This window comes from Mobula birostris, chromosome 11, assembly GCF_030028105.1.
Source record: "Mobula birostris isolate sMobBir1 chromosome 11, sMobBir1.hap1, whole genome shotgun sequence".
Classification (NCBI taxonomy): Eukaryota; Metazoa; Chordata; class Chondrichthyes; order Myliobatiformes; family Myliobatidae; genus Mobula; species Mobula birostris.
Window position 1 is genome coordinate 79,928,150 of NC_092380.1, and position 288,358 is coordinate 80,216,507.

General features: G+C 40.8%; 2 protein-coding genes across 4 annotated transcripts; one reads left to right on the top strand and one right to left on the bottom strand.

Annotated features, from left to right (window-relative positions):
• The first annotated feature begins 13,065 nt into the window (after positions 1-13,065).
• LOC140205226 (serine/threonine-protein phosphatase 6 regulatory subunit 3-like) lies at positions 13,066-162,910 on the top strand. 2 transcript variants are annotated; one of them, XM_072272640.1, is made up of 24 exons: positions 13,066-13,276; positions 50,239-50,471; positions 64,455-64,641; positions 81,143-81,280; positions 81,857-81,922; positions 82,623-82,735; positions 83,570-83,683; positions 88,395-88,524; positions 89,268-89,420; positions 89,982-90,140; positions 91,967-92,031; positions 101,779-101,894; positions 116,315-116,400; positions 117,188-117,274; positions 121,355-121,452; positions 132,778-132,832; positions 134,493-134,620; positions 134,823-134,950; positions 140,982-141,132; positions 142,154-142,251; positions 142,884-143,082; positions 152,030-152,146; positions 153,147-153,236; positions 160,752-162,910. In XM_072272640.1, the coding sequence occupies exons 2-24, from the start codon at positions 50,245-50,247 to the stop codon at positions 160,801-160,803; spliced, it is 2,757 nt and encodes a 918-aa protein (XP_072128741.1). In that variant the 5' UTR covers positions 13,066-13,276; positions 50,239-50,244; the 3' UTR covers positions 160,804-162,910. The 2 variants fall into 2 exon arrangements, with proteins under 2 accessions (XP_072128741.1, XP_072128742.1); XM_072272641.1 differs by having other exon boundaries at positions 121,406-121,452.
• A 5,949-nt stretch (positions 162,911-168,859) lies between these two features.
• Positions 168,860-196,532, bottom strand: tollip (toll interacting protein). Of its 2 annotated transcripts, XM_072272642.1 has the most exons (7): positions 196,331-196,532; positions 194,333-194,482; positions 182,087-182,269; positions 179,827-179,979; positions 177,170-177,260; positions 171,353-171,373; positions 168,860-169,598 (listed from the first exon to the last, which is right to left on the bottom strand). In XM_072272642.1, the coding sequence occupies exons 1-7, from the start codon at positions 196,364-196,366 to the stop codon at positions 169,384-169,386; spliced, it is 849 nt and encodes a 282-aa protein (XP_072128743.1). In that variant the 5' UTR covers positions 196,367-196,532; the 3' UTR covers positions 168,860-169,383. The 2 variants fall into 2 exon arrangements, with proteins under 2 accessions (XP_072128743.1, XP_072128745.1); XM_072272644.1 differs by lacking the exon at positions 171,353-171,373 and having other exon boundaries at positions 196,331-196,530.
• Between the last annotated feature and the right edge of the window lie 91,826 nt (positions 196,533-288,358).

Sequence of the window (288,358 nt, forward strand, 5' to 3'; positions counted from 1 at the left end):
ACCTAGAAACTTTACCATTGTCTCCTGTTATTTTCAATTGTGGGTGTTATGTCCCTTTTAGAAAAGGAAATAATTTGAGTCTTTGCAATAGAAAATTTAAACCTCCAGCAATATCCCTGTTCCTCTACTTCATTTACAGCTATCTGCATTTCCTAATGATACAATTTATATTCCTGCCTCTCTTCCACACTGCAGTATTAACAGCATATAACGATTTGGAATGTCAGAGACAACATGTAAGAAAATACCATCAATCATAATACTAAAAAGGAGTTGACCACACACACTCCTCTGTAGAGTCCCATTCTCTATCTCATACTCCTTAGAGAATGTTGTTCCCACACTAACTTGTATCTTCCTATAACATAAAAAATCTTCAGTCCAATTTTACCATCTATTCTCGTCTTCTCAAGTTTAAGCAACAACCCTTGTGTCCATAAAATACAAGGCTTTCTCTACATCAAGGAAAACTGCTACCACTGATTATTAATTTGGGCCTTACTTAGCACTGAGTCCATGATCATTCTCCCTTTACGAAGTCCAGACTGGCATAGCTAATTTTCCAGTACTTTGAAAGCCTTGCGATAACCATTCATTCCATTATCTTACATACTTGTGAAGTTAGCGAAATAGGTCTGGAACTAGGAGGATCCGATTGATTTTCAGGAAAAAGGAGGGTGCCCTTCAACCTATATTGTATTAAAAAATTCCAAAACATAATTTTTGAATCTGATAATCACATTATCCATATATAACAAGTATCATCTTTCTCAGGTGATGTCTGACCAGCACTATTAATAGACTCTTTAAGTTCAGACAATGTAAATTCAACATCCAAACAGGAACTGGAACATTCTTTTCTCAGCAATATGAGGATCGCTTGCAAAAGACTTTCTGAATAAGACCTGTCTTAAATTGACTGAACTATAAACATATGTTTTTGCTAATAATTCAGCTTTTTCAGTCAGTAACTTATTCCCACCATGCATCACTGGATGTCAAGCCACTACAATCCTCCATTCTCCGCTTATTTTTCTTCACAAAATACCTGCCGTTTGCCTTCCTCCATACATCTCCAATCATCCAACACTAGCTCCCGTTTCCAGCTCTGTCACTTCCTGTCATCTCTACCCCACCTGAGAGCAACTCCCTCGCTCCAACCCCATCATTGCTCCAAACAAACTCCGCCAGTCCTGGTCGTGTAAACGGCCTTGGCACCAGCTCCCTGTCACACCCAGGGTTGCCAGATTGAAATTTTAATTTAAAGCTAAACAATACTAGAAAAAAACCACACAAATTTCATTTCTTTAAAATTTTATTTTTATTTGGATAAGGTATTCACAAGTAATACACAAACTTTTTTTTAACATATATAACCTTTCTCATTTTTATGTGAGTAAATCTATATTAATTTGTACATTCACAAGTGCACATTGAGATAATATAGAAAATAATTAAGCACTCAAGTAGATGTTTATGTGCCATTGTAATTCCACTCTATTAAACTAAATAATGATAATAGTTGTTATAAAAATATTAATAATAGTGGTTGAATACTAATTTCCATGTATCTCATCTGGTCCATTTCTTTCTGGTCCAAAATTTCCCCAGATCTTTTCTTCACTTGTGTTAATTCCACATTTTCCAAAAAAAAGAACAGCAAACATTCCAGCCAAGGGTGCTTATGTTAATATAATTACTACATTGGTGAGACAAACAGTATAAACCATTAGCAGAGTTATCTAAAGTCTGCTCGCCCTGGGGTTATAAATTCAATCCATTTATTCCAAATTTGATAAAATTTTTCCTTTTGAATTCTCAGAGAGTAGGTCATCTTTTCCATTTTAAATAGCTCCAAAATGATTTCGTGCCAATCTTCTAATGTAGGTGATGTTGGATTTAACCACTTCCTGGTGATTGATTTCTTACTTGCCGCTAAAAAGGCCTGCAGCAGCTTTATATCTTTCTTCTGTTCTAAAAAAAATACATGCCCCCAAGTAGAGAGTCTCAAAGTTCAGAGGTATCTGAGTCTTAAATACCTTAACTAAGGTTCTGTGAATACCTTCCCAATATAAACTTAATTTAGGGCAATCCCAAAAAACATGGAAACATTCTCCAACACTGTTTGTCTTTATATTTTTCCTGGTATGGGGTCTTGAAGTATCTTATAATATTTTTCCAACAATGTTCTCTCCAAATCAAAGAGTTAGTCGAAGACCACTGAAAGCTGCAGATTTTCCCCCAAGCCTCCTCTGAAAGTACCAACCCCGCTTCTTTCTCCCACTTCTCTTTAATATACAATGTGTTTCATTTTTGGCATGAGAGAGGCCATTATATAATCGAGAAATTGACTTACTTGGTATTGAACTGTAAGCTGAATTCAGAATCTTGAAAAACTCTGATTCTACTGTTGATAAGTCTGTATATCTACAACTCTGGTTAACATGATGTCGTACTTGAAGGTACCTAAAAAAGTCATTGTGTTCTAGGCCATGTTTGTCCTGCAAGGATTGAAAACTTTGTAATACACTTTTATGTGTGAATGAGAGGTAAGTTGAAAGACCTTTCTTTATCCATAGTTCAAATCTTTTATCTCCTCTGTTGGGAAGAAATTCAGTATCATAAGCACACCATCTGAAAAGTTTTAACATGTTATTGATTCCACATGAATTAGCCACTTTCTGCCATACTTTTAATGTGAGATTTATCCAGCTGTTTTTAATCTTTTCCAATTGGGCCATCAATCCTTTGTCAGCTATTGAGGCCTGTAGAGGAAAACTGTCAATCAATCCAAATTTTATTTCCTTCCATCGAGCCTTATATTCCCTATTGCACCAATATAACAGAGAGGTTATCTGTGAACCACAAAAATAATTTCTCAAATAAGGAAGGAAGAGTTAGTAAGAGATTTGAAAGTGGGCCTCCCCCTCCCACTTCCAAATCTCTTACTAACTCTTCCTACAGTTAGTCCTGATGAAGGGCCTCGGCCTGAAACGTCGACTGTACCTCTTCCTAGAGATGCTGCCTGGCCTGCTGCGTTCACCAGCAACTTTGATGTGTGTTGCTATAAATGATTTTTCTGGTTCACTCAAATAGACTAAAACATCATCTGCGAATAGCACCACCTTCTGTTCAACCCCTGCCACCTTGATACCTTTTACAATTTCGCTTTGTTTTATTAGTTGGGCAAGAGGTTCAATGGAAGTGCAAAAAGGAGAGGAGAAATTGGGCATCCCTGTCTAGTTCTTCTCTTTAAAATAAAAGAGTCAGAGAGGTCCCCATTTATCTTAATTCAAGCTGTAGGGCTGTCATATAAAGTCTGGATTACTTTAATAAGCTTTTCTTGAAAGCCAAATCTTCCTAACACTCTGTATAGGAATACCCAACTAACTGAATCAAAAGCTTTCTCAGCCTCTAATCCCACTACCACTTTCTCTGTCCTATTCTTAATAACCTGTTCTAGTATGTGTAAAGTTCTCCTTATGTTGTCCTGAGTTTGTCTTTGCTGAATGAATCCAGTCTGGTCTGAGTGGATGAGGCCAGGTATAAGCTCTTCCAGTCTACGAGCCAATATAGATGTAAATAATTTGTAGCCCAAATGAAGAAAACTGATTGGTCGGTAATTACCACATTCTAGTTTATCTTCACCCTCTTTAGGAATAACTGAGATAATCGCATTTCTCCAGGAAGGTGGAATTTCTCCTCTCTGTAAGATCCAATTAAAGGTGTTAAGTAATAATGGAACTAACCATGACTTCAGCGATTTGTACCACTCTGAGGTAAACCCATCAGAGCCTGGAGACTTTCCGGCCTTTAATCTAGAGATGGCCGCGTTCAGTTCTTTGGCAGTTACTGGTTCTAATAGGCATTCATTTTGTAAATCTATGACCTTGGGTAGATCTAAAGGATTCAGTAAAGTGTCTATATTGGAGGCCTGGGGTTGAGAGTACATGTTTCCCCTGCCATCCGAAAGTAGAGCGTTCCTATGAAATGGTTCGTAAGCCGGAATGTCGTAAAGTGAATAAGCAATTACCATTTATTAATATGGGAAAAATTTTTGAGCGTTTCCAGACCCAAAAAATAACCTACAAAATCAGGCCAAATAACACATAAAACCTAAAATAACAGTAACATATAGTAAAAGCAGGAATGATATGATAAATACACAGCCTATATAAAGTAGAAATATTTTTCTGCAATCACTGAAGCACTGTCTAGCCCAGTGAAAATCTCGTGCAAGCGCTGTCGGTGCAGGCGCTCTCGGCAGAAACACTCTCTCCAATAACCTTTAAACTATGAGGCTGCCAAATCGTACCAAATAACAAATCATACTAAATAACACAAAAATACCTGAGACAATGTGGATGGTGTGTTAGGCTGAGTCGTTGGAAGTTGGGGTGGTGGGAGGTAGAGGAGACTGGGGTGTCATCTCATCGTTGTCTGTTTCCATTAGAGCAGCCAGGTCATCTTCTTCCATGTCTGCCTGCCTTGATGTTGAAGGTCGAGGTTCGTCGTCTGCTGTGGCTGATGTGGAAGGCTTGAAAAAAGACAATATGCTTGACTGCTTAGCCTCGTGCATTTTTCTATCATACAGTTCTTTGTAAGCACTCAGACCATCCTGCAAATATGCCCTAAACCTACGTACCCTTTCAAAATTAAAGTCATACTTTTCTGCAATCATTGCAGTGCTGTCAATCACAGTGAAAATCTCACGCAATTGCTTCAAGTTCATTTCCTGGACGACTTCACTTTCGGTCCGTTCGCTACTGCGTTTGGTTTCAATTGTTATCCTTTCCTCTTGCTATTGCTCTTCACCTGTCAGTTCTTGGTCATGGGATGCCAAAACCTCTTCAACATCATCTTCGTCAACTTCCACACACCCAGCCTCCTAAGCCAAGCTCACTATTGCTGTATTTATTGTTGATGGGTCAAAGCCTTTAAAATTGTTCACTGCTTGGGGACATAGTTTCCTCCAAACGCCATTTCTCATCGAGACTGTTAGCCTAACGAGAGCATCTCCAATGTTGGCGATTGCCAATTTTATATTGTAGTCTTTCCAAATCTATCGCAAAGACGCTTTGAAGTTGCCCTCTTTGTCAATGGCATTTACAATAAAACGCATCACATTTTGTGTATAGTAAGCCTTAATTGTGGCTATTAGGCCTTGGTCACACGGCTGCAGCAACGATGTCGTATTCGGTGGTGAGAACACAACACAAATGTTACCGCCATACTCGGTAATGGCAGGTGGATGAGCAGCACAATTATTGACAATCACAAGACACCTATTATTGAGGTTATTTTCTCTACAGTATTTTTCAGCAAAAGGACTAATGTATCCGCTCATGTACTCAGAAAAAAGCACTTGGGTATTCCAACTGCTTGGATGTGAATGGAACACAACGGGAAGTGTTTTCTTATCAACGCCTTTAAGTGCCCTTGGATTTCCTGAATGGTACACTGGTAGAGGCTAAGGACAGCATCACTAGTGGCGTTAATAATAGGCATTAGGGTAAACCTGTCCTTTGATGCCTTGGGTCCCTTAGCTTGCTTTTCTTCTTTCGAAATAAATGTCTTACTTGGCAATTTTTTCCAATAAATTGCAGTTTCGTCACAGTTAAACACTTGCTTATACGAATAACCACCTTCTGTAATTATTTTCTTCAGTTCTGCTGGGAACCTTTCGGCAGTTTCAGTATCAGCCGAAGCACTCTCTCCAGTAAACGTTAAACTATGAAGCTGCCCTCGCCTCAGAAACCGATCAAACCACCCATGACTACCTTTAAATTCCACTTTCACAACACTGTCATCACCAGCGGCCAGTGCTTTCTGTTTCAGCTTGTTAAAAAGACTGACTGATTTCTCCTTAAGTATAAGATAGCTTAATAGAACACCACGCTTTGTACACCCATCAATCCACTCAAGCAATAGGCTTTCCATTTTATCCATTATTGGATGCCAACTAAGAGAGACCACTTTGCTATGAGCAGAACCAACAGTAACATCGACAGCTTTCAAGATTCTATCTCTCTGCATATAAATAGTGCGAATGATGGATGCAGGCAAGTTCAACGCGCGGACAATGTCCTTACTTCGTTCACCACGATTGAAACGCTTAATTATGTCTAGTTTTACACTAAGCGTAACACCCTTATGAGCTCTTTTAGGCTTTTCCGATACCTTCGAACTCATCTTGCTAACGTATGCACAAAATAAATCGAGATAAAGCAAGTGTTTAAGCAACGGCGGCTAGAATGCGTTCCAGGAGAGGAGCTTGGCTGTCCGGGGCACTGCGCTGCTTTTTTTCATGCACTGCCTTTTTTCATAACAGTGAAAACACCTTCTGTTAGCGAAAACAGGTAACTAATGTAGGCCTTTCGTCACAGCGACGTGTCGTAAAGCGAACGTTCGAAAAGCGGGGGACACCTGTACAGCTCTCGATAATATGTTTCAAAACTCTTTTGAATTTTCCCTATTGTATTCTCCACAAGCTTTGTTTCTGGATTCTTTATTTTATGAATTGTATTGTCTGCTTATTGTTTATGTAACTTATATGCTAATAATCTAGCTAATTTTCCTCCTACTTCATAATTCTTTTGTCTCAGGTAAAGAAAGTTTCTTTGAGTTTCCAATGTGTATATATCATCAATTTCACTTTGCACTTTCTTAATTTCCTGTTTTAAATTAGAACTAATTTTGTTGCTATCTACAACTTGAAGTTGTTTTAATTTTCCTTGAAGGTCTGCTAATTTTTGTGCATTGAATTTTTTCATGTGAGTAGTAATGGAAATAATTTTTCCTCTCAGTACAGCTTTCAATGTACGTATCCCATAAGATCACTGGTGATGTTTCTCCCGTGTCATTATGGTGTAAGTATTCTTTGATTTCTCCCCTTAATTTCTCCATTACTTTTGGGTTATTGAGTATATGTGAATTTAACCTCCATAGTGTTTTCCTCATTTTCCTTTCCAGAATTAGAGACATAGAGACTGGACTATGGTCCGACAGATCAATTGTTGCAATATTACACTCTTTTATCCTGAATCTATCTATGTTAAATATAAAAAATAGTCTATCCTTGAATAAGCTGAATGAGGGAAAGAATAATGCTAGTCTTACACATCCCTCCACACATCTATAATTCTCAGCTCCTCCATCAATGAATTCAGTTTCCTAGTCAGAGGTTTATTCTGAATAACTGTTCTTGAAGAATCTAATGCAGGGCTTAACCTAATATTAAAATCTCCTCCGCAGATTACTACCCCTTGAGAGCTGACCATTAGGTCAAAAATGTGTCTATAGAATGACCATTCACAGCCTGGTGGAGCATAAACATTCAACAATGTTATTTCAGTGCCTTCTATTCTTCCCGTAATTTTTACAAATCATCCATCCTTGTCTTTAGTCTCTGAAATATGTTCATAATTAAGAGCATTTGATACCAAAGCAGCTACTCCTCTTTTGTGGCCCAATTTATATGACGAATAAAACACATGCTTAAAGCCCATTCTTTTTAATTTTGCATGTTCGGATTGGCTATTTGTGCCCTCTCTTTTTTCAATTTAGACATAATCTTATTTCTCTTAATTGGATTCAAAACCCCATTTACATTATCGGAAATTATTGCATTATAGGAAAAATTTGCATTTTTCTCTAATAGAAAAAAACTTTCCTTTTCTAAACCAACAGTAAGCAATCCCTTCTCAACAGTAAACCAGAACATAAGACCAAACCCTAGGCATTTTTGAACATAGAACATTTGAAAATTTTTCCCGACTTCCAACAGTGAGGCCTGAGCACCGACCCGCCTCAGTTCAGAGGGATAACCCCTATCTCTAGTCTGTGTTAGAGGGCCCTCCGCAGTGTGAAGTCATAGAGGATTCTCTCCTTTTCATGTCTCGACCATATTGCTATCATTCAAGTTATTCTAGCTAGATTATTTTCAATTATCAGCTTTCATTTTACCTTTTAAGTCCGATTTATTCTTTTCAGACATTTCTCAATTATTCTGCACTCTCTGTACGTTTGCGTCTGAATACTTGCAGCTTTTCCTTATAGCTTGACACTCTGGTTCGAGTGGAGCGTCCTCGCTGCACTGGCTGCCATGTCCACCGCTGAATCTTCTCCAGTAATGACTCCGGTTGGGTGTTAAATTTTATGGGTAGTCTCTGAACCGCCTGATCCAACATTGCCTCTTCCACTGTAGCGTAGGTTTTTGTCCCTTCGTCGTAAAAGTCTCTTAGCCGAGCTGGATATAGGGTCTGAAATCTGATGTTGGTTTCCTTCAGGACTCTCCGTGTTTCTGCATATTCCTTCCATCTGGCAGGGTCCCCGGTGCCTAATCGTGGTCTAAACTGATTTTACAGTTGTTCCACATAAAGCCTTTCTTTTGCCATGCCAGTTTAAGCACTTCTTCCTTCATCCTGTAACTGAGAGATCTGACTGAAATCGAAAACACAAGGAATTCTGCAGATGCTGGAAATTCAAGCAACACACATCAAAGTTGCTGGTGAATGCAGCAGGCCAGGCAGCATCTCTAGGAACAGGTACAGTCAACGTTTTGGACCGAGACCCTTTTCGGCCCGAAACATCGACTGTACCTCTTCCTAGAGATGCTGTCTGGCCTGCTGCATTCACCAGCAACTTTGATGCGTGTTGCCTGACTAAAATCGATCTGGGCTGGGCATCTGCCGGAGGTTGCGCTGCCAATGCGCGGTGGGCCCTTTCTATCTGTAGGTCTTTTGCATCTGGTATTTCAAGGTTCTCTCTAAGCAGCTTCTCCACGAAGGGAATCACCAGTCCTGGTTTACCTTCAGCTCCTTCGGGAATTCCATAGATCCTCACATTTTCCCTTCTTGGTCTAGCAGCTTCCACTGGAGCTGCTGTCGTAGCTTCAGCATTTCTTCTATTACTTCCTCTGCGTTTTGCAACCTCTCCTCAGTCCCTACAATCCTCTTTTCAGCTTCATCTAACCACAGATCAGTTTTTCCTATTTCTCCTTTAATATCTTCCAGCTGTTTGTTGATAACTTGTCAGAAATCACGAATCTCTAAGAATCAAAGTCAGATTCACCAATTTTTCCACATTATCTCCGTCCTGGCTAGCCATGGGGGAGCTAGGCCCTTCGTCTTGCTGCGTCTTGTTATATTTATCAGCCTTCTGAGCGGACTTTTTATTCTTGTACTTAGACTCCATCCTTGCCCCTTTTATTGATATAGTTATACAATACTAACTATTTGTCTCATTTTGACTTTGGGGCAGTTTACGTTCTTCTTTGTCGAGAGACCTTTCCCTACGCTGCCATTCTCTTGGTGACCCGGAAGTCCTTCCCGCACACAAATTTCAATATATTTTTCATACTCACATCACATGAAAAGCTCCAGATCCAGGTCATTACTATCTTCTTCACTGGAATGAGTGGAACATATGGCATAACCTTGTCCGATGTGAAGTTTTTTAGCATTTCTGGAGATGCAGTGAAGCCTTTGCAACATTTGCTTGAAAACAATAGTTCTGCCCTGATTCTCACAATAGCATCAAGAAGATTCAGCTGCATTGTTTCTTGCCTTCGTTTTAACAGAGGATACAAGAGAAAATATCCTCTCAACTACAGAATTGCTGACGGGGGTATTAGGCAAGTAAGGGCAATGGTGGCGACCTCTTTAAATGCCTGATGGTGAAGTACACCAAGCCAAAACTGTTCAGTGTCCGTAGGGAGTCCATCTTCCTTAAATGGAGCTTCTTCTTTCCAATCGACAAAAGGCATTTTTCTGTGTTGTTCTTCAATAGTGCTGACGTTGTTTCCTGCAAGGTGTATAAAGGGTAACTTGGAAAACATGGGCCTTTAAGCTTGATTTAAAATTATCACAGGGCTCAATTTTGATCGCCGACAGAAGTCTACATGTAACTTGACTGAGAGCTTCTTCTAGCATGGACATACATCTTTCTTTGACATTTTTTATTCCTAGATGGGCCTCAGCACTGTTGTTCTGCTGTAGGAACCTATTACATGCTGTTAAGAAACACACATAAAAGTTGCTGGTGAACGCAGCAGGCCAGGCAGCATCTCTAGGAAGAGGTGCAGTCGACGTTTCAGGCCGAGACCCTTCGTCAGGACTAACTGAAGGAAGAGTGAGTAAGGGATTTGAAAGTTGGAGGGGGAGGGGGAGATCCAAAATGATAGGAGAAGACAGGAGGGGGAGGGATGGAGCCAAGAGCTGGACAGGTGATTGGCAAAAGGGATACGAGAGGATCATGGGACAGGAGGTCCGGGAAGAAAGACGGGGGGCGGGGGGACCCAGAGGATGGGCAAGAGGTATATTCAGAGGGACAGAGGGAGAAAAAGGAGAGTGAGAGAAAGAATGTGTGTATAAAAACAAGTAACAGATGGGGTACAAGGGGGAGGTGGGGCCTAGCGGAAGTTAGAGAAGTCGATATTCATGCCATCAGGTTGGAGGCTACCCAGACGGAATATAAGGTGTTGTTCCTCCAACCTGAGTGTGGCTTCATCTTTACAGTAGAGGAGACCGTGGATAGACATGTCAGAATGGGAATGGGATGTGGAATTAAAATGTGTGGCTACTGGGAGATCCTGCTTTCTCTGGCGGACAGAGTGTAGATGTTCAGCAAAGCGGTCTCCCAGTCTGCGTCGGGTCTCGCCAATATATAAAAGACCACATCCGGAGCACCGGACACAGTATATCACCCCAGTCAACTCACAGGTGAAGTGTTGCCTCACCTGGAAGGACTGTTTGGGGTCCTGAATGGTGGTAAGGGAGGAAGTGTAAGGGCATGTGTAGCACTTGTTCCGCTTATACGGATAAGTGCCAGGAGGGAGATCAGTGCTGTTAAGAATTTGATACCAAAATCTACTTCATGAATATGTTTTTTCTGTCTTTTGGCATCATACAGTCTGTTCTGAAGAGTCTTCTGGTATAAGAATATTTGTTGGTACAATTCATGAGGATCAGCTTTGGTTTGCTGAAAAAGGCTGTTCAGTCTTTCAAATTCCTGCAAACTCAAAGAACAAGTAGTTTTTGCAGTCTGACATTTCCTTTAAGAGTCTTGCTTTGAATTTTGTATCAAACTTTGATAGGGCTAGCTCAGCAGAAGTGAAATAAGCCTTTAGCTCTTCCCAGTTCATCAAAATATTAAACATAACCTTTCCACGCACAAGCCAAGTAGATAAAGGGTTTTCAAAGGGGAGGGGTGCAGTTCGGGTTAGCTCAAATTCTGTAGCTGTGTTCATCACTCTAAACAATTCTTTGTATGGTTCTCGTCTTAATTCACTATGGCAAAACCAATTGGGTACTTCTGACGGCAAAAATCCAATATTTGATGGTAGCTTGGATACTGCATATTGAATGCAGTGCCAGCCAATGACAGATACATTTGAGTTGCACACAGAAAGGGGAGACATCTTTTAGTCTAGACCACACAGAGTTGTTGCACCCAACCATGTTTGATGCACCATCTGATGCAAAACCAATGCAATCTGCAAAACTCTGGCCACATCTTTTGATTTCCTCATCAATCAAATTGAATGTTTTCTCCTGTAGCCTCTTGCTCCGGAATTAAACCTAGAAATCCAGTTACAATTTCCTTTGTCCTATCACTTAAAAACCAAACTAAAATACACAAGTGTTTTGTGCTGAAATGTCAGTAGATTCATCTATAATGATGATATATTTCTTGTTCTGAAAGTCATTAATGAGATCAGTTTTCAGTGCAGGCGAAATGATGTTTTTGATTAAGCATGCACATTTAGTTTTATGTAACTTTATTTGCTCAAGTGTACTCCCATGCCCAGGTGCTATAATGATTTCACTCAGGTGGTCAACTGTATGTATCACACAATTGCTTACAGCAACTTGCAGCTCTACTGCCTTAACTTTATCATTACCTTGCCTAGTAGTCTTTGTTACATTAAGTTGCGACTGGCCTTTTGATGGAGTTCTCCTCTTGTGTTTCTCCGATTTTTCATGATTTGAAAGGTTGCTAATTTTGGTACAATATTGCAGTGGCATAATTTACAATGAGCTGCCTCCGATACATCAGCAGCCTTTTGGACCCATACAAATGTTTCTTCCCATTTGCTATTGTACTTACGATAAGAAGCTTTCCGTTTCTTTCACGACATGGCCATGGGTGTTGATAATAAATGATTTATAAAAACAGCCGAAGGTGTCACAGTTTCACCACAAAACGTTATTACGTATAGAAAGTACACTTTACGGTCAATGTGTATGATTATAAATCACATCCAAACACTTCAGAGGTCCGAGACAAACTGGACCCAGACGTGACCGTGTTGCTGCCTTCTTGCCCAGACACTTGGCGGCAGAAATATTGCCAAATGTAACTGACCAAAAAACATTTTTCTTAAAGGAACACACATAAAAGTTGCTGGTGAACACAGCAGGCCAGGCAGCATCTATTGGAAGAGGTACAGTCGACGTTTCGGGCTGATACCCTTCGTGACGTCGACTGTACCTCTTGCAATAGATGCTGCCTGGCCTGCTGCGTTCACCAGCAACTTTTATGTGTGTTGCTTGAATTTCCAGCATCTGCAGATTTCCTCGTGTTTGCGTTTCTTAAAGGAAAACGTTTTAGAAAAAGGATGGTAAATGATTTTCGTGCAGATAATTTTTAGCATGTAAAAAAGCCAGGAAAAAGCCGAATAAATTTTCTGACGCCGACCAAACTAGGAAAAAGTCAGATTTCTGGGATTTGGCGCCGAAAGAGCCAATCCGGTCACTCTGGTCACACACCACGGACTCCCACTTGCGCTCCGCCGCCATTGTCACCTATCAAACGGCCGCTTTAAGGGGCGGGATCCTCAGCTCGGCCAGCAATTGGATCATCGCCTTCCGTTTGTGACGTCGTCGATTGAGGACGTCAGAGAGCAGGTTCTCCCCGCTCATTGGCCCATTCCTCGGGAGGGCCGCGGTGTTGATGGAAGAGCCGTTGGAGTTCCTTGTTCGAAAGGGCGGGACGATGGCGAAGCTGGGTTGATTGACAACTTCGGTTTGTCTTGGCGCAGAGGGTGCTGGGATTGTCAAAACAAGCCGCATCCATCCGTTCCGAGGTTAGACTTACCCAGGCAAAGGCGCCATCTTGGAAACTTGGGGTTGTTGCTGTTCTTTCCCGCCGATCTCGCCACAGAAATGCATCTATATTGTTAATAGTTCAGTTCCCTGTCCTTATTTTAATTTTATTTTCAGTAGTTCCCTTCTCGCTTTAATTACTACGAATAATAAATTTATGAAACCGCTGGGTACGTATGAATGTAGTTTTTCCTACTGTATTTTTGTATTGCAGATCAGGGAGGAGGGGAGTTTGTGTTGCGGCCAGGCCCTGTTGCTGTTTGTGTTTTGGCTCCAAGAATTAGAGAAACGCGGGTTATTGCTGTCCCACCAATTCCATTCTCACTCTCCCACATCCCCTTTCCTTCTATTTGGCAAGCCTAAAGCACAGGAGCTCTCTTACAAATTGAGTTCTTAAAATATTTTTTTGTCTTTCTGTTTTGTTTATAGGTAAGTGACAGATGTGACAGATTAATTCATTTTTGAGTTCTGTTTGCTTGCGGCGGGGCGGTTCAGATTTGCTGTCAAAACATAGTTAGCGCTTGTGACAGTAGTTTGACACCATTCAAAATTTATGTCTAAACAATTGTACTTTATTTCTAATGCAACATATTTAGTTAATTTTTATATTTCGACCAAAAATCTTGTGGTTTTCTGGATTAATCAGTTAGGAATTTAGAAAATAGTCATGTTAGTAAAATACCACGCAGTAACTTTTGAGCGTTGGTGTACAAAACATTAAATGTGAATTAACGAATATTTGCTTTGATATACAGCTATTTTAAAGCATTTCAACTGGAATTTTGAATGTTTTCTTGCCTGATGTGATTTTATGAAGTATAATAAATCTTTGTTTTGTAACGTTCAAACATTATGTAGAATGCGCTACCTTTACAACCTTTGATGGACATTGTTATGCAGTCATTGGCATTTAAACTGTGCTTTCTTATTGGTAGCTTATTCGAGTCTCATAGTAATGTACAATAAGATACGATGACTGAATGAGTAATATCTAGTGAAATATATATGAGATTAGATGTAATAGTGATTTGTTACAAAAATAAGCTTTGCAGAGTAATTTGTGACTCTTAAATATTTAGTTATTGGAGTTGAATTTTGTTGTGAAAAATGAAGAAACAAATTCTGGAGTAACAACTTTTCGAATCTGTTTTCGCATCTTAAACTTATAGTAGGTACAGGACAAGAAAGACAGGTCATATCCTAAAAGTAATCACAGTTGTCTGTAAAGATTCACGCTTAATATTGTGGTTTATGAGACTTGCATTTGTTCGTGTTAAAGCTGAATGGCCTGGAACCAAGGATGACTGGCTGTTTTTCTAATAGTTTACTGATGAGTTTGATTCCCTTTCCCATTTTGAGAAGTGATGTGTTAGATTTGTATTTGGCTATCTAAAGTCAAGTTATTTACCTTCTGTAGTTTCATTTTATTGTAAAATAACATCAGAATTACTTGATGTATGTTGTATATTCTTGGAGCTTGAATGGACTGAGTAATATGATTGGAATTGTGTATTTGTCAATGCTCACAAGTTCTCATCATTAACAGAAGATTTTTTTGTTAGTATTTTTTAGATGTGTTATAAAGTAAAGCTTTTGATCTTGCATCAGCCAGACTTTTATCACAATAAAATGAGAAGATTTGAAAAATACATTCTAGAAAATTAAATGGAAAAAGGATATAATGTTTGAGTTTCCTTGGCTCTAATTTCATTGAGGTGTTACTCTTTTTTTTGCTGTGTACATTTAATTACCTATGTACATTGTTATTCCAGGAGCTATTTTTAACTGTTTATGATAAATCTTGGGTATGTGTTGTTATCGTTTTGACTGGTATGATATTCTGTTTTTCCCTTATCATTTAGCTTGAAAAGATGTAGAAAAGCTTCACTGATAAGTTACCAGGATCGGAAAGCTTGTTTAATAAGGAGAGGCTGAATAGACTGGAACTGTTTTCCCTGGTGTGCAGGATGCTGAGGGGTGGTTTGTAAAGGAATATCAAATCATGAGGGGTATAGATAAGGTGGATTGTCAAGTATCTTTCCAGTGATAGAGGAGGACATATATTTAAGGTGAGAAAAGACTTAATTTTAAGGTGAAAAGGAACAACTTAAAAAGGATCTGAGAGAGGAAACTTCTTCACATGGACTGTGGTGGGTATGTATGAGTTGCTAGAGAAAGCTGTAGAGGCAGATACAATTACAAAGTTCAGAAGACAATTAGACATGGATAGAAAGATGTGGAGCAATATGGGCCTATTACAGGTAAATGGGACTAGCTCAGATATATATCTCAGTTGCCATGGACTAGTTGGGCTGTAAGGCTCTTTTTCTTACTATATAACTTTGAATTCCAAACATGGTATATATTTTATATCAGTACCAAGTTTAAACAATGAATGATGTGAAAGCAGCCACTTTCTGGCCTGTCTTTGTACAACAATGGTTTAACCAATTTCCCCCGGGATCAATAAAGTATGACTATTATATACAAGGTGAAATGTGGAGATTTTTCCAAACTCTTATGTTCTTGATTTATGCATTTTCCTTAAATATCTCTTTGAATTAAAATAAACTTAGACATTTGATGTTTTGAATAGAACTTTGTATCTTATGTTTTATAACTATTCGTGTCTGCTTTTGCATGAATTTACCCCAGGTAAACATACTCATTGTTTTAGTTTTAAACTTGAGCTCCAAGGTTAGTACTTTCCTATATTTCCAAATATTTTTATGTTTTGGTTTTGGATTTCAAATCAAATAAAAAGTTATCCAAGTCTATAATTATAGTAAGTGGAAACAGATCTCGAAGTGCTGCATGCTAATTAGTCTGATAATAGAATCAAAAAATTGACAACACAGAATCTGGCTGCTGGCCAAACATGTCCTTGCATGGCAGAAAAGTGCAGTTTAGGCTATTCTCACATCCATCCTTTTGATCCATTACCTTTCAGGTTATAGGGAGCTTCATGTATTATTTACTTATTTATGAGATGTTGCTGTTATTGGCAAGGCTGCTATATATTGCCCACCCCTAGTTGCTTTAGTCCTGCTTGGTGGCGCAATAATATCAGCGCCGGACTCCGGAGCAAAGGTTCCCTAGTTCGAATCCAAGTTGGATTGAGCGTCGAGCTAGCAACTCAGCCTCGTAAAAACAAGAATAGCTTGCTACGGAAACACCGTCATGACGGTGCCCGGATAACTCCACTGCCGAATTAAGGGCTATTCTTCTTCTTCCTACTTGCTTTATAGATAAAGTCATACAGCACAGGAAAAGAAACTACTTTTGGCCCATTTAGTCTGTGCCGAACCATTAATTTGCCTCGGCCTATTGATCTTCACCTGGACTATAGCCCCTCATACCCCTCCCATCCATGTACCTATCCAAATTTCTTTTAAATGTTGAGGTCGCCCCTTCCACTACTTCCGCTGGAAGTTTGTTCCATATTCACCATCCTCTCAGAGAAGTAGTTCCCCCTGATATTCCCCTTAAGCACTTCACCTTTCAACCTTAACCCATGACCTCTAGTTGTAACCTCACCCAACCTCTGTGGAAAAAGCATGCTTGCATTTACTTATCTATATCACTCGAAATTTTGATAAACCTCTATCTAAACTCCACTCAATTTTCTATGTTCAAGGGAATTAAGTACCAATATACTCAACCTTTCCCTATAACTCAGGTCTGCAAGTCCTGGCAATGTCCTTGCAAGTTTTCTCTGCACTCTTTTATTCTTTCATCTTTCCTGTAGGTAGGTGACCAAAACAGGACATAATACTCCAAATTGGGCCTCACCAACATCTTGTACAATTTCAACATAGCATTCCAACTCCTGTACTCAGTCCGTTGATGTGTGAAGGCCAATGTGCCAGAACCTTTCTTTACAGCCCTATCTACCTGTGATGCCATTTCAAGAAATTATGGACCTATATTTTCAGATCCCTTGTTCTGCTGCTCTCCTTTGTGCCTTACCGCTCATCGTGTAAGACCTTCTATGGTTGATCCTCCCAAGGTGCAACACCTCACACTTGTCTGCATTAAATTCCATCTACCAATTTTTAGCCCATTTTTCCAGCTGGTCCAGATCCATCTGCAAACTTTGATAGTCTTCCTCTCTGGCCTTAACCCTCCCCAATCTTGGTGTCATCTGCAATCTGATCTAGTTTACCACATCATCATTCCGTTTATTGATATAAATGACAGACAATGGACCCAGCACCAATCCATGCGCATACCACTAGTCACGTTTCTCCTGAGAATTCAGTTTACTGTCTCATCTTGAATGCCAAGTGACCGAACATTCTTGACCAACCTCCATGCGGGACCTTGTCAAAGGCCTTGCTAAAGTCCACGTAGACAGCATCCACTGCCTTGCCTTGCCTTCAACTTTCCTGGTAACTTCCTCGAAAAACTATAAGATTGGTTAGACACAGCTTAATGTGCACAAAGCTATGTTGATTATCCCTAATCAGTTCCTGTCTATCCAAATAGTTATATATCTGGTCCCTTAGAATGCTTTCCAATAGCTTTCTCACTACTGATGTTAGATGCACTGGCTTATAATTTCCTGGTCTGTGCTTAGAGCCTTCCTTAAACAATGGAACAACATTAGTCAACCCTCTGGCACCTCACCCGTGGCAAAGGTTGTTTTAAGTATCTTTGATAGGGTCCCTGAAGTTTTTGCTCTAGCCTCCTACAGGGTCCAAAGGAACACATTGTCGGGCTGTGGGGATTTATCTACCGTACCTTGCATCAAGACAGCATAAACCTCCCCTGTGGTCTGTATAGGGTCCATGACCTCACTGCTGCATTGCCTCACATCTACAGACTTGAGTCCATCTCCGGAGAAAATACAGATGCAAACAAATCCATTTAAGATCTTGCTCATCTCTTTCAGTTCCATGCAAGCTGACCACCTTGTTCTTCCAGAGGACCAATTTTGTCCCTTGTTATCCTTTTGCTCATAATAATTTATAGAAGTTCTTGGGATCCTCCTTTACCTTGTCTGCTAGAGAAACCTCATGTCTTCTTTAAAACCCCCCCCCGATTTCCTTCTTAGAAATTCTTCTGCATTTCTTATCCTCCTCAAGTACCTCACCTGTTCCTATCTGACTGTACCTGCTATGTGCCTGCTTCTTTTTCTTAACAAGGCCCTCAATACCTCTCAAAAACCAAGGTTTCCTAAACTTGTTATCCTTGCCTTTTAGCCTGCCAGGAACATACAAGCTCTGTACTCCCAAAATTTTACTTTTGAAGACCTCCACCTTACCAAGTATACTTTTACCAGAAAACAACCTGTTCCAGTCTGTACTTGCCAGATCCTTTCTGAATTCAAATCAGAATTGGCTTTTCTCTAACCTAGAATCTCAACCCGAGGACCAATTCTATCCTTTTCCATAATTACCTTGAAATTAATGGCGTTATAATCACTAGATGAAAGTGTTCTACATAAACTTCTGTCACCTGCCCTGTCTCATTCCCTAATAGGAGATCTAGTATCACTTATACTTTATCGTTGCCAAACTATTGGTACTAGAACGTACAATCATCACAGCGATATTTGATTCTGCGCTTCACACTCCTTGGATTACAAATATTAAATATTAAAAATTTTAAAAATAGTTAAAATTAGTAAATATTAAAAAATTTAAATTATAAATCATAAATAGAAAATAGAAAAATGGGGAAGTAAGGTAGTGCAAAAAAACCGAGAGGCACGTCCAGATATTTGCAGGGTACGGCCCAGATCCGGGTCAGGATCCGTTCAGCAGTCTTATCACAATTGGAAAGAAGCTGTTCCCAAATCTGGCCGTATGAGTCTTCAAGCTCCTGAACCTTCTCCCGGAGGGAAGAGGGACGAAAAGTGTGTTGGCTGGGTGGGTCGTGTCCTTGATTATCCTGGCAGCACTGCTCCGACAGCGTGTGATGTAAAGTGAGTCCAAGGACGGAAGATTGGTTTGTGTGGTGTGATGTGCTGCGCCGTGTTCACGATCTTCTGCAGCTTCCTTCGGTCTTGGACAGGACAACTTCCATACCAGGTTGTGATGCACCCTAGAAGAATGCTTTCTACGGTGCATCTATAAAAATTAGTGAGAGTTTTAGGGGACAGGCCAAATTTCTTTAGTTTTCTCAGGAAGTAAAGGTGCTGGTGGGCCTTTCTCTCTAGTTGGGACTTCTTTGTACTGATAAAGGAAACTTTCCTGGACACAATTGACAAACACTTTCCCATCCGGCCCTTCTACAGTATGTGAGTCCCTGTTAGTATGTGGAAAGTTAAAATCACTTGCTATCACAACGTTATGTTTCTTGCAGCAGTCTACGATCTCTCTACAAATTTGCTCTAAGTTCCACAGACTGTTGGGTGGTCTATAATATAATCCCATTAATGTGGTCATCCCTTTCTTATTCCTCCGTTCCACTTATGTAGCCTTAGTAGATGGCTCTCCAGTCTATCCTGACTGAGCACTGCTGTAACATCCTACCTGACTAGTAATGCCACCCCTTTGCCTTTAGTCCTTCCCATTCTGTCATGTCTAAAACAACGGAACCCTGAAGTGTTGAGCTGCCTGTCCTGCCCCTCCTGCGATCAAGTAATGGCTACATTATAAATAATGGCTACAATGTCCTAATGCCCTAAGCTCATCTGCCTTTCCAGCAACACTCCCTGCAGCAAAATATATGCAGCCCAGAACACTAATACCACCATGCTTGACTTTCTGATTCCTAAATTTGTATGTAGGCTTAACAACATCTTTTTCCACAACCACTCCACTATCTATCTAGCATTCTGGTTCTCATCCCCCTGCAACTCTAGTTTAAACATCCCCATGCAGCGTTAGCAAACCCTCCCTCTAGGATATTAATCCCCCTCCAGTTCAGATGCAAACTGTCCCTTCTGTACAGGGCCCACCTCCCTGGAGGAGACCCCAATAATCCAAAAATCTGAAGCTCTCCCTCCTGCACCAAGCCCATAACTGCGTGTTAAACTGTGATCTTCCTGTTTCTGGCCTTACTAGCATGTGGCATGGGTAGCAATCTGAGATCACAGTCCTGGAGGTTCTGTTCTTTAACTTAGCACTTAACTCCCTGAACTCACTTTGCAGGACCTTGTCACCCCTCCTACTCATGTCATTGGTATCAACATGGACCACGACCTCTGTCTGCTCATCCTCCCGCTTAAGAATGGGGTGGACTCAATCTTAGATGTCCCTGATCCTGGCACTCGGGAGGCAAAAGAGACATCCACAGCCCCATACCTAAGAAAGGATATGTTAGCATTGGCGAAGCTCTAGAGGATATTTACAAGAATAGTCCCGGGATTGAAAGGGTTGACATATGAGGAGGAGTGTTCGATGTCTCTGGGGCTGTATTTGATTGGAATTTAGAACAATGAGCGGTGGGGGGAGGGAAATCTCATTGAAACCTACCAAATATTGAAGGGCTTAGATAGAGTGTATGTGGAGAGGATGTTTCTAATAGTAGGAAAGTCTAGGCGCAGAGGGAACAGCCTCAGAAGAGAATCCCTTTGGCATAGATATAGGAGGATTTTCTTTAACTAGGGTTGAGAGGTAAAATAAACTAACCATGATCAATGGTAGAGCAGATTCTGCTCCTATACCTTAAGGTCTTCTGACTGGATCAACTACAATTATAACCCATATTTTATGGAACAGCCTTTTCAATAAAGCTCACATTTGACCTATCATTTGCAGTGCTTTAGACTCAACTGCAGCAGGACACTGTAAATTTCTGAGGTAAAGAAAATAAAGCAAACATCCCTACATACATCTCTGTTGATGCACAAAATTGACTTTAAGGCCTATCTCCGGGGCACAAAACTCAGCAGAAACCTGAAAATTGGTAATATTAAACAAGGTCATGTGTCACTTTATATTACTTATGAGACTGTGTAAAACCAAGACAGGATGAATAAAGCCCCAGTTCTCTTAGCAGGGTCAATAACCAGGGGATCTAGATTTAGCTGTAGATGTTTGTAGTTAATTGTTTCTAGATCTAAAGAGTATTGGAAGCTCAAAAAATCATTCCCTAAAAGGGTAGTGGAGGCAGAAACGTTCTACACATTGAGCAGCCATCTAGTTGTGATATAACGGTGCTATGGTTATGTTACTGGATCAACAATATTTGTTAATGTGGACTATTTAGCAGGATACACAATCCAAATCCTATATGGCAGTGGAAGAATATAAATTTAAATAATTAAAGATGTTTTTTCATAAAAAACTACTATAGGCAAATAATACTATGAAATAACCAGATTCTTTTACAAAACCCCCTGGTTCATTTGTGTCCTTCAAATCCTAACCATTCACATCTACATTATGCTGCAGAACCACCAATGCAGTTGACTCTTATCTATCTTCTGAAATAAACCAGCGTGACTCCATGGCCATTCCCCGATCTTGTTTTGGATACTGTTGGTGGGGGTGGGGGTGGGGGGGAATGACCTAGCAGAGGAAAGCCAATGTAGTCAGCTGTCTGGCACTGAGTTTGGCTCTGTAGCTCAGAAAGGAAGGGTGGGGGAGGGGGAAGAAGAGGTGAGTTGTAGTGAGAAGGGATTCGTTGGTTAGGAGAACAGAAAGAAGGCTCTGAGGGCAAGAACAAGATTCACATTACTCCAAAATGTGGTCTGACCAATGCCTTGTAAAGCCTTATCATTACATCTTTGTTTTTACATTCTAGTTCTCTGGGAGTGAGTGCTAACATTTTGTATGTCTTCCTTCTACTGACTCAACCTGCATGCTATCTTTTAGGGCATCCTGTAGTAGGATTGCTAAGTCCCTTTGCACCTCCAATTTCCATTGAGATTGCAGATTTGACAGTTATTTTATTAAGTTTGTAGGGATGGTTTTGGGGACAGAGGGGAGTTTGCTTAGGACCTGGGGCCAAGAATGCAGGGAGTTTGCTTAAGGCTTGGGGACAGGAATGCAGGGAAGTTAGAGGTCAGGCCTCCACTCAGTGTTCAAAGTCCTGTAAAGGACATCTAGAGTCCAGGCTTCCGCTCTGTGCTTGAAATTGAAATCTGATGTTTGAAGCCTGGAGGCCTGTCCTGCAGTTGGAGGACTGTCTGGGTGTAGGTGGATGGATAAGGGGGGAGGAAAGGAGCTTGTTTTGCTGTTGTTTTGTTCCTTGTGTTCTGTTCTGCTGTGTCTTATGTGATTCTGATGAATATTGTGGGTATGCTATGCTGGCACTGGATTGTGTCATCACCCACCTTCATTGTGTGCAGGATGAGTGAGGATTGTAATTGGCTTCTAATATCTCCCTGAATGAAGAACATGGAGTAATTGTGGCTTTGCAAATATTGTTATAACCTCTGACCTCTGACATACACATTTTTCAAACTTCGTTATCTTCCAGATGCACTATTTCAATAGGTTCACACTTATTGGCAGTGCCTTTGGGGAAAAGAACCCTGTGGAAGTGGTATCAAATCTGGCCAATTGCATCATTAAGCCTGCTCTGTCATTCAAAATGATTAAAGGTGATTTTCTCCAAGCTGCCTAGGTGCCAATTCCCCATGGCACTTCGTTCTCTGATCTTTGAAAAATTTACCTACATCCTCTAAGTAGTGCCACAATCTAGAATCCACAACCCTGAGGTACAGAATTTGAGAAGAAGTTTCAGTGCATCTTAGTTTCATGTGGTCACCCCTAATCTTGCAACTATTCCCACCAATTATGAAAACATCATGACATCTGCCCCCACACTAGTAGTAGCATACCTACATTTGCCTTGTCGTGCACCCTCAGGATCTTGCATGTTTCAATAATGTCACACTTCATTCTTCTAAACTGCAAAGATCTAATTTCTTTTAGCCACCAGTAATCGGATGGTCCTGTCATCCCCAAATTAGCTTGGAAAGTCTCTTTCAGACTGATTGTAATTGAATTGACTTTATTACTTGCATCCTTCACGTACATGAAGAGTAAAGGCTGATTTATACATGTGCGTACGGGCTGCACCGTAGCCTACGCAAGTGGCCTACGCCGTTGTGAGCATTTATACTTGTGCTTTGGTGTGTCTGCTTCGCTCTGCAATTCACCGCAAAAACGCTAGTTGGCAGTGGGGTTTCTATGTCACTGGTTGAGTTTCTTCCTGTACTTCAAACAATGGCGATTGAAACTGAGCGCATCATGTTGGAGTTGGAGCTAACTAATGTTGAACAAGAGTTTCTTCTCTCTCAATTCTGAAATGGCGGAGAAGCAGCAGGAACCGGACATGCGATGCTACCAAGTGGACCAATCACAGTTGTTGCAGTCTGCGTCGCTGCGACGTGTAGTTACGTTTTGGGAGAGGTATGCGTTAGGCTACGGTGAAGAGTACAGCGTAGGGTACGTGGCTACGCCGTACCTACGGCATACATTTGATGCAGAAGTATAAATTGGGCTTTAAAATCTTTACGTTAAGTCTCCATCTAAATGTGCAATGTGCAATTTATTGTAATTTGTAATACAAGGTGTCCCCTGCTTTCCGAATGTTCGATTTACGAAACCTCACTGTTAAGAAAGACCTACATTAGTTACCTGTTTTTGCTAACAGAAGGTGTTTTCACTGTTACAAAAAAAGGCAGCGTGCGCTCCGAGAAGCCGCTCCTCCCCCGGATTCGAAACGGCATCCTAGCTGGTATTTCTTAAACACGTTCCTGTGAGCAGCCGTTTGCAAGATGAGTTTTAAGGTATCGGAAAAGCCTAAAAGAGCTCGTAACAAATTTCACGATATTAAACCTGATTCTGAGGATACAGAGAAGTTCCAACTTGATTTGGACGGGATGAGGATGTATACAGAATCATGTATACTGAATGAAGTACAGGCACTGCCATAAGATACAGTCTAATGTGTGGCTTCCACTTTAGTGATAGCAGGCATTCAGATTGTTATCTGAATATATTGTCGAAGGTGGAGATGCAGTGAGATCCTTGTGAAGGTAAACATGCTATGCAGCTGCTGATTTTAAAAAAACAAGTATGCTAGCCTTTGTATTGAGATGCCTTACTTATGGGATCATGGATGTGCAACTTTTGTACATTGCATTGGTGAGATTGCACCTTAAGTATTGCATGTAGTTTTAGTGGTCTAATCTGATAATTCAGTGAGGGTTCATCATACTGATTCTTGTGATGATGAGACTGATGTATGAAGAGGGATCTTTATTTAAGTGTGAGGGCTTAGCACTTTACTTTGCATCTTGCCATGATCACTGGTAATGTCAACTCTACATTCCAGTTTAGCCATCCCTTTATCAAGAATCTTTCTATTTCTGCTTTACTTTGCTTCCACCACCCTTGAGAAAATTAATTCAGAAAGCTCTTGGCCTTCTGAGAGAAAAAATGCTTCCATCTGTCTTAAATAGGCAATGTATTTTTGAATGGTGAACCCAGATCTATATTATACAGCACAATGGATTGACTTCTCCATAACCACTTTGTCAAGATCTCATAGGATCTTGTATGTTTCAATTATGCTTTCACTTTTCTAAACTCCAGTGAATGTAAGTCTAGCTTGCTTAAACCTATCTGCCAAGGCCAGCCACTCATTCTAGGTATTAGCCTAGTAAACCTCAGTCTAAAGTACACTCAAATTCTTCATTAAATAAGGTTAATGTACACTGTGATGGGTGAGGTTTTACCAGTGCCCAAAATAACTGAATATAATTTCCTTACTTTTGTATTTGGTTACTCTTGCAAAAAACAATAATATTTTAACTTTCCTAATTAATTGGTTACTGAGCACTTTTGAAGTACTTGCATAAAATGCATTAGTGTGTTTGTGTAAATATTGGAATGGTTTTTGCCATCATCACTTCAAAAGTTAGCCATTTTCCTCTGAACAATACTTGAATCAGGAAGTGAATCAGTAGCAAAATTAATTTTCCGTATTTCTATTCTACATTTACTTTTGACTCTCAAAATAAATAATGTATCTTCCAATTTTGAAACCCTTCCGCATTCCATTCTAAAATTAAATTCCTGACTTGATGCCAGATTCCTCTTTCAGAAGATATTTTGGCCATGAGCGTCTGTGAGTAATTGTTCTTCACCTCAAGATGCTTTCTCTATTGCCAAAGAAATCTTTGCCCATTGCTTTGTGTTCATGGTGAAAATATGATTTGAATTGTTTATAAGGAAAACAATTTATTAGGTTGAAGTGTGATGGAGGGCAGTTTTGTTTGACCAGTATATTTTTTTAAAAAGCCTTTATATGTGACTGGCAGTCCTCTTTGATAATGCACACTTCCCTTGGTATGCATTTATGCTTAGATTCTATATTGTTTTACAGCAGATTAGTGGATTTTCACAAAGTGGTATCCACTTTTTTTTAGGAGTATTACATCCATAACTACATTGGGGATTCAGATTTTGATGAACAATGTAGATTTATTTATATTTTTGGTGATGGACTTAAATTCATTCTTTCTAATTACTACGGCGTGGATAAATCAAATTTGTCTAGATTCTCAACATATTTATTGGTTCTCTTTTTAACTGTAACACTCGCTTCACCTAGCAGTTTAATATAGGGGGTGATTATCCCCTGCCCGGCCAAACTTAAGAAATCTCGTTTGGGTGGATGCTGCGTGATGTGTCCCCGTTACAAATCAGTACCTCGAGATAACAATCAATACACAATATGCGATTAAATGATTAAGCTTTATAACTCCTACTTTGACTATATGGTTAGTAGAGAAACGAAATTTAAAAAAAAAAAGCCCAAATCTTATTAAACAGTCTGTGCACAAAGTTGAGCTCGCTCATAGGCTGATCAGACCCCATCGACCTCCTCCGATCGTCGCTGCCCTTTGGACCCTCGCTCCAATTCCACCCTGTCCGGCGGTCTACCAAATCTCTCCATTTGTGTCTTCTCTCTACATCCCTCCCCCTCCCCTCCCCTGCTCCAGCAAAAGCCCACAAAATAAACTGCTTCCAGATTCACAAGACAGGGCAACAAAATCCTGATTGGCTAACATGCCTCCCCAGTCCTGTTATCTCCAGCCACAACCCAAATGTTGCCGCTACAGAGAAATTGTTACGTCAGCAATGAACGTTACCAAAAAACCCCATTAAATTAGCAGTAAAACCTTACAGCACGTTACATACAGTGGCATGCAAAAGTTTGGGCACCCTTTAGTCAAAATTTCTGTTACTGTGAATAGCTAAGCGAGTAAAAGATTATCTGATTTCCAAAAGGCATAAAGTTAAAGATAACACATTTCTTTAATATTTTAAGCAAGGTTACTTTTTTATTTTCATCTTTTACAGTTTCAAAATAACAAAAAAGGAAAAGGGCCTGAAGTAAAAGTTTGGGCACCTTGCATGGTCAGTACTTAGTAATACCCCCTTTGGCAAGTATCACAGCTTGTTTAGGGGATTTTCGCCCATTCTTCCTTGCAAAAGGCTTCAAGTTCTGTGTGATTCTTGGGCCGTCTTGCCTGCACTGCTCTTTTGAGGTCTATCCACAGATTCTCGATGATGTTCAGGTCGGGGGACTGTGAGGACCATGGTAAACCCTTCAGCTTGCGCCTCTTGAGGTAGTCCGTTGTGGATTTTGAGGTGTGTTTAGGATCATTATCCTGTTGTAGAATCCATCTTGTTTTCATCTTCAGCTTTTTTACAGACGGTGTGATGTTTGCTTCCAGAATTTGCTCGTATTTAATTGGATTCATTCTTTCCTCTACTAGTGAAATGTCCCCCGTGCCACTGGCTGCAACACCAGCCCAAAGCATGATCGATCTACCCCTGTGCTTAACAGTTGGAGAGGTGTTCTTTTCATGAAATACTGCACTGTTTTTTCTCCAAACATACCTTTGCTCATTGCAGCCAACAAGTTCTATTTTAACTTCATCAGTCCACAGGACTTGTTTCCAAAATGCATTGGGCTTGTTTAGATGTTCCTTTGCAAACTTTTGACGCTGAATTTTGTGTTCAGGATGCAGGAAAGGTTTTCTTCTGATGACTCTTCCATGAAGGTCATATTTGTGCAGGTGTCTCTGCGCAGTAGAACAGTGCACCACCACTCCAGAGTCTGCTAAATCTTCCTGAAGGTCTTTTGCAGAAAAGCGGAGGTTTTGATTTGCCTTTCTAGCAATCCCTCGAGCATTTCTCTCAGAAAGTTTTCTTGGTCTTCCAGATCTCAACTTGACCTCCACCGTTCCTGTTAACTGCCATTTCTTAATTACATTACGAACTGAGGAAACGGCTACCTGAAAACGCTTTGCTATCTTCTTATAGCCTTCTCCTGTGTTGTGGGCATCATTTATTTTAATTTTCAGAGTGCTAGGCAACTGCTTAGTGGAGCCCATGGCTGCTGATTGTTGGGACAAGGTTTGAGGATATTTATAAAGCTTTGAAATTTGCATCACCTGGCCTTTCCTAATGATGACTGTGAACAAGCCACAGCCTAATGAGCTAATTAAGGTCTGAGACCTTGGTAGAAGTTATCTGAGAGCTCAAATCACTTGGGGTGCCCAAACTTTTGCATAGGGCTCCTTTCCTTTTTTTCCACTCTAAAATTGTACAAAACAAAAATAATACACTAATCTTGCTTAAAATGTTGAAAAGAACATTTTGGAGATCAGTTCATCTTCTACTCACTTAACTATTCACAGTAACAGAAATTCTGACCGGGGTGCCCAAACTTTTGCATGCCACTGTAACATTTCATTAATAATGCAAAGCTAGCATTTTCTTAAGAGTTTCAATCTATAAATAGAATATGCTTGTGTTATGGAGGAATTATGTTCCTAGAAAACCATCGCTATCATAATTCAAAGTTCAGAGTAAATTTATTATTAAAGCACATATTTGTCACTGTCTGCTACCCTGCGATTCATTTTCTTGCAGGCATTTGTTTTCTGTGACACAAATCCTTTCCTCCCTTTGAATTCCATGTTATATGTGTTATTTCATTCAGTAATGTCCCCAAAGGTGCATAGTCTATAGTTAAGGGAATTCTGATTGTGTTGTAGGCAGAAGAGAAACGGTTGTTTTAATTTGCTAGAAATGAATTATTTATTGTTATGTACAAATATTAATTGAAAAGATTGCTTCATCAAGTCCGCTGTGAGTTGGCAGTCGGCAATCATTGTCCTTGGTAAGCTATTCTATATTCAACTTCTGTGAATATTCCATAAGAGTGATTATTTGTTACACATTTAAAATATTTTCATAGTGATTTGGTGAATTTCTTAAGAGGGAATTTCCATTAACCAAACTATGATTACACGGGATATGCTGTAAATAATTCTCCATGAGTAAAGTAATCCTGAAGGTCTTTGCAGTTTGGACTTTCTCTAAATGGGAATAGAATCCAACTATGAAAAAAAAATTGGTTATACAAAGTTTGGTTATCAATCTGTTTCCCCTCAACCATCAATCAGGCTCTTGAAACAAAGGAGATAACTTCACTTGCCCGATCAATGAAATATTCTCACAATCTATGGAATCACTTTCAAGGACTCTTCATCTCATGTTCTCAATATTTATTACTTATTTGTTTATTGTTATTATTATTATTTCTTTCCTTTTATATTTGCACAGTTTGTTGTCTTTTGCACACTGGTTGAATGCCTAAGTTGGTGCAGTTTTTCATTGTTTCTATTATGGTTATTATTCTATTGTGGATTTATTGAGTATGCACAAAAAATCAATGTCAGGATTGTATATGGTGACATATATGTACTTTTATAATACATTTACTTTGAATATAATTTATTCCTTTATGAGAGCTGTATACATCTGATGCATTCCCCTTGAGTATAGAATATTGACGAATGATGTCATTAAAGATTCTGAAAAAAATATTGGTATCTCGAGTGGGGATTTCAAATTGGGGGTGTGAGATGCAATACTAGGCTGTTTAAAACTAAAATCACATATGTCTTCACTATTCCAGTGTGTCTTTAATTTTTAATTTTGTACCTAATGTCTTCATGATGATATGACTCTGCTTCAGGCAGAATTACATTCAGCCTCAGAGAGCAATACAACATGGATACAGGCCCTTCAGCCCAGTGAGTCTATGGTGGCCACAGTGGCCAATGGAATAGTTCCAATTTCCTGCATTCAGCCCATATCCCACTGAGCCCTGCTCCTTAGTGTACCTATTCAAGTACTTATGTCCTGTCTGTCTCAACATTTTCCTCTGGCAGCTCATTCCATATGTTCACCATCTCTGTGTGAAGTTGTTTTTCCCTTGGGTAACTTTTTTAAATGTTTCCCCTCCCCCCATAAATCTGTGCCTCCCAGATTTGTACTGCCCTACTCAATGGAAGAGATTGTTACCATCCACATTATCTATGCCTCATGATTTTAAACATTGTAACTCACTTCAATACAGGTGCGTATTCCTTTATCCGAAATTCTGAAATCCAAAAAGCTCCGAAAACCAAAGTTTTTTTTGCCAACAGCTGACGTCACTCAGGTGTGATGTGGCAGCACTAGCAGAGGCCGCCAGACGTCATTTGTGGCTCAGCGCTCGTACTGGTTAGACGTGTTCGCTGATATTTTGTATGCGATGTTGACTTTGTGTTTAATTTCACTGTGAAAATGTCAAAAAGAGCTGCAGATACCCCTATGGGTAACAATGAGAAAGAGAGAAGGAAGCATCTATCTTTATCAATAACACAGAAAGTGGAGTTATTGCGGAAGCTTGATCGTGGTTTGTCTGTGCGGCATCTTACTGAAGAAAATAGTGTCGGAACTATCACCGTATATGATTTAGATAAACAGAAAGATAAGTTACTGAAGTTTTATAGTGACAGTGACGTTCTACATTTATTCCAATAAGTCATTTACCATGTGTTTGATTCAGTTCATTTGAAGCTGTGTATTTTTATGTTTTATTGAATGTTTTTGTTGGAAATAAAATTTCTTCTTGTCATTATTCCCTAAACAATGCAGTATAACAATTATTTACATAGCATTTACATTGTATTAGGTATTATAAGTAATCTAGAGATGATTTAAAGCATATGGGAGGATGTGCGTACGTTTGGTGCACGCTTGATCTTAAAGTCCACCACACTGAGACAGGTTAAATAAGGGACTTGAGCATACGTGTTTTTTAGTATCGGCGGGGGGGGGGGGAGAGAGGGGTCTGAAATCTGAAAAATTCTGAATTCCGAAATGCAACTGGCCCCAAGGATTTCGGATAAGGGATTGTCGACCTGTACATTGCTCCAAGTAATAAAGACCTAGTCTGTTCAACCTCTCCCTATAACTCAGGCCCTCTAATTTTGACAAAGTCCTCATAAACTTTTCTGCACTCTTTCCAGTTTAATCACATCTTGCCTATACCTGGGTGACCATAGCTATACATAGTACTTCAAGTGCAGTGTCATCAACGACTTGTACAACTGCAATATAGTATGCTAGCTCCTATGCTCAGTGCACTGACTAATGAAGGCCAGCATACTAAACACTTTTCTCACCACCCTGTCTGCTTGTGTAGACTTGTCTTGCAACAATTTACATGCTTACACTCCGAAGTCCTTTTATTGCATTCCTTAGTGCCCTGCCATTCATAGTATAAGTGCTCTGCTAGTTTGATTTTCCATAGTGCATCATCTCACACTTAGCTGTATTGAAATCCATTTGCCACTTCTCTGCCCACTTCCCTAGCATATCAGGATTCCCCATAATTTACGATAACCTTCTTTACTAACCAGCCGGCTGGTGATGTAGTAGCATCAGCGCTGGACTTCGGAGCGAAGGTTCCCAAGTTCAAATCCAGCCGGCTCCCATGGATGCTTTCCATCCGTGCTGGGTTGAGCGTTGAGCTAAGAAAGCCTGCTAAAAAAACGCCATTACAACGGCGTCCCGATGACTCCACTCGGAATTAAGGGCTTTCTTCTTACTTTACTTACCACAACACCTAATTTTATGTCATCCTCAAACACATCCCTGTGCATTCATCTCCAAATTATTTATATAAATAATGAATACAGGTGTCCCCCACTTTTCGAACGTTTGCTTTACGAAACCTCGCTGTTACGAAAGACCTACATTAGTTACCTGTTTTCGCTAACAGGTGTTTTCACTGTTATGAAAAAGGGCAGTGCGTGATAAAAGGCAGTCAAGCTCCTCCCCCGGAATTGCATTCTAGCCGGCATTGCTTAAACACGTGCCTGTGAGCAAGATGAGTTCTAAGGTATCGGAAAAGCCTAAAAGAGCTCACAAGGGTGTTACCCTTAGCATAAAACTAGACATAATTAAGCGTTTCGATCGTGGTGATCGAAGTAAGGACAAAGTGAGTTTGGCTTTTGGAAGTTGACGAAGATGATGTTGAAGAGGTTTTGGCATCCCATAACCAAGAACTGATAAATGAAGAGCTGATGCAATTGGAAGAGGAAAGGGTAACAATCAAAACTGAATGCAGTAGCGAACGGACCGAAAGTGAAGACGCCCAAGAACTGAACATGAAGCAACTGCATGAGATTTTCGCTGCAATAATTGCTGAAAAGTACGACTTTAATTTTGAAAGGATATGTAGGTTTAGGGCATATTTGCAAGATGGTTTGAGTGCTTACAAAGAACTGTATGATAGAAAAATGCGTGAGGCTAAGCAGTCAAGCATACTGTCATTTTTCAAGCCTTCCACATCAGCCACAGCAGACGACGAACCTCGACAACGAGGCATGCAGACATAGAAGAAGATGACCTGCCTGCCCTGATGGAAACAGATGACGATGTGATGACACCCCAGTGTCCCACCACCCCAACCTCCGAGCCGTGGACTGATACATTGCCGCGGAGAATGCAGCAGTAGCCGGGACGCACCCAACACATCTTTAAGAAAAAAGCCAACATAAACAAGCTAATTAATTAGGTGCCGCCCGACATTTGCGTGCCGCGCAGCACCAAATTAATTACCTTGTTTATTTCGGCTTTTTTCTTAAAGATGTGCTGGGTGCGTCCCGGCTACCGCTGCATTCTCCGTGGATCGGTATCGGTTCGCTGCCCGGAGGTTGGGGACCACTGCACCACCCCAACCTCTGATGACTCAGCCTAACACAGCCTAACTCAGCCTAATCAGTGTGCTCGGCACTGTCTTCTCGATTCCGGTAAGTGATACTACACTGTGCATACATTATTTCTACTTTATATAGGCTGTGTATTTATATGTATTATTTGGTATGATTTGGCAGCTTCTTAGCTTAAAGGTTACTGGAGAGAGTGTTTCTGCTGAGAGCACTTGCGCTGTGTTTCTGCCGAGAGTGCTTGCGTGAGATTTTTGCCTAGGAGAACAGTGCGGCAATGATTGTAGAAAAGTACTTCTACTTTATATAGGCTGTGTATTTATCATATCATTCCTGCTTTTACTATATGTTACTGTTATTTTAGGTTTTATGTGTTATTTCGCACGATTTGGTAGGTTATTTTTTGGGTCTGCGAACGCTCACGAATTTTTACCATATAAATAGATGGTAATTGCTTCTTCACTTTACGACATTCCGGCTTACAAACTGTTTCATAGGAATGCTCTACCTTTGGATGACGGGGGAATCCTATACAAGAATTCCAACACCATCTCCTGCAGCACAGCACTAGGCACCACATTCTGAGAAACTGCCTTCAACCACCACCCTCTGTTTCATACCTCTAAGCCAGTTTTGAATCCACCTGACCAGCTCTCTCTAGATTCCATGGGACCCTTCCTTCTAGATCCTATCATGCGAGGCTTTGTTGAAGTCCAAATAGACAACTTCCATTGCCTTGCCCTCATCTGTCTTTTTGTTACTCCTTCAATATTCTCGAAAAGGTCCATCAAACACAACTTCCCACACACAAAGCTGTGCTGGCTTCTCCTAATCAGACTTTGTCAATCTAAATGCTGGTAGATCCTGTCCTTTAAAACTTCCTCTAGTAACTTCACCACTACTGATGTTAGGCTTATGACCTGTGGTTTGCTTGTCCTTGCTACCCTTTCTAAAACAACAGAGCAACATTAGCCACCTTCCATTCTTTGGGAACTTTACCAATGGCTAACAATGAAGAAAATATCTCTGCAAGGGCTTCCACAGTTTCCTTTCTACTCTCCACAAAATCCAAGAATGCACTTGGTCAACCCTTGGGGATTTATCAACCTTGATGTATTGTAAGTCTGTAAATATCTCCTCCGGGGTAATTTGAATGTCCTCCAAAATGTCTCCATTTATTTCCCCGTGTAGTTTTTTAAAAAAAATGTTCACTTAATATTATGTGTGTGTTCCTTCACTGTAGGCCACTCAATGAATAAAAAGTGCATTTAACTTGCACATATTATAGCTATGTTTCCAGTGTCCTGAATGTACAATTATATGTTCTTTAAAAGAGATAATTAGATTACTGTTTTAATTAAAAATCTATTCATTGAATCACACTGCTACAAATACAGCCATCAAATACTGTGACCTTCGTTAGTACAGAATTATATTGTATTAAAATGGGCATTCAGGCCCAACCATCTTTTTATTTTTCTCAGTGTTGTGTTAAACATGGTATCTACTTATTCAGTCTACTTCATTAATGCTATTCCCTCCAATTTAGATAAACTACTGAATTTGCACTTCGTCTCAGTTGCAGTCACAGTCTCTAGCTGTGTATTCCATAAGACCATAAGACAAAGGAGCAGAAGTAGGCCATTCGGCCCATCGAGTCTGCTCCACCATTTTATCATGAGCTGATCCATTTTATCCTATTTAGTCCCACTGCCTCGCCTTCTCACCATAACCTTTGATGCCCTGGCTACTCAGATACCTATCAATCTCTACCTTAAAGACACCCAATGACTTGGCCTCCACTGCTGCCCGTGGCAACAAATTCCGTAGATTCACCACCCTCTGACTAAAAAAATTTTTTCGCATTTCTGTTCTGAAAGGGCGCCCTTCAATCCTGAAGTCATGCCCTCTCGTACTAGACTCCCCCATCATGGGAAACAACTTTGCCACATCCACTCTGTCCATGCCTTTTAACATTCGAAATGTTTCTATGAGGTCTCCCCTCATTCTTCTAAACTCCAAGGAATACAGTCCAAGAGCGGACAAACGTTCCTCATATGTTAACCCTCTCATTCCCGGAATCATTCTGGTGAATCTTCTCTGTACCCTCTCCAACGTCAGCACATCCTTTCTTAAATAAGGAGGCCAAAACTGCCCACAGTACTCCAAGTGAGGTCTTACCAGTGCCTTATAGAGCCTCAACATCACATCCCTGCTCCTATACTCTATTCCTCTAGAAATGAATGCCAACATTGCATTCGCCTTCTTCACTACCGACTCAACCTGGAGGTTAACTTTAAGGGAATCTTGTACGAGGACTCCCAAGTCCCATTGCATCTCAGAACTTTGAATTCTTTCCTCATTTAAATAATAGTCTGCCCATTTATTTTTTCTGCCAAAGTGCATAACCATACACTTGCCAACATTGTACTTCATTTGCCACTTCTCTGCCCATTCTTCCAATCTATCCAAGTCTCTCTGCAGACTCTCCGTTTCCTCAGCACTACCGGCCCCTCCACCTATCTTCGTATCATCAGCAAACTTAGCCACAAAGCCATCTATTCCATAATCCAAATCGTTGATGTACAATGTAAAAAGAAGCGGCCCCAACACTGATCCCTGTGGAACACCACTGGTAACCGGCAGCCAACCAGAATAGGATCCCTTTATTCCCACTCTCTGTTTCCTGCCAATCAGCCAACGCTCTATCCACGTATGTAACTTTCCTGTAATTCCATGGGCTCTTATCTTGTTAAGCAGCCTCATGTGTGGCACCTTGTCAAAGGCCTTCTGAAAATCCAAATATGCAACATCCACTGCATCTCCCTTGTCTAGCCTACTGGTAATTTCCTCAAAAATTTGTAATAGGTTTGTCAGGCAGGATTTTCCTTTAAGGAATCCATGCTGAGTTCTGCCTATCTTGTCATATGCCTCCAGGTACTCTGTAACCTCATCCTTGACAATCAACTCCGTAGCCTTAGGTGCTGATGTTGTAGATTATATCTGATTTTAGACTGAGGCTTGGGTCAAATAAATGGAATTTGACAGACTGATTTGGTTTTGTTTTGCAAGTGATGAGGGAGAGGAAACAAACAGTGCTTGTATTATCTGCAGAAATTATTTCTAAGGTACAAAATTTGAGGCATCTGTACAAGGTACTACTACATTGGCCTGTATAAAACTTTACAATTATAGTGAAGTTGATTGAAAGGATAAGTGTTCTTCTGTTTTAGAGTAGGGCTAATGGCTGTTAAACTTAAAGACAGCAAATTCAGGAAATCTGAAATAAAAAAAAATATGAAATTATAGAAATACCCACCAAGTCAGGCTGCTTCTATGGCAAGAGAAATATTTTTCATTTCAGGCCAGTTATGTTTAAATAGCTCTCATTTGGATAAAGGCATGAATATTGTTGTTTTTGAGCTTGGTAAAACTTTGAAAATATAGAGCAGCAGTAGGTGGAATAAGAAATAATGGCCAAGGAACATCTTGATTGCATGCCTGCTTTGTTGTATAAAATTGCTTTCTTTCTCTTTTATCAATGCTCATTTTGAATGTGGGATAAAAGTAAAGGCAATGATTATTTTATAAACTAGTGTCTGGTAAAGAGAATATACGGAACTTATTAACAAAATACTTTCTAGGTTTCTATTTGCTGTGCTGAAATAGTTTTTTAAACTAATATTGCATAAAATTTTTCTGCATTCCAAATCTAAACATGCAGTAGAGTTATGCAGCATGGAAACAGGCCCTTTGGTTACCATAGATTAGATAGGCCAACATGTCCATCTGAGCTGGTCCCATTTGTCTGTGTTAATATAATATCCTTCTCAACTGTTATGATCCATGTACATACGTCTCTTTTCAATTTAATGATTGCACTTGCAGCTTGTTCCATATTCCACCACCCTGGATAAACCTACCCTGGGGTCCGCTCTTGCCTTATGCCCTTTAGATTTTAGAATCCCATACCCTGAGAAAAAGTCTGTGACCATTCACCTTATCTCTGTTCCTCATGATTTTATAAACCTCTCTCAGGTCACTCTCTCAGCCTTTTTCGCTCCAAGAAAAACAGTCCTAGCATATCTAGTATCTGCTTATAACTCAAGCCTTCCAGTCCCAGCAACATCGTCAATACAGTTTCTGCACACTTTCTAGCTTAATCAGATCCTTCTTGCAGGTAGGCAACTAGAACAGCACATATTACTCTGAGTGTGCTGATACCAGTTTTGTTCATCTGTAACATGACATCTCAACCGTTGTACTCAATGCCTTGATCTATGAATCTTGAATAAATTTTGCTTCATAGTTGAGATTTTTGTGCCACAAATGAGAGAAGATCTTCAGATGTTGGAAATCTGAGCAACATGCAAAATGCTGGGGAAACTCAGCAGGCCAGGCAGCATCTATGGAAAAAAACTACAGTCAACGTTTCAGGCCAATGAGGTATTGAGGATATAAAAAAAATCATTTTGAACCTATGTAACCTCTGGCTAAAAGAATAATTGGGACTGAATAGGAATTTTTGAACTGAAGTAAACTCCTGTCTTTAGCAGTTAGCTAGTGTAAGGGGTTTCTTCTTTTATGTTACTGCATAGCCTAATTAAAATAGCTTCTTTGTTATGTTATAATTGATATGGCTTCTTTGTTATGTTAACTGCTGAGAAAGTCCTCCCGCTAGCAGTTTGTTTGGATCATGTTACTGATAAGAGGGTGAACAAACCAATTGGGATAGATGTTATTCTTTCTGTGTGTCTGTAAGTTAGTGTGATGCGTGGGTTTTTGAGAGAAGGCAGGGGAGAGAGACAGAGGATGGACCAGGTGCTGTGAGTCCGGTAACGGGGTTGGACCCCGAGCAGGAGTCCGAGGTCCAGGGTGTTCGGCGAGGAGAGGAGATGGACGTGTGGAGGGGCTGGTCAACCACCGTTGTTGGTCCCAGGCGGCAGGTTGAGGTGGTCCGAGGGGATCGCAGAGTGAAAAAGGAGGGTCCCGAGCTCCAACTATTTGTGCACGAAGAGATTGAACTTTGATAAGTGTGGCTCCTTTTATTTTCCTTTTATATTTTATTCTCTATTAATTAATATTTATAAACTGTAAATCATTTAATCGTATCTGGTGTATTGTCTGTTATTTGGGTGGGGTGGGGTACATCACACAGCATCCACACAAACTGTTACCCAGTTTGGCGGGGCCAAGGGCTGTTTCCCTAGACGACAGCGAGCTGAGTGACTCTGAGGCTGGCCAGGGGGGCTACACTAAAAAAACCCGGCTTATACTAGTTCTCCTTTGATATGCAGAGAGAGACATTGAGAGTTGATAACATTATACATTTTACCCTCATTTGAGTAAGGAGAGGAGGACTCACCGATAAGGACAGGAATGAACGTCCATCTGTAATAAGTCAGGGCCTTGTAAAGGGAATAACTGATAAGAACTGGACAGGACATCCATCTGTAATTAAAACCTTGATTTAACAAACTCTTTTATCTGTAACTAAGTTTTGCACCAATAGACTTGGTGGGAGTACCAGTTCTAATAACATCTGTAACAGTAATGTATGGGATTTACAATGTATAAATATATGGCTGTAACCTGACTAAGGGGTCCACTTGTCAGATGGTGGCAGTACTTGCGTGCCTTCCCTTTGACAACTGGGTTTCAAACTCCTGCAGGAAGATGCGCAATAAACTGTTGTAACTATAAGAAGCTGGTCTCCTGAGTTTTATTCAGATTCTACTTTAACACCAAAACCCTTCAGCTTTTTTTCTTCAGTCCTGCTGAAGAGTAGATTTCAAAGCTGGGGAGAGGGGAGAGAGAACCACCAGGTGATGGGCAAAACCTGGAGGGAGAGGGATGAAGTAAAGAGCTGGAAAGTTGATTTGTGAGATGAGGTGAGAGAGGGAAAGGGGGTGGGAAATGGAGAAGCGGGTGAGGGGGATGGGGGGCATTATCGGAAGTTTGAGACCAGGTTGGAGGCTACCTAAATGGAATACAAGGTGTTGTTTCTCCAACCCAAGTGTGGCCTCATCTCTCCCCCCCACCATTTCTCATCCTCTTTACCCTGTCTCACCTTATCTCACCAATCAATTTCCCAGCTCTTTACTTCATCTCTCCCCCTCCAGGTTTCACCTATCACCTGGTGGTTCTCTTTCCTCTTCCCCTTCCTACTTTTAAATCTACTGTTCAGCTTTTTTTTCCTCCAGTCCTGCCCAAAGATTTTGGCCCGAAACGTTGACTGTACTTTTTCCATAGATGCTGCCTAGCCTGCTGAGTTCCTCTGGCATTTTGTATGTGTTAGAACATAGAAAACCTACAGCACAATACAGGTCCTTCTATTAAGAATTTTTATCTACTTTTGGTTTGGGTGATTTGTTCTGGACTTGTTTCAATGAGACTATCTGATTTGTCTGGCTGTGAGGTGAGGGTACTGGGAAACATGACTTCCTCCTTCACCTATACAATAGAGGCAGTAGAGTTAATATCATGCTCAGAGCAAGATTTTATATATATATATATATATAACCTTGGGACAATAAGGTTAAATTGTGTAGTTGCCTTTTACTACTTTATTGTTCATTGTCTTTCAGGGTAATTGAATGATATCCATGGTAACCATTATTGGTGAATGACTGGTATTTTTTTTAGTTAGTGCATCACAATATAGAGATTTGGTGTTGTGTATCGCATGTCTGCGTGTGCATGTGTTTGTGTTTGATTGAAAGTTGTTGATGAGATTGGAGACCAAAATCAATATTAGAAGATACATAGATATTGTAAATGGTGATCTCTGGCGCAGCTGGAAGTAGATTCAGCTCTCTTGAATTATGAAAACAATTTTGCATTCATAATTTGGTGGTAACTGGTTCCATAGGTCCACTGTTCTCTGGGGGAAAAGAATTGTTTGATAGCCAATCTAACTGTATCTTGCATAACTTGCATGTTGAATACAGATTCTTTTTATTCATCTGAAGTAATAGTCCCTCATATTTATAACTACTCACTATTAGAGAACCACATTATGCCAGAATACTCAATCACTCTTGGTTGTGAGTAGCTGAGTAGCCACACTAATTGTTAGAGTTGAGGCTATGTGGATTCAATAATTTAAATGTCTTGGATCTACAACTGCCCCTTGAGCAGAATAGACCACTGGGGAGCACATTTTAAGGCCTTGCTCTCAGCTTTGTGGACATTTAAAAACAGTTGAAATTGATTTTCGTCAACTAGCAAGCTTTCAGTGGCTGAAACTTTCATTTTAAAATTTGAATTACATCAGGAATTTCTGTTTAAATTTGTATTCAGGTATGTTTTTTTTCTTGGCACATTTACCAAATAATGAGTCTGCAATAAGGATCAGCTATCTTTTTACTGGTAACCCAGACATGTATTCTTGGAAACAGATCTGCTTCTTTTTCACATACTAGTTGGTTCTGGTTATTCCAATGGAAATATCCATATTCTTTAAATATTTGACTGGCATGTACCAGCTTTTAATTTTATTATTTGTCAATATGTTTAGTTCTTAATTTTCTTTTAGGGCTAACTTTTGAACAAGTATTTCAACAATCTTGACAATATCTCTGTTTAATTTGCGTTGAAATTAGTTCATCTGTATTTTAACACCTGGAATTTCTGGTTGCTTGCTAATTCTTGATGTAGTACAAACTTCAAGAGTTTGTATCACATATTTGCAAAGATTTCAGGTAAAACTTGTGTATACAGTTACAGTTACAGATCCCGCTACTGGGTTGTAGGGGCACTGTACAGATGAGCGCTGCACCAATTGCCCCCATCTCTCACGGTTGTGGGTGAATGCCTGGGTTGCAGCAAAGCTCTCTCTAGTCCACTCTGCAATGTTGCCTGCCCATTTCTTCCTCTGTTTGCCCCTTTTTCTTTCTTCCTGCACCGTTCCCTAAAGAATGGTCTTTGAAAGTCCACTTGATCTTAGTATGTGGCCGTACCAATGCAATTTACTCTTCTTTACCGTGGGGCAGTAGATCTTTGTAGTACCTCGTGCTAGGTGATGGTTCTTTGTACTTTGTTGTTTGAGTTCTGGTTTGTATAGGAGATGCCAAAGAGCCTTCTGAAGCAACTTATTTCTACTGCCTGGATCTTCTTTGGCAGTTCTGCTTTCAAAAAGTCCATGATTCACAAATATACAGTGGTGCTGGAAAGTTTGTGAACCCTTTAGATTTCTTTCTGCATAAGTACGACTTAAAATGTAATCAGATCTTCTCCTAAGTCCTAAAACTAGATAAAGAGAACCCAATTAAATAACTAACACAAAAACGTTATACTTGTTCATTTATTTATTGAGAAAAATTATCCAATATTACATGTATTTTTTGGAAAAAAGTATGTGAACCTGTAGGATTATCAGTTCATTTAAATTGGAAATTAGAGTGTGGTGTTTCAATCAATGGGATGACAGTCAGGTGTGAGATGTGGGAGGCCCTGCCCTATGATAGACCATAAACATGGTCTTCACTATCAAAGTCTGATCTTCACCAGGTGTTTCGAAGTGTGCTATACCTCGATCAAAGGAGATTTCTGAGGACCTCAGAAAAAAAGTTGTTGATTCTCACTGGGCTGGGAAAGGATACAAAACCATTTCTAAAGAGTGTGGGCTCCATTAATCCAGTCAGGTAGATAGTGTACAAATGGAGGAAATTCAACACAGTTGTTCTCTCCCCAAGAGTGTTTGACCAAAAATAACTCCAAGAGCAAGGCATGTAATATTTCAAGAGGTCACAAAGAGCCCCAGGTAACATATAAGCAGCTCCAAGCCTCTCTTGCATTTGCTAATGTCAGTGTTCATGACTCTATCATCAGGCAAATGCTGAACAACAATGTGTGCATGGCCAGATTGCAAGAGAAAGCCACTACTCTCCAAGAAGAACATTGCTGCCCATCTAAGATTTGCTAAAGACCACGTGGATAAAGCCAGAAGGCTAATGGAAAAATGTTTTGGTAATGGATGAGTCCAAAAATAGAACTTTTTGGTTTAAATGAGAAGAGTTATGTTTGGCGAAAAGCAAACACTGCATTCCAGCCTAAGAATGTCATCCTGTTTGTGAAACGTGGTGGCAGTGTCATGGTTTGGGCCTGCCTTACATTGTAAATGGAACTATGAATTCTGAACTATATCAGCAAATTCTACAGGAAAGTGTCAGGGTATCCGTCTGTGATTTGAACTCGAGAAAGTGATGTGTCATGCAGCAAGACGACAACCCTAAATATAGAAGTCAGGCTACCAAGAATGGTTAAAGCAGAAGACATTTCACATTTTGGAATGGCTGAGTCAAAGTCCTGACCTTAATCTTATAGAAATGTTATGGAAGGACCTGAAGCAAGCACTGTATGCAGCAAAGCCCACCAACATCCCAGAGTTGACGCGATTTTTTAAGGAAGAATGGCCTAAAATTCCTCCAAGCCAATGTGCAAGACTGATAACAGTTACCAGAAAAATTTGGTTGAAGTTATTGCTGTACAAGGAGTCAAACCAGTTATTGAAAACCAAGGTTCACATACTTTTTCCAATAAATACATATAATATTGGTTTTAGTTTAGCCGGTGTTGCTGTTGTTTGGGCCGCCTTGCAAGGACTTCAGGCTTTGAACATTTTTGGTTGATATGATGGCATCAAGATACTTGAACCATTTGGCAGTCTGTAATTCTTGTCCACTGACTATGATTTTTGTCGTGAATGGCTCCTCAGTGTTTCTCATCAGCTTGGTTTTCTCTGTACTGATCTTCATGCCATATCTGCTAGATGTATCATCCAGATGATTCATAAGGCAGGCCAGTTCATCAACACTTCCTGCCAGCCCATCAGTATAATCGGCGAACCTGAGGTTGGTTATGCTCTGTTCTCCGATGCTGACTGTGCCGATAAGGAGGCAGCCTTGTTGGACTCCAACTGATGTTCGGGGCACAGTTGGAGAGTAGTTCTACACAACTACTGCACTACTAGCTTTGGTGTAGAGCTGCTTGATGGTTTGGATCAGCTTCTGGCCCATGTTGTATCTCTTCATTGTGGCCCAGGACTTGTGTATGTGGCAATGAACATAAAACCTTTCTTGCAGAAACATATAATACAAAGAAATATTCTCAATATTATACTTTGGGATGCCCTTCTTATACCTTTCATTTGCATCTTTGTATACTGGAGATTATCTTGTATTTTTATTTAAATTGAATAGGCTTGTTGAGTAAACTGAGGGAGTTATCTTTTAGAGGTTACTTGAGCAGTTATTGGAAGCTTCTACTGTGTGCACTTGATTAGAAATTTCTCACATTTCTTAATGTAAAAGGCTGATGAGTGCCGATGAAGAGTTTCAGGCCAAAACGTCAACTGTTTACTCCTTTCCATAGATGCTGCCTGGCCTGCTGAGTACCTTCTAGCATTTTGTGTATGCTCCTTGGATTTCCATCATCTGCAGATTTTCTTGTGTTAAAGGGGGCTATTGGCTTATCAGATCTATGCCAACTCTGAGAGTTATTCCGTCAATCGCCTTCTCTACTTGTTTTCTTTAACCTTATCTCTTCTCATGCCCATTTACACCTATCTGCCCTAGAGCATGTCTGCTGTCCCAACAGTTGACCATCGCTGTATAACCATCAAAGATGCGAACTGAGCCTCCCCCCCCCCCCCCCACCCCACCAATCCTCGTTCTGGTAAATCAGGCCAGAGTAGGCTATGCTCAGGCTCCCTGCACGCAAACAGCTGAAACAGGAGGATCTGGTACCAAAACTTATACAATGTTGTTCTGAGAAACAGATAAGCTTCTATGCGACTACTTTGAGTTGGTAGACAGGTCCATGTTTACAGACTCAGCTGCCTAGATGCTAACCTAGATGAGTATTTACTACCATCTGTCACATACCCCGTGATGGGTTAAAGCACCAGCAGAAATGAAAAACACCTCGGATTCCAGTATTGCTATTAACTAATGGTATTTATTAGTAACTATGCAATACAGTAAAATAAATGCAGATAAATCAAACAGATTAGCAATGATTTTATATATATATATATATATATATTATCAGTAAGTGTGGAAATATATGAAAACCAAGCTTCTTCAAGTCTAGGGCTAAATAGATACAGTCTTACGATGATGAATAAAGTTCAGTTCAGTTCATGGTATTGAGTTGAGTAGTGATGGAGAGAGAGAGGGAGAGATTTGAGTCTTCAGGTAAGCTGACGCCGTCGATCTTCCCGTTGTCCTCCGAAATCCTTTAGAAGTCCCCAACTGCGACCACAACAAAAGGGTTCTTCTGTGGTGGAGCTATCAATCCAGGCGAGGGTTGGACACACAAATAACTCCCCACCGGTCATACCTTCTCCACACTGCAAGAGCCACTGATCGATCCACCTGATCTTTCCTCCAAAACTCACTTTTTCTGTGGGCACAGCAAAGCTCATTCAGTGTCCAAAATCATGTGTCTCAGGTCTATCTTCTGACCTTCTGTTTATCTCCCCATATTGAAAACCAACTGTCATTCAAACAGCTCGTCCCTTCTCTGTCTGTAAGAATGTACAAGCAGGCGATGTCCTTGGGAAAGTATAAACAAACTGTGAGCAGTCTTTGTCTCTCTCTCCCTTAAAAACAATATGTTGCTGTTAAATAATTCTCTCTCCATCTCTCTCTCTCGCTCTCTTCAAAAGCACAGTTCATAGGGGTCATTGAGCACAGTTCATAGGGGTAATTCAGGACCCCATCACACATCACAGATGTTATCAGTAAGTGTGTTGAGGACTGTGTACCAAAGAGGACAATCCGGGTGTTCCCAAACCAGAAACATGGGTGAACTGGGAAATCCATTCCTGAATGGAAATCTAGGTCTTCAGCATTCAAATTAGGTAATCTGTCCTTTAAAAGAAATCGAGATATGACCCCCATAAAGCAATCAGAGATGCTGGGAAACAGAGTCAGTCCAGAATCTAGTACCTGACCAGCTATCATTTGTTGCAGTGTTTAGTTGAAAAATGGTTTGCAAAATGAAGTTGAGCAGCATCACAAAGAATAGCATATCCCTTCCTGATGAGCTTAATGCATTCTGTAAACGTTTTTAACAAAGGTAATGGACACCCTCCCCAAAAGCCTCACAGGCACCTGAACACACAGTCACTGTTGTGGATTTAAGATCAGTCTTCAGGAGAGTGAACCCTTGGAAATCATCTGGCCCAGATGGTATCCCTGGCCATGTCCTTAGATCTGTGCAGATCAGCTGGCAAGATATTTGAAATTTAACCCCTCATTGCTTCAGTTTGTGGTCCCCACCTGCTTTATGAGGTCTGCTATCATCTTGTATCTAGGGAAAAACAAAATATGTGTCTTAACAACTACTGACAAGTAGTTCTGACATTTATTATTCGTCATGAAGTGCTTCAAGTGGCTGCCATGACATACATTAGCTCCAGCACTTCAGACATCCTTGATCTACTGCAATCCTCCTGTAGCTGAAACAGTAGGATCTGGTCTGTCAAAACTACTCTACTTTTTCAGGAAGCTAAAAAGATAATTGATATGTCCCTGTCAGCCCTTACCAATCATCATTGATACATCATATGAAGCATCCTTTCTGGATGCATAATGGCTTGGGTATGGCAACTGCTCTGTCTTTGACTGCAAGAAATTTCAGAGGGTTGAGGAGACAGCTCAGCATATCACAGAAACCAGCCTTCCTGGTATGGACTCTGTCTATACTTCACGATGCCTCAGCAAAGCAGCCAGCATGATTAAAGACCTACCCATTCCAGACCTTCTTTCTTCTCTCCTCTTCTTTTGGGCAGAAGATAGAAAAACCTGAAATCATGTACCGTTGGGCTCAAGTATAGCTTCCGTCTGGCTGTTAAAAGACTACTAAATGGTTCCCTAGTATAAGGTGGACCCTTGACCTTACCATCTACCTTGTTATGATCTTGCACCTTACCTACACTGTACTTAATCTGTAACTGTTATACTTCACTCTGCATTGTATTGCTTTACCCCGTTCTACCTCAATGCACTGTGTAATGATTTGATATGTACGAACGATAAACAAGAAAAGCTTTTTTACTGTATCTCGGTACATGTGACAAAAGCCAACCAATTCCAATACTTACATTGTGAATAAGTTATAATGGCCAATAAACCTACCACCCAGCATGACTTTGTTATGTGTGTGTATGGGGGCATGGGCAGTTAGGAAGGTAAAACCCTGTTTTACTGTGTATGTGAACTCAACATAGTATTTATTTATTTATCGAGATACATTGCGGCATAGGCCCTTCTGGCCCATCAAGCTGTAATCCTAACCTAATCATTGAACAACTTACACTGACCAGTTACCAACCAGTATGACTGGACAATGGGAGGAAACCCACACAGTCATGGGGAGCATGTATAAACTCCTTACAGGCAGTGGGGCATACATCATTAAGCAGCAGGATGTGGAGAATTGGGAGAGGAAGCAGAATGGGTAGTACGTTAGCTGCAAAGTAGCCAAGGAATCGCAAGAATCTATTTGTTGCCATTAACGTATTGAACTATACTCTGAAGTTGGAAGTACAATTTCAAAATTTGCATAGTGTTCAAATTGGAGGTATCATTGCTTCACAGGAAGACTGATGCAATACAGGAAGATATCAATAACATTTTAGAATGGGGTTGCATTTTTCGAAAAGGACTTTGAAGTAGATTTGTTCAGGAAATAAACTTGGTATAAGAGAGGATTTTGGAAGAATTGTTCATTGAATCATCAAAAGTGGTGGTAATAGACTTGCACTGGTATTTTTTTTTCCCAAGACAGATCTGAAAAGCAGCAAAACCATATCAAATTTTGTATTGAATTTGAATTAGTCTACGCTGGGGTACTGGTTGTGTTCTCCATGTTATAGAAGAGTTGCGGCAAAAACGTTGGAATGATATCACATCTTGTATGTATCAGGAAAGATTAAATAGTTTGTGACTCTTTTCTCCAGAAATATTACAGAGGTCTTTAAAATAAAGTATAGGTTTGATAAATAGATGTGAAGATGTTTCCACCTACATTTGCAACCAAAATTGGTGGTCATAAGTGTAAATTTGTCACCAGGATATACACTGATATTTCAGTTGGCCTCCAGCATGCTTTTAATGAAGAAGGGTTCTAAAAGAATCAGTGGTAAAGGGGCCATTATAACATTATGTACAGAGAAATGTGTTACTGATGGTATTGCTATGCTACAAATGTGGTGCACTCTACTACCCTTACCTGAGTTAAGAACCTACTGCAAATCCCTTCTCTGCATACAAAGAGTCGGGTGAAAGCAGCTTGTATAATATCTAACAGCTGGTGATGTGAGAGACCATGCAGTGTACTAACACGTGGAACAGGTGTCCCAGATCTAATGCTGAGGCCCACTCCTTAGCTGCACTATCTGTGCCAGCTCGCCCAACACCAGCTCTCACAGGTAACCACTCCACATTAAGCCATGGAAATTTGAAGTTCAAAGTAAATTTATTATTAAAGTACATATGTCACCATATACATCCCAAAGATTCATTTTCTTGTGGGCATATTCAATAAATCCAATAACCATAATAGAATTAATGAGAGACCACACTGATAAGGCAGACAACCTGTCTGCAAAAGACAACAAATTGTACAAATACTAAATGGAAAAAAACAACAAATAAATAAGCCATAAATAATGAGAACATGAAATGTAGAGACCTTGAAAGTGAGTCCATAAGTTGTAGGAACAGTTCAGTGATGGGGTGAGTGAAGTTATCTCCTCTGGTTCAGGAGCCTGATGGTTGAGGGGTAATAACTGCTCCCGAACCTGGTGGTGAGAGTCATGAGGCATCTGTATCTTCTTCATGATGAGAGTAGTGAGAAGAGCATGACCCGGAAAGTGGGGGTCCCTGATGATGGCTGCTGCTTTGCTGTGACATCATTCTGTGTAGATGTGCTTATTGTTGGGGTGTGCCTTACCCATGATGGACAAGGCCATATCCACTAGTTTTTGTAGGATTTTCTGGTTAAGGGAATTGGTTTTTCTAAACAATGCTGTGATGCAGCCAGTCAATATATTCTCCACCACACATCTGTAGAAATTTGTCAAAGTTGTCAAGTCAAGTCACTTTTTATTGTCCTTTTGACCACAACTGCTGGTACAGTACACAGTAAAAATGAGACAACGTTTTTCATGACCATGGTGCTACATGAAACAATACAAAAACTACACAGAGCTATGTAAAACAACACAAAACTATACTATACTAGACTACATAAAGAGCACAAAACAGTGCAGGCATTACAATAAATAATAAACAAGACAGTAGGCACAGTAGAGGGCAGTAGGTTGGTGTCAGTCCAGGCTCTGGGTATTGAGGAGTCTGATGGCTTGGGGGAAGAAACTGTTAACATAGTCTGGTCATAAGAGCCCGAATGCTTCAGTGCCTTTCTCCAGATGGCAGGAGGGAGAAGGGTTTGTATGAGGGTGCGTGGGGTCCTTCATAATGCCGTTTGCTTCACGGATGCAGCGTGTGGTGTAAATGTCTGTAATGGTGGGAAGAGAGACCCTGATGATCCTCTTGGCTGACCTCACTATCCGCTGCAGGGTCTTGCGATCTGAGATGGTGCAATTTCCGAACCAGGCCGTGATGCAGCTGCTCAGGATGCTCTTTGTAGAATGTGGTGAGGATGGGGGGGGTGAGAGATGGAATTTTCTCAGCTTTTGCAGAAGGTAGAGACGCTGCTGGGCTTTCTTTGCTATGGAGCTGGTGTTGAGGGACCAGGTGAGATTCTCTGCCAGGTGAACACCAAGAAATTTGGTGCTCTTAACGATCTCTATGGAGAAGTTGTCGATGTTCAGTGGAGAGTGGTCGCTCCGTGTCCTCCTGAAGTCAACAACCATCTCTTTTGTTTTGCTCACATTCAGAGACAGGTTGTTGGCTCTGCACCAGTCCGTTAGATGTCATGTCGAGTCTTAACAAACTTATAAGGAAGTAGAGGGGCTGCGATGCTTTCTTTGTATTTGCAGTTGCGTGCTAGGCCAAGGATAGGTCATCTGAAATAGTAACACTAAGGAATTTAAATGTAACTGCTTAAGAGTGCCAGCGATGGGCATGATTTTATGCCAGGTTCCTGACAGAGCAATATGAAACAATGAGGTAGTGAGGGTTTCATATCAAGTGTCTGGCATAGCAATACATATCCTGATTGGATTTTTTAAAGTGGAAGTCAAAACATTTGAGTCTTTTCTGTCGTCAGAAAGATAATAGTTGCTCAGACTTCCATGTTCACATTTGTGATGTATCCCTTATAAGCTTTGATTCCTTTACTATTTTGAAGTCTGTATTTTAGTTTTTAATATATTCAATGATTTGGCTTTCATAAGTATTTTTGGGTAGGGATTTCTAAAACCTTGTAATCCTTTGAGTGAAGAGATTTTTCCTTCTCCTCCAGCCGTTAACCTTTCCCACCCACCTGGCTTGACTTGTCACCTTCTAACTCGTCCTTCTTCCCCTCCCCCTCCCCCTCCTTTTAATTCTGGCACCTTCCCCTTTCCAGTCCTGAAGAAGGGTCTCAGTCTGAAAGGTCAACTATTTATTCATTTGCATATACACTGCCTGACTTGCTGAGTTCCTCCAGCATTTTGTCTGTGTTACTCCTGATTTTCGGTATCTGCAGAGTCTCTTCTGTTTAGAAATGTTTCCATGTCTTTTTTTTAGATGCGTGCTTCCTTATTCTGAGACCATATCCTCTGGTACTAGATTCTTTCATAAGGGAGACCATCTTGGCATTTATTCTATGAAGTTTTAATAGGATTGCTTTTATAAATTTCAATGAGTACAGCTAAGATCCATTTAAGCTTTCTTTGTAAGACATTCCGTCCTTTTGTGGGTTCTTCCTAATGAAACTTTTCTGACTTTCCTTCAATGATATATCTTGAGTAAGGGAAACCAAAACTGTGAACTATGTTCTGAGTGTGGTTTCTCTAGTGTTTTGTACATTTTTATTATGACTGATCTAATTTATATTCCAACATCCTTGAAATAAAAACTGGAATTCATTATCCTTCCCAATTACCTGCTGATTGATTTGGAGGGAAGAATTATAAAATAGCTTATTATTGCAATAGCGAAAGACTCTTTGTTCTGCTGAGCATTGCTGCCATGCTACTTTGACACCAGAATGTATGGCAGCACGTGGGGTGTCACCAGCATCTCCCTAGGTTGTGTTGGTTGTTAATGCAAACGACACACTTCAGTGTGTTTTCCAATGTATGCAATAAATAAAACTGAATCTAAATGATAGATGATGGTCCAACCATTTTCTTATGTCAGCAGGCTTTTTTGAATTGAAATGTATTTCTTTGAACAACCATGGTCATGAGTCAACTAAGTAATGTTTGGAGAATTAAATATCAACACTTCGTTCAATTGCTTTTCTTATTCTGTAACATCTTTAAGATTTATCCCATTGAATGAGAAAATACTGATTGGTTGTTAAGTTGCTGGATTCCTGCTTTTTTGCAGTTGAGATTTAACTGGTTAATTTTCCACTGAGGGTACATGGCAGAATTCTGGAGTTGTGACTGTGGTTAGAGGCACAGCTGATCTTCGGCTCAAGTTATCAATATATTTGGATGTTGTCATTACCCATAGCCTTTGCAGTATGCAGTGCAGTCAATTGTTTCTTGGGTCACATGGAATAGACTGAATTGGCTGAAGGCTAAATCATTTCATCTGTTGCTATTGTTTTGCATTCTGCTTTTTTCCCCAAACAAATTTAATATTCAAATATGGTGCTTATCCTGTCTTGAAGAAGGGTCTCGACCTAAAACATCGACTGTTTATTCATTTCCATGGATGCTGCCTGGCTGCTGAGTTCCTCCAACATTTTGTGTGTTGCTCTGGATTTCTAGCATCTGCAGAATCTCATGTGTTTAGTTAGTGCTTGTCCTCTTTCTTTAGTTAAGATGACAAATATTTAGCATTAGCTAGAGATTGAAGTTTTTCCTGATTAGTATTGCTTTTCATTGTACAATATTTACCTGTTATCAGGGGAAACATGTCTTGTTTTTCGATGAAATCAGATTAGTTTGTTTTTAAACTGTTCAATAGATGCACTGACTAATATACTTTTACTGTTTTTTTTAATTAGTGCATCATGTTTTGGAAGTTTGATCTTCACACATCATCCCATATAGACACGCTCCTCGATAAGGAAGATGTGACTCTTACTGAATTAATGGATGAGGAAGATATTTTGCAGGAATGTAAAGCTCAGAACCGTAAACTGTTGGATTTTCTGGTCAGGTCGCAGAGTATGCATGATCTTGTTACGTACATCACCCAGGAGCCACCAGATGACATGGATGAAAAAGTGAAATACAAGTAAGAAAATCTTATTATAGGAAATGTTTACATTTAAAGATGTTCCTACCTGAATGAAGTTTATTAGACTAGATTGGTTTTTGTAAAGTGTGCTTCCAAATTGATATTAATGTAGAGACTGGACCTTTCTGCTGTTGAGGATAAGAAATGCCAAGTTTACTTAACTTTTCATTACCCAATTATATACCAAAAAGTTATTATATTAGTGAAATAAATTGGTCATGATTTTCATATTCTTAAAGGAAAATTTGCTAGATCCTAGCATCTGTACTTTAAGTTTTACATTTATGCTTTTGCATAAATAGGTAATCTAGTTAATTAGTCCAATAAGAATTCAAATTTGTCTGAGCTGGTGAAACATCAACATTGCGGAAATTTTATTTTTTTGTATTTATCTTCTTCCATTCTAGTCTCACTATCTTTTTTCAAGCCCTTTATATCATTTGTCTGATAGCAAAAGCAATCATTTTCATGTGTGAACCAAGGCAATGATTTTCACTGGTTGGTTGATATAGTTAAGTTTAACCTTGCTGAACACTAGCAGCTTTTTTTTCATGGGTATTGAATGAGTCCAAGGTAAAATTTCCCTTGGGACATGTTATTGAGGTCAATTGCAGTGGTCAATTCAACTAATGTAGCATAAAGGAGAAATAAAACATAGATAGCCCTTGTTTTCTTTGTTAGCTGGATGCCATTAGGAAAATAGAAATACTTATAAAGTTATTACTATAAAAAATCAGTCTATTCTTAAATTTATTTGATCCTAGTATCTCTCTTACTTAGTTCGTGGGAGATGTTCGTCTCTTGCAAGGTTACAAGTTTTAATGCCCATTCCTAATTGCCATTGATAAAAGGGTACAGAGCAGCCTTATGGATCTGTAGTCATTGTGGTGAAGGTTCTGCCACAATGTGATTTCATTCAAAGTTCAAAATAAATATATTATCAAAGTACTTATACTGTATTTCACCCCGAGATTCATTTTCTTATGGGCATACTCAATAAATGAAATAAACATCATAGAATCGGTGAAAGACTACACCAATAGGGTAGACAACCACTATGCAAAAGACAGCAAACTGTGCAAATACAAAAGGAAAGTGTCACGTGACCGGCAACAATGAATATCAAATTGAGACAGGTTATATTAAACAAACATAAACAGTTATTAAACTCTGCTCAACAGTAGTGGAAAATATATTTAAACGACTAAGTTAACGGAAGTTAACTGCTATACGGCAACTCAGGAACAGTTCATAAAAGGATAATTGCGAAAACAGTTCTTAAAGTGGTAGAGTCCAAGTGATTTACACAGTCAATAAAGAGAGACTTCTCTGGAGAAGGATTTCTTCAGAGAAGCGACGTTTCTGCTGGTTCTGTCCAAAGGATTCACGACGAAGGAAATAAACAGTTTAAAAGGAGCTGACCTTTTTCCTGGCGAGCGAACCCTGCATGAATTTCCTTGCTCTTTTGGCAGGAGTTATCTCAGATGCAGGTCACTACTTCTTGACCGAAGACTCAATAGAAACCATAGAAAAACTACAGCACAGAAACAGGCCTTTTGGCCCTTCTTGGCTGTGCCGAACCATTTTCTGCCTAGTCCCACTGACGTGCACACGGACCATATCCCTCCATACACCTCCCATCCATGTATCTGTCCAATTGATTCTTAAATGTTAAAAAGGAACCCGCATTTACCACCTCCTTTGGCAGCTCATTCCACACTCCCACCACTCTCTGTGTGAAGAAGCCCAATAAGGTCGATCCTCTCCAAAACTGCCAAACGATATCAGCTTTACTCGACTCGGTGAATTCGTGTGCTTTGGTAAGGTCTTCACTCTCCAATTCTACTTACAATAGAAAGTAGAACTCCACTTTAAAATGAAACTGCGTCATAAGACAAATATGCAGCAGTACGAAGTAACTAACACAAAACTAAACTGAAACCTAACTGCGTCACGCCAGGGGTCTCCTTTATATCCCTGTTGAGAACAGGTCATCATGTGACCCCTCTGGCGGGAAAATTACATCATGTGACCTCTGCAAAACCATTACATCATCCTCATAAGACAGTCACAAGGTATGTAACAAAAGAAAGAAAACAAAAGGAAAGAAAGAAAATAAAAGGAAGAATAATAATTAATAAATAATCAATAAATAGGAGTCTTATCGGTTGTGCATCCTACTTCTTGTAGAATTTTTTCTGTTCAAGCAAATTGGTGTATCCATAACAGGCTATGATGTAGCCAGTCAATATACTCTCCACCACACATCTATAGATGTTAGTCAAAGTTTTGTGGTCCAATGTCATGTAGAATCTTCACAAACTTCTAAGAAAGTAGAGGCACTGCCATGCTTTCTTCATAATTGTATTTGTGTGCTGGGCCAGGACAGGTCCTCTAAAGGATTTAAGTTGCTGACCCTCTCCACTTTTGATCTCCTGTGAGGACTGACTCATGGATCTCTGGTTTCCTCCTTCTGAAGTCAATAATTGGCTCATTGGTCTTGCTGATATTGGGTCAGAGTTTGTTGTTGCAGCACACTCAGCCAGTTTTTCAATCTCTCTCCTATGTGCTGATTTGATTTGGCCCACGACTGTGTGTCATCAGCAAACTTAAATATGGCATTAGAGCTAGAGCAAAGAGTTAAGTACACAGTCTTGTGGTGCACCTGTACTGATGGAGATTGTGGAGGAGATGTTGTTGCCAATCTGAACTGACTCTGGTCTGCAAGTGAGAAAATCAAAGATCCAATTGCACAAGGAGATTTTGAGGCCAATGTCTTGAAGCTTATTGATTAGTTTTGAGGGGATGATAGCTTTGAATGCTGAGCTGTAGTCGATAAAGAGCATCCTGATGTATGCATCTTTGCTGTCCAGATGTTCCAGGGTTGAGTGAGATGGTATCTGCTGTGGGCCTTTTGTACCAGTAGGCAAATTGGAGTGGATCCAAGTCACTTCTCAGGAAACAGTTGATATGTTTCATCTCCAATCTCTCCAAACATTTCGTCACTGCGGATGTAAGTGCTATTGATGATAGTTATTGAGGAGGAACTTATTTCCAAGTCAGGATAATGTGTAACTTGGAGACTGTGTATCTGCAGACCTTGGACAAGAGTCATAAAGTGATACAGACCCTTTAGTTAAATCTGACCTTATTCAGCACGTTGTTCACCTAGCTAGTTCCAATGTTTCATATTCAGCCCTTATCCCTGTAAGCTCCTCTTGTCCACGTACCTATCCAAATTCTTCTTAAATGACACTATTGTACCTGCTTCAACTCAATCCAAATACACATCACCCTCTGCATTAATTATTTCCTCTTTCACCCTAAATTTATGCCCCCTAGTATTGGACTCTCTTACCCTAGTGGAAAAAGACTGTTACCGTCTACCTTATCTCTTTCTCTCATAATTTTAAACATTTCTATAAAACTACCCCTTATTCTCCTATGTTCTAAGTGATAAAGCACTAGCTTGACCAGCCTGTCGTATAATTCAGGCTCACTAGTCCTAGTTACAACCTGATAAAACTTTTCTGCACATTCCAACATAACCACATCTTTCCTATAACAGGTACTCCAACTGTACACGGTACTCCAAGTGCAGCCTCACGAGTAACTTGCACTAAATGTAATGTTACAGCTTCTTTTCAGTGTTCAGATTGATGAAGACTTGTGTGCTAATTCATTTTTCATCACCTTACCTTTCTGTGGTGCTGCTTTCAGTGAACCGTGCACTTTTACTCCTTAGCATCTTTGTTCTGTTACACTGTCTAGTGCCCTACCATGCCCCACAACATGAATGAAAGCTTGTATTTCTATTTGTATTGTACCTGTAAGGTATTCAAGCCCCTAAACTACTTCCCAGGAGCAATGTTACTCAAAAAAGGTTGACACCAAACTAAATTCATTAAAGTTTTGATAAAACTGCACATCTGGTATTTTTAAGTAGACTATCTGAATTTCTGAACGCTTGAGCGGAGTGAAAAACAGAACTCAGTGAACCGTATACTAAAAAACATGTCTCATTGCAGAAAGTTCTTATCTTGGTTCTTCATGGCATAACCAGAGGCTGTGACTCCTAGTTCTGTACTCTGCAGTAATCTGAAAATTTCTCTCTGTTTGTAGCCTATTTCTGATGGAGTCCTGTGTCTATGGGATCCCCTCTTATTCTTCAGTACTCCTGTGAATATACGGCCTGTCTGATCTCTGATAACCCAGGCATCTGTTCAGTGAACTGTCCTTGCACCCCTTCATGGCAAGAAGATCCTTCTTTGAGTAAAGAGTGCATGCACAACTCCAGATGTGGTTTCCTCAAGAGACACTGCAGCTGTAGCAAGATATCCTTCCTTGTTGTCAAATCTCTTGCAATAAAGGCTAACGTGTTATTTGTCTTCCTAACTGCTGTACCTGAATGCTTCCTTTAAGCAACTTCCTTTTTCTTTGTATCACCATTCAGTTAAATTAAGCTGATATAGTCATACAGGTGGTACTGCTGTATATATTGTAGAACAGATATATTGAAAATTTCCATCGAGTTCCTCCAGCAGTTTGTGCTTTTAAATGTGTTGTATTTAAGTTTGCTGATGACACCACTGTTGTTGGCCGAATCAGAGATGGTAATAAATCAGGATATAGGAGGGAAAATGAAAATGTGGTTGTGTAGTGCCACAACAGTCTCTCACTCAATATCAGCAAAAGCAAAGAGCTGATTATCAACTGCAGGAGGAAGAACATGAGCCAGTCCTCAACAGAGGATTTGTCCTGAGACCAGCATGTAAGTGCAATCACCCAAAAGGCATAACAGCACCTCTGCTTTCTTAGAAGTTCGCTTAGATTTAGCAGGTCACCAAAAACTGACCTGTTGATGCACAGGTCATTGTTGATTCTATTGATGCACTTGGAGAATATCCTAAATGTTTGCATTATGACCTGGTATAGAAACACCAATGTCCAGGAATGGAAAAGGTTACAGATGTGGTGGACGCAGTCTCGTCCATTACAGGTAAATGCCTCCTCATCATTTAATAGATGTAATAGAGTTTTGACTAGTGACCAATCTGGACATCAGAAGTTTGAGAGGAGGTGATTTCACTCAGGTTCACAGTCCGAGTAGAGAAAGGCAGTAATGGCATAATTGAGCTCTAACCATCGACCAATCAGTGTCTGGGATTGATTAGCAAGAGCAAGTTAAAGGAATGCGACGGCAAGCGCAATGGCCATCGTCGCAGCAGCCCTCGTCTGAGCGGACGGAATCAGAGTGGTGATGTTGAGGCTTTAGCTCTTTGAGATTTCAACGAAGAGAAGTTTCAGTCAAAGAAGACAAAAAAGTTCTAGGTTAAGTTAATTTTTCCTTCCCTTCTTTATTTCTGCTCAGCAAGGACAGTAGAGATGCCAGGCAGGATAGTAGAATGCTTCTCTTGTGGGATGTGGGAAGGCAGGGTGGGAATGCTCCAGAGGTGCAGATAGAAGCCCAACTTCTAACAATCTGTGCTAAGGAGTTAGAGCTCAAACTAGACGAACACCGGATCATTTGGGAGGTTGAAGGGGTGATAGATAGGACATATAGAGAGGTAGTTACACCCAAGGTGCAGGACACAGGAAACTAGGTGACAGGTGCTAGATTCAGGTTTCTCTCAGATTTCTCCTACTCTATAGCTAGAGTAGTGAGAATGGGTTCCAGGTCAGCTCATCATCCAAGATGTGGGAGATCTGGGAGACCTCCAGTCTTGCACGTCTGAGAACTACAACTAGGTACAGGTCCTCACAAACTGTAAGGAAACTGGAACTGCAGCTGAGTGATCTTCAGCTCATATAGGAGGATGAGAACCACAGTGAGGAAGCCAGACCCATGTTGCAGGAGGCAGATAGCTGGTTGGCTCTCAAGAGGGAAAGGAAATAGACAATTGTGCAAAGTATCCCTTGGGCCACTCCCCTCAATGTCACGTATACTATGGGAACCTATCAGGGGAAGCCACTGCAGCAGATCACTGGCACTGAGTATGGCCTTCTGGCCCAAAAGAGAAGGGGGGAGAAGAGAGTGGTGTAATAGGTGAGGAGTTCACTTTTTATGGGTAACAGATGGGAGCTTCTGTGGACGTTAAAGAGACTCTTGAATGATCCCCTGTGCCAGGGTCGGGGGCACCTCAGATTGGGTCCACGGCATTATAAGGGTGGAGGGAGGTGTTCAGCTAGAAGCTGTGGTACATATTGGTACCAGTGACATACACTCAGTGGCCACTTTTCTAGGTATACCTGTATACCTGCTGGTTAATGCAAATATGGTCAAGAGCTTCAGTTGTTGTTCAGATCAAACATAAGGGTGGGGAAGAAATGTGATCTAAGTGACTTTGACTATGGAATGATTGTTGGTGCCAGACGGGGTGGTTTGAGTACCTCAGAAGCTACTGATCTAGGATTTTCACGCAAAACGGTCTCTAGAGTTTACAGAGAATGATACAAAAAACATCTGGTGAACAGCAGTTCTATGGGTGAAAATACCTTGTTAATGAGCGAGGTCAGAGGAGAATGGTCATTCTGGTTCTAGGTGACAGGAAGGCAACAGTAACTCAAATAACTATGCATTACAACAGTGGTGTGCAGAAGAGCCTCTCTGAATGCATAACATGTTGAATCTTGAAGTGGATGGAGTACAGCAGAGGACCACAAACATACACTCAGAGGCCACTTTATTAGGTACAGGAGTTACTTGATATAGTGGCACTGAGTATAGGTAGGAAAAGGGATGAGGTCCTGAAGAGAAAATTCAGGCAGCTAGGTAGGAAGCTGAAAAACAGGACCTCAAGGCTGGTAATCTTTGAGTTGTTGCTTATGCCACATGCCAGTGAAGAATTGGATGATATGGCAGATGATTGTGGCTGAAGAATTGGTGTAGGGAGCAGGGTTAATTTTTCTGGGTCATTGCTATCTCTTTTGGAAAGATATGTCGTGTACAAAAGGGGAAGGTTACACCTTAACTTGAGGGTGGCTGATATCCTTGCGGGCAGGTTCACTAGAGCTGTTAGCAGGGGGTGGGAAGCAGAGTGATAGGTCAAGAGGATGGGGCGGTTGGTATACAGTTAGATGCAGCATGTAGAGAGTCTGAAGAAGGATAGGCAGTTGATAAGATAAAATTGCACTCAGTTGGAATGGTTGAAATGTATACATTTTAATGGGAGAGCTATCGAGCAAGGGTGATGAACTCGGAGCATGGGTGAATTCGTGGAATTATGACGTTGTGACCATTACAGAGATTTGGCTATCACAAAGGCAGGAATAGCTGCTGGTTGATCAGGGGTTTGGATGCTACAAAAAGGGCAGGAAGGGAGATAAAAGTGGTGTGGGGGAGTGGTATTGTTAATCAGGGGTAATATTCACAACTGCAAAAGGGAGTACTTCTTGGAGGCATCGTGTGCTGAGTCAGTGTGAGTGGAAGTAATAAACAGGAAGGGAGCAATCACTTTATTGGGAGTATTCTATTGACCCATTCCTACCCCCCACAACAGTAACAGAGACACTGAGGTGCAGATTGGAAGGCAGATTTTGAAAGATACAAAATGACTTTAACTTCACTCAACCTATTCTCATAAGGCATGCTCCCAAAAAGAAAAAAGGTTGAGTGAACTCGACCTTTTCTCCTTGGAGCGACGGAGGATGAGAGGTGACCTGATAGAGGTGTATGAGATGATGAGAGGCATTGATCGTGTGGATAGTCAGAGGCTTTTTCCCAGGGCTGAAATGGTTGCCACAAGAGGACACAGATTTCAGGTGCTGAGAGTAGGTACAGAGGAGATGTCAGGGGTAAGTTTTTTTTACTCAGAGAGTGGTGAGTGTGTGGAATGGGCTGCCAGCAACGGTGGTGGAGGTGGATATGATAGGGTCTTCTAAGAGACTTTTGGATAGGTACATGGAGCTTAGAAAAATAGAGGGCTATGGGTAAGCCTAGTAATTTCGAAGGTAGGGACATGTTTGGCACAAGTTCATGGGCCAAAGCGCCTTTATTGTGCTGTAGGTTTTCTATGTTTCCTCAATATTGATTGGTACCTCCTCAGTCCAAAAAGGTTTAGATAGGGTGGTATTTGTTAGGTGTGTCAGTAAGGATTCCAAACACAATATGTGGACGAGCCAACTAGAGCATCTGGTACGAGGCAATAAATGTGTTTGGGTGACAGATCTCTCAGTGTTTGAGCATTTCAAAGATTCCTTGACCTTTGCCAGAGCTTTGGACATGAACAGGAGCAGATGGTGTGGGAAAGTATTTAATTGGGGGAGGGCGAATCATGATGCTATTCGGTAAGAACTTTGGCGCATAAATAGGTAAAGGATGTACTTAGAAAAATGCACAATGGAAATGTGGAGGTTGCTTAGGGAGTACTTGCTTGGAGTTCTGGATAGGTTTGTCCCATTGTGGTACAGAAAGGATGGTAGTGTGAAGGAACCACAGTTGACAAGAGAAGTAGAACATCTAATCAAGAGGAGGAAAGAAGTGTACTTAAAGTTTAGGAAGTAACGATCAGACAGGGCTCCAGAGAGTTGCAAGGTAGCCAAGAAAGAGCTGAAGAATGGACTTACAAGAAATAGAAGGGCACATAAGAAGGTTTTGACGAGTAGGATTAAGGAAAACACCAAGATGTTTGTAAAGTACCTGAAGACAGGAGAATGACTGATCACAGGTAGGAGGGGAAATGTACTTGGAGTCGGAGGAGGTAAGGGAGGGTCTTGGTGAATACTTTGTTTCAGTGTTCACCAGTGAGAGGGACTTTGACAAATGTGAGGACAGCACAGAATAGGGCAATATGCTGAAACATGCTGAGCTAGGAAAGAGGAGGTGATGGAGATTATGAAAAACACTACGACAGATAAGTCCCCAGGGCTGGATGGGCTATATCCCAGCTTACTAGGGCAAGCAAGGGAAGAGATTGCGGCACTTTTGGCAAAGAGCTTTGTATCTTCACTGACCACAGGAGTAGTACCAGAAGACTGGAAGGTGGCAGATCTGATCTCACCTAAGCCTAATGAGCCAAAGTCACTCTAATGATTGACACACTCCAAAACAGTGACCACGCTGCAGCACTTGAATTATTCTTATCGGCCCTTTCTAATGAATTCCAGCTTGCCGATTGGTAGCTCCTCAGTTGCTGAGAACTTTGCCTTTAAAATCTCGATTGCCGTCCTGATTAAAAAGTAGCTATTTTACGCACCGCTGATGTAAATTGTCCAACTCCGCTCCAATGAGTATTGGAGAAGTTCAAGAGTGTCAGGGGGCAGAAGTGACTGTAGTTGCTATTAGTTAGAAGGGGTGCTCGGGAAGCTGAAAACTCCAAAGCAGATAAGTCATCTGGAGCAGATGGACTGCACCCTGAATGGTAGTAGCTGAGATTGTGAAAACATTAGTGATGATCTTTCAAGAATCACTTGATTATGGAATGGTTCCAGTGGACTAGAAAATCACAAAAGTCATTCCACTCTTTAAGAAGAGAGGGAGACAAAAGGCAGGAAGTCATAGGGCGGTTAGCCTGACTTCTATGCTTGGGAAGATGTTGGAGTCCATTACTAAGGATAAGATTTTGGGGCACTTGGAGCCACACAATAAAATAGGATAAAGTCCTAAGGGAAAATCTTGCCTGAGAAATCTTTTCAAATTCTTTGAAGGAATAGCAGACAAAATAGATAAAGAGGAGCCAGTGGATGTTGCTCACTTAGATTTTTCATTATATTTTATACTTTATTGTCGCCAAACAATTGGTACTAGAATGTACAATCATCATAGCGATATTTGGTTCTGCGCTTCACACTCCCTGGATTACAAATATTAAATATTAAAGATATTAAAAATAGTTAAAATTAGTAAATATTAAAAATTTAAATTATAAATCATAAATAGAAAATAGAAAAAATGGGAAGTAAGGTAGTGCAAAAAAACCAAGAGGCAGCTCTGGATATTTGGAGGGTACAGCCCAGATCTGGGTCAGGATCCATTGAGCAGTCTTATCACAGTTGGAAAGAAGCTGTTCCCAAATCTGGTCAGAGAGATGGCATCTGCCGTTAACCTGTTGCTCCAGTAGGCGAATTGTAAAGCATCGAGGTTGACCGGTAGGCCGTGGTTGATGTGTGCCAAAACCAATCTCTCAAAGCATTTCATAGCAATTGATGTCAGAGCCACAGGCCGATAGTCATTCAGGCATGCCACCTTGCTCTTCTTCGGCACTGGGATTATCTTTGCCTTCTTGAAACACGAGGGGATCTTAGACTGAAGCAAGGAGTAGTTGAAGATGTCCGCAAACACTCCAGCTAGCTCGCTTGCACAGGCCCGGAGAACCCGTCCTGGGACACCATCTGGGCCCGTCGCCTTCCTTGGATTTATCTTCAGGAAGGCCCTTCTAACGTCCTCCTCGGTGACGATGAATCTCGATGCCACGAGGTCCGGTTCATCCAGAGGGAGCGGGACGTTCCTCTTCTAGTTCGAATCTTGTGTAGAATACGTTAAGTTCGTCAGGAAGAGAAGCACCACAGTTATTGATATTCCCAGCCTTTTCTTTGCGCCCAGTGATCTCAGTTAGACTCTGCCATAGTCTACTGGCATCCCTTTGGTTAGCCTGGGCTTCCAGCTTGGCTTGATATTGCCTCTTAGCGCCCTTAATGGCTTTCCAGAGTTCACGCCTGGATTCCGTGTAGCGACTGGTATCCCCTGACCTAAAAGCCACAGCTCTAGCCTTTAAAAGGGACTTGACCTCATAATTCATCCAAGGTTTCCGGTTAGGGAATACCCAGATCGTCTTGCGAGACACATAGTCCTCCGTGCATTTCCAAATAAAGTCCGTGACAGCTGAGGCATACTCATCGAGGTTAGCTGCTGAGTCCTTGAATACTAACCAGTCCACCAATTCAAAGCAGTCACGGAGGACCTCATCCGTTTTCTCCGTCCAACGCAACACTACTTTTGACACCATGACTTCCTGCTTCAGTCTCTGTTTGTAAGCCAGGAGGAGGAGTACAGCCTAATGGTCCGATTTTCGGAAGTGAGGTCGTGGGACGGAACGGTAGGCATCCTTAACTGCTGTGTAGCAGTGGTCAAGTATATTCGGGCCTCTAGTGGGGCAGGAGACATGTTGGTATAACTTTGGCAGCACCTTTCTGAGGTTGACCTGGTTAAACTCGCTGACTGTACTGAGCAAAGCCTCTGGATACCTGGTCTCAAGTTCACTGATGTTGGCGTACATTAGGCCTTTGACAAGATGCCACACATGAAGCTGTTAACCAAGTTAAGATCCTATGGTATTACAGGAAAGATACTAGCCTAGACAAAAGATTGGCTGACTGGCAGAAGGCAAAGAGTGGGAATAAAAAATTATTCAACCATCATGCTCTTGATCCAGAGGGTAACTGCACTCACCTCAACACTGAACTGATTCCACAACCTATAGACTCAACTTTAAGGACACTTCAGCTCGTGTTCTCGATATTTATTTATTGCTTGCTTACTTATTATTATTATTCTTTTTGTATTTGCACAGTTTGTTGTCTTTTGCATATTAGTTTGTGGTTTTCTTTATTGTATTGCACTTCTTTCTGTGTACTATGAATGCCCACAAGAAAATGAATCTGAGGGTAATATATAGGGACATGTATGTAATAAATTTACTTTGGACTTTTCTGGTTGGTTGCAGTGACTGGTGGTGGATGACTAGTGGTGTTTTGCAGCTGTTGGTGTGGGGTCCGCTACCTTTTATGTTATATGTTAATGATCTGGCTGACAGAATCGATGGCTTTTTGGTGAAGTTTGCAGACAATACAAAGGTAGGTGGAGGGCAGGTAGTGTTGAGGAAGCAGGGTGTCTGCAGAAGGATCTGGACACATTAGGAGAATGGGCAAAGAAGTGGCAGATGAGGTACAGTGTAAGAGATGCATTTTTGTAGAAAGAATGAAGGCATAGACTATTTTCTAAATGAGGAGGAAGTTCTGAAATCGAAGGTGCAAAGGAACTTGGTAATCTTAGTGCAAGATTCCCTCAAGGTTAACTTATAATTGATAGTAAGGAAGGCAAATGCAATGTTATCATTCAGTTCGAGAGGATCAGAATATAAAAACAAGGATATAATGCTTTGTAAGGCATTGATCAGACCACATTTGGAGTGCTGTAAGCAATTTTGAGCCCAATATCTAAGAAAGGATGTTTTGGTGTTGGGGAGAATCCAGAGGAAGTTTGCGAGAGCAACACTTTCATTCCCAGGACCAATGTTTGAAGAATGTACTCACTGTAGTTCAGAAGAATGAGGGGAGGTCTCATTGAAATCTACTGAAGATTGAAAAGCCTAGATAGAAGTGGTCTGGAGAGGACTCCATTAGGAGGGGATGGTCAAGGACCAGAGGACACTTGCCTCAGAAGAGAACATCCCTTTAGAACAGAGAAGAGAAGGAATTTCTTTCGCTCGAGGGTGGGGAATCTGTGGAATTAATTGCTGCATATGGCTGTGGGGGCCAAGTCATTGGGTATATTTAAACAGAGGTTGAAAGGTTCCTGATTAGTATGGGTGTCGGAAGGTTACAGAGAAAGGGCAGGAGAATGGAATTGAGAAGGAAAATAAATCAGCTATGATAGAATGGTGGAATAGACTACATGGGCCAAATAGCCTATTTCTCCTATATCTTATGGATATTACGAGGAATGGACTAGCTTCTATTGGGATGAGGACTTGAACAAATCCTTCTCAGTCTCAGTTTTAGACTCTGTAATGTAACAGATTCATTTCAAATAGTGTCTTGTAAAGTATTCAGCCTTCAACGCTTTGTTCACATAAATAAGTATTGCCACAGGGATTTTCATCAGTTTTTTTGTGAATCACATGTTTTTTTTTTCTCCCTCCCAGTAGAGCCCAAAAAAGCAGGGAAAATTGCAAAGCATGAAAAACTAGAAGTTCAAAAACTGAAATGTCAGCAGTTCAAAAGTATTTATCCCCCTTTGCTCAGTACTTCGTTGAACCACCTCTCGCGGCTGCTACAGCCAGTAGTCATTTTGGATAAGTCTCTATTAGCTTTGCACAATGTGATGGAACAAGTTTTACCCATTCCTTGTTGCAAAATTGTACAAGCTGTGCCAGATTAGTTGGAGAGTGGAGGTGGACAGAAATCTGGAGCTCTTGTTAGAGATATTCCATTGGGTTAAGGTCAAGACTCTGACTGGGCCAATTGAGGACATCATTTTTCTTCATTTGAAGCCATTCCATGGTTGCTCCCCAGTTTAAGTTTCTGGCAGAGCCAAGCAGGTTTTTTATCCAGGATCTCATTGTATTCAGCAGCATTCATCTTTTGATCAGTCCAGACCAGATTTCCAGTTCCTGCTGATGAAAAGCATCCCCATAGCATGATGCTACCTCCACCATATTTTACAGTAGGGATGTTGTTATCTGGCTGATGCACAGTATTGGATTTATGCCACATGTATTGTTTTTTTTTAAAGAAAAAAGCCTATCCTTGCCCATAAAGGCTTTGCAAAGCTTCACTTAAAAGGTACCGTAAAGATGTGGAAGAAGGTCTTGTAGTCAGATGAGACTCAATGGTATGTGTGGCATGAATCTAATACTGTGTTCAGGACTGAATAGTGTGCGTCTACTTTGTATAGCTGCAGGAGAACTTTTACTTTTTAGTTTTCTAGTTCATCAGAAATAAACTAAGAATTTGTGAGTGTTTTTAAATATCCTTTGTAAGAAATCATGACATTTTAGTAATTTATTCTGTAGGCACCAAAAACCTGGACTTCCACTAGATCTAGTATTTCATCACGTAATGGGGAATTTGACTTGTCCTTTATAGAGTTTAAAATGCATTTCTTTACACATGTCCATATTGAAAAAATATTTTGAAAATGTTTTGAAATAACCAGAATTTGCTGCTACTGTTATAAAATCAACAGCAGGTTGTTGCAAATTACAGACTGGGAGATCCTTTATCAAACTTGACATAAAATGCTCTAAATATTTATTTTTCTAGATATCCCAACATATCGTGTGAACTGCTTACTTCAGATGTAGCACAGTTAAATGATCGACTAGCAGAAGATGAACCTTTGCTTACAAGACTTTACAACTTTTTGGAGAATGACCCACCACTTAATCCTTTGCTTGCAAGTTTCTTCAGTAAGGTGTTAAGCATTCTTATCAGTAGGAAACCAGACCAGGTAGGGGATATGAGCTAAATTTTAGTATTTGTTTAATTTTTAACATATTAATTATTTATGAGCTTTATTACTATAAAAGCTAGAATGAAAATCATAGTACATTTTCTTGATTTGAATCACCAAGCCTTCAGACATTCGTCTCTAGTTTCTTGTGCAGGTTAGTTTCAAATTTCTTTTGGGATCTCTCCAGTGAAATGTGTTTTATTATAGATATTTTTAAATGCTTGTGTTGCCCTTCTTAATTGATCTGAGCTGAGGGCTTGCTGAGTAAGCACAAACATTCGGGATTCCCATATGGAAGCGTAAGCTAGATCTGTAATGATTTCCAAGATGTTCTGTGCTGCTTTACTCAGCATATGGCTCAGTAGTAGACATCAGCTGGTTATTCCCCAGAACCTGTGCATGTAAATCTGCTACAGATCCTCTGTCAGGTTAGATGTGGTGTGGATCCTGACAACATAAGATTAAATTCTCATTTAGAGCATATGACAGAGGAGTAGAATTGGGTCATTTAGCCTAATTCTCAGCCCCACTCCCCGGCCTTCTCCCCATAACCTTTGATGCCGTGATCAATCAATAACCTATCAAACTCTGCCTTAAATACACCCAATGACCTGGAGTCCGCAGCTTCCAATGGTAATAAATTCCACAAATACACCACCTTCTGGCTAAAGAAATTCCTCTGCATCTCTGTTTTAAATGGACGCCCCTCTATCTTAAGGCTGTGCCCTCTTGTCCTGGACTCCCCACCATGGGAAACATCTTTTCCACATTTACTCTGTCTAGGCTTTTCAATATTCAAAATGGTTTCAGTGAGATCTCTCCTTATCCTTCTAAATTCCAACAAGTACAGACCCAGAGCTATCAAACTTTCCTCGTATGATAATCCTTTCATTCCCAGAATCATCCTTGTGAACTTCTTCTGAACCCTGTCCAATGACAGCACACCTTAGATGAGGAACCCAGAACTGTTTCCAATACTCAAGGTGAGGCCTCACCAGTGCCTTATGCTCTTGTATTCTAGACCTCGAGATGTTTAACTTTACACTTTCAATATATTTTTTATTATTTCTAATAATTTGTACTGTTTATGAATGTCTAAGACCTATGACAGATATTCAGAAGCATTGTAAAAACATCATAGCTTTAAGCAAAGCTGGAATATGGCTTTGATGTCTATTGTGGAATTTCTTAGCTACTTCATGTGGAGGCCTTTTTCAGGCTTTTCTACTAGACGATATTATATCACACTAGCCCCTTGTGCTGCATAAGGCTTGATCACGTGTGATAGAGATGCTGTCAACCAACAATTTCACTGTTAATGGATACATACAAGATAAATGCAGAACAGTGATAATCTTAGTCTTGTGCAGGTTGTAAGTCACAGTCAGGAAGTTGCAGTGCATTTCGTCATTCTGAATTAGGCCTTGCCGTTATAGCCAACTTGTGCAACTTTGCCGAAGATTAAATGGGTCGTCCATTGCCATAAACAGTTGATTATTGAACAATGGAATGATATACTATCTAATTTCTTCAATGAGTTCAGAAACGATGTAAATCAGATTTGTCATTACAGGAACTCTCTACGTAGTACCAGAAGTAAAATGCATAAAGAAATGTTTTTAAAAATTAGCAGTTAGGATTTTTTTTGTAGTGTTTAACATCTGGTTATTTTAATGCCATAAATTGTTTTTAACCAATGTTGCACCATATAGTTAGTTGAGCAGTAAGGAGGATACTTTGTACTGTATATTATTTACATCTATGCATTCCTCAAATTTCCCCTGAATTTGCATAGCTCTGTCTCATAACTCTAAGCCCAAATAAATGATGAGATGATAATTTTTCACAATTGGCTTACACGTTCTTAGGATTTAATGTACTCTTGCAGTCAGTTTTGCATTAAAAGTTGTTCTTCTAAGGTTGATTTAGACGTAGATGCAAACCTTAATGCTTGTCCAAATGTTTATAATAGAAATAACTGATGACTAGTGCAGTGTGTTTCTTGTCATTAAAAAGAAAATTTAACTCTCCATTATATTTATACATACGCTAGCTTCATTATATATTTTGATTGTTTAACTTCATCTGATTTTTCTTAGTTAGAATAAAAAAATCTGCCAATGTAAATGGAAATCTAAATTTGTTCTTATAGATAAGTAAATTGTAAATGGTTAGGCCAGGATTAGGACCCATAATGGATAAAAATGGGAACTTGTGCATGGATGCCGAAGGAATTTTTGAGGTACTGCAGTACAGTGCAAAAAGAATGAGGCACACATACAGTGGCATGCAAAAGTTTGGGCACCCGGTCAAAATTTCTGTTACTATGAATAGCTAGGTGAGTAAAAGATGACCTGATTTCCAAAAGGCATAAAGTTAAAAATGACACATTTCTTTAACATCTTAAGCAAGATTACTTTTTTTATTTCCATCTTTTACAGTTTCAAAATAACAAAAAAGGAAAAGGGCCTGAAGCAAAAGTTTGGGCACCCTGCATGGTCAGTACTTTGTAACACCCCCTTTGGCAAGTATCACAGCTTGTAAATGCTTTTTGTAGCCAGCTAAGAGTCTTTCAATTCTTGTTTGGGGGATTTTCACCCATTCTTCTTTGCAAAAGGCTTCTAGTTCTGTGAGACTCTTGAGTTGTCTTGCATGCATTGCTCTTTTGAGGTCTATCCACAAATTTTTGATGATGTTTAGGTCAGGAGACTACGAGGGCCATGGCAAAACCTTCAGCTTGTGCCTCTTGAGGTAGTCCATTGTGGATTTTGAGGTGTGTTTAGGATCATTACCCTGTTGTAGAAGCCATCCTCTTTTCATCTTCAGCTTTTTTACAGACGGTGTGATGTTTGCTTCCAGAATTTGCTGGTATTTAATTGAATTCATTCTTCCCTCTACCAGTGAAATGTTCCCTGTGCCACTGACTGCAACACAAGCCCAAAGCATGATCAATCCACCCCTGTGCTTAACAGCTGGAGAGGTGTTCTTTTCATGAAATTCTGCACCATTTTTCCTCCAAACATACCTTTGCTCATTGCGGCCAAAAGGTTCTACTTAACTTCATTGGTCCACGGGACTTATTTCCAAAATTCATCAGGCTTGTTTAGATCAACCAACACACATAAAAGTTGCTGGTGAATGCAGCAGGCCAGGCAGCATCTCTAGGAAGAGGTACAGTCGACGTTTTGGGCTGAGACCTTTCGTCAGGACTAACTGAAAGAAGAGCTAGTAAGAGATTTGAGAGGGGGAGGGGGAGGGGGAGATCTGAAATCATAGGAGAAGACCGGAGGGGGAGGGATGGAGCCAAGAGCTGGACAGTTGGTTGGCAAAAGGGAAATGAGAGGATCATGGGACAGGAGGCCTAGGGAGAAAGAAAAGGGAGGGGGGAAGCCCAGAGAATGGGCAAGGGGTATAGTGAGAGGGACAGAGGGAGAAAAAGGAGAGAGAGAAAAAGAATGTGTATATATAAAAAATAAATAATGGATGGGGTACGAGGGGGAGGTGGGGCATTAGCGGAAGTTTGAGAAGCCAATGTTCATGCCATCAGGTTGGAGGCTACCCAGACGGAATATAAGGTGTTGTTCCTCCAACCTGAGTGTGGCTTCATCTTTACAGTAGAGGAGGCCGTAGATAGACATATCAGAATGGGAATGGGACGTGAAATTAAAATGTGTGGCCACTGGGAGATCCTAATTTCTCTGGCGGACAGAGCGTAGGTGTTCAGCGAAACGATCTTCCAGTGTGCGTCGGGTCTCGCCAATATACAGAAGGCCAATTTGTGACAATCCATGTTCCAAACCTATTCTGGTATCTGCCCCCCACTTTTCCTTCGCAACATCGACGACTGCATTGGCGCTGCTTCCTGCATGCATGCTGAGCTCGTTGACTTCATTAACTTTGCCTCCAACTTTCACCCTGCCCTCAGGTTTACCTGGTCCATTTCCGACACCTCCCTCCCCTTTCTAGATCTTTCTGTCTCTATCTCTGGAGACAGCTTATCTACCGATGTCTACTATAAGCCTACTGACTCTCACAGCTATCTGGACTATTCCTCTTCTCACCCTGTCTCTTGCAAAAATGCCATCCCCTGCTCGCAATTCCTCCATCTCTGCCGCATCTGCTCTCAGGATGAGGCTTTTCATTCCAGGATGAAGGAGATGTCCTCCTTTTTTAAAGAAAGGGGCTTCCCTTCTTCCACCATCAACTCTGCTCTTAAACGCGTTTCCCCCATTTCACGCACATCTGCTCTCACTCCATCCTCCCGCCACCCCACTAGGAATAAGATTCCCCTTGTCCTCACCTACCACTCCACCAGCCTGTGGGTCCAACATATAATTCTCCGTAACTTCTGCCACCTCCAACGGGATCCCACCACTAAGCACATCTTTCCCTCCCCGCCCCCCCCCCCCCCGCTTTCTGCAGGGACTGCTCCCTACGCAACTCCTTTGTCCATTCGTCCCCCCCATCCTTTGATATCTCTCCTGGCACTTACCCTTGTGAGCGGAACAAGTGCTACACATGCCCTTACACTTCCTCCCTCACTACCATTCAGGGCCCCAGACAGTCCTTCCAGGTGAGGTGACACTTCACCTGTGAGTCGACTGGAGTGATATACTGCATCTGGTGCTCCCGATGTGGCCTTCTATATATTGGCAAGACCTGATGCAGACTGGGAGATCGTTTCGCTGGACACCTACGCTCTGTCCGCCAGAGAAAGCAGGATCTCCCAGTGGCCACACATTTTAATTCCACGTCCCATTCCCATTCCGATATGTCTATCTATGGCCTCCTCTACTGTAAAGATGAAGCCACACTCAGGTTGGAGGAACAACACCTTATATTCCGTCTGTGTAGCCTCCAACCTGATGGCATGAACATTGACTTCTCAAACTTCTGCTAATGCCCCACCTCCCCCTTGTACCCGATCCATTATTTATTTATTTATATACACACATTCTTTTTCTCTCTCTCTCCTTTTTCTCCCTATGTCCCTCTCACTATACTCCTTGCCCATCCTCTGGGCTTCCCCCCCTCCCCCTTTTCCTTCTCCCTAGGCCTCCTGTCCCATGATCCTCTCATATCCCTTTTGCCAATCAACTGTCCAGCTCTTGGCTCCATCTCTCCCCCTCCTGTCTTCTCCTATCATTTTGGATCTCCCCCTCCCCCTCGCACTTTCAAATCTCTTACTAGCTCTTCTTTCAGTTAGTCCTGACGAAGGGTCTCGGCCCGAAACCTTGACTGTACCTCTTCCTAGAGATGCTGCCTGGCCTGCTGTGTTCACCAGCAACTTTTATGTGTGTTGCTTGAAGTTCCAGCTTCTGCAGATTTCCTCGTGCTTGAGGCTTGTTTAGATGTTCCTTTGCAGACTTCTGCTGCTGAGGTTTGGCCGCAATGAGCAAAGGTATGTTTGGAGGAAAACTGAAGGTGAAAAAAGGATGGCTTCTAAAACAGGATAATGATCCTAAACACACCTCAAAATCCACAATGGACTACCTCAAGAGGCGGAAGCTGAAGGTTTTGCCATGGCCCTCACAGTCCCCAAACTTAAACATCATCGAAAATCTCTGGATAGACCTCAAAAGAGCAGTGCATGCAAGATGGCCCAAGAATCTCACAGAACTAGAGGCCTTTTGCAGAGAAGAATGGGCGAAAATCCCCCAAACAAGAATTGGAAGACTCATAGCTGGCTACAAAAAGCATTTACAGGCTGTGATACTTGCCAAAGGGGGTGTTACTAAGTACTGACCATGCAGGGTCCCAAACTTTTGCTTCAGGCCCTTTTTCTTTTTTGTTATTTTGAAACTGTAAAAGATGGAAATAAAAAAAGTAATCTTAAAATATTAAAGAAATGTGTCATCTTTAACTTCATGCCTTTTGGAAATCAGGTCATCTTCTACTGGCTTAGCTATTCACAGTAACAGAAATTTTGACCGGGGTGCCCAAACTTTCACGTGCCACTGTATATATTGCTAGGGTGCTTAAGACTTTTGCACTGTAATGTAAATTTATGTATTGCATTGTACTGCCACAAAAAAAAAATTAATTACATGCGAGTGATGATAACCTGATTCTTATATAGATGTCTATTGTGGACTATGAGTGAGAAGGGGGCAGGGAGAAGGAAATCATGGTTGGGAAAGGGGGATGGAAGAGGGGAAGGAACAGGAAGCACCAGAGAGACATTCTGCAATGATCAGTAAACTAATTGTTTGGAATCAAATGAACTAGCCCAGTGTCTCAGGGCTGGGTGTGTTTGCACCTGCGCCATCCCCCCCCATTCCTTCTCTGCCACCTGTCCTACATCCCTCTTACAGCGCCCCACCCTCACCATTCCCAGCATCCTTTGCTCCCACCAGATTTACAGACTCTTTTTGCTCCACATTGACTAATGTAGTACTGTGCAAAAGTCTTAGCACTCTAGCTGTAAATACGAGCCTTAGAGTTTTGCACAGTCCTATGGTTCATTAGAAAAAGGCTGCATTCAAAGAAATAGTGAAAGAAGGTACCGGGTACAGTAAACGTTTATACATCGGTGTCTTAGGGAAAGCTGACTGAGTTGTGTTCCTGCATTTTGAGGGAATTATTTAGACATTCATCATGATTTCCCAATGCTATTGAGTACAATGAGGTGGTCGCAGAGAACTGGCAAGTAGCAAAGATTGCTCCTTGGTTTAAAAAGGATAAGTATAAGCCTAAGTAATTGTAGGAAAGTTTTCAGAAACATTAATTCAGGGTAAGATTAGAGTCACTAAGAGAAAAATGGATTACTTAAGGCAAGTAAATAGCATTTAATTAGTTTAATATAACTTTTTAAAGAGGCAGTGGCTAGAGTTGCAGTTCTATGCATGATATGTAACATAGAACACTACAGCACAGTACAAACATTTCAGCCTATGATGTGCCAACATTTTAACTTACTAAGATTGATCTAACTGTTATCTCCTACATATTACATTGTTTTTCTATCATCCATGTGCCTATCTAAGAGTTTCTTAAATGCCCCTAATGTATCTGCCTCTACCACCACCCCTGGCAGGGCGTTATGCACTCACCATTCTCTGTGTAAAGAACTTACCTCAGACACAGTGTACTTGAACTTCCATAAGGCCTTTGATAAGGTGCCATATAACAGGACTTTGAACTGAAGTATGCGGCTTAATAGAGGCATTGATAGCAAAGAAATGAAATCAGCTAAATAATAAGCAGCAGAGGGTTGTGATTTGTTGTCTTTAAGGACTGGAGGAAGGTGAATTAATTGGTAATTTGGTTTATTATTGTCACAGGTGCTGAGGTACAGTGAAAAACTTGTCTTGCATACTACCTATGCAGATCATTTTCATTACAACAGTGCGTTGAGGTACTACAATGTAAAATAATAGTGCCAACTAAAGTGTTACAGTACAGAGCAAGTGCAGTATAGATAGACATTAAGATGCAAGGTCACCAATGAGGTAGATTGTTAAGTCGAGAGTCCATCTTATTGTACCAGAAAACTGTTCAATAGTTTATAAGAGTGGGATAGAAACTGCCCTTGTCTCTGGTTGTGTGTGTTTTTGTATCTTCTACCTGATTGGAGTGAGAAGGAGAGGGAATGTTCAGGGTGGGTAAGATCTTTGATTATGTTGCTGCTTTACCAAGGCAGTGAAAAGTGTGGATGGAGTCCATGATGGGTAGGCTTGTTTCTGTAATATGCTGAGCTATGTCTAGAAGAAGGTTTGTTATCAATGACATGCAGTATGTCATGAACTGTAGTTGGTGTGCGGCAGTGCAAAACATAAAATATACTATAAGTTACAGTAAGAAATATATTTTTGAAAAGTAGTGCAAAAAGAGAGCAAAATGGTGACGTACCGTTCGTGAGTTCATGGACTGTTTAGAACTGTCCATGATGGCAAAGGAGGAGAAGCTGTTCCTAAAACAATGAGTGTTTTTAAGCTCCTGTACCTTCTCCCTAATGGTAATAATGAGAAGAGAGCATGTCCTGTGTGCTGGGGGTCCATAATGATATCCATCTACAACATTATGTGGTTTGATGGGCAGAGTAGATGTGATACATCCAACTGTACCAAACTACACCCAGGGAGAATGCTTTCTATGCTGCAAAGGTACAATATTAATAAGGATGAGCGGAGGCATGCCGAATTCCTTTTGCCACCTGAGGAAGTGGTTGCTGGTGAGCTTTCTTGGCTGTGGGATCAGCAAGGTTGGATTAGGACAGGCTATTTATTAGTGATGCTCACTCTTCGAGGCTTGGAGCTCTCAACCTTCCCAACCTCAGCACCATTTATATGTGCATCCCCTGCCTCCCTTCCCAAACCCCCAGGTTATGGTTGTTCAGGTGATGGAAATAGCCACTCTCCTCTCCTATCAGATTCCTTCGTCTCCAGTCCTTTGCCTTTTCCACTTAGCAGCTCCCAGCTTCTTCATCCCCCACCCCCCTCCACCCACTGGCTTCACCTACCACCTTCTGGCCAGTGGGTAGAGCCAGAAAGTTGTTGTAGTGAACAAAGTAGAAACCTTCCATTGATGCTATGAGCCAAACAGCTGCCTCTTGTGTTGTAACCATTTTATGACTTACATTCAACACAATTAAGTGCCCTTGAACAAGTTTATGTTAGTTTATCCATTTATCAAAACTGGCTAGGCAAAAGAACATTACTGGCCTTTGTGCACTGTCAAAAGCTGACTGCTGTTTTGGTATCAGCCTGAGGAGGAAGGTTAACTCCAGCAGTTTCTTGAAAGTAGTAGCTTTTTCTACAAATTTTGTTTCCTCCACCCTTGTACCTTGCAGCGTAAACAACATTGTTACTCAGAGAATATCAATTAACTGACTGCTGTGAACATCCTTCACCAGAGTTTACATCCCTGACCCTGAACTCACAACAGTCCCAAACCCATGACTCTTCCTGATTTTTCTGGCTCTATTTGTGTTCTGCCAGGTTAATTTTTCTCATGAAAGTCAATTCTACTAAACTGATAAGAAACTAATGTTACATTTTTTCTCCCAATAATATAATATAATTAATTGGCATTCCAGTACAATTCCTTTCCCTATTAAAAGCTCCATCAGCTTCACTCATTCTCAAATTGCAGACTACCCCTCCATTATTAAAATTAAGACACAAACTCTTCTGCATGAATTAAAAACTGTATATTGTAAAATACTCAAAGTTCAAAGTAAAATTTATTATCTGAGTACATGCATGTCACCACGTATAACCCTGAGATTCTTTGAAAAACTGTATGTTCCTTCCATTCTCAAATCTCCATTTATTTTCCATTGTTTTCTATTTATTTATATATATTCACTTCACCTGCATGCTAAAATTTGGTGAAATTCTCCTTGGTCATTGGAACAGCTTTTACATGTTTGGGTCTTCCCTTTCATTTTACGAATGGGTCTTCTATGTTGCCATTCTAATGCAGCTCTAATTAGATTCTGCAATTTGTTTCACTTAAACTTGAGATAATATCCCATTATCTTTGGCTCCATGTGCAGAGGGTGCCCTCGCTACTAATTTCACTCCTTTCCTTATCCATTTTCATCTGGTTGATCCAGAATTTTTGCAGTTTCTGTGTTCTCAAACTGATCAATTTCTGATTTTACAACAGCCACCAATTTCCATGTCAATACCATCATTAGTCCATTTGCTGGTGGTACTATTATCTGTGTTTACTCTGTATTACTGTAAAACTCAGCTGTTCTGAATCAAAATCAGGTTTATTATCACCGGCATGTAATGTGAAATTTGTTAACTTAGCAGCAGCAGTTCAATGCAATACATAAAGTAGCAGAGAAAATAATAATAAGTAAACAAGTAAATCAATTACAGTATACATATATTGAATAGAAACATAGAAACCTACAGTGCAATACAGGCCCTTTGGCCCACAGTGCTATGCCGGATGTACACTTAGTTTAGAAATTACTTCGGGTTACCCATAGCCCTCTATTCTTCTACACTCCATGTACTTATCCAGGAGTCTCTGAAAAGACCTTATTGTATCCGCCTCTACCACCATCACCAGCAGCCACTCACTACTCTCTGCCTACTTCCAATCACCTTAAAACTGTGTCCTCTCGTGTTAGCCATTTCAGCCCTGGGAAAAAGCCTCTGACTATCCACACGATCAGTGCCTCTCATCATCTTGTACACCTCTATCAGGTCACCTCTTATCCTCTGCCACTCCAAGGAGAAAAGGCCCAGTTCACTCAACCTACCAGAACTGAGCACAGTACTCCAAGCGGGGTCTGACCAGGGTCCTATATAGTTGTAACATTACCCCTCGGCTCTTAAACTCAATCCCATGATTGTTGAAGGCGGATGCACCATATGCCTCCTTAACCACAGAGTCAACCGGTGCAGCAACTTTAAGTGTCCTATGGACTCGGACCCCAAGATCCCTCTGTTCCTCCACACTGCCAAGAGTCTTGCCATTAATACTATATTCTGCCATCATATTTGACCTACCAGAATGAACCACCTCACACTTATCTGGGTTGACCTCCATCTGCCACTTCTCAGCCCAGTTTTGCTTCCTATCAATGTCCAGCTGTAGTCTCTGGCAGCCCTCCACACTTTCCACAGCACTCTCAACCTTTGTGTCATCAGCAAACTTACTAACCCATCCCTTCACTTCCTCATCCAGGTCATTTATAAAAATCATGTAGAGAAGGGGTGCCAGTACAGATCCCTGAGGCACACCACTGGTCACCGACCTACATACAGAATATGATACGTCTACAACCACTCTTTGCCTTGTGTGAGCAAGCCAATTCTGGATCCACAAAGCAATGTCCCTTGGATCCCATGCCTCCTTACTTTCTCAATAAGCCTTGCATGGGGTACCTTATCAAGTGCCTTGCTGAAATTCATATACACTACATCTGCTGCTGTACCTTCATCAATGTGTTTAGTCACATCCTCAAAAAATTCAATCAGGCTCATAAGGCACAACCTGCCTTTGACAAAGCCATGCTGACTATTCCTAATTATATTACAGGTTTCCCCTGCCATCCGAAGGTAGAGTGTTCCTATGAAACGGTTCGTAAGCCGGAATGTCGTAAAGTGAATAAGCAATTACCATTTATTAATATGGGAAAAAATATTGAGTGTTCCCAGACCCAAAAAATAACTACAAAATCATGCCAAATAACACATAAAACCTAAAATAACAGTAACATATAGTAAAAGCAGGAATAATATGGTAAATACACAGCCTATATAAAGTAGAAATACTTTTCTGCAAATTGCAGCACTGTCCAGCACAGCGAAAATCTCACGGCAGCACTCTTGGCGGAAGCACTCTCGGCAGAAACGCTCTGTCCAGTAACCTTTAAGCTATGAAGCTGCCAAGTCATACCAAATAACACATAAAAATACACAGCCTATATAAAGTAGAAGTAATGTATATACAGTGTAGTTTCACATACTGGAACCAGGAAGACACAGTTTCCTCCAAATGCCATTTCTCATCGAGACTGTTAGCCTATTGAGAGCATTTCCAATGTTGGCGATTGCCAATTTTATATTCTTTCCAGGTCTCTCACAAAGACGCTTCAGAGTTGCCCTCTCTGTCAATGGTACTTACAATAAAACGCATCACATTTTGCGTACAGTAAGCCTTAATTGTGGCTATTAGGTCTTGGTTGCACGGCTGCAGCAATGATGTTGTATTTGGCGGTAAGAACGCAACACGAATGTTACTGCCATACTCGATAGTGCCAGGTGGATGACCAGCACAATTATCAACAATCACAAGACACTTATTATCGAGGTTATTTTCTGTACAGTATTTTTCAACAAAAGGACTATCCACTCATGTACTCGGAAAAAAGCACTTGAGTATTCCAACCACTTGGATGTAAACGGGACACAACGGGAAGTGTTTTCTTATCAACGCCTTTAAGTGCCCTTGGATTTTCTGAATGGTACACTGGTAGAGGCCCAAGGACAGCATCACTGGTGGCGTTAATAATAGGCATTGGGGTAAATCTGTCCGTCGATGCCTTGTGTCCCTTAGCCTGCTTTTCTTCTTTGGAAATAAATGTCTTGTTCGGCATTTTTTTCCAATAAATTGCAGTTTCCTCACAGTTAAACACTTGCTTATACGAATAACCACCATCTGTAATTATTTTCTTCAGTTCTGCTGGGAACTTTTCGGCAGCTTCCGTATCAGCCGAAGCACTCTCCCTGGTAAACGTTAAACTATGAAGCTGCCCTCGCCTCAGAAACCGATCAAACCACCCATGATTACCTTTAAATTCCACTTTCACAACACTTTCATCGCCATTGTCCAGTGCTTTCTGTTTCAGCTTATTAAAAAGACTGACTGATTTCTCCTTAAGTGTAAGAAAACTTAATGGAACACCACGCTTTGTACACCCATCAATCCACTCAAGCAATAGACTTTCTATTTTATCCATTATTTGATGCCGACTAAGAGAGACCACTTTGCTACGAGCAGAACCAACAGTAACATAGGCAGCTTTCAAAATTCTTTCTCTCTGTGTATAAATAGTGCGAAAGGTGGACGCAAGTTCAACGCGTGGACACTGTCCTTACTTCGTTTACCACGATCGAAACGTTTAATTATGTCCAGTTTTACGCTAAGTATAACACCCTTACGAGCTTTTTTAGGTTTTTTAGATACCTTGGAACTCATCTTGCTAACAGATGCACAAAATAAATTGAGATAAAGCATGTGTTTAAGCAATGGCGGCTAGAACGCAGTTCCGGGGGAGGAGCTTAGCTGTTTGGGCACGCGCTGCCTTTTTATGTAACAGTGAAAACACCTTCTGTTAGTGAAAACAGGTAACTAATGTTACCTGTTTTGTAACAGCGAGGTGTCGTAAAGCAAAAGTTCAGAAAACTGGGGCCACCTGTATGCCTTTCCAAATGTTCATAAATCCTACCTCTCAGGATCTTTCTCATCAACCTACCCATCACTGAACTAAGACTCACTGGTTTATAATAATATCCTGGGCTATCTCTACATCCTTTCTTGAATAAGGGAACAACACCTGCGACCCTCTAATTGACGTGAACCTCATTGATGATGCAAAGATCATTGCCAGAGGCTCAGCAACCTCCTCCCTTGCCTCCCACAGTAGTGTGGGATGTATCTCGTCCTGTCCTGATGACTTCTCCAACTTGATGCTTTCCAAAAGTGCCAGTACATCCTCTTTCTTAATATCTATGTGCTCAAGCTTGTCAGTCTGCTCTGAATCATCCCTACAATCTCCAAGATCCTTTTCCGTAATGAATATTGAAGCAAAGTATTCATTAAGTATCTCTGCTGTCTCCTCTGGTTCCATACATAAATTTCCACTATCACACTTGATTGGTCCTATTCTCTCACATCTTATCCTCTTGCTTTTCACAGACTTGTAGAATGCCTTGTTTTCCTTAATCCTGCTTGTCAAGGCCTTCTCATGGCCCCTTCTGGCTTTCCTAATTTCATTCTTAAGTTCCTTCCTGCTAGCCTTATAATCCTCTAGATCTCTATTATTACCTAGCTTTTCAAACCTTTCATAAGCTTTTCTTGACTAGATTTTCAGCAGCCTTTGTACACCACGGTTCCTGTACCCTACCATCCTTTCCCTGTCTCATGGGAATGTATCTATGCAGAACACCACGCAAATATTGCCTGAACATTTGCCACATTTCAGCCGTACATTTCCTTGAGAACACCTGTTCCTAATTAATGTTTTCAAGTTCCTGCCTGATAGCTTCATATTTCCCCTTAGAACAATTAAACGCTATCCTAAACTGTCTGTTCCTAACCCTCTCCAATGCTATTGTAAAGGAGATTAAATTGTGATCACTATCTCCAAAATGCTCTCCCACTGAGAGATCTGACACCTGACCACGTTCATTTCCCAAATACCAGATCAAGTACAGCCTCTCCTCTTGTAGGCTTATCTACATACTGTGTCAGGAAACCTTCCTGAACACACCTAACAAACTCCACCCCATCTAAAGCCCTTGCTCTAGGGAGATGCCAGTCAATATTTAGGAAATTAAAATCTCCCACCACAACAGCCCTGTTATTATTACACCTTTCCAGAATCTGTCTCCCTATCTGCTCCTCGATGTCCCTGTTCCTATTGTGAGGTCCATATAAAAAAACAGCCAGTAAAGTTATTGACCCCCTCCTGTTCCTAACTTCCACCCACAGAGACTCTTATACAATCTCTCCATGACTTCCTCCTTTTCTGCAGCCGTGACACTATCTCTGATCAACAGTGACGTGCCCCGCACCTCTTTTGCCTCCCTCCCTGTCCTTTCTGAAGCATCTAAAGCCTGGCGCTCTAAGTACCCATTCCACCCCCTGAGTCATCTAAGTCACTAATGGCCACAATATCATAGCTCCAAGTACTGATCTATGCTCTAAGCTCATCCACTTTGTTCATGATGTTTCTTGCATTAAAATAGACACATCTTAAACCATCAGTCTGAACGTGTCCCTTCTCTTATCACCTGCCTATCCTCCCTCTCGCACCGTCCCCAAGCTTGCTGTCTTTGTGAGCCAGCCGCCCCTTCCTCCATCCCTTCAGTTCGGTTCCCACCCCCCAGCAATTCTAGTTTAAACCCTCCCCAATAGCCTTAGCAAACCTCCCTGCCGGGATATTGGTCCCCCTCGGATTGAAGTGCAACCTGTGCTTTTTGTACAGGTCACGCCTGTCCCAAAAGAGGTCCCAATGATCCAGAAACCTGAATCCCTGCCCCCTGCTCCAATCCCTGATCCATGCATTTACCCTACACCTCACTCTATTCCTATACTCACTGGCATAGGAATAAACCAAAAAAAAGTGCAAAAACAAAAATACTGTATTTATTTTTTTTTGAAGTGAGGTAGTATCCAAAGATACAATGTCCACTTGGGAATCAGATGGCAGAGGGGAGGAAGCTGTTCCTGAATCACTGAGTGTGCGCCTTCAGGCTTCTGTACCTCCTAATCAGATACTACTGTTTATTTTTAGGTTAGCTCATCTGAAATTTTAATGCTTATTTTTGTTAATCATATTTCAAGTCTTCGTTGCTTACAAACTCTGTCTTTTCTGACGTGCACTGGCTCCTTTGGATATACCCTGTATCACTGGAAGGATCGATTCACCCATGGAGGTGCGCTGGTACATAGTTGGGAAAGTGTGACCATTGAAGTTCTCAGCATTGGTTCTAAAATTCATAACATCAGGTCAGCCATGAGGAGGGCAACTGCTTACAGCTGATGACCACTACCCATTTTCTTCTGACTTTTGAATCCTTCACTATGCTATCACTAACAACGTTCAGCAGTAGTACTTGAACCAGATAAATCCTTAAGGACCTAAGTTTCTTGTTAACCTGCTTCAGATGGTGAGTGAAGTCACAGGGATAACTCACTTTACCATTTCATCATCCTATCTGCTGCAGGTCCATCTGTATAGAAAATGTATTATTCTGGGTCTGTAAGAGCCGAAATGTGAAATTCACTGGACATGAGGACGAGGCAATAATCATCTCAAAAAAAACCTACCTATTTTGACTTACCAGTCACTGGCACTATTGTAGACCAGAAGCTTAGCCTAACTAGCCATGTAAATATTGTGATAATGTTAATAGTTCAAAAGCTTAATATCCTGCAGATGAGTTGGTGCTTGCCTCCCTAAAGCCATTCTTCAGTTACAGAGCACATCAGTAGCAAATACTTTAAACATTGAATGTAGCTCCAGCTACAGTCAGGAAGCTCAACAATATCACGAATAAAAGGGCCTGCTTACTTGACAACCTATTCATTTACTGTACATATTAATTCGCCAGTTCTGTATAATATACTGTAGTTTCTCACCAAAGCCATTTCAAAAATGCTTCACAAACGTTTACCTCTATTGCCAAGAAGGACAATATGTGCATTGAGATTCACTCTTTGTAGGCTCCCTTTCAGGTATTTGGAAGTGTTAAACTTCCAATAAAAAAACTGTAATAAGTATTTTTATTGGAAGAGCATCATTGTATCAAGAAGGGACTAGAGTACTTAGGGCAGTTGGTGATTTTATTGATATTTACATTTCATAATAAAATAACAGCTATGACAGCAGGTTAACTGAATGGCTACTTGGGTTCAAAGGGGTAACTGGCCTGGTCCTTTTGTACAGTTGCAATATTTTAAATTTTCTCCCTATTTCTCTAGTTTTCTAGCTTTAAAGATCCTGCCTGAAAACTAAATTCTGAGAGGTTTTAATCATTTCTCCTGTTCTCATTCTCTTTGGTGATTATGTTCCCTTTGGACAATTTTCTACTTTAAACATGATAGAATTGCAATTTTTTGCAAGATACTGAAATCTAGACTTCTAAGATATGTTTGTATTACATTTTTTTATCTTGTAGTTTTGGGGCAGTAAATATTGATAAGGAAACGGTTACAAAGTTGGAAGTAGAGTTAACTCTGCCTGCAGAAGTTGGGACTGAATTATGACAAGAAATGTGATTGCTTTTTAAAAATTATTCTGCAGATTATTGCATTTTTACGAAAGAGGGATGCATTTGTAAGCTTAATGCTCAAACACATAGGGACATCGGCACTCATGGACTTGCTGCTCAGATTATTGACATGCATTGAACCACCACAACTGAGGCAAGAGGTTTTAAATGTAAGTTGGAAAATTCTGAATATGTCATACATGGAGCATGTACAATGGATTTCTTTTTATTTGATGGTTTTGCATAACTCATTGGAATTCAAATGTTTGCATAGTGGAAACTGAGCACTTGAAGGAAAGATAAACAAGATGTAACAGAATGCTGGGAAAGCTGTGTGAGAGTCAAAAATAGCTGAAAGTAAGCTTTTGAAAGTGCAGGCGGCAGTACAGAGAATTTCCAGAGTTTACAGGTTATGTGGGTTGGGGGGGGGGTGTTGAATAATGGGTCATGTGAAGGGGATAAAATTAATCCATGTACTTAATACAAACTACAACAGCAAGTGCTTGAAAGCAGCATCAACAGCTGTACAATATTATCAATTGTGGAATTTTGCAGCATAGTTTGTATTTAAGGACACAGATTTTAAAATTTTGTCTCAAGTTAAGGAAATAATATGCTATGTATTATTAAGGATAAATTTGAGATGAAGGTGGAGGAAATTTTTGATTTGACACTAACTTCAATTTTAGTTTGAAATTTGAAACTTTGCAGTTTAATTTTTTTTATTTGTGACTTACACTTTGCAGTGGTTGAATGAGGAAAACATTATTCAGCATTTGATAGAAATGATACAACCATCTCAAGATGAAGATGTAAGTGGATATAAATTGTATTGCTGGAAAATAAATATGAGTCATGTGTGCACTGATGTACAAGAATTTAAATAATCCAATTAAGTGAACCTTTGCCAACATTATGGCAGTCAATCCTTATGAAACCTGCTGATTATCTTTCATGAAAACGGTCATTTATGGAATAAGATCTACAAGCTCATAATATTCTCAGTATAGAAACCCTCTAATTAACTTTACCTTAACTAGGATGTCCAGTCAATAATGTTTGTAATCTTTATTTGCCCAGATTAATGTCAGAATCCTGTTTATTATCCCTGTCCGATATGACGTGAAATTTGATGTTTTGTGGCAACAGTACAGTGCAAAGGCATTGTCAATGGACCCTTCACTGAAGTAAAACTTATAGATTAACACATGAGAATGCTGAAAGCCTTTTGGAACTTACATGTTCATTCATTTCCAACATGTAGAAAATATACACACCGCAATGCTGGAAATATTCTGCATGCTGATGAGCATTACTGGTGGGCAAATGATTTGATATTTCAGCTCTATAATCTTTCACCAGAACTAGTAACTTAATGGATTTATTCCACTGGTATATTTTTTAAATTAAGTTTAAGTTTCAAACTTAATGTGACTCTTTACTTGAATATATTTGAAATTGTGTAAACTCTAAAATAGTAGTTTTCAAATATCTAATGCCTTTTTGTTACAGAGGCACTCTAATGCATCACAATCGTTGTGTGAAATCATCCGCCTTAGCAGAGATCAAATGATTCAGATGCAGAGCCTACCAGAACCAGATCCTCTTTTGTCCTCAATAGAGAAGTATGCAGTTTAATAATTGTTACTTTAAAATTGCACTACTATTATTTTTCTGGTGGTAATAGATGCTATGCAGGGAAAATTATTTGATTTCAACTTGTACAGTTGGTAAGAAGTTTTTATACTACAGAATGATAGAAATGTTTGCATCATTTTCTTGAATACATTGCTTTTATTTGTAGCATAAGCTTAAGTTTGAACTAATCATTAATATGACTGGTCTTTGGGGGCTAGTGGTAACTATATTTCTGAATCTGGGTGGCACAAGTTTGCACCTAGATAGCAGCAAAGTATTGCTCTTTTTAAAGTTAAGGAAGCCCTGATGATTTGCATTTCCATAATGCAGAGTTGTGAAATGTTCTAATTTGAACGTGGACAGGGAGATAAAGATAATTTCAATGGACTCTCCCCATAAATAAGTCAGATTTAGAAGGAGTGAAAATTCCCCCTTCAAATTTATTATTTTGTATCCTGAATAACCAAAGAGAGGGATAATTTTCCTTTCATGTCACAAATGGCCCAGTTTTAATTCTGTTTAAGAAAAATATTTACAAAGAATTAGATTGGTATCATGGAAAATAACTGTATATTTAACTACACATTACATCAGTTGTAGCCTCTTTGAATTTTAACACCATTATTTAAAAGAAGTAATTTCTTTTACTCAGGACTTTTGGATGATCATAGATCTTAGAGTGAGCTTGGACAATATTATGGCTGTGAACAATTTATTGGCTGACTTCAATGTTATGCAGGGTTTGACTGCTGTATTTAATACTAATAGTAATGAGTAAATTGAAGTTTGTAATCTTTAAAATAAAAATCATTTTTTTTCAGGCAAGACACTTTAGAGCACTTGCTCACAAATGTTCTTGATAAGGAGAAGACTGAATCTGCAATTGTGAATTGTATTCAAATATTGTTGACTTTATTAGAGACTCGAAGGCCTGCGTAAGTCATTCATCTAACTTAAAACTCTAACATTAGAATATTTGATATTTATTGTTACAACTATATTCTGTTTGTGCTGTACAAAGGCCCATTTTGTGGATTAATATTATATGATAGATTTATGTAGCCCCCTGGTAAGCCTCAGGCTCACTCAGGTCTAGGGGGAGCTGCCTTTGGCCCCGCCAAACTGGGTAATCAAGTTTGTATGGATGCTGTGTGATGTACCGCACCCAGCCAAATTACACACACTACACCATATGCGATTAAATGATTACACTTTATAGATCTTACTGGAACTATGTAATTAATAAAATATAAAAGGAAAGTAAAAGGTGCCGAATTTATCAAAGTTCAACCACTTCGTGCACAACCGTTGGAGCTTGATGAACAGGGTCTTCTTTCCACCATGCGATCTCCTCTGACCCCCTCGACCCACCGCCTGGGACCAACCACGGTGGTCGACCAGAGTGCGTCCAGCACATCCTTCCTCTTCGGTTCTCCTCCCAAAAACCCTGGGCCTTGGACTCCTGCTCGGGGTCCGTTCTGTCACCCAGCTTACAACATCGTGTCTCCTCTCTCTGTCCCCATCGCGCCTTCTGTCCCAAAGCCCGCGAAAACAATAGCTTACAGACACACAAGAGAGAATAATATCTATCCCAATTGGTTGATAATGAATACAATTCTCATTATCAGTAATATAACCCAAACAAGCTGCTATAGAGAAGGACTTTCTCAACAGTTAACATAACAAAGAAGCCATTTTTATTAGCCTTAACAGTAACATAAAAGAAGAAACTCCTTACACTCTCCCCCCATCAAAATTAGTCATGTCCTCATGACTCCTAAATAGCTCACCAACCTTTCCTGCAGACACAAAAACCCAATCCAGGTACAAACAATGACATTGCACCCCAAACAGTTCCTTGGGCACTACATAGGCCAACCTATCTGGGAGTTTCCTAATCCTCCGAGACCTCCGTACCCCCCTCACTTAAACCCTTCAGGCTCAGACACTACTGGGGATTCCTCAGGTCTGCTTGCCATCTCCTCTCTCAATCTCTCACTCGTGCCCCCACTGCAACCCGGAGCACTCTGTCCTGTGTCCAGGGCCCCGCTTCTTTTCCTTCAAGACCCTGCAGTAACCCAGGCTGCCCAAAGCTAACCCTCCCCACTACACCTGACTCAGTGGGAGAAGGGCCAAAAGTCTGTTCCTCAATCAAGGGGAAGTTAGTGAAAGGCAGCATGTACCACACATCCAGCATATCGTCCTTCAAATCCGTACTCTTCCCCATTTCCTCGATCGGTAGCTGCTGTTTGATTTTCTCCCAACTAAAGCACTTAGCCTGGGCTGCTTCTTCAGCCTCCTGCAGTCGAGACGTCAGCTCCTTCTTTGACTCCTCTGCCTCCACACCCAGTCGCCGCAGTTCAGACTCGCGCTTCATGTTCATCTCCATCTGGGACGCAGTTACACCACCAGCTTCTTCCAATCTGTTCTGGATTGGTTTCTTGAGTTTCTGCTGAACCTTTTGAAGGTTGCTCATTGTTTCGTCTCTGTGGATTAATTCATCAATAAATGACCGCAGTTTCGGCTCGGAATTCCGTTTCTCTGTCTCCACTTTGACAAGCGTGGAGTCCAGTTCTTCAATGGATGTCCCAAAATTGCAGCACTCCATCTCCAGCCTGCATTTCTGAGCATTCAGTTCAGCGGTGCTAATCTCCTCACTCAGGAGCTGTGTCTCTCTCCAGACCTGGCACTCGTCCAAAGAAAGTTTTACTTCATTAAGCCCTAGTTGCCCAGGATCCCTCACTCGCCTCACTTCATAGTCTTCCAAGGCGAATCCCAATGCTAGGAGATCATCCAAATACACCAAAACTCCAAGCAAGCCCACATCCCCCATGGTCTTCCCCATGCCCTGTGGGAAGGTTGCAGGGGCTCCGGATATGCCCTGTGGCATCTTTTCCAATTGGAAAAGATAACGGCCGTTTTCTCCTTGTTGGCCTCACTCATTGGGATCTGGCAACATCCACTCCTCAGATCCAGCACATTAAACCACGTCGCATCACTCAAACAGACCATCACGTCTTCGGCCCTCAGGATCGTATTCTGGTCAATGACAGTGTGCCTGTTCAGAGTCCTATAATCCTCACACACGCTGCCTACGTCTTCCATGGCTGCAGAGGCTAGTTGCCGCGACCTCTCTCTCACCGAGGTGTCTTCAGCGGTCAACTCCCCTCCCTCATGGTATTTCAGATTGTCTACTAAGAGGGTCTCACCCTCAGATACTTCCCTCGGCGGGCTGTACCACCATTGGCTATCGTTTAAATTCGGTACCGGCCCAATGCTGCTACACACGTTCTGACAAGCAGCTCGAAACACTGGGTGCACAGACAATGCCCCTGAATAGCTTTCACCTGCCTCCTCCTGGCAGGCCCCCATGCACCTCCTCACTAGCGGGGTGTTGGTCCCCTCCTGAATTGAAACACTGCCCGTCGCACCAGGGTCCAGACACATCAGCATTAACGATTCATGGCCCTCTGACACCCACACATTGGCCTCCAAGAATCCCAGTTTCACTGACCAATAACCGTCGTCTGGATAATCACCGGCATTGGTACCCCAAATCTCCAGTGCCCTTAATGTTGTCAAGGGTAAATGCTTCAGAAACCAGTTGTAAAATGAACTGTACAACAACTTGACCTGCGCCCCGGTGTCGAGGATGGCTTCAGCATAGCTTCCATCTATCTGTAACGACACCCAAGGGCGTGGTCCCTCTGAGCCTTCAGGAATAGGGTCTTTTCCTTTCGGGAGTTCCTCGGTACATTGCTGGGAACGTGCTCCCCCAGAGACCCCAAGCCGTTCCCCCACTGGACCTCCACTAAGTTTCCCAACAACTCTCTGATCAGCTGAACAACTGAGGGAGGGGCTGATCCCCTTAAATGATTCCCCCTGGCACTGCATTTTACTTCCAGTCGAACCAAATGCATTTTCCCCCACTTTCAGATAACTTGCAGCTATTACTATGGGGCAATTGACCCTGACAGTTCTAACACCGCAACAGCCAGCCTACTCAAACTTCCAACCAATCCCTGCTGCTCTCCCTCAACCGAGCACTGCCACTCATCTAACAACTGAGAGATCCGTTCCGCCCACATCTCATACGCCTCCACCCCTTTTGGGGTGGACATTATCCCAAAAGCCAGGCGGAGCCTGCCATAGCTGGAACATTTATTTGCAGACATTACCTCCGAATCAGACCACTTTTTCCTCTCTGTCCTAACTGTATGGACAGTCCATGGTCCCACCTCACCTGGGGCACCAATAGACACTGGCAGTCCCACCACCATTTCGTCAGCGCTAGTCTGAACTCGAACAAAGACCTCTGGGGTACCAACAGTCACCCCACCCAACACGCATGCAGTAACAATCAGCAATCCCACAGAGGCACACCAGTTTTCCGTCCCTGCAGCATGCATAATTTACAACATCGCGTCTCCTCTGTCTGTCCCCATCACGCCTTCTGCCCCAAAGCCCGTGAAAACAATAGCTTACAGACACACAAGAAAGAATAAAATCTATCCCAGTTGGTTAGCAAATGAATACAATTCTCATTATCAGTAATATAACCCAAACAAGCTGCTACGGAGAAGCATTTTCTCAGCAGTTAACATAACGAAGCCATTTTATTCTAACATAACAAAGAAGCCATTTTTATTAGCCTTAACAGTAACATAAAAGAAGAAGCCCCTTACACTTGGATTTGGGAAACTTTATTCTATAATGCAGAAGAAACATCCATGCCCCTATCATGCAGATGTTTTGAGTGTTGAGATATTAGATCTTTGTGAATAAATTAGTGGAGTCCAACCAGCAGTGTGACCAACTAGGTTCGTAGTTTCAGTTTTAAGTCCTGAAGAAATTGATTTGTGAATTGACACTACATAAAATCAGGTATTCTTTATATAAACAACAGAATCTATCAAGATAGCTGCATTCAGTTATTGAAAATACAGTAGTTTTTTAAAATCATAAATGGAGACTTGTGATCCTGAACAGAGCAGTGGGCAGCTAAAATAAAAGCTTTGTTGTTGCTCAACATGCACCATTCAGATTGGAGATTTTGGCTATCAAGGTGGGCTCAGGAGTTGCTGTTTGGAAGAATTTAAGCTTGATTTAAGAATGAAGTTTTTAAAAACGATTGTGTCAACTTGATTAGCTTCATTTCTTTTTCCCCATTCCTGATTATTTCAGTGTGTAAAATGGCAAGTTGTGTTGGATGTGAGACTATCTTTTCAGATACCATGAAGTGTCTTCTGTCCATTAGAAGGGTGCTTAACATCTGAAATGTACATTGTGGTGCAATAATAGGCTCCTGAATTGCAGTAGTTTGCGTGAGTTTGGTTGTCAGCTAGGTTGAGGGGGAATTGAGAGATGTTTAGCTAAATTGGTTTTTTGGTAATTGATAGATGATTGAGGGTGATTTAATGTGAAGGATTAGGTATGCTTTCTTGTACAGTACGTGCAAAACCATTATGTAACATAATTTCACCCTTCTTCCTGAAGAAAGGTCTCGACCCGAAATGTTGACTGTTTACTCATTTCTGTAGATGATGCCTGACCTGCTGAGTTCTTCCAGCATATTTTGTGTATTGCTCTGGATTTCCAGCATCTGCAGAATCTCTTGTGTTTACATATTTTCACCTGTTTTTCAAGTTTTGAAGGCCAGCTAGAGATTTGTCCAACTGGTATGAATCATGCAGCCTTTTCTGTGAGTAATAACACATTGCAAGCCATTAGAAAAAGGCTTAAAGACTTCCATCAAATACTACTGGAACCTCCAAAGGTAAGAAATGATTTTAATGGTTATTAGATAAATGTTAATATTTTCAGATCCAACACATTGACCTGTAAACTTGGTTACTTCACTAGTATGGCCAAGCTTTTAAAAAATTTTTCTTTCATATTATGTAAGTGATCACACTGTTATGATCTCCTGTTAATCTAGTTTACAAATGGCAATCTTATCAGTTTGGCAAGGGAGTCACTATTACTGCAATCTTGAATTTGCACAAAGTTGCTAAACCATGATGCGTTACTTGCTAAGTTCCTCCAACATTTCATGTGTTGCTCTGGACTTGCAGCATCTGCAGAATCCCTTGTGTTAAAACATGATTCTATCTGCTCTGTTGGGTAGATTTAAAAAGTCTAGTGGTACTACTTTCAAGGAAAGCAGATGAGATCAGCTGAAGAGTCCTGGCCAATATTTGTCCCTCGCTCAGCATTTTCAAAGCTGGCATTGCTGCACGTGGTAGCTTGCTCTGCAATATGATTTGGCATTTGCTTAATAAGTTGTTATTATTATGCACCAGAATATCTCAATTTTATCTTGAATTGCATAAAATTATATAGCTGATTTTACAAGTAGTGAAATAGCTGTACTAGAAAGAGGTTATTGAGAGGTGAAAAATCTCAAATGCATGTTTCAGAACTTTTTCCATTGTATTTTGTTTATAAAATTTGCAGAAGACCAGTCTGATTTGGCAATTTATATTGTCTGTTTCTAATATTATATTCCATTATTTGCAGAAAAGTCCAATGAAAACAACATGGGGAATATTAAACATGCCTGTGGGGAATACCCGTCTAAATGTGGTCAGACTTGTAGCCAGCCTTCTTCAAACAAACACATACAGTATTAATGCAGAACTTGTAGAACTTAACACTATGGATGTTTTACTGGTGAGGATTTAACTAGTTCTGGGGCTTTATATATACATTCATGTATTCTTCAATTACTTGAAGCACCTGATATTGTCAATCAGTTTTCTTTGTTGTGGGAGCTGACTTTGTACTGGAGAGGAGGTAGAAAACCACATTTGAAAAGGATGCAGTGGAAACCAAGGTTATTTGGTTTCAAAGAGTCTGGGGCAGATTTACAAAAGTTGTATCAGGAATGAGATTTAAGGTGGATAGATTAAAGAACCTATGATTGTAGTCTTTTAGATTTGAGTAAGTTTATGCAAAAAAAAAACGTGTTCAAAATTTGAGAGGTGTTTATTTAATACAGATGAGTAGAAACTGATGGTTGTAGATAAAGATGATTCACGGTTTGTGGGACGATGATGGAAGGCATAAGAATTTTTTAATGTAGTGTATCATGATTGGCAATGCACTGATTTAATAGTGGATTTATTTGGAAAATAATCATCGATCAATGTACGATTAACTTGTTAGCATAATTTAAAATTTAGTTTTATTTCCTGAAATCAGAAACATAAATACTTCTTTTATCTTGAAAAGGACATGTACTTCAGATACATTTGGAATAATTTTCTTCATGTGCAAGTAGAAATCTGCATTGCAACAATCTTAGGAAGCCCTCCACCCCGTGATACCAGCATAGAAAACAACATTGAAGAAAATCTTGACACTGCTGGAGAAAATATATTGATTAAACATGTAAGAAACTTCTGTGTGTTATGAGATAATGCATTGTTAAAATTTGAAAATTTGTTGAAATTTATTGTGCAATCATCCTAGTAGTTTTCTCCCCCTATTAATCAATGTTTTTTGGACATTGCATTACTGCATTGTTAGTGGGCTGTTATGCATTTTATCTGTTTAAACCCATGAGACCTGTTAACTATAATCTCAACTCGCGGACCAGACCTAACTCTCTAGTTTAAACCCCATCGTGCAGCATTAACAAACCTTCCTGCTAGGATATTAGCCCTCCTCTGGCTAGGTGCAAATCATCCCTTCTGTACCAGTCCCACCTTCCCTGGAAGAGAGGCCAATGATTCAAAAGTCTTATGCCATCCCTCCAACACCAACTCCTTAGCCATGTGTTAAACTGTATAATCTTCCTAGTTCTGGCCTCACTAGCACGTGACATGGGTAGCAGTCCTGAGATTACAAGCCTACAGGTCCTGCTCTTTAACTCCCTGAACTGCCTGAGCAGGACCTCGTCACTTGTCCTACTTAATTCCTATATGGATCTCGACCTCTGGCTGTTCATCCTCCCACTTAAGAATGCTGAGCACTCAATTTGAGATGTCCCGGGGCCTGGCACCTGGGAGGCAATATACCATCTGGGAATCCTCATTTTTGCCAACAGAACCTCCTGTCTGTTTCCCTAACTAATGAATCCCCTATCACCACGGTGTGCTTCTTTGCCCCCACCCCACTTTTCTAAGTCAAAGAGCCATCCAAAGTGATATACCTGTTGTTGAAGGGAATGGCCACAGGATACTCTGCACTAGCTCTATAACCCCTTTCCCCTTCCTGACTGTCACCTAGTTTCCTCTGTCCTGCACCCTGGGTGTAACTACTTCTCTATATGTCCCATCTATCACCCTTTCAGCCTCCTGAATGAACAAGTGTACATCTAGTTGCAGCTCCAACTCCTTAATGCAAATTATTAGAAGCTGCAGCTGGATACACTTCTTGTAGTTGTCTCCCTGCCTTCCCACATCCAGCAAGAGAAGCATTCCACTATTCTGCCTGGCATCTCTACTATCCTAGGTGAGCAGATGTAAAGAAGGGAAGATGAAGAAAGAAAGACTTAACCTTGAGCTTTTCTTTGCTTTCTCTGACTGAAGCCTCTCTTTGCTAAAGCCTCAAGATCACTGCTCGGACTTTGTCCCCTCCGATGATGGCTGCTGCACTTGCCACTGCCTTCTTTTAATTTGCTCTTGCCAATCAATCTCAAACGTGCTGCGTTTTTCTACTTGGGCATTGGACCTGACTGAAATTCCCTCCTCTCAAACTTCTGATGTCTGGATTTGTTGCTGGTCAAAGCTTTGTTACACTGCTGTGACTCGCTGGTCCCTTTTTCTACTCGGGCAGTGGATCCTCTCAAGCTTCCGATGTTGGGATTGGTCACTAGTTAAAGCATGCTAAGGGCAGTATTATTTAGGAGTTTAAATGTTCTGTATTACAATCTTGTCAAATTGTGTGAATTATGACAGCCTTTTGAGTCGATTTCATTTTTTTGGTAGGTGACAAAGTGCATAGTCCTTTACTCGTTTGTATTCCTTTACATATAAGTACCTGGTGTTTGTATGGCAAAGGCTTATGCAGTTGGTAACTTATTTTTGTTTATTTTTGTCTTGCTTTCATGCCTGTAAGCTGTTTTCAACAATCCTTTCACCTATTCAAATTTTGCGGTGCCTCAAATCAGCTGAATTGGATATGACATTATTCCGAAGCTCTACTATCATGAGAAAAAATTATTTTTTGCTTTCATTACAGAATATGTATTAACTCAGTTTTTCATTATCCAGCTATTTCAGAAGTGCCAATTAATCCAGAGAATACTTGATGCATGGGAAAATAATGAAAAAGAACAGTAAGTAATTTATCAGTTTTTGTTTAGCTTGTAAACTCAAATCTAAAGTACCTAACATGTTCAAATCAGAAGTAATGTTTATAAACCTATTTTTAAAAATCAAATAGTCATTTCATAAGGATGAAATTGGGCAAAATGTTTTTATTAGGAGTTCTGATTTGATCCTTTTTGGTGCTCATGTTTGAAGCCAACCAGACCGAAGAAGAAAATTACATTTTTTTTTCCCCTATAGCAAAACATAGAATATAAAAAAACCTATGGCACAATACAGGCTCTTTGGCCCACAAAGCTGTGCCGAACATGTCCTTACCTTAGAAATTACCTAGAGTTACCTATAGTCCTGTATTTTTCTAAGCTCCATGTACCTATCCAGGAGTCTCTTAAAAGACTCTATTCTATAAACGTCCACCACCCTCGCCAGAAGCCCATTCCATGTACTCACCACTCTGCGTTTAAAAAAAAAAACAACAACTCCCTGGCATTTCCTCTGTACCTACTCCCAAGCACCTTAAAACTCTGCCCTCTCGTGCTAGGCATTTCAGCCCTGGGAAAAAGCCTCTGACTATCCACACGATCAATGCCTGTCATCATCTTGTACACCTCTATCAGGTCACCTCACAAGCTCCGTCGCTCCAAGGAGAAAAGGCCACGTTCACTCAGCCTATTCTCATTAAGCATGTCCCCCAATCGAGGCAACATCCTTGTAAATCTCCTCTGCACCTTTTCTATGGTTTCCACATCCTTCCTGTTGTAGGACGACCAGAACTGAGCACAGTACTCCAAATGGGATTTGACCAGAGTCCTTTGCAGCTGCAACATTACTTCTAGGCTCCTAAACTCAATCCCATGATTGCTGAAGGCCAATGCACCATATGCCTCCTTAACCACAGAGTCAACCTGTGCAGCAGCTTTGAATGTCCTATGGACTCGGACCCCAAGCTCCCTCTGATCCTCCACACTGCCAAGAGTCTTACCATTAATACTATATTCTGCCATCATATTTGACCTACCAAAATGAACCAGTTCACACTTATCTGGGTTGAACTCCATCTGCCACTTCTTAGCCCAGTTTTGCATCCTATCAATGTCCCACTGTAATATCTGACAGCCCTCCACACTATCCACAGCACCCCCAACCTTTGTGTCATCAGCAAATTTACAACCCATCCCTCCACTTCCTCATCCAGGTCATTTATAAAATCACAAAGAGAAGGGGTTCCAGAACAGATCCCTAAGATACACCACTGGTCACTGACCTACATGCAGAATATGACCCGTCTATAACCACTCTTTGCTTCTGTGGGCAAGCCAATTCTGGATTCACAAAGCGATGTCCCCTTGGATCCCATCCCTCCTTGCTTTCTCAATAAACCTTGCATGTGGTACCTTATCAAATGCCTTGCTGAAATCCATATACACTACATCTACTGATCTACCTTCCTCAATGTGTTTAGTCACATCCTCAGAAAATTTATTCAGGCTTGTAAGGCATGACATGCCTTTGACAAAGCAATGCTGACTATTCCTAATCATATTATGCCTCTCCAAATGTTCATAAATCCTGCCTCTCAGGATCTTTTCCATCAGCTTACCAACCACTGAAGTAAGACTCACTGGGCTATACTCTACTCCCTTTCTTGAATAAGGGAATAACATCCGCAACCCTCCCAATCCTCCGGAACGTCTATCCCCATTGATGATGCAAAGATCATCACCAGAGGCAAAGATCATCATCACCTCCCACAGTAGCTTGGGGTACATCTCGTCCGGTCCCAGTGACTTATCCAACTTGATGCTTTCCAAAACGTCCAGCACGTCCTCTTTCTTAATATCTAAATGCTAAAGCTTTTCAGTCCGCTGTAAGTCATGCCTACAATTGCCAAGATCCTTTTCCTTAGTGAATACTGAAGCAAAGTACTCATTAAGTACCTCTGCCATCTCCCTCGGTTCCATACACACTTTTCCACTGCGCACTTGATTGGTCCTATTCTCTCACGTCTTATCCTTTTGCTCTTCACATACTTGTAGAATGCCTTGGGGGTTTTCCTTAATCCTGTCCGCCAAGGCCTTCTCATGGCCCCTTCTGGCTCTCCTAATTTCATTCTTAGGTTCCTTCCTGTTAGCTTTATAATTTTCTACATCTCTCTCATTACCTAGTTGCTTGAATTTTTTGTAAGCTCTTCTATGCAGAATTCCATGCAAATATCCCCTGCACATTTGCCACATTTCTTCCGTACATTTCCCTGTGAACATCTGTTCCCAATTTATGCTTCCATGTTTCTGCCTGATAGCTTCATATTTCCCCTTTCTCCAATTGAACACTTTGCTAACTTATCTGTTCCTATCCCTCTCCAATGCTATGGTAAAGGAAATAGAATTGTCATCACTATTTCCAAAATGTTCTTCCACTGAGAGATCTGCAATACCAGATCAAGTACAGCTTCTCCTCTTGTAGGCTTACCTACATATTGTGTCAAGAAACCTGTTTGGACACACCTAACAAACTCCACCTCATCTAAACTCCTTGCTCTAAGGAGATGCCAGTCAATATTTGGGAAATTTAAATCTCTCACCACAACAACCCTGTTATTATTACACCTTTCCAGAATCTGTCTCCCTATCTGCTCCTTGATATCCCTGTTACTATTGGGAGGTCTATATAAAAAACACCCAGTAGAGTGTTTAGACCCCTTCCTGTTCCTAACTTCCACCCACAGAGACTCTATAAACAGTCCCTCCATGACTTCCTCCTTTTCTGCAGCCGTGACACTATCTCTGATCAACAGTGCCATGCCCCCACCTCTTTTGCCTCCCTCCCTTTCCTTCCTGAAACATCTAAAGCCTGGCACGCAAAGTAACCATTCCTGCCCCTCAGCCATCCAAGTCTCTGTTATGGCCAGAACATCATAACTCCAAGTACTGATCTATGCTTTAAGCTCATCCGCTTTGTTCATAATACTCCTTGCATTAAAATAGACACACCTCAGACCATCGGTCTGAGTGCATCCCTTCTCTATCACCTGCCTGTCCTCCCTCTCGCGCTGTCTCCAAGCTTTCTCTATTTGTGAGCTAACCGCCTCTTCCTCCGTCTCTTCAGTTCAGTTCCCACCCCCCAGCAATTCTAGTTTAAACTCTCCTCAATAGTCTAGCAAACCTCCCCGCAAGGATATTGGTCCCCCGAGATTCAAGTGCAACCTGTCCTTTTTGTACAGTTCGGTGTGAATTAAGACTGGAAAATCTCAATTTGGTCCCTAACTGAGTTCAAGATTTCCAATAAATTGATGTAATGGTGTTTGTGGGGAGCTTGGGGAAGCAATTAAAAGGTGCTTGGATAAGTGTGAGTTAATACAAGACAGCTGGCTAGTATGGATTGGTTGCAGATAATTTGTGTTTGAATAAGGTGTTTCAATTTTTGATAATAGAAGAATGTTGATGAAGCATGTGCAGTGAATGTTGTCTTCATGATCTTTAGAAAGTATTTAACGCTTTGCATGAAATGAAAAAATCAGTTGCAGTATGGATGGGTGTTAGTATAAAGGCATGATGCTAGAGTAGTAATAAACAGTTCTTCACTTTAGAAGGTGGAAATTAACCATTGTACTCTGGGATCAAGCTTTTTTTTCATATACATCCGTTTTATGTGCAGAGTAAAATTTACTAAGGACAGACAGCCTTCACAGTAATAGATTGCAAGAAAGCACAAAGTAGAAGTAAACAAGTGAGCAATAGAATTTAAAACAAAGAATAATGCAATTAGACTAAATGGCAGCAGCAGTGGTGGCCTGGTTTACCTAAGCACGATACCTTGGCAGGAGGTGTTGACAAAGAGGTTTGTAAAGCATATGAGCTCCATTACTAAAGATAGATGTAAAAGTAGAGAAATCTTGTGGTACTCACTTGTGGGAAAAAATACTCCCTGGTTTACAACCTAGGGTATTGAGTCCAATTTTGATAATGTATCTTTTCAGACCATAAAATATAGGAACATAATTAGGTCACTGACCCATCGAGTCAGCTCCGACATTTCCTCATGGCTGATCCATTTTCCCTGTCATCCCCAGCCTCCTGCCTTCTCCCCATATCCCTTCACACCCTGACTAATCAAGGATCTATCAACCTCTGCCTTAAAATATACCCAGTGACTTGGACTCTACAGCTCGTCATCTCTGTTCTAAAAGGACACCCCTTTATTCTGAGGCTGTGTCCTCTGGTCTTAGACTCCTCACCATAGGACACATCCTCTCCACATCCACTCTATTGAGGTCTTTCAAAATTTGTGCGGTTTCAATGAAATCAGAATCAGGTTTAATATCACCAGCATGTGTCGTGAAATTTGTTGATTTTGTGGCAGTAGTACAATGCAAAACATAATTAAAAACTGAATTAGAGTAAGTGTATAAATATTAAATAGTTAAATAAGTAGTGTAAAAATAGAAGTAAAAAAGTTGTGAGGTAGTATTCATGGGTTCAATGCCCATTCAGAAATCAGATGGCAGAGAGGAAGAAGCTGTTCCTTAATCGTAAATTGAGTGCCTTCAGGCTTCTGTACCTCCTACCTGATGGCAGCAATGAGAACAAGGCGTGGGTTCTTAATTATGGACACCACCTTTTGAGGCATCACTCCTTGAAGGTGACCTGGATACTTCAGAGGCTTGTGCCCACGATGTAGCTGACTATGTTTATAACTCTCTGTGGCTTATTTCTGTCCTATATGGTAGCTCCCACGCCCATTCCAGACTCTGATGCAGCTTGTTAGAATGTTCTTCACGGTCATTCTTCAGCTTCTTAATTCCATTGTGTAGAGCTCCAGGGCCATCAAATGCTTCTTATATAACAAACCTTTTTAATTCCAGAATCATTTTCATGAACTTCCTTTGAACTCTCTCTAATCTCAGCACGCCCTTTCTAAGATGAGGGGCCCAAAACTGCTCACAGTACTGCCAAGTAAGGCCTCACGCCTCAACATGACATCCTTGCTTTTCCATTCTAGTCCTCTTGAAATGAATGCCAACATTCATTTGCCTTGATCTCTACCGACTCAATCTGTAAATTTACCTTGTCCCTTTGCACCTCAGATTTTTGAATTTTCTCTCCATTTAGAAAATAGTCTACGCTTTTACTTCTCCCAGTTTGCATGATCATACACTTCTCAACACTGTATTCCATCTGCCACTTCTTTGCCCATTCTCCTAATCAGTCTAAGTCCTTCTGTAGCCTCTCTACTTCCTCAAAATTATCTTCATATCGTCTGCAAACTTGGCACAAAGCCATCAATTCTATCAACCAAATCACAGAATGTAAAAAGAAACCATCTCAACACAGAGATCTGTGGAACACCATTAGTCACTGGCAGCCAACGAGAAAAGGTTCCCTTTATTCTCACTCTCTGCCTCCTGCCGATCAGCCACTGTTTTATCCAAGCTAGTATCTTTCCTGGAATACCATGGGCTGTTGTCTTGTTAAGCTGCCTCATGTGTGGCACCTTGTCAAAGGCCTTCTGAAAATCCAAGTACACAACATCCACTGATTCTCCTTTGTCTATCCATGTTTAAGATATTCATAACCTTTAAGAAGGATGTGAATAACTTAAGGATGTTGCAGCTTGATTGCACAAGTTTTAGTTGTACATTTAAACTAGAGAAGCAGAACTTTTCATTTTGGTGCAAAGAAGGTTGAGCAAACATTTGATAATACGTGATTGTGACTGATTTTGTTCAGATGGTCCAAACATCATAGGGCACAGATTTAACTATTTTGCTGAAAAGCAAAGTTGGATTTTTTCCCCTTTGGTTATGTTTGTGAACATTGTTACATAGTGGAAACAGAATTAATCAAGGCTTTTAAAATGGAATTAGATAAGCATTTGGAGAGAATAATTTGCAGGTTTACGGGGCGAGTGGATTAATCTTTAAATAGCTAGCTTTGGAGGTGGATGGTTGAAAGGGAAAATAAGTCAAGCATGATTGAATGGTGGAGCCGACAGTGGGCTGTATAAGTTCTATGAATCTAATTCTGTGTCTGTGGAATTTAGGAATGCATTACTGCAGATCAAACAAAAGAGGAAAAGTAATGGTTTGTGCAAGAATATCCAAGCTTCATGGTCAAGTACTAGAAGTAACTTGCAGTGCTCAACCTGTGACTTTGAAGTCTCATTTAACTAGGCCTGATTTGGTTTTGTCCTTTCGCTTCAGTCCTTGGAAAACAAAACTGCAAGAAAATATCTTGCATGTACTTTTGATTTTTATCAAAGTAGGGAGCTATGCAAATATCTTACTGCTATTTGTGAAGAAGTGACATAACTTTTGAAAATAGTTACTACTTGAATGACAGCTGTATAAACTTAATTAAAAATTCTAGCATACACTAACAGGATGGATTGATTGGGAGAAACATCATAACAATTCCACATAAACAGAAATATGTGAAATATTAAGAATAGTTTGAAATTGCCAGCAGATAATGCAGCCATAATTTTCTACTTATGACAACTGCAGGGCTTGCTTGATATGTCTCTTGCTTTGAAATAACATCTGTTATTGTGCGAAAGATGCAATTTGATAATTGTTTTCCATCCTGGCAAAACTTGATATAATCTCACTCTCTGAACTGGTATTATATTGGTCCTGAATTGTTTCTATTGATTAACATAACATACATAAGGTGTAACTTCTGTAAATAGTTTCATTTCATAACTTTGTCGGTTTATTTTGTTTAATATGTTTTGTGGCATTTATAAAACTTGTGTTCCAGTGTAGTTGGAAATTTATTTTCAATTTGTGGGTATGTGCTATTTTATTATCTTCAGGACTGCATTGACCAGATTTAAAGCCTATGTTGCAGTTTTGGGTTCTGATTATTTTGGTTTGAATTATTTGCTACCTATTACTATTTTACAAATTATTCTGGTTTCAAGCAATCAAGAATACAGATGTGAATATTAATCAGGGTTGTAGAGTGTTAGAACTGAAAAAGCCAACAATAAATTATGCAAACAGGAGGATAATTATTAATAGATTTAATTATTAAAATCACCAAAATAGATCTGATTTTGTAGATATTCATAGTTATATTTAACTTTTATGCCTTTTACTATATCTAGTTGGTCCTTTTTAAAGTGTCTGAGTTTTACTATGTGTTCCTTGTTGGGATCTAGAGAAACCTATACCATTTGTTTAACACACGCATAATTCTGGAGGAACTCGGAAGGTCAGACAGCATCTATGGAAAAGAATCAAGAGTTGACATTTTAGACTGACACCCTTCATCTATAAAGATAGGGGGAAGAAGCCTGAATAAGAAGGTGGGGCAAGGGGAAGGAGTACAAGCTAGGATGTGATAGGTGAAGCCATGTGGGGGAGAAGGTACGTGGGTGGGGGAGGGGGATTGAAGTGAGAAGGAGAGGTAATTGATGTAAAAGGCACTTACCATTGCCCTCACATGGCTTCATCTACCATTTTTTGCTTGAACTCCCTCCCTTCCTCCACTTTCTTCTCCCCCGTTCTTTTTAATCCTAATGAATGGCCACGGCCTGCCACATCGACTCTTTATTCCTTTCCATAGGTGACCTGCTGAGCTCATCCAGCATTCTGTGTGTGTTACTCTGGATTTTCAGTATCTGCAGAATCTCTTGTGTGTGTGTGTGTGTGTGTGTGTGTATATGTATGTGTATGAGTTTTTGAATATCTGGTTGCAACTTGGTTGAAAATAAATTGAAGATCACCTCTTTTACAATATCAAGATGGTTACTAGCTTTTGATACCAGGTGAAGAGCATGACTAAAATCACATTCAACTAGGTAAGAGTGTGAAAATCCAAAGCTGTGGAAACTTACTTTGAATATCACTAGTTATCCAGAAATATTGCTTGCTGCGTTTGAATTTTGCTTGAGCTGTTATATCACTCTGCAGGTCAATAAGACCTTCTTGCAATGTGGTGTCAAAATCACCCCAAATGGAACACCAGTCACTCTGGGGTGGATGTCGAGCAGAGGGCTCAGTGAGCTGCCCTGCAGAGTGTGGCTTGTCCTTGGTCAAACAGGAGCAGAGATAACAATTGATGTGCCACAATCCCCCCACACACAGGCCAAGCTGTTTTGCTGCCTCATTTCCATCATATAGCATATTATCCCATTTCTTTTCATTCAGGGTTCCAATTAAATTGCATGCTGCATATTCATTTAATTGTTTTAATTTATATATTTTCATTTTCATATTTAATTAAAAGAGTACACTTACCATGGCCCATTCAGAAACTTCTGTAGCCCCAAATCTCTTGGTCTTTTTAAACTTGTGGCCCTTATGAAATTCAGCGTAACCCCCTGGGGCCCATGTTGAGAACCACTGGTCTAGATGTTTCATAAGATAAGTAGCCCTCCAGCAAGGCCATTGCTGTGCAAATCTTTTCTCTGAACAAGATGATAGATCTTGCAGCAAGACCTTAAGTTGAAATATGATTTGGGTTCATTCATTCTTGGAGATGTATTCAATGCATAAAAATATTCAAACTTCAAATGGAGCTTTCAAAAAGCATTAGGCTTAACGCCTAACTGAATTGTGAGCAAAGACTGGAATTTCATGTTCTTCCTTTAAAGGAAGTAACTTTTTTAAACAATATGGTATAACAAGTAAATCCAGAACACTTGATTAAAGTTAGTTGTAGTAAGGGATTGATACATGGAGAAATATGAAATGTCAGGAAGATCTTTAAGCACGAGATCCGAACAGACTTCTGGATTTTTTGGTGGAAGCAAGAACCTTGCAATCTTTTGAAGAGCACTGCAAGAGCTAGGGAGTAGGGTATTTTCCTCTGAGCAGGTAATCTTCATTTGTGTACTAGATATTATTGTGAAGATATTTTCCTTGTTTTCTAATCTGTTAACAGTTAATCCAGGCATGGTTACATGCAAGTTAACTGATAATTATTTAGCTTCTTTACTTTAGACTGCTATGTGATGTTTTAAGTTGTCTGTAAAATTCTCTATCCTAGAGAGCTGTGGAGATCTTTGAAACTCAGATTGTTTCTAACTGTGAATGTTTGGAAATCTGAATACAAGAAGTAAGAATAGGCCATATGGCCTTTGACTCTTCTCTATCTATGAATACAATCATGATTGATCTGATATTGGGCCAACTACTTGGTTGTGTCATCACACCCATAACCGTTAACTTAATTCAAAAATGTAGGTGCATTTGAAGACTTGCCATCAACATCTGTGGCGTTAGAGAATTCTACAAGTCACAGCCTTCTGAGACATCTTCTTCATAAACAATTGACCCCTTATTCTGAAGTTATATGCCTTGTAGTTTTAAATTTCCACCTCAAGAAATCTCCTCTCAGTGTCTATCTTCCCAGCAGGTTGCCATCAGAATCGTAAGACCTCTTCTCTGTTTTCCGAATTCCAGAGTGTAGTGCAACCTGCTCTAACACTCCTTGTAAGATAACCTTTACATCCCTTTGTTCTGCAGAAGAAAGAAATTGTCAGATAACTATTTCATTATTATAGTCTGGTTTTGCTGTATTAGTAACATCTTGCACAGTAGATTATCGTTTTAACAATTAAATGAAGAATCAAATAGGGGCTTTAGCCTGCTAACTTCCCAACACATATGCTAGACATTTGTAATATCTGTAGGCCTTTTAAGCTGAGAGCATTTAATTTTGGCTTCCCTTTCGCAGCCCTCTCTCTTTTTATTTGGATTGACAGGAAGAACTTCATCTAGTGTTTGAATATAGTTTGTTGTTTTTCAGATCAGAAGGTGGAAGACGGAAAGGGTACATGGGACATTTAACACGGATAGCCAATGCTGTTGTACACAATGCTGAGAAGGGGCCAAACAGTGCATTAATAAATCAGCTGCTAAAAGGTATTATCCATTTGTATATTTTGTGAAAATGCTTCAGGACAACATTTAGTCATTCTGAACTATTTTATTTAGAGTGCATTTTTTGTTGACAGTTTAGAAAAAAATTAAATGGCAGTTTAAATTTGAATGTTCATTTGGCAAGAGAGACATGCAATTATCTCCCATGTGCTTAGGTGAGATACTGTCCTTTTGTTTTCTATTGGTGAACAATTTGAAACAGACTAGATCTCATTTAATAACCGATGACCTTTAGCTTTTTGTTTCTGCTGCCTTGGCTCAGCTCTTAATGAACCTGATTAAAGTTACTGGAGGAAAAAGTGGCTACCATATATACCTTAAAGTCAAGTTTATTCAAAGTGGAGTTTATTGTCATATGCACAAGTACAATGGAAAACTTACTTCAGTGGCCACTTTATTTGGTGTACCTATAGTCTGTTGATTAATGCAAATATCAAATCAGCATATCATGTAGCAGCAACTCAGTGCATAAAACCATGCAGACGTGGTCAAGAGGTTCACCTGTTATTCAGGCCAAACATCAGAATAGTAATAAATGTGACCGATAATGGTGCTAGAAAGTTTGTGAATGGTGTAGAATTTCCTCTGTTTCTGCATAAATATGACCTACATACAGTGTGGTCAGATCTTCATGCAAGTCCTAAAACTAGAGAACCCAATTAAATAAATAACACAATAAACATTATACTTATTCATTTATTGAGAAAAATGATTAAATATTACATGTATTTGTTGGAAAAAGTATGTGAACCTTTGCTTTCAGTAATTGGTGTGACCCACTTGTACAGGAATAACTTCAACAAAACATTTCCAGTAACTGTTGATCAGTCCTACACATCGGCTTGGAGGAGTTTTAGGCCATTCCTCCTTACAAAACTGCTTCAACTCTGGTATATTGGTGGGCTTCCTTGCATGAATTGCTTGTTTCAGGTCTTTCCACAACATTTCTGTAGGATTAAGGTCAGGGCTTTGACTCAGCCATTCCAAAGCACAAATTTTCTTTTTAAACCATTCTGTTGTTGATTTACTCTGCCTTTTGGATCATTGTCTTGTTGCATAATCCAACTTTTATTAAGCTTCAGGTGATGAACTGCTACCTGGCATTCTCCTGTAAAATGTCTTGGTAGAATTTTGAATTCATTGTTCCCTCAACGATCGCAAGTTGTCTAGGTCCTGAGGCAGCAAAGCAACTTCAAACCATGATGCTCCTTCCACCATACTTCACAGCTAGGATGAAGTTTTGGTGTTGTGTGCGGTGCTGTTTTCACCCCAAACATAGCAATGTGCATTTCTGCCAAAAAGTTCAACTTTTGTCTTATCTGTCCACAGAACATTGTCCCAGAAGCGTTGTAAAATATCCAGGTGGTTTTTTGCAAACCTGAGACTTGCAAAAATGTTTTTTTGTGGAGAGCAGTGGTTTCCTCTGTGCTGTCCTTCCACGAACACCATTCTAGTTCAGTGTTTTTCTTATAGTGGACACGTGAATGGAGACTTAGCAAGTTCTGGAGATTTCTGCAGGTCTTTTGCCATTATCCTAGGGTTCTTTTTCACCACCTGCAGCATTGCACATTGTGTTCTTGGAGTGATCTTTGCAGGATGCCCACTCCTAAGGAGAGTAGCTACAGTACTAAATTTCCTCCATTTGTAGACAATTTCTCTTACTGTGGACTGATGACCACTCAGGTCTTTAGAAATGCTTTTGTAGCTTTTTCCAGCTTCGTGCATCTCTACAATTCTTCTAAGGTCCTCTGAAAATTGTTTTGATCAAGGCTTGGTAAACATAAACAGATCTTTTTTGAGAAGAGCAGACTCTGTCAATAACCTGACTTTGTGTATCCTTTTTTCTAGGGCAGGGCACTTCTACAACCCACATGACCAATCTCTTCTCATTGATTGGAACACTTGACTCCAAATCGCTTTTGTAGAAGGCATTACCCCTGAGGTTCACGTACTTTTTCCAACAAATACATGTAATATTGGATCATTTTTCTCAATAAGTAAATGAACAAGTATAATGTTTTTTGTGTTATTTATTTAACTGGGTTCTCGTTATCTAGTTTTAGGACATGCATGAAGATCTGATCATACTTTAGGTCATATTTTCACAGAAATAGAGAGAATTCTACAGGATTCACAAGCTTTCTACCACCACTGTAAGTGATTTTTGATCATGGAATGATTGTTGGTACCAGACGGGATGGTTTGAAATGTCTCAGAAATTGCTGGTCTCCTTGGATTTTTACTCACAACAGAATTAGAATCAGAATTCTCTGGTCTCATGGAGTTTACAGAGAATGGTGTGAAAAACAAAAAAAATCATCCAGTGAGTGGCAGTTCTATGGGTGAAAATCCCTTGTTAATGAGAGAGATCTGAGAAGAATGGCCAGACTGGTTCAAGCTGACAGGAAGGTGACAGTAATTCAAATAACCACGTTACAACAGTAGTGTGCAGAAGAGCATCTCTGAATGCAAAACATGTTGAACCTTGAAGTGGATGGGCTACAGCAGCAGAAGACCACAAACATGCTCATTAGCCACTTCATTAGGTACAGGAGATAACTAATAAAGTGGCGACAGTGTTTAAAGGGCATTCATCAAGGAAACCTATTACAATTTCAGCATTCTGGAGTTCAATTTTCATGCCAACTGTAAGGAGTCTGTACCTCCTTCCTGTAGAATGCTTGGGTTTTTCCTGGGTGCTCTGATTTCCCCCCACAGTCCAAAGACTTATCAAGTAGGTTAGTTGGTCATTGTGATTAGGTTAGGGTTAATTGGGTTTGTCGGCGGTTACTGGGGCAGTGTGGCTCAAAAGGCTGGAAGGGCCTACTCCACACTGTATCACTAAATAAAATTAAATCAAACAGTGTTTCTTAAACCATTTTTTGTAAGAAAACAGAATTGGAACAAAATAAGTCAATATTTGTGCAAAGTTGCTAAACTGCTGTAGGCTTTGCTGGTTGGTTCAAGAGCTGAATAGTTGCAGAGAGGTAACTGTTCTCAAATCTAGTAATGTGGTTTTCAAGCTTCTATACTTTCTACTCAGTGGTAGCTGTGAAAAGATGGCATGGCCCAGATCATGGGCATCTTTGATAGATGTTGCCTTGTTGAGATAGCACCTCTTGTATAATAGGGAGGACGTGTCTTTGGGCTGGGTCCACTGCTCTGCAGCGCTATGTTATGCAGCTTTATTACTATACTTCATTGAATTACTGAATTTTTAAATAATTTAAATGTGTTTGAGAACCAAGTATATACGGTTAAATGAAAAATACCACAAATAAAAGTTTATAAACGAATAGCAAAGTATAGTTTAACATATTGAAAATGTTGCCTGTCCTGAAGAATGGTCTTGACCCAAAATATTTACTATTTACTCATTTCCATAGAAATTTTGTGTGTGTGTTGCCATGTATTTTTTCCTCCTTGTATTTTACTAGATGAATCAGACTGCCCATAAGACCATAAAATATAGATGAAGAATTAGGTCACTTGGCCCATCGAGTCTGCTCCACCACTTCATTATACTGATTCATTTTCCCTCTCAGCCCCAACCTCCTGCTTCTTTCCTGTATCATTTCATGCTTGACTAATCAAGAATCTGTCAACCTCTGCCTTTAAATATACCCAATGACTTGGCCTTCACGGCTCCCTCTGGCAAAGAATTCCACAGATTCACCACTCTCTGGCTAAAGAAATTCCTCCTCATCTTCATTCTAAAAGGATGTCCTACTATTCTGAGGCTGTGTCCTCTGGTCTTGCACTCCCCCATCACAGGAAACATTCTCTCCACATCCACTCTGTCAATGACTCCTCTCAACCCTTTCCAATGTCAGCACATTCTTAGATAAGGAGCCCAAGACTGCTCACGATATGCCAAGTGAGCCCTCATCAGTGCTTTTATATTCTGGTCCTTTGGAATGAATGGTAACATTGCATTTGCCTTCCTCGCCACTGACTCAACCTGCAAATTTACCTGCAGGGAATCCTGCCTGAGGACTCCAAAGTCTCTTTGCACCTCGTATTTTTGAATTTTCTCTCCATTTAGAAAATAGTTTACTCTTTTACTACTTCTACCAAAGTGCATGATGGTACACTTCCCAACACCGTATTCCATCTGCCACTTCTTTGCCCATTCTCATAATCTGTCTTAAGTCCATCTGTAGCCTCTCTACTTCCCCAAAACTACCTGCCCCTCCACAAATTTGGCCACAAAGCCATCAATTCTGTTACCTAAGTCATTGACGTATAACATAAAAAGAAGTGGTCACAAGACAGACCCCTGTGGAACACCACTAGTCACTAGCAGCTGACCAGAAAAGGCTCCCTGTATTCCCACTCTTTGCCTCCTGCCAATCTGCCAATGTTTTATCCATGCTAGTATCTTTCCTGTAATACCATAGGCTCTTACTTGTTAACAGTGTCAAAGATCTTCTGAAAATAAAAGTGTACGACATCCACTGGTTCTCCTTTGTTCACCCTGCTTGTTATTTCTTCAAAAAATTCCAACAGATTTGTCAGACAAGATTTTCCCTTCAAGATAACCATGCTGACTTAAGACATATTTTATCATGTTCCTCCAAGTGCCCCGAAAGCACAACCTTAACAATCGACTCCAACATCTTTCCAACCACTGATGTCAGACTAACTGGCCTAAGATTTCATTACTCTTGCCTCTCTTCTTGAAGAGTGGAGTGACATTTGCAATTTTTCATTTTTTCAGAACCATGCTAGGATCAATTGAAAGATCATTACTAATGCCCCCACAATCTCTTCAGCCACCTCTTTCAGAAACCTGGGGTATACGCTATCTGGTCCAGACGATTTAACTTACCTTCAGATCTTTCAGTTTCCCAAGAACCTTCTCCCTAGTAATGGTAACTTCACGTAATTCTGACCCCTGACACTCTCAAACTACTGGCATACTGCCAGTGTCTTCCACAGTGAAGATTAATGCAGAATACTTAAACACGAGGAATTCCGCAGATGCTGGAAATTCAAGCAACACACATCAAAGTTGCTGGTGAATGCAGCAGGCCAGGCAGCATCTCTAGGAAGAGGTACAGTTGACGTTTCGGGCCGAGACCCTTCGTCAGGACTAACTGAAGGAAGAGCTAGCACAACTTTCCAGTGGGCCAGTATCTATTCTCGCCTTTCTTTTACACTTCATGTATCTGAAGAAACTGTTGGTATCCTCTTTAATATTATTAGGTAGCTTACCTTCGTATTCCATTGTTTCATTCTTTTTGACTTCTCAATCCTCTAATTTCCCACTAATCTTTGCTCTATTATATGCCCTCTCTTTGGCTTTTATGTTGGCTTTGAAACATAGAAAACATACAGCACAATACAGGCCCTTCGGCCCACAAAGCTGTGCTGAACCTGTACCTACCTTAGAACTACCAAGGCTTTACCCACAGCCCTCTATTTTTCTAAGCTCCATGTAGCCATCCAGAAGTCTCTTAAAAGACCCTATTACTTCCACCTCCACCACTGCCGTCGGCAGCCCATTCCATGCTCTCACCACTCTGTGTAAAAAAAAAACACTTACCCCTGACATCTCTGTCCCTACATCATAGAACATAGAAGAACATAGAATAGTACAGCACAGTACAGGCCCTTTGGCCCACAATGTTGTGCCGACCCTCAAGTCCTGCCTCCCATATAAGCCCCCACCTTAAATTCCTCCATATACCTGTCTAGTAGTCTCTTAAACTTCACTAGTGTATCTACCTCCACCACTGACTCAGGCAGTGCATTCCACGCACAACCGCTCTCTGAGTAAAAAACCTTCCTCTAATATCCCCCTATACCTGGACTTTCAGAAAGCCTTTGATAAAGTCCCACATAGGAGATTTGTGGACAAAATTAGGGCACATGGTATTGGGGGCAGAATACTGACTTGGATTGAAAATTGGCTGGCTGACAAGAAACAAAGAGTAGCCAGAACCAGAGGACACAATTAGGGGGTAGGCCATTTAGAACGGAGTTGAGGAAAGACTTTTTCACCCAGAGAGTGGTGGATATATGGAATGCTCTGCCCCAGAAGGCTGTGGAGGCCAAGTCTTTGGATGTTTTCAAGAAAGAGATGGATAGAGCTCTTAAAGATAGCAGAATCAAAGGTTCTGGGGATAAGGCAGAAATGGGATACTGATTGTGGATGATCAGCCATGAGCACAGTGAATGATGGTGCTGGCTCGAAGGGCCGAATGGCCTACTCCTGTGCCTATTGTCTATTGAACTTCCCACCCCTTATCTTAAAGCCATGTCCTCTTGTATTGAGCAGTGGTGCCCTGGGGAAGAGGCGCTGGCTATCCACTCTATCTATTCCTCTTATTATCTTGTACACTTCTGTCATGTCTCCTCTCATCCTCCTTCTCTCCAAAGAGTAAAGCCCTAGCTCCTTTAATCTCTGATCGTAATGCATACTCTCTAAACCAGGCAGCATCCTGGTAAATCTCCTCTGTATTCTTGCCAGTGCTTCCACATCCTTCGTATAGTGAGGCAACCAGAACTGGACACAGTACTCCAAGTGTGGCTTAACCAGAGTTTTATAGAGCTGCATCATTACATCGCGACTCTTAAACTCTATCCCTCGACTTATGAAAGCTAACACCCCATAAACTTTCTTAACTACCCTATCCACCTGTGAGGCAGCCTTCAGGGATCTGTGGACATGTACCCCAAGATCCCTCTGCTCCTCCACACTACCAAGTATCCTGCCATTTACTTTGTACTCTGCCTTGAAGTTTGTCCTTCCAAAGTGTACCACCTCACACTTCTCCGGGTTGAACTCCATCTGCCACTTCTCAGCCCACTTCTGCATCCTGTCAATGTCTCTCTGCAATCTTTGACAATCCTCTACACTATCTACAATACCACCAACCTTTGTATCATCTGCAAACTTGCCAACCCACCCTTCTACCCCCACATCCAGGTCGTTAATAAAAGTCACAAAAAGTAGAGGTCCCAGAACAGATCCTTGTGGAACACCACTAGTCACAATCCTCCAATCTGAATGTACTCCCACCACCACGACCCTCTGAATCCACCTTGTGGAACACCACTAGTCACAATCCTCCAATCTGAATGTACTCCCACCACCACGACCCTCTGAATCCACCTGGCCAAATTTCCCTGGAACCCATGCCTCCTGACTTTCTGAATAAGCCTACCGTGTGGAACCTTGTTAAATGCCTTACTAAAATCCATATAGATCACATCCACTGCATTACCCTCATCTATATGCCTAGTCACCTCCTCAAAGAACTCTATCAGGCTTGTTAGACACGATCTGCCCTTCACAAAGCCATGCTGACTGTCCCTGATCAGACCATGATTCTCTAAATGCCCAGAGATCCTATCTCTAAGAATCTTTCCAACAGCTTTCCCACCACAGACATAAGGCTCACTGGTCTATAATTACCTGGACTATCCCTACTACCTTTTTTGAACAAGGGGACAACATTCCCCTCCCTCCAATCCTCCGGTACCATTCCCGTGGACAACGAGGACATAAAGATCCTAGCCAGAGGTTCAGCAATCTCTTCCCTCGCCTCGTGGAGCCTCGGGAATATTCCGTCAGGCCCCGGGGACCTACCCGTCTTAATGTATTTTAACAACTCCCAACACCACCTCTCCCTTGATATCAACATGCTCCAGAACATCAACCTCACTCATATTGTCCTCACCATCATCAAGTTCCCTCTCATTGGTGAATACCAAAGAGAGGTATTCATTGAGGACCTCGCTCACTTCCACAGCCTCCAAGCACATCTTCCCACCTTTATCTCTAATCAGTCCTACCTTCACTCTTGTCATCCTTTTTTTCCTCACATAATTGAAGAATGCCTTGGGGTTTTCCTTTACCCTACTCGCCAAGGCCTTCTCATGCCCCCTTCTTGCTCTTCTCAGCCCCTTCTTGAGCTCCTTTCTTGCTTCCCTATATTCCTCAATAGACCCATCTGATCCTTGCTTCCTAAACCTCATGTATGCTGCCTTCTTCCACCTGACTAGATTTTCCACCTCACTTAGTCACCCATGGTTCCTTCACCCTACCATTCTTTATCTTCCTCACCGGGACAAATCTATCCCTAACATCCTGCAAGAGATCTCTAAACATTGACCACATGTCCATAGTACATTTCCCTGCAAAAACATCATCCAAATTCACATCCGCAAGTTCTAGCCTTATAGCCTCATAATTTGCCCTTCCCCAATTAAAAATTTTCCTGTCCTCTCTGATTCTGTCCTTTTCCATGATAATGCTAAAGGCCAGGGAGCGGTGGTCACTGTCCCTCAGTTGCTCACCCACTGAGAGATCTGTGACCTGACCCGGTTCATTACCTAGTACTAGATCTAGTATGGCATTCCCCCAGTCGGTCTGTCCACATACTGTGACAGGAATCCGTCCTGGACACACTTAACAAATTCTGCCCCATCTAAACCCTTGGAACTAATCAGGCGCCAATCAATATTAGGGAAGTTAGAGTCACCCATGATAACAACCCTGTCATTTTTGCACCTTTCCAAAATCTGCCGCCCAATCTGCTCCTCTGTATGTCTGCTACTACCAAGGGGCCTATAGAATACTCCCAATAGAGTAACTGCTCCCTTCCTGTTCCTGACTTCCACCCATACTGACTCAAAAGAGGATCCTGCTACATTACCCACCCTTTCTGTAGCTGTAATAGTATCCCTGATAGTATCCCTGCCACCCCTCCTCCCCTTTTTCCACTCTCTCTATCCCTTTGAAAGCACTGAAATCCAGGAATATTGAGAATCCAGTCCTGTCCTGGTGCCAGCCGAGTCTCTGTAATGGCCACTACATAATTCCATGTATGTATCCAAGCTCTCAGTTCATCACCTTTGTTCCTGATGCTTCTTGTATTGAGGTACACACATTTCAGCCCTTCTACTTACTGTCTTTACACCATTTATTCTGCTTCTCTTTCCTCAAAGCCTCTCTGTATGTTAGATCTGGCACTTCTTTCCTTCTCCATGCACTTCTTTCACTGCTCTATCGCTCTGGGTCCCATCCCCCTTGCAAATTAGTTTAAACCCTCCCGAACCATGCTAGCAAACCTATCTGCAAGGATATTGCTCCCCCTCGAGTTCAGGTGCAACCCATCCAATCTGTACAGGTCCCACCTTCCCCAGAAGAGATCCCAATGATCCAAAAATCTAAAACCCTGCTCCCTGCACCAACTCCTCAGCCACACATTCAACTGCCATCTCCTCTGATTCTTACCATCACTGTCACATAGCACTGGCAGCAATCCTGAGAACGCCACCCTTGAGGTCCTGTTCTTCAGCCTCCTGCCTAGTTCCCGAAACTCACACTTCAGGACCTCATTCCTCTTCCTGCCTATGTCTTTGGTCCCAACATGTATCATGACTTCTAGTTGCTTTCCCTCTCGTACCAGGATGTCGTGCACCTGGTCAGAGACATCCCGGACCCTGGCACCTGGGAGGCAACAAACCATGCGGGTGTCCTTCTCACGTCCACAAAATCTCCTGTCTGCTCCCCTGACTATAGAATCTCCAATGACGACAGCTCTCCTCTTCTCCGTCCCACCCTTCTGCACCACCGGGTCAGACTCAGTGCCAGAGGCCCTGCCACCATGGCTCACATCTGGTAGGTTGTCCCCGCCAACAGTATTCAAGCATCTTAAAACTATGCCTTCTCATGCTAGCCATTTCAGCCCTGGGGAAAAGCCTCTGACTATCCACATGATCAATGCCTCTCATTATCTTGTACACCTCTATCAAGTCACCTCTCGTCCTCCATTGTTCCAAGGATAAAAGGCCGAGTTCACTCAACTTATTCTCATAAGGCATGCTCCCCAATCCAGGCAAAGTCCTTGTAAATCTCCTCTGCACCCTTTCTATGGTTTTCACGTCCTTCCGAAAGTGAGGCGACCAGAATTGAGCACAGTACTCCATGTGGGGTCTGACCAGGGTCCTATATAGCTGCAACATTACCTCGCAGCTCTTAAACTCAATCCCACGATTGATGAGGGCCAGCACACCTAATGCTTTCTTAACCACAGAGTCAACCTACGTAGCGGCTTTGAGCGTCCTATGGACTCGGACCCCAAAATCCCTCTGCTCCTCCACGCTGCCAAGAGTCTTACCATTAATACTATATTCTGCCATCATATTTGACCTACCAAAATGAATCACCTCACACTTGTCTGAGTTGAACTCCATCTGCCACTTCTCTTGTTGGTCATAATTGTACCATCCTGCCTTTAGAATACTTTTTCCTCTTTTTGGGATGTATATATCCTGTGCCTTTGGAATTGCTCCCAGAAATTGCAGCCATTGCTGTTGTGCCATCATCCCTGTCAGCGTGCCCTTCCAATCTACTTTGGCCAGCTCCTCTCTCATGCCTCTGTAACTCCCTTTCGTCCACCCTAATACTGATATATCTGACTTTAGCTTCTCCTTCTCAAATTGCAGGGTGAATTGTGACATAGTATGATCACTGGCCCCAAGGGTTCCTTTACCTTTAGCTCTCTAATAAATTCTGGTTCATTGGACAACATCCAATTCGGAGTTGCTGAACCCCTTGTGGGTTCAACCATGAGCTGCTCTAAAAAGCCATCTTGTAGGCATTCTAGAAATTTCCCCTCTTGGGATCCAGTACCAACCTGATTTTCCCAATCTACCTGCATATTGAAATTACCCCATGACTATTGTAACATTGTCCTTTTTGCATGCCTTTTGTATCTCCCATTGTAATTTGTAGACCACATCGTTATTACTGTTTGAGGGTCTGTATATAGCTCCCATCAGGGTCTTATTACCCTTGCAGTTCCTTAACTCTACCCACAGCGATTCAACACCTTCCGACCCTGTGTCACCTCCTTCTAGTGATTTTCACCAAGAGCCACGCCACCCCCTCTGCCTAACTGCCTGTCCTTTTGATACAGTGTGTATCCTTGGACATTAAGCTCCCAGCTATAGCCTTCTTTCAGCCACGATACATACATGCAAATCTGTAACTGTGCTACAGTTTCATCTACCTTACTCCATAAACGGCACACATTCAAACATAACACCTTCAGTCCTATATTCACCCTTCTTCAATTTTGTCTGTAACTCATTGGAACTCATCCTATTGACTGCATTTTTGCACTATCAATAGCCTCTCCTGCCTCAGTAAGGACCTGGACCCATTGCAATTTGCCTATTGCCATAATAGGTCAACGGCAGACGTAATCTCAATGGCTCTCCACAAGGCTTTAGACCACCTGGACAGTACAAACACCTACATCAGAATGCTGTTCATCGACTATAGCTCAGCATTTAATATCATCATTCCCACAACTATGACTGAGAAGTTGCAGAACCTGGGCCTCCGTACCTTCCTCTGCAATTGGATCTTTGACTTCATAACCGGAAGACCACAGTCTGTGTGGATTGGTGAAACATATCTTCCTCGCTGACGATCAACACTGGCGCACCTCAGGGGTGTGTGCTTAGCCCGCTGCTCTACTCTCTGTTTACACATGGCTAGGTATAGCTCAAATACCATCTACAAATTTGCTGACGATACAGCCATTGTTGGTAGAATCTCAGGTGGTGACGAGGGCATACAGGAGTGAGATATGCCAACTAGTGGAGTGGTGTCGCAGCAACAACATGGACTCAACGTCAGTAAGATGAAAGAGCTGATTGTGGACTTAAGGAAGGGTAAGACAAAGGAGCATACACCAATCCTCAGAGGATCAGAAGTGGAGAGAGTGAGCAGCTTCAGGTTCCTGGGTATCAAGATCTCTGAGGATCTAACCTGGTCCCAACATACTGATGTAGTTATAAAGAAGGCAAGACAGCAGCTATACTTTATTAGGAGTTTGAAGAGATTCGGCATGTCAACAAATACACTCAAAAACTTCTACACTTGTACTGTGGAGAGCATTCTGACAGGCTGCATCGCTGTCTGGTATGGATGGGTGACTGCACATGACCGAAAGAAGCTGCAGAGGGTTGTAAATTTAGTCGGCTCCATCTGGGGTACTAGCCTACAAAGTACCCAGGATATCTCTAGGTAGCGATGTCTCAGAAGGGCAGCGTCTATTATTAAGGACCTCCAGCACCCAGGGCATGCCCTTTTCTCACTGTTACCATCAGGTAGGAGATACAGAAGCCTGAAGGCACACACTGAGCGATTTAGGAACAGCTTCTTCCCCTCTGCCATTTGATTCCTAAATGGACATTGAAGCTTTGGACACTACCTCAATTTTTTTTAATATACAGTATTTCTGTTTTTGCATATTTTTAAAAATCTATTCAATATATGTAATTGATTTACTTGTTTATTATGTTTTATTTATTGCTTTTTAAAATTCTGCTAGATTATGTATTGCATTGAACTGCTGCTGCTAAATCAACAAGTTTCACGTCACATGCTGGTGATAATAAACCTGATGCTAATTCTGATTCCTTGCTCAGAGTCTCACTACACGCTGCCTCTGTTCTGTAAACCAACTATCTCATCCTCAGCACTATCACCCTGGTATCCACCCCTGCCAAATTAATTTAAACCCTCCCAAACAGCTCTAGCAAACCTGCTGCAACTATAGTGGTCCCCCTTGGGTTCAGGTATAACCCCTCCCTTTTGTACTGGTCATAGTTTCCCCAGAAGAGATCATAATGATCCATATGTCTGAACCCTCAGGCATGCAATCATCTGCCAAATCATGCTATTCTTACTCTCACTGGTGCATAGCATGGGCAGCAATCCAGAGGTGACCGCCCTGGAGGTGCTGTTTTCAGCTTTTGTCTAGAGCCCTAAAATCTTTCTTCAGGACCTCTTCACTTTTCCTACCCATGTCATTTGTGCCAATATGTATAATAACATTTGGCTACTCACCCTCCCATTGAGAATGCCATGGACTCAATTCAAGACATACCTGATGCTGGCACCTGGGAGGCAACATGACATCTGGGTGTGTCTATTGCAGAATCTCGTCTCTGTTCCTCTGACTATCACCACTGCAGTCCTCTTCACCTCTCTTCTCTTCTGAGCCACAGAACCAGACAGCACTTTCCTAGCAGGGCATCCCCTTCAATAGTATCCGAAGTGGTATACTTAACTGAGAGGAACGGCCACAGGGATACTCTGCACTGGCCGTCCATTTCCCTTCCTTCTGACAATTACCCAGTTTCCTGCTTTCTGCAACCTCAGGGTGACTACATCTCCATAGCTCCTATCTGTCATCTTCTCATTGTCCCGTATGATCATCAAGCTACAGCTCCATTTGCTTAATACGTTCTCTGAGGAGCTACAGTTTGGTGCGTCTGGTGCAGATGTTGTTATCCGGGAGACTGAAGGTTCCCTGTATTCCCACATCTCTCTCTCTCACACAAAACTTAAAGAATTAAGAATAGAAAGAGAAACTTACAATATACCTACCTATTTCAAGCCTAATGAGCCAAAACCACTCCAAACACTAGCCCACTCACCACAATGGCCACTCTGCTTGTACTTGCATTATTTTTATTTGCCCTTTCTAATGAATCCTGTTCAACGATTGATTGTGGCCCCAACTCCAAAAAAACTGCTGAGAAGTTTTGCCTTTTTAATCTTGACTGCGACCCTTATTAAAAAGGTAGCCCTCTACTTAGGGATTGTTGCTCAATGATAAGATAGGTGAAGGCATTTATTGGGTAGCCTCCAACCTGATGGCATGAACATTGACTTCTCTAACCTCCGTTAATGCCCCACCTCCCCGTCTCCCTCGTACCCCATCCGTTATTTATTTATTATCGTGTGTGTGTGTGTGTGTGTGTGTGTGTGTATATATATATATATTCATATTCTTTTTCTCTCTCTCCTTTTTCTCCCTCTCTACCTCTCACTATACTCCTCGCCCATCCTCTGGGCTTCCCCCCCCCCCCTTTCTTTCTCCCCGGACCTCCTGTCCCATGATCCTTTCATATCCCCTTTGCCAATCACCTGTCCAGCCCTTGGGTCCATCCCTCCCCCTCCTGTCTTCTCCTATCATTTTGGATCTCCTCCTCCCCCTCCCACTTTCAAATCTGTTACTAGTTCTTCTTTCAGTTAGTCCTGACGAAGGGTCTCGGCCCGAAACGTCGACTGTACCTCTTCCTAGAGATGCTGCCTGGCCTGCTGCGTTCACCAGCAACTTTTATGTGTGTTGTTTGAAGGCATTTATGACTGAATTTAAAAAAATAGTATCCTGTCCAAGGGCATCTCATTTTTTGACCCCCATTTGAAGAGATTTACTGGATAATTAGGCAAGCAAAATAATATTTCCGCAGATCTGTTGCAGCTCACCAAATTTTAGAAAAACATGCTTAGAAATGGAAAAAGCTGGGGAGTGAGGGTTCACACCTTTTGAATGTTTTATCGTGTCTCAAACTTGTGTTTTCAGATCTTGATGAAGACTACAGGGAAAGATGGGAGACATTTACCACTGGTTCATTAGCAGAAACCAATAAGAAAAATACTGTAGATTTGGTAAGTTTTGGAAAAATTTGAAATTAATTTGGCTATTCTCTTCAATGTGCATTGTTTCATAGGTGGGAGCAATGAAGATTTGAAGTTAAAATCTGAATTTATTATTTGTTAATATTCAAGTATTAACTTGAATATTAAATTTTAACTTGTTAATATTGCAAGGTTGTAAGCAGTATGATTTGCAATGAGACAGGCTAAAGCAAAGGGTTGTATTTTATCAATTTATACATGTGTATTAGAATTACAGCTGCCAACTTGGTCTTCATAAATGAATCTACATGGACTATTTAATTATGCTCAAAATTTTTTTAATCAAATATTCCCATACTTTGAATTAGAATCTTAATTACATATTTTACATGATTTTTAAAATTTGAAGTTAGTGTCTTCAAACTATTCTGCAAAGTAAATTGATTGTTAATCTTTTCTTAGAACTGGGTTCATAATTTCTACATTTTAGGCAGAATTTTAACTTCCTTTAAAGTGAGGTTATAGTTTAGAAATATGTAGGAATGCATGAATTGAAGTAAAATTGCTTGTGTTGAAAAGTTTAAGTTTACTAAAATATTTTCTGAAGAATGGAGAGTTTGTAAAACAAAAAAAAGAAGCCATATATGCTATTATGTTTTTCAAGTACTAAATCTAAAAGAAGCTAGGAATTGTAAAATACATTAGAACTATTTGATATAATAAGATACTTGATGATACTAATAGGGAATCTATTTTGAGTAGTGTGGAACCAGATGACTTAGAGTGGAATCACTTGATTCTGTAAATTTAATTTCAGGTAAGCGCGCACAGTATACATTCATCAAGTGATGAAGAAGTTGATTTTAAAGAACAATGTTTTGCTCCAGACTCAGGGTTACAGCAAGTAAGTAGTTGTACAATTTTATTTCACTTGTGAAACACTGATGGTTTGCATGAATATGAATAATATAACTTTTAAACTGACTTCAGCTGTTTATCTTCTCCTAAGTATATAAACTTTTTAAAATATCAATGCAATAAATGCACTGTTTAGCAAAAAGTGTTAAATTCATCACTTGCCCAATTTTCATTTCAGCTTCCAGTGTTTACTCAGCCCTTGCATCTCAATTTAATGGTTGTTGAAATTGGGGCCAAAAATCGAGTTTAACTGATTCATGACTGCTTAATATTTATCTAGAGTCTGTATGATCACAATATAGTAAGATTCTGATTATTTGCTATTCAACTATATGGAAATCCTATGGTTGCTCACTTGGTGCTGATTCCTGTGCTCCCTTCTGACTCACCAAGACCCCTATACTTATGCTCTCTTCTGACCTCAGAAATGTTATCGTTATTATATTATGCAACATTACAAAAAGAATTAAAACTGTTTGAAATAATATCTTACTGTTTAGATTATCTACCCATCCACTAAAGTCCCAGGAATGTCAGATGAATGCAGTTAAACTTGAACTTAATTTTTATTTAAGGCTCTAGGAAAAGAATACATCATCAGTCAGTTTGCTTATCAAATAGAAATCCTCAAACTGCAATGAGTCAGTGAAAACTATAACCTGTCTGTTGAAAGGAGTATAATACTTGGTGACTGAAATGAAAATACATGGATAAATAAAATGTATTGTTAAACTAAAATCTATCTTGTTAAACAAAATCAATCATTAAGTGCAAATCATAAACTATTAGAATGATAGTCCTCTTATGAGTTTTCATTTTGATATCATAGAAGGCAGTTGTTAAATTTACTTTGAGGTTATAAGGTATTTAGTTAAACCTGTTTTGGCAATCAATTGGTACATTTTTAATCTAGATATTAAAAAAAAACAGAACTCAAACTTGAAAGGTTGTTTTAGAAAAATATCTTGTAGCTGTAAATGTTGAATCTTTTAAAGCTGTGTAGCCTGGCACCATAAACCACTGGAAAGATTATCACTGTCCCACTAAGGTCATCCAGCCTATTAAATTCTTTTTTGCAGGATTTTCAGCATCTGCAGAACTACTTGTGTTTAAGATTCCAAGAAGTTGAGATAATCGTGGATTAAAAATTGGTCAACAGATAGAAAACAAAATAGGAATAATTAAGCCTTGTAGCTTGGCAGGCTGTGACTATTGGGGTCATAATGCCTTGCCACATTTACGTGGGGCTGAGTGAGACTGGAGCACCGTACATTAGTCTTACTGGGGTACTTTGGTCTCCTAATACAAAAAAGTGATAAAAATGCCATAGAAAAGAGTGTAGCAAAGATTCACTATTCTGGTATTTGGGAGGCATTTCTTTTAAATCAGGCAAGAGTGAGATAAATTAGACTCTGATTAATAGAACAGAGAATTGCAAAGAATGATCACTATCAGCACAGGTGCACCATAAGGCTTTGTGTTTTGCCCCTGCTTTACTCATTCTATACCTATGATTGTGCAGCTGAGTACAGCTCCCATACCATATTTAAGTTTGCTGACAACAACATAGTTGTTAGCCAAGTCAGAGATGGTGACAAATCAACATGGAAGAGATTGAAGACGAGCTTGAGTGGTGCCACAACAATAGCCAGCACAGTAGCATAGCAGTTAGTGCAGAGCCAGGGATCCGGGTTCAATTCTCACTGCTTGTTTGTAAGGAGTTTGTACGTTCTCCCTGTAACTATGTAGGCTTCCTCCCACATTCCAAAGATGTACAGTTAGTGGTTGATTGGTCACAAGTGTAATTGGGCAGCACAGATTCATTGGGCCTGTTACTGTGCTGTATCTGTAAATAAATAATAAAAATAAAATAACTTCTCACTCAACATCAGCAAAACTAAAGAGCTGCTTATTGACCTCAGGTAGAAGAAGCCAGAGGTCCATGAACCAGTCCTCATTAGGGGATCAGAGTTGGAGAGGGTCAGTAGCTTTACATTCCATAGGATTATCATATCAGAGAATCTGTTCTGGGACCAGCATGTAATTCCCATCACAAAGAAAGCATGACAGCACCTCTATTTTTCCATTAAAGTTTATGTGGATTCGGCAGATCACCAAAACCTTTGATAAACTTCTGTCCTAATTGGTTGATTGTCGTATTGCATCAAAATACCAATGTCCAGGAATGGAAGTCTACAGAAAGTGGTAGATACAGCCCAGTCCATCACAGACAAAAGTCCTTTCCACCAATTTGCACATTTACATGGAGGGCTGCCATAAGAAAGCAGCATACATCAAGGATCTCCACCATTCTCTCTTCTTGCTACTACCGTTGGCAGGAGGTACAGAAGCCTTAAGTCCAACACCACATTCAGGAACAGTTATTACCTTATGACCATCAGGCTGCTGAACCGGCATGGGTAACAGCTGACCACAACACTGAACTGATTCAACAGCCTACAGACTCTTTACAAATTATGTTCTCGGTAGCATTTTTTTTTTATTGGCACAATTTGTCTTTTGCACATTGGTTGTCTTTCAGTCTTTGTTTAAGTATTGTTTTCCATAATTTCTGTGTATCTCTATTTTCCTGTAAACACCTACAAGAAAATTAATCTCAAGGTAGTACAGTATATGGTAACATGTATACTTCTGATATTAATTTTATTTTGACTTAGACTTTGAGGAATGTCATTGAAATTAATAAAATACTGCAAAGGCTGGACATGATGGATATGGGAAAGATATTACCCCTTCTTGAGGACTTTTGGATTTCTGCAATTTTAAAATCTGTTAGCTGAAGGGAGCATCAATTGAACAAAATTAACAAATTTGTTTATTCAAACATCCTTGCACTGTTCTTGTGGGAAATTGATGACAAGATTTGTTGTTATTGAAGACCCTGGAGTCACAAATTGATTAAAAGTTCTTCTTTGAAATGCTGTTTATTCTTAAGATCTAAGATATAGTTGCTGCTAAAGAGCGTGAATGTGAAATATGTTTAGTTTCTCTCCTCCGCCCCCCCCCCATGCTAATTTTTGGTGCTAAATCATACAATCTCATCTCTCCTTTGATCTCTAAATTGACCTCTTAAGACAGCAGTGAGAATCCAACCTGATTTATTTAATGTTGGATGTAATAGGTTTGCATTGCTAAGGGTCAAGTGGGTGGTACACACAGGGATGAGAGTCAGTAGAGCAGACTTTATACTCATTTCAGCTTCAGATTCATCTGGAACTGAAGCCAGAATCATCATTGCACAATCAAATGAAGGGAACTATTTGTTTCTGAACTACTATTTAGTGTGTGCTTCTGGAAAGTGAAAAAGATGAAAATATACCTAAATGTCAGTAGGGGGCCACTAGTGCTTGGATTGTTTACCAGCATTGATTTGTGTGAGACATTACCTTGAGAAGTGGAAAGTGAGGAACATGTTTCTTTGTTTGAAAATTGATAGAAACATAGAAAACCTACAGCACAATACAGGCCCTTTGGACAATGCTGTGCCAAACGTGCACTTACTTTAGAAATTACCTAAGGTTACCCATAGCCCTCTATTTTTCTAAGCTCCATGTACCTATCCAGGAGCCTCTTAAAAGACCCTATTGTATCCACCTCCACTATAGTCGCCGGCAGCCCATCCCACTCACCACTCTCTGCATTAAAAAAAGACTTACCCCTAACATCCCCTCTGCACCTACTTCCAAGCACCTTAAAACTGTGCCCTCTCGTGTTAGCCATTTCAGCACTGGGAAAAAGCCTCTGACTATCCACGTAATCAGTGCCTCTTGTCATCTTATATACCTCTATTAGGTCACCTCTTATCCGCCTCCGTCGCTCCAAGGATAAAAGGCCAAGTTCACTCAACCTATTCTTGTAAGACATGCAATTTTAGCAATTTTTGATGTTACTTTATATTTCTTACATTTACAGCTATAGGGATTTTCTATAACTTACCTGTTTGCAACCTCCTATTACTTAAATGTTTGGGTCCCCAATTAAGTGCATTTCTTTATGTGATTGAGTATCAAGATTATATCCCTATCATTGGTCCTGCGTTTGCCAGGCCTTTTCTGATTATCAGATGCAACAAATGACGTCCAATTTTATTGACCAGTTCGGCTTCAACGATGAGGAATTTGCTGATCAGGAAGACATGGTGAAGTAAGTATACTTTGCTTGATTCTGGTGTATGTAGCTTGATTTGGGTGACTAGCTATGAATCTTTCTAGTAGCATAAAATTCTTTTCAAATGAAAAATTGAGGTGAGATTGGGGTCTATTTATATTTTCCCTCTTCTATTGTCCATAAATTGATCCTCTATTTGGAATATTGGATTTCTACTACTTTAAACTGCTTTGGGATTTTGGGTGCTTGTCCTTTGGAATCTGTGTTCTCTTCTGACAAGCATGTATTGCAGAGCTGATTTATTTTAATCTGTGTATGAAAATTTCAGTTTTGGTTCTCAACCAAGTATTTGTTTAATAAAGTAACAGGATTACAGTACGGGGATGTCCAACATTTTGGATCTGCCAACTTGATACAAGAATCAAAACCAGTAACAAGGCTAATGATAATATACTAATGAGGCTGTGCACATAAAAATTCTGAGCCCCTACCCCCCCCCCACCAACTTAAGACCCATTTTGTTTTTATTTTCCTGGTTGCAAGAAGTAAACCTTCTTTCACGCTATAACTCATTTCAGCAAAAGCTTGGAAATTTGAAATCTTCAGTACTGGCTTTTTACATAGCCAGGTCTGATGGATTATTTAAAAGACCGTGGGTTTTAAAAATAAATGTATTCCTTAACAGGTGGAATATCTGAAGCTGAAAGTTAAAGCCATCTTTCACAAAAAAAAAAAATTAGAATTAGAGGCAGCTTTGCAGGCTGCTAAAATTGCTCTACATGTTGGATGTCCCTGTTGTGTGCTAAATGAAATCATTTTGATCAACATTATTGATTAAGAAAGTTTTAAGTTTAGTGTATGATTGTCCTGTAGTTGTGTTACAGTTACTTAAAATGGAAAATGTGCTCAGTGAACTTACATGGTTATTTAGCCATGGAGCTCTTTTTATTAATAATATCAATTTTGCATTCTCCATTCTGGGCTGTCAGTTTTATGCGCCACAGTAGCGTAGCAGTTAGCGCAACGTTATTACAGCTTGGGGCCTTGGAGTTCAGAGTTCAGTTCCAACATTCTCTGTAAGGAGTTTGTACATCCTTCCTGTGTGGGTTTCCACTGGGTTCTCCAACTTCCTCCCACAGTCCAAATACGTACCAGTTTGTAGGTTAAATGGTTATTTATAATTTGTCATGTCATTGGGCTACAGTTAAGTAGATGGGCTACTGGGTGGGCTTGCTCATTGGGCCCAAAGAGCCTGTTCTGTGCTGTATCTCTAAATCAACAATCAATCGATCGTACCAATATCAACAGCACTTCTCTGTTAACCACTTTAGAGTTGTTTTAATTGTGTTCAGGCTGAGTTCACTGCATTTTCAGACTGGTAATTTTGAAAGATTTTTTTGAGTTAGCTTAGGAAATTATTGTAAAATTTTTGGCTTGTTTTGCTTAAATTATTTTAGTATTTTGTTAAGATATCCTCATGAGGAAGCAGCTTCAGGTAGATCTAATATATGCAGATTACAGCTAATTCATGCTTTAATTAGTAGTTACTGATCCTTAGTTATTTCTCAAACTATCTCTGTTGTCTTTATCAAAAGCTGTATAACTAAGTAAATGATGAAGATATAATTGTCCTCTTCCTACTGTTGGAAAAAGCCCGTTGGTATTTAAACAGTGCTCTTTCAAATTAAATATCAAAGCATCATGTCTGCTGATGAACTATCCATAATTGAATTATCTGCTCTAGGTGGATGAGCAGAAAAGGTGAAAATTCAATTTTGTACTGATTTGCTATTAGAATCATGGCCTTTGGTCAACTTACAAGGCACTTTCATTTTTCTGTTGTTGTGCAACTGTGTCATGTTTGCAGATTATAAATTCAGTATATTATTTTTATAGCAAATACATTTTTTAAGTTTGTGTTACTTTACATTAGGTTTGCATTTAATGATTGTCCATCATGTATTAGGTATATACTAGTGCATTTCTCTTTCATTCCCTTGTTCTGTGACGGGAAGTCACAGCTGATGTTCATCATCTTCTTTTGCAGCATTTTGGTTTCAAACTGCCCTTTGGACAACAACTTCACTCCACTATTATACTTGCATTGATGTTAAATACCTGCTGATATTTCACTCCGCTTTGGTACTTTCCCACACCAAACACTGATCTCAGCCCAATAGGTTTTTTGCTACTCTTGAAGATGTTACATCAGTTGCGCAAAATTACTCATGGATGATTAGTTTCCTCCTTAGAATATTGGATCCTCTATATATTTGGAAAATATGAAGCTTGGGTTGAGTCACACTGAGTGTATAAATGTATATTCATGGTGGGAGTTGGTGCAGTGGAAAGGAGTGATAAATAAGTTGGTGGTATTGCTTATCCTTTGCATAAATATGAGTTTGTTTTACTGAAAGCTGCTATTGAAGCAATCCCACTTCATATTAGTGGCATTAAAATTGTTCCCCATGGATTATCTTGGCACAGAAAGTTCTCCATCTCTCTGCTGGACAAAGATGACATATGTGGGCTGTTATAACTACTGCGAATTTCCTCCCCAACTGACTTTTATGGAGAGCTTTCACTATTAAAAAGGGGGAAAATCAAATAATTCCATAATAAATTAATATCGATGATCACTGTTGTCAAAATGACAAGATGTATGTGATCACCAAAACCTGTCTTCACTAGGGCTCATGTATCATTTGCAAGAAGTAACCTTTCCTTGTGCTTATTGGTGAAAGAACCAGCTTAAATCATAACTCTTAGATAATCCAGAAATACTTAACTCTTAATAACCGTGGACATTGGTGTAGTCAATCTTACAAAATATTTCTTGTTATAAGAAATGGCTGTGCTGTTCCGTGCCAAATAGCTGTTTTGACCCAGCCTTGAGAAACATTGGGTTTGGTTTCAAACTACCGTTTAGATGACAACTTCACTTTTCTTGTTCCATCATATTTGCGCTGGTGGTAAATATTGTCGTCTTTGAAGTTGTTTATGGTATAGTCTTAGATATTACTGAGATTACTGCCTTTACTGGTGGGAGACTTTACTACATAGGCCATTTTGTATTTTGAATCTTGCTGAATTTTAATTGAATTTCTCAAACAATGGAAAGATAAGGATGATGCCTGAATTATGCACTGTTTTCTTAAAGCTCTTGTCTGACATGCTTCAAGCTTGCTGTTTCTGTTGTGTCAGATGTTTGCTGTTTCTGGGACAGATGGAAACTTCCTAATTCCCAGACTTGTTACACATTTGGCTTCCACCTTTATTGTGGTTTCTTATTCATTTCGCTCAGAAGATGCCTGAATGGCAGTGGATAATATTTGGAGGTAGTTTTATTTCCATTGCTGGATCTTGGTGATAGTGGAAGTACAGTCTGAGTTTGATATCTTCTCTGGAAAATTGAACCTTGTATCTAAAGGAAATTGTACATTTGAATCAGGAAGGTATATTTTCACTGGATAAAAACAAATGTATTCAGTGGCTGCAACTCTAAATCCTTGTGAAAAGATGTTTCCGCTGCTGGATAATGCGTTAACTGGTGAACTATTTCAACATGTACTGTTGATCCTTTCTATGATTCAGGCCTTTAAAGTATAATTTTCTTTTCCCACAGTCATACAGTGCTTCCTGTGAATGAAAGGGTACATCTTGCGTCTTCTGCCCTTGCAGAGGTTTAACGCAGCCCAAGTCAAACAATTAGCTAATTTGAGGTAAATTCCATATTGCACTTTACGTGGATTTGTTCTACGGTATTTTTTTCTGTCTGCAGAAAATGGAATATTGCCATATATTCATTTGCTTGAAAGCTAAAATATTTACAAATTCAAATATGAGTCATCATAATTAAGCAAAGAACCTGAAGGATGCTAAGGTGCCGTCATTTCATTAAACGTAGTTTGGATGATTGTTTAAAACCTGTTTTGATATTTTACCACAAGTCTGCATCTAAAATTGCTTGGAGAATTATATTTTGGGAGGTTAGATCTCTACCCAACACTTGATATTGTGGATACATACCGTGGAGCCCAAAGATTTGATGGTTATCCATTTTCATTTGTTCATGCTGCAATTGTTTTTGGTGAATTTGATTAAACCATTAAAATAAAATAAAAACAGTATTTTTCATTGAATCTAACAGACTACACCCCAAACTTCAAAAATACCAAATCTTGTATTCTGCATAGATTTTATTTATTAGTAAAATAAGAGCTAAAAAAATCCATTTCAAAACTTCAGCTTCTCATAATTCATTTGGGGTAAATCAGCAGATGAGCATATATAAATTCTTCAAGGATACAGCTGATCAAAGTGTATAGTGTCACAGGTGAATTATTGAACACTTTTGTTTTGAATCAAAAGCAGTCCTTGCTTCAAAACTTGGCTGGGTATCTTGATTTACCCTCTTCAGCAAAGAAACTCCATTTTTGAAATCTTGACTATCTTTGCTCTCCTTTCATACATCAGCTTTCAGATAAGCTTTATTAACACGAGCACTGAAACAAAAATAACAATGAAATTAGCTGAATTTATTTCTATATTCATTCCAGGATACAGAAAAATAGTACACTATATAGAAATGCATATACCAATGAAGATTTTTACACTTTGCCTGCATCAACTGGAAACCTGAGTATTGCATATTTTTATGGATGCATTAGTGTCAGATATTATCAACAGCTTGTAATAAATCTCCAGGAATTGTTTTTTCTAGAGCTAGTGCTTAGTCAAAGCACTCTTTTCCAAATCTCATCTGTATATTGCCTCTTGTTCCACTAACCTATCCTAGATCCCTCATCTAATCCAGTGTCAGTGCAATCTCTTTATGCATCTGCTCCTGGTCCTGATAAGTTGAATCTAAATTGTTGTTGACAAAATGACAAATTTGAACAGTAGAGGAAGGGAAAACAGCCCATTGTGTAAACCAACTTTAATAATACCAACTCAAGCGAAGACTACTTGCACTTGAAATGCATTAAGTATTACATAGGAAGGAAACAATACTAACAAGGCCTAAGTCAAGGTACCTGTGTATTAAATATTCTTACAATAGAGACAAGAAGGAGGCATTTAGCTAATCTTCCAAAAGCATACGGTATGTATCTTGCCAGTATGAAATGGGAGCAAAATTTGTTCACATGCAGTTTTAATAGTGAAGAGGTAAAGGCTGAACAGATAATCTTAAGGGAACAGAAAATGTTGTCATCACTCGAACATCTTTGAGATAACAGCTGTGGAGAGAGCTACAGTGCCTATAAAAAGTATCCATCCCCCAAAGAAAAAGACACTATCATGTCAAAATGAAATTATTTCTCTACAAAGTGATCTAAATTAATTACAGCTATAAAACACAAAATAATTGATTGCATAAGTAATCACCTCCTTTATTATAACACACCAAATTATCACTGGTGCAGCGAATTGCTTTTAGAAGCCACATAATTAGTTAAATGGAGATCACCTCTGTGCAGTCAAGGTGTTTCAATTGCTTATAGTAAAAATACACCTGTATCTGGAATGTCCAACTGCTGGTGAGTCAGTATACTGGGGGGGAAAAAAAACTACACCATGAAGACAAAAGAACACTCCAGGCAACTCTTCAAAAAGTTTATTGAAAAGTACAAGGAGATGGATACAAGAAAATTTCCAAGTGACTGAGTATCCCTTGGGGTACAGTTAAGAAGTGGAAAGAATATGGCACAGCTGTAAATCTGCCTAGAGCAGGTTGTCCTCAAAAACTGAGTGACTGTGCAAGAAGGGGACTAGTGAGGGAGGCCACCAAGAGACCGATGACAATTCTGGTAGAGTTACAAGCTTCAGTGGCTGAGAGAGAAGGAGAGACTGCGCATAAAACTACTGTTGCCCAGGTGCTTCACCAGTTGCAGCTTTTTGGGAGAGTGGCAAAGAGAAAGCTGTTCAAAAAGGTTCTACAGTCTGGTTAAATCAAAATTGAGCTTGCTGGCTATCAAATTAAACATGCACATCATCAAAAACATACTATCCCTACCATTAAGCATGGTGGTTGCTGCATCGTACAATGGGGATGCTTCACTGCAGCAGTCCCTGGAAGACTTGTGAAGGTAGAGGATAAAATTAATGCAGCAAAATACAGGGAAATCCTGGAGGAAAACCTGATGCAGTTTGCAAGAGAACTGCAACTTGGGAGAAGGTTTGTTTTCCAGCAAGACAATAGCCCCAAGCACAAAGCCAAAGTTGCACAGGAATGGCTTAAAAACAACAAAATTAATGTCCTGGAGTGGCCAAGTCAGAGTCCAGACTTTAACCCAATTGAGATTTTGTGACTGGACTTGAAAAGGGCTGTCACTCACTATTCCTATGCAATCTGACAGAGCTCGAGCAATTTTATAAAGAAGAAAGATGATGTCAAAGGTAAGTTTTTCCACACAGAGTGGTGGCTTCGTGGAATGCACTGCCAGCGAAGGTGGTAGAGGCGGATACAATAGGGTCTTGTAAGAGACCCTTAGGTAGGTACATGGAGCTTAGAAAAATAGAGGGCTATGCAGTAGGGAAATTCTAGGCAGCTTCTAGAGTAAGTTAGATGTTCGGCAAAACATTGTGGGCCGGCGGGCCTGTAATGTGCTGTAGATTCTCTGTGTTCTATGTTTCTGTGTTCTAAGAATGGGGGGAAATTGCAGTGTCCAAATGTGCAAAGCTGACCGAGACCTATCCATACAGACGCGAAGCTGTAATTGCAGCCAAAGGTGCATCTAATAAATACTGACTTGAAGGGGGTGAGTAATTACTTTGTGTTAATAAAAATATATTTAGACTAATTTGTAGAAATTTGTTTTCACTTTGACAAGAGTCTCTTCTGTTGGTCAGTATCAAAAAAGCCAAATTAAATGCACTGTGATTCAATATTGTAAAACAATAAAACATGAAAATTCTCAGGGGGGGTGGTGGTGGGGAATACTTTTTATAGGGACCGTAGATGTAGATTTATAGGGTCAAAGACTCTTGGGTCTTAGGTCAAACAGAGATGCTGTTTCAAATGTAAGTATTTTCAGTTTTTTTTTGTTTTTATTTCCGATTTCCTGCATCTGACTTAATTTTCATCCCCTCCAGAAAATGATTTGATCATTTTATTGTCATGATGAAGGTAGCTTGCTTTTATTTTACTGGGGTGTCTATTTTAAATCACAACAAACTAGGTTTTCCAGGAATCTCATGGTTGAATGCATATGTGAAGAATGGAACATGATGTAAATGCCTCTGCAGTATTGCTTCTGGTTCAAGAGGAATGGAAAAATTTGCTTCTAGCTCAATCCAGCTGTGTGCCCACTTTCTCTCACTGCATCCAAAATCAGATTGCTTGAGGTTTTATTTCCTGTAGCCTTCTTCCCTTCTCCATGCCTTCCCTACTCCCACAATCTCACTCTTGTCAACCTATATTTGTGGTCTTTGGAATTCTGAATCTGGCTGCCATCTATAAGGATCTTCAGTAAGTCAGTCCAGCTGCCAGGGAGTGAACTGTACTTATTAAGCTGGTATCTGGATGGTTATTTAGAATGCAAACTAGTATCAGCATTCATTGGGTGGCCTGAAGGATTTAGAGCTGAAAACCTGTATTGTCTTTGCCATTGGGAGCAAAGCTGGGATTAGTCTTTTCATTGCAATACACTGGAGGAACTCAACATGTCAAGCACCATCTATTGAGAGAAATAAACAATCAACATTTCAGGCTGAGACCCTTCAGCTTGACTTGGGGGGAAAAAAAGAGGACAGAAGCCAGAATAAAAAGGCAAGAGGTACGGAAGAACCATACGCTGGTAGATGACAGGTAAATTGAATTGAGGAGGAATTGTAGGAAGGTGGAAGCGGGTGGGGGGGGGAGGGGGGAAGAAGGAAATGATATGAGAAGCTGCAAAGTGACTATTGGAAGAGACAAAGGATTGCCCTTTTTCTTCAGTCCTGATGAATGGTCTTTGCCTGGAAAGTGGACTGTTCATTTTCCTCCATGCATGCTGCTACTTGACTTGCTAATTCCTCGGGGTGTTGTGTGTTCTTCCAGATTTCTAGCGTCTGCCATCTCTTGTGTGTCTAGTCTTTTCACAGAATAGAGTTGGAGAAAATTGAAGTGATCAGTTAGATCGAAATTTATCTATTAGGTTATAGACTGTTATGATAGTGGAAGAGACCTTGTGCACTGGAGGAGAGGGCAAGGAAAGAAATATTGGTATAACTTGATGGAAAAATGGTTAGATTTGACAAAAGGGTAAAGGGGATGGAAGGTGAGGGTTTTTTTTTCATTATTAAGGGAGATGCTCCAGATTTAATCTATTGTGTGGAAACTGGTTTGTACATATCATAATAGACTTTGGCTGTTCAGGTATGTGGATTTGGACAAGCTATGTCATAGTAGTATGTTTTTGACCAATTTTGCCAAGAGTACATTTGCAATTTGATTCTATCACATTACTTCAAACAAAATTGACTGCTTATATATCAGCCATTTGTGTTCTAGGATTGTGTCGTGAATCTGATGGAGTTGTTACATTTTGATGTTTTTATTATTCTACATTCATGTTGTTTTGACAATACACTGAACGTAGACTCCAACTTCCTACACAAATTCCAGATTTATACTCAATTGTCAGACTCCTTCAAGAGGAACTCCGATAGAATCAATGATTCTATAGAGCACAGAAATAGACCTTCAGCCCAACTGGTTCATGACAATCCAGATTGCTCTTCCAACTAGTCTCATTTGGCCTATAACCTTCTAAAACTTTCCCATCCATGTACCTGTCTACATGTCTTTTAAAAGAAATTGCCCCTCAAGTGCCTATTAAATCTTTCCCCTTTCTCCGTAAACCTATGCTCCTCTAGTTTTTGATTCGACAAACACTGGGAATAGTATTGATTTCATTCTTCCTGTTTATGTCCCTCATAATTATGTATGCCTCTCTAAGAAAATACTCTCGTCCTTTGTTCTAAGAAATAAAGTCTCAGCTGCCCAGCCTTTCCCTATGACTTATTCTTTCAGGTCTTGACAGCAATGTTGTAAATCTTTTCTGCATCCTTTCCTATAGCAGGGTGACCAAAACTGAACACAATATTTCAAGCATGACCTTAACAATGTCCTGTACAACTGCACCATGACATCCCAATGTCTAAACTCAGTGCCCTGATTTGTGAAGGCCAGCACGTAAAGAGACACCTTCGCCATACTGCCAACCTGTGAATCCACTTTCAGATAATGAATCTTATGCAATTTCTGCTTCCTATGGGGGAAGAATAGTTTGCTAACTGATACCTAACATCATCCAAGAAATGAATTTCAACTCATTGAACCTCCACAGTAGCAAGTTCTTTCTTTTATTCTAAGGAAAGTCATTCCTTTTAGGACCAAAAGGATTATGATAGGAAAACTACTTCAGTAACAAGAATCAGAAACCATTTAAACAGTGGGTGGGGTGAAGGGGGAATGCTCTCTCTAGGATCAGCTGCAAATCCTTTCTCTGCTCACTAATCAGCTGTATTAGTTTTGGATCACTTGATGCATTTCTTCCAGTTCCTTTTGTGGATAGTGTGGCTGTTGATGGGGATGAACTTGTAAAGGTAGGGTTTTCAGCAAGTCAGGCAGCACCTATGGAGGGCAATAAACATTTGTCATTTTGGGCTGAGATCCTTCACAGTACTGATGAAGAGTCTTGGCCTGAAACATCGACTGGTTATTCCCCTCTGTAGATGCTCCCTGACTTGCTAAGATCCTTAAACATTTTTTGTGTGTTACATCTGTAGAATTTCCTGTATTTAGGGTATTATCTTCAATGATGGATCATTTTCACAACAGAAACGTTTATTTAAATAATGTGAATAAATGAAGTCTTTTCCACTCCTGTAAAATCATTTATTGCGGCTTTCTTGCTTTGGTATCAACTTTTGTTTGCAATCACAGCTTGATCTTCATTAGAGTTCATCAGTCAATGTAACCCCTCACCTAGAGTTAATGGAAAAATATTTTAGGAATGCATGTTTTATTTCATGTGTTGCATATTTGACTCTAAAGATACTATTACATTTACATTTGGATTGAACTATATTTACTATTGACTGAAAATTTCATGTTAGAAATGTATACATCTAGAGAGTTTTGATTAATGATTAGACATTAGTACTAATCAAATGCTAATATCCCTATTGAGGAATGCTTTGCCAGGTGAACTATAAAATATCTTGTATGCTGGCAAGTTGATAATGGGAATGAACAAGCAGCAATTTTACTCTTGTTTCAGTCTATGTGGTAACTAGGCCACTTCAATGATAGCAACATTTAAAACACATAAACAGGCAGGAGGTGAAGGGATAAAGATCTCATGCAGGCAGATGGGATTAGTTTAAATTGGCATTATGGTCAGCACTGACATGGGTCTTAGGGCCTGTTGCTTGTGTGGAGCAGTTCTTTTATAAACAATATAAATTCTCATGAGCCTTTGAGATGTGTCAAAAATTCACGAGCTATTTCTGTGCTGCTTTTAACACAAACCTCAGGCATGTGGGATATTGGTTCCTTTAGACTGCCTTTCTTCTTTGAATGCAACCTATCCTTTGAATGAGTTGTTGACATTCTACACCACCATTTTTGACTGGGAGTATTATCATCTTCAGTTTGTGGTTGCATGTTATCTTCAGTTCTCATCATCTTCATTTTGGATATGACTACAGATGTTTAACAATATTAGGCATTATCTACATGGAAGTATAACGTAAGAATACATTGGACAATAGATTTCTTCTGAAAAGAACTTGCTTTTGGTCTGTTAGCAGGCCTTGAGAACAGCCTCTGAAAAGGACTTGGGTTTACTATGCTGTCTAACTTTGTATGCTTTGAGAATGGAAAAGAGGGAATGCCTACGAATCATATAATCTTGGTCCAACTTTGTACTTATGACATTCTGACTTGTGGACAGTAAGCCTATCCTACTTTATCATATTTTTAGGCAAACTATATCTGCTTACAGTTGGTAGGTAATTTGACCCATTGATTTATGAAAATAGCAGTTACATCATTGTTCTAAGCTCTTGGTGTGCTGGCTGAGATTTGGTATGTGCTGGTAAGTAATTTACTTGATTTTTTTTCTCTCTGCTTAATACATAAAGCAAGCAGTAGTGAAGTATTGCTGTATAACATGTGGAGTTAACAGGAAAAGAATTTTGTTTTCCTTAAAATAATTCATACACTGAGAAGATTTATGTTTGAGGGTTCTCCATATTGATTCTTATAGTCAGAATGCATTATTTATATTCTCTATAAAATTAGCTCACATTGTTTAAAGTCATTTTTACTACCATTTTGTAATCCTAGCCAACATTTTGAATCATTTGCAGTGTCCCCTTTGAGCGAATTGGTGATATCAACTTTTCATTGAATACAAATGATAGTGTAAGTATTTTGTTTTTGTCCAGTGGGGATCAGGGTGAGGTCTGTTAAGAATGGTCATTTAATTATAAAATGGGTTAAATGAAGTTAAATGCATCAATTTCTTTAAAAAGTGTGGCCCAGAATTTTATCAAATACAAACAAACCAGGAAGGGCCTAATTTTACTTACTAAAATCATTCATGTCACAGTTGACAATGGGAATGATGTAATTGACTCTACCTATATAGATGCACCAAATAGAGATATAAAATGTAACTGAAATAATTTAACTGAACTTTGCTGTATAATTCTCTAGACTCAAGTTGCAACAGACATTCTGCATTGTCATTTCCTAAATTGATCTAATTCAGTGTTGTGTTTAGCATCTAGGTCCGGCTGAGTTCAAAATAAAAGTAAAATGTTTCCTTTGAGTGAGACCAGCTTGGTTTCTGTTTCTTATACAGTTAGTTTGATACACTATTGTTGACTTGGAGCATAATGAAAATCCACCTGGAGAAAAATTAACATGAAAGCAGTTTCTCCTATGCTGGGGTAATGGGTGAGAGAGGCCTTGGGAAGTGGGAGATGGTGCACTGACAGGAATTTCTTAATAATTTACATGTGAGTGTCAGTGTGTCTTGAGGTGATGGCTGGATTCTGGTACAGGGGAGTGTGAGTGAGTTCTAGTAAAGATGTCTGGAATAAATTGGACACCATGGTAGTGTAGAGGTTAGAGTAACACTATTAGAACTCGAGGAGTTCTAGAGTTCAAAGTTCACTTCCAGCACCGTTCTGTAAGGAGTCTCTGTACATCTTCACCATGGAAAGCATGGGTTTGCCCGGCATGCTCTGCTTTCCTCACACAGTCCAAAGATGTACTCGGCAGGTCAATTGGCTATTGTAGATTGTCCTGTGCTGAGGTTAAGATTAGACGGGGTTGTGAGTTTGCAACCAGGAGGGTCTACTCTGTTCTCTATTGCTGAATAACTAAACAAACTAAGTTACATGTGTGGGTGAAGAAGCTGTCAGTAAGAGCCTGCACTTCACCCCCATTTATCCAAGGTGGACCATGATCACAGGGTGAATTGGATTCGTTTTGGAATATCTCTAGAGGCTGGAGAAGACTAGAAATCTATCTTGATGCAGTTCATTCAAGAGCAATTCCCAGACCATCACAGTGGTGGTTGCCTTTAGTTTTCTTGTTGTGGTCTTTGGCAAGCAGGTGCATCAGAACCACTTCTTTGGTGGAGGAAGGCTGAATGCAGGCAATAGGAGTGTATAATTAGTATGGTGCCACAGCTGCAAGCATGATTGGGGAATTGCAAAGTAGAACATTAATCCCGAGATTTCTTTGTGCAGTAAACCTAAATTTTGTGCGTTTATTCAGTACTTGTAACAATTGCCCATTCTTACTGTTCTTTCTTGAAGTTGAAGTACACTGAGGTCTTTATTGTTAGAAATGATGTGTTCTGATGAAATATGGTTCCTGGCCCCACCAATCCTGTTTAATCAGCTCATTGTGATACATTAATTTCTCTGCTAATTTGTATGGAAATTTCTATTTTGCATTATTAGTCCTCAAGTACTTTCAGAGTACTAATTCATTACTTTCAGAGTCTTTTGCTAAAATTTGACTTTTTTTATTTTTTGAGATGTTTTGACTTTTGACTATTTTGCTGTAGGCTAATGCACTATTTGAGGCATGCTGTAAAGAAAGAATACAACAATTTGATGACAGTGAGTCTGATGAAGAAGATATTTGGGGTGAAAAGGACATAACCTTTGCACAAGATGCAAAAAATCGGCACAGGTGCGTTGCCTGGCAGAATGCAGCAATAAACTATTGTTCTGTTAATTCCAAGATAATCTGGTTTCCCTAATTATTCACTTCTTGCTTTCCATACATGCTCCCTTACCTTACCCTTCTGCTTCTTTCATTGAGCTGCTTCAGCTAATAGGAAGAGATTAATTTTGCCAAGTAATTTTAAAATTGATTTTTGTATTACATGCAGAAGCTCAGGTAGCACAGACAGTGAAGAAAGCACAGATTCAGAAGATGAGGATGGTGATAAACGGAATAATGCCTTTGAGCCCAGTGGTTCCAATCCAGATGATAGGATGGAAATAGATGCAAATGATGGCAAGTAGTGAATGCGTACATTTTCTTTTATTTTGATGATTCTAATGTATATCAACTGAAAGTTGTTCATGATTTAGTGCTTAATTTAAGAAGTGGGATTTCTCTGCATGTCTCATCTCGCTATCTAGCTTCAAATGATGAATTGACCGTGCTATGATAATGGTCTCCGGTGAGGATTTGTTGAATGTGACTCTTCTCAGTTATCATTTTCAGCCATGTGGTATCATGAAATTATGTAGCATGATAACAGGTGCCTCAGCCCATCTCATTCATGTTGACCAAGGTGCCTATATGAACTTAATAAGTTTGCCTACATTTGGCCCATATCTCTTTCAACCTTGCCTATTTGTATACCTGTCCAAATGTCTTCTAAATGATGAAATTGTATCTCTCTACCACTTCAAGCAGTTCATTCATATACTCATGATTTTTAAAAGAAAAACTTGCCTTTTAATTACCCTTTAATATTTCCTTTCTTGCTTTAAACCTATGCCCTCTAGCTTTAGGCCATAAGACATAGGAGCAGAATTTGGCCACTTGGCCCACTTTATCTCCTCCACCATTCCAGCATGGCTGATTTATTATTCCTGTCAACCCCATTGTCTTGCCTTCTCCCCTTAACCTTTGACACTCCTACGAATCAAAAACCTATCAACCTTTGCTTTAAATATACCCAATGACTTGGCCTCTACAACTTTTAGATAATATGTACAAGGACTCCCAAGTCTTTTTGCACCTTTGCTTTTAAAATTTTCTCCCCATTTAGAAAATGGTGTATATATTTACTCCTTTTTAGCAAAGTGCATGAGCATACACTTCTCTACACTTTATTCCATCTGCCACTTCTTTGCCCATCCTCCCAATCTGTCTAAGTCCTTCTGCAGACTCCCTGCTTCCTCGACACTGTCTGCTCCTTCACCTATCCACATTCCATCTCTGAACTTGGCAAAATTGACAATAAACTGGACTGATTAAAGAACACTGAGGCTGTCTACAAGAAGGGTCAGAGCTGTCTCTATTTCCTGAGGAGACTGAGGCCCCTTAACATCTGTCGGACGATGCTGAGGATGTTCTACAAGTCTGTGATGGCCAGTGCGTTCATGTTTGCTGTTGTGTGCTGGGGCAGCAGGCTGAGAGTAGCAGACACCAACAGAATTAACAAACTCATTCGTAAGGCCAGTGATGTTGTGGGGATGGAACTGGACTCTCTGACGGTGGTGTCTGAAAAGAGGATGCTGTCCAAGTTGCATGCCATCTTGGACAATGTCTCCCATCCACTACATAATGTACTGGGTGGGCACAGGAGTACTTTCAGCCAGAGACTCATTCCACCGAGATGCAACACAGAGCGTCGTAGGAAGTCATTCCTGCCTGTGGCCATCAAACTTTACAACTCCTCCCTTGGAGGGTCAGACACCCTGAGCCAATAGGCTGGTCCTGGACTTATTTCCTGGCATAATTTACATATTACTATTTAATTATTTATGGTGCAACTGTAACGAAAACCAGTTTCCCCCAGGATCAATAAAGTATGACTCTGACTATGACAATCCATCAATTTTGTCATCCAAATCGGTGACATAATGTGAAAAGAAGCAGTCCCAACACCAACCTCTGTAGTCACTGGCAACCAAACAGAGAAGGCTCCTTTGATTCCCACACTTTACCTCCTGCTAGTCAGCCAATCTTATCCATGCTAGTATCTTTCCTCAATACTAATAAGCTCTTGTTAAGCAGCCTTATGTGCAGCACATTGTCAAAGGCCTTCGAAAAATTCAAGTAAAGTACATCCGCTGACTCTTGTCTATCCTGCCTGTTTTACCTCAAAGAATTTCAACCGATCTGTCAGGCAAGATTTTCCCTTGAGGAAACTATACTGAATTTGGCCTATTTTTTCATGCGCCTATGAGTATCCTGAAACATCATCCAGCATCTTCTAAGCTACTGAAATCAGATTAACTGACTTATAATTTCCTTTCTTCTGCCTCCCCTTGAAGACTGGAGTGATATTTAAAATTTTCCAGTACTCTGGAACTATTCCAGAATCTAGTGATTCTTGAAAGATCATTACTAATGGAATCTCTTTAGCCACTTCTTTCAGATTCCTGGAGTGCAGTCCATCTGGTCCAGGCGGCTTATCTACTTTCAGGCCTTTCAGTTTCTCAAGCACTTTCTCCTTATTAATAGCAATTGCACTCACATCTGCCCCTGACACACTTAAATTTTTGGCATACTGCTAGCAACATCCTCGTGAATCATTTCAGCACCCTCTCCGGCTTAATTACATCTTTGTGTGGGGTGTGCATTATGGAGGAACAGAGAGATCTTGGGGTCCAAGTCCAGAGATCTCTCAAAGTTGCCACATAAGTTGATAGGGTAGCTCAAGTAGCATATGGTGTGTTGCCCTTTGTTAGTTCTTCTTTGAAGAAATAACAAGCAGAATAGACGAAGGAAAATCGGTTGATTTTGTGCACTTGGATTTTCAGATGGCCTTTGATAAGGTGCCACACATGAGGCTGCTTAACAAGCTACGAGCTCATGGTATTACACAAAAGATTCTAGCATGGATAAAGCGGTGGCTGATTGACAGGAGGCAAAGAGTGGCAATAAAGGGAGCCTTCACTAGTTGGCTGCCTGTGACTAGCTGGGACTGCTTTTTACATTATTTGTCAATGATTTGGATGATGGAATTGATGGCTTTGTTGCAAAGTTTGTAGATTATAGGAAGGTAGGTGGAGGGGCAGGTAGTTCTGAGGAAATAGAGAGGCTGCAGAAGGACTTAGACCGATTAAGAATATGGGCAAAGAAATGATGGCAGATGGAATGCAGTGTTGGGAAGTGTATGGTTATGCACTTTAGTAGAAGAAATGAAAGGGTTGACTGTTTTCTAAATGGAGAGAAAATACTGAGGTGTAAAGGGGCTTGGGAGTCCTTGTGTAGGATTCCCTGAAGGTTAATTTGCAGGAGTCTTTGGTGAGGAAGGCAAATGCAATGTTAGCATTCATTTCAAGAGGACTAAAATGTAAAAGCAAGGATGTAATGTTGAGACTTTATAAAGCACTGGTGCGACTTCACTTGCGGTATTGTGAGCAGCTTTTGGCCTCTTATCTTAGGATATGCGCTCCGCCTACCGCTGTACCCCTGCATGCTTCGCGGCCTGGTATCAGTCCGGGGCACGGAGGTTGGGGACCACCGGATTAGAGAACATGTTTTATGAGGAAAGGTTGAGTAAACAGGAACTCACTCAACACCAACTCTCAGCTTAATTTGCTGCTGTTTCATTTATAAATAGAAATAAAGGCGTTGAAGTGGCTTTATAATAGGCACATGAATGTGCTGAGAATGAAGAATATGGACATTGCACAGACAAGGGATTAATTTAGTTAGGACTGATCGTGGAGTAGGTTAAAGGTTGGTACAACATCATGGGCCAAATGGCCTGTGCAGTGCATTACTGTTCTTTGTTCTTTTAGTGAGACATGATTTCTAGCGTTCAAAGCCATATTAACTAACTCCAATCAGCATTTTCCTTTCCAAATATAAACACATCCTGTGTCCAGCTTATCCTTGCAGCCTTCCTAAAATAAATGCACAATATTACCCACCCTATTATCCCCTGTATCCTAGGATACACTTGGTCAGGCTCCAGGGATTTATCATCCTTAACATGTTTCAAGGCTGCTAACACCATCTCTTTTGTAATGTCAATATACAGTGTTCCAGGATATTACTGTTTTCTTCCCTGTATTCATTAGGTTTCTCATCACCCTGCGTTCCCTAATCCTGCCAACCTTACCCCTTGCTCAAATGAAACACGTTGGCTCTTAACATTCTCTATCATTTTTAAAAGCCTTCCACTTACCAGGCATCCCTTTACCCTTCAACAAAATCTCCCATTCAAACTGTAAATTCTTGTCTAGAAGTTTCAAAATCGGCTTTGCCATGATTTAGGAATTTAACTTGTAGATCAGTGCTATCTTTTGCCATAGCTATTTTAAATCTCATGGGGGAGGCTCTTTCCCCCCACCCCCCTATTAACTGAATTTTATAGGAGTACCACAGCAAGCTGTCTCTCCATCTGGTGTGGGAACAGCCGAGCATCAGACTGCAAGTCCGTACAAGGGACTGTGAGAACTGCTGAGAGGATCGTTGGGGTCTCCCTACAAACTATCGGGGATGTTTATCAGGAGAGCTGCGTATACAGGGCCCTTAATATTATCAGTGGTCCCACCCACCCATCCATCTAGCACCCTCTTTGACTTTCTGCTCCCAGGCAGGAGACTCTGATGTATAAAACAAGAATGGTCAGGATGGGAAAAACAGTTTCTTCCCTCAAGCCATTAGGTTTCTGAACTCCCTGCTGCATTGCATTCAAAGTGTCACCACCGATTAATCTGTACTGTAACTGACAATATTTAATTTATGTACTTTGTTTATTTATGTGTAATTCATCTGCAGATTTCATCCTTACTTTCCTAAGTTATTGTGTGTTATGTGCCCTATGCTTTACACCTTGGTTTGGAGAAATGTTTCATTTGACAGTGTACATGTATATAGTTAAATGACAATAAGCTTGACTTGACTTAACACTGGTTCCCAAGTGCTCACCCACTGATGCAACAGCCTCGTTTCCTCAGAAGAAAAAGAATGTAGGCCTTTCTCTAACAGCACTATTTATATATTGTTTGAGAAAACTTTCTTGCATACACCTAACAAATTCTGCCTCATCTAGTCCCGTAGTATTGTGATCATCCCAGTCAATATTAGGGAAGTTAGTCATCTATTATATTCTTGTTATTGCTACATCTTATCATGGTCATCTTATTTCAAAGTTCCACCTATATAGCCTCACTGGACATTCCCCCAGGAATATCTTCTAAATAGTGCTGTGACACTGTCCCTAATCACTGTCAGCATTCTTCCTCCTCAATTACCTCCAACTCCATCAAGCCTGAAGCATCTATTAGTTGCCAGTCCCTGCCCAAGCCTTAATCATATTCTTTTAGATTAGATTATGAAGACACGCAGTCCTCTTTTATTGTCATTTAGTAATGCATGCATGCATTAAGAAATGATACAATATCTCCTCCGGTGTGATATCACAAAACACAGGACAGACCAAGACTGAAAAAACTAACAAAACCACATATAGTTACAACAATGCAATACCATAACTTGATGAAGAACAGTCCATGGCACAGTAAAAAGTTCAAAGTGTCTCAAATGTCCCACATCTCACGCAGACGGGAGAAGGAAGAAAAACTTTCCCTGCCATGCCCGACCACAGTCCGGCTCTGAGTCGTCCAAAAACTTAGAGCCTCTGATCAGCTCTCCGACACCTAGTACCGAGCACCATCTCTATCCGAACGATTCGATCTCAGTCACCAACAGCAGGCAAAGCCGGGGATTTGGGGGCCTTCCCTCTGAAGATTCTCGATCGCCCAGTAACAGCGGCAGCAAACCTGCGTTTCAGAAATTTCTCCAGATGTTCCTATGTGCTTTCATGTCTGTCTCCATCAAATCAGAATTGTCCACGGCCCCTATTTAACAGATACAATATTTTCACCGGAGGGCTGCGTGCGCGTGGCGCGCTGCTATCTCCTCCTCCTTGGAGCTTGTTATAGCTATGACAATCACTTGTACTGGCCCATACCCTGAATTAACCTACATTACTTGCCAGGCTTCTTAGATTAAAATAAATAGTTTATCCTACAAGACCTTCCTTGCTCCCTGTGCTGCTTACTGGGTTTATTCCAGATGAGGGAATTATCAAATTGCCAATTTGTGTTAAATGGGCTTTGGTAAAAGCCTCCTGATTATTGTTAGACATGGTGGCAGTTATGGAAAAATATTTTTCATAGTACAAGTACATTAAAGGTTTGGGGCTTTTATGAGTTCAGAAACATACTAACCATAATGGAAAGCAGCGTATAAGTCAATCATATGCACTTTTGTTTGAATTGAAATCAATGACAGTAAAGAACTAATGAATTTCAGCCAACGCCTAATAAATATAGCAACTTTTTTACAGCCCCAGGGTGGACAGCGAATTTTGAAGTGCCTATGGAAACTACAAACATAGCTTCAGCAAATGCCAGTGGACCTACTTTGTGGAGTTCAGGTGATGCAGTACCACAGGAAACCGGATGGGCTACTTTTTCAGATTTTTCCTCTCAGTTAAGGTAATACTTGTATATTGTAAGTCATGTTGATAATTATTACTGTTCCTAATTATTAATGTTCTCCTCCAGTCTACTACAATCAGATTGAAGTGCTAATCCCCTAAGGTTGCCTTTTGAATAGTCTTACTGTTTGGACAGTCTTTTATTTTTTAGAAGTTTTCTAAAAATCTATTTGATTTTACATTGACTTCTCACTGGCATACCAACTCCCTTTTAAAAAGTGAGGTGATGTGTATTTGTTAAGAAATTTCAGTGTTAATGTGCAGTACTCGAACCAACCTACATCATACTTTGATTTTAATCACAATACTTGTAATTTCATTTCAAATTGCCACTACCTCTCTTGTTACTGGGAAGATCACATGTCCAGCATAAATTAAAGGTGTCATGATTTTGGTGTACTGAAATTCCATACACTGGTCAAATGTCAATTGTTATGGAATCTGTACCTGATTAACAAAATCCTAGATGAATAAGGCCACCTTATTGCACCATTCTCATGTGGAGGCAGACAATAATGAATTTCACTTAAATGGTCTGTATAATATAAAAGTTACTTCTCTGCTTTTGTGCTTATGGCTTCCAGAAGTAATATGTTCCTTGCTGAGTTAATAGTAAGTGAATTTAGAAAGTTCCTGAGTCGCTATATTGAATTTTTGACCAGATCATTATTTTGTTTAATTCCAATTTTTTTTTCTCTCTGGTTCAAATCTTTTTCCTTTTGCAACAGAGTTTGGAAATTATTTTTTGCTCAATTGGATTCAGAAGCAATGGCATTTCTTTTGAGATTGGTATAAATGAGCATATATGTGCTGCGTGATTAATGTACAAAATTAAAGTGAATGTGATTGGAGAAATTTAGGACAGTAAAATTAGTTCCCCTTCAAAATTAATTCAAGATTATTAACTCCTGACAGTATATTTATGCTTACCCAAGATGTTCATATTTTCTCAAGTGTGAATAATGGGCACAATGGTGAATGCTGTGTAAGGTTTAAGAAAACAAATGTTTTTCATTTAGTTCAAAGGATCCTTTAAGAAGCAGCTCTCCAATTGCAATGGAAACCAGTTTGGACCCAGTGGATGGCCCACACAGTTGTGTAACAACAAGTCATGAAGGTAATCTTTTAATTGTTGCAAAAGTTGAATTGCTGTGCTATGATTGATAATATTTATAATACTCCTGCAGCTTTCATTCTTCAAATTGTAATTTTGCTAGGCATTCAATCTGACATATTAATTGCTTCAAGGATTTCACAGCTAAATATCATCCAACTCACTGCTTGGGATCTGCTCTTCACAGATATTTTTAAATCATTTTAGGATTAAAATCTCTGTCAGACAGATTGTCTTAATAACAAACCAAGTTCAGCACCAAGAAAATAGTGGTTTGTCATGGTGGTCTAGTCTCAAGCTAAAACTTGCATCAATTATTAAGGACCTGATGATCTAGATTACTTGCGTTCTCCTGATTTATGCAAATTTCAAGAATGCAAATAAATTTGACTATTTGGAGGGAAGAATGGTTTGAAACCAAAATTTGTATCACATGTTTTCTTTTTCAGTAAATTATTCTTGAAAACTGTTTTAGGAACAAAGTATTTTCCTGTTAGTTGATGTTAATCATATCAGTAAGTAAAACAAAAGACAGTATTATACACTTCATGAGCAAATGAACAATCAAGTTTTAAAATGCATTCTTTTATCTGATGACAAGTTAATTGTCTTCTTATTTCTAATCCTGCCTTTAGATTTTGTTACAAACTCACAGCTTACCTGCAAGGAACAGAAAGCAGAGTCAGCCACATTAAATTTAGAACCCAACTTGTCTGATGGTGAGGATGAAGAGGTGGCAACAGACCAAGTAACAGAGACAGTCACAAATGGTTCCATGAAGGAAACAGTAAGCCTTACTGTAGATGCCAAAACTGAAACTGCTGTATTTAAAAGGTAGGTTGCTGAGGTGAAAGTTTTCTGAATATTTTTCACCATTCAGATATTGTTAAGAAATAAGACATAGGAACAGAATTAGGCCACTTGGCCCATATTGTCTCCTGCATATCCATCTCAACCTATTCCCCCGCCTTCTCCCCGGAACCTTTGGTGCCCTGACTAATCAAGAACCTATCAACCTCTGCTTTAAATATACTGAAAAGACTTGTCCTCCACACTGTCCGTGGCAATCAGTTCCACAGATTCACCACCTTCTGACTAAAAAAAAATTCCTTCTCATCTCTGTTTTAAATGGACGTCCCTCTATTCTGAGGCTGTGCCCTCTGCTCCTATATTCGCCCACCATAGGAAACATTCTCTCCACATCCACTGTATTTAGGCCTTTCAGTATTCTAGGTTTCGATGAGATCTCCCCTCTTCCTTTTAAACTCCAGCAAGTACAGGCCCAGAGCCATCAAATGCTCCTCATACGTTATCCTGTTCATTCCCGGAATTATTCTTGTAAATCTCCACCCTCTCCAATGTCAGCACATCTGTTTTTCAGACAAGGGACCTAAAACTGCTCGCAATATTCCAAGTGCTGTCTAACCGATGCCTTCCTTATAAATCCTTGTTCTTACATTCTAGTCCCTTAGAAATGAATGCTAACATTGCATTTGCCATCATTACCACAGACTCAACCTGCAAGTTGACCTTTAGGGAATCATACACAAGGACTTCTGAGTCCCTTTGCACCTCTGATTTTTGATTTTTCTTCCTGTTTAGAAAATACTCTATCCCTTTTTTTCCTTCTAATAAAATACATAACCATACACTTCCCTACACTATATTCCATCTGCCTCCTTTTTGCCCACTTTCCCAATCTGTCCAAGTCCTTCTACAGACTCCCTGCTTCCTCAACTTTTCCTGCCCTTCCACATTTCTTTGTATTGTCTGCAGACCTGGCCACAAAGCCATCAATTCCATCATCCAAGTGGTCGACATATAATGTGAAAGGAAGCGGTCCCAATATCAACTCCTGAGGACCACCACTTGTCACTGGCAGCCGACCGGAATAGGCCCTTTTGCCCCCTTTGCCTCCTTCCAATCTGCCAGTCTTCTATCCATGCTAGTATCTTTCCTGTAATACTATGAGCTCTTGTTAAGCAGCCTTATGTGTGGCACCTTATCAAAGGCCCTCTGAAAATTCAAATAAATAACATCCACTGACTCTTCTTTGTTGCTCTGCTTGTTATTTCTTTAGGGAATTCTAACAGATTTGTCAGGCAAGATTTCCTTTTAAGGATAGTTATGTTCTTTTTATATTATTGTTTTCTGCCCCCAAGTATTCCGAAATGTCTTCCTTAATGGTGAACTCCAACATCTTCCCAACCACTGTAGTCAGGATAACTGGCCCACAATTTCTTTTTCTGCCTTCCTCCCTTTTTAAAGAGTGAAGTGACATTTGCAATTTTCCAGTCCCCTGGAACCATTCTAGAATCTAGTGATTCTTGAAGGAGCATTACTAATGCCTCTAAAATCTCTTCAGCCACCTTTTTCAGAACCATGGACTGTAGTCCATTTGGTCCAGGTGACTTACCTGCTTTCAGACCTTTCGGCTTCCCACACACCTTTAGTAATAGCAACTTCACTCACTTCTGCACCTTGACACACTTGAATTTCTGGCATACTACTAGTGTCTTCCACAGTGAAGGCTGACATAAGAGCAGGGGTAGGCCATCTGGCCTATCGAGCCTGCTGTGCCATTGATCTGCATGATATGTATGATCTGGCCGTGGGCTCTTCTCCACCTACCTACCTTTTTCCACCATGACCATTTAATTCCACTACTATGCAAAAATCTATACATTTACTGAGGTAGCCTCCACTGCTTCATTGGGCAGAGAATTCCACAAATTCATCACTCTGGGGGGAAAAGCAGTTCCTCCTAGTCTCTGTCCTAAATCTACTCCCCTGAATCTTGAGGCTATGTCTCCTAGTTCTAGTCTCACCTACCAGTGGAAACAACTTTCCTGCCTCTATCTTATCTATCCCTATGTCTCTATAAGATCTCTCATTCTTATGAATTGCAGCAAGTACAATCCCAGGTGACTCAATCTCTCCTCATAATCTAACCCCCGCATCTCTGGAATCAACCTGGTGAACCTCCTTTGCACAGCCTCCAAATCCAGTATATCCTTCCTCGAGTAAGGAGGCTAGAACTGCATGCAGTACTCCAGGTGTGGCCTCACCAGTACCCTGTACAGTTGCAGCATAACCTCCGTGCCCTTAAAGTCAATCCCTCTAGCAATGAAGGCCAAAAATTTCATTAGCCTTCTTGATAGCAAGCTGTACCTGCAAACCAACCTTTTGTGATTCATTCACAAGCGCTCCCAAGTCCCTCTGCACAACAGCATGCTCCTTTTTTTTTTAATCATTTAACAAATTATCTGATCTATTTTTTCTTCCAAAGTGGATGATCTTGCATTTACCAACATTGTACTCCATCTGACAGGCACTTGCCCACTCACGTAACCTATCTATATTCTCTGCAGACTCTCTGTATCTTCTGCACAATTTGCTTTTCCACTCAATTTAGTGTCATCAGCAAATTTAGATACACTACATTTGGTCCCTTCTTCCAGATTGTTGATCTATATTGTGAACAGTTGTGGGAATAGCGCTGTTGCAGGGATAGCACGCTGCTCACCACTGATTGCCAACAGAGTAACACCCATGTATCGCAACTCTCTGCTTTCTATTAGCTAACCAATCCTCTGACCATGCTAATACGTCACTCCCAACTGTATGCATCCTTATCTTATGGATAAGTCTTTTATGCAGCACCTTATCAAACGCCTTCTGAAAATCCAAGTAAGTAACGTCCATCTGTTCCCCTCTATCCACTGTGCTCATTATATCCTCAAAGAACTCCAGTCAGTTTGTCAAACAGAACCTACCTTTGCTGAATCCGTGCTGTATGTCCCTGATGGATCCATTTCCTTCCAGATGCCTTGCTAGTCCTTCTTTAATGATAGCTTCAAGCATTTTCCCAAATACAGATGTTGAACTAACTATCAGTTACCTGCCTTTTGCCTGCATCCTTTTTTGAACAGTGGCATGACATTAGCCGTCTTCCAATATGCCAGGACCTGCCCAGAGTCCAGAAAATTTTTGTAAATTATCACCAAAGCCTCTACTATAACTTCTGCCATTTCTTTCAGTATCCTGTGATAAATTCCATCAAGACTAGGGAACTTATTTCTCTTCAGGCCCAGAAGTTTGCTCAGCACTACCTCTTTAGTGATAGCTATTGTATCAAGGCCCTCACTTCCCATCGCATCCATAACACCTCTCTTTGGCATGTTAGGCATGTCCTCCACTGTGAAGACCAATACAAAATAGTCATTCAAAGCCTCAGCCATTTCCTCATTACCCAATATCAATTCCCCCTTCTCGTCCTCTGAGGGACCTATATTCACTTTAGCAACCTTTTTCTGCTTTATATAATTATAAAAACTTTTACTATCTGTTTTTATATTTTGTGCAAGTTTATTTTCGTAATCTATCTTCCCTTTCTTTATTGTTCACTTAGTGATTCTTTGTTGCTTTTTAAAGTTTTCCCAGTCTTTCAGTTTCCCACTACTCATGGTAAATTTGTACACACGAACTTTTAGTTTGATGCCTTCTTTTATTTTGTTAGTTATCCAAGGCTAGCTCTCCCTACCCTTACTGTCCTTGCTTTTAACTGGAATATAGTTTTGTTGAGCAGCATGAAAAATCTCTTTGAAAGTTTTCCATTGTTCGTCAGCTGTCCACCATATAGTCTGGGTGCTCAGTCTACACTGATGCAAAAAACTTATTTTCATCCACCATTTCTTTGTCCTCCATTACTACCTCTCTAGAGTCATTTTCCAGCAGTCAAATATCCACTCTCGCCTCTCTTTTACTCTTTATATATCTGAAAAATCTTTGGGTATCCTCTTCAATATTTTTGGTTAGCTTACCTTCATATTTCATCTTTTCTCTGATAGTTTTAATGTGTTTGGTTTGTTTTTAGAAGTTTCCCAATCCTCTAACTTCCCACTTTTTTTTTGCTATATTATGCTGTCTTTGACTTGCCCTTGTCACCCACGGTTGCCTCATCCTCGCTTTAGAATACTTCATCTTTGGGATGTGTCTATACTGTGTCTTCAGAATTGCTTCCAGAAACTCCAGGCACTACTGTTCTGCCATCATCCCTGCTAGTGACCCCTTCCAATCAACTTTGGCCAGCTTCCCTCTGATACATCTGAACTTATCTTCTCTTTCTCAAACTGCCAATTGAATTCTATCATATTATGATCACTGCTTCATAAGGTGTTCCTTACTTTAAAGATCCCTAATCAAATCTGGTTCATTACACAACACCCAATCCAGAGTTACCTTTCCACCAGTGGACTCAACAATAAGCTGATCTAAAAAAACATCTCATAGGCATTCTACAAATTCCCTCTCTTGGGACCCAGTACCAACCTGATTTTTCCTAATCTACCTGCGTATTGAAATTCTCCATGACTATCATAACAGGTCTTTTCTATTTCCCATTGAAATTTATATTCCACATCCTGGCTACTGTTTGGGGGCCTGAATATAAATACCATCAGGGTTTTTTACCTTTGCACTTTCTTAACTTTACACACAAGGATTCTACATCTTCAGATCCTGTGTCAGCTATTTCTAAGGATTTGATTTCATTTTTTTTTTTACTAACTGAGCCACCCCACCCCACCCCACCTGCCATTTCAATACAATGTGTATCCTTGGATGTTAAGCTCCCAACTATAATCTTTTAGCTATGTCTCAGTGATGCCCACAATGTCATGTTTGTCAATCTCTTAACTCTGCTAGAAGATCATCTATTTTATTCTGTATTCTGCATGCATTTAAATATAACACCTTCAGTCCTGTATTCATCATCTCTTATAATTTTGCCTCTACGTTACCCTTCACCTCATCCCATTGGCTGTGATTTTGCCTTATCGTCTGCCTATCCATCTTCACAGTCTCACTACACACTGCAGCAACTTGCATACCAACTGTCCCATCCTCAGCCTATCACTCCGGTTCCCATTCCCCTGCTAATTTAGTTTAAACCCACTCCAAAAGCATCAGCAAACCTGCCTGCAAGGATAGTGGTGCCCCTCAGGTTCAGGTGTAACCTGTCCTTTTTATACCGGTCATACCTTCCCCAGAAGAGATCCCAGTGATCCAGTCTGAAACCCTTCCCCCTACATCAGTTCCTCAGCACTCATTCATCTGTACCATCATCCTATTCCTGCCCTGACTAATACATGGCACGGGGAGTAATTCAGATATTACTACCTTGGAGGTCCTGTTCTTCAGCCGTTTTCCTAACTATACTCACTGTGCTGTACCTCTTCCTCCTTTCTACTTAAGTCATTGGTGCCAATGTGCACGGCAATGTCTGGCTGCTCACCCTCCCTCTTGAGAATCTTCTGCAGCTGCTGTGAGACATCCTGGACCTAGCAGCTAGGAGGCACACACTATCCTGGCTTCTCTTTTGCTGTCACAGAATCTCCTGTCTGTCCCCCTAACTTTCACATCTCCTATCACTACTGTTCTGCCTGACTTTACTCTTCCCATCTGCCTCAGATCCAGCCACATGCCCTGATAGGTCATACTCTTCCCCACCTCCCCCAGCTGTACCCAAAGGGGTATATTTGTTGATGAGGGGAATGGCCACAGAGGAACCCTGCACGGAGTGCTTACTCCCTTTATTCTCCTGCTAGTCACCCATCTACTATCTGAAACCTGCATTTTTGGTGTAACTACCTCAGTAAAAGACTTATCTATTAGGTTTTCAGCCTTCCAGATGGTCCTGAGTGCATTGAGCTCCAGCTCTGGTTTTTTGACCTTATCAGTCAGGAGCTGGATTTGGGTGCACTTCCTGCCGATGTACTCATCAGGGAGACTGTTAGGTGCCCTGAAGTCCCACATCTCCTCATAGGAGGAGCATTCACTGTCTGAACAACCATTCTGGCTACACTTTTTATAACATCTCAAACTTGCGTTCTAGACAGCGCCTGTTCTCCTCCAGGCCTGCTGAGCCAAAGCCTGACCACTCTTAACACTGCCTACTCACACAATGGCTGCACCGCTCAAACCCCGCTTCTTTTTATTGGCGCTTGCTAATTAACCCTAGAGTTACTGTTAACTCAAACAACCTCCTGCTCTGCAGACAGGTCCTGACAGACCCCAATTACTTTTTAAAACTGGTGCATAAAGTCCACAAAGATCTGTCTCCAACTAGTTCCAATATTATTAAGATTAATAATAATGTTGTTAAATGTTAAGTGAACTATATTCATAGATTAGCAATTTACCAGACAAAATGGAATCAAGGAATTTCGGGACTGCAGCTTGTCATGAAGGAGGTTAGCATTAAAGCATTTGTTACGTGATTGGATTGAAATATTGACATTTTAAAATGATGATATGCTCTTCCAGAGTTATGCTTGGCTTGGATTTTGATAGCTTGAGGGAATTGTGTGCTGTGGAGATTGTGCTAATATGATGGGTGATAAATGTTTTCCAGTGCCTCTATTGTACAAAATTTTCATGACATCACTGATAACTGGCATCATCAGAATTTTGTTTCCTATTTATTAGGGTCTCAGTAAACAAATTAACTTTCCAGTTTATTGCTGCCACATAGGTGAAAGAATGTTGCAATGTCCTCATGTTTGCAATGTGGTATTGCCCCTTAATTGAAAAGGCAAAGTACAACCATTTACAGCTTGCACAGTAAGCTACCTACCAAGAAATGGGTGATTAATCAGGGATTAGTAATACGTAGCTACTCCTTTCTGAATGTTGGTCCTAGGTTGTCATGCTATTCTGGGGTTTGGTAAGTAGTTAAAGACTGTTTTTCAGGATCCATCTCCCTCCTATCATTTCATTCTCCTTTGAGATGTACAACATCCATAGTCTACTCCAGGTCTGATCCTTTTCAACCAACTTTGTTCCTTTGCAGCTGGACTGTGGTTATTTTGGAATATATTCTCCGTTTTCCAGTTTGCCCAATTATGTAGCATCCTAATTGTTAATACTGAGCGCGTATAGGGTGTAAAGAATTGAATTGCTCATTTATGAAGGTTGATAGACATTATTCCCAATGTGGATCGGATGGCCAAGTCTCACCACGTACATATTTAACTGTGTTGGCACACAGCTTCACTATCTGCCTTTGAGACCTTCAGTACCATTGGAGATATCTTAGAGTGGGTCCATTGTTTTATTTTACTCAGAGGTCAATTTTGTTGTTTCTGATTTGTGAGGCCTCTGAGACCTTGGCTCTTGGTAAAGTAAGCTAGTTTCCCAATTTATCCGAATGAGTTCTGATGAAGGGTCTCGGCCCGAAATGTCAACTGTTTACTCTTTTCCATTGACGCTGCCTGGCCTGCTAAGTTCCTACAAAATTTTGCGTGTGTTGTTCGGATTTCCAGCATCTGAAGATTTTCTCTTGTTCCAAATTTATCCATGCTACTTAGTGAAGTGAAAGAATGCTATATCTCTTACCTTGTGCTGGATGTGTCAACAGTTTTACCTAGATTTTGGTGTATGAATCTTTTCCATTCTTAAGCTCAATATTAATTTCTCACAGTTAAATAGTTCCTCTTTGTTTTACTAAAATTTAAGTGTATTTTTTGACTATGTATATTAAGAATAAAATTAAAACTCAGAAATTTACAACAGTTCATGAGAATAACAATATTTTCTGTGTTAGATTTCCTAGAATTTACAGCACGTAAGCAGGGCACTTGGTACAGCTGGACTTTGCTAGTCCTTGTTAATTGCTTCCTTTCCACTCTCCTGCCCCATATTCCATTATTCCTATTTTCTTGAGTATACATCTGCTCTCTACCTGAATGTGTGTAAAACATTTCATCTAACAGAGGGCTCCATATTTTTTCCATTTACTAAACTCCACATCTGTTGTGTTGGTAGCTATATTTTTATTTTCTGAGGCCATTGTAAGTGGGAACAGTTTAGAAACATAGAATTTCTAGGCAATTTCATGGAGCCAGACTTACCCAACCATCTGAATTTGCTGACTGGTCACCTCACATCGATCCACACTTGCACTTTGCATCACGGGTCCCGTGGCATAGCATAGTCCGAGTGGCAACAGAACCTCTGGCAGCAAGGATTTGAAGACCTGTCTCAAAGTGGCTATAGCAGTCAGTTAAAGTGCTGTCATTTTTACAACTATTAAAATTGAAATAAATTTTAAAAATAAATGGTGACCAAAAACTTAATAATGTCAAAGTAAAGATAACTTCCTCCTTTGTCTTCTAATTCTTACACTGCAATGGAGATTGAAGTATTTACAGTTTAGTTTATGATCTTTCAAGATATTGCAAAGTCAGTTCTGATGATCAGAGTGTGTTTGGTGGAAACCTGCAGGGAATGATTCTCACATTAAAATGGAAATATGCCAAATGTTTTAATACAGTTGTACTAAGAAAAAATTGATTGTGAATCTTTGAAAATCATAAGCAAGCTCATAGTAGTTCAATTGGAGGTTTTCACAATTTAAGCTTCCTTTCTCTTTCTCTCGTGCATTTGGCTTCAGAGTGTTGAAATCCTATCGGTATGTATGACAATTAAGTGTAAATTAATTGAATGCTGTATGTGTAAACAAACAGACTTCTGTTTTCATAGAATTCCTTTCATATGATGGCATGACTTTGAGTCAACATTTGAAATAATACATCAAGGTTTAATGTTGCCTGCAAGATGATCGTCATTCATTCATGCCTTTCCACACCCCCCTCCCATTTGCATGTGAAATTTTTCACAAACTGCATGATTGGAGAGTGAGTTTCATAACAAGCGTGAAAGTATTATTATTCTTTAAACTTCGCAGCTATTTAATCAATTTGCCTTTTTCCCTGTCTAGTGAGGACATAAAGTTGTCTACCTCTGAAGATGTTTCTTCAAAATATATGTCTCAAGATAATTTGGAACCTCTGAAAGTGACTTCAACATCACAGTCTAATGATTATCGAATTGATGGGTATGCAGATTTTATACTGTAATGAATTTTGCTCCCTGATAACGTATGAAAGATGAATAGTTTACTACATATCTTGCGTGGTGGGATCATTGTTACAAAGGAGAATGAATTTGAGTTATTTACTACAACAGTTTTGTTTTTACTAAATAGACTATTTTATTTCAAGGTTATATGTTATCTGTTTTTCATGTTTGTAAAATGCAAATAATCAGCTGCACGATTTGTCAAAGAATTTCTCTAATTGTGTATCAAGTGACTCTTAACGGGCACAAAGAGCACATTTTCAGTACAGAACAGTAGGGCATTGATGGCTGCGTATGTCTCTTTATTATGGAAAGGAAACATGGAGAGCAGAGTGAGGTGGTGGGTGGTGCACTAGTTGGGGTTGGTTTTTCAGAGCCAACTGACCTGAGTTGACAGCTGCAAAGAATGAATGCATGATGGCTTTTAGTTTAGATCACACAGAATGACCATCAATGATTGTGAACCATTTTTGTATTTCAATTATCTAGATTTGCTTTTGTTTCATTCGGGGTTGATAATATCAACACTAAAAGTAGATAATTTTCATTTAATTGAGTAACAAATGATTATGAAGAATTGGTTGAAGTATAATAATTATCAGATCTTGAGGTCTAATTTAACACTTAAGCAATATATGCTTTTGCTTAATGAAAGTTTGGGCAAATGTATCTCACATTTTATTTAGGAAGTTTCTAGGTGTCAAGCAAACCTTTTTGGGCTGCAACAGAATGATCAAAAATGTGCTTGATTTTAACTGTGTGATAGTGACATATTAAGCATTAGTCTGTCTGGTCCACTGGTGTGCTTGGTACAGAGGAGACAGGCAAAATGAGTTTTGGGATTGAATGCTAGGGAACTTGGAACACGAATTTGAAAATTAATTCCTGTTAATGTAACAAAGGTTAGTAGGTGTCAGCCACAATGTTTTTTTTGTTGCAGTTTAGTCTTTGTTTAACAGTAGATACTCTTTTAACAGCTTGAGGCACTCTGAAGAGAATACAAAATCTCGAGTAAAAGAAACCATGAATGGTCCCATCGACAATGTAGCATCAATGGAAGAAGTCAAGTAAGCATCCGTTGTAATTTCCTTTTTACCTTGATAGAGTATACAACTTTGGTATTCCTTATATATTTTGTGATAGCCATTCTGTTTTTTTAATCATTGACAGTACTTTTAGTTTGCATAGTACAAATGATTGCAATCTCTGTAATATCCAACTATTTTCTGGCAATTTGTTACTGAATTGTGCATTTATATTAAAAAAAATACCTGATATTAAGACCCAAACTGTTTATTGTCCTAACGTTGACGACTTCTGACATACGATAAACATTTAATAAATAGTCGATGCTTCCGGCTGAGACCCTTCATCGGGATGGCCTGATGAAGGATCTCGGCCCGAAGAGTCGGATGTTTGCTCTTTTCCATAGATGCTGCGTGGCCTGCTGAGTTTCTCCAACATTTTGTGTGTGTTGGTGTGGCCTCGCCTCTAGAGTAGAGTGAATTTGTGGTCCCCTAATTTAAGAAGGAATATGCTGGAGTTGGAGGCAGTCTAAAAGATATTCAGAGGGCTAATTCCTAAGAAGATTAAAGCTGAAGTTGGTTTATTTTTGTAGCATGTAACAAGGTGCAGTGGAAAAACTTTGTTGTGCTTGTCATCTATACAGGTTTCATCATACTGCATTGGAAAGGGAATATGTACAAGGGAAAGCAATAGAATGCAGAATGAGATTTTAGTGTTATAGAGAAAGTGCAGTGCAGGTAGACAATAAGGTTCAAGGCCAAAGTGAGGTAGATTGTGACGTCAAGAATCCCATCTTTTGCACTGGGGTCCATACGATAGTCTTATTACAGCCGGATAGAAGCCATCCTTGAGTCTGGTGGTACATGCTTTCATATTTTTATATCCTTTGCTCAATGGGAGAGGGAGAAGAAATGTCCAGTGTGGCTGGGGTCTTTGATTATGTTGGCTGCTTTACCTAGCCAGCGTGAAGTGTGGATGTAGTTTTGGTGATGGGCTGATACGTGTCCACGACTGCAGTTTCTTATGGTCTCAGGCAGAACAGTTGCCATGACCAGTTCTTTTACAGGTGGCGAAAGAAGTTCAATTTTGTATTCTTTGGAGTTTAGATGCATGAGAGATGATTTAATTGAAAGCTATATGATCCTAAAGTGACATGATAAAATGGTGAGTTGTTTTATGTCTGGAGAATGTCATGAACAAGCAGACAAAATTAGAAGACAGTGGTCAGTGATTTAAAATTGAGGTGCCCAGAAATTTGCTGGGATTATGTACTTCCTCTTTAAATACCTACCAAGATTGGCCACAGAGCTATTTAAAAAGAAGGTAACTAATTTTATTTTGCTACATTATGGAACTAAGGGCTATAGGGAACAGACACAAAAGAGAAGATAAAGCCTGGCACAGACCAGCCATGATTATATTGAAGGTAGGCTTGAGGGTCCAGGTGGCCAGCTTCTCCTTGTGTTGCAGAGATTGATGTCAGCTCTGATAAATCAGAAGAAATTAAGACAGGTATAAGATTTCTGAACAAAATAACTGCTATTGATGGAAAATTAGCCTCATCATTCCAAACGTGCATGCAGCCCTGGGCCATTTGAACCAGCTCATTGTATATGACCAGTTTTGGTCAAATTTGTTTATAACACAGTTACAGATGATCATTGAGTAATATGAACTGAGTTGGATAGCAGGATGGTTGCTTTCTTACACAAAATCCTAACCTTGGTGTTCATTAGCTGGAGTGTACCCAAATTCATGTTTCTTATCATATTTAAGCTTCTTTTGGAACTACCTTCCATCGACTGCATGCCGTGGTTAGTTCACTATTTATAATTTTACACTTTTTTCATATTGAACTCATTTATGTAACCTATGTGATTATATGTTTACAGTATAAGCTGTTGAATTTTTGATGCAAATCCATTAGTTACTTTTTTAACTTTCATTCCTTCACGTTATTTGTGTTGGAGCTTTATAGGGAGCTTTGTTCTTTTTTATTTCCTGTTTTTCTGTACTTGACTATGTTTCCATAATGTTCATTATCATCACTTGCTGCTTCAGAGAAAAAAATTATTTGATGGCAGATATTTTGAAAGAAATATCTTCAAGCTTAAAATAAAAATGAAAATTGCCTGCAGGATACAGCTTGTTATTGGAACTATTTGTTCCCTTTCCCACAGATGGAGGTAATTCAGTGATTGAGTCAGTACAGACTCCCAGCAGAGCAATCACGTCAGTCCTATTATCCCTGTAATCTGTTCTCTGTCACACCCATCAATTTTATCCCAATTCTTCAGCCACCCAGCTACACTGATATCCATGGACAAAGGTGATAGGTATATAACAATTTCCCTTTTTAAAAGAATAAAAAGCTGCAGAATAGAGAGATTTGGGGATCATTGTGCACAAAACATAGAAAGACAGCACACGAGGGAGAGTAATAAAATAATGCCCCTTATTTCAAAGGAGTATTTACATCTCATTGCTGTTGTACAGGGCATAATTAAGATCTTAGGAGAACTGCAAATAATGCTGGTCATTCTCTTTGTGCAAGGTATTAGCTTTTAGGAGATGTTTGGAAGAAGGTTCCTTGGAAGATTATGGACATGGAAGGATTATTCAATGTGGAAAGGTTAAACTGGTTGAGATTCATTGAAGGTTAGAAGAATGGTAGCTGATCTTATTGAAACATAATTTTTTTATTCAGAAGTACAGCACAGTAACAGGTTCTTCCAGTCTAACAAGACTGCACTGCCCAATTGCACCCATGTGACCAATTATCCTACTTGTCCGTCTTCGGAATGTCCGAGGAAAACTGAGTACCCAGAGGAAACCGACGCACACACGAAAAGAATGTACAAATTCCTTGCAGATGTGGGGGGAGTTGAACCCAAATCGCTGGCACTGTGAAGCGTTACAGTGCCACCCCCTATTTATCTGTGCCTCAGCATAAATGCTGAGAAGATGCTTCCTGCGGTGAGAGAGCCCAGAATCAGAGAACACAAAATCAGATAACTCAGAAGGGGTGGGGGTGTACCCATTTAAAACAGGAATAGATTTTGAGAATGCAAACACGAGGAAATCTGCAGATGCTGGAATTTCAAGCAACACACATATAAGTTGCTGGTGAATGCAGCAGGCCAGGCAGCATCTCTAGGAAGCGGTACAGTCGACGTTTCGGGCCGAGACCCTTCGTCAGGACTAACTGAAAGAAGAGCTAGTAAGAGATTTGAAAGTGGGAGGGGGAGGCGGAGATCCGAAATGATAGGAGAAGGCAGGAGGGGGGAGGGATGGAGCCAAGAGCTGGACAGGTGATTGGCAAAAGGGATGTGAGAGGATCATGGGACAGGAGGCCTAGGGAGAGAGAAAAGGGGTAGGGGGGGAAAAAGCCCAGAGGATGGGCAAGGGGTATAGTGAGAGGGACAGAGGGAGAAAAAGGAGAGAGAGAAAAAGAATGTGTGTATGTAAATAAATAACGGATGGGATACGAGGGGGAGGTGGGGCATTAGCGGAAGTTAGAGAAGTCAATGTTCGTGCCATCAGGTTGGAGGCTACCCAGACGAAATATAAGGTGTTGTTCCTCCAACCTGAGTGTGGCTTCATCTTGACAGTAGAGGAGGCCGTGGATAGACATATCAGAATGGGAATGGGACGTGGAATTAAAATGTGTGGCCACTGGGAGATCCTGTTTTCTCTGGCAGACAGAGCGTAGGTGTTCAGCGAAACGATCTCCCAATCTGTGTCAGGTCTCGCCAATATATAGAAGACCACATCAGGAGCACCGGACGCAGTATATCACCCCAGTCAACTCACAGGTGAAGTATCGCCTCACCTGGAAGGATTGTCTGGGGCCCTGAATGGTGGTAAGGGAGGAAGTGTAAGGGCATGAGTAGCACTTGTTCCGCTTACAAGGATAAGTGCTAGGAGGGAGATTGGTAGGAAGGGATGGGGGGACGAATGGGCAAGGGAGTTGCGTAGGGAGCGATCCCTGCAGAAAGCGGGGGTGGGGGGGTGGCTCTTCTTTCAGTTAGTCCTGATGAAGGGTCTCGGCCCGAAACGTCGACTGTACCTCTTCCTAGAGTTGCTGCCTGGCCTGCTGCGTTCACCAGCAACTTTTATGTGTGTTGCTTGCAATAGACTTTGAGATTTATGAGTCTTTGAACTTCTTACTACAGAGAGCCATGGGGACAGAGTTCTTGTATTTATTTAAGTCTGCGATTTAGATATTTCTAAGGAATGGAAGAATCTTAACATGGGTAAAGTACAGGGAGGTGGACATGAGGAATGTTGGATCAGTCATGATCCCATTGAATGCCAAAAGTAGGCTCCAGGTACTGAGTAGCCTACTCGTGTTCCCAGTCTTTATACTCTTGTTTTCAGATTTAGTGACAAGAAGGATCCTGCAAGATTGGGTCTGGGAATCCAACTGTTCATATTCTTTATTAGTGACTTAGACAGTAGGGCCTAGAGAAGTGTTTCCAACTTTGCTGAGGAAGCCCAGCCAGTTGGCAGTGTGGTCTAGGACAGCGGTCCCCAGCCACCGGGCCGCAAAGCATGTGCTACCGGGCCACGAGGAAACAATATCATTTGGCGATATGAGTCAGCTGCACCTTTCCTCATTCCTTGTCACACCCACTGTTGAGCTTGAACGCACGCGAGGTCATTACCCGCGCGTCATCCATGTCAGCGCGGGAAGGAGATCAACTCCTCAAGCTTGCAAGTGACAACGGGCTGTAAAGTATGTTTGACATAACATCTCTGCCGGCATTCTGGATCAAAGTCAAGGCTAAATATCCTGAGATAGCCACGAAAGCACTGAAAACGTTGCTTCCATTTCCAACATATCTCTACAATTAATGCAACGAAAACTAAATTGCGGAATAGACTGGACATAAGGAACCCTGTTCGCGTATCGCTGTCTCCCATCATCCCTCGATCGGACCGTGTTGTTGCAGGGAAACAAGCCCAGGGCTCCCACTGATTCAGCGATATTGGTGTGTTGCAATGATTTTATATGTTCTTACGGGGAAAATATGCACTGTATATTTAATATTCAAACGTTACTTAAAATGTTATGATGCTATTGACTTTTATAACCATATAATAATTACAGCACGGAAACAGGCCATCTCTGTCCTTCTAGTCCGTGCCAAATGCTACTCTCACCTCGTTCCACCGACCTGCACGCCGCCCATAACCCTCCATTCCTTTCCTGTCCATATACCTATCCAATTTTTCATTAAATGATAATATCGAACCTGCCTCTATCACTTCTACTGGAAGTTCGTTCGACACTTACTTCAAGCTCCCCTGTCCTCCCCTGATAATAGACTTATCACTATATTCATGCGAGGAAAATATGCGCTGTGTGTTTAATATTAAATTCGTTAGATAAATCCTTTTAGAAACGGAATTGAGTGTATTAGCCACTTATCACCTATATTCCTGTCGTGATTACCCCCCCCCCGAAACAGAATCACTAAAAACGATTTGTAGAAAAAAATCGGCATGTACACACATGCGCAATGTCACGCATGCGCACTGGTGCCTGCGCAAGGCTTCATGGTCATGGTAGTCTTTCTCAGGGTAAACACAACATATTTGACTGCTACTTTTGTCCGTTGGCAACCCCCCCCCCCGGGGTCAGCCGGTCCGCAAGAATATTGTCAATAATGAACGGGTCCGCAGTGCTAAAAGGGTTGGGGACCTCTGGTCTAGGAGATGATACAGAGGAGTTTCATGAACATATTAAAGTGTGAAGTCATGCACTGCGTTAGCAAATAAAGAAGTATATATTTAAATGTAAGATTGAAAGGTGCCAGTGAATCAGAATGACGTTTATTATTACTGATATGTCAGGAAATTTGTTTTTGTAGCTGCATACTTTTACTATGTTATAATAAAAACTAAAATAAATAGTGTAAAAGAGGAATAGTGAGGTAGTATTCATGGACTGTTCTTAAATCTGATGGAGGGGGGTGGAAGAAGCTGTTCCTAAAACATTGTTTGCATCTTCAGGCCTCCTCCCTGTATCATTCAATACCTCCTCTATGATGGTAATCGTGAGAAGAGGGCACTGGTATGATTGTTGCCCTTTTGATGTAGTTGGGAACCACTGACTGCAGCAGTGAGAGATTGAAGATGTTCTTGAACACTCCAGCCAGTTGGTTGGTCAGGTATAACATCAGGCCCTGACACCTTGCAAGGGTTCACTCTTTTGAAGAATGTGTTCTGATGTGGACACCTGAGCCAGAGGTCATAGGGTAGCCAGATACTGTGGGATTTGCGCGGGTGTAGTGTTATTCACCCTTTCAAAATGTGCATCGAAGCCATTTATGCAGTTAGGCTTTGCTTTATGGGATGTACTGGCATGCAAACCTTGCCACAGCTGTTGTGCATACGATTGTGTCTTTAACTGCAGATGGAATTGCCTTTTCACTCTTACGATGGCCTTCTCTAGGTTGTACCTGGGTTTCTTGTAGGCTGGTTTGAAAAATCTAGCCCTCAGTATACTACAAATCTCTTGGTTCACCCAGGGCTTCTGTCTGTGGCATATTCATTCAGATTTGAAGATACTGAATATTGTCCAGTCCACCGATTCAAAGCAGTCCTGCAGACGCTCCTGTGCTTCCTACTATTGTTGCGGTCCTCACCACTGGTAATGCTCTCCTCAGTCTCTGTCTGTATTTGGGAGGGAGTGAAGTAAAGCCAGGTGATCAGACTTGCCAAAGTGCTTTTTTTTAAAAAAAAAGATTGGTATGTCCTTATACATAAGTCACACTGAAAATAGACACGCTGGCTGAGCAAGGATATACTTATTGATGAATGCAGGAAAGGTTCACCGCATTGAATTCTGGGATACTATCAGGGGTATCATTGGTTCACTTATCAAAGCCAGTCACAGTTGTACCAAACTTACATGGAATAGAGCCAGCAATATTCTTGCCAGGTAAAAGTGAATGTGCAAAGAAGAGTTTGAATGAAATGTCCTAATGAGGCTATCACATGTTGGCAGATGTGAAAAACTTGTGAATGAAGCACATCTGGAAGAAATGTGGCAGATAAATGGCTCCTTAAGGGCTTGGTGCATAAATAATAGGATATGCTTCAGAAAAAGAGATGTGATGATGGAGAAGTTATTATAGTCAGCGCAAATTTTGAGTCTGATCTAAATATCAGCTGAAACTTAATGGATTGAATAGATGATTTTTATCCTGTGGATTCTATCCAAATTAAGAGGATTCAAATTGGTGCTGAATTATCTGAGAAAAATGCCAAAAGCTGTATTTATTAGGCTGATTGCATTTTGTCAATTTAATAAACCATCCCAAATGCCACTTTAATTTATGAATATTCCTTGCATTCTGTATGGATTTCAAAATGTGCATCATGTGTCAGGGAAGAAAAGTGTCAGTTTGTGGACTGAATCATGCTGATTGCTGAATCTGTGAAATTGCTTTATGCTGTACTCCCTAGAAATGTTCAACTGTTCAACAGAAATTTCACTCTATTTTCTTCAGTTCACTGAAAATTGCTTTTTCTTTTATCTTTTTAAGGACGGCTCAACATGTCTTGTCACCTGAAGCTTCAATTAATGGACCTGCATGAATAATTCTGCCTGCTGTTGTCTACTCCAGTCTGAGCAGCTACTATCCAGGGGTATCAGTGGGGTTCACTGGAGGCACTGGGCTTAGGCCTATCAAAGCCAGTCACTGCTGCACTAAATTTACATGGGATCAGGACCAGCAATATTCTTATGAGATTTTTTTTTTTAAAGATGGATGTGCAAAGAAGAGTTTGAATGAAATGTGTAAATGAGGGTATTACATGTTGGCAGATACAAAGAACTCTTGTGTGCATTTGTATAAAATACATGTTCTTTTAAATGGGTTAATCAGTCCATTAAATATCTTGCCACTCACGTGATAATTAGTATTGTTGCCATAGTAAATGGTTATAAAAGTAGAATATTTTATAAAAATGTGTATACTTAAACCTAACGTATATAATTGCAGTATACCAATTGGAACACATTGTGTGACCAAAGTGTTTAGAAATTTTCATACTTTTTTTCATCTTGTATAAGATTTTAACTTTCAGTGTTTCTTCCAAGTGGGCAGTGTAAATTGTAGAGGTGAAATGCAAATGTAAAAGTGTTATTTTGAACGAGTTGCCTATATTAAACCAATTGCTAGAGGAAATTCTAATTCCAAATGTTCAAGGGTGGCTCTTTCCTTCAGATTTTATTTGTAAGCAGTTCTTGAAATCTAGAAGATGAGTATTGGAAATTCTTTAATTCAGAACTTAAACATATTTGCTACTGAAGATGAGTTGATCATTTGGTATGTCACTAAATAGCCATAAATATGATCATCCTTCTGTGTTTTATATTTTCAGAACAACAAATTATTCAAATCAAAGATGAAAGATACTGATGATTAGCTTTGAATTGCATGTGGCTATTGTGTAGTTCTCTAAACTAAAGATCTGCATCAATTTTACTGTTTTATAAAAATTCTATTGAACCACTTACCAATTTGTTTTTAAGTTCCCTTTATTTTAGTTGCCAGGTCAATAGAACTTGATCAGGGTGAACTGATACCTGAGCACTTAATATGATATTAGTAGGCTAGAAAATTCTGTTAAAATAAACTTTTAAGGAGTGAAGAGCCCTATTTGAGGAAAGTATGACATAATTTCTACTTTTAAATTCAGGGAATTAAAGTGTTAATGGCATATTGACCCTCTTCATGGGACTTTACTGGACTGTTTATCGAGGTGAGAGCTAGCACTCGGTTCTGCTAAGGCAATTTTTAAAATGTCATTTGACAAAGTGCCTATGGTACAGGTTTAAGGCTGAAAAGAGATGATGATAATGCATGATAAATTTGTGGAAGAATACTTTCACATTAGAAAATAGTGTCTGTTCCAGGAAAGTAGAATGAGATGTGCACTCACCTATTAGTGTGGCCTGTTCTTTGCAGCATCTACAGTAACGATATTGTTGGATCCTTCAAGCACCTTAATACATTCAAAGTCAATGAAATATTTTATATCAACTTCATCACTGTTTTTAAAAATTAATAACAGCTTGGGTTTAGAGTTCTAGAAATAAATATTGAAAAAATAATCAAACCAAGCAATGCAATTTTCTGTGATCTTCCAAACTGCTTTGGGGTGGTAAAATCCAAATTCAGTTGTTAATGCTTGATTCACCATGTAAACCTCTAAAATATTTGATCACAGATACTTGAAGATTGGGATGCTCAAGCATCCCTTGCAGTGTAGCAATTACTTAAAACTGTGGTAGGAATATAGTGTACATTTTTTTAAGTAACAGATGAGGAGGAGATGGAATATTTCCAAAACAAAATGGTGGGAGTAACAATGTTGTATAGCTGTGGCTGCCAAATTGGGGATAAAAGTCTATTCCATCTTGACAATCTTTTATTTGCAAGGTTTATGTGTTTGGTTGCATGAGAAAATGGCAACAAACTTTTTTAATATATCGCTAGGATGGACATAAACCACTGACACAAGTACAAAATGTAAAAAAAAATATTGGCTTTTTACTGTCAAATTATTCTGGTTGTATGATACGTTTCATTTGTCCAATTTCAGATGTGCATCCAATATACAATGTAAATATACCTTGTTAAAATTAATGCCTTTAGTTAAAGTTTGCAATAAACTGAATTGCTTAAGTTGTATGAAAGTGTATTGTTTAATTTTTGTGAACGTGGTGATTCCATTTTTAGTTTAGTGTTCCATGATGGCAATTATTGCAAAATGCTCAATTCTCAGATGTATGAAAACCAACTTACTCGTAACTGGCGTGTCAGCACTATGCTTTAAATTTATTCACAAGAATAGAGGCACTCTTGGAAATCTGCAATTGGTTTAAAAAAATTAATCATGGATTGTAAAGAATACAATGACTACTTTTGGAAAAGTGCTTGTATGATGCTTCTAATTAAATATTGTTTACAAATTAGTTTAAACTACTTAAGAAATATATTTTGTCAAGTTATTCAGCAAGGTTGTTGTACATGGGAAAATTATTACCAGGATGATTGAAGTGATTGTATATTTGTCTCTTTGAAATAATTTGTATCCCACTGCATTGAGCTAGTATGGATTATTTAATAGATTACATTTGGTGCCAAAGCCATATTTTGTATGCCACAGTTCCCAAGGAGACATTGGATTGCATAGAATACATGGGAGTTTAGACAAAGCGAGTGAGGGCAGTGGACACATTTCGCAGGCCACGGTTCCCGAGGAGTCATTGGATTGCAGAGGCAGAGAGTTTAAAAGAAGCAATCACGGGCAGTGGGCACATTTTGCATGCTCTAGTTCCCAAGAAGACATAGATGTGGGCACATAATTAGCACTTGGCAAGGTCCAATAAAAAGAAGTTAGGTAAGCAGAGCGGCCATTGGGTGAGTGGGCCAGCGTTAGAGTAGGTAATTGAGGCTTTGGCTTATCAAGGAAGATGGAATTTAAAAACAAGAAATTCTGCAGATGTTGAAAATACAAAGCAACACACACAAAATGATGGAGGACCTCCCTGTGGGGAGTAGGAGGAAGGTAAAGATTTGTTTGGTGGCAAGACCCTTTTAGATATGGCAAAATATGTGGAGAATGGTGTGTTGGATGCAGAATTTCATGAGGTGTTGGGTTAGGGCTCCTGTCATGGAGGCAGGACGATGGGGTGAGCGCATATGTCTGGAAAATAGGGGAGATGTGGGTGAGGGCAGCATCAATGATGGAGGAAGGGAAACCCTGTTCTTTGAAGAAGTAGGGTGTCTCTGATGTCCTGAAAAGGAAGTAAAGAATATGGCATGTAACTGAAGATCTCCATCAGTTTTTGGATTTCTGCAGAGATTATATCTGCTCTTAAGGCCCTATTTTTGAGATGGGTTATGACTGTCAGTCTTGAGTGGAAAAGAGGCAAGATTGCCCAAATATCCCTGTGGGATGGAGTTAGGGGCAGTTGCATTTACTTCTGATGAAGGATTCTTTGAAATATTCCTTCCAGTGGGTGCTTCTGTTCCTGGCTCTCAGGGGGATGGTATCGTGGCTGTTAAGGCAGTAGATGGGTTAAACAATGCTGAAAATCTTGAGCATGTTGCAGCTGTCAGCAACCGCAGTATTGACAGGACTGCAGATGATGGAATCTGGAACTACAATCAATCTACTGCAGGAACTCATCTATAGGAGAAAAGGTAATCAATCCTGATGTAGGAATTTGGCCCAAAATTTCAACAATTGCTTTATTACCCCGGATGCTGTTTGCCCCACTAATTTACTCAAACAGATTTGTAGAGATCATGGTACACCTAGCTTTTGACTTTTTGTTGAATCGGTCACAGATCCCCATTCCTACAGTGAACTCCAGGATGTTGTTTTGTATTTGTAATGTTGACCATCAGATGGTTAATGTTTTGCTGGATGCAGTCATTGTTGGCACTGTTGGGATGCAAATATCTCATATTTCAAGAGTCTGAATGCAGTCACAGTTTTGATGCATACCAGTTATAGTTTGCCTTAAATTGGAATATATGTTTGCATAATGTTCTAAAATTAGAAATGGGCAAGGCCATTAAAACGTGAAAACTAGTTTCAGTGGTTGGAATTAAATAAAAATGGTTAAGCAGGATCTATGTAAATCCACAGTAATACTAGCAACACACATCAAAGTTGCTGGTGAACGCAGCAGGCCAGGCAGCATCTCTAGGAAGAGGTACAGTCGACGTTTCGGGCTGAGACCCTTCATCAGGACTAACTGAAGGAAGAGCTAGTAAGAGATTTGAAAGTGGGAGGGGAAGGGGCGATCCAAAATGATAGGAGAAGACAGGAGGGGGAGGGATGGAGCCAAGAGCTGGACAGGTGATTGGCAAAAGGGATATGAGAGGATCATGGGACAGGAGGCCCAGGGAGAAGGAAGGGGGGGGGAACCCAGAGGATGGGCAAGGGGTATAGTGAGAGGGACAGAGGGAGAAAAAGGAGAGAGAATGTGTGTATATAAATAACTTGCCCATCCTCTGGGTGTTTTTTTAATTCCCTCCCCCCACTCCTCCCTGGGCCTCCTGTCCCATGATCCTCTCATACCCCTTTTGCCAATCACCTGTCCAGCTCTTGGCTCCATCCCTCCCCCTCCTGTCTTCTCCTATCATTTTGGATCTCCCCTCCCACTTTCAAATCTCTTACTAGCTCTTCCTTCAGTTAGTCCTGACGAAGGGTCTCAGCCCGAAACGTCGACTGTACTTCCTAGAGATGCTGCCTGGCCTCCTGCATTCACCAGCAACTTTGATGTGTGTTGCTTGAATTTCCAACATCTGCAGAATTCCTCGTGTTTACACAGTAATACTACTGTTTTCTATTGGATTGAATTCCACTTGGCCAATTGGTGAGAGTATAGGTAGCTTTCCTTAAATGTTAACTTACCGAGAGGTAATTAAGATGCCCTGTATTTTTCAAGAGTGGAGGAAATCATGGGATAATTTTATGATGGAGAGATGATGAGTAGCAGGCTATTAATGTAATGAAAATACCACAAAACATTTCACAGGTGTAATTGGACAAAATCAGCTGCCAGATTACAGGAATATCTTCAAAAGCTTAATCAAAGGTAGGTTTTCAGTTACTAAAAATAGAAGCTGCAAAATTCAGAATGTGAATTCCAGAGGTTAGAATCAAGGCAAAGGATTGGTCAAATGATGAAGCAATGAAATTAGGAATAGACAATCACAGAAGTAGGCTGCACTGAGGTTCTCACTGGGTCTGAATAATTACAACTTTAAATTAGTTGCTGTCAAACAAGGAACTAAAGTATGTTGATAAAGTATCCTTGATATCGCTCCCTTGGTGCCAACATGCCATTCCAGAGGGATCTGTTTTTGGACCCCTGCTCTTTGATATTTTTATAAATAAATTGGAAAAGGAAATTGGGAGGTGTGTTAGCAAGGTTGCAGAAGGTTGGTGGTGTTGAAGGATGCCACAGATTACAATGGAACATTGGAAGAATGCTGAGTTGCATTCAGAAGTGGCAGGTGGAGTTCAAACTGGAGAACTGAAGTGATTCACTTTGGAAGGTTGAACTTGAAGGCAGGCTACAAGGTTAATGGCAGGATTCAAGAGCTGTGCAGAAATGTTGCAGCTCCACATTTTATTTAGTTTTGGTTGCCCTATTTTCAGAAGGATGTGTAAACTTTGAGAGGGTGCCAAAGCGTTTCATTAGGATGGTGCCTGGATTAGAGAGGAAAGATTGAGCAAGCTGAGCCTTTTTCTTTTGAAGTCATGGAGGATGAAAGGTGACTTGATAGTTGTCTTAACAGTTGTATAAGAGGCATAGAGTGGATAGCCAGCACCTTTTTCCCCAGTGTGGCAATGGCTAACATGAGATGACATTTTAAGGCAGGGGTTCCCAACCTTTTTTATGCCATAGACCAATACCATGAAACAAGTGGTCCATGGACCCCAATGTTGGGAGCCCATGTTTTAAGGTGATTGGAGGAAAGTATAGGGGGGATGGCAAAAGTTTTTTTTTATATACAGTACTGAGTGCATAACCTCTTTGACATCAGGAGGCACTACACAACCACCAAACTCCGTAGAGAGCAGGTCCTGGAGCTGCAGTATGCAGATGACTGTGCTCTTGTGGCCCATACTCCGGAGGATCTTCAGACCGTCCTTGCTGTGGCAGTGAAAGCGTACAGCAGGATGAGGCTGACTGTCAATACCACCAAACATAAGTGGTTTGCCAGTGGAGTACCAGTGCCCCACCCACTCTACCTGCCTTCACTGATGGTGATGAAAAGCTGGCAGTAGTGCCATCTTTCAAATATCTGGGGAGCATTCCCTCTGAGGATAGCGGCATTGACAACGACATCCAGAGCCGCATTAAACAGGCATCAGCTGCCTTTGGGAGACTTTGGCGAACAGTCTTTTAGAACAGGAGCCTTCGTCCCTCCACAAAGGTCACCGTATACCAAGCGGTCTGTGTCACCACCCTGCTTTATAGCTATGAAGCCTGGGTAACCTACAGCCATCACTTATCAAGTCCTTGGAGCGCTTCACATAAGCTGCCTCCAGCGCATCCTGGGAATTACCTGACGTGAGCGGGTGCCTCGCACTTAAATACTTGTAAAGGCCAACTGCAGAAGTGCAGTGGCTGGGGCACGTGATAAGGATGCCCCCGAATCGGCTACCCCGCAGAGTGTTATACGGCCAGCTACATCATGGTCGATGCTCAGCTGGAAGGCCAAAGAGCTATAAGGATCAGATGAAGAATGCTTTAATGAAGTGCAAGATTAGACCCGAGGACCTGGAGGATGTTGCTGCTGACCGTACCACTTGGCGACAGCTGTGTAGGGACGGGGTTCGTATTCTGGAGATGGAAAGAACAACCAGAAGACAGCAGAAGAGAGCCAGGAGAAATGCAGCCATGGTTGCCACCACTACTACATATACATATTCCACCTGCAATAGAGCTTATGGGTCCAGGATAGGACTGTATAGTCATCAAAGATCTCACCGTGAAAGGAGTGGACATTGTCATCGGATTTCGATGGACAACCGAAGAAGACTGAGTGCATGGAATGAACTGTTGGAGCTGGTGATAGGGGAAGTTACATTAGGGACATTTAAAAGGATTATATTGATCTTTGAGTAAACAAAAGGTCAGCATATCATGCATCATAACCACAAACACATCAAACACTAACTCTGAGCTTAATTTCCTGTTACTACATTAAGAACGGAAATACAATAGATGTTCAAGACACTAGGATAGGCAAATTAATGGGCAGAGAATGGAGGAATAGGACAATGTGTACACACAGAAGGGATTGGTTTAATTAGGCATTTAGTTTATGGTTTGATTAGTGCAGCACAACAGCATAGGACAAAGGGCTTGGTTTTGTATTGTACTATTATGTTGTAAAATTTCAGACCAGTCACCCCACTGTGGCTGTTCTTCTGAAAGGAAAATAAATTAACCTGCCTACTCATTAATACAAAAGATTCCGCATACACTAGAAATCAGAACAACACAAAATTCTGAAGAAACACAGTAGGAGAGGAATAAACAGTCAACATTTCAGACCGAGACCCTTTGTCAGGACATAATTACGTACCTAATTCCACTTTCCAGCACCTAGGCCATAGACCAGCTCTTCCAGCCACTAGTTTAAAAGAATAGATGTAGCATATTAAATAAGCTACACTGATTCTTTATCCCAAAAGACCAACTGTATGTACAAAATGCCGCAGGAGGTCCAAGGTAAGACACACTATTAAGTATTTTTGATGCTAGAAGACAACTTCATTGAAAACATGCAGTATATTGAGTGTCACTGCTAGTCTCATGCATAACCAAATGCATAATTGTCTCTTCATTTCTGGATGATTTTCAGGGCTCCACCATGCTGTGTAGTGGGAATTTCCAAGCCATCTACATGCAAGACACCCTTTGGGAAAAAAAATTCAGGAAAACCTTAGAATGACTAGGTGTGGGGTTTTGCATGAAAATTAGACTTTATAATGTCAGTGTCAAACAAGGATACATGTATTACTTACTAAGTATCTTTTGGGTGAGTGGTGAAATGGGAGAAGATAATTTCATTATTCACATCTTTTACATCTACCAAGCCCAGCACCATACAATCCAAACAATTTATTTTTCCCACCTACCCTTTACACCTGCACCTAGCCAGTAATTTTAGGCAATTTTATTTTATAATGAAACTTGTGATATAATACACTATGACTATTCAACTCGTGATATATATCTTTACAACTAATATACATTTTAATAAACTCTTGAGTAACAACAATACTCTGGGAAAGCATTTGACAACCAAACAATGTGCACAGAATTCTGCAGGATGTATAACAGGCCCACTGCAAAAATCATAAGCATCAAGTTAAAACAAAGCTCAGCGGAGAACCTTTTCATAAGTATTATCCGCAAGATGATTGCACCAGCCTCTCTGATCTTAAACATATGCACTAAGATTATGGAATGCTCTAAGTTTAATACAATTACAAACTTTTAGTACAATGTGCAGATTACTGGACACATGCATTCTTAAACCAGATAAATTAGCTGAGAAAGCTCAAAGTCCTTGATGCAGAAATACTTCAGTTATGATGAGGTGTTAGCAACATTGATTGACCATATTTCTACGACTCTTCATTCATCTGAAGCAAGGAGTTAATTGCTGCATCCTTGTTGCCTGCCTGTGCTTCCAACACTGTTCGGATCACTTCTCTGTCCACGTTAGGGAACATATCCTGAATAGATTTGAGATCTTCCTCACTGTACAGACTTTGTGGAGCAGAAACCTGTGTTGGTGCTCCAACAGGGATCATTCCTTGTGTATAAACAGTTGGCACGCCTATAAAGATTTAACAATATTTATTTAAGACAACATGCCAAAAATCTAAAATAAATGTTTAGTACAACAGGGATATGGAAATGGCTCAGCATGCAATATACAAGCCTCAGCAAGTGACATTTTGTACGTATTTAACTTACCAAATATGAAATACTGAAAGAATTGTTCAGGAATGCCATGTTGAATTAAATTAACATATACCTAATGTGTACATTATTTTGAGTAAAACAAGCATTGACACTTGTGTTGCAAGCTAAACCATATTTTGTGCCATTTATAATTGCTATGTGGGATATCAAACATTACAATTCCAGTTTTCATTATCCAGTATATGGATAATGGAAACATGATCAAATTCATTTTAAACGTAATTTTCAATTAGTATTTTTAAAAATACAGGCACATTAATACCCTAAAAGAGGGTAATTATACCCAGTTGTTGCCCTAAGTAATTTAAAATAAATGCACTTTGTCAATAATACTATCCAAACTTCCCAGGTAGTATAGTGCTCTTGATCCTGCTAGACTCTAACAATAATGTACCTATCCCCTGCCCCACATACTTTAAAAAGATGCTTGTTCTGACTGTATACTGTTATACTGAAAACCTGGCACAAAGCTGTGCTATAGCCTGGTGCTCCTGCAGTAAAATGGTGATCACATCACTACTAAGTTTGGTGTGGAGTAAACCAGGTAACAGGCAGAGGCTGCCTATGAGAGCTGGTTTGTCCAGTCAATACTGCCATTTGACATTGAGGTACCAGAGCACATCTTCAGGCTGAGTTGCTGTAAAGCTAAACAAGGGGGAGGAATGGGGTTTAAAATAGCAGCATCCATCACCTTCACACCAGCAGGATCCAAGTGATCTGACAACACGTGGAATAGAAGTTGCTCCTGCACCTTAATGCCAAGTAATTATATGCCTAGTACAAGCAGTCACTGCCTATTGCCTGGTACTGAGTCAGAACAATGAAATCACTAACCATATTGTGAGTGTTGGTGTGCCAGAGGGCTGAGCCCTCAACCAGATTGAGCAGGTGTTCATACCAGGTTCCTGGCACTGCAGTACTGACAAGAAACACTTCTCCACATGCATAACATGAATATTGACCCGTATGTGCTGATTCCACCAGCATTCTTGCTACTGGGAATGCATCTCAAGCACTAAGTGAGGTACCAATGAACCGCTTTTGGGCAAAATCAAAAAACTTCTTTGCATGCAATATTTACAAATGTTTCATATTACTGAAACAGAATTAAAGTTCACCAACTTAATTCATGCAGGCTGTTTGCAACTTGTCAGAATAACTATTAAAGTATCTACACTTATCCAACGGAATAATTTTGTGAGCTGGAAGTTTTAACCAAAATATTACTCGAATTTCAATTTGTCTGTCATGCCAGTACAAATTCCATAAAACTAGTTACTTAACTAATAGTCTGAAAGTAATACTTCTGCAGATCAATACTAGGTTTAACATGAAAAGCTTTCAAAACAAGAGTGGCTTTAGAGGAACACATTTTAAAGTGTGCACCTACTATGCTGGCAAAACATCTGTAATTGGTGCAAGTGTGAAGATTTAGTTTGCAAGCACAAAAATAATACCAATGCAGGTTAGTTCAATATTAAGCTAGACTTCATTTACTGATCCAATGCAAACATTATGCAACAGCCACTTTAAAGTACAAAGCAAATGCATATTGAAGGTGTTCATGCAGACATTTTACCCTGTGAGAAAAATCTTAAAACTTACCCAATGCAAAATACTCAAGCCCTGAAGTGGGAAATAGGAAATTTAAAGCAGCAAAACACCAAGGAGCACATTAATAACATGTCCGAATAAATTTAATTAATTAGTAAGCTAGCCAAACAAATAAACAATTCAATTTACAACCATAACCCATGCATAACCGATTCTAATAATTTGATTCCTGCACAGAAATTGAAACATGTACAGTAGGTTCCATGGGCAAGAAAGATTTCCAGCACTAACAGAATGACAATGAGTAGTGGTTATGCAATACCAATCTGCTCAATTTCTAAGTACAAATGGATCAGAAATAACTTTAGTCATGAACATTTTGATGTGAGTATGCAAACATTAAAAGTTCGTCTCTCGCTCGGGTTAACTAATCATGATACAAAAGTCCAGAAAAATCTCTTAAATCTACTCCAGTTTCAATTATATGATTGGCAGTCAGATGTTAAAACCAAATCTTTAATGAAAAAGAATATTTAAATTGATGTATTACACGCTATTACTGCTAATGAAGAACTTTTTATGATTTTAAAAGTTAATAGTTGATTTTGTTTTACGGGTTAGACATCTTTTGCCCCAAAATGGGCACTGCACAGTGTAGGCAATTAGCAATCCAAAGACTAGCCTGGCAGTGGACATCAGCATTCCCTATAACTAGAACCAGCCACCCACTACAATACTGGTCCCTTGCCCACATCTGGTAGGGAAAGAAGAGTTCAATACTTTAACAATCTTTAAGAGTTGCTTTTTAATCAAAATCCAGTAGTTTGCATTCTTTGGGAACAATTATTACATAGTGAAGTAATCATGGTGATATTTAAACAAAACTTTTAGGGTTCATTAGTCCAAGATGCATTTAACAAAATGCTACTTAATTGATAACTACATCTGATTAGTTATGAACTATATAGCACCTTTAAAGGAATTCTTAGGAATTCTTTTAAAACTTTAAAGGAATGTATTATATAGGTCATATAACAGTGGACGGGATATGTCATTATACAGGTTAAAAATCCACTTCCTTCAAGCTTATGGTCATTTCTTCACTTACCCTACCTCTGAATTGCTAAAACATTTAAGACCTTGTCTCATGAATAATGCGCAGTGAAGTCATCAGTGAGCTGGGGACCACTTAGCTGTTTTGTGCATGCTGATAGTGATTTACAAGAATAGTTGGTGTAGATTCTCTTTTAAAACTTTAGCCCCAGTAAACTAAAACAGGTCTTCTCTTGAAAAAAAGAAAAGCATTATCCAATTGCTTTTCACAGGGTGCAGTTTGGTAGAAAAAAAGCTACATGCACTAATACAGACAGAAACACACAGATGGCATAAGACCTCAAAGGTAAGAACAACAAGCACTAACATAATTAAATAGCATTACTACACCTCCACTGGTGAATGTGCCAGGCAATTATTATAAAGACATAAGACACAAGGCCTGGTTTCTTAGGGCAAGAAGGCTGCAAAAGCAAATGTTGGGCCGATGTGGTTGATGCACCATATTTGAAAGTTGCTGATTAACAACTATGAAATCAGAGAGCAATTTCTCCTTCCTGCTGTGCTGCAAACAATACTCAAAAACTACAGGCAGCTAGCTATTCAAATTGCAGAACATTCTTTAAAAGTTTAAACAGATTACTTCTAGTACATCCAGTTAGATTTTAATGGACTCATTCTTAACCACAGCATAACATAATGACCTATTTTTCCAGGTGAGCAGGCACCAACTCTCTCCTAAAAGAGGTTCCAAATAGAACACTGCAGCACAGCAGGCCTTTCAGCCCACAATGACATACTGATTTAGTTCAATCTAAATCTTCCCTTCTATGTAGCCCTCCACTTTTCTTTCATCATGTGTCACTCCAGCAGCACATTTTATGCTATAAAAAAACCTACCAGACTTACCCCCTATACTTTTCTCCGATGACCTTAAAATTATGTCCCCTCCATATTAACTATTTCCACCCCAGGAAAAAGTCTTTGGCTCTTCACGCCATTTATGTCTTATACACCTCTCATCCTCCTTCACTCCAAAGAGAAAAGCCCTAAATCACACAATGTACCTCATGAGACACGTTCTCTAAATCACCCTGGTAAATCCCCTCTGTATCCACCCTATAATGAGGCAACTAGAACTGAACACAATACTCGAAGTGTGGCCTGACCAACGTATTATAGAGCTACAAAATTGACTCTCAGCACTTGAAATCAATTCACCAACTAATGAAGGATAACACACAATTCAATTTCTTAATCACCCTATCAACTTGCGCGGTAGCTTTGAGGGATCTATGAATGTGGACCCCTTGATCCCTCTGTTCCTCCACACTGAGAATCCTGTCAGAGGCTGTCCTCTGGCACAAGCCTGAGACAGTGTGTTCTACAGGCCAGTGCCACAACTGGAAGGCCATTGGGGAAGTTGAAAGGTCAGTGGTTCAGTATCAAGGCACACCCCCACCCACATACCCACCTTCCAGCCAGAAAGACCAGTTGGCAAGCCAGATCATCTGGCTCAGTATGATTAAAGATACGCTGCCCATACACTAAACCATCTGCATACTGGAATGCTCCTTAACCTCTACCGCCTCAAATATCTAATTTACCAGAAGCTCACCCTTGTTTTATTCACCCATTACCTGATGTTTCAATGGAGTGGCATGGTGCTCAGATTTTCCTGGAGAACCTTGGGATGTGGTTTTATGTTGTAGGTATTTACTGAAAGGCACTTCATTATGGATGGTCCAATCATTTATACAAGATTATTGAGCAGTAATAAATTTTAATGAATTTACTAAAATTCATACGCAGCATAAGCTTCAGATTAAATCATAAAACAGAAAGAGGAAAATAAAAAAGTTTGTGACATTCATTCATCTCATCTTTCAAACACAGATGGTTTCCAGTTCATTACTTAGAAAGATTCAGAGTGCAAGCACAACTATTTCTATTTGATGATCAATTTTGTCTTTAAAAACAGATTGGCAGTAGGTTACGCAATGCCGAAAATCAAACAGAAACAGCCATTCTATGAGATGCTGGACACTGCAACTGTCATGCCTTCATCACAGGACAATTCTGAGTCTGCCACTATTGCTAATTAGCCAGTTATACAGTGCCTAGAAAAAGTATTCACCCCTCCCCCCCCCCCGGAAGTTTTCATGTTTTATTGTTTTGCAATATTGAATCATAGTGGATTCAATTTAGCTTTTTTTTTTACATATACTGATCAACAGGAAAAGACTCTTGCGTCAAAGTTAAAAGTGATCTAAATTAACTACAAATAATTGACTGCATAAGTATTCACCCTGTTTAATATGACATGACAAATCATCATTGGTGCAGCCAATTGGTTTTAGAAGTCACATAATTAGTTAAATGGTGATCTGTTTTTGGAAACCAGTTTGCAGTCAAGGTGTTCCAATTACTTGTAATAAAGTACACCTGTATCTGGAAGGTCCAACTGCTGGCGAGTCACTATCCCGGGAAAAAAACTACACCATGAAGACAAAAGAAAAAGAACACTCCAAGCAACTCCACAAAAAGGTTATTGAAAAGCATAACTCAGGAGATGGATTCAAGAAAATTTCAAAGTGACCGAATATCCCTCAAACATCAAGAAATGGAAAGAATATGGCATAGCTCTATATCTGCCTAGAGCAGGCCGTTCTCAAAAACTGAGTGACCGTGCAAGAAGGGGACTAGTGAAGGAGGCCACCAAGAAATTCTGGAGGACTTAAAAGCTTCAATGGTTGATATGAGAGAGACTGCGCATACAACAACTGTTGCCCAGGTGCTTCACAAGTTGCAGCTTTATGGGAGAGTAGCAAAGAGAAAGCCATTGTTTTAAAAAAAAAACTCACATGAAATCCCAGCTAGAGTTTGCCAGAAGGCATGAGGGAGACTCTGAAATCAGCTGGGAGAAGGTTCTATGATCTGACGAAACCAAAATTGAGCTTTTTTGGCCATCAGACTAAACAGTATATTTGGCATAAGCCAACCACCACTATCATCAAAAACACACCACCCCACCTTGAAGCATGATGGTGGCTGCACCATGGTGTGGGGATACTTTACTGAGACAGGCTCTGGATGCTGGTGAAGATACAGGGTAAAATGAATGCAGCAAAATACAGGGAAATCCTGGAGGAAAACCTGATGCAGTCTGCAAGAAAACAACAACTTGGGAGAAGATTTGTTTTCCAGCAAGACAACAACCCTAAGCACAAAGCCAAAGCTACACAGGAATGGCTTAAAAACAACTAAGTTAGTGCCCTGTAGTGGCCAAGTCAGAGTCCAGACCTTAATCCAATTGAGAATTTGTGGCTGGACTTGAAAAGAGCTGTTTACTCATGATCCCCATGCAATCTAACAGAGCTTGAGCAGTTTTGTTAAGAAGAATGGGGAAAATTGCGCTGTCCAGATGTGCAAAGCTGATGGAGACCCATTCACACAGAATTAAGGCTGTAATTACTGCCAAAGGTGCATCTACTAAATACTGATTTGAAGGGGGTGAATACTTATTTTAAAAGGAATAACACCAGTTCTGTCCTTAGTGAAATCGGATGCAAGATTTGCAATATGCAGTTTTCAGTGCTAATAACTTAATTTTTTTTTTAATTATGAGTTCAAGTTTATTGGATTGGATCAAAACAATTACTCTAAAAATAGTGTACAGTTCTAATGAGACAGCAAAAATCAGCCTCCTGTAATGTGCTGCTTACATGAGCATAAGAATTCTCTATAGAGTTCTGATGATCGAAGTTAGTAAAGGTTTCTAAGATTCTTTTAGGTTAATATTTTATTTAGTGTATATTCTTAGCAAATAAAAAATTACATTTTTTTTAAACGTGCAAATAAATTTAAAGAAAGATGATAATGCTGAAATTGGAACATAAATTCAAAAGAAGATTCTGCAATATCTAAGTGGGTACCTCTAACACATTTTGGACTGTAAACAACAAACCAGGTGTAAAAAAAACGGAAAAGGTGCTTGCTTATACTGTTCAGTATTTGGCAGGAAGTGATCCAAAATTAGTTTTCCCATAGGACTACAATTCCAACCTCAACTGAAATTCAGTCCCACATACCATGACATGACAAATTACACCAGCCACACCAGTGTGGCTGGATGCAATATTACAAGTAATTCTACTGTTCATTCTGCTCAATTCTGTATACCTGACAGACACTGTATGGTGTTTAAAAAAAGTTTCTCACTCAGAGGAAGGGCAAAGTTATTTTTTAAAAAATAGGGATGGGAAAGATGAAACAAAATCAAAAATAATTAAACAAGCAAAATGTCCAATAACACCAACATCCTGTGAAAAGAGAAAAATGTGAAATGGCATGCGAGTAAGTCCAAGATGCTCTCCCGTTAACCTTCAATCTCTTGCATATTGGAGGAGGATCCCTCTACAAGCATTGTCACCCGATGGCACTTCTTTCATGCTGAAGTTCAATGAGCAGTGGAGCCCTTTTCAGCCATAGAGTAAGGTAATTAAATGAAGTTAAATTTCCACAATGATCAGGAAGCAACTTTGGTTGATTTTCCCCACTTGCCAAACCAGGAAACTGTCATATTACAGCTGTCTCCTCAACTGAGCAATATAATCAATAAAACTTTGTATTTTAATCAATAAAGCTTGTTAAATAAATAAACAGCTTGTATGAACTCGGAAACAATAAAAGGGCCCTGCAGCCTCTTCTCCAATTGAGAACATTTGTTTTACTTGAATATTTGAATCATGTACATCCTGGTGGATACAAACAGATTAGAATGTTAAAAGAAGAATCTGAAAGATTTAATCATACCTGTAATTGGCACATATCCTAATCCCTGTTGGTAGACAGTGGGCATCAGTACTACTGGTTGTGGCTGCACGAACATGTTTGGTGGCAGAGTCTATTTGAAGAACGAATAGAAACATTACAGGAGTGCAGTACTTTCCTTTCAAACTGTATAATTAAATGAAGGTGTTGCGAGATTTTTTTTTAAAAAATCAACTTATCCCATATAATCTTTGTTTCAACTGCAACATTCACCAGTATAATACAGCAGCAAAATTATCCAAATGGAAGTGAGTGAAACAAACCAATATCTTAAAGCAAATTCTGCCGAGGAGTGCATCTAATCATTTAGAAAACATAGCAGGGTAAATATTACAATTTGGAGTTACCTAGTACAAACTATGAAAATACCTCTGTACAGGTGGCAAAAACAAAATGCAGGTTCATGATTCCTAACATGCAAAAGTCCCCATTTCATCTTTGTCATGCTAAACTCCTGGTTGGTTTATACTCTATCCTCAAAGTAGGTCATCCAAAACACTATCACCCACATTCTATCTCTTACCAAATCTCATTGTTCACTGAAGTACACAAAATAAAATTCTCGCTCTCAATTTAAAACCATTGGTGAGCTTTCCTAATTGTGTAGAATGTAGTTTCAGAGGTGGAGAGGGTCAGCAACTTTAAATTCCAGTGTGTTATCATTTCAGAGGATCTGCCCTGGATCCAGCACACAAAGGTAATTACGAAGAAAGCATGGCTGCGCCTGTGCTTCCTTAGGAGTTTGCGGAGATTCAACAGGACATCTAAAATTCTGACAAACTTCTATAGATGTGTGGTGGAGACTGGCTGTATCACAGCCTAGTATGGAAACACCAATGTCCTTGAATGGAAAATTCTGCAAAAACTAATAGATACGCCCCAGTCCATCACGGGTAAAGCTCTCCCAACCATTGGTCTACACAGAACGTTACTGCAGGAAAGCAGCATCCATCATCAGGGAGTCCACTGTCCAGGACATGCTCTCTTCTCACGGTGGTACAGGAGCCTCAGGACTCTCACCACAGTTTCAGGAACAGTTAATACCCCTCAACAATCTGCCTCTTGAACAAAAGGGGATAATTTTACTCCACTTGCCTCATCGCTGAAATGTTTCCACAACTTATGGACTCACTTTTAAGGTTTCCTTATCTCATGTTCTCAATATGTATTGCTTATTTATTATTCTTACTTCTTCCACCCCCCTTTCTTTTTGTATTTTCACAATGGTTGAATGCTCAACACAAAATAATCTGCAGATGCTGGGGTCAAAGCAACACTCACAACACGCTGGAGGAACTCAGCAGGCCGGGCAGCATCCGTGGAAAAGATCGGTCGACGTTTCGGGCTGGAACCCTTCGTCAGGACTGTAGGAGGAAGGGGCATTGACCGCTTCGTTGAGCACCTCTGCTCTGTCCGCCAAAACAGACAGGATCTCCCAGTAGCCACCCACTTCAACTCTGCTTCCCATTCCCATATGTCCATACATGGCCTCCTCTACTGCCATGATGAGACTAAACTCAGGTTGGAGGAGCAACACCTCATATACCGTCTAGGTAGTCTCCAGCCCCTGGGTATGAACATAGAATTCTCCAACTTCCAGTAATTCCCTCCCCCATCCCTATGTCACTCTGCCCCCTCTCCCAGCTGCCTACCTCCTCCCTCTTGGTTCCGCCTCCTTCTACTACCCATTGGGTTTTCCCCTATTCTTTCTTCAACTTTCCTGCCTATCACTTCCCTGCCTCGCTTTCCCCACCCCTTTATCTTTCCCCTTACTGGTTCTTTACCTGGAACCTACCAGCCTTCTCCTTCCCACCCTCCCCCCACCTTCGTTATAGTGCCTCTGCCCCTTCTCCCTACAGTCCTGACGAAGGGTTCCAGCCCAAAACATCGACCGATCTTTTCCACGGATGCTGCCCGGCCTGCTGAGTTCCTCCAGCGTGTTGTGAGTGTTGTGTTGAATGCTGAGGGTGAGAGGGTGAGAGTGTAAGAGTGTGTGTATATACATACGCGCGCGCCCTTAACTCTGTCAGGGCACCGTCATGACAAGCTATTATACTCATCGTACAGCATGTCTTGGGCATCTGAAACCTGGCAGAGCCCATCCCTCTCCAGGTGTTTTTTTTTACAAAGTCAAGTTGTTAGCTCGACACTCAATGCCGGGAATGGATGGAGAGCATGCAAGGGAGCCGGCCGGATTCGAACTCGGGACCTCTTGCCCCGAAGTCCAGCGCTGATGCCACTATGCCGTACTTTGATAATAAATTTACTTTGAACTAACCTTCAGTTTTAATTGTTACATTTCACTGCCAACCTGTTTGACAGGTCTTAAAATGTATTGTTCCATTAGAAATACAAGTAGACGTAGGTCATTCAGCTCATTTGGTTTTCCTCTGCCATTTGTCATGACCACGGCTGATTTTTTTTTTAATTCAGTGCCAAGGTTAATACACCATGAGCCTTGATTCCTTTAATATCCAAAATGTATCAATCACTGTTTTGAATACCTGCTGCGTGAGCCTCTGATGACATCCCTCCCTCCCTACAGTGCAAACAATGACAAAGTCCCCCACCCTCTCGAAATTTCTTCCAAACAAATCCATAGTAACATGCTCAAAGTGAAAAGTTTGCATTTCACTTACTGCATAAGACATAGCAAGGTTGATCATTCCTTCTTTGTCATCACCCTGTCGCCCACTAAGGCTGTACCATTCATCCACCACTTTTCCTTCTTTTAATGATTCTGGGATAGTTATGTGAGTCCAAGCAATTCTGTCGTCCATGGAGAAAGCTCGCTGCAAGTAGAAAACATATGCTTCAATAAAATATATATAGATGCAACTAAAGGCAAGCTAAAGATATTCAAAAGCAAGGTTAGAATTGTAAGCAAGACAATATTACGATTTAACTTCGTTCTATGATCCTCTGCAAATGGATGAAACTTTACAAAATTATCACTTAGCACAGAATTCTTCAGGTCAGATTTTATATTCCCATCTTCATCAATTTTGCATACACACCAGGTCCAGGGTTTGCTTTTGATGTATGGACAAGGTCACCCTGGAGTCAAGAGTAGAGCGCACAGAAACAGGCTCAAAGGTTTCAACGGTACAATTTAGTGTCAGAGAAATGTATACAATATACATCCTGAAATGCTTTTTCTTCACAACTCAGTTCAACTCATCCATTCCAACCGATATATATTCAGGAGCTAGTCCCATTTCTCTGCATTTGGCACATTTTGCTCCAAATATTTCCTGTCCATGTACGTGGTCCAAACCATTCCTTCAGTTTGGAACACTCAATGGATCACTGCTACTTAAGAAGAGCAAGAAAGGAAAACATGGAAATTATAGACCAGTTAGCCTATTATCAGGATTCAAGGGAGTTATTAAAGGTGAAAGTACATTTATTATCAAAGTACATATACATTATATAACCTTGAGATTCGTGCATGTATATATTTTTTTTCACATAATCGCGGCTTCGATTCGGCATGTGCCAATCTTTCATGCTCTTCCACGCTCTTAGCAACAGTCCCTCCGCCTTGCCTTCCATTGGTCCTGTCACATTGAATTGCCTCCAAGTCCAACGGGACTTGGGATGATTGTTTGCCAGAAAAAAGTGTGGTTAACAAAGTATTTAGTTGCTATCCTTGGATTCGTTAGCCACCAATCAGAAGTCGCTGAGGTTCCCCAATGCCATCTTAAACCACATTAACAACAGAGTTAGAAAACACCTAGAAAGCTTCTAACTGATCAGTAGAAACTAGCATTGTGTTTAAAAAATCACCTCCAATTAACCTGAGGAGAAGGGTGTGTCAAGGTATGAGATAAAAAGTTTCAGAAAAAACTTAACTTAAATGGCCTTGAAGGGAAAACATTGCCTGTTTAGGAAACTGATTGACCACCTGGAGGCGCGAGTAGGGATGATAGGGAAAATGCTGAAATTGCCCAGATATGGCTAGTGGTAGCTTCATAGGATCTGTGTTGTGGGTATATTATTCACTGTAGTGATCAAATGACACATTTAGATAGAAAGACATCAGTCCAAATTGGCGTGTGGCCATGTGGTTAAGGCGTCGGTCTAGTGATCCGAAGGTCGCTAGTTCGAGCGTCAGTGAGGCAGCATGTTGTGTCCTTGAGCAAGGTACTTAACCACACATTGCTCTGCGACGACACCGGTGCCAAACTGTATTGGCCCTAGCGCCCTTCCCTTGGACAATATCGGTGGCGTGGAGAGGGGAGACTTAGAGCATGGGCAACTGCTGATCTTCCATACAACCTTGCCCAGGCCTGCGCCCTGGAAACCTTCCAAGGCGCAAATCCATGGTCTCACGAGATGACTAACAATCCAAATATTAACAATGTTAATTGGCGAATGACAAAACTGGAGGATATTGTGGCATTGTCAATGGAACCATTAAATTGTGGTAAGTTTCTTTTTACAGAGATTAAGCAAACAGACAAGGAAAACAGCGGCAAAGGACTTCAATGAAATATCAGTTATACAGAACCGTAACAAGCCCCAGCCCAGAACCACCAATTTTAAGTTAATTGTAATTTATTTACCTACCTTAACATCTACCCCTCCACCAGATTTACCACTAATACCTACCTACGTATTAGGGGCAATTTACAGTAGCCACAACTTTAGAATATGGAAAGCAACAAGAGAATCCAAAAGGAGACCCACACAGTCAGAGGGAGAATATGAAAACGCTATGGAAATACCACCAAAGGTCAGAATTGAAAACAGAGGCATCAGGCAGCACAAATTTAAATAAATGCACAATAATTAAGTAAGCGTAAAAAAAATTGCAGACATTTTAAAATTTAATTTCTTAGCAACTCTGCTGAAAAGCAACAGAGATAATGTGAAGATGTTGTGTTAGACAATTACCTCATCAAATATCTCCAGGTAGAAGGAATCAACCCCAGGTGGCACAGTGCACTGTATAACTTTGTTCCATCTTGGGTTTTTTGCTCCATTGTGTGCTGTGGGCGTCTCATAAACAGCATAACCAAGACGTATTCTGCAATATGGATCCATGCGTGTCATTCCATAGTTTTTTGCCAGTTTTGCCTATGAAATTTACATACACAATTGGATAAATAAAATGCAACATAAACTATTAGATATCATCAGCTGCAGAAATTCCAGTATTGCTAAGGCTCTAACCAGCTAGGATTTTGTGAAACTGCTTGCCCAAATAGATCCTAATCAGGGATGCCAATATGTCAAATGTATCCACAATTCTGTAATCATCAAGCGGCCCATAATTCCAGACTAGATGTGGATGGCCTTTCCAACTAAAGAATGAACCCCAGTATCACTAAGTAATAAGTCCGATGTCCCTTCAGTTTATTCTTTGAGCACCTTTATAAAAAGTGCAAAAATTAGGTAATGCATTTCCTTCTACTAGCAAATGGCATGTACTCTCTTTGCTGAAGGAAGTAAATAAAAACAGAACAGGAGAGGGAATAATTACATTTTACTACCTAATGTTTAAATGTTTCAAACCCAAGGGAGTCACAGGCTGCCAACCAAATAATGTGATCAACACAAATAATATGCAAGTATCAGCTTTTCTGAATCACTTAGCAGAAAAAGTCTACAAAATTAGTTTCTGTTATCAAAAGAACTATGGGGAAGAAATATTTTAAGCTCTCAGTTCACATAGGATCATTTTAAATGTGAAAACTTAAAGGCAGGTTGAATTTGAAAGGGAGATTCAAATATCTACGCATTTAACAACTGAGTGAGAAATTCGCTCCTTCTCCAATCTTATCCTTGATCCCTAAACTGTTGTTGTTGTTGAGTGCTGTCCAGTTGTCAACTCATGACGATCCTAGTGCAGTTCTGGCAAGATATGGAAGTGGATTGCCAGACTTTTCTTCCACACAGAGTTGCCCAGGTTAGGACATGGCCATATTCAATCTCAGGACCATCCACCTCAAAGTCTAGTGCTGATACTACTACACCACTGGCCAGCCCGACCCTCAAACTACGACAAAAAAACTACACCTTCTGGCACCTTTAACTAATAATTGGAATGATTACTGAAAGGGAAAAATCTAATCATTTATTGGGTCCTTGCTAATTTTTTTTTTAGGTATTTGGAAGGAAATTATATCGTAGGAGTGTCGACAAAAATCAACACGAGTGTAATTACTTTTAATATACACTTTATTACCACACAAACAAATGGCAATATCATATATACATCAGAAAAAACCTCATCGTCCCTCCGCCAAAACATAATAACATGCAACGTAATATGTAACATACAGGATGAACTTAACTCTGTCTGGGTGAGTTCTGCCTAATGAAATTAAGGAGTCCCTACAGTACCAATTTTTTTAAAAGTAACTGAGAGACTTACAACAACCTACGGATGCTCACCACTAAAATCGAGGCGAGAAGACTGCAACTAGCGGGGCACTGTCTATGCCACCCCGAGCTACCTGCCAGCCTAGTCATCATATGGGAGCCCAAGCATGGGATGATGAACCCTGGGAGCCCTCCCAAGACTATGGTCAACACACTCCTAGAAGGCAGCGGCGCGGCTAATGTAGATGAACTGAACACACTGATGAGGGAAGGAGAAGTGGAGAGTCTGTCATCGTGCCCGACGCCAGCCCCCTAGGCCTGAGTCGAGGTAGTAGTAGTATGATTAATGACCAACAAACATGTTCAAATGCTATTAAATGAGCTTCTCAGTTCAAATTCAGCTAATTAGACCATCTGTAGTAATCATAAATAATCTAGTGTAATGAAACTTTCAGAATGCTTTTACAGATCTCTTAATTCAGTAATATCATTCAGGGAAGGAAATCTGTTCTCCTTGATGTAGAGTGGCCCACGCAGACTACAGGTCCACAGCAACATGAAGGACACTTGACTCCGCTCTGAAAACTATCAATTTGTCTAAAACTTCTGTTACAAAATCAGACTGACCACTCAGTATCGATCTGAATGAAACAAAGGAATGTGCTCAAAACAACTTTATTTTCTTTTTGTCCAAGTATCTGATAACTTGTGCCCAAGATGGGAATCAAACCATTAAGCAGCAGCCCAATCTCACAAAAATCATACTTCTGTATATGTATCAACTTCTTTCAGCTCTCTGGACACATCCTCTCCCACCACTAGAAGACTAACTGGACTCAATGACACAAATGACAGTGCTGTTGGCAGGGAAAGAATAGTGACGCTCTTAACCAGCACTACAATCATTCTAGTTCTGATACCCTGCTCGAGGGGGTAGCTCAAGGTATTGTTCTACCCTCAGCTGTGCATCATAACGATCTGTAGTGAGATGTCCAAATTCATTAGTACTTTCCCAGATAGTGACTGCACATGCAAGATCTGGAGACAGTAAGAACATGGTGTGAAAGTTCTATGTTATAATCATACAGGTGCCAGGCCACAACCATTTCTGAGATAGAGCTAAAGCACCTTTCCCCAATGTTGCCATCATCATAACATTTATGTCCAGAAACATAAATCTCTCTTATGAAAGTAGGCTGAAGGTGAGAAATTCTATGGTGTTATTCACCTATGACTCTCAATGACTTTTTTGAAATCTACAAAGCACAAATCAAAAGTGTGATGTAATACTTTCCAAATGCTTAGATGAATACAGTACCAGTAACACAAGAGTGATACACGCCCCCCCACAAGAACAAACCAATCCACTTGATTGGCTGCCACGATACATTTACCATCACAACCAGTGGCAAAAATGTACCCTCTACAAGATGCACTACAGCAGCAATTCAGTGATTCTTCTGAAATGGTACTTCTTAAATCTGCAACCTGTACAATCAAGTTATATAATATCCTGACTTGTGTGAGGGGGTTTTCAATGTGTCTTCTCTGGCTAGGAGGGCGGCTAAATCGCTTGCAGTGCCAGGGGGATCATTTCAGGGGATCAGCCCCTCTAGTTGTTCAGCTGATCAGAGAGGTGTCGGGAAACTTCATGGAGGCCCAGTGGGGGCACAGCTTGGGGTCTCTGGGGAAGCACGTTCCCAGCAATGTACCAATGAACTTCCACAAGGAAAAGACCCTATTCCTGAAGGCTTAGAGGGACCATGCCCCAGGGTTTTGTTATGGATAGAGGGAAGCGATGCTAAAACCATCCTTGACCCCGGGGCGCAGGTCAACTTGTTGTACAGTTCGTTTTACAACCGGTGTCTGAAGCATTTACCCTTGACAACCGCAATGGCACCAGAGATTTTGGGTACCAGTGCCAGTAGTTATCCAGAAGACGATGATTGGTTAATGACCCTGGAGTTCATGGGGGCATTGTCTGGGCACTCAGCGTGTCGAGTTGCTTCTGAGGACGTGTGTAGCAGCCTTGAGCCCGTACCAGATTTAAGCCAGACCCAGCGATGGTATGGCCTGGGGGAGGTATCTGAGGGTGAGACCCTCTTAGTAGATGCTCCGACTACCACGAGGGAGGGGAGTTGAGTGCTGAAGACACCTCAGTGAGAGAGAGAGGTCGCAGCAACTGGACCCCGGTGCCGTGGAAGATGGAGGCAGCGTGTGTGTGGATTATGCGACGTGGTTTAATGTGCTGGATCTGAGAGGTGGAGCTGTCGAGCCGAAGATGGCCGTTATTAGTTCCCTAGGATTCTTCCGATCCAAAAAGATGCCCAAGGGCATATCCGGAGCCCCTGCATCCTTCCCGCGGGGCATGAGGAAGACCATGGGGGAAGTGAAGGTGTGTGGAGTTTTGGCGTATGTGGATGACCGCCTAGAGCTTGGATTCGCCTGGGGGGACTATGAAGCGAGGCGAGTGGCTGAGCCCGGGCGACAGAAGCGAAGTGTCAAGTATGGAGGAGTTTTTGGCCGGGGGAGTTTGGTGCAATGTGAGAAAAATGACCCGACATACCAGTTGAACTTCCTGGTGGTGGAGCCCTGGTTACTATGACTATGTGACTATTTGATGTGCAATGCACAGAAATTCCCTCTGAACCCATGTACCTATTGTATCTCTTTAAAAGTCAACTCTTTGACCACGATTTTGGGTTTTGCTGATATGATCAACACTGGCTTTTATACATACTGTGATTTTTCCCCTCAAAAATGAAAGTTATTCACAAACACAGACTGAAACAGAATATAACTGTGTCTCTTGTTTGCTTATAAACATAAAACTACCGATTTTGACTGAAATACAAAAAAAATGCAAAGGTTGGAATATCCTCTATATTATCTGTATAACTGGTTATTGCAATATAAAGATTTAGAATTTCGAGCCATTACGAACTTTAATTCTGGAAGTTCAAAATCCAACTGTTTTAACCTTTCAGGTTCTATTTCAACCTTTAATGTTTTTTAACAATTACATTGATCTACTAAGGCCTTCAGTCAGTTTCTGATTTATAAATAAAAAATAAATTCTGTAAACATTGAAAAACTGCAGCTAAAAGGAACTAATGAACCAGCCAAACATCAAAGATACTTGACAATGACTGCAATAGTAATTCTACCTTAATCTGTTTGGTTTGTGTAAAGTTTCAAACTACATTTCCAGACAAGTGCTATTTTATACTCAAATCATTTGACATTATAATTACAATACAAAATTAGAGTTCTAAGTTGTAAGAAACTGTAGCTCAATATGCCAGTGAAAAAATATTTCCATAAACTTTTTTTTGCACAGCTAGAGCAAGTAACAATAAAACTGCTGTTGATATGCAATTGATGACCTCCGTATCAGCTGGATAGATTGCTTTCGTCCCAATACGATACACTAGCTTACATCAAAAAGTTGTAGATTGGCTTACTGATACCCAAACTGCTTTTGGTCTGAGGTGCAAGTCCATGATGCCCTAGTTGTTCAATAAATATGCATTCCCTCCTTGAACTATAAAAGGTACAATTTGGTACAACCCAATATTTCCACTGTAGAAGTGTGCAACATAACTGGGGAGCATTTCCAACTAATGCAGGTTTATAAGAAATTTAATAATCAAGAAACATTCTTGACATTACATCACGATTCTAAAGTGCATGGACCTATTCAAAGAGGAGCAAAGTGTTATGCTGTACACACAGGAACAATTTCCACTTTAAACATTCAGCAACTTGTTCAAAGATTTTTGTGCAGGTCAGGAATGTGCTTTATACCAACAGTTAGCATTGGAACTGAATGGCCTTTGAACAGTGTTCAAATATAATAACAACCAAATATTGATTTACTTCAGCAGCAGGATCACCTAATCATATTGGTTCCTAATATTAATAGATGAAGCCAATATGAAAATAATTGATTGAATGCTGTATTAGCGCTCAACAGTACAACACCTTGTTGTAAGGGTGGTTCCTGAACAGACAGGTCTGAGGCTAAGGAAGAAGAATAGAAAGTTATGAAGGTAAAAGATTAAACAAAATGAGTGTTATTTTGACAATTTCCTCACGTTAGGAATAAAATTTAATGACTAACTCATTAAGAGAAAGGGGAAAAGAGGAAGGAGAAAGCGAGACCATATATCTTAGTAAAATTCATAGAGAAAGATGGCAGGATTGGAGCTTCAGATATTAACAATAATTTAAGGATTAATCTGTGACATACCATAGCAGGGTACTATCCAGTTCTGTTACATATTTAATATTTTAGTAATAATCTTGTAAATATATTCTTTGATTAAGCATTCCTTGTTGTTCATATAATTTCTTATGGTTATATGTAAAAATACATGAATTGCATACATCATGCTCTGTGATATATGTGCACCTCACTTAAACTAAAACAAAGTTACTCACATTTTGAACTCCCATCTTTTCCTTTTAACTAGTTTAATGCGAGTTATAAAACATAAAATTGGCAACAAGGTGTTTTTAAAATGAACGACTACCTACTTGTGGAAGCTCAGCAAGACATTAGAGTTTTAAAAAAAATACAGTGTAGCATGTGTCCTTCAAAGGAAAGACACAGCAGTTTTAAAAAATGTTGAAAATGAAAGAACTTACAGGTTCATAAACATAGAAACATAGAAAATAGGTGCATGAGTAGGCCATTCGGCCCTTCGAGCCTGCACCGCCATTCAGTATGACCATGGCTGATCATCCAACTCAGAACCCCGCCCCAGCCTTCCCTCCATACCCCCTGATCCCCGTAGCCACAAGAGCCATATCTAACTCCCTCTTAAATATAGCCAATGAACTGGCCTCAACTGTTTCCTGTGGCAGAGAATTCCACAGATTCACCACTCTCTGTGTGAAGAACTTTTTCCTCATCTCGGTCCTAAAAGGCTTCCCCTTTATCCTCAAACTGTGACCCCTCGTTCTGGACTTTCCCAACATCGGGAACAATCTTCTGCATCTAGCCTGTCCAATCCTTTTAGAATTTTATACGTTTCAATCAGATTCCCTCTCAATCTTCTAAATTCCAGTGAGTATAAGCCTGGTCGATCCAGTCTTTCATCATATGAAAGTCCTGCCACCCCAGGAATCAGTCTGGTGAACCTTCTTTGTACCCCCTCTATAGCAAGGATGTCTTTCCTCAGATTAGGGGACCAGAACTGCACACAATACTCTAGGTGTGGTCTCACCAAGACCTTGTACAACTGCAGTAGTACCTCCCTGCTCCTGTACTCAAATCCTCTTGCTATGAATGCCAGCATACCATTTGCCTTTTTCACCACCTGCTGTACCTGCATGCCCACTTTCAATGACTGGTGTACAATGACACCCAGGTCTCGTTGCACCTCCCCTTTTCCTAATCGGCCACCATTCAGATAATAATTTGTTTTCCTGTTCTTGCCACCAAAGTGGATAACCTCACATTTATCCACATTAAATTGCATCTGCCATGAATTTGCCCACTCACCTAACCTATCCAAGTCACACTGCATCCTCTTAGCATCCTCCTCACAGCTAACACTGCCGCCCAGCTTCGTGTCATCCGCAAACTTGGAGATGCTGCATTTAATTCCCTCATCCAAGTCATTAATATATATTGTAAACAACTGGGGTCCCAGCACTGAGCCTTGCGGTACCCCACTAGTCACTGCCTGCCAAACAGTGAGCACTGTGTTATAATTGTCATAAATTTAAAAAACAGAAATGGCTGGCTACATCGGAAAGATTGAAGTGTTTGATTACACACAGGTAACTGGATTTTGTATACTGAACAGATTGAGCAATATTTTAAAGCAAACGGAGCAGCCAATGAGAAACAGGTACCAATTTTGCTGAGTGCACTGAATTTAAAGACATACAGTTTGCTTTGAAGTTAAACTGCTTCAACCAAACCAACCAAAATGAGCTTTGCTAATATAATGAAAATAATGCAGGAACATTTAGAACCAAAATCATTGTTGATTGAAAAACATTATATGTTTCATAAGAAGAATCAAAAGGAAGGGTTAGTTCAATGATGGGTTTAATGATACAAATGAGAGATCATTTTGTTTGTGGAATTTTACAAGAAAGCATTCAAAAATGGCTCGTAACAGCAGCACAACTTTTAAAACAGCAAATGAAATAGTTGTATCAGTGGAAACAGCAGATAGAAATGAAATTGAGTTGCAGTCTGGGATAAAAGAGAGCATGAACAAAATTGCTATGTCTAAACAGAAACTGGCCTGATCGAACAAATTGTGTTACTGTTGTGGCAGGGGCTCACATACACCAGACCAATGCAAGTTTAAAGGTGAAAGTTGCAGAAAATGCAATAAAGTAGGTTACATACAAAGAGCATATCAGGCAGACAAAAATGGCCTGCACAGAGAAGATTAAAAGATAAAAATTCACCCTGCAGTTTCAAAAAGAGCATGAGTCAGCATGCTGTTGATGAAAAATCTGATAATAATGAGTGACACAGGGCTAGCTAGCTTTGAGATTTACAAAATGAAAACTAACAATAGACAAGCAATAAGGTTTACACTGGAAATGAACGGCAATTTAATTAAATTGGAATTGGACACTGGCTCAGCTGTTTCAATCACTCCACAAAATGAATTTGAACACCATTTCAAAACTACTAAACTGAAACCTGCAGATATTGAACTAAGAACTTATACTGGAGAAAAGATAACTCCTGTGGGAATGACATTTGCAACAGTGAAATGCAACAACCAGCAAGCCGCATTGGGGTTTTCTGTGGTAAAAACAGGAGAGCCAGCACTGTGTGGGTATGAGTGGCTGAGACAACTACAACTTTTGTATGTCCACCATTTGCATGTCAAATTTCCTCTAATAGAGGCAACCAGAAGTAAATTAAGAAAGGTACTGGATGATGGCACAACTGTTCCCATGCTGTACACCATGAATCGTTGCCCAACAGAGGGCAGACAGGTGTCAGTGCCAACCTCTGTCTCTGCTTTTTTAAAGCATATTGGACCAAGGAAGGACCAGGCTGCTCAGAGGAACCGTGAAAGTTACGAAAGCAATTGTCCGACTATAACAGTTTTTGTAGGCAACAAACCTTCTGATATGTTAATCATGCAGTTACTTGTAAAATGTGGCTTGGTTTTACTCTGGAATAGAGTTGAAGGAGCTTCAGGAAAGTTGCAAGTATTCGGCTTTTTTGAGTATAATGAACCAGAGTCTACTCTGTGTGCATTAAGGATAGTGCATGTACTTTAAGTGGGGATCAAAAAGCTGCTAGTAAAAGTAAATGCAAAGACCAAAGTCCAGCTGGATGAACAAAAGACCAAAAAGAAGTCAATGCAGATACGAAAGCAGGAGGATTCATCAGATGATATTCTGGATGAGCGAACCAAAAGAAATCATTTAATAAGACCATAAGACATACAAGCAGAAGTAGGCCATTTGGCCTAGGAAGTCTGTTCCGCCATTCAATCATGGGCTGATCCAATACTTCCAGTCATCCCCACTCTGCTGCCTTCTCCCTATACCCTTTGATGCCCTGACTAATCAAGAACCTGTCTATTTCTGCCTTAATTGCACCCAATGACTTGGCCTCCATAACCACCCATGGCAATAAATTCCACAGATTTACCACCCTCTGACTAAAGCAATTTAACTGCATCACTGTTCTAAATGGATGCCCTTCAATCCTAAAGTTGTGCCCTCTTGTCCTGAACTCCCCTACTATGGAAAATAACTTTGCCATATCTAATCTATTCGGGCCTTTTAACATTCGGAATGTTTCTATGAGATCCCCCCTCATTCTCCTGAACTCCAGGGAATACAACCCAAGAGCTGCCAGACATTCCTCATAGAGTAACCCTTTCATTCCTGGAACACACATCAAAGTTGCTGGTGAACGCAGCAGGCCAAGCAGCATCTGTAGGAAGAGGTGCAGTCGACGTTTCAGGCCGAGACCCTTCCTCAGGACGTCTAAATAATAGTCTGCCCATTTATTTCCTCCACCAAAGTGCATGACCATACACTTTCAAACATTGTATTTCATTTGCCACTTCTTTGCCCATTCATCTAAACTATCTAAGTCTCTCTGCAGACCCTGTTTCCTCAACACTACCCGCTCCTCACAAAGGGAGCAATAGAAAAATTAATCAGAGAAAACTCCAGTGAACTAACTGCACCTTCCCAAGATCAAGATACACAAACTAGAAGAAAGGTGTCCATACTCAGGGCTGTCGGACCACTGCCTGCAGTCTTAGTGTTAACTCCTACAACCACTATGGAGGAGCCGCTAGAACCTAAGATTGTTTCACTGCCATTAGTCTCACCTGCCAAGCAGAGGGATTCCGTTGTAAGGAAAGACATTATCCCACAAGAGTAAGAAAGCCTCCACAGTGATTAAACCTTTAGGCCTGAATGAGACAATTTTAAATTTAACTATACTGTGTATGTCTGTATAGTAGTTGTATTACATAGAATACTGTGCATACAGTTGAGCTGCATTCTATATAGACTTAGAGCTTCATAGTTAAGCAGAGGAGTGTTGTTTATTTAATATTTCAGTAATATTTGAGCAATGCTGTAAATATATTATTTCAATAAGCATTCTTTTCAATTTTTTTTTATTGCATTATAATCAGTTAAATGAACATATCAATAATAACAATACCAAGAGAACAGGATCACGATAATAGTAATCATATATACAAACATAAGTTTCAAATATCATATCCAGACAGGTCCCCCCGATCTCTTGATAATTGAAACCGAAAAAAAAAGTTCAAAAGATTTGTTTAAGAAAAAAAAGTTCAAAAGATTTATTCAAAAAAAACCCTAAAATAAACAGAAAACAAAACAGAAAATAAAAACTGGGCTGCCATAATTTGTCAATTATAATTACTCTGTCCTTGACTCCATTCCTCCTTCCATAAAGAATTAGATATTACGAAAAAGGATTCAAAAAGAAAATCAACTTAAGTCATATGTATGGAAATATTGAATAAAGGACTCCAAAGTTTCCACGAATTTGATCAAGGAATTAACCGTGATTTATTTCTAGGTTTAAACAAGCTATAGTTTGAGAAAACCACTGAAGAGTAGTAGGGGGATCAAAATCTTTCCACCTAAATAAAATGGATCTTCTAGCCATCAGCGTAACAAATGCTATCAAACGGCAGGCTGAAGATGATAAATAATTAGAATCAATCATTGGTAATCCAAAAATTGCAGTAATAGGATGGGGTTGTAAATCAATATATAAAACTGCTGAAACAATACCAAAGATATCTTTCTAGTATTTCTTCAAAAGAGGGCAGGACCAAAACATATGGGTTAAAGCAGCAACCTCAAGAGTTACATCTGTCACACATAGGGTTTATATGGGAATAAAAATGGGCTAGTTTATCTTTTGACATATATGTTCTATGAACCACTTTAAATTCTATTAAAGTATGTCTAGCACACATTAGTATTAACTAATTTAAGAATCTTTGCCCATTCTCCTGCGGATATATTTACTTGAAGTTCTCGTTCCCATTCATTCTTTATTTTATCAGATACCCCTGAAGGGATTTTCATGATCAAGTCATAGATATTTGTTATTACGCTCTTTTGTAAGGGGTTTAAACTTTTAGATTTTTTTTCCATAGTATCAATTTGATGTGATATCGGAAAGGTAGGCAAAGTAACAGTCAAAAAATTTCTAATCTGTAGGTATCTAAAAAAGTGTGATCTAGGTAAATTGTATTTATTAGATAGCATTCTTTGTTTATGTAATTCATAATGGTTATATGTAAAAAGGTGCAAATTACACATGTGATGACGCTACCACCTGATACATGTGCTCCTTGTTAAGAGTGAGTTTTTGGGTAGATGATTCATTTACACTTAAATGACTTTGGCCACCAATCTTCTGTTTGACAAAGAACAGTGGAGTGAGTTCATAACAATGCATTTCCTAAAAGCTGTGAATACCAGATGCTGCTGACGCCATAGTTTGACCAGATGCTGTAGTTTCGAAGACAATATTATCTATACTTTATAAATATGAATTGTCCTCTATGTTAGCAAGTAAAATACCAAATAAATGTATTGTGGATTTAACCTGCATTCCTAAAGACTGTGAATACCAACCCAGATATGCGGGCGTCAGGAGGAAAGGATGAAGTCAGAAGGTGTGATGTTTTATATGTAGCTTCAAAAGAAAGCACTGTCTATACTTTGTAAACAGGAATTGTCCTTTGTGTTTAGCAAATAAATATCATGCCCTGTCACAGGGCTAGCAGACCTTTCTACCGAAAGCGTCTCCGTCTGTATGATGCCTGCTGTACCTTGTTTTGTCGAATAAAGAAGCTGCTTTGTATCTACCAGTAACTCTGTCTCTCCAGTGATTTCATCCACCCCACAACACTCCTCACTTAAAGCAAAACCAAATTATACACACATGTCGAATTCCTATCTTCTCCTTTTAATTAGTTTAATGCCTTGGATTTACAAAACATAAGTTCATAGTGCAAAACAAAAACACCTCTAACTGATTTTATTTGAGTTACACATTTCGATGTGCCCAAGGTAAAATTAATACATTAAATTACTGCAACATTTGACAGCTAATAAAGACAGTGCATGGATAAGCAGAAGCAATTTACCAGAACACGGTAAACAACTTCTACCGCATTTTGGGAGACTAGCTCTTTTTCAATTATTAGCGAAAAAGCACAATTTACACAAGCAATTTTACAGTAGAGAGGAAAAAAAAATGTGGCCCATTCCTGATACCAAAGCTTTGACTCAAATATGTCCTACCTGTACCACTGTGATGCTTAGTCTGCCCATAGTAGCTGTTTCTGTTCCAAACTGCATTTGCTGAGCTGCCTGTGCATCAAGCTGCACTTGCTGCTGCTGCTGAGTCGGTACAATGCGAAGGAAATCTTGTGGCAGCTCTCCGATGAACACCTTCAATAAAAGAGCAACATTTATACAATTTATTTGCTTCCAGCATACGTCATAATCAACTGACAATAAAACATAATAGAACTGTATTTTAATCTGAACTCCATCTTCCTATTTCTTACTATTCTATTCCTATAAATTGCAAAACATCAAATTTGCTTTAAACATACACAGAGTCAAAATCTACACCTGAGGTTACGAACTGCAAAGATTAAGAATGTTTTAATTTAAAAGAAAAAGTCAACTCATTTCTAATTGGCTCATTAGAATTAGAATTCAAAATTTTACTAGCGTGTGACAGTCCCTCCTGGCTTTCTGACTGGATCATGTATAATAACTTCAACTGCCTGGCAAATGGACTGATCAGGAATACAGAAACAAAGATGAGTCCGCCTTATACAGACTGCTGTGAGAAAACAGTAAGACTACTGAACCATTCCTCCTTTTAACGTCACTCCAAAATAGCTGGTTTTCCCATTTACAGAGCTGTTAGTCAAAACATAAACTGCTACCTCCAATATAAATGAATAAACCCAAATCTCATGCTATCAGAAAAATCTTTCAAGATACACCAGACATAGAAAGTAAAATGCCTGATATTCTTTCATTCTTGGTATCAATGGACTATTGTCCAAACAAAAGAAAATATATGTACAATGGAAGCACAACAGGATGAGAATGGAAATGCTCACATATTTTCCATCAAAATAAATGATTACATTATGAGTAAGTAGAACCACATTCATTCTCCTGCAGGATCGATTCAAGTTGCCAGTCTTCTATGACTGGTGAAAAATTATGGGAATTTAAAAACGTGGGAATTCTCGGAAAGAAAAAAAAAGATACGTTGGAGAAAAAAACGTAGTTATATTTTGGAGACACAAGACACTGCAGATGCTTGAATCTGAAGCAACAATCAACATGCTGGAGGAACTCAGCAGGTCAGGCAGTATCTACGTGGAGGGAAAACAATCACAACAACCCTTTATTAGGACCGGACCCGTTGACTGTGTACTCCCCTGCATAGATGTTGCCTGATCTGCTGAGTTCCTCCAGCATTCTGCGTGTTCAGGATTTTCAGCACCTACAAAATCGCTTGTGAAGTGTCCCTCAGTGAAGTGCGTGTAGGTTAGGTGTAGGAATAGAGGTAGCAATCCTCGACCCGTTAAATTCCTCCAGCTGATTTTTCGTTGTTGAGGTCATATTTGTTTATGCGATTTTATTTCTTAATTTAAAGATGTCAGAACAGCGAGAACGTCCAACTATACTTCCCAAATCTCTAATTAATAATCTGATCACTTTCTCCTGAACGAGTGGTCTCTCTCTCTCTCTCTCTCACCACACACACACACACACGATGAAAACATTAGAAATCGATTCTGGGAGCAGCAGATACAGCAGTCAGTGTAAGTGTCATGTGATGAAACTCCGAGGAATACATTTAATTGCAGTCGATTACAAAAAAAACATATTTTACATGTGATCGTAGAAGGAAGAGAATTGCGTGGTCTCTGTAGATCATATCAAGCTAATTTTACAGTAGTAGAACCGAGTGATCGTCTCTTTAAAATACAACTTGGGGTGACTGGCCACATCAAACCTTTCCCTGAGTCCGGCTGACTACCGAACACTTGATGGCGTTTAATTCTTAAAAACGAAACAGACGATGAATTGCAAGACAGCTGTTGAAAGGAAATCGACAACTAGGGACGAGCGACCGACGCCCCGTCGGCTCTAGTACTGCTGCAGTAGAGCCGGAGCGCGGACTGTCGACCGGTTTGCGAGGCCGCGGGAACTCCCCTCGGGAGCCGGAACAGGGCCGCGGCATCGGTAGGGTGGGTGACATCTTACCGGGCCTCTCTGGGTGGAGATGGTGGTGGCCGCCATGACGAGGAGGCTGTCCGAGTTGTGCCGCCTCGGGTCGACGCACTTGTCCAGCCCAACCTCGTCCTGTGCGGATACCCTCAGCCGCAGGCTACGGAGCGCCGTCTACTCGCGGCCCTTCACCAGCGACTGGCCGCGCCCGCTGACGTCAGCGCCTGCCCGCCCGCCGCCGCCGCTGCGGATCTGAGCCTGGGGCTCCTGCATTGAGTCATGACTTCTCGGAACGGAGCTGAGGAAGAATTCCGCCAGCCAGAGGCTGTTGAATCTATGGAATTCATTGCCACAGACGGTTGCGGAGGTCCACCACCATTTTGTGTGTGTAATTAGATTTCCAGCATCTGCAGATTTTCTCTTGTTTATTGTCAATTCATTGGGGATATTTAAAGTGGAGGTTGATATGTTCCTGATTAGTAAGGGCGTCGAAGATCACGGGGAGATAGTAGGAGAATGGGCTTGAGAGGGATAATAAATCAGCCCTGGACCGAATGGCCTGGGTCCGCTCCTATGTCTTATGGCCTTATATTCCGAGGCTGTGTTTCGTGGGAGAAATTGGATTTGGAGAATTTTTTAGTGTAGTACAAGAGAGTGCTGCAGTGTGGGAGATGTTTTGGCTAAGATGTTAAAATAAGTCTGCACATCTAGGTAGATGAAAAGATTTCCCTTAGCTTTATTTCAAAGTTTTTTTTTAATTCTTCGTCGTCAATATTTATCCTTACGCAACCGGTCTCTCAGAGATCACATGGTCATAATAGCAACACACACAAAATGCTGGATGAATTCAGCAGGCCAAGCAGTATCTATGGGAAAAAAGTACAGGTCCTACTGAAGGGTCTCAGCCTGAAATGTCCACTGTACTCTTTTCCATAGATTGCCTGGCCATCTGAGTGCCTCTGACATTGTGTATGTGTTGTTTGAATTTCCAGCATCTGCAGATTTTCTCTTGTTCGTGACGTCGTCATAATAGGATCTCTTAAATAATAAATGATTCTTTCTGCCGGTCATCAGTTAACTTTCGTTAAATTGGAAAATACCCAAAGAATCACTCGATATACCTCCAGGTATTCAGGCCTTAAAGGTCTCTGTATTTTTCTCAACAAAGGACTCAACCAGTTTCCCTCCACCACCACCCTCCTCCATTTGGCAGAATTGGTCCTCACACTCAACAATTTCTCCTTCAGCTCCTCCCATTTTCTCAAAACTCAGGGGGTAGCCAAGGACACCCTCATGGGCCCCAGCTATGCCTGCCTTTTCATTGGCTACATGGAACAGTCTTCTCTGGCAATGCTCCTCAACTCTTTCCGCACCATAATAATGATTACATTGGTGCTGCTTCTTGGACCCATGCCAAGCTTGTCAATTTCATCAACCTTGCCTCCAACTTCCAGCCTTCCCCTAAATTCACTGGGTCCATTTTTGACACCTCTCTCCCCTTTCTCGATCTCTCTGTCTCCATCTCTGGAAACAAACTGTTAACACCATGTTGTATAATCCAAACGATTCCCACAGCTACCTTGACTATTTCCCACCCTATGCCCTGTAAAAACGCTTTTCACTTTCTCAATTCCTTCATCTCCAACGCATCTGTTCCCAGGATGTGGCTTTCCTTTCCAGGCCTTATTAAAGGAATTGAGTTTCACTTCCTTCACTATTGATGCTATCCTCACCTGCATCTCTTCCATTTTCAGAACATCCACGCTCACCTCATCATCTCCATGTTCTGCTTGTCCTCACATACCACTCCATGAGTCTCCGCATGCAACACATCGTTCTCCACAGCTTCCAGCACTTTCAACAGATTCCTACCTCCAAACATATCTTTCCTCCCCCACCAACCCCACTCTCTGCTTTCTGCAAGGTTCACTCCCTCCATGATTACCTTGTCCATTCGTCCCTCCCCACTGATCTCCTCTTGGCACATATCCCTGCAAGTGACAGATGCTACACTTGCCTATTCACTTCCTTTCTCACCTCTGTTCAGGGCCCCAAAGTGTCCTTCCAGGTGAGGCAACACTTCATCTGCAAATCTTTTGGGGTTGTTTACTGTATATGGTGCTCCCGATGCATCTTCCTCTACATTGTTGAGTCCCAACATAAATTGGAGAACCACTTTGTCGAGTACTGCCACTCATCAGCCAAAAGTGGAATATCTTGGTGGCCAACTATTTTAAGTCCTATTGCTGTTTCCATTCTGACATGTTAGTCCATAGCCTCCTCTTCTGCTATGATGAGTCCCCTCATATTCCATCTTGGGAGCCTCCAACTTGATGGCATGAACAATAATTTCTCCTCCCCCTTCTTCTGTTCCCCTCTCCGGCCTCTTACCTCCTCTCCTTACTTGCCTATCACCTCCCACTGGTGTCACTCGTTCCGTTTCTCCCATGGTTACTCCTCTCCCCTCAGATTCTTTCTACAGCCTTTTACCGTTCCCACCCACCTGGCTTCATCCATCATCTTCTAGCCTGTCCTCCTTCCCCTCCACCCACCTTTTTATTCTGGTGTCATCCCCCTTCCTTTTCAGTCCTGAAGAAGGGTCTTGGCCCGAAACATCAACTGTTTATCAATTTCTGACCCGTTGAGTTCCTCCAGTATTTTGTGTGTTTTGCTCTGGATTTCCAGCATCTGAAGAATCTCCCGTGTTTAGGAATAGAGAAGTTTAGGGAGAAATTCTGGGCCAGAAATAGAAGAAACATAGAAAAAAATTACATGACGTGCATAGGGTGAGATCTGGGGTAACAAAGAGCCTTTCAACACTAGAGACATTATAGATACAAACGGACAGCTATTAACTACGTAAAACTGTTCAGATAAGAATTTTAAAATAAAACTTAGCATTTTGAAGATACATACTAGTAACTATTAAATCAAAGAATAAATAAGCAGTTTCTGTGGAAAAGCAAATACAAAATACGCATTTTTTTTTATAAAATTAGCTTTATTTGTCTCATACATTGAAACATACACCGAGGTGTGCTGTTTGCGTGAACAACCAACACAGTCGAAATATGAATTGTAAGGCAGCCCAAATGTGTCACCATGCTACCGATACCAATATAGTTTGAGAGTGTGGGCATGCTATTACTAATCCGTATACCTTTGGAATGAGGGAGGAAACCAGAGTACCCAGTCATAGGAAGAATGTACAAGCTTGTTACAGACAGTGGCGGGAACCCCGATTGCTGGTGTTGTAGAGCATTATGCAAGCCACTGTGCTGTTGTGCTGCCCATTTCAGGCAAGGTTATTTTTAATTAAGGGCATTTTAGATATCTGTGTATGCTTAAGTTATATAGAGTAATCTTTTCTCAATTAGCTATCCGTTTTTGCTTACAAATGATAATTTAAAGTTTGATAGATATTCACTTCTATCTCATGTTTGCTTTCTAAACACAAGCAGCTGCCACTTGTATGATCAAAAACAGATGTAAGTAAACTTTTAAATCTATCATTTGTTTTACTTCTGCTTGTAAATGAGTGTCAGTCTTCATTTCTTAAAACGTAAATGGAAAGCAGTAATCAACTTGAAGTTAAAAGCACAGCTTTGAATACAAGCTCTATATTTTTCATATGCTCCATATGAAAAAGCAGATGCTAGTTCACATCATTCCCTCTTGCTGCTGGAGAAATGTAGTACAAGACAATGGGTTGTCTAATTTGGGGTGTTAGAAAAGAAAAACTGACTCTTAAATTGCTTAATTCAAGGAAGCTTGCAAAACAGATGGATATTGTAATTTAGCTATTCAATAACTGATCTGTTTATAGTTTGCAGTTTATATACCCTTAAACGTTGGCTTCATAATATTGATAGAAGATAGCTGAGGTCTACATCTACAAAAGATTTTAGACCATTTGTGTTCAAAGTATATCTGAGGAAATATCATATATGTATGAAGTCATCCTGTAGAGCACAATTCAGGCTATTAGGAATTCAGTAAGGAGCATCAAGAAGAAACGTGGAAGAAAGATGAGTCCATTCCCCCAGCTTCAGGATGACTCATTCGTTTGCATATTATCAGTGTGCCTTATTAGTTCATGGGAACTATACCTGTGTTTTGGAAATCCTTTGTCTTAGAACTGTTTCGTACTTTCTGTTTCAAAATGATTTGTATTTTAGAAACAGTTTGTAATTTAGCAATATTTAAGAGATATCCTCTGTAAGTTGTAAATGTGTTTTAAGAACATTATTCGGATTTGAACATGTATCACTGTAAATAAATGAACCGTGTTTTAAACTACTTTGTTAGCTGGAAGTATTTTCTCCTTGGTAGAGGGAAGGGATCCATCCCTCAAGTAGTGGGTATTGGCAGTTAAACTCGCCATGGAAAATAAACAGGGAAGTGAACTAGTTCTTGAAGGACATTACAGTATAACCTCCATTTAGTGAGAGTACTCAGGGCTGTTTATATCCAATAGGCCTAGAGGTCTTCGCTTGAGTTTAGAACTTCGCAGTCAGCAAACACAGTATCATCACAGTTGTTTTCCCTGGGTTGCAGGGGAGGGAGTGAACGTTTGAAATGAGCCCTGTCTCTTTGCAGATATAGAGAGTGAAAGATGAGGCTGGCTTCACGGTATGTGCTCAGTTTCATACTCTTCTCCATAATATTGATGGGGCTTCTGAATGTTCCCTCCGTCTGGAAAGGAGTACCTTGGTCTAAGACCTACCGTGTGTAGGATCCCTTTAACAACCTAACTTCATTCATGTATCAGGAGTTGATTAAGGGCTATACTGCACATGGTGCGGGGTTTTTCACTAGGATAAAGGGGTAACTTTATGAACTACGTCCCAGTTTGCCCCTTCCATTTGTTCTCCAATCTTATAAACTGGTACTTAGTCCTGACCATTGACTATTTTACTCAATATGGTACTGTGTCCTCTGTGAACAATTCCAACATTTAGTTGTTTATAAATCCACACACATGTCTGATATGGATTTCCACACTCATGTGGAGGTGGTACCAAGAAAGGGGAAATAACATTGATAAGAATTGCTGAATAGGTTGGGGAGTATGACTGGCCCAGAAGGCTTGTAACCTCCCTGCATTCTCTGAAATACAGGTACCCACTTCAGAATTCCATCCATATCAGCTAGAGGCGTGTGCATACTGTTTGCAAACTTTGAATAGTCAAAACTTTTACAAGATGACACCTTAAAGTGGGAATACGTTCCTGAGAGCTAGGATTTACACCCTTCCCTATCATGGAAGATGCAGAACCGTCCTCTCCACAACCCAATATAGTTCAGCATCCTTTGGAGCATTGTTCTAAAATATGGTACAGTGATGGATCAGTAACGAAAATCCAGAAAGATGGATCCACTCAGTTATAATGGCTGCTCTTGATCATAAAAGGAATTTTTTTTTTAATAAAATCGCCAGCTGAATTTCAGAATCAGGTTTACTATCACCGGCATGTGACATGAAATTTGTTAACTTAGCAGCAGCAATTCAATGCAATACATAATCTAGCAGAGAGAGAGAGAAAAAACTAAGATAAAACATAATAAACAAGTAAATCAATTATGTATATTGAATAGATTATTTTAAAAATGTGCAAAAACAGAAATACTGTATATTAAAAAAGTGAGGTAGTGTCCAAAGCTTCAATGTCCATGTAGGAATCGAATGGCAGAGGGGAAGAAGCTGTTCCTGAATCGCTGAGTGTGAATCACATTGTTTGCAAGTGCATCCTTCAGGGAATCATACAGCTTTATTTTTCAGAGGCTAAGGCACTATAATTATGTATAAAACAAGTAAATGCGGCAAAAACAGTCTTGATCTGTACTGACTCTAATTATGTTAGGAATCGGGTCTCTGGCACTGAGCCTGGTTCCGTGGTGCAGAAGGGAGAGAAGGTGATGAGGAATGCGGTAGTCATAAGGGATTCCATAGTGAGGGGAACAGACAGGAGGTTCTGTCAGCCTGATAGAGATACCCGTAAGGTGTATGGGTACGGGATGTCTCTGATCGGGTGCAGAGTATTCTGAAGGGAGAGGGTGAACTGCCAGAAGTCTTGAGACACGTTGGTACCAATGACATAGGTAGAAAAATAGGTAGACGATACTGAGGATGTTCTACGAGTCTGTGGTGGCCAGTGCTATCATGTTTGCTGTTGTGTTTCTGTGCCCAGAACAGGTCCTCCGAAATAATGATAATGATGAATATAAAGCTGCTGATCCTCTCTACCTCTGATCCTCCAATGAGGACTGCCTCAAGGACCCCTGGTTTCCTCCTCCTGAAGTCAATGATCAGCTCATTAGTCTTTCTGACATTGAGTAAGAGGTTGTTGTGGCATCACTCAGCCAGATTTTCAGTCTCCCTCCTATATGCAGATTTTAATTTTAATTCTAATTCTAATTTTACCTCTAATATTTTTGCTTATAATACTGTTCACTTCAATCTTACTTACCATTAGTTTTTTGCAGGCAAAGTCGCATTTTCTACAGAAATTGTCTTATCTGATTCAGATATCCCTAAAACTCAATGGCTCAGAGAATATTGGATTGATGGATCTGTCAGCAATGATGATTCCAACTTTTTTACTTAAGGCACCTGTTAGTCTTGCGAGACCTTGGATCTGCGCCTGGAAAGTCTTCACTCTCCAGGGCGCAAGCCTGGGCAAGGTTGTATGGAAGACCGGCAGTTGCCCATGCTGCAAGTCTCCCCTCTCCACTACACTGACGTTGTCCAAGGGAAGGGCACTAGGACCGATACAGCTTGGCACTGGTGTTGTCGCAGAGCACTGTGTGGTTAAGTGCCTTGCTCAAGGACACAACACACTGCCTCGGCTGGGGCTCAAACTCACGACCTTCAGGTCACTAGTCGAATGCCTTAATCACTTGGCCACGTGCCCACACTTAAGTATCACTAAATGGCCCTTACCTCTTGATCATAAGTGAACTAATACATTGGAATCTTTCATTCTTGCCTTACGCAAAGTGATCATTTCTGTCCACTTAAATATTCATTCTGACCATATTGTAGAGGAAATGAACTTAGATACATGAGAAGGCAAAGAATTATTTACAAAATTAATTAATAACATCCTCACAAAACTGAAAGATACCAGTCCAGATATTGGAGGTAAACGAATAAAGGAATACCTTGACATGGATCCCTCTACACGTGAAGTATAGACACTGTTACATCATTGAATGATCCTGCTCATAGGAACATGACATCGAAATCGTTAGACTAGAGCCTGGTAAAAACCTTGTTTTTTAATGAAGGAATTGCAGGTTCCTAGCAAAGATATTTAAATCATCCTTAGGGACAGGTGAGGTACTGGAGGATTAGTGGATAACAAATGTTGTTCCGTTGTGTAAGAAAGACCCTCCAAGTAAATCAGGAAATTATAGGCCGGTGAGCCTGACATCTGTAGTGGGAAAGTTATTGGAAGGTATTCTAAGAGACCAGATATATGAGTATTTGGATAAACAGATTGATTAGGGATCGTTAGCGTGATAGTTTGTGTCTAACCAATCTTTTACAGTTTTTTGAGGATGGAACCAGGGAAGTTGATGAAGGCAAGGCAGTGGATGTTGTCTACATGGACCTCAGCCAGGCCTTTGACAATGTCCCGCATAGGAGGTTGGTCGGGGAGGTTCAGCCACTTGACGTTCAAGATGAGACAGTAAATTGGATTAGACATTGGCTTTGTGGGAGAAGCGAGAGAGTGGTAGTAGATGGTTGCCTCTCTGACTGGAGGCCCGTGACTAGTGGAGTGCCACAGAGATCGGTGATGGGTCTGTTATTGTTTGTCATCTATAGCAACAACCTGGATGAAAATGTGGTTAACTGACTGCCCATGACACCACTGGCGTTTAGGGCAGCAATGAAGGTCCTAATCTCTGTCTGACCTTGGCCATTTTCTCTGTTGTGCCTCAGGTGTGATTCAGGCTCCTCAGTCACACACAGATATAGATGGGACTAGGCAGTTTAAATGGTATGGCATGGACTGGATGGGCCAAAGGGCCTTTAGTGTGCTGTAGTTCTCTATGACTCTAAGACTTCTCCATTTGACAGATGTCTTATTGCACTTACCTTTATGGCCAACAGGTATATGAACATACTTACCATAAAGATTTTAGACAGTTCCATTTCTCCAATTATATCCATTGATCCACTCCATTGTTTAACGTCAAGGTAGCATGACAATTTTCTGCTTTCTAGGTTACGTTCTAAGTGGTTCAGTGAAGCTCGTGATCCCAGTTTTTGCATGGGAAGATACAATGGAAGGATGCACTGAAGCAGAAGCTAAGATAAAACAAAAATGATTACCTCCCTGTTCAACTGAAAGTAGGAAGTCCAATAATATATATATTTTTAGAGACAATTTAGTCCTATAGACTATTGTATCTACCCAGATTTCATATTTGCCTTAATCAAACAGTCATTAATAGTCCCGAAGAAAGTCCTCGGCCTGAAACGTCAACTGTTTACTCTTTTCCATAGATGCTGCCTGCCTTGCTATGTTCCTTCCAGAATTTTGTGTGTGCTGCTTGGATTGCTGGCATCTGCAGATTTCCCGAGTGTTTGCGAATACTTGTGCTGTGGTGCTTAAAATACCTTACAACAAAAGTTGTAAACTAAAGAACTACTAGTGGCCTTTTAAATTCAGCTTCTGTACATTTCAGATAGATCTTGACTCCAAGCTGAGAAATGGGCCAATAAGCCTAGGACAGATCTTACTGTTGAAGAGCAATTGGGGTTACAGCGATAACTTTACTTTCTAAATAGACAATGTTAAATGCACAGACAATGCTTAAGTCGCTGCTGTGTATTTGGTCAGATGATGTTATGTTCAACAGGTAGAGAGAAAGAATGATTTATAGAAACATAGAAAACCTACAGCACAATACAGGCCCTTCGGCCCACAAAGCTATGCCGAACATGTCCTGACATGAGAAATTACCTAGGGTTCCCCATATCCCTCTATTTTTCTGAGCTCCAGGTACTTATCCAGGAGTCTCCACCCGCACCACCGTCGCCAGCAGCCCATTCCACACACTCACCACTCTCTGTGTGAAAAACTTACCTGTGACATCTCCTCTGTACCTGCTTCAAAGCACCTTAAAACTGTGCCCTCTTGTGCTAGGCATTTCAGTCCCGGGGAAAAGCCTCTGACTATCCACATGATCAATACCTCTCATCATCTTATACACCTCTATCAGGTCACCTCTCATCCTCCGTCACTCTAAGGAAAAAAGGCCGAGTTCTCTCAACTTATTCTCATAAGACATGCTCCCCAATCCAGGCAACACCCTTGTAAATCTCCTCTGCACCCTTTCTATAGTTTCCACATCCTTCCTGTAGTGAGGCAACCAGAACTGAGCACAGTACTCCAAGTGGGGTCTGACCGGGGTCCTATGTAGCTGCAACATTACCTCTCGGCTCCTAAACTCAATCCCATTATTGAGGAAGGCCAATGCACTGTATGCTTTCTTAACCACAGAGTCAACCTGCGCAGCAGCTTTGAACGTCCTATGGAGTCGGACCCCAAGATCCCTCTGATCCTCCACACTGCAAAGGGTCTTACCATTAATACTATATTCTATCATCATATTTGACCTACCAAATGAATCACCTCACACTTATCTGGGTTGAACTCCATCTGCCACTTCTCAGCCCAGTTTTGCATCCTATCAAGGTCCCGCTGTAACCTCTGACAGCCCTCCACACTATCCACAACACCCCCAACCTTTGTGTCATCAGCAAATTTTCTAACCCATCCCTCCACTTTGTCATCCAGGTCATTTATAAAAATCACAAACAATAGGGGTCCCAGAACAGATCCCTGAGGCACACCACTGAGGGAGGGGGGAGGGGGAGATCCAAAATGATGGGAGAAGACAGGAGGGGGAGGGATGGAGCCAAGAGCTGGACAGGTGCTGTCGTCTCCTATCATTTTGGATCACACCCTCCCACTTTCAAATCCCTTACTAACTCTTCCTTCAGTTAGTCCTGACGAAGGGTCTCGGCCTGAAACGTTGACTGCACCTCTTCCAACAGGTGCTGCCTGGCCTGCTGCGTTCACCAGCAACTTTGATGTGTGTTGCTTGAATTTCCAGCATCTGCAGAATTCCTGTTGTTTGTGTTTTTATAGTACTTTTTTTTTGAAACATTGAAGTCTGCAAGGATAAAAATTTGACTTCTGCCTAATGTATATCATTAAATGGTATGCATGTTTCTCGCTCCATCTTGAGGGGGGGATGGAGGTGTGTCCGTCATGAAGAATTGATCTAAATCCGCAAACCCGTGAAAAGATGAGTCAACAGATATTATTTTTCATTTACCTGTTTGGATATTGCATAATTACTTTCTAACATGGGTAATGTTTTATATATTATATAATATAATATTATATATAGAATATTTTATTTATAATATAATATGGTTCTTATATAATGTACTTTGTAAACGGGTTGTTCATTGCTAACGATGACATTATACTACTGTATTATGGTTTACACCTTTGACTTTTAAAACCATCTAACCATCTACATCTTGTGTGTTGTTTTACAATGGTGAAAGACTTACCAGGAGGAGAAAGGTAGCTATCCCAGAGGAATGCTATGCTCTTGATAACCTATTTACCTATTCTGTTGTGATTTCTTCAGAAATGGCAATGTAATCTAAGGGTCTCCAAGGTTTACAAAACATTATATTGTTGCAAGGTGGAGCTATTTGAACGTGTTTGCTGTTGCTTATTATTTTGCTATAAGCATATATTGAGTATCTGCTACTCCAACAATGCACCAAGTAGGATCACTAGGTTTATTAATGCGGCTATTTGTTTTATAAATAATGTTACAAGAATAATTTGTATATTTAGTTGATAAAATCTCATGGTTTGACTGAAGTAGCCTTGCGCAGTTAAAGTTTTCTGGGAAAACACAGAATTTGGGAAGATGAATCAATTTTTCACAGTTAGGCCCAAACCTTAACAAAGCAAAGGGAGGAGCCTTGAACAGTTAAATACAGAGAACAGGATCACTGAAATGGGAAGAAACCTATGCAGGCGCTATTGTTAGTATCAGAATGTTAATTTACAGCATACCAATGAGTGTTCACACCCATGGGAGGGACATAACCAACCATTATGTTTTGACATCCTTTTTTCTGGGAGCTTAGAATTAAAGGTATAGACAGAATCCTCAAAAGAGGAACTGTGCACTTCGTTACTTTTGTAAATGCTTAATATTTATGTATATTAGAAACATAGAAAACCCTCAGCACAATGTAGGCCCTTCGGCCACAATGCTGAGCCAAATATGTACTTTAGAAATTACCTTGGGTTACCCATAGCCCTCTATTTTTCTAAGCTCAATGTACCTATTGTATCCACCTCCACCATTGTCACCAGCAGCCCATTCCACGCACTCATCACTCTGAGTAAAAAACTTACCCCTGACATCTCCTTTGTACCTACTTCCAAGCACCTTAAAACTGTCCTCTCATGTTAACCATTTCAGCCCTGGGAAAAAGCCTCTGACTATCCACACGATCAATGCCTCTCATTATCTTATACACCTCTATCAGGTCACTTCTCATCCTCATCGCTCCAAGAAGGGAAGGCCAACTTTCACAATATTATTATATTGTGATACCATGTAGCTGATGAATAGAATTCTCTCTAATTAAAAAGTTCATGTTGGCGCGTGGCTAAGTGGTTAAGACATCGGTCTAGTGATCTGAAGGTCACTAGTTCGAACCTCAGCTGAGGCAGCGTGTTGTGTCCTTGAGCAAGGCACTTAGCCACACAATGCTCTGCGATGACACCGATGACAAGCTGTATGGGTCCTAGTGCCCTTCCTTTGGACAACATCGGTGGCGTGGAGAGCGGAGACGCAGCATGGGCAACTGCGGTCTTCCATACAACCTTGCCCAGGCCTGCGCCCTGGAAAAACCTTCCAAGGCGCAAATCCATGGTCTCACGAGACTAACGGATGCCTATATAAGAATTAAAATGTGATATCGCTAATCCTTAGACAAAAGAAGGCAGCAGTACACAATGAGCATCTTGATTGTAAGACTTGTTTTCAGGAAAACGGAGTAAAGTCATACATCTCATCGAAAGCAATGCTAACACCTCTATCTTCAATTTATTGAAAGACATTGCCAGATGGCCTGTTGAAATAATGGCGACAGTGACAGTGATTGAAACTTGCATCAAGGAAATGGCAAGAACTGTTTGTGGGAAGAAGATAGACTAATATGTGTCATTGTTGCATGTTCATGGAACTTATAATTGTGCTTTGAGTTTTGAGAAATGTGTGCAGCTGAGATTAAAGAAGCAAATACCCTAAAGAGAAAGATCACACAGAAACCCCTACATTGGGAAGTACCCAATAGGTGCTTTGATCGGAGCAAAGAAAGCCTTTTTTAGTACCAGCTCTGAAACAGATGGCAGAGTAATAGTCTGTTCCCAAGAGGAGTCATGGCAGGCATCTTGATCTCAAAGCTGGTATCGGTAGGAAGAAGCTGAGTTATAAATCTTCACTTAGCAAGAAGAGGGCGTGATAGATATTCACTTCTGTCTCATGTTTGCTAAGCTTGTTTTCTAAACACAAGCAGGTGCCACTTATAAGATCAAAACCAGATGCAACCATATGTTTTGTTTATCTTCTGGTCGTAAGTTAAAGTCAGTGTTCAGTTCTTAAAATATAAATGGAAAGCAGTAATCAACTTGAAGTTAAAAAAAAATACTGCTTTGAAAACAAGCTCTGTACTTTGCAGATACTCTTGTCTGTGAGAGCTGATGCTAGTTCATAGCATCTTCCCTTGCTGCTGAAGACATGTAGTATAAGATAATGGGTTGTTTTATTTGTGTTGTTTCAAACAGAAATGCTGCCTCTTAAGTTACACAGTCCAAGGAATTTTGCAGAACTGATGGATATTATAATTTAAGCATATCAATAACTTATTTGTTTATAGTTTATGTACTCAGAAAAGTTGGCTTCATAATATTAATAGATGATAGTTGGGGTCTATGTCTGCAAAAGATGATTTTTGACAACTTGTGTTAAAAGGATATCTGAGGAAATATCATATTTGTGTGAAGTAATCATTGGGGAGAGAAAGTGTCAAAATGTAGAGAGCAGTTCAGGCTTAGTAGGAATTGGGTAAGGAGCAACAAGAAGAAATGTGGAAGAAAGAGGAAATGAACTAGAATTTATTCTCCAGCTTCTGTTTTTGCAATGGATGACTCATTCATTTGTAACTTTTTGGTATGTCTTTTTAGTTAATTGGAATTATACCTGGGTTTGGAAATCTTTTGAGTTTGAGAAATGCTTTGTGCTTAGAAATGGAATGAGTTTTAGAAATCATTTGACATTTGGAAATATTTTAATCTCTGAGTTTTAAATGTGCTTTAAGGGTGTTATTTAGATTTAAGTGTGTGTCACTGTAAAATAAATGAACTGTGTTTAAACTACTTTGTTAGATGCAAGCATCTTCCTGGCAGGAAGAGGGGATCCACCACATGACTAGAGGGTATTGGCAGCTAAACTCGCCATGGAGAATAAACAGGGAAGTGAACTAGTCTTTGACTACTATAGGCGCTGTAGTAATTTAAATGATTTGAACTCTTTGTCCCTAAGCAGGTCCATTATCATTGTTGTACATGCTGTTAAATTAAATAGTGCAAAAAAAAAAGGGAACAATGAGGTAATGTCCATGGCTTCATGGACTGTTCAGAGGTCTAATGACGGCGGGGAAGAAGCGGCTACTGAATCTTTGCGTGCATGTTTTCAGACTCCTATGCCTCTGCTCCACTGGTAACAACAGTAAGGGGGCATGCCCCGAGTGGTGAGGGCTCATAACGGTGGCTGCTGTCTTCCTGAGGCACTGCCCTTTGGAGATGCTTCCAGCTCACAAAGTAATGTAAAACATAGTTCATTTATTTACAGTGATACGCATTTAAACCCAGACAACACTCTTAAGATACATTTAAAACTCAGGGGATTTCTATCTAAAACCTTTACAAATTTCAAATGATTTCTAAAGCACAAAACATTTCTCAAACACAAAGGATCTCCAAAACATAGGTATAATTCCTATTAACTAAAAAGACATACCAAAAAGTTGCAAATGGTAGAGAGGAGGGTTGTGTCTGCAAAGGGGCTGGCTGAGTCTACAATCCACTGCAGCCTCTTTCGACCCTGTGCATTAAAGCGGTTGGATCGCCGTTTAATTTCTGATCCTTTGGGTTCTTCTGGGAGTCAAAAATGGCGAGCAGTCTTAATTCCAAGATTTCAGTTTATTTTAGAGTAGAAGCAAACATACAAATACTGAGCAAACCAAATAAAGAGCTGAGAAAAAAAATACTAATGCAAAGGAGTGTAAGACAAAGGAATGAAGATGGCATTTAGAAACATAGAAAACATACAGCACAATACAGGCCCTTTGGCCTACAATGCTGTGCCAAACGTGTACTTAACTTTAGAAATGACCTAGAATTACTCATAACCCTGAATTTTTCTAAGCTCCTTGTACCTATCCAGGAGTCTCTTAAAAGACCCTATTGTATCTGCCTCCACCACAGTTGCTGGCAGCCCATTCCACGCATTCACCACTCTCTGCATAAAATACTTACCCCTGACATCTCCTCTGTACCTACTTCCAAGCTCTTCAAAACTGTGCCCTCTTGTGTTAGCCATTTCAGCCCTGGGAAAAAGCCTGTAACTATCAACATGATCAATGCCTCATCGAGGCGAGACTGCAACTAGCGAGGCACTGTCCACGCCACCCTGAGCTACCTACCAGCCTAGTCATCATATGGGAGCCCAAGCATGGGAGGATGAACCCTGGGCACCCTCCCAAGACTATGGTCAACATGCCCCGAGAAGACAGCAGCATGGCTAATGTAGATGAACTGAACACACTGATGAGGGAGAGGGAGAAGTGGAGAGTTCGTCATCGTGCCTGATGCCAGCCCCCTAGGCCTGAGTCAACATAGTAGTCGTAGTAATGCCTCTCATCATCTTATACACCTTTCAGGTCACCTTTCATCCTCAGTTGCTCCAAGGAGAAAAGGCCGAGCTTACTCAACCTATTCTTATAAGGCATGCTCCCCAATCCAGGCAAAATCCTTGTAAATCTCTGCAACCTTTCTATAGTTTCCACATCCTTCCTGTAGTGAGGTGACCAGAACTGAGCACAGTACTCCAAGTGGGGTCTGACCAGGGTTCTATACAGCTGTAACATTACCTCTAGGCCCTTGAACTCAATCCCACAGTTGATTAGGGCCAATGTACTCTATGCCTTCTTAACCACAGAGTCAACCTGCACAGCAGCTTTGAGTGTCCTGTGGACTCGGACCCCAACCCCAAGGTTTCTCTGATCCTCCACACCGCCAAGAGTCTTACCATTAATACTATATTCTGTCATCATATTTGAGCTACCAAAATGAACCACCTCACACTTACATGAGGAATTCTGCAGATGCTGGAGATTCAAGCAACACACACCAAAGTTGCTGGTGAACGCAGCAGGCCAGGCAGCATCTCTAGGAAGAGGTGCAGTCGATGTTTTGGGCCGAGACGTCGACTATACCTCTTCCTAAAGTTGCTGCCTGGCCTGCGACCTCACACTTAACTGGGTTGAACTCCATCTGCCACTTCTCAGCCCAGTTTTGCGTGCTATCAAGGTCCTGCTGTAACCTCTGACAGCCCTCCATACTATCCACAACACCCCAACCTTTGTCTCATCAGCAAATTTACTGACCCATCCCTCCACTTCCTCATCCAGGTCATCTATAAAAATCACGAAGAGAAAGGGTTCCAGAACAGATCCCTGAGGCACACCACTGGTCACCAACCTCCATGCAGAATATGACCCATCTACAACCACTCTTTATCTTCTGTGGGCAAGCCAGTTCTGGATCTACAAAGCAAGGTGCTCTTGGACCCAGGCCTCCCTACTTTCTCAATAAGCCTTGCACGGGTACCTTATTAAATGCCTTGCTGAATTCCATATACACTACATCTACTGCTCTACCTTCATCAATATGTTTAGTCACATCCTCAAAAAATTCAATCAGGCTCGTAAGGCATGACCTCCCTTTGACAAAGCCATGCTGACTATTCCTAATCATATTATGCCTCTTCAAATGTTCATAAATCCTGCCCCTCAGGATCTTCTCCATCAACTTACCAACCACTGAAGTAAAATTCACTGGTCTATAATTTCCTGGGCTATCACTACTCCCTTTCTTGAATAAGGGAACAACATCTGCAACCCCAATCCCAATTGATGATACAATGATCATTGTCAGAGGGTCAGCAATCTCCTCCCTCCCCTCCCACAGTAGACTGGGGTACATCTCATCCAGTCCCAGTGACTTATCCAACTTGATGCTTTCCAAAATCTCCAGCACATGCTTTTTCTTTATGTCTGTATGCTCCAGCTTTTCTGTCCACTGTAAGTCATCCCTACAATCCCAAGGTCTTTTTCCATAGTGAATACTGAAGCGAAGTATTCATTAAGTACCTCTGCTATCTCCTGCAGTTCCATACACACTTTTCCCACTGTCTCACTTGATTGGTCCTATTCTCTCATGTCTTACACATCTTATCCTCTTGCTCTTCACATACTTGTAGAATGCCTTGGGGTTTTCCTGAATCCTGCTCGCCAAGGCCTTCTCATGGACCTTTCTGGGTCTCCTAATTTCATTCTTAAGCTCCTTCCTGCTAGCCTTATAACTTTCTAGATCTCTATCATCCAGCTTTTTGAACCTTTCATAAGCTTTTCTTTTCTTGACTAGATTTTCAACAGTCTTTGTACACCATGGTTCCTGTACCCTACCACCCTTTCCCATTGGAATGTACCTATGCAGAACTCCACACAAATATCCCCCAAACATTTGCCACATTTCTGCCGTACGTTTCCCTGAGAACATCTGCTCCCAATTTAGGCTTCCAAGTTCCTGCCTGATAGCTTAATATTTCCCCTTAATCCAATTAAACACTTTCCTAACTTGTCTGTTCCTAACCCTCTCCAATGCTATGGTAAAGGAGATAGAATTCTGATCACTATCTCCAAAATGCTCTCCCACTGAGAGACCTAACACCTGACCAGGTTCATTTCCCAGCACCAGATCAAGTACAGCCTCTCCTCTTATAGGCTTATCTACATATTGTGTCAGGAAACCTTCCTGAACACACCTAATAAACTCTACCCCATCCAAACCCCTTGCTCTTGGGAGATACCAATCAATATTGGGGAAGTTAAAATCTCCCACCATGAAAACCCTGTTATTATTGCACTGTTGCAAAATCTGGCTCTCTATCTGCTCCTCGATATTCCTATTACTATTGGGTGGTCTATTAAGAACACCCAGTAGAGTTATTGACCCTTCCTGTTTCTAATTTCCATCCACAGAGACTCAGTAGACAATCCATCCATGACTTCCTCCTTTTCTGCAGCCATGATACTATCTCTGATCAGCAGTGCCAGACCCCCACCTCCTTTACCTCCCTCCCTATGTTTTCTGAAACATCTAAAGCCTGGCACTCTAATTAACCATTCCTGCTCCTGAGCCATCCAAGTCTCTGTAATGGCCACAGCATCATAGCTCCAAGTACTGATCCACACTCTAAGCTCATCGGCTTTGTTCATGAAAGCTAGCACTTTGATGGATAAGATAAGGGAAATTCCTTAGGATTAAATTAGTAAATAGGATATATAACTAAAACAATCACATCACATGAGTAATGTGCTAATACATAGCCAATGAAAAATGAGAAAGGTGATAAACTGTTAGTTTAGTTGCTATGCCACTTTCTACCAGCAAGTGTGAAAAATGCACAAGTTTGTTAAAAAGTACAAATCTTATAAAACATGTTATTAAAAAAACACTGATTTCAACAGAGTCTCCATACCAGGTGGTGATGCAACCAATCAGAAAGCTCTCTACCAAGCATTTGCAGAAATCTGTAAATGTCTTTGGTGATATGTCAGCTCTCCTCAAACTCCTGGTGAAGTGGAGCCACACATGTGCCTTCTTTGTGATTGCATCAATGTACTTCATCCTCCGAGATATTAACACTCAGGAACTTAAAGCCCCTCTGCGAATACTGGTGTGTGCTCTTCTTAATGGCTTCAGATTTTAGCTCCATTTCTCTTCCCATATATTAAGTCTGTCCTATACTTTTGCACTTTTAAAAAATCATTTACTTGATTGCTTAATGAGCCTATTCAACATTCCTTACCTTATCCTGAAGCTAGCCAATTTTCTTTTCATTGCCTCACTCAGGAATTAATCAATGGATCAACACCTTGGGAGAATATTCCACTGTCTAGTTGGCAGAATGAGCATAATTACTCACTATTGTATCAAGATGGAAATTACTTCTTTCATTTTATTAGTTACAACAGTGGTTACTTCATTAGTTATTGAAAAAAATGAGAAATCCTGAAAGAACTCAACCATGTTCTACATTGCAAGAAATTGATAAGCATCTGGATTGGTTTGTTGACATTAATAATGGTGAGTATAGCAGTCCAGTCATTTTTTTTCTGTAAAGGCTGCTCTTTCACTCAACTTGAGCTGTTTCATAAAAAAGGATAGCCAATCAGCAAAAATAAATTCCTTCTTCAAGCTTCCAAACCACAAAGAAAGAAAATCACAGCAAACTATATTTGGACTTGCTCAGCAACGTTAAGGTTTGACTTTGTCTGTTTTCATCAAATAATTTGGTATTTTTAGCTTGTGATAATTAAATGCACATAATCAAAAATCCTGCAGGAAAAATAATTTGGTTATTGCAGATTCACAGTTCTCAAATTCCTAACTCCTTTATTTCCTATTGTTAAAATTCATTTTATAATGTGATTTTCTTAGGAGTTTATTTCAAAGCTTCTTACAAATGTAACTATTGTGTTAGAGCTGAAGTACCCCTATTTCTCTACAGGATAAGAACCCCCTTTTCTCTATCACTTTTTCTCATTCACGTTGTTTCACTCACTTCCATCTCATTAACGTGATTGCTTTCTTCCTTTATCAAAGAGTTTAATAGGATTGCCATTTCATTTTTAGACAGATTGAGTTGGTTCCTCTGAAAGTTGCCAACAATTCAGTGTCAAATATATTTCAGACTTGCAAACATACATATTAAATTGTAGAAGCCTGGAACTCATTGATAAGTGTAGAAGGATGAAAATATCAATTTACTCCACTGTAGACACCCACGAGAGGTCTAACAGTTAGAGCCCAGTCTTCCTGGAATTGCCTAGGCAATTAGCTCTTGTCTCCTGCACAGGCATGGCATGGGATCCAAGATCATATTAATATCAATCAAGGCTTTTGGACAAAAAGTCAGGAAGTAAAAGGGGAGTTACTTAAAGTAAGTTTATTTCAATGTTTTTTTAAAATTACTGTGCTTTTATATGTTTTAGTTAACATTTCAAAATAACCTTTGACTTCTAAAAAATTATTTCAATTTTAAGTTTTTAACAATTTTCTGAAGTGAGATTTAAAAAAAAACTATAAAAATCAATTACAAGTTTTACAATTGGTCTGCCTGGTATTGAAGGGTATCAGAACATGGCTCTTCAAATATCTGTCAGAGGACTTGACGTTGCTGAGAGTACAGCTTCTGGAATCTGGGATATGGAGGCAGAGCACAGGCCTGCCACGTGGCACTTCAGACAATGTAAATGCTGATCTGAGTCTGGGGAAGGAAAGCAAACCAGCAGGATTTTACCGGTTTGATTAGACCATAAGACAGAGCAGCAGAATTAGGCTATTCGGCTCATCAAGTTTGCTCTGCTACTCAATCATAGCTGATTTATTTTCCCTTTCAACCCCTTTCTTTTGCCTTTTCCCTGTAACCCTTACCAATCAATAAAATATGGACTTCCACTTTAAATAGACCCTATGGCTTGCCTCCACAGCAGTCTGTGGCAATGAATTCCACTGATTCACTACCATCTGTCTAAGGAAATAGCTCCTCATCTCTGTCCAAATGAGGTGTCTTTCTATTCTGCCCCTGGACTCTCCTGTTATTGAAGACATCCTCTCCATGTCCACTCTATCTAGGCTTTTCAATATTTGTTAGTTCCCCTCTCATTTTCCTGAACTCCAGCAAGTACAAAACCAGAATCGTCAAATGTTCCTCATAGGTTAAAACTTTCAGTCTGGGATCATTCCAATGGACCCTCTCCAATGCAAGCATATCCTTCCTTAGATATGGGGTGCAAAACACTTTCAATACTCCAGTTGTGTTCTGACCAATGCTTTAGAAAGCCTCAACATTATATAGTTGCTTTGGGTCAGCACGGTGGCACAGTGGTTAGTACAACACCTTATGCACCAACAACTTGGGTTCAAATCCTGTCATTGTCTGTAAGGAGTTTGTACGTTCTCCCCATGACCACATGGGTTTCCTCCGGGTGCTCTTGTTTTCAACCACATCCTAAAGACATAAAGATTAGTAAGTTGTGGGCAATTCTATGTTGATACCAGAAGCAGAAAGTCACTTGTGGGCTGCCCCAGCAAACCCTCGGACTGTGTTGATCATTGACGCAAATGCCATATTTCACTGTATGTTTTGGTGTTTCTATGTACATGTGACAAATAAAACTCATCTTATTTCTATTCCAGTCTTCTCAAAATGAATGCTAACATTGCATTTATCTTCCTTACTACCAAGTCAACCTGCAAGTTAACCTTTAGGGAATTCTGCACTAGGAATCCCAAGTCCCTTTGCACCTCAGATTCCTAAATTTGCTCCCCATTTAAAAGATCGTCTCTGCCTTTATTCTTTCTACCAAAGTGCCTGACCACACTTCCCTATGTTGTATTCCATCTGTCACTTCTTTGGCCATTCTCCTAATCTGTTCAAGTTCCTCTGCAGACTTCCTCCTTCCTCAACATTACCTGCTCCTCCTCTTTGTATCATCCACGAACTTGGCCTCAAAGCCATCAATTCTGTTATCCAGGTCATTAACATATAACATGAAAAGTAGTGGACTCAGCAGAAAAGGTCCCCCATTATATCCATTCTTCACATTTTGTCAGTCAGTCAATCTTCTATCCATGCTTGTACCTTTCTTGTAATACCATGGGCTTCTTGTCAAAGGCCTTCTGAAAGTCCAAGTAAACAACGTCTACTGATTCTCCTTTGTCAATCCTGCCTGTTACTTCCTCAAAGAATTCAAACAGATTTGTCAGGTAAAATTTCCCATTAGGGAAACTCCGGTGACTTCAGCCTATTTTATCATGTGCTTCCAAGTACCCCAAAATCTCATCCCTAATAATGGACTCTTAGCTTCTTCCCATCCACTGAAGACAGGCTAAATGGCTTGCCTCTCTCCTTTTTTAAAGATTGGACTGATATTTGAGATTTTCCAGTCCCCCAGAACCATTCTGGAACCCAGTGATACCAATGCCTTCACAATCTCTTCAGCTCCTCTTTTAGAACCCTGGTGTGTAATCCATCTGGTCCAGGTGACTTCTCTACCTTTAGATCTTTCTGCTTCCCCAGCACATTTTCCTTAGCATTTCACTCACATCTGCCTCCTGACCCTCTTGAACTTCTGCATGTTGCTGATGTCTTCCACAGCAAATACTGAGGCAAAATCATTATTCGGTTCATCCATCAATTCTTTGTTTCCATTACTACCTCTGCAGCAACACTTCACATCCTGGCAACTATTCAGAGACCTGTATATAACTCCCATTAAGATAATTTTACACACAGTTTCTTAACTCAAACTACAAGGATCTACAAAACATCACTTCTTTCTAAGAATATGACTTAATTTTTTACCAACAGAGCCGCTTCACCCCTCTACCCACCTGGATGATTTTTGTTAGGGCTGTGATCAACATGACTGTGATACCCATAACATTGTACCTGCCAATTTCTAGATGTGTTGTAAGTTTATCCATTTTATTTCATATACTGCGTGTATTCAAATATAACACCTTTAGTCCTGTATTCACCACACTTATTCTTAAATCTGTGTCCATGTTGTCTGAAATTAAATTCTTATTAAACTCTTATGCCTCTCTAAACTTGCTGTTTTGTTCTTTATTCTGGAGACTTCAATAACCTCTTCCACACTCGCCTTCCCTTTTACTTTACTTGTTCGAGCTCTTGAACCCTTTCCCAGTACATTATTTAGTTCAAAACCCTATCCACAGCCCTAGTTACACAACTCAACAGAACCCTGGTCCCAGTACTGTCCAGATACTGCAGATCCCATTGAAACAGTTCCCTCCTTCCCCAATATTGGCGCCAATGTCCCACAAATCCAAATCCACGTCTCCCACATTTAACTTTATGATTTTATTACTGCTGTGCTAATTTGCATGTAGCTCATAATAATCCAGAAATTATTATCTTTCTGGTTCTGTATTTTAATTTAGTCCCAAACTGCTCAAATTCCCCAGGAGAATCTTTTTCTTTGTTCTTCCTATAATTCCGGCATATGAAGAGAACAGTCTTTCAACTGTAAAAATGTTTGGAGGAAGATAATTACAGTAGTGAAACAATTCAGTAAGTATATCGATGGATGGCATATTTTCCAATTTCATTTCAGAATTCTGTAATGTACAATCTTCCAGTATTCACGCATTTCTCATTAATTTTTACCTTGAATTAGACCATAAGACATAAGAACAGAATTTGGGCATTTGGCCCTTCGAGCCTACTCCACCATCTTATAATGGCTGATTCATTATTCCCCTCAACCCCATTCTCCTACCTTCTTCCTGTAACATTTGACACCCTTACTAATCAAGAACCTATCAACCTCTACTTTACATATACCCGACTTGGCTCCCACAGCCATCCTTAGCAATGAATTCCACTGATTCACCACCTTTCACTAAAGAAATTCCTCCCATGTCCCTTTTCATCTCTGATTTTTGAAATCTCTCCCTAGAAAATACTCTACACCATTAGTCCTTATACCAAAGTTCATGACCATACACTTCCCTACACTGTATTCCATCTGCCACTTCTTTGTCCATTCTCCCAATCTGTCAACCTCCTTTTGCAGACCCCCTGCTTCCTCGAAACACACACAAAATTCTGGAGGAATTCAGCAGGCCAGGCAGCATCTATGGAAAAGGGTACAGTTGACGTTTCGAGCTGAGATCCTTCAGCAGGACTGGAGAAAAATAGCTGAGGAGTAGATTTAAAAGGTGGGGGAAGGGCTGAAATCAGGAGCTGGGAAGTTGATTGGTGATGGAGATACAGTGCTGAAGAAGGGGGAATCTGATAGAGGAGGAGAGAAGACCATGGAGAAAAGAAAAGGAGGGGGGAGGGAGGAATACCAAAGGGAGGCGATGGGTGGGCAAGGAAATCAGGTGAGAGAGGGAAAAGGGGATGAGGAATGTTGAAGGAGAGGGGCATTACCGGAAGTTTGAGAAATCAATGTTCAGGCCATCAGGTTGGAGGCTACCCAAACAGAATATAAGGTGTTGTTCCCCCATTCTAAGTGTGGCCTCATCATGATAGTGGAGGAGGCCATGGATAGACATGTTGGAATGGGAATGGGAATGGTAACTGGAATTAAAAAGGGTGCCAGCTGGGAGATCCCTCCTTTTCTGGTGGACAGAGCATAGGTGCTCAGTGAAGTGGTCTCCCAATCTACGTCAGGTCTCATTAATATACAGGAGGCCACGTCAGGAGCACCGGACACAGTATGACCCCAATAGACTCACAGGTGAAGTGTCGCCTCACCTCAAAGGACTGCTTGGGGCCCTGAATTGTAGTGAGGGACAAGGTGTAGGGGCAGGTGTAGAACTTGTTCTGCTTGCAAGGATAAGTGCCAGGAAGGAGATCGGTGGGAAGAGATGAATGAACAAGGGAGTCACGTAGGGAGTGATCCTGCGGAAAGCAGAAAGTGGGGGGAGGGGAGGGAAAGATGTGCTTGGTGATGGGATCCCGTTGGAGATGGTGGAAGTTGTGGAGAATTATGTGTTGGACTCAGAGGCTGGTGGGGTGGTAGGTGAAGACGAGAAGAACCCTATACCTGGTAGGGTGGCAAGTGGATGCGGTGAGAGCAGACTTGTGTGAAGTGGAAGAGATGTGGCTGAGGGCAGCGTTGATGATGGAGGAAGGGAAGCCCCTTTCTTTGAAGAAGCAGGACATCTCCTTCGTTCTTGAATGAAAAGCCTCACCCTGAGAGCAGATGCAGCGGAGACAGAGGAATTGAGAGAAAGGGATGGCGTTTTTACAAGTAACGGGGTGGGAGGAGGTATAGTCCAGATAACTGTGAGGGTCGTAGCTGTCTGAGGACCCGCTGCTTTCTTGTCTACCTGCCCCTCCAGCTATCTTTATATCATCCGCAAACTTGGCCACAAAGCCATCAATTCCGCCATCCAGATCATTGAGATATAATGTGAAAAGAAACGGACCCAACACCAACCCCTGTAGAACACCACTCGTCACCGGCAGCCAACCAGAGAAGTCTCCCTTTATTTCCACTCTTTGCCTCCTGCCTGTCGGCCAATCTTCTATCCATGCTAATTGACTTAACATTTTGATTATTTTCTAAAGATACAGGGGAAATAACCCAGATCTGTATAGAACTGCTCATCCAAATGTACTCATGATAATCCTAAAGATGTTTCCTTCACTCTCGTAGGCTGATGAAATTTCTGCACATTTCACCTGGGAGAAACTCCCATAATTCTCTGCCTTAGTTTCAACATGCACATTCCTCCCTCTAGTGGAAGCAACCAGCAACCCTTCAGTTTGTAACTGAAATATTTTAACGTATGATGGATAACTAGAAATAATTTGGTATATTTTTCAACAGTGAGCCAGTTTTAGGTTTGTGCTAGACTCAAAAATATAGCTAATGTAATTACTAATCTGAAAATTCTAGAAGGATTGCCACCTTGGATAAAATGGATAAATTTACAATTATGTTTTATTTTGTGCATTTAGTGCATAATTTCGATTTAATTTTAGTGATTGGCTTGTTCATTCAAGCATTTTATGATGATGTATCTTCATAAAAGTAGAAATAACTTCACTCCTTTAATAATAGTGGATTTACACTGCCATCTACTGGATAAATACTATTCTTTTATGAGAATCATTTTGGGTATTGTTTTCTCTTAATTTTAAAATTAAGAGAGGCAAAATGTATATAAAATCAGCGCTAAGGAAAACTATATTAATTTTTCAGTATGAAGCACTTAGCAAACTTAAATTAATTTCAAAAATGTATAAAAGTATGGTGTTTTGGCATTTGTGGATTTTTTATAAACATTCAAAGTTCAAAGTGAATTTATTATTAAAGTATATATATGTCACCACATACAACCCTGAGATTAATTTTCTTGCAGGCATACTCAATAAATCCAAAATCCAGAATAATAACCACAAGAGTCAATGAAAGACCACGCCAACCTCAGTATTCAACCAACTAGTGTGCAAAACAGACCAACTCTGCAAATAAAAAATAAATAAATAAACAATAAATACTGAGAACATGGGATGAAGAGTCCTTGAAAGTGAGTCCATAGGTTGTGTTGAAATACTTCAATGATGAAGTGAAGTTGAGTGAAGTTATCCCCTCTGGTTCAAGAGCCTGATGGTTGAGGGTTCTAACTGTTCCTGAACCTGGTGGTGTGTAGTCCTGAGGCTCCTGTACTTTCTTCCTGATGCACTCAGCAAGAAGAGAGCATGTTTTGGGTGGTGGGGATCCTTAATGATGGATGCAGCTTTCCTGTGACAATGTTTTGTGTAGATGTGCTCAGTGGGGTGGAGGGAAAGGCTTTACCCATGGTGACCTGGGCCATATTCATCACTTTTTGGAGGATTTTCCAAACCAGGCTGTGATACAACCAGTCAAGATACTCTCCACTACACATCTGTAGGAGTTCGTCAAAGTTTTAGATTTCAGGCCAAATCTTCGCCAACTCCTGAGGAAGTAGAGGCACTGCTGTGCTTCCTTTGTAATTGCACACACGTGCTGGGCCCAGGACAGGTCCCCTGAAATAGTAACGCCGAGGAACATAAAGTTGCTGACCTTTTCCATCTCTGATCCCCAGATGAGGACTGGCTCGCGGGCTCCTGTTTCCTCCTCATGAAGTTAATAGTCACCTCCTTGGTCTTTCTGACAGTGAGTGAGAGGTTGTTGCTGAGGCACAACTCAGCCAGGTTTTCAATTTCCCTCCTATATGATGATCCATCACCACTTTGATTTGGCCTACAACAGTGGTGTCATCAGCAAACTGAAATATGGCATTGGAGATGTACTTAGCCACATGGTCGTAAGTGTAAAGCGAGTACAACAAAGGGCGATGCACACCGGCTTGTGATGCACCTGTGCCGATGGAGATCGTGGAGGAGGTGTTGTTGCCAATCCGGACTGTCTGAGGTCCACAAGTGAGGAAATCGAGGATCCAATGGCACAAGGAGGAATTGTGGCCAAGGTCTTGAAGTTTATTGACTAGATCTGAGGGGATGATGGTACTCAATGCTGAGCTGTAGTTGATAAAGAGCACCCTGACATGTGCATATTTGCTGTCCAGATGTTCCTAGGTTGGGTGAAGAACCAGTGAGATGATATCTGCTGTGGACCTGTTTAAAGAGTAACACCATATTTACAAGTAGTGGCTTTCCAGTTACTGCAGTGTTAGCATGCAACGAGAGCCTGTGCCATGATGGGTGAGGGGTCCGAGTACAGTGCTCCTGTGAGAGGGAGTGAGAGAGGGGTTGCAGGGGAATTAGTAATGGTGACTAAAGAACAACCCATGCAAAAGGCTACCTCCAAGTACTTGAATTTGCCGGGGAGGTACCTGAGTGTGGCTCTGTATGCCTGAATTTTGGTCATCGCTGTCATCGCTGAATACTGAAGTCACATTACTTTTTCAACTTCCAGCTAAAGTTTGTAAACAACATATGATTGCTTTGGCCGGGACATTTTTAGGCATTGCTTCAGCACTTCTAACAGGGCCATAAACTGCATATTCAGCTTGTAAGCTCTTGTTAAATTTGACAGATGTGGAGACACAGACATGACACTGGTCAGGGGAATGCTAAAGAAAGTATTCCAGAAGGTCACAAACTTATTGTCAAGCAGCTACTGAATGAAGAAGTTTAAAGTGAGAGGGGAAAGATTTCAAGGGAACCTGGGGGGGGCAAGTTTTTAAACACAGAAAGTGGTGGGTATATTGAACAAGCTGGCAGTGGTAGAGGTCAGGGCAATGAAAACTGTTAAAAGCTATTTGGATAGGGGCATGTTAGGAAAGGTTTAGAGGGACATGGGACAAATGTAGGCAAACAGGACTAGCTCAAGTTGGCACCTTGGATGAGTGTTCCAAAGGGCCCGATTCCATGCTGTATAATTCTGTGACTCTATTAAGGTGCTTTATCCATCGTTACTACCACAGTGCAGTCTTGGGGGAAAGCCAAACACTTCCATTTTGTCCAAGTGCTATTAGGTCGATTGGAACTCTTTACTTTAATCCTTACTTAATTTCAATTTCTCTGAATTCCCCCCCCCCCCCCCCCCCCGGAAGTCAAACATGCAAATAACTTGATATCCAATGCCCCTTGGTATGGGCTTTGCAGATGACCTTCAACAATGTTTACATATATCACTCCATTGTTGGTGTACAGCCAGTGAGGTGTGTTTTAACCATATGCAGCACCTGGGTAGTTTTTCCGACTTCCAGGAGCCATCACTGTTGAATGACACTTGGATAACTGTTGGCACAAAACCAATTCAAGCCCCACATGCAGAACTGACAATTTTGTTTTTCAGAGAGTCTACAAACAAATGATCACAAGCAAATGTGGTTTCCATGTCTTTTTCTATGACTGAATTGTTATCTGTGGTTTCCATGTCTTTTTCTATGACCGAACTGTTATCTGTAGAATACACTTTGCTTTGCTGGAGCTTTGATCTCACACAGTATCATCAATTGTGAGTTCTTCTTCATCAGTGTTGGGGACAGTTGTAGTTACTGCATACGTGATCTCTAACATGAAACCCAATGCCCTCTCAAAATCAGAAAAGTATCACCAGTCTCCTGAGATTACAAAGAATCTTGGATTTGAACAACAGACACAAAATGCTGGAGGAACTCAGCAGGCCAGGCAGCATCTATGGAAAAAAGTACAGTCAACATTGCTCGGATTTCCAGCATCTGCAGATTTTCTCTTGTCTTGGATTTGAATATCACTTGTGATTTTAAAAAAATCACAGCCAATGCATACATTCTGTATGACAGCCAAGACAATGCTTCATATCATTTCATTGTCTATCTACATAAGGCAATTCTTGAATGCTTCAAGATCCTTGATCCTTGTCTCAATCCTCTGGGGCTGTGCTAATGCATGAACTCTCCCTCCAGCTGGTTGGAGTACACTAATGATAGATAGCTGGCCTTGTGAAAGTTGTCACTCTAGCCTACGTGTCTTCATAGTACCAGTAAATGAGATGTGCTTGGAACAAAGGATGCAAGGTATCCTTCCTCTATACTTCTTTCTCTTTCTTCTTTTCCTTCTCCTCTTCCTCTCTTTATACAACTAATTCATTTTTGCAAATGGTTTCTCTCTGGCGAGCTCACAAGGGTAGATTGACAGTAGTGCTTGCCCGTTAGTGGAAGGCAGTCAACACAGGTGCAGATTCTTTTTGACAGGACGGTTATTTGAATAGAGAAAGATGAGATGATGTGGGAACTTTCATATATCAGTGTTTTACCTCTTCAACACTAACATCGTTATGAATCCCAGCTACCCCAACAGTCACGATGAGGGGGAGCTTCTCATTCTGTTGAAGGTGTGTGTGTGTGTGTGTGTGTGTGTGTGTGTGTGTTACGTATCTGAAATGGTCTGATTATGTTCATTGATGTTGATCAATTAAACAATGAAGGACAATGAAGGTCCTTGTGCAAGCCTTGTACCTCTCACATCAACCCATCTTGAGTAATATCTATGGCATGACGCGTATTTTGCCATTGATCAATGCTCAGTAGAGTTATATGTCCATTGGAGACCTTGATTGCTCCTCTTGTGGTTCTTCTGCACCATTGTCCTTAAAGTTCCTTTGTCCCTCACCTCAAGAGTTAAGACTTCTAAGTTAAGACCCCTGGCTGATGAACCTGGACAGACGTCCCTAACTTCTCCATCCACTCAGGTACACCTTTTGCAGTATTGCGATGTGATTGTAATGTGCTGTGTAAAGACTGACATTTTTAGGGCTGGTGCCCTGCACGTTGGATGCAAAGTAACATGATCTGGTAACAATAATCACAACTGCACCTGTCCTTATTAGAAAGCATTGCCTTGTAATAACCTGTTTAGATCTGTGTTTGGAACTGCAATCCTAATGCTGCAGCCTGAACCAGCATAGGTAAACTGTGCAATGATGTTTGAAATCTCCTATTAAGGAGCAAATGAATTTCTAGTCTGAATTGGTTTTCCTTAATAATCACGTCATTAAAAAGGTACTTGCATTTGTAATTATTATGTCTCCATAAATACACTGGAATTAGTTCATATCAGCCATTTAAACACAGCAGCTTCACACCATTCAAACACATAGTACAAACAGCAAAATGCCATTTTACAAAGCCATTAGCAGAGAGGCACAAATTAGAAAGTAATTTTAGATTTTAACATTTAATCTCATGTTTAACCTGAGACTGAAATTTCATACCATTTATTCTTTGATAACATTGTGCTTGTTTTTGGCTTCATCATTAATTAGACAATATAATTTGGTTATGATCATCCACCAAAACTTGCGTTCTCTCAAAAACACATACTGCACAGTGAAGAACATCTGAGTCATGTTGATGACAAAAATAAATATTACAGTAGTTATTAAACAATGGTATCTTTGAGCAAGAAAAATTATGATTCATGATGACATTTGGTATCTATTCTTACATTTCAATTCATTTCTTTTATTAATTATGGAAATTATTAACATTAACTCATAAGCATGACGGCACTGTTTGATTATCAACCTTTAATCACAGGTTCTGTGCATATTTCTATTCTATTGCCATGTCTGGAGCTAATAGATTTTGTGTTTTTTAATGTAATGTAAGATCTGAATTTACATTAATTTTAATTCCCACTGTACAGTGGGCATAGAGTGAAAAATTCTAAGTGACAGTTTTGGCCTTTCTATCCTTAAGAGCATAAGATAGAGAAGCAGAATTAGGCCTTTTGGCCCATGGAGTCTGTTCTGCCATTTCATCATGGCTGATCCAATTTTTCTTTCTGTGCAAATCTCTGCTTTCTTCTAAGAAACCTTCATGCCCTGACCAATCAAGAATCTATCAACCTCTCCCTTAAATATACATGAAGACGGCCTCCACAGCTGCCTGTGACATGGAGTTCCACAGATTCACCACTCTGGCTAATGAAGTTCCTCTTCATCTCCATTCTAAAAGCACGCCCCTCTATTCTGAGGCTGTGTCCTCTGGTCTTAGACTCTCCCACCATAGGAAACATCCTCTCCACATCCATTCCATCAAGGCCTTTCACTATTGGATAGCTTTCAATGAGGTCACCCCTCATTCTTCTGAATTCTAGAGCCCACCAGATGCTCTTCATATGACAAGTCCTCATCAGTGCTTTGTAAAGTTTCAACATTAGATCCTTAGTTTTATATTCTAGTCCTCTTGAAATGAACGCTAACATTGCACTTGCCTTCCTTACCACAGACTCGATCTGCAAATTAAACTTTAGGGAGTCCTGCACAAGGACGTCCAAGTTCCTTTGCACCTCACTTTTTTTGTATTTTCTCTCCATTTCAACCTTTCCATTTCTTCTACCAAAGTGCATGACCATGCACTTCCCAATACCATATTCCATCTGCCATTTCTTTGCCTATTCTCCTAATCTGTCTGAGTCCTTCTGTAGCCTCTCTACAAAACTACCTGCTCCTCCACTTATCTTCATATTGTCTGCAAACCTTTCAAAAAACCTGTCAATTCCATCATCCAAATCATTGACAAATAACATAAAAAGGATCAGTCCCAACACGCACCCCTGTGGAACATCACTAGTTACCAGCAGCCAGCCAGAAAAGGCTCCCTTTATTCCCACTCTTTGCCTCCTGCCAATCAGCCACTGCTTTGTCCATGCTAGAATCTTTCCTGTAATATCATGGGCTCGTAGTTTGTTAAGCAGCCTCAGGTGTGGCACCTTGTCAAAGACCTTCTGAAAATCCAAGTACACAACATCAGCCAATTCTCCTTTGTCTATCCTGCTTGTTAGTTCTTCATAAATTCCAACAGTTTTGTCAGGCGAGATTTTCCCTTGAGGCAACCATGCTGACTACGGCCTATATTATCATGGGCCTCCGAGTACCCTGAGATCTCACCCTAAATAATCCACTCCAGCATCTTCCCAGCCACTGAAGTCAGACTAAGTGGCCTATAGTTTCCTTTCTTCTGTCTCTTCCCCTTCTTGAAGAGTGAAATGATACTTGCAATTTTCCAGTCTTCTGGAACCATTCCAGAATCTAGTGATTCTTGAAAGATCATTACCAATGCCTCTACGATCTCTTCAGCCACCTCTTTCGGAATTCTGGGATGTACACCATCTGGTCCAGATGATTTATCTTCCTTCAGACCTTTCAGTTTCCCAAGAACCTCCTCTCTAGTTATGGTAACTTCAAGTTTCTTTTCTGTCCACAGATTTCTTTATATCATCAGCAATGGCTTCTGATGACTGTAGGATCCTTCAAATCTAAAGCCCACAACCCTTTGTTTTAAAGTTACAAATATTCAGTAGTGCTGTTTTATGGAAGAGAATAACAGTCTGAAGCCACCCAACTCTCACTTATTTCAGCTTGAGACACACTCTGATGTTGCCTTCTCAATTTCTTCCTCTGTGTGCTCACACCCACATTTATCTTTACCTTCAAACTCATGCCTGCACCACTCTTCTTCATTCCAGTCCAAATGTTTCTTCTCTTCCTGTGGTGCTAACCTGTACATTTTATTTTCAAGTTGTCATGACAGACCAGCAATTGTAACTCTGACAGGATCTTGAGACTCTACTCATTTTAACAGACATTTTGAATATATTGGTTTATTGTAATACAAGTCTTTTTGCCATTGTGTTACATTTAACTGCACTTTATGCTGTCAACAATCCCCTTATTTTGAGTTCTCTACAAGACATAAGCGGGAGGAATTTTTATGGACCATCTACACTCTTGCTTGAATGGGGAATCTGCCCAAGAACTCACAGAGTATTATTGACTGAGATGCCCCTGTATCTTCCAAAAGATGAAAAGAATCTGAGCAACTAGCAATTAAACTGACAGGATTTACTTTCAGATAAAATGATGAGAAGAGGCCCAAACAATTTAAGGTATTGAGTTCATGTAATTCTTAAAGCATAGGTCCATAAATAAGAGCTTAACATACCTTCTTAGAATGTATTTCTCAGAGTTTGACAAATGGTTACGTCTGATGAGTTTGTAATCATGATCCATGCAGAAATTATGTTCCTCAATTCATTCACAGAGTATATCACTCTCATTAAGAACTAAAAGCGTGAAAGCAAAGCTTTTATTTATGCCATACAACACACACAATATGCTGGAGGAACTCAGTAGGCCAGGCAGCGTCTATGGAAAAGATTACAGTCAATGTTTCAGTCCTGATGAAGGGTCTCGGTCTGAAATGTGGACTGCACTCTTTTCTATAGATGCTGCCTGGCCTGCTGAGCTCCTCCAGCGGTTTGTGTGTGTTGCTTGGACTTCCAGCATCTGCAGATTTTCTCTTGTTTGTGATTTATGCCACACAATTACTTTCATTATAGAACTATCTTCTTTGAGTGTAATAGATTGGACTTTTTGAGACGTGAGGTTAAATTTCCATTTCCAATCATAGACAGGTAGCTCTGCAGATAAACCATTCTCCTTTCTGAACCTGTCTCTGATCTGCTGTGTAATCTAATCTAATGTGTTAATCCTCCAGGGACCTCCATCACTGTTCTGGACAGAAGCAATTTCTGATAGGCGAATTGGAGTTGTATCAAAAGTTCCTGTGTTGCACGTTTAGAGGCTGCCTGAATAGCTGATATAGCAGCAGTTTCCAGATTCTAAAATATATTCCTGAAGCTACTTCAGAGAGGCTAAGAGAGTAAGATCATTGAACAATGGACTCATTAGAGGGTGGTACAGGCAAAGCACAAGACACTTCTATACACAGCATAGGTGCACTAAATGTGTATTATAATATACATTGAATTCATTCTCTAACTTTCAATTCAAGTGAAAGCAATGGAACTAAATTTTAGATACAGAGTTCACCACATCGCCTGTTTACAAAGGAAGATGACCACATACCCCATTCATCACTACTCCCTCCAGCTACATAATATCAAGTACAACTGGGGTGTATGGGGTGTCAGGGAGGGGTAGCATCTCTGGTGGGGAACATGTCACGTCCTTTTCAAGGTGACTTGCCCACATTTGGTTCCCACCTGGCACTCAGCTCTCACCTGTGGCTCCCCGTAGCTGTTTGCATGCAACAGCGGCCACACCCCGGGCAACAGCTTTGACAAGCCAGCTAAACCAGGTGAGGGTAGCCGATGGGTCTCAAACCCTCGGTGAGATAGGGAGTTGTCTATCCCAGCATGTGAAGACAGACTCCGGCGGATTGAGTGGATGAGACCAATGGAAGGCCCAATGGTCAAGTGGCGGTCCCTGCAAGCGTTGTGGAACGTATAGAGCACGACACGACACAGGAGACGTCCTGGTCATTCACTGCACCCAGTCCCATCTCCAGCCGTCTCGACTCTGTCTTGCCACTGGATCCAAATGGGAACTGGGAAGAGAGAGTGAGGCTGACGCTGCACAACTCTCCCTCACTTAAATCCAACCACGCGCTAGTCTCGACACCGTCGTAATGGTGTCGAGGTCCTCATTGACGTTGATGATGGATGAACACGAACACACCAAGTACAACCAAAAAGAGATCAAATGACTTCACCAAGTTATCTGAGAAATGTCTAGGCACTGGAAACATTACACATTTGCCAATGATCATTCATTCATTCATTCATCTCTTTCCTGGTCAATTTCTCTTTCAGCAGGTGTCAGGGAAATTGAGAAGTGAGATTGAGCACAGTGATCACAATCCAGGTCAGAGAAGTGGCCTGAGTAGGGTCTTAGAAAAAGTAGTTCTAACATTCTACTGGATGCTGCAAAGAACTCCATGCCCCCTGTGCAGAGGTTCCCCGATGAGAGTTTTGTAGCTGCCCATCCCATTTTAATGAGTCCTGGCACTGACTTGAAAATCTAAAAAAACAAAATTAGAGATTAAAGATTAGCTTTATTTGTCACATGTACATCGAAACATCAAAGCATAGAGTGAAATGTGTTGCTTGGGCCAATGACCAACACAGTCCGAGGATGTGCTGGGGGCAGCCCACGATTGTCACCATGCTTCCAGCGGCAACGCAGCGTGCCCCAAAATTTACTAAACCTAACGTGTACGTCCTTGGAATGTGGAAGAAATCTGGAGCACCTACAGAGTCACAGGAAGAACGTTCAAACTCCTTACAGAGAGAAGTGGGGAATAAAGTCAGACTGCTGGTGCTGATTGTTCAAGTGGCTGCTGACAGCATCTGCCACCAAGGACCCCCGCCACCGAAGCTATGTTCTCTTCTCACTGTTGCCATCAGGAAGAAAGTACAGGAGCCTCAGGACCTACACCATCAGGTTCAGCAACAGTTATTACCCCTCAGCCCCAGGCTTTTGAACCAGTGAGGATAACTTCACTCCACTTCAGTAGCCCCATCACTAAACTGTTCCCACAGCCAAAGAATTCATCTTTAAGGACTCTCAATATTTATTGCTTATTTATTTTTTTTCTTTCTGTATTTGCACAGTTTGTTGTCTTTGGCACATTGTCCGTCCTTTTGCCTGTGGTCTTTCATTGATTCTATTTAAGTAAATGAATCTCAGCATTGTATAAGGTGACATCTATGTTCTTTGATAATAAATTTACTTTGAACTTTGAAGATCCTGGACAGTATCACCCAGACATAAATCCAGTTTGATGGTTTTGATGACGTGAGAATGAATACATGATTAATAGGTTTTGATATTTAGTTAATGCCATACATAATTCAAAATCCATTTCAGATTTGTAGCAGTGCAAAAGCATCACTGGTCTCAATGTGTGTGGTATTACACCCCCAATTTTAATTACCATCCCAACAAATGCTTCACTTCACTTTCTTCAAAAACCAAGTTTTATTTGTTTTTGTCATGGTGTGCACCCAGGTATGAAGAAATGGCAGGATCTCCTGGAAGAGACGAAAGCAAGAGGTTAGATGTCAGAATACCAACAGAGCCTAGAGAAGCAATTGAGCGACACCACGAGACAACTCATTCTCCCCAACAGAATGGCCCCACGCACCGCACTCCGTCACCTTCTACCAACCCCGACCAAGGCACTGAATGAGAGACCTCGTTAACTAACCATAGAATGTGGGAAACATATGCCAGCCACAATTAACTTGACAAGATTAAACCAAAAACATAAGGGATTAACAACTCTAGTTAAGATATTAATGAAAAGATACCAAGTGCTCAAAAACTCAAAACTCGATGCAAACTGCATGGCTTGTGACAGTTTTGTTAGTTTTTCTCTAGTTCTTGTATTAAATGAAAGTCACATTATCAAAGCAGAATTATAATATCTGGTGAGGTTACACATGACCATTTGGTGAGTGCAGCTGCAATACAAGCCGATAATATAAAATTTATCAGTGTTCAGTCTTTTGAGTTAGTCAGGTTCCCCACTCAAATGTAATGCCTGCCATCGCTTGGTATAATTGGTATAGGTCTCTGCCAGTGAAAATCCAGGTTAATGTACCTGTTGACTCAGGGTTAATTAGCCAGGATTCCAAGTAATAATTGAGGAACACAAGGTACATTAAATTATTGATTTTTTTAGTTCTGGATTTTCTGTATGTTCTTATTGTCAGAGAGAACACTTTGTATCAATTGAACATGTTAATTGTAAGGACTTGGCTCACAAATCCTTTTTGCTCCGAGTAATTGAGTTGCCGTTCCAATTATAATTTATTATTTGTACTTAGATTATTTTAGATTTTAACTTCAGATTAACCCGAGAACATTTCAGTATTCCTGAAATGAGATAAAGCAAACCATTTAGAATTTAGAAGTGCTTCTGAAGCTTATCTTTTAACATTCAGAATCAATATATTCAAATACATAAAAATTGTCAAATGCTATCTGCAGAAAACAGCAATTAATCTAACAAAAGAAAGATACTGACACTGTTTTACCTGATGAGTTCAGCCCATCCACTCTACCCCCCCCCCCATGTAATTTCAGAGTGTCCACTTATCCAGGCCTGTTTGCCATCGCTGTCTCACAAAGAGGAATAGTCCCCAAGGAGTGACTAGATCTCAGGTAAACCACCCCAGATTGCTCCTTTGACAGTTCACTGCTGTTAAAGCTTGTTACACTTGTTTTTAAACGTCTCTGATCATGAAGCTTTAAGACACACTTTGAAGTAGCCAGGACATGCCATATGACATGCATGGAATGGCATGTGAGATTGAATCTCCATTTTTCCAATGATCTGTGTGTTCCCTTGAGGGACATTCAAATCAATGAAATTTTAAAAAAAATAATTTAAAGAAACTATCTTTTAATCTCTTTCCTGCTCATTGGCCTAACTCCTGTGATTGTGTTGGCTTGAATCAATACACATAATCCAATTCTCTTTTTGATGGAAAAGAATGTTTAGATAGGATCTGGAAGGCTGCAACATGCCCAGGTGGATGGTGAGATATCGGTCCTTCCGTTTACTTTTGGCCTTGTCGCAATGGTGCAGGAGGTCACAGAAAGAAAGGTCAAAGTCAGAGTGGAATGGAGTCGCAGGAGTGGACTGAAGGCAGGGGCTCTACAAGGCAATCACCCAATTTGCATTTGCTTTTCCAATACAGACACCACGTTGTGAGCATTGTATGCAATATGGATTGATTGGAAAGTTTCACAGGACAGGAAGCCATTGGATGTGGAATAGGCCTTTAGCTCATGATGATTTTGGATCATTAGGCTTTCTTCCAGGGAAGGTGGGACCTGTACAGTAGGGACAATTTGCATCTGAACTGGACAGGTACTAATATCCTAGTGGGAAGGTTTGTTAATGCTGCACAGTGGGGTTTAATCTAGAGTTGCAGGGGGATGGGAACCAGAGTGCCAGCACAGTTAGTGAAGAGCTTGTGGAGGCAAATGTTGGTAAGACCTCAAACAAAGTTAGGAATCGAGAGGTTGAGCATGGTGTTGACTGGTGTCCTGGGCTGTATATATTTCAATGCAAGAAGTATTGTAGGAAAAGTGGATGAAGATGAGGTAGCTGGTTTACAAACAGGGGCAATGTATAGTGAAGAGAAGCTGCTGATAGGGCAAAATTGGAGTCAACAGGATGATTTGCAACATATAAGATGGGCAAAATCAGAAAGAGTGAATACAGGACTGAAGGTATTATATATGAATGTGCACAGAAAATGGAATAAGGTAGGTGAACTTCAGCACAGTTGCAGATTGGCAGGTATGATGTTGTAGGCATCACTGAATCATGGCAGAAAGATGATTATAGCTGGCAGCTTAATATCTAAGGATGCACATTGTATCGAATCACGGGCAGGAAGTCAAAGGGAGCGGCACTGCTCTATTGGTTAAAAATGAAATCAAATCATTAGAAAGAGGTGACATTGGGTTGGAAGGTGTTGAATCACTGTGGATAGAGCTAAGGAACTGCAATGGTAAAAAGACTCTGATGGGAGTTATATACAGACTCCCAAACACTAGCAAGGAATTGAATTGACTTTATTCCTCACATCCTTCATATACATGAGGAGTAAGTATCTTTATGTTACATCTCTATCTAAATGTGCAATGTGCAATTTATAGTCATTTGTAATAAATAGTATGTACAACAGGACAGTCAATATAGCATAGAAATACAATTGTATTAGCATGAATTACTCAGTCTGATGGCCTGGTGGAAGAAGCTGTTCTGGAGCCTGTTGGTCTGGCTTTTATGCTGCAGTACCGTTTCCCGGATGGTAGCAGCTGGAACAGTTTGTGGTTGGGGTGATTCAGGTCCCCAGTGATCCTTCAGGCCCTTTTTACATACCTGTCTCTGTAAATGTCCTGAATAGTGGGAAGTTCACATCTACAGATGTGCTGGGCTGTCCGCACCACTCACTGCAGAGTCCTGCGATTGAGGGAAGTACAGTTCCCATACCAGGCAGTGATGCAGCCAGTCAGGATGCTCTCAATTGTGCCCCTGTAGAAAGTTCCTCAGATATGGGGGCCCATCCCAAACTTCTTCAAATATCTGAGGTGAAAGAGGCCCTGTTGTGCCTTTTTCACCACAAAGCCAGTGTGTGCAGACCACACGAGATCCTCAGTGATGTGTATGCTGAGGAACTTAAAGCTGTTCACCCTCTCAACCCCAGATCCATTGATGTGGTCTACAAATTATAACAGGATATAGAAAATACATATCAAAAGGGCAACGTTATAATAATGATGGAGAATTCAATATGCAGGTAGATTGGGAAAACCAGGTTGGTGCTGGATTTCAGGAGGGGGAGTTTCTAGAGTGCCTATGAGGTGGCTTTTTAGAGCAGCTCATGGTTGAGCCCACGAGGGGACCAGCTATTCTGGATTGGATGCTGTGCAATGAACCAGAATTGATTAGAGAGCTTAAGGTAAAAGAACCCTACAAGGAAAGTGATCATAAGATGGAATTCACCCTGAAATTTGAGAAGAAGAAGCTGTCAGATGTATGAGTATTACAGTGGAGTAAAGGGAGTAAAACTGGTTGGTGGTGCAGTGACATCAGCGCCGGACTCTGGAGCGAAGGTTCCCAAGTTCGAATCCAGTTGGGCCGCTCCCAGGTATGCTTTCCATCCGTGTCGGGTTGAGTGACGAGCTCGCAACTCGGCCTCGTAAAAAAAAAAACTGCGCTGTGAGAAGGACGTGGGGGACCACTCACAGAATCTTTCCTCCAAGACGACCACTTGAAAAGTGGTCGCCGAGGCTCTGGCAGAGTATGGCACACATGCTAAAAAAGGGAATTACAGAGACATGAGAAAGGAGTTAGCCAGAATTGATTGGAAAAGGACACTGGCAGTGATGATGACAGAGCAGCAATGCACAAGGCACAGGATACACACATCCCAAAGAGGAAGAAGTCTTCCAAAGGCAAGATGACACAAATGTGGCTGACAAGAGAAGTCAAAGCCAACATAAAGGCCAAGGAGGGGTCATATAATAGAGCAAAAATTAGCGGGAAGCTTCTAAAAACCAACAGAAGGCAATTAAAAAAAGTCTTAGGAAGGAAAATATAGAATATGAAGGTGAGCTGGCCAATAATATTAAAAATAATACCAAAAGTTTCTTCAGCTATACAAAGTGTAAAAGAGAGGTGAGAGTGGATATCGGACCACTGGAAAATGATGCTGGAGGTAGTAATGGGGGAGAAGGAAATGGGGGATGAACTGAATAAGTATTTTGCATCAGTCTTCAATGTGGAAGACACTAGCAGTTTGGCAGAAGTTTCAGGTGTCAGGGTCATGAAGTGTATGAAGTTACCATTACTAGAGAGAAGGTTCTTGGGAAACTGAATGGCTTAAAGGTAGATGTCACATAGACAGGATGGTGTACACCCTCTGAAAGAGGTAGCTGAAGAGATTGTGAAGGCATTAGTAATGATCTTTCAAAAATAACTAGATTCTGGAATGGTTCCAGAAGACTGGAAAATTGAAAATGCCATTCCACTCTTCAAGAAGGGAGAGAGGCAGAAGAAAGGAAACTATAGGCCAGTTAATCTGACCTTAATGGTTGGGATGATGTTGAAGTCGATTATTAAGGATGAGGTCTCAGGTTACTCGGAGACACATGATAAATTAGGCCGTAGTCAGCATGTTTTCCTCAAGGGAAAATCTTGCCTGGCAAATCTGTTGGAATTTTTTGAAGAAGTAACAAGCAGGATAGACAAAGGAGAATCGATTGATGTTGTGTATTGGATTTTCAGAAGGCCTTTGACAAGATGCCACACATAAGGCTGCTTAACAAGCTATGAGCTCATGGTATTATAGGAAAGATTCCAGCAAGAATAAAGCAGTAACTGATAGGAAGGAAACAAAGAGTGGGAATAAAGGGAGCCCTTTCTGTTTGGCTGTTGGTGACTAGTGGTGTTCCACAGGGGTCTGTGTTGGGATTGACTCTTTTTACATTATATGTCAATGATTTGGATGATGGAATTGATGGCTTTGTTGCAAAGTTTGCAGACGATAGGAAGATAGGTGGAGGGGCAAGTAGTTTTGAGGAAGTAGAGAAGGACTCAGACTAATTATGAGAATGGGCAAAGAAGTGGCAGATGGAATACAGTGCTGGGAATTGTACAGTCATGCACTTGGGAAGAAGAAATTAAAGGATTAACTATTTTCTAAATGGAGAGAAAATTTAAAAAACTGAGACAAAAAGGGACTTGGGAGTCCTTGTGCAGGATTCCCTATAGGTTAATTGACAGGTTGAATCTCTGGTAAGAAAGGCAAATGCGATGTTAGGATTGATTTCAAGAGAACTAGAATAGATAGAACATAGAATAGATAATGTGGAGGGCTGTCAGAGGTTACAGCGAGACATTGATAGGATGCAAAACTGGGTTGAGAAGTGGCAGATGGAGTTCAACCCAGATAAGTGTGAGGTGGTTCATTTTGGTAGGTCAAATATGATGGCAGAATATAGTATTAATGGTAAGACCCTTGGCAGTGTGGAGGATCAGAGGAATCTTGGGGTCCGAGTCCGTAGGACGCTCAAAGCAGCTGCACAGGTTGACTCTGTGGTTAAGAAGGTGTATGGTGTATTAGCCTTCATCAATCGTGGAATTGATTTTAGGAACCGAGAGGAAATGTTGCAGCTATACAGGACCTGGTCAGACCCCACTTGGAGTACTGTGCTCAGTTCTGGTCGCCTCACTACAGGAAGGATGTGGAAGCCATAGAGAGGGTACAGAGGAGATTTACAAGGATGTTGCTGAATTGGGGAGCATGCCTTATGAGAATAGGTTGAGTGAACTCAGCCTTTTCTCCTTGGAACGACGGAGTATGAGAGGTGACCTGATAGAGGTGTATAAGATGATGAGAGGCATTGATCGTGTGGATAGTCAGAGGCTTTTTCCCAGGGCTGAAATAGTTGCCACAAGAGGACACAGGTTTACGGAGCTGGGGAGTAGGTACAGAGGAGATATCAGGGGTAAGTTTTTTTACTCAGAGGGTGGTGAGTGCATGGAATGGGCTGCCGGCAACGGTGGTGGAGGCAGATACAATAGTGTCTTTTAAGTGACTCCTGGACAGGTACATGGAGTTTAGAAAAATAGAGGGCTATGGGTAACCCTCAGTAATTTCTAAGGTAGGGACACGTTTGGCACAGCTTTGTGGGCCGAAGTGCCTGTATTGTGCTGTAGGTTTTCTATGTTTCCATGTTTCTATAAAGGGAAGGATGTAATGTTGAGACTTTATAAAGCACTGGGGAAGTCTCACTTGAAGTTTTGTGAACAGTCTTGTGCCCCTTATCTTAGAAAGGAGGTTCCTAAAAGGGAGAGGGTTCAAAGGAGGTTCATGAAAACCTGCAATTAACTGGGTTCTCTCTATTTATGTTGAATCTTCTACAGTGCAGTATAGAAAGATAGATACTTTACTAATCCCAAAGAAAATTACAGTGTCACAGTAGCATTAGAAGTGCACAGATATACAAATATTAAAAGAGAAGTAAGAAAGAATAAAAGGTAAGTTTTCTCAAACAGTCTGACAGGAGGGAATCATCACTTCTCCGCCTATAGGTTGGCTTATTATAGAGCCTAATGGCTAAGAGTAAGAAGGACCTCATATAGAGCTCTTTGGAGCAGTGCAGTTGTTTCAAATTTGGCTGGATTAAGCTCCACCTGCCATTTTTCTGCCCATATTTACAACTGATCTATATTCCGCCGTATCCTTTGGTAATCTACACTATCTGCAACACCACTAATCTTTGTATTATCTTTAGACTTACTAACACATCTGTTCTCATCTTCATCCAAGTCAATTATATGCGTACAAATATATCACAAACAGTAGAGTTCCCCATATGGATTCCCATGGAACACCATTTGTCATGGACCTCCCCTCAGAATAAGTCCATTGGCCAAAACCCCCTGTCTGTTATGGGCCAGCCAATTCTGAATCCATTTGGCTAAGTTTTTGTGGATCCCATGCATCTTCATTATCCCTGTTTCCATTCTTGAATCAGGGAACAACATTTGCTACCCGTCAGTCCTCCAGCACCAGACATGTAGCTAGCAAAGATGCAAAGATCTTGGTCAAGGACCAGTAATCATACCTCTCATTTCTCTCAATAACCTGGGGTATATCCCATTGGGCTTTTGGGACTTAACCACATTAACGTTTTTCAAAAAACCTAACACTACCTCTTCCCTAATTTTGAAATGCCTCTACGTCTTAACACTTTCCACTCTGATCTCACTATCCTCTACATCCCTCTCCTCAGTAAACACTGATGTAAAGTACTCATTTGGGATTCTCTTTAATCCTACTTGCCAAAGACTTTTCATGACCCCTTTTAGCTCTCCTAAGTCCCTTTCTTGGTTATCTTCTGGCTCCTTTTTAGTCTGCAAGCATCCTGTTCATTTTCAGTTTCCTAAGTCTTATGCCCTTCTTCTTCTTCTTGACTTATGTAGTAGCTCTCTCGACATCCAAATTCTCAATACCTTGCCATCCTTGTCCTCTCCTCTAACCGGTAGGTGGGTGGGGATATGTTTTCTTGGTCAGTGCATATGGAAGGTCTTTCTGAAAGCATTCCCTGACCATTCTCTCAGAGAGTGCTATCAAACAACGTTCTCAGACAGGATCCTGGAAGAATTTTTTTGGACAATCCTCCTTCACACTTCTCATTTGTGAGCTTAATAACTTAATTCTGTGTTGTAGAATTCACTGCAAGTAAAGCACCCTGATTTTCATTCTGTTGTTATCTATTATTTTCCACTTTCACTTGGATTCATTTTCTTTTGCATAGACAGATCCATCTTGCAAGTTTGGACTTTTAAACTGCACGTGTCACTGAAATCAGTGCTTATTTCATATCTCCTGAAAACTAGACTGTCTAAGCATAATGAAAAGAGTGAAGGGAGAATCCTAATATACTTCATTAACCAGAGTTATCACATATTTATGTTCTCTTTTCAGTTCAGAGATGTGTATACTCTCTGGTATACAGGATCAGACGATCAACTATGGATAGATATAATTTAGGAAGAGGTACAGTCGACATTTCAGGCCGAGACCCTTCGTCAGGACTAACTGAAGGAAGAGCTAGTAAGAGATTTGAAAGTTGGAGGGGGAGGGGGAGATCCAAAATGATAGGAGAAGACAGGAGGGGGAGGGATGGAGCCAAGAGCTGGACAGGTGATTGGCAAAAGGGGATACGAGAGGATCATGTCCGGGAAGAAAGACAGGGGGGGGGGGACCCAGAGGATGGGCAAGGGGTATAGTCAGAGGGACAGAGGGAGAAAAAGGAGAGTGAGAGAAAGAATGTATGTATAAAAATAAATAACGGATGGGGTACGAGGGGGAGGTGGGGCATTAGAGGAAGTTAGAGAAGTCGATGTTCATGCCATCAGGTTGGAGGCAAAGATGCATGAGTGTGGCTTTATCTTTACAGTAGAGGAGGCCGTGGATAGACATGTCAGAATGGGAGTGGAATGTGGAATTAAAATGTGTGGCCACTGGGAGATCCTGCTTTCTCTGGTGGACAGAGTGTAGGTGTTCAGCAAAGCAGTCTCCCAGTCTGCGTCGGGTCTCGCCAATATATAGAAGACCACATCGGGAGCACCGGGTGCAGTATATCACCCCAGCCGACTCACAGGTGAAGTGTCACCTCACCTGGAAGGACTGTCTGGGGCCCTGAATGGTGGTAAGGGAGGAAGTGCAAGGGCATGCGTAGCACTTGTTCCGCTTACAAGGATAAGGCTGGGGTGATATAGTGTGTCCGGTGACCACTACATACATCTTAAACAAGAAAATTCTCCCAGATGCTATAGAGACCTAATACAAAAATCTGTCTGAACTGGATTACTCGGGTGGACAGAACCATGAATCAAACTTTGTAGTCTGCTCTCACGTATATTACTGAGGTGACCACTGTGCTTTATAACTATCCCTTTTCTGTACCCAGTTATATTTGTCAGTGAAACCACATGATATAAGTCCCCCCACTTAAACAAAAGAATATGAAGTAAGAATTAATATACCATGCATATTCAGCAACAGAAAGGCATATTAAAAGCTATATCAAATGAGCAAATACAATATTTTAATATGTATTCCATGTATTTATATATGAAATTAAAATTGGTATATTTAATTTTAGTTGGCCAGTGCTCATGCTAATGGTGTGGATTTAGTTAGCAGAAGGGAAGTAATGGGCATAAATGTTAAATGAGGTGAAGGAGAGGATAATGATAAGTTTGACATTTTGGTGAACCAACTCATTATACAGCTGTAGTCCTTTTTAACTCAACTAAAGCTGAGAAACCTTTTTAACTCAACTAAAAGTTCAGTTAATTTTATTGAGCCAAGCGTAATATAGTTCATGATAAATTGATTCAAAACATTTCTTAATTTTATATATATTTATAGCTTGCCATCAACAAAACTATTTACCATTCTTCAGTTGCTGGCCTTAAATCTCATGTGAATCTCCTAAGTATACTGAAATGGTTATTTGTTTGTTGCAATGATACTTCTTTTGGTGCCAGATAAATGTGTTGATCAGGAAAATCCAGTCCATGCATCTGTCATTAAAGAAAGCTTGTTTGGCCTACAGCTACCCAGAGCAGAGATACGAGAGTCTGTAGATGTTGTAATTGTAAGTAAAAACAAAATCCTAGAAGCATCTGTGGCGGCAAAGGGACAGCAGATGTTTTGGGTCTGAAAGCGTAAAAGGAAGATCACCAATATAAAGCCGTGAGGGGGAGGGGTGAGGCAAAAACGGATGAGTGATTGGTGGATCCAGGTGGGGAAGGGTTGATGGGCAGCTGTAGCCAGTTGGAGGAAGAAGGAAAGAGGGAGTGACAGAGACTGAGAGGTGATTGGTGGAAACAACAAAGGGTGGTAGAAAATGCAATCTGATAAGAAACGAAGGCAGTGAGTGAAATGATCTAATCTAATCAAATCTAATCTAGATAAGGGAGAAATGCAGGTGGGCACAAGGAAACAATGGGGAGAGGGGAGAGGAATGAGTCAGTGAGCCATAAGCAGACGGAAACAGGTAGGGGAGAGAGGGCAGTGGGTAACATGGGACTGGGTGTTGAGAGAGGGTGCTTTGAAATGAAAGGGTTGTGTGAGAGAATCTGGGGGGATCAGGAAGGGAAAGTGACAGAGGGGCTACAGGTTATCCAAAATTGAGGAATTCAATGCCCACGCTGCTAGACTTGTCGTCTACCCAGGCAACACGTGAGCTGTTGTTGTTTTTGCTTGCATATGGCTTCACCCTGGTCCTGGAATAGGCCAAGGGCAGATAGGTGGATGTGGGAACGAGGAGGGGAGTTGAAATTGTTTGCAGCTAAGAACCGAAAATAGTTACCACAGACTGACCACAGGTACTTGGCAAAATCATCAACTGGTATGTGCTTGGTCTCGCCAGTGGAGAGGAGGCCATATCAAGAACGCTGAATCCAATAGACAGAGATGGAGGAGGTGCATTGTGAACCCATGCTGTTTAGGTCCCTGAGTAGTGGTGATGGAGGATGTATAGGGACAAAGTTTGCATAGGCTATGGTTGCAGGGGAAAGCAGACATCCCACCTCTCCTGGAAGTTCTGGGAGTCTCCCGCATATTAATAGCAGCTCCCTGACGCCCGCTAATTATATACAATATCCCGGAAATGAGATCAATAAAGTATGACTATGACTAGAGAGAGAGCGGGAGTGGGAGCAGGAGCAAGAACGAGCATGCTGATTGGTCTCTGTGCTAAGTAGACCTATCAGTTTTCTCTGTGGGCGGGCTTTACAGTCAACCTCTGTCTCTCCATCAGTTCAGTTTCGTGTCTTGCACCGCCATGGCAGAGTGTTTCAAGAAAAGAAAATATAAAACGCACTTCACCCCAGACTACACCAAAGTGTACCCCTGCCTAACAGGGGTCAAAAATGATGACAGTGTTGCTCACTGCACTGTTTGCAACACTGATTTTTCTGTTGCCCATGGTGGGTTAAGACTGTAAAAGATAAGTTGAGGTGAGTTTAACAGGTGTCATTTGTTCATTAGCATAGCTAACGTTATTTAAACTAGCTGGCCAGCTGCTAAGGAGCTACTCTATTGATGTCCTACATGATGAGGCCAAACTCCTTGCAGACATGCTTAAAGTTGTATTAGAATTAAAAAAAATGACTCCATGATAATATATAAGTACATACTGTATTTTAATGTCACATTTTCTGCATATACCCAGTTTACAGATTACAGATTAGACAAAATCACTAAACAAAGTATTACATAAGACAATATAATAAGGATACACCTTATGCTTTTATTTCTTTTAGGGACCACAACATATTAGGGAGGCTAATCGCAGGGAAGGCTGCTGAAGTATTTCACAGTGCTTTTCAGCAAAGCCACTTCACAGTACAAGGAAAGTTTGCAAAAGAAATAGAGAAGCTATTTGCATTAGCATTGAGATTGCCAACAAAATACTCAACAAGGAATATATATATGTATATGTGTGTGTAATTAGTTTCAATATGTGTCAAATAAATTGTTGTGTTCTTTCATAATCAAATGTCCTGTATACATGTGCCCTTAGAGGTCGACCGGGGGGGCGGGGGGGTGCGCGCAGGGATATGGGGTTGCGGGGGGTGGGGGTGCTACCTCCCTGAATTGGTGGTGCTATCTCCCTGAAATGAGTTTTTGAAGGGTGGGATATCTGGGAAAGTGCCTTTAGATAGGGAAGGATGAGTGGTCAGGATGGAGTCACATGGACCGTGGTCGCTACGGAAATCAGAAAGAGGTGGGAAAGAGAAGATGAGGGCTGCAGTGGAATCGCAATGCAGCTGGTGGAGAGAATGAAGGACGGTGTGCTGGATGTGGAAGCTGTAGGGGGGAGAGGTAAGGACCAAAGGAACTTCACCTCTGTTCTTTTTTGAGTTGAGGTAAGAACCGAAGTATGGTAACTGCAGAGACGGGGATGAGGACTCCATCAACCACATCTCCTCAAGAAGGAGCAAATAGGCTTATCGAGAGCAAAGGAGGTTGAGGTGGAGAACGTGACACCCATACAAAACAGGGTGACCTGGAGATGTAATCCAGGAGCTGGGGGAGTTGGTGGGTTTGTAGTAAATATCAGTGGACAGTTTGTCTCCTGAGAAGAAGTCAGAGAGAGTCAGAAATCCAAAAAGGGGATGAATAAGTGAATGGGGAAAGGGGGGGTGAAAGTTTGCATAAAGTTGTTAAAATTGATGAGGTGCGCACAAGTGCTGGAGACAGCACCAGTGCAATAGTCAGTGTAGTGGAGAAAAGATTGGGGAGTCGTGCCAGAGTAGGTTTGAAACAAGGACTGCTCTAGGTAGCCAGTGATAAAGCAGGTGTAGTTAGGGCCCATGGCTACCCCTTTAATTTGTAGTAAGCGAGAGGAATCAAATAATGAACTTGTTCAGGGTGAGAAATATTTGGCCAGGTAGAGAAGAATGTTAGTGGAAGGGAACTGGTTAGATCCATGTTCTAGAAAGAAACGGAGGGCACTGAGGCCTACCTGATGAGGAATGGACAGGTAAAGGTACTGAACATCCCTGGCGAAGATGAGCAGTGTGGGCCAGGGAACTGGATGCTGTTAAAATGATGGAGCGCGTGCAAGGTGTCCCAAATGTAGGTGGGGAGGCTAACGAGAATCCACTCATTATTAAATTAATTCAATGTAGCAACATCATAGTAGGTTATTTCCATGAATTGGTTCAAATAATTGAAAATCTAGGTTATCACTGTAAATTCCTTTCAACTGAGTTTATTATTCCTATTGTTCTTGAAAGTTAACATTTCTATATAGAAGGAAGTTGAAATAAAATCGAAAAGGTTGTCATAAATAAGAAAAACAGCAGGGTCTCTGTTTTGTGTCTTACCTTTAATATTTATCCCAAATCCAAGATAATGATATCTAGGCTCTGAAAAGCCCAATGATCCTTTTAATTTAGGTCAATATTTAAACAAAGTAATTAAGTACGAACAGCATGGTATTCCAACTCAGGGTGAGATTATTAGGGAGGTAAATGAACCATCTGCTTTCTCAAATGTAGAATGAAAATCTTTGTTGTGACTTCTTTTAAAAGCCATTTCATTACTTCAGAACAATATGCAGTTTAATAAATGCAAAAGGCTAATTTTCAACGTAGATTGAGCCACAGGACGACACATTATCCAAGAAATTCCAGGTTTATTATTATTTCTGATCCATGCACCAACCCGAGATGAGCACTTCCACAGTATTTTTCATAGGTTACATTAAAATTGATGTCTTCACAAAGCAGAGACTGTTATGAAAGAAGGTCGACACAATCCGCAGTGGTACTGTATAGCTCTAAGTAATGCAGCAGAATTCCTCATCTCTTCCAGACCAGGTTAATTAGTGTTCCTGTTTTATTCCCAGTTTGACTATCATTATGGAGACAGGACAAAAAATTAATAGCTGAAGTTCCTTATTAGTGACTGCAGGAGAGTCTTTATGTTACTGAACTAATAATCTAGAGACTTGAACTAATGATCAGGAGAAAGGAGTTCAAATCCCACCATGGAAGCTTGAGAGTTCATATTCAGTTAATTAAATCAAGTAGAATGAACAAAAACATATATCAATAATGGTGAACATGAAGCCACTAGGATGTCATAAAAACCCGTGTGGTTCATACTGCCTTTTGGGAAAGAAGTTTCTGTCCTTCCCAGCTAAGGTCTGCCTAGTGAGCCACCAAAATGACTTCGTAAAATTGAAAAGATTGCTCTTGAGGGAAGAATACTCTTTACTTGCTGCAATCAAAACTGACAAAAAGGTTTCCGACTGTCAGATCCAATCATCTCCGGAGTTTCTGAGAGCAACCATCTCCCCTATTTCATCAATAACCGTCTATTTATCATATGGTGTTCAGGAGCGTGTATTGATGTTGTAAAAGATTTACTTAGCAATTTTTTTTTGCATAATGATGCTGTCCGTGAGATTGTAACAAAACCTGGACAGCGGTCTGAGATTGTCTGATAGGTGGCATCCAACATTTGGACTATACAAGTCACACATAATCAACATATGGCTGTCAAGAAAGAGTCTGATCATCTCCCTTTGATGCTCAACAGGCTAAAGTCACCTAACCCTTCAAATATTTTCATTTATAGGACTTGAGTCAACAGGGTAGTATAGAGTACTTGTGAATGCCACTGGGACAATACTCTAGAAAAACAGCACTGCTCACAGTAAAGAGCACTCACAATCAATTCCTCATTTTGACCTTAACCATCGATGACTCCCCCTGCCTTTAACAATCTGTAACTGCAGTATGAACCATCTGCACTGACATAACCTGCAGGGGCTTCCTTATTAGGCAATCATTAAACCTTCAACTGCCAGAAATCAAGGGGGAGGGGAGGATTGCAAGTAAGAATGTCACTGCCAGCAAGTTCTTCAACTCACACACCATCATCACTTGAAAATATATTGTTATTCCTTCACCATCTTTGAGAAGTATTGGAATTTCTTACCTAACAGCACCAGGGGGATACTGGATCACACAGATAAGTGCACAAGAAAGCAGTTCATAACCACTTTCTTCCTCAATACTTCCAGCAAAGGTCCTAGTTAATATTGCCTCTATCTTTCTGCTATATATTTTCTTAAGTTTATAATTGCCAGAAGGAGGTCCATCAGTCCATCAGAGCCACTAGTCCCATTCCTCTTCTATTTAATTCACTGTATCTCTCTCAAGGGTGTGCTGTTATGGCTGAAATGCTAAGGGAGAGACACTGAAGAGGATGAACAGTTCACTGACTTTTAATAAGAACTGTGCAGAATTAAAGGAAAAACAATAAATGCCAGGCCTACTGAGCCATTGACTAAAACTCTCAAACTGAAAGCTAATGCTGACACTGTGGCTCGGAATCAGTATCTTAACACTAAATAAGTACCTCTCCTTCACAGCATCTTCTTCCCCAGAACAAGGACAAAGCTGAGCAGGGAGTGTTGACGTTGCTGTGTTTTGGTCAAGACTCAGCAAGACTGAAATGACAGGAAGAGAGTTAAATACCATCACAATGAAACATTAATTGGCTGGAACATGCACGCACACAAGTGTGATGGCTGACCCCATTCACCAGCCCACCTGCAATGGTGCCCAGACCCCTCGGTAGAGTCCGTTGTTGTGACAGGGCCCACCTCCCTAGGCACAGGTCATGAGGTGCTGGTGACCTGTGCCCGCTGGAGGTCCCGGATGAGGGACTTGTCCAGGATACCCTGAGCCAGATCCCAAGAACATTTCTCAGAGCCATACCCCTCCCACTCCATGAGATACTGCACTGTGCCCCACATGCAGCAAGATACCAGGAGGCGCCGCATAAAATAGGCCAAGGACCCATCCACCAACTGAGGAGGAGGAGGGGTGTGACTGGAGCAAGGAGAGAGGAGTCACTGGCTTGAGTTGGGAAACAAGGAACACTGAATGAATCTTCACTGATGATGCTAGGCACAGACTATATGAGACTTCGTTGATAGCCTTATCCATTTCCACATATCATGGGGCCAACCTGTGGCTCTTGACTTTCAAAGGAAATCTTTAGATGTCAACCAGACTTTCTCCTCTGGCTTGAGAGGGCTAACCTGTTGGCAGAGCCAATTATCCTGCTGGGCATGTTGTTTCGATTCGTGCAACAGAGAAGCCCTGGCCTGTCTCCACATGCGCTTGTAGCATTAGACCAGCTTTCAGCAGCAGGAATTCCCAAGTCAGCCTCTTGGTCAGGAAAGAGTGGTGGCTGGGATCCCTTCTGGCATTCAAAAGGGGACATTCCAATGGAGAATGACCAGAGGTTATTGTGGGCAATCTCTGCCCAGACCAATTGGGAGCGCCAGGTCGTGGTGATGGAAGAGATAAGGCAGTGCAGGGTTATCTCCAGTTCCTGATTCACTCTCTCAGCCTGTTTGTTAGATTGGGGTGCAAACCAGATGAGAGTCTGGCTGTGGCTCCCAAAAGAGAATAGAAAGCCCACCAAAAATGGGATGTGAAGTATGGTCCTCGATCAGACACCACCTCTTGGGCCGTGCAGCCTGAACACATGCTGAACCACAAGTGTGGCAGTGTTGTGAGCTGATGGGAGTTTGGGGAGGCCAATGAAGTGGGCAGCCTTGGAGAACTAGCTCACAAACTGCAGACTGGGAGTGTTTCCATCTGATGGGGGGCAGGGGCAGACTAGCGATGACATCCACCAAGAAGTGGGTCCAGAGGTGGTGAAATATAGGCAGCAGACAGAGCAGACCCACAGACCGCTAAAGCGACATCTTGTTCTGGGCACAAGTAGGATAGATAAGATGAAGTTGTGGACACTCTGGGACACAGACGGCCACCAAAATCATCTTTTTACAAAGCCAGGGTCCAAGTGACACCGCTCCAACACTCTGGGGTGCACAGTGGCAAGAACTTACACTTGTCAAACTACCATTCATCTTTGGATTGTGGAAAGAAAGTGGAGTGTCTGGAGGATTTCCACAAAATTATGTACAAACCCCATCCAGACAGGTGGGGTCTCTGGTACTGCGAGGTGTTAACATTAACCAGACCTCATCGAGGGATTGGCAGTGGAAAGAGCGAGCAGCTTCAAGTTCCTAGGTGTCAGTATCTCTGAAAATCTATTCTGGGCCCAACATATTGATGAAGGTATGACAGGGGCTATATTTTATGAGGAGTTTGAGGAGACTTGGTATGTCACCAAAAACTCTCGCAAATTTCTGCAGGTGTACCACGGAGAATATTCCAACTGGTTGCATCACCATCTGGTGTGGAGGGGCCACTGCACAGGATTGGAAAAGGCTGTTGAAAGCTGTAAACTCTGTCACCTCCATCATGGGCAACAGCCTCCCCAGCACAGAGGAAACCTTCAACAGGTGACGCGTCAGAAAGGTGGCATCCATCAGTAAGGGCTTCACTCACCCAAGGCATGCTCTCTTCTCATTGCTACCATCAAGAGGAGCCTGAAGGCACACACTCAGTGTTTCAGGAACAGCTTTTTCCTCACCGCCTTCAGATTTCTGAATGGACAATGACCCCACGTACATTACCTCACCTTTTCTATTTCTCCTTTTTGTGTGATTTTTGCTCTGTTTCATGACTTGTTTAATTTCATATGTCTGTCTTTTTATACACAGTGAATTTCTTATTGTTTATTGTTATTACGTATTGCATTGTACTGCTGCCGCAAAACAACACATTTCACGACGTATGCCAGTGATATTAAACCTGATTCTGATTACTACTGCTCCACTGTGCTGCCCCAAATCACATTGTTGTTTAAAATTTAATCTGTTATTTGTTTTCTTCTTTCAGCATTCTACGTCATGCCGAAGTTTGTGCCTATATTCCTCATTCTATGCCACTTTTGTGTATGATAGTTTATTTCAGTACTTGCAGACCAATAAACATCACTGTTAAAACTAAACAACGCACACAAAATGCTGGAGGAACTCAGTAGGCCAGGCAGCATCTATGGGAAAATGTGCAGTTAATAGTTGATGATAGTAGCGGGCAAAAGAACCCCACCTTTTCTCAAAGTCAAATCGAGGTTCAAAAGTTCAACTTCCGATTTTCTCCAAACTGAGACATAGCATCTATCATCTGATTTGAGTTAATTAAGATGGTTTCCTTCTATTCTTGTTTAAATGGATTTGAGTGGGGGATTGATGTTTTTCTTTTATGGAAGCTTGTATGGCGTATAGCTCCCGGATTGTGCTCCCAATGGGTTTTTTTTTCTTTTTTTTTGTTGGTAGGGTTTTTTTGTCTTAGTTAGTAGGGGATCTTTTTTCCTTTTTTCTTTTTTTCAAAAATAATAGTTTTAACACTTTATTTTCTATTATTATTATTATTGATATATTGTTTAGTTTTGTTAATCAGTTATTTGGTAATTTAATTTCTCATTGTACATATTGATATGTTGGCTTGAATACTTTAATGTATTTTTTTGTTGATCTTCAATAACAATTAATAAAAAAAGATCTTAAAATGGAAAATGTATAGTTGACATTTCAGGCCGAGACCCTTCATCAAGGCTGGAGAGAAAAAGATGAGGAGTCAGAGTTAGAAGGTAGGGGGAGGGGAGGAATAGAAGGTGGGGGAGGGGAGGAAGAAACACAAGGTGATAGGTGAAACTGGGGGTGAGGGAAGGGGTGAAATAAAGAGCTGGGAAGTTGATTGGTGAAAGAGATACAGGGCTGGAGAAGGGGGAGTCTAACAGGAGAGGACAGAAGGCCATGGAAGAAAGAAAAGAGGGAGGAGCACCAGAGGGAGGTGATGGGCAGGTAAGGAGATAAGGTGAGAGAGGGAAATGGAAATGGGGAATGGTGAAGAGGGGACGTTACTGGAAGTTCAAGAAATCAATGTTTTCTTTCTGTTCTCTCCTATCAGATTCCCCCTTCTCCAGCCCTGTATCTTTTTCACTAATCAACTTCCCGGCTCTTTACTTCACCATCTCCCCCTCCCCAGTTTCACCTATCACCTTGTGTCTCTTCCTCCCCTCCTCCCACCTTCTAACTCTAACTCCTCATCTTTTTTCTCTAGTCCTGACGAAGGATCTCGGCCAGAAACGTCAACTTTACTCTTCTCCATGGATGCTGCCTGGCCTGCTGAGTTCCACCAGCATTTTCTGTGTGTTATGTGGATATCCAGTATATGTAGATTTTCTTTTGCTACTATTAAAACTAGTCTTGTAAATTGAAGTTAGATTTTGGAGAACAACTTCATTCATTGATGGCAATTGTACATTCTAATTAATGAACAATGCTAACACCTCAATTAAGTGTGTACAATTGTCTAGATAATCCATTCATTCTACTTAGGCAGCTCTAGTCTCTAAGTTATGATACTCAGAGTTCAGAAGACAACCTAGATTAAATCCTAAAATTCAGCTCTGGTTGCTGAATGCCCAGTCTCAAGGTTTAATTGTTTGTGCTTCCAAGATCTGATAATCCTATAGTACTGTTCTTGAAATAATCAAAACCAGCACAATAACAAATTTGATTCTACTACAGTACATTCAAGTTTAGAGTTCCGCAGCTACCCAACTGTGGGTATATCGATTTTTAATTCACAACACAAACCCTTGCTGCAAGTGCTGATAGTGATAGATTCATGCACATATTAAAGAAGTGTGTCTATAATGGTCTGACGCACACTTTATCTTCCAGGAAATACTTGACATTGTTGTGTCTGTGCTGTGCCAGATCCCACTTCATCAACTACAACAACGTATTGTTCAACAGAAGAGAACTGCTTAACTTGCATTATCGCTTTGCAGCAGCAACATAAATACAGAAGGAACCTTTCTCTGTGCGCTGATCAAATATATAATTCTTGACACTGAAATTAAAGTTTTTGAGCACATACTGAGCAATAGTATGTGATTAAAATGAACAATCCATGAAGCACATTACCTTTTGCCAATTTGATTCCATTTTAGCAGCTTAAAGAAAACTCTTAAAAGAGCACTACTGAAGGGTTACTCTACAGCTGGACCTCGGCATTTGTAGACTGGATAGATCACTGACTCTGGTGGTTATGGAATTAGATAGTGCTGCCATCAAATTGCAAAATCAGACAGCGCCTACTTGCAAGAAGAGGTCATGCTCTCTTCCCGCTGTTGTCATCGGGAAGGGGGTACAGGGAGACTTAGGTTCCATATCAACAGGTTTGGGAATAGTTACACTGGGCTTCTACACCAGGTGTGGTGGGAGAATAACTTCACTCACCTGGACTCTGAACAGGTTCTACAACCAATGGGCTCACTTTCAGACACTCCACATCTCACGTTCTCAGTATTTTTTATCTACCTATCTAACTTTGTGTTGTTTGTTGTTCCTTTCCACAACGGGTGGTGACCTTGCCATTTCTTTAGCATTTGCCTGTATCTCACGAGGCTGATTTGCTAGCTCAGAGCTCAGCCTAGCATGATGGAAAACGTGCAAGGAGCCGGCCTGATTTGAACCCTGGACCATTTGCCTTGAAATCCAGTGCTGATGCCAGTACACCATTTAACTTATCTATCGATTTAGATATTCATTTTTGTATTTCCACACATTGGTTGCTTGTCAGTCTTTGTGTGTAGTTTACATTGATTCTATTGTGATTCTTTGTTCTGCTGTGAATGCCCGCAAGAAAATAATTATCACGGTGGTGTATAGTGACATATATGTACTTGGATAATAAATTTACTTTGGACTTTTGAATTTTGCACTCTCATTTTCAGCTGTAGGAAACCCCATTTCTTTCGAGGACAGGCTTGTTTAGCCATCTGCCTGCTGTGTTTTAGAAAGCTTTGACATTCAGTTTAAAAAGAGTATGCTAGTAATTGAAAAAAGTGATGCTCCTCATTTAACCAAACTGCTGAGGGAGAAGGAGATGTTTTATAGAAAAAAACCCACATAGTCCGAGTAAGAATCAGGTATTTCCTCAAGTAAAATGTCCCGGATGTGGGAATGATATCATCTGCTCAAACTTTCAGTGATGTACATGACAAAAATGTTTGAGCAGCAAGCTGAAGATGGAGAATGTATAATTGAAGAGGCATGTCACTAAATAACTTGCACTTGCCGTATCAGAAACTTGCTGTTCAGGCAGAAGATATCCAGTCTTATAGGTATTTATTGATATCTGAAATCATTAGGTTCAGCTCCCTCAGGCCTTCGTGGCTTGGCTGTTTATTTCTTGAAGCTCAAAGTCATCATTCTGTATTAATAAAAATGTTGTTGATTATCTCAAAGAAATAAAACAAAAAACTGAAAACAAAATTAAGCCGATACATCTAGTGTCTTCTCAATGTTTTACACATGATTAGACAATCCCTTTAATAGTCCCATAAGCAGACAGGGCACACAGAAATATGAATCAAAACGCAGAAAAAAGACTGCTATAATCACTGCTCCACCTTGCATGGGACTCTCAGCAAATTTATGACATGTCTTCACGCATATTAAACTATAGATTAAATCAGTACTTTCAAGCCAGTGCTACACTAATAGCTATTTACCCCTGCGGTTATGAGATTAAATTAAAATGTAATAGAATACCAGGAGCCCGGCAAAAGAAATGCACATGAATAACCATTCACCCTTGGGGCGTGTTCACTGACTATAAGGAGGAGTGGCATAAATTAGAAACTAGAAACTAGGATTAAAGAGAAAGAAATAAACCGATGACCTCTGGCAAATCAACATCAGTTCTTTTTCTGAAGCATTGGACAGGATTTTAATTTCCTGATGTACTGGGGGTGCCATGTGGATGTGCAGGATTTAAGAAGAGGGGTACGGACAATGGCAGGGATCTTGGCCACAAGGAACTCTGCGAGTAGGTGCATGATGTTGGTCAGTGACCTTTTAACGTGGCCACTGAAATACAGAACCACTTCTCACTTTCCCGACTACCCAATGTCAGCACGTACAACTGCATGAGTCAATTTCCACTCCGGCATACGAACAGCACTCGAAGCCATAGCAGACACAAACTGTTGTTGGTACAGTGTTGTGAAGTTCAAAGGCTGGGACTCATTATACTGGTGCCTCACTAGGTACTTTGCTGGAGTTACCCACAAAAACACACCTTTTCCTGGAGCATGTTGCCATAATGCTGAATAAGTGCCAATAGTTTTTTTAAATTCAATCAAGGATGGGGACATAGGCTGAGCCAGCGTTTAATTGCCCATATGTAGCGCCCTTGAGAAGGTGTTGGTGAGCTGCCTTCTTGAAATGCTGTAGTCCTTGCGGTGTGGGTACACCAACAACACCCTTAGGGAGAGAACTACAGGAACTTGACCCAACAACAGTGACAGAAAACTGATAAATTTCCAAACCAGGATGGTGTGTGGCTTGCAGGTGGAGTTACAATGCCATTGCTGCCCAGACCTTTCCAACTTGTCGAGGTCGTGTGTTTGGAAGTTGCTGCCTCAGGGGAGCTGGTGAGTTGCTGTAGTGCATCTTTGAGATGATGCAGGCTGCCACTGCTGTACATTGGCGGATAGATGGTGGACTGAGTCTTTGGTTGTAGAGCGTGTGCCTATCAAGCAGGCCACTATGTCCTGTATGGTGTTGAGCTTCTAGAGTGTTCCTGAAGCTACACTCATCCAGACACGAGGAGGGTGTTCCATCACACTCCTTACTTCAGGCCTGTAAATGGTAATGGTGTTAGTTAGTTATTGCCTGGTATGCCGCTGGCATTCAGGGCAGCAACAAAAGGTCCTCCATCTCTATCTGCCCTTTGCCAGCTTCTGTATTGTGCCCCAGGTGTGGCTCAGGGTCCTCATTTCTGCCTCTACAGTATAGCGCCAAGTTGTCTTTGGTCTCTTGGGCTTCCTCTACCTTTCAGGGGACCTATGAAGTACTGTCTTGATGATAGTGTTGGCCTCTCTTCTCACCACGTGCCCAATCCAACCTCGATGTTTCCTCATGGTGATTGTGGCCATGTCCTCTTGGCGACACTGAAGGAGTAGGGTGTGGGTGGAGATCCTTCTTGGCTGGAAAATACAGAGGTTCTTGCGGAGGTTAATAGTGTGGAAGGTTGATGACAGCGTGCAAGATTGTTCTCTGTCATGCCCCAGCACTCTGACCCGTACAAGAATGTGGACAGAACACAGCTCTGCCACAGCTTCACCTTGGTTGATCCCCACATGTTGCAATGCCTTTCTTCAAAATGACAGCCGATCCATCATAATGCTGACCAGCTTCCCTTCCTGAGTATGAAACTGTTTCACCAGTTGCTGCTTTTAGTCTGCCTGCCCCTGTCCATTTGCTTTCATTGACGTCCAATGTATGCAGGTTGTAGCAATGCATTTCTGCAGTTATCTGTGCTAGTTTGCCAGTGTTGTACATTCCAAAAAGCAGTTTTGCTCTTGATCTTGGTGGTGTTCTGGGCTTTCTTCATCATGCCAATAGCTTCCTCTCGGTTTTCACTACTGTCAGTCATGCAAATGACTGGTGGAGATTCAGGAATACTGTCACAAACTGATATAGGATTTTTCATTGCTGTTTCTGTAACAATTTTTTTTTGTCCAGTCAGGATTGTTAACCCTGAGCTGAAACACCAAATCTGGAGGACTGGTGGACCACTCTTACACTCTTACACTCCTAGTCTGGCCTCTACCTTATGACCTGGGTGACCCTACCAAGAGTCAAAGTACAAGGGCCTGACTCCAACCAACATAGGTGTCCCAGTCACTGAGGCACAGAAGTCTCCAAGCCCTATGACAAGGTTGTGGTGCTCGTGGAGGAGATGGAGTTAGAAGGCCAGTTGCTCACTGCAGATTCCTAGCATCTAACTTTCTCTTGTGGCCACATTATGTATGTGGCTCCTGCAGCTCATTTCTGGTCAATGACAGCCCATAGGGGTTGATAGTTGTTTTTTCTCCTGTTGGATTTCATTATGGCCTTGGCATTTGTGTGGTGTGAATGTTAATTGTCAGCTAACTGCCCAGGCCTGGATATTATGTATCTGGTTGTAGATTGCTTGACTGATAATAATTTCATGCCCTAATCAGACCAAAACAGGTTGGTATATGCTCTTGCAATCTAATTTGCAATCACTCCACCCCTTCGTTCATTATTCTGACTCCTGCACAATAACCTTTTCTCGCAGATATAGACAAACATCTCCATCAGTGCATTTCCTCACATTTTTTTCTACCTATTCATCACTGACTTTCATTTTCATCTGTACACATCATGCTTCGCTCATGATCAACCTCAACAAATGTTCTCCATCCATCCCTTCAATTCTCCTTCATACTCATTTGCCACTAGTCTCATTCATTAGTCTTTTCCTTTCCTCTTGTAGGAGAAAAACAGAGAATCAGAAGGGATCTTTTAACCATCTTCCTGTCACTGGACAAGAGGAGCTAGTGCGTCTTGCTGCCAGAGATGGAAAGTCCATCTGACTTATAGTGTTCATTCACATTGATTTAATGTCATCAGAGAGTAAATTATGATTATTTGCATAATGATCACTTAAAGCATTCTCACTTAACTGTTCCTATTGTAGCTGCTCAAATCCTCACAGATTAATGTAACTGGGAGTTCACTTGATGACTTAGGAGCAAGAGCAGATAATAAATATAGGGAAAGTAGTGGAAAGTTTACAGTAGATGAAATAGAACCGTGTTCCTGACATAAGCTAGGTGTATACATAGAGTATGTGGGTGCATTAGGTATGTCCGCTTAGTTGGGGATGGTATATCTCAGGTCCACTCATGAACTGGTAACAGGATGTAGAGTTTCCTAGTATCGGACTCCCCTACCTGGCGAAAAGTCTGTTACTGTCCACATTATACATATAGGCATTCATTAGTCTCGTGAGACCATGGATTTGCACCTTAGAAGGTTTCCAGGGCGCAGACCTGGGCAAGGTTGTATGGAAGACCAGCAGTTACCCATGCTGCAAGTCTCCCCTCTCCGCACCACCGATGTTGTCCAAGGGAAGGGCACTAGGGCCGATACAGCTTGGCACTGGTGTCGTTGCAGAGCACTGTGTGGTTAAGTGCCTTGCTCAAGGACACTACACGCTGCCTCAGCTGAGGCTCGAACTAGCGACCTTCAGATCAATAGACCGTCACCTTAACCACTTGGCCACGTGCCAACACACATTATACATGCCCCTCAATTTTAAACATTTCCCTAAGCTTGTCTCTGATTCTCCAACATTCCAAGGAATAAAGAACTAGTCTGGCAAACCTCTCCCTATAATTCAGGCCCACTGGTCCGAGTAACATCCTCATAAATCTTTTCTGCACTGTCCCGTTTAATTACATATTCCCTATAAACAGAGTGACCAGAACTTATACAGCCCTCCAAGTGCAGCCTCACCAATGACTTGTACAGCTACAAAATAATGTCCCATCTCTCTAGACTCAGTTGGACTGAAGGCCAACGTGCTAAACACCATTGTCTACCATGATGCCACTGACAATGCACTATGCACGTGTAGCCTTAAGTCCCTCTGTTCCATTCCATTCTCTAGTTCCCTATCATTCATAGTACAGAGCTATATGCATCTTTCCAAAATGCATCACCTCACATTTATCTGTATTGAAATTCATTTGCCACTCCTCAGCCCACGTTCTCAACAGATCAAGGTCTCCCTATAATCTACTGTACATGCCGAACACCCATGTACAGTAGAAACTGCTCATTACACAGGATGTACAGGCAAAGCAAAACATCCTTGATGTAATGGAGCCCTGGTCTCTTGGAGACCCAAAATTCTATGTCAGACGATGGCATATATCTGCAGCCTACAGGTATAAAGCTCACTTCCGCAGTCATTAAAACCTAATGATCTCAGATTAAATAAATTGAATTCTATAAATACAGCTGATGAAAAAAAGACTACAAACTAGGAAACAAATTTTTTGTTCAGAGAGTTATCAGGTTCCATCACACATAGAACATCATGTACAATTATTGTCACAACACTTCAAAATGCATAATGTGAATATTAATGGGAATTGCAACAGAACTAGACAGTTAAAATTCCAGCGTTAGTGTTCCAGTTCTGGTGAAAATTGCACTGGTGCCTCCAATGTGGAGTAAGGATAGGCTTTTTGAAAATTTTATTATCACTGATTTGCTCACCTTTATTTTATTCTATTATAATAGTCAGCATTATTAGTGCAATACTCCGTTTATACCTTGATTAGTCTTATGTAACCTATTTTAGAAGTGATCTATATCTTTACTATCTAGCCTTTACTTCACTGTGTCAGTGATTTGATGTGTTCCTTGCTTTCAATGTGACCTAAGCCTATGAACTATAGACCAGCTAACTCACTTTGAGACTTCATACCAGCCCATATATTGAATCTGACCTTTTCAAATTAACCCAGCTTGCATAATTCCCAAATACAACCCCGTTCACTCACAATGGCTATGACCCCTGATCGTCATGGGCAGGTATCTCGGCCTCATGGAAGATAAGGAGCATTTTAATCTGTTAAGGATTATGGTTTTTTCCCCTTATTTAATCTAACATAAGAGATCACATTTTATTTGATTTCTACAGAATGTTCTGTTTCTTTTCATTACCTGCTGTAGTGTTTCAGCAATCTGGCCTTGCAGAATATTATTTCTAAGACGTGTTTTGTGGTGGAAGACATGCTGAGGAACATGTTGTGAATAGAGCCAGTTTACTAAATCATGCAGGAACAGACAGAAGTGTTAGTGTACCACAGCCAGTGCAGGCATATAAATTATTGGGTTCCATGGTGCCTTTTTAATTGTAATGGAAAAAAACAACATTTATATCAAAACTGAGGAGCTACAGTGATTCAATTGGAATTTCAAATGTGTCATCATTTTTTTTTAGTTACATTCCATTTCATACATGTTGTGGATATGATTATAATTTATCATTGTATTATTTGGTTTCACTCTTTTAACTTGGAAGTATTTTAACTCTTCATCATTTGTAATGAAGAATGACCCCTTACTACAGAGATAAGGAGGAATTTTTTTATCCAGAGGGTGATGAATCTGTAGAATTCATTGCCACAGGTAGCTACAGAAGCCAAGTCATTGGGTATATTTCAAAGTTTCAAAGTACATTGATTATGAAAGAATGTATAAATGATACAACCTTGAGATTTGTTTGCTTACAGGCAGCCACAAAGCAAGAAACCCAAAAGAACCCAATTAAAAAAGAGAAATAAAATAAAAACCAACACCCAATTTGCAGAGAAAGGGGGAAAAGCACAAATCATACAAACAATAGAAGCGAGCAACAGCATTCTGAATCAAAATGAGTCCTTAGCTCCAAATTCTGGAGCAACCTGGAATAGGCCCAAAGCCTCGGTATTCAGTTTGTCATATCAGTAGGTAGAGAGCACAGCAGCCAGCAGTCTTCACAGGTTCAGCGCCATGGAGAGAAGAGTGAGCATCATGGGAGAGCGAGCAAAACTGGCTCTCGCCTCTGATCGTGACACCCTATCTATCTATCTGGGCCAGCATATAAATTGTCCAAACAGCATATCGTGCCCCGCACTAGGAGCTGGGAACTGTTGCAGTGAAAAGATCCAGGCCTAGACCATGCCACCCAGTGACTGACTCAGCGCCCAGATTTCACCGCCCAGCCCAAAGCTGCTCTCGAATTCTCTAAATCGGCTCAGTGCCCATAGCAATCCAGCCTCATACCCAGGCCAGTTGTACGGGCATCAAAACTCCTGTGCCTCAAATTCTCCACTCTGAATGGCTCACTCCACCTGTGTTGATTCTGCAACTGTTCATCCCTCGAATTTGCTTCACTTTCGCTCGCCTCTTCATTATTTGCAGTGATAATTTACCACAATTTACAAAGTACTTCAGAAAAGGTATTAGTAATGTTTTTAGTTGAATTTCTTGCCTTTTGAAGTACCACTGAGCTGCTGCTTGCGTTTGGCAATGCCATCTTAAACTGGAAGTTTAAAGCAAAGTTTGATATGTTCTTGATTAGACAGGGCATCAAAAGTGATGGGGAGAAGGCAAAGGAAGTGGGTTCAGAGGGAGAATAAATCAACCTGTATTTCTCAGTTTTCCGGTCATTTTTCATGTATGTCTCAATTAGAATGGACCATTTGAAAATAAGTTGAGCCAATCATTGTCTAGTCTATTATCATAAGACCATAAGACATAGGATTAGGCCATCTGGCCTATCGGGTCTGCTCCACCATTCAATCATGGTTGATCCTTTCCTTCTATCTCCTCCTCAACCCCAGTTCCCTGCCTTCTCCCCGTAACCTTTGATGCCATGTCCAATCAAGAACCTATCAATCTCTGTCTTAAATACACCCAACAACCTGGCCTCCACAGCTGCAAGTGGCAACAAATTCCACAAATTCACCACTCTTTGGCTAAAGAAATTTCTCTACATCACTGTTTTGTAAGGGTGCCCCTCTATCCTGAGGCTGTGCCCTCTTGTCCTGGACTCTCCCACCATGAGAAACATCTTTTCCACATCTACTTTGTCTAGGCCTTTCAACATTCAAAAGGTTCCAATGAGATCCCCCCTCATTCTTCTAAATTCCAGTGAGTACAGACCCAGATCCATCAAACGTTCCTTGTATGATAACTTTATCATTCCTGGAATCGTCCTTGTGAATCTCCTCTGGACCCTCTCCAATGCCAGCACATCTTTTCTAGGATGAGGGGCCCAAAACTGTTCACAATACTCAAGGTAAGGCCTCACCAGTTCATTATAAAGCCTCAGCATCACATCCTTGCTCTTGCATTCTAGACCTCTTGAAATGAATGCTAACATGGCTTTTGCCTTCCACACCAGCAACTCAGTCCGCAAAATAACATTCAGGGTGTTCTGCACAAGGACTCCCAAGTCCCTCTGCATCTCAGATTCCTGGATGTTTCCCCCTGTTTAGAAAATATTCTACACATTTATTTTTACTACCAAAGTGCATGACCATGCATTTTCTAACGTTGTATTTTATTTGCCACTTTCTTGCCCATTCTCCTAATCTGTCTAAGTCCATCTGCATCCTACCTGTTTCCTCAACACTACCTGTCCCTCCACCAATCTTCATATCATCTGCAAACTTGACAACAAGGCCATCTATTCTATCCTCTAAATCATTTATATACAGCATAAAAAAGAAATGATCCCAACACTGACCCCTGCAGAACACCACTAGTCACTGGCAGCCAACCAGAAAAGGATCCTTTTATTCCCACTTGTTGCCTCCTACCAATCAGCCAATGCTCTAACCATGTTAGCAACTTTCCTGTAATACCATGGACTCTTAACTTAGTAAGCAGTTTCATGTGTGGCACCTTGTAAAAGGTCTTCTGAAAGTCCAAATATACAACATCCACTGCATCCCCTTTATCTATCCTACTTGTAATCTCCTCAAAGAATTCCAACAGGATCGTCAGGCAGGATTTTCCCTGAAGGAAACCTTGCTGACTTTGTACTATCTTGTCTTGTGTCACCAAATACTCCATCACCTCATCCTTAACAATTGACTCCAACATCTTCCCAACCACTGAGGTCAGGCTAACTGGTCTATAATTTCCTTTCTGCTGCCTTCCTCCTTTCTTAAAGAGTGGCGTGACGTTTGCAATTTTCCAGTCCTCTGGCACCATGCCAGAGTCCACTGATTTTTGAAAGATCATTTCTAATGCCACCACAATCTCTAATGCTACTTCTTTCCCTAGAGCCCTAGGGTGCAGTTCCTCTGGTCCAGTTGACTTATGTACTTTAGGTCTTTCAGCTTTTTGAGCACCTTCTCTCTTGTAACAATAACTGCACCCACTTCTCTTCCTTCACACACTACAACATCAGGCATACTGCTAGTGTCTTCCACAGTGAAGACTGATATAAAATACTCATTTAGTTCATCAATCTTCTCCTTGTCCCCTATTATTATTTTTTCCTGCCTCATTTTCTAGCAGTCCTATATCCACTCTCATTTCTCTTTTATTTTTAGCATACTTGAAAAACCTTTACTATCCACTTTGATATTATTTGCTAGCTTGCTTTCATATTTCATCTTTTCCCCTTTAATGATTTTTTTTAGTTACACTCTGTAGGTTTTTAAAACATTCACAATCCTCTATCTTCCCATTAATTTTTGCTTTGTTGTATGCCCTTTCTTTTGCTTTTACAATTGCCTTGACTTCCCTTGTCAGCCACAGTAGTACTATTTTACCATTTGAGTATGTCTTCATTTTTGGAATACACATGTCCTGCACCTTCCTCATTTTTCCCAGAAATGCACACCATTGCTGCTCTGCTGACATCCCTGCCAGTAGCCCCTTCCAATTTACTTTGGCCAGTTCCTCTCTCGAACCACTGTACTTTACCTCTCTCCACTGAAATACTGCTACATCAGACTTTACTTTCTCCCTATCAAATTTCTAGTTGAACACAATCATTTTGTGATCACTGGTTCCTAAGGGTTCTTTTACCTTAAGCTCCCTAACCACCTCCAGTTCATTACATAACACCCAATCCAGTATAGCTGATCCCCTAGTAGGTTCAACAACAAACTGCTCTAAAACGCTATCTCTTAGGCATTCAACAAACTCACTCTCTTGAGATCCATTACCTACCTGATTTTCCCAATCGACCTGCATGTTAAAATCTCCCATGACTACCATAACATTGCCCTTTTGACACACCTTTTCTATTTCTTGTTGGAACCTGTGGTCCACCTCTCAGCCACTATTGGGAGGCCTGTATATAACTGCCATCAACGTCCTTTTACCCTTGTAGTTTCTTAATTCAACCCACAAGAATTCAACATCTTTTGATCCCATGTCACATCTTTCTACTGATTTGATGCCATTCTTTACCAGTAGAGCCACACCACTCCCTCTGCCTACCTTCTTATCCCTTTGATATAACGTGTAACCTTGGACATTCAGCTCCCAGTTACAACCATCCTTCAGCCACGATTCAGTGATGGCTACAACATCATACCTGGCAATCTGTAATATTGCAACAAGGTCATCCACCTTATTTCTCATATTACGCACATTTAGATACAACACCTATTTGCTATCCTTTCTGACTCCTCACCCCTAATGATTTGATACTCAGCCTGTTGGCTGCAGCTAAGTCCCATCACCTCCCTGCCCTTCATGAAAATCTGACTGCACACTATCTTTACTTTTTACCATCCGTCCTTTCCTGAGTCCCTTCACTCCAGTTCCCACCCCCCTGCCAAGTTAATTTAAACCCTCCCCACCCACTCATGCTCAATGGCTTAGAGACATTATGTCCTGCTTAGACCTTGAAAAGATTCATTATTCACTTCTTAATTTGGACATAAAGTTCCATAAGGTGTGGGGACCTCTTCTTGATTATTTTCATAACTCCTCTTTAGATTAAAGGTTTATCTTCCTTTTTCTTTCAGTGATTTAGTCCCTTACATTCAGCATTTTTTTCTGGTTAATTTTTATGGGTTTTTTTCATGATGTGAAATATATTATAGTTTAGGTAGTAGACAATACACTTTTTTAAAATATTCACAACTCTGTGGCGACAAAAGCTCTGATGAACTTTTCTTTCTATCATAATGGTTGGATTGGAGTGCGTAGTGGGAGGGTGGGGTGGAAACTAACTTTATATGATTTTATTTTGGGTGCTTTTTCTTTACTGTTATCAATTGTACATCGGACACATTGGTTTTGCACTGTATAAATCTCCTTTTTGTTGGTGGGGTTTTTTTTGTTCCAATGTAGAAATTCATTAAAAAATTAATTTTAGAAAACCCTCCCCAACAGCTCTAACAAACCTGCCCACGAGAATACTTGTCCCCCTCTTATTCCCCCAGAAGATATCCCAATTATCCAAGAACCTGAAGCCCTGCCCCCTGCACCAGCTTCTCAGCCACGTATTTATCTGCCAAATCATCTAGTTTCTACCCTCACTGACACATGGTACAGGCAGCGATCCAGAAATTGCTACCCGAGAGATCCTGTTTCTCAGCTTTCTACCTAGCTCTCTAAATTCTCTTTTCAGGACCTCATTGCTTTTCCTTCCTATGTCATTGTACCAAGACATCTGGCTGCTCCCCTTCCCTCTCCAAAATGTTGTGGACACGATCTGACACATCCCTGACCCTGGCACCTGGGAGGCAACATACCATCCGGGTGTCCTGTTCACGTCCACAGAATCTCCTGTCTGTTCCCCTCATTATCGAGTCGCCTATCACCACTGCTCCCTTCTTCTCTCTCTTTCCCTTCTGCACCACAGACCCATGCTCAGTAGCTGTAACCCGGTCATATTCATTTAGCTTGAACAAGGATCACAAGGAAACAAATAAACTATGGCTATTGTTTTTTTTAAATGTACCATTTGCAACCTTTTCCAGGTCAAATCATGAAATTCAAAAGAGCTCTAGATATTCCAGACATATTTCCTGAAGCAACCCCATCAATGATCACTCCCTAGACCTACCACACCATTATAACACCAACCTCTCCCCTGTCCCAATCTGTTTCCCTCTTCCACAACCTTCTTAACGTGCAGCAGATCTCGTGAGTACTCCTTCCTTGCTTTGATACCAGTTCCAATGCTAGCCCACCACCCTCCAAAGCTTATGTTTCTAATCTGCTTCCCTTCCCATGTGACCTTATGTGTCATGCAGTGTAACCAATGAAAGGAAGTTAAATCATTCCATGCTCATCACCACTCGACCGTCCTTAGCCATCATCGTAGGACATAGAACATGGAACAGCACAGAGCAGGAACAGGCACTTCAGCCCACAATGTTGTGCCAAACCAATTAAATTAGTAATCAACTGGCTAACTAAACTAATCTACACAATGTCCATATTCTTCCATTTCTCTCACATTCAATGTGCCTACCTAATTGTGTGTTGCCTATCTAAATGTCTCTTAAAAGTTCCTAATATATCTGACTTTTCCATCACCACAAGAAGCACATTCCAGGGACCCACCACACCGTGTAAAAAACTTCACACCTCCTTTAAAATGATCTCCTCTCACCTTAAGCCCTCTGGTATTAAACATTTCAAACTTGGGAAAAAGATACTGTCTCTCTATCTATGCTTCTCAAAACCTTATAAATCTCCATCGAATCTCTCCTCAACCTTTGCCACTCCAGAGAAAACAACCCAAGTTTGTTGAACCTCTCGTTATAGGATACGCTTAATCATGGCAACATCCCAGTAAACCTCTTCTGCACCTTCTTCAAAGCCTTTACATCCTTCCTATAATGGATGACCAGAAATCTATGCTATACTTCAGATGCTTGAGTTTTATAAAGCTGCAACATAACTTCCTGACTTGAACTCAGTGCCTCCACTAATAAAGACAAATACGCCGTATGCCTTCTTAACCACAAGCAAGAGAGAATCTGCAGATGCTGGAAATCCAAGCAACACAAACAAAATGCTGGAGGAACTTAGCAAGCCAGGCAGCAGCTATGGAAAAAAGTACAGTCGAAGGGTCTCGGCCCAAAATGTCGACTGTACTTTTTCCATAGGTGCTGCCTGGCCTGCTGAGTTCCTCCAGCATTTTGTGTGTGTTGCCCATCCTATCAACCTGTGGAGCTAATTTCAGGGAGCTATGAATTTCGACTGCCTAATCCTTCTGCCCATTAATACTCCTACTTGTTATATTTTGTAACTCTAAAACATAAACTTAATTGAAAATAAGAAAAACGGAGCCTTTGTTTTTTTTTACTTTAAGCAAGGTGCACACATATGATGTAGTGGTGTGATGACGTTTGCCGTTTATATACTTTTGCATATAATGCATATAGAAGTTCAATTATTTAGGGAGCACGATAATATCTGATGATAGGGCTGATGCTGAAATTAGAAGGATTGGGTTTGCTAAATACACGTTTGAGCAAGATGCTGAAGAGTAACATAGTTTCTATGGACAGGAAACTCGGAGTGTCGCGGTGCTCAGTACATTCCACACTGTTGGACAATGTCAAAGCAAAATGAAGGAAGTCTCAAAGCTGCAGAAACGTGGTTTTTGAGAAGAATGATTAAGATATTGTGGAAGGACAGAGTAACAAATGAGGAAGTGTTGTAAGAAGAGAGCTGATATCATCAATCAGAAAACAGCAGTTGGAATTTCTGGGACAGGTACTGAGGAAAGAAAAGCTTGATATCTTGCAGTGATGGGAAAAATTGATGAAAGAAAAAGTCGCAGTTGACAGCGCAAGATATTCATGAGTTCCTTCAAGGGATGGACAGGCAAAAGTTTTGAAGAGCTTATTAGAACTTTTTAGATTAATGACAAATGGTCACCCACATCATATGACGTGGCATGTAATGATGGTGACGGTTATAGCAACAAAGCCCTTTGTGAGTGTTTATGGTGAGAAACACTTTGGATTCTTCTTCCATCTCCATCCATAGGTAAGCCTCAGCTACATCCATTTTGCTGAAGTATTTACATCCAGAAATGATTGAAGATATCCTCTAATAGGGCAGGGAGTATGGATCTATTTTCAGAACTAGGTTGATGGAAACCTCAAAATCACCACAGATCCTAACAGACCTATTCTTCTTGGCTCTTGAGACCACTGGTGTTGCCTCGGAAAGGAGACCTTCAGCTGTCATGCGATCAAGCTCACTGGCTGTTTTATCATGGATGATGTAAGGAACCAGACAGGTTTTGCAAAATGTGGGTGTGGCATTTTCATTTAACACTATTTTACCCTTGATATGTTTGAGTTTCCCAATGCCATCCCTGAACACTGCTGTGGCATCATCCAGTATATTTTTAAATTCACTTGCAATTGACACTATTACATGGGATGTGGCATGCAAATTGTGCCTGGATCTCCAATCAAGTTGTAGTTGCCTCAGCCAAAATTTCCACCACTACCCCCGCACAGTGCTGGCCCCTCTGTTTTTACCACAGACAAGCCCAATGGGGCTTGTTGGTTGTTGTTTTATTTCACTGTTATGAATATCCCACAGGAGTTATCTTTTCTTCTGCAGTTGAATATCTGCAGGCTTCGGTTTAGAATCTTTGAAATACTGTTCAAGTTCTTTTTGTGGAATGACTGAAGCAGCTGAGTCAGTGTCCAATTCCATTTTAATTAATTTTCCATTCATAAACCATATTACATGTCTTTTTAAAAATGCAAGCACGAGGAAATCTGCAGATGCTGGAATTTCAAGCAACACACATAAAAATTGCTGGTGAATGCAGCAGGCCAGGCAGCATCTATAGGAAGAGGTACAGTCAACGTTTTGGGCTGAGACCCTTCGTCAGGACTAACTGAAAGAAGAGATGGTAAGAGATTTGAAAGTGGGAGGGGGAGGGGGAGATCCGAAATGATAGGAGAAGACAGGAGGGGGAGGGATGGAGCTGAGAGCTGGGAAGTTGACTGGCAAAAGGGATATGAGAGGATCATGGTGGCCTGCTGCGTTCACCAGCAATTTTTATGTGTGTTACTTGTCTTTTGTTAGTTTTCACCTTGTAAATCTCAAAGCTAGCCAGTCCTGTGTCACTCTCCTCATTATCAGATTTTTCATCAACAGCATACAGATTAGTGCTCTTTTTGAAACTGCAACTTGAATTTTTATCTTTTTCTCTTCCCTGTGCAACCCATTAATTTTTGTTTGCCCGACATGCTCTTTGTATGTGTCCTACTTTGTTGTATTTTCGGTAAGTTTCACGTTTAAAACTACATTGGCCTGCTGTATGTGAGCCCCTGCCACAATGGCAACACAATTTGTTCGACCAGGCCAGTTTCTGTTCATGTTCACTTTCATTCCTGACTGCAACTCAATTGCATCTTTGTCTGCTGTTTCCATTGATATAACTATTTCAACTGGTGTTTTAAAAGTAAGTTGTGCTTCATTTAGGAGTCATTTTTGAAGGCTTTTTTTTGTAAGATTCCATAAACTTAGTGCACTTACATCCGTCAGTGCAACATTAAACTCATTACCGAACTGACAATGCTCAGGTGATCTCTTCATTTCAGCCACATATGCTAATAAAGACTTCTCTTTCTTTTGACTCTGCTTATGAAACCTAAAGCATTCTGCAGTCAACAATGGTTTCAGTTTTAAATGTCCCTGCATTACATTCATGATATCAGCAAAGCACATTTCAACTGCTTTGGTTGGAGCAATCAAAAGTGTATGCTTTCCACCCAATGCACTCAGCAAAACAGGAACCTGTTTCCATTTGCTTTAAAATACTGTTCAATTAGCTCAGTATACAATATTCAGTTATCCTTTTTGTAATTGAATGTGTCTATCTTTCTGATGTAGCCAGCCTTTTCTACTTTTTTAAGTTATATGTAACGCGCTGGCGAAGATTTTATTGCTAATGTTGTAGAGTATTTGGTTTAATGGCTTTCTGTAGAAGCAGTGTGTTCTGCTGGTAGTATTTCTGTTACTGTTAAAGGTAAAGGGGTTGTGATGTTCCTGCTTAGGAATGTCGTGTCGTCCAATCAGAATGGTGGAATTGGGAGAAGGTTCTAGAGAAGGCTGGGCAGAGAGGTTTTGTGATGGACACTGAGGTCGGTTGATGTCTTTTTTGATGGGAGATGGAGAGAAAAGAAGCTTGAGAGAACCGGCCATAGGATTTGATCCAATGGAATTCATGACTCAATGGAGTCCAAGAGGGTAAATACTACCGATGACCGATGTGTTGGCACACCGGACACACCAGCTTTTGGAAGATTTGAGCTCCAATCTGTGCATATTTAACTTTTAGTTATGATGGCCCTTTTTTTCTTTTTTTCTCTTCTTTAATAACTGTTTGGTTAACATTTATAAATACACTTCCTTTATAATTGTATGCAGTGTATGACCTGTTATTTCTTGCCAACAGGCAATTGCATGAGGCCAGTACTCACCCAGATTGAGGTCTGGGTGGGTGAGACACCCCAACTTCCCTGTTCTGATGGGACCTAAGTCATATCGACCACAGGCATACGGAGTCTGAAAAGGTGGTTTTCTGACCCCAAGTCCGGTGACTGTTAGTGAGGGGTTAAGAAGTTGTACGTCTAGAGACCCCTGGGAAGAAGGGGTTTCATATGATTATTATCATCCAGTACTCACTGTTTGTGGACCCATAAATCATCAATTTTCTGCCATCTTTTAAACTCAACCATTTCTCTCTTGCAAAGAAGGTATGCTGCACTTTAAAAAAAAATCTCAAAAGTCTCTCTGCTTTTTTTCAGCTTGAACATCTCTCTGCGCTTCAACAGGTAAGTAGTTGTCTTGGGTTCATTTTAAAAATACCTTATCACCACTGTTTGTTTTGTAGCTCTAAAACATGAAGCTAATTGAAAGGAAAAAGACGGGAGTCCAGGAAAACATTTTGTTTTACTTTAAGCGAGCCGCACACTAATGGTGTAGTGGCATGATGATGTATGCCATTCATGTACTTTTACATATAACCTGCAATGCATTGCAGAAATAACAAAGGATGCTTAATCAAATGAGAAATTTACAGTATTACTCAAATACTACTGAAATATCAAATGCACAGCATTAATTATCTTGTCCTTAACAGTGTACTATCTCTTTACATTTGACCTACCAAGGTGCAACATAATACATTTGGCCAGGTTAAAATCCATCTGCCATATCAGCATCTGATCTATATTCTTTACCAGTCATCTACAGTATTCACAACACTGCAATTTTCTGTATCATCTTCAAACTTACTAAATTACCCATCTACATTTCTTGCTGGTCATTTATATAATCACAAACAGCAGGGGTCACACTACGGATCCCTGCAGAACATCACTAAGCACAGACTTCCAGCTATAACAAGTCCCATCAAGCCTCACCCTCTGTCGTCCATGGGCAGGCTAGTTCGGTATCCAAATGGCAAATTTACCATTGATCCCATGTATCTTAATCTTCTGAAGAAGCCACCCTTGAGGTCCTTGTCAAATGCCTTACAAAAATCCATGTAGACAACAACGACTGCTCTACCTTCAAAGATCACCCTTGTCACCTTATCAAAAACCTCTGTCAAGTTGGTAAGACACAACTTGCACGCTACAAAGCCATGCTGTCTCTCACTAATTAGGCCATGATTTTCCAATTGCTCATAAATACTATCCCTAAGAATTCTCTCCAGTGACTTCCCTACCACTGACATGGGATTCACCGGTCTATAGCTTTCAGGAATATCACTAGTTCTCTTCTTGAGTAATGGAAAAACATTTGCTATCCCCAGTCCTTTAGGACTTTGCCTGTGACTAGAGAGGACATAATGATATTGGTCAAGGCCCAAGCAATCTCCACTTGCCTTTCTCAATAACCTGGGATATATCCCATCAGGCCCTGGGACTTATCCACCTTAATGATCTTTTTGAGACCTAATACTACCTCCTCCTTTACTTATAAATGCCTTGGCATACTAATACTCTTGACGCTGATCTCCCTATCCTCCACAGCAGTTTTCTTAGAGGATTTTGCAGATTTAACATGAAATCTAAAATGTTGACAAGCATCTATAGCTGCACAGTGGAGAGTATCTGTTACCAGGTTTGGATATGGCCCAAGTGCCGAGTGAGAGACACTGAAGCAGGTCAATAGTTCACAGACTGTAATATGAACAGAGTTAAACGGAAAATAAAACAATAAACGCTAGGCCAAACAGGGCCATTAACTAAAATTCTCAAAAGGAAAACGAAGCCTACACTGTGGCTGAAAACAACATCTAAATATTAAACGAATACTGCTAGTCTTCAGAGTCAGTTGACTTGAAAGTCGAATATCTCAAGGACGGCCAAATGCAAACAGCAGCAAAGTGTTGCTGTGCTCTGTCCAAGTCTCGACAAGCACTACGATGACAAGTATGGAGTTAAGTTCTATCATGATTAAATAATAATTAGCTGACACATGCAAATTCACAAGCGCAATTACCGTATCTACTGTGCTGCCAAAACCGTGGTTGTGACAGGGCCCCCCTCTCTAGGCACAGCCTCTAAGGTGCCACAGACCTGTGTCCACTGGAAGTCCCGGATCAGCAACTTGTCCAAGATGCCCTTCGCCGGGATCCAAGTACAGTCTTCCGGGCCATACCCTTCCCAGTCCACAAGGTACCAGCTTGAACTGGGAAACATGGAATACTGGGTGGATCTTCAGTGATGCTGGTAGACACAATCTATAGGACACCTTGTTGACAGCCTTTTACACTATAAACGGTCCCACATAGCACGGTGCCAATTTCTGGTTCTCGACTTTCAGGGGAAGATCCCTTGATGCCAACCAGAACCCCTCTCCTGGCTTGAATGGCCTTGCCTGTTGACGGATCCGATCAGCCTGCCGGGAATCCTGTTTCTGGGCGCGTCTCCAGGTGCGCTTGTAGCACTGGATCAGCTGCTCAGCAGCAGGAACTCCAGCGTCGATCTCCTGATCAGGGAAGAGCGGGGGCTGGAATCCCTTCTGGCATTCAAAGGGAGGACGACTGGAGATTATTATGGGCAATCTCTGCCCAAACCAGTTGGGAGCTCCATGATGTGGGGTTGGAAGAGACAACACAGGGGACTGGAAGCCAGACAAGAGGCTGTCTGTGACTCCTTCAAGAGAGCGGACAACCTTCCAAAAATAGGAAATGAACTGTGGTGATATGACATGTCAGAACGTGGTTGGAGACCGTGCGCAGAAATGATAGAATGATTGAGAACATGGTACTGTAAAAATGTGGTTTGGTTGTTGCTGTAAATAAAAGTTCTATGTCTTCCAGAAGATGTTTCTTTATTATTAACCCACAGTACGTATAACTATAAAGAACACAACATCATGTCAGAAGTTGGTCTGGAAGAATAATACGTTTCCTAACACGGGAGAATCCAAGATAAAAAAGAGTTTGAACTGTTTTGGTGTTCTCTAACAGTTTTACAAATGGAAGGTTTGCAGCCTCCACCGACACTTCAATTGTTTGGGAACGTAGCTGAGAATTGGGGAAAATTTAAGCAACGTTTTGAACTGTATTTATTGGCGATCGAAGCAGATAGAAAACCAGAAAAAACGAAAGCGGCGCTTCTACTCCACATAATTGGTGACAATGCAATTGAGGTATATAATTGTTTTATTTTTGAAAATGGGGATAAGTAAAAGCTGGAATCGATAATGGACAAATTTGAAACATTTTGTATACTGAAGCATAATGTGATGTATGAAAGGCATGTATTTTTTACATGTGCGCAGAGAACTGGAGAAGCAATTGATCAATATGTTACTGAGTTGAGACACAAGAATAAAACATGCGAGTTTGGAGAACTGACAAACTCTCTCATTAAAGACAGAATTGTTTGTGGCATTCGGGATAATGGTCTGAGAGAAAGACTGTTAAGAGAACAAGACTTAGACTTGGAAAAAGCTTTGATGCTCTGCAAAGCTTTGGAAACCGTGACGTCACAGGCTAAAGACCTTTTCATTGAGAGCTGAAACGTAGACATTGTAAAAAAGCACAAACATATTAGGAAAAATAATAAAACAACAGCAAGACGTCATCTGACAGAAAAAAGCTATGTGATTGCTGTGGGCGGCAGCATCGGCCAAAACAGGGTTCAGCGTATGGGAAAATGTACAATGACTGCAGTAAGAGTAATCATTTTTCACGCTGTTGCAGAAGTAGAAAGAAAATTAAACACGTAAATGCAGTGCTTGAAAATGAACTTGAGGAGTTTTATATAGATGTGCCTTGTGAAAACAAACAAAGTCGGCTTTCCACAGACGAGCACTGAGAGAGGGCAGCTCCAATGCCTACATCGGATGCATCCACCTCGACAATGACTGGCTGAGATGGGTCTGGGTGTTGCAGCAGCTTTAGCTCAGAAATGCTTGGTCGGCATCGTCCGTCCAATGGAATCCTGCCGAGGTCTCCTCGGTGAGTGCATTAATTGGTACCATGATAAAGCCGAAATTCCGGATGATGCGGCGATAAAAGTTCACAAACCCCATGAAGCGCCGTACCTGTTTGACTGTAGACGGTTTGGGCCACTCTGCAACTGCCTGAACTTTACTACGGTCCATTTGAACACTGGATAGGGTAAGTCTATAGCCCAAAAATGACACCTGGTCTTTATGGAATTCACATTTTTCAGGCTTGGCATAGAGGTTATTTTCAAGAAGGTGTCTGAGTACTCTCCGGACATGCTGGACGTGCTCCTGATGAGAGTGGGAATAGATAAGGCTGCCATCTAAATACACAAACACAAACTGGTTCAACACGTCCCTGAGCACATTGTTAACCAAGCCCTGGAATACAGCGGGGGGGGGGGGGGGTTGGCCAGACCAAAAGGCATCACCAGGTATTCATAGTGGCTATTAGAGGTGCTGAAAGCCGTTTTCCACTCATCCCCTTATATGCGAAACAGATTGTAAGCATTGTGCAGATCAATTTTGGAAAATATTGTTGCTCCCTGGGGATGTTCAAACACAGACGCCAGCAAGGGAAGAGGGTAGTGGTTCTTCACAGTGATGCTGTTCAGGGGCCGATAATTGATGCTGGGATGGAGCTTTCCATCCTTCTTGCTCACAGAAAAGAAGCCCGCTCCTGCCGGTGAGGTTGACGGACGGAAAAACCCCATACTCAATGCCTCCCTAATGTATTCCACCATGGCCACCGTTTCAGGACGAAAGAGGGAAAAGAGCCGGTCCCGGGGACGACTAGTTCCAGGTAGGAGGTCTATAGCACAGTCATATGACCAGTGTGGGAACAGGGTGGTGGCCTTTCTTCTACTGAAAACCTCAATATATATTCAGCCAGAATCCCTGACAGGTCCACATCCTTAGCTGACACAGGAGGGGACTCATGGAATGGAGCTTGAGCTCGACCCAGACAGGCAGACAGGCATGCCGATCCCCACTCTTGGAGTACCTTCAGAGGCCAATCGATCTGTGGGTTGTGTCGGGATAACCGGGGAGACCAAGTACCAGTGGCAGTTCAGGTGAATTCACCAGATAGAAAGATATTTCTTCATGATGGTTGCCTTCGAGCACCAGTTGGAGGGGTCAGGTGGAAATGTGGATCTGGCTGGTTCCTAGAGTTCGACCGTCCAGCACCTTGACGTTGATCTTTTCTTTTAATTCCAGAGTTAGAACTCCCCATCTTTGAATGAGAGAGATGTCCATAAGATTCCCGGCTGCACTAGAATCAATAAACGCCTTAAGTTCATGGGTCTGAGACCTCCACGACAAAGAAGCTGCGAGCATTACATGTCATGGTCTGGCTGTCCCCCATCTCACTTCTATCTCCTTCATTGTGCCTTAATTCCCATCGTCTGATTCCCATTTGCTGCTAGCTCAATTAATTACAGCACAGCTGGTTCCCGTTAGAGAACGTAGGATAAGAACCCTGGCGGTACAGTCATGGGTCGCCAGTTCGTTGGTCGATTCTAGTGTGTGTAAACCTCGTTTCCTAATCCCTTAGGACTGTTAGTTCTAAGCTCTGCTCCATTCCCTGGATACTCTACGTAAACCTTGTCTCTGAGTCAAGATTCCCCTGGTTCCACGTTCACGACTGTGCTAGCGCCTCTTAACCCTGCCTCGGCGCCTATGTCCTGCACTTGGGGTCATCCCCAGTCACTCCCTTGCAACATTACAGAATTGGGGGAAGCTGACTGAAGAGAGAACCGACCCGCCAGGATTCCCCTCCCTGCTGACGGGTATTCTCTTTTACAGGACACTTGGAACATGCCGCCCGGAAGTGTCCTGGATCACCACAATAGAGGCGGAAACCCATCCTCCAGCGCTGCTCTCGTTCCTCCTGAGACAGGCGCACGCGCCCCACTTGCATAGGCTCCTCCGTGGGCTGGGTGGAGGGTGTGAGAGAGGGGGAGAGGGCAATGAAAGATGGTGGTCTGGCAGCACGAAGGAAGTTTGAAACATTCTTTCCTTGCGCCACTCAGTTACCCAGTAGTCAACTTGAATATCCAGATTAATCAGGTCATCCAGACTATCCTGCTCGTCCCGGACAGCGATCTCATGCCAGACCCCTGCATTCAGTCCATGCTGGAAGGCAGTGATGAGAGATGTCTCATTCCATCCCGTCTCTACTGCAAGGGTATGGAATTTGACTGCATAGGCTCTCACCCTTCCTCTGCCTTGGTGCAGGTCCAAGAGTTGGTGGACAGCCTCCTAACCCCGTACTGGAAGATCAAAAACCCTCCTTAACTCCGCCACTAACTGTTGGAACAACTGGGCTGTGGAGTATCCTTGCTCCCGCAAAGAGTTGAACAGACTGAGTGGAGGTCCATCAAGAAGATTGACCATCTACGTCAATTTTCGTGCATCATCACCAAGACGACCAGGCTGGGCTTGGAATGTCAGCTCGCATTGGGTAATAAAATTCCTGCAACTATCGGGATCACCAGAATATCTGCCTGGTGGTGGAATGTTCAGTTCCTGAACGGTCATGGGAGTCGGCTCTGGTCCAGGCGCGGGAACGGGAGCATTAGTAGCAGAGGTTGTCGAGGCAGCAGAAAAGGAGGACCTGCGAGATGCTGGGAGTGGGACTGAGGTGGCCTGAAGCTGTTGAATTGAGCTGGCGAGAGCGTTAATGGCTATCAGCTGATGCTGACTGTTCACAGCGAGTTCGTGGACAGCGGCCGTGAGTGCGGAAATAGTAGACGCCTGAGTCCGATTGTCTGTAGTGAGCTCTGCCCAAGTCTCGACAAGCACTGCGATGATAAGTATGGAGTTAAATACTACCACGGTTAAATAGTAATTAGCTGTCACGTGCAAATTCACGAGCGCAGTTGCCGTATCTACTACACTGCCGAATCCGTGGTTGTGACAGTATCCTGCGTGGTTATATCACAGCCTCGTATGGAAATGTCAATGACTCTAAATGGAAAATCCTACAAAAAGTATTGGTCCAGCCCAATCTACCACAGTATTCTTCCCACCATTGAGCACGTTCACAAGGAGTGCTGCCACAAGACAGCAGAATCCATTTTGAAGGACCTCCACCATCCAGGTCATGCCTTCTTCTCACTGTTGCCATCAGGGAGGAGGTACCTGAGCCTTAGGCCCCACATCACCAGGTTCAGGAACAGTCATTACCCTTCAACTATCAGGGTCCTGAACCAGCGTGGATAACTTCTCACATTGACACTCAGCTGATTCCACAACCTACGGACTGACCTCCAAGGACTCTACAACTCATGTTCTCAATACTATCTATTTATTTATTGTTTTTGTATTTGCACAGTTTGTCTTCAGTGGGTGTTTTCCCACTTCGTGAGTAGCTTTTCATTGATTCCATTGTGTTTCTTTGTATCTACAGAAATACCCCAAGGAAAATTAACTTCAAGGTAGTATATGGTGATATATGTGTACTTTGATAATAAATTTGAACATTGAACTCTGAAGTTTACAAGTCTTGGGAATTTTTTTCCCAAGTAGGACTATCAAAGAAAGAGGGCACAGATTTAATGTGAGACAAAGGAGATTTAAAAGGGGTGGTTGTTTTTTTTTACAGAGAGTGGTTAATACTTGGCTGTCACTGCAGGAGAAGGCGGTGGAACCGTATACAATCAATATGTTTATGAGCCACTGAGATAAGCACATGTATAGGCAAGGCATGGATATATAGGCACAGACTTAATGTGGGCAAATGGGATTAGTATAGATGGGGAGGAGTGGCGGGGTGGAGATACCTCTCTACTAAAGGAGGTGTAAGGAGTTCCTTCCCTCCACTAGCCTGCAGGTTACCCTTGGGTAAGGTGTAACACCTGCATAGCCAATACCTCCCCCCCAAACCCCTCCAGCAGGATCACGTGAAGCCATGGAGCAGGTGGTGGACGGTTGCATGAGCAGTTGTGGCATGTGGCGCGTGGCCAAGTGGTTAAGGCGTTGGACTAGTGATCTGAAGGTTGCGAGTTCAAGCCTCAGCTGAGGCAGCGTGTTGTGTCCTTGAGCAAGGCACTTAACCACACATTGCTCCTGCACATTTATAGCCCAGCAGTGGCAGCTGGTGCAGTATAAATATATATAATTTATAATATATCACCAGACCTGACTATGTGACCGTTGACATCAGGCAGACAATCTCCAAAGAGTATTAATAATGGCCAGATTCACCCATCTTGTAAAGACACTTCAGAAAAACAGGCAATAGCAAATCATTTCTGTGGAAAAATTTGCCAAGAACAGTCATGGTCATGGAAAGACCATGATCACCCATGTCATACTACAAGGCACGTAACAAACGAATGATAGATGGGCAAAAATTTTGCCATGGCTATGGTGGACTGAGTGAAATTTCTGTACAGTACAACTCTATGATTCTGATTTGTTACCTTCCTATAAAGTCTAGCCAGATGCATTTGTCAAATCAAGCATGCGTTCCAGATTAAATTATAAATACATTTTGCATTAGTCTAACCATGATGAGATGAATCATGTTGAGATATTGATGAATATCCATCTCTTAATAGTGTACAGTGTATTTTTTCACATATTTTAAATCATAGCAAAATATAGATAAGAATACATAATATTTCTGTAATTGAGTTTTAAAGGATTGTTGACTCATCATATATATGACCAGCTATTCGACAGCCATCAATCATTTTCGTTTATTAATGGAAAGGTACGAACTGTACAGATGATTACTTTTCCAATAAGCATTGAATTCACATATCTCTGTAGTACTTAGTCCTATAAAAGTCAACATGGTATTCATTTTATTTAATGTTTGTGACTGCAAATTAAATTCTTACTTCTCCTTCAGGCTGTTATTAAGGATTTGATTTGCGTAATATATTTTCAATTTTGCTACTTGGAACTATTTTCCTTTTCTTCAGCAACACATAATTTGCTGAAGGAAATCAGTGGTCAAACAGCATCTACAGGAGGAAAGGAATTGTCGATGTTTCAGGTTGAAACCCTGCATCGGTCCTGAAGCATCAGCAATACTTTTCCTCCCAAAGACACTGCCTAACGAGCAGTTCCTTCAGTAGATTGTGTATTACTCCAGATTACAGTAGCCGTGGGCTCTTATGCCTTTCTTTTTAAAATTTGTTTGTTCCTTGTGTGGAGGATCTCACCCATCCCTCCATTTCCTTTCCTCATTGTCACTTATTCCTTGCACGAAGAAGGTAGTCAAGCGGTTTAGTCTTTCGACATCCCTTAGGATGGTGCTTTTCTTATTGGGCGAGTAAGCCAGAGCCTTAGTTTAATAGTTCTGAGAATTCAAGCTGGAAATAAAAGCTATGTTGGTTGAAGTAATGATGAAGCTCTTGATTGGTTGTAAAACCAAAGTGGCTCCTGTGTTTTTTAGTGAAGTTATCACCCCTGCCACAACATGGTTAGCATTCTGTCTAATGCCTGTAATGCCGCGGGCGTTTAGGGCAGCAATGAAGGTCCTCCATCTCTGGCAGTGTTCAGGGCTTCCTTCATCATGTCTGTAGCTCAGTTTTCACTACTGCCAGTCATGCAAGTTCCCTGTGGAGACTCAGGAATACCATAGCACACCGATGTAGAGCGATTCTCCATTGCTGTTTCCGTGACTAATGTGTTTTTCCTGTCAGGGTTGTTAGCCTTGAGTTGAACTTCTGTATCTGGAAAATTGGTGGAACACTCTTAGTCTGGCCTTTACCCTTTGACCTGTTTGTCATGGGTGACCTTACCAAGAGTCAAAGCACAAAGTCCTCATTCCAGCCAACATAGCTCTCCAGGTTATTGAGACACACATTCCTCCGAACTACAACAAGGTTGCGGTCCTCTTGGAGGTTGGTTAACATTAACTCATACAAAATGCTGAGCTCCTCCAGCATTTTGTATGTGTCACTCTGAATTTCCAGCATCTGCAGAATCCTGTGTATTTAACTCTATGTAGCAGAGACAACATCGATATTCAACGAAAAGAGGGTGTTTCTAGGAGCCCTGAACATTCAGTCCAGAATTTAGGTGGATTACCACTTATTGCCCTCCATCAGTTAATGAACAATGTCCCTCCATGTTCAACGCCACCTTGAAGAAACATAGATAAGATTGAGCAGAAGGAATGTGTTGTGAACAAGGAATTTAAATGCCCATGACCCAGTTTACATTGGTACCACCAACATGGATGAGCTAGTTGAGCCCTAACTTACACTGCAACTATCTAGGAAAGGACCAACGTAAGGCAATAACATAGTCACCTCTGAAGGAAGCATGTGCCCATGCATTGGAATAAATTCCACAATAACATTTCTGGAGATAAGCAAAATCATCATTATGTTGTGTGGCAATACTCTCGCAGTCACCGCAATAAATATGAATACATCTGAATTTTCAACCCTTGGCTTCAGGAGGAGCTCTGTACCTTCAGCCGCAAAAGAACTGTATGTCTGTAACCTTCCGCTCTGGCATTCCCTGACTACTCCATCATCATGAAGCCAGGTGACTAAATGGTGGTCCAGTGAAAAGTGTTCAAAGAAAAGCAAATTGGGTTCAGAGGGACATGAGAAAGAACTGCCAAACTGGCGAAACGATAGCATAGGTTCTGAAAATAGTCAGGGAACAAAGATAGCTGCAACTCAGGTCAAACCTCTGCAATTGTCATGGAACAGGTTGAGAAATTTAAAAAATGAAGAAAGCATAATGCTCTAAGAATATCTTTGCCATTGATAAATCCATTCACAGAATTACAATGAAAGGGCTATAGCTACCTTAAATGCTATATGGTTGATCCTGGGCAAGCTGTTCCTTAATATTATCCTAAGTGTTCAACAGTGGTAACTTGTATTTTTGTGTTGTCTTTCATGTAATGAAACATCCCATGGACTCCACAACCATGACCAATCAAAATTTAACACAGAGACACATAAAGAAATTGTGACAGGTGCCCAAAACTTGGTTAAAGAACTATGTTTTATTGAGGGTCTTAATGGAGGAGAGGGCTTCGGAGGAATTTCAGAGCTTATAGCCTTAGCAGATGAAAGCATAACCACCAATTTCAGAGTGATTACACTTGGGTTTGAACAAAGGGCTGATTGCAGATATATTGGGTAATAGGACAGTGGATGTTATAGAGATGTGGAAGTCAAGAGCAGGGAAAATTTCTGCTTATATGGTACTGAAAATGTGATAATTTGAAGTAAATAGAGGAGTGAAGAATGATGATGAGGTAAGCACTGGGCATTGTTAACATATAAGTAGAAATTAATAGTATTCAATCTCCATGTAATTGCTTCAAAGGTGAGTGTTTGACTGAGATGCATCACAGATAAGCTCAATTTTCGTTTTAAATTGCTTGGTCCACTGGAAAATGATTAAGAGCAGAAAGCTTCCATTTGTATTTTAACTAATGCCCCAGGTTGAAATCAACTTCATTAAATCGGAAGCTTTGCTGTTACGTTATGGATCTTTATTACACTAAGCAATGCACTTACACATAGTTGGAGGGACTTTAGAAAAGTTTTTCAGTACTATTAGAAAAATAAATTAGACATATATTCTCTCTGTGAATTACTTATGCAAGTAAGTGAAAGTCACAACTGATTTTGCACTATGCAAACCTTTTAAAAATCAAGTCTGCAGGACAATTCATGTTTCAAGTTAGTTATCGGGAAGTAGACCCCAAAGTGATATTTATGCAAGTGAATGGGCTCCAGTGCTATTACCTGTCCATGTTTGTATGCCTTTAATGGTCAATTGTCAAGGTTTTAAACTTATATTCAGCTCATTCTCCAAGGTTTTAAACCCATGTTCAGTCCATTCTCTGTTTATAGATCACCAGTAATAGTCTAGGTAAATTTTAAGCTTCTTTTGATCTTTTTCTCGAATAATAGGACAGGTACACTCTCTCATTAAAATGTAATAACACTTTAATTGGAATGAGGAAGAGAACTCTGAAATTTTGGAAAGACGTTGAATCTAATGACACAGGCATAAATATTTCCTGAACATTACATTCAATAATTTCCCACAGTAACTCTTATTCATTTCATTGTTGCTCTGTCAGAAATGATTGAGTTACTTCTTGAATCAATACATGTATCTGACAGCACCCTGCTTAAAATTGCTTTTCAGTATGGGCCTAAATCTTATCGAAGTAAAAGAGGTAGAATTTGAATAATTTTCTAATGAGGACATGATTTGGTTTTCCTTTCCATTTTTAGTGAAGATTAATAAAGAGCTTATCATTGCTGCATCAATTTTATGGGAACATCTAGAACTGTGAGCAAGCCAGTATTATTACATGGAGCTCAAAAGAAAACGATAAGAGGTCTACAAAAACTAAATTGGCATAATTATTGCACGAACTTTGAAAATGGAAAATGGAATTTAATGGACTACTATTAGCTCAGGAAGAGCGTATTTCTGACAGAATTATAGAGATTAAGAAAAATAAGATGCTGCTTCAAATGCTTCAGAAAATTGATGTTATAGATATTCCTTGCAGGAGGGGTAAAATAATTTTACAAATCATCTTGCAAAGTGAAACAACCAAGGGGAGACAAAATTCCTTGGACGTTCCTGTATATTTCACTATAATTCTGGCAGAAAGCAACTGGACTATTCAGAATATCGTTTGGCATGAGGAAGGTCATATCATGATCTAATAACCTTGATTCCTATATTTTTTGACACAAATCTTCAAACAATCCAAACAAATAGACTAATGTTAAGGATGTGTGATTGAAACTAGGGGCAGATACACAGGGAGGCAAGAATTTCCAATGTATTTTTGATGGTATTGCTGTTAATTTTCTTGATGCCATAATAGAGCAGAAGGAAAATAAGTGGCCATTGTGGGAGCAGTCATTGTTGGATTGTGACAGTGTTAGAGTGGCTTGAGGCTTTGGCTCAAAAGGCTCTCATGGATGCTAAGTTAAGTTTATGATGTTTCCATTTTTGTTTATTAGTGCATGGTGAGTGTAGTGAGAATGGGTCCAGGACTAATGGTGTGTTCTCCATGTCAGATGTGGGAGACCTTCAATCTCCCTGATAACTAAATCTACATGAAGTTCACCCAGTTGCAGCTCCTTACGAACCAGGTTAGGGAACTGGAGCTGCTGCTGGATTACCTTCAGTTTGTACAGGAAAATAAGGAGGTGATAGATAGGAGCTACAGGGAGGTAGTCACACCTAAGATGAAGGAGGCAGATAGCCGGGTAAAGACCAGGAGAAGGAAAGTGAATAGACAGTGCAGAGTGCCTGTCAATGTCAGGTATATCACTTTGGATACTGCTGGGTGGGAGGGAAGAGGGGAAATGACCTATCAGGGGGAATCCGTAGTGACCAGGTCTCTGGCACCGAGTTTGGCTTTGTGGCTCTCTCTCTAGGAAAGACAGAAGGAGAGATCATTTGGGGGTTAATAGTTAGGGAAGCAGACAGGAGATTTTGTGGTTGTGAAAGAGACACCTGGATGATGTATTCTAGGTGTAAAACATCTAGGCCCACGGTATCTGAAAAATAGAGAATGAGTAGCCAGAAGGCCTGGTACATATCGGTATCAATGAAATGGGTAGACAAAGGGATGAGGTGGTGAAGAGAAAATGTGGGGAGCTAGGAAGGAAGCTGAAAAGCAGGACCTCAAGGGTAGTAATCTCTGGATTGCTGCCCATACCATGCACCAGTGAGGGGAAGAATCAGATGATTTGGTAGATGAATGTGTGGCTGAAGAATTTGTGTAGAGGGCAGTGTTTCAGATTTGTGGATTTTTGGGATCTCTTCTGGGGAAGGTATGACATGTACAAAAGGGACAGTTACACCTGAACTTGAGGGGGACCAATGTCCTTGCGGCAGGTTTGCTGCAGCTGTTGAGGTGCCTTTAAACTAGTTTGGAAGGGGGATGGGAACCAGAGTGATTTGGTAGGATATGGAGCAGTTGGTATACAGGTAGATGCAGCATGTAGAGAGACTTTGAGGAAGGATAGGCAGTTGATTGGGCAAAACTGCAGTCAGTGAGATGGGTTGAAACCTGTTTTAATGCGAGAAGTATCTGGAACGAGGGTGATGAACTCAAAGCATGAGTCGGTACATGGAACTAAAATGTTGTGACAAGGGCAGGAACAGCTGCTGAATGTTCTGGGGTTCGGATGTTTCAAAAGGGAAGGGAGGGAGGGAAAAGAGGTGGGAAAATTGTATCGCTAATCAGGGATAGTATCGCAGCTGCAGAAAGAGAGGATGTCGTGGAGGGATTGTCCACTGAGTCAGTGTGGGTGGAAGTCAGAAGCACAAAGGTAGCATTCATTCTATTGACCCCACCCCAATAGCAACACAGACACTGATGAACAGATCAGGAGGCAGATTATGGAGGGGTGCAAAAATAACAAGGTTGTTATCATGGGGTACTTGAATTTTCTCTAATATTGATTGGCACCTACTTAGTGCAAAAAGGTTCCGATATGGTGAAATTTGTTTGTTGTGTGCAGGAAAGTTGTGACAAAATGTGTGGACGAACTGACTAGAGGCGAAGCCGTACCAGATCTGCTGGTAGGCAATGAACCATGTCAGGTGTCAGATCTCTCAATGGGTGACCATTTCGGAGACAGTGACCACAACTCTCTGACCTTTACCATAGCCTTGGACAGGAACAGCAGCAGATGGAATGAGAAGGTATTTAGCTGGGGGAGGGGAAATTATGATGCAGTTAGGCTGGAACGTGGGAGAGTAAATTGGGATGAGGAGGATGTTTAGGGAGCACTTGCATGGGTTTCGGATTAGGTTTGTCCCATTGAGCGGGGAAGGGATGATAGAGTGAAGGAAATGTGGTTGCCAAAAGATGCAGAACATCAAGTCAAGACAATGAAAGAAACATATTTGAGGTTTAGGAAGCAAAGATCAGACAGAGTTCTAGAGAGCTACATGGTAGCCAGGAAAGAGCTGAAGAATTGTGTACAATTCTGGTCACCTAACTATAGGAAGGATATCAGTAAGATTGAAAGAGTGCAGAGGAGAATTACTAGGATGTTGCCGGGTCTTCAGGGGTTGAGCTACAGGGAAAGATTGAACAGGTTAGAACTTTATTCCTTGGAGCGTAGAAGAATTAGGGGAGATTTGATAGAGGTTTACAAAATTATGAGGGGTATAGACAGAGTAAATGTGGATAGGCTCTTTCCACTTAGATTAGGAGAGATAAATACGAGAGGACATGGCTTTAGGGTGAAAGGGGAAAGGTTTAGGGGGAACATTAGGGGGAACTTCACTCAGAGAGTGGTGGGAGTGTGGAATGAGCTGTCATCTGATGTGGTAAATACTCTTAAGTTTTAAGAATAAATTGGATAGGGACATGGATGGGAGAGGTCTGGAGGGTTATGAACTGGATGCAGGTCAATGGGGACTAGCGGAATAATGTTTCGGCACAGACTAGAAGGGCCAAATGGCCTGTTTTCTGTGCTGTATGGTTCTATGGATCTATGAATGGACTTAGGAGAGCTGAAAGGGAGCATGAGAAGACCTTGGTGAGTAGGATTAAAGAAAACTCCAAGATGTTCTACAAGTATGCAAAGAAAAGGAGAATGACTAAAGTGAGGGTAGAACAGATCAGACATAGCAGAGGAAACGTGCCTGGAGTTGGAGAAGGTAGGGGAGGTCTGAAACATCAATGAATGGGACCTTGATGTTTGGGAGGATAGTGTAAAACAGGCTGAAATGCTTGATGCTAAGAAAGAGGACATGCTGGAAATGTTGAAAAACATTGGGGTAGGTAAGTCCCCAGGCCACAGGCAGGATACACTCCAGTTTACTATGAGAAATGAGGGAAGAGATTACTGCACCTTTGGCAATGATCTTCACCGGCCATAGGAGTTAGACCAGAAGATCGGAGGGTGGTAAATGTTACTCCTTTATTCAAGAAAGGGAGCAGGAATAACCTTGGAAATTATAGTCCAGTGAGTCTTACTTCAGTGATGAGCAAATTATTTGTGAAGATTCTTAGAGACAGGATTTACAAGCATTTGGAGAAGCATAGTCCAGCTAAATACCTTCTCATTCCACCTGCTGCTGTCCCTGTCCAAGGCTATGGTAAAGGTCAACAAGTTGTGGTCACTGTCTCCGAAATGGTCACCCATTGATTAGGGGTAGTCAGTATTACTTGTGAGGTGCAGGTCATGCCTCGCAAGCCTGATGGAATTCTTTGAGGATGTGATGAAGCACATTGATGAAGGTAGAGCAGTGGATGTGGTGCATATGGATTTAAGTAAGGCATTAGATACTGTTCGTACGGTTGGCTCATTCATAAATTCAGAAGGCATGGGATCCAGGGAAAGTTGGCTGTGTGGATACAGGATTAGCTTGCCCAGAGAAAGAGGAGCGTGATATAAATGGAGTGTATTGGTTGGTGACCAATAGTGTCCCGCAGGAATTTCTGGGATCTATGCTCATTGTCATTTTTATCAATAACTTGGATGAGGAAGTGGAAGTGTGGGTTAGTAAGTTTGCAGATGACGCAAAGTTTGGTGGTTTTGTGAATAGTGTAGCAGGTTGTTGTAATCGCGGTGGGGCATTGACAGGTGCAGAAATGGGACAAGAAGTGGCGTGTACAAAATGCTGGAGGAACTCAGCAGGTCAGGCAACATCCATGGAAAGGAATAAGCAGTTAATGCTTTCAGCCAAGACCCTTTTACAAGACTGCTGATGAATGGTCTCAGTCCGAAATGCTGACTGATTGTTCCTTTTTGAAGATTCTGCTAGGCCTGCTGCATTCCACCAGCAGTTTGCACATGTTACTCTGGAATTTCAGCATCTGTGGAATCTCCTGAGTTTATGAGAAGTGGCAGGTGGAGTTCAGTCAGGAGAAGTGTGAAGTGATTCATTTTGGGAGGTTGAATTTGAAGGCAGGCTACAAGGTTAATGGTAGAATTCTTAGCAGTGTGATCTTGGGGTCCATATCCACAGAACCATCAAAGTCGCCATTCATAGAGGGATTATCAGTGGAGGTGAGGGGTTGATCTCACGAGCTGCAAGGCAATGGTGCAGCTCTCTAAACCCCTGGTTAGACCACACTTGGAACATTGTGTTCAGTTCTGGTCGCCTCATTCTAAGTAGGATGTAAAAGCTTTGAGAGAGTGCAGAGGAGATTTACCAGGATGTTTCCTGGATTAGAGCACATGTCTTATGAGGATAGGCTGAGTGAGATAGGGCTGTTTGCTTTGGAGCGAAGGAGGATGAGAGTTTACTTGATAGAGGTTACAAGAGGCTAAGAGGCATAGATCAAGCGTATAGTCAGAGTCCTTTTCCTTAGGGAGTATAATTTTAAGCTGATTAGAGGAAAGTATAGGGGTGACATCAGTGCTAAGTTTTTATCACAGAGTGCATGGAACACTCTCTCAGGGGTGGTGGTAGAGGCAGGTACATTAGGGGCATTTAAGAAACACTCAAATAGGCACATGGATGTCAGAAAAATGGAGGTATATGTAGGAGGGGAAGGGTTAGATTGATTTTAGAGTATGTTAAAAGGTCAGCACATTATTGTGGGACGAAGGGCCTGTACAGTGCTGTACTATTCTATGTTCAATGTAAGTTATGGGGAGCACATAAAGAGGCTATAAAGAAATAGAAAAGCAAATATCTTCAGAGATTCAAAATCTGAAATATTTATTAGGTCAGGCAGCATCTGGAGAAAGAGAAACAAGCTTAATTTTTCTGAACAGGTAAAGCCAGTAAGTAATGGGAATGCTATTATTTATTGCCGGGTGAACTGAGTACAAAAGTAGGGAGGTGATGCTTCAGTTATATAGACAACTGTGCGATTACATCTGCATCAGTTACTTTATTTAAGGAAGGACAATAACATATGGGAAGCAGTTCAGAAAAGATTTAAGACTAATACCTACAATGGTTGTCTTATGATGCAAAGTTGGGCATGTATTTATGGGAGTTCAGAAGAGGGGGAGGACACTTGATTGAAACATATTAAATCTTCAGTAGACTTGACTGGTTGGATGCGAAGAACTATTTTCTCTTATGGGAGTATCTAAAACAAGCAGTCACCTTTTAAAAATTAATGTGTTACTTATTTAAGTCAGAAGTTAGGTGTATTATTTTCTCACAAAATTCTCATGAGTCTTTGAACTCTCTTCCTCAAAGGTTCTTGGAAATAAGTCCTTAAATATTTTTAAGGCAGAAACAGACACTTGATAAGCAAACAGGTTGAAGGTTACCAAGGATCAACAGGAATTGATATGGTATTATGAAACTGAAGGGAGGTTTGAAGAGCCAATTGACCTGCTCCTGCTCCTAGTTTGTATGTTCACGTGTTTGTATATGCAATAAGAAAGAGAGCTTATTTGAATAATTCATTAAAAAGTGACATCACTATCAATAAAGAGATTATTACACAAACCAAACCTCTCAAGGGGACCAAGTGAGCTGCCTTCTTGAACTGCTACAACATAGTGCCACTGTGATGCAAGGCAGGATGGGTATGACGATGTACAGACAATATTGCCAAGCATCTGCTGCCCTTATCTTAAACATCAGCAAACGCAGGATTGGAAAAAAAACATCTGATGAAAAAGCCTTGAGCAGAACAAGCTGACTCTCTCTTCCACCTATCTATCTAACATTGGGTTATTCAATGATAGTAATACCATTCAGTGTCAAAGTGATGTTATTCGAATCTCTTTTTAGAAAGTTAACATTACCTGCTGCTTGGCCAGCCCAAGCCTGAATGTTGTCCATATTTAGCTCTATGTAAATACAGACTGTGCCTTTGTCTGGGAAGCTACAAAATGGAACTGCTCCTCAGTGAAGTCAACAGTAAACATATTCAGTTCCGACCCTTTGAAAAGGCAAAGTTATTTATGAAGCGCATTGTTACTGTATATGTAACGTATATATCAGGCTGTTGTTCACTGACTACAGCTCAGTGTTCAACATCATCATTCCCTCATAACCTGTTGTCAAGCAAGACCTGGTCCACAGTACCCTCCTCTGCAATTGGATCCTTGAATTCCTCACTGAGAGATCTGATGCAAGGCTTCAAAACTGGAAATTATTTTACCCTACAGATGCTCCAGCAGATTGTATGTTGGTCCGGTTTCCAGCGCCTGTGTCTTCAAATCTGTGCTGTTTCTGGATATACTTGTTGCAATAAACACCTTTGCAGGAGCCGAATCCACCTAAGTTTGCAAACATGTGAAGCTGCAAACTCACTCTTCCCCCAAAAAAAGCTGCTGTTCTGTGTATATGGAAACCTTATGTCCCTGGATTTGTGGCAAAACTAAAATATGGTCACCAGTACTGAGCATATGGAAAAATAATAGCTGTTGAAAATATTCAGCTTTGTACATAGTGATTAATTGTTGCTAATGCTTTTTCTATTTTCAAATAATTTTAAGTGTGTTTAAGATGGAACATTAACATCAACACACTTTGTATTTTAAATAAAATATTCCTGAAATTATATGTCTTCAATATGATATTAAAAATATGACAGAGTAATTATTATGCTTTGTGTAATTACATATTAAGCACGTGTTTATATAACAGAGACTAATAAAAAATCATAAACCATTAAACAAAAACACTTAAACACAGTTTGCCAAGCACAGCATGTGAAAGGTTTCGTTCTTCTCTGTTTTCCTCAGATTTGGGATCTTCAGTGCGTGAGTTAAAGGGAAAGAGGCAAAGACAAGATGGGTTCCTGAGCTCCATTCAGAACAGTCAAACTGCTATATTTTTAACTGCAGAGACCCAGGGTCAAATTTGGAGAGCTTCCGTGAACAGTCACCACATCTTTATGGAAAGAAATGTTTCCTCATAGCTTTGGACCTTACGTTGTTGTCCATCACTGAGTATTAAACCTGAAAATACACTTAACAAAATTGATTACCTGAGTATACAGATAGTACAGGCCAGCCTTTCTCAACCTTTTTGCCCCCGAGGAACCCTTGAAATAATTTTCAGGTAACATATACAAATCTTACAAATGCTACAACATGACATTTATTGGTGAAATCTGTTGACCTATCAACCTGGATAGAGAAGCTGTTATTTTTCAGTTTATCACACAAAACTTCTTCAGCATCATGTGACATGTCATCAATATATCCACTTATCGTACCGTTTGAGAGTGAAACCTTTTTAATTTCTTGTACTGCATCTGCTCCTCACATTTTACCCACTCTAATTTTACATGATGGCATCATTTGGTTCTCACCAACTGTGTGACTTTTCCTTTTCTGGGAATGTTCTGCTCCTAAATGCCTTGCTTCCTGAATCTTTTTACTGAATTTTTTTTTGTGTCTGTTGTTGCACTAGTGCGGTGAAATGACTCTGAAGATAGTAATTCTTCATTATTACCTTTTTCAAAATTGTCTGTAGGCCCAGGCCTT

What these genes read in the sequence shown, in the direction of transcription:
- LOC140205226 (XM_072272640.1), top strand. Translation starts at nt 50,245, where the DNA reads ATGTTTTGGAAGTTTGATCTTCACACATCATCCCATATAGACACGCTC. An exon ending in GGAAATAGATGCAAATGATG is followed by an intron (nt 134,951 to 140,981) that starts GCAAGTAGTGAA and finishes ACTTTTTTACAG; the next exon opens with CCCCAGGGTGGACAGCGAAT. An exon ending in GAAACTGCTGTATTTAAAAG is followed by an intron (nt 143,083 to 152,029) that starts GTAGGTTGCTGA and finishes TTCCCTGTCTAG; the next exon opens with TGAGGACATAAAGTTGTCTA.
- tollip (XM_072272642.1), bottom strand. Translation starts at nt 196,366, where the DNA reads ATGGCGGCCACCACCATCTCCACCCAGAGAGGCCCG. An exon ending in ACCTGGAGATATTTGATGAG is followed by an intron (nt 179,980 to 182,086) that starts GTAATTGTCTAA and finishes TTCTACTTGCAG; the next exon opens with CGAGCTTTCTCCATGGACGA. An exon ending in ACCTTGCTATGTCTTATGCA is followed by an intron (nt 177,261 to 179,826) that starts GTAAGTGAAATG and finishes TTCTTCAAATAG; the next exon opens with ACTCTGCCACCAAACATGTT.